We start from the raw sequence: 288,358 nt of genomic DNA on the forward strand, positions 1-288,358 counted from the left end.
GCCGGTCAGATGTCTTCGGCTCCTCACTTTTCCAACATTTCCGCACCTATAAACGAAGATAAAATTATCATGATGCCACACTCTATGCCCCTGACTATAATAGTACTATACTCTGTGCCTCTGAATATAATAGCTCCATACTCTGTCTCCATTAATTAAATTGTGTCAAACACTGTAAAGTAAAACACCACACATACTAACAAAGCCCGCTGTAGATAGCGCCAGTGACAATGCCCCTTGTAGATAGCGCCAGTCACAATGCCCTCTGTAAATAATGACAGTCACAATGCCCTCTGTAGATATTGCCAGTCACAATACCCTCTGTAAATAGCGCTAGTCACACTGCCCCCTGTAGATCGCGCAGTCACAATGCCCCATGTAGATATTGCCCAGTGTAAATAGCGTGCCCTGTAGATATTGCCCCAATGCTGGCCACAGAAAAAAAGCCAGCGCAATAGTAATCAGTTGTATCTGCATCCTAAGGACACGGATACAATTGTGTAAGAAGTCCTGTTTCACCCCGGTTCTCTGAACCAGCTGTAATTTTAACAACCAGTTCGGGAAAACCGGATGAACTGGGCCCCCTTTCAGCCTCGGGACCTGGGCAAGTGCCCACATTGCCCTCATTGTAATCCGCTCATGCATATATGGCTCTGACACTTCTCGGCATCGACTATGTATGAGCGGCGCTGAAATGATGACGAGATGGAGGGGAGAAGAAGAGCGGTGAGGTGAGTATGTGTTTTTTTATGTTATGGGAGACGTGGGAGGGATGCTATGGTGCATGGTGTGGTCATTGCTGCACAATTTTACCGCACGGCTTAGCAGAAAAATGCAGCACATTTATTCAAATGCTTTTGCCTCTTAATAAATGTGTCACACTTTACGGTCAATTTTTTTTCTATTAAGACTGGCGTATAAAACACCAGTGTTAATACATTTCCCCCTTTATGATTAGTATCAGTGACTGGTAAGTATCCGGATAGATTGTAGTTGTAGGATCACACGCCGCAGTAACATCTTATTTCATGGATTTCTTATAGACATCGGCGTTATATAGAAATCGATAGTATTTACCAGGAATGTATTCTCACACCTCCTTCTTTTTCTTTTTCAGGTGTCTATTTCCAAGTTCAGAGAATTAAGATGGTGAATGCTCCACAGGTCGGTTCACACGGAAACCGCAACAAAATAAGCGGCAAAAAAATGCCCAAAATCACTTCCCTGGAGCGGTTTCCGCCTCTGACCCCTCATTGAAATCAATAAGTGGCAGAAAAAAACGCGGAACTGATTAATTTGATTAGATTATAGGACTTTGTGGCTGGCGTTGGAGCCGTTTAGGTATTGTGATTGTCATGAGGCAGTTGGGTAAAGGTATGTTTTTAGTCTTGTGTGAGGCTGATGAAGTGTAACTAAACTTTTAACATATAAAAGTGACATAGCAGAAGTTTTGATCAGTGGGGGTCTCAGCACTGAGACCCCCACTGACTGCTACAACGAAGCGGCAGAAGCGCTTGGGTGAGTGCTGTGCCGCATGGTTTCTGATTGGCTTTCCACGGAAAACTGAGCGAGCGTTGTACGGACTAAATGGAAACTTTGAGTCTGTACACCGTTTTCTCAACTTTCCGAGGGAAGACGATCAAAAACAAAGCAGTACATCGCTCACCCTGCCGCTTCTGCTGCTTCATTTTAGCAATCGGTGGGGTCTCAGTGCTAGGACTCCCACCGATCAAAACTTCTGACATGTTACTATGTTTAGTAACACTTTAAGGCCCCATGCACACGACTGAATTTTTTTTCCATAATTGCGGACCGTAACACGATCCGCAATTACAAACCTGCCTGGTTCTATTGGCCGCAGACACCTTTTCGTATCGCTACGGATAGGTGTCTGTGCCGTAGAACAGTGCCTTGATTTATGGAGCATGTCTTACTTTTTGTTTTTTATGGGCAGTGCTCCCATACTTTGTATGGGAGCACGGCCCGAAAAAGCGTCCCGCGGCCATCGGCAGCTGGCCGTGCCCACAATCACGGGCCGTGATTATGGGCACGGCCGTGTGCATGAGGCCGAAATGTTGATAAAATTCCTATAGAAAGTATTATGACTAAGTAAAGTAGGTGTGATAGAAATAATTCATAGAGTTCTTGTAATTAAGTGATTTTGAGTTGGATTTCCCAGGTCAGATGCGGTTTGGTTGCTGTTTGCAGAAGAGTTTTCTTCTGGAGTTCTTGTTCTTGGAGGATATTCTTGAGGACATTTGGACGTTCTAACAGTCAGTTGTCTACCTCTGGCCATAGAGTAGTGTTTCATCTAGTAAAGACCAGTGTGCAGCTTAAAGGGGTTTATCCATCTTAGACATTTATGGCATGTCCACAGGATGCGGGTCCAGCTCTGATGTATGCCATAAATGTCTAAGATGGGAAAAACTCCTATAAAATGCCCCATTTGTGGCAGGGTAAGTAAGGACACTCTACTTGCCGTCAGATCCACCAAATTAAAGGTAGCGATGAATGGGGTGATAAATGTTGTAGCCAGATTTCCCTTACATCCCGACTAGTAACAAGATATCATCATTATTTTAGGTGTACCTTATGTAGAAATCCCTATGTGTAATGACAATGACGTTATCGAGCCCAGTATATTTTGTTCGTCAGTATGTTACACAATCTTTCTGGTCCATGAAAGTCTCCCCTGAAATAAGGCTCATTTTTGTAGGGTTTGTGTGGGAAGGGTTTTAATATTTTTGCTGTGAGTGGCGCAGTTTAGTTGACGTGTCTCCTTTTCTTTTCCTCTCTAGTGATTTGGCCAGAAGTCACAAGTCAAGTATTATACAGTTGCCAGTACCCGAGTGCAGGCGGGGACTTGGACAGCGCTACTGCTGCGCATGCGCAGTTGCAGCTACAGGCTGGTAGTCACACCAAGCACTCGGGAATAATTGGATGTTCCGGAGTGCAAACTAAATAAAGCGCGTTTATGAGAACATTGAAAGCGACCACAAAGCCATACTACACTCAGGATGTGTCTTTTCCCGACCATAGCCATAGGAATGGGTTATGGTCGGATCCAAGGGCAACCAGTAACACAACAAAACTTCTGCAACAAAGGCGTTGAGTACATAACGGCATGGTTTTATAAGCATTCACACATGGCATACCTGGTAGCCTTGTTTAGGCCCCCGGTTGCCATCGCACTTATCAGAAACCTGTGATTGCGCTGATGGTGACAGAGGAAGCCCCCGCCATCTGTTTACCCACGTAGATGCCCCACTATTGACCACAGGAACTGAGGGGTAACGTGCCGGGATCTCTGCTATTTCCCGCATCATCCAAGTACTGTACATTTACGGTGCTTTGTGCTAACTGCATGGCGCTGTAAATGTATGTCACCCAGTGGTTAAATGACAGAAAGCTGACATCAGTACCGTGAATTTCTAGGTTTATAGGATTTGTGTCTGTAAGCAAATAAACCGTATGCAACCCCAATGGCAACCTCTATCTGTGGTGCACGGTTGGGTAGACGTTCTTTTGGCACTTGCCCCCTCCTCACCTAGTGCTTCACATGGAATAATACAAGACGTTTTTGGGCATGTGCAGTAGCCTGGGGCTGCTCTGCTTGTATGTACCAAGATGCTGAAGCAAGCGGGCCTGGGACATTTCACCCATCTGCCCTGACTAACAACCCACCCCCAAATCTGGAACTTCTACGGAGCAGAGAGTAAGCCGGTGGGCATGAATAGCAGAAACAGTGAGGAAAATCCTGACCTAGAATGGATCCAATTGTAGCAAACTATCAGCTGCGAGAAATATCAGGCATGTTCCTGGATATAAACAAGAATATTCCCATTTACTGACCCCAAACAGATATCTTAAAAATGCTGAGGAATTAGAAAGTTGCAGAAGTTTTCATTATACGAAAATTATGCATCTAGTTACATGAAACCGGAAATCTCTATTATATTGACATTTTATAGAGATGAGTGGTAAAATTGTGGCCACTTGGAGGCACAAATATGTATAACCAGGCCTGTACCTCTAGTTGTGCCTGTGATAATGCATCACCCCCATCTTATTCTTAAGAACCATGAAGTGTTTGAGCTTCTACATGGACCTAACAAGCGATCTGCTGGGGTCACTTATCTACACATATTCAGGGCAGAGGGGTTGTAAAACGGTGGTGCCTTGCTGGGTGCTTCACTACATAAATATCCTGCAGACTGTCCAGAAACAAAATGTACTTCTCAGTCGTATGTATATATGTATGGAGCATGTCCTCACTGTATATACTGTACTCCCTCTTTACTGTCCTCATATATACAATGTGCTGTTCACTTATATGTATATATGGGACGTGTCCTCACTGTATATACTGTACTCCCTCTTTACTGTCCTCATATATACTGTATAAAATGTACAGTTCAGTTATATGTATATATGGGATGTGTTCTCACTGTATATACTGTACTCCCTCTTTACTGTCCTCATAAATACTGTATATAATGTACTGTTCAGTTATATGTATACATGGAACGTGTCCTCACTGTATATACTGTACTCGCTTTACTCCTTATATATACTGTATATAATATACTGTTCCGTTGTATATATGGGACGTGTCCTCACTTTATATACTGTACTTCCTCTTTACTGTCCTCATATATACTGTATATAATGTACTGTTCAGTCATATGTATATATGGGATGTGTCCTCACTGTATATACTGTACTCCCTCTTTACTGTCCTCATACTGTATATAATGTACTGTTCGGTTATATGTATATATGGAGCATGTCCTCACCATATATTATGTACTCCCTCTTTACTGTCCTCATACTGTATATAATGTACTGTTCAGTTATATGTATATATGGGACATGTCCTCACCATATATACTGTACTCCCTCTTTACTGTCCTCATATATACTGTATATAATTTACGGTTGTTATATGTATATATGCGACGTGTCCTCACTGTATATACTGTACTCCCTCTTTACTGTGCTCATATATACTGTACATAATGTACTGTCCAGTTATATATATGTATGTATGTATGGAGCATGTCCTCACTGTATATACTGTACTCCCTCTTTACTGTCCTTAGACTGTATATAATGTACTGTTCAGTTGTATATATGGGACGTGTGCTCACTGTATATACTGTACTCCCTCTTTACTGTCCTTATACTGTATATAATGTACTGTTGAGTTGTATATATATATAGGATGTCCTCACTGCATATACTGTACTCCCTCTTTACTGTCCTCATATATACTGTATATAATGTACTGTTCATTTAAATGTATATATGGGACGTGTCCTCACTGTATATACTGTACTCCCTCTTTACTGTCCTCATATATACTGTATATAATGTACTGTTCAGTTATATGTATAGAGTGTGTCCTCATTGTATATACTGTATTCCCTCTTTACTGTCCTCATATATACTGTATATAATGTACTGTTCAGTTGTATATATGGGATGTGTCCTCACTGTATATACTGTACTCCCACTTTACGGTCCTCATATACACTGTATATAATGTACTGTTCCGTTATATGTATATATGGGACGTGTCCTCACAGTATATACTGTACTACCTCTTTACTGTGCTCATATATACTGTATATAATGTACTGTTCAGTTATATGTATATATGGAGCGTGTCCTCGCTGTATTTACTGTACTCCCTCTTTACTGTCCTCATACTGTATATAATGTACTGTTCAGTTATATGTATGTATGGAGCATGTCCTCACTATATACTGTACTCCCTCTTTACTGTCCTCATATATACTGTATATAATGTACTGTTCAGTTATATGTATATATGAGACGTGTCCTCACTGTATATACTGTACTCCCTGTTTACTGTGCTCATATATACTGTATATAATGTACTGTTCACTTATATGTATATATGGGACGTGTCCTCACTGTATATACTGTACTCCCTGTTTACTGTCATCATATATACTGTATATAATGTACTATTCAGTTATATGTGTATATGGAGCATGTCCTCATTGTATATACTGTACTCCCTCTTTACTGTGCTCATATATACTGTATATAAGTACTGTTCAGTTATATGTATATATGGGACATTTCCTCACTGTATATACTGTACTTCCTCTTTACTGTCATCAATACTGTAATTAATGTACTGTTATGTATATATGGGACATGTCCTCACTGTATATACTGTATTCTCTCTTTACTTTCATCATATATACTGTATATAATGTATTCAGTTATACGTATATATGGGACGTGTCCTCACTGTATATACTGTACTCCCTCTTTACGGTCCTCATATATACTTTATATAATGTACTGTCCAGTTATATGTATGTTTGGAACATGTCCTCACTGTATATATTGTACTCCCTCTTTACTGTCCTCATATATACTGTATATAATGTACTGTTCAGTTGTATATATGGGACACTTTGTCCTTTTTTCATAAAAGTATTAGTTTGAAGACCGATTTCTTTGTAAAGCGAACATGAAAATGAAGAAACACACCCCAAAATCTATCACCCTCTTTCTCCTGTTTTCAAAAATACCCACATTGTGGCCCTAATGCGTTGTTTGGACACACGGCAGGGCCCCAAAGGAAGGGAGCACCCGGAGTCTTTCAGGACTCATATTTTGCTTGAAAATGTTTTAGGCCCCACTGTACATTTGGAGAGGCTTTGAGCTGCCAGAACGATAGAAACTCCCCATAAACGACCCCATTTCGAAAACTAGACCCCTTAAGGTATTTATCTAGGGGTATAGTTAGCATTTTGACCACACAGGTTTTCCGCTAAATATATTGGAATTAGTCTGTAAAAATTAAAATGTACTTTTCTTCTGAAACAACATAGAAATTTTTATTATTTACAAGGAATAACGAAGAAAATGCACCCCAACATTTGTAAAGCAATATCTCCCGATTACGACAATACCCCATATGTGGTAATAAACTGCTGTTTGGACCCACAGCAGGGCTCAGAAGGGAAGGAGCGCCATTTGGATTTATGATTTTGCTGGAATGGTTTTCGGTGCCATGTCGCATTTGCAATGCACTGGAGGGACCAAAACAGTGAAAACCCACCAAAAGTGACCCCATTTTGGAAAAACCTTCAAGGAATATTTCTAGGGGTATAGTGAGCATTTACACCCCACTGGTGTTTTGCAGAGTTTATTAGAATTAGGGCGCGAAAATTAATATAAAAATTTTTTCCACTAAAATGTTGCATTTTCTCATTTTCACAAGGGATAAAGGAAGAAAAAAACAACCATTTTTTATAAAGCAATTTCTCCCGAGTACGGAAATACCCCACATGTGATCATATGTTTTTTCATTAGAAATGAATTAACCCTTTCAGGACTGATCCATTTTTTGCTTTCATATTTTAGATTTTCCCTCCCCGCTTTCCAAGAGCCATAACTTTTTTATTTTTCCATCAATAGAGCCGTGTGAGGGCTTATTTCTTGCGGGAGGAGCTGCAGTTTTTATTGGTACCATTTTTTGGTACATAAAAAGTGATTCAAAAGTTGTATTAAATTTTTTTTTTTTTAGAGCGAAGCTGACAAAAAAAAAAAAAACTGCAATTTTGGCGGTTTCAATTATTTAATTTTTTTAAGGTGTGCACTGTGCAAATTAAATAATGGTATATTGTAATAGTTCGGACTTTTACGGACGTAGCGATAACAATTTTGTTCATTTTTTTGACATTACTTTAGAAGAAAAATGCGAAAAGGTGTTTTGTTTTTTTAACTTTAAAAAAAAAATTCTCACTACTAATAACTATAATTCTTCTACACATTTTATTAATCAATCCCCTTAGGGGACTTGATCCAGCGATCATTGGATCACTGGTACAACACACTGCAATACTAATGTATTGCAGTATATTGTTATTCTTACAGGCTTCTGTAACAGAGCGATCACTGTAACTGTCCGTTAGTACCGAGGGGGCCTGCTGTAATACACAGCCGACACCCGCAGCGTATGGAGCGGGCTCAGCACGTGAGCCGGCTCCATACATCAACCGCCACACCATGACGGGCAATTAAGTCATAGTGCGCAAAGGGGTTAATGCGCAGCGGATGGTTCAAAGTGAAAATTGCAATTTTCCACTGATACGCCATTTTAGTGCATAATATGTTGTGCCCAGTTTGTGCCACAGAAGGCAAATACCTCATAAAACGTTAAGCGGGTTCTCTCGGATATGGCATCGCCATATGTGTGGGCGCAAACTGCTGCTTGGGCACGCTGCAGGGCTCAGAAGGTAGGGAACGCCATTTTGCTTTTGGAGCGCAGATTCGCTTGGTAGTTTTTCTGTTTTGGGTTTCGCTGGTATTTCAGTTTATAATGTGGGGGGCATGTGTAATCTGTGCGGGGTACATCAGGGCATAATAAGAGGGTATATAAATGTGGTAAATACATCATATTTCATAGATGTTTGGCCGGTGTCGCACTGATAAATGGCGCCCGATCTTATCCACTTTTGGACACTCTGCACATTTTGCATCGCCATATTCTGAAAGCCAGAACTTTTTTATTTTTTCACCACCGGAGCCCTGTGAGGGCTTATTTGTTCCGGGACAATCAGTAGTTTTCATTGGTACCATTTTGGGGTACGTGCGATTTTTTATTTTTTTTAGCACTTTTTATTCAATTTTTTTGCAATCCTGAGCAAAAAACAGGAATTCTGACACCGTTTTTTAGGTTTTCATTTTGCGGCGCTCACCGTATGCTATAAATGACATTTTTACTTTATTCTGCGGGTTGGTACGATTATGGCGATACCATATGTATATAGGATTGGTGCTTTTTTTTAGCGTTTGCACAATAAAATGACTTATTTATAAAAAAAAAAAATTCTGTGTCACCATATTCTGAGAGCCGTAATTTTTTTAATTTTTTTGTCAAAAAAGCTGTGCAAGGGCTTGCTTTTTTGCGGGACGGATAGAAGTTTTTATTGGTACTATTTTCAGGTACATACGACTTTTTGATCACTTTTTATTCTTTATTTAGGGAGCGGTGGTGACCAAAAAAAATTGTGATTCTGTCGTCGTTTTTTATTGATTTTTTTTGGGGTGTTTATCGTGCGGGAAAAATAACATTACACTTTTATAGTTGGGGTCGTTACGAACGTGGTGATACAAAATATGTTTACTTTTTTTAACGTGTTCATTTTTTTTCTATAATAAAAGTCTTATTATTGGAAAAAAAAGCATTTTGTGTTTATAGAACTTATAACTTTTATTTTTACACTTTTTTGAAAACATTTTTATTACTTTTTTTTACTTTTTTTCACTTGTCCCACTAGGGGACACTTAGACTTGCAGCTTTGATCACTGCTAGAGTACATTACACTACACACGTAGTGTAATGTACTCCAACTGTCATTGTGACGTAACTGTCACTCTGACAGGAAGCCTCGGAGGACCGGCCGGAGGCTGCTCCTCCGAGGCATCCGTACATGGCAACCCGGAGGTCATTATCTGACCTCCGATTGCCGTGACAAGCATCGGTAGCCCCCACGATCACTTTGTGGGGGCTGCCGACGTGCTTCAAACCACTTAAATGCGGCGACGGCAATCCGTCGCCGCACTTAAGGGGTTAATTGCCGAAAGCAGGGGCGATGGTCCGCTGTCCGGCGAGACATGTCTCAGCTGTCTAGGACAGCTGTCAGCGCGCGTCTGTCACTCTGTCGTCTGTCACTCTGTCACAGAGTGACAGTTTGAAAATGCTGACGAAAATGAACGTCCTGGTGCGGGAACTAGCAGCAGACCAGGACGTTCATTTTCGTCCTTGGTCGTGAAAGGGTTAAAGAGGGGGTGGTGGTCATGGGTGGTGATTTGAATGTAACCTTAAACCCCCTGGTTGATTCATCATCCAAACTATCCTCTACCTCATATAGAGCTTTAGGTAAATTGAAGCGAGCCTTGCATAGCTCGCATTTGGTAGATGCATGGCGAAGTTTCCTACCCTCAGCTGTAGATTATACATTCCATTCAGCTGCTCATAAGTCATACCACCGTCTTGACTATATCTTTATTTCCCATGAACACTTACAATATTGCTCTGCAGCGACTATAGGGGTCCAGTTGCATTCGGATCACTCTCCTGTGTTTGTCCTTTCACATACCTAATGGTTTGCAAAGGTCTCCGAAATGGCGCATGAATGAGATGCTTTTGGGCTCGGAGGACAATAAAAAGCAGCTTTCCTCACTTTTAGAAGAATATTTTCAATTAAATGGTACTCCGGGGGTGTCACCGCAGGTTCTCTGGGACGCTCATAAGGCGCACATTAGGGGACATCTCATATGCTTAGGAGCAAGGGTGAAAAAATAGAGACACAAACGGATAGCATTTCTGACGGCTCAGATTCAGAAACTGGAGGGTATCCATAAACAAACATTGGCGGCGCAGCAACAAACACAGTTACAGGCCCTTAGGATTGAGTTGAAGGATATTCTGAACTCTGTTTCTGCAAAATACTATTTACACTCCCAACAGAAGTTCTTTGCTCATGGGGACAAGGCCTCCAAATTTATGATGCAGAGACTTAAGAAAAGGTCGGCTCAGAATTTTATCCCTCTAATTAAGTCCGTGACGGGGGGTACGGTCTCCTCATCAAAGGATATCGCAGAACAGTTTAGACTTTTCTATACGGACCTGTACAATCTAGAATCCAGCTTAGATGCAAACACCCTTTTAGACAGACAACAGAAGACAGACGTGTTCCTTGAAATGTTAGACCTACCATCCCTCACGGAAGAGCAGTCCGTCTTTTTAGCTAGTCCATTTACGATAGCGGAGCTGGGAGCAGCCATAAAGGGTACTCCTAAAGGGAAAAGTCCGGGACCAGACGGATTCCCCATTACCTTTTATTCCACCTTTGACTCTATATTACTCCACCTTTTATCTATTTGTAATTCAGCATTGTTAGGATCCCCCTTTACTGCATCCATGACTCATGCTTATATCTCATTGATTCCGAAAGAAGGGGAAGACAATTTGCTCTAATTATAGGCCCATTTCCCTGCTTAATATAGTCTTGAAATTGATGGCGAACAGATTGTCTAAAATCCTTCCTCAACTGATCCATTCTGATTAAGTAGGCTTTACAAAAAATAGAGAGGGGAAAGATAACACGGCACAGGTCTTCCATCTATTATATCTTGAAAGACAACGTAAAACTCCCTTAGTACTTCTGGGAACGGACACAGAAAAGGCCTTTGACAGGGTTAGTTGGGGCTACATGAAGAAGGTTCTCCTGAAGTTCAATTTTCCATCAGCCTTAATTGCTGCAATTTTTGCAATGTATGACACCCACTCAGCCTCTCTATCCGTTAATTGATTACGGTCCTCTCCTTTTCAGATCTCTAATGGGACAAGGCAGGGCTGCCCACTTTCACCGATGCTATTCGTATTGGTGATGGAAACTTTGTTGCAGGCAATCCGGTGCCAACCTCTTATTAAGGGGCTTAAGGTTGAGGGTAGGGAACATAAAGTAGTAGCATATGCTGACGATTCCCCAGATCCAAACTTTGTTTTGGGAGTATGGAGGCTTATCTAACTTTAAAGTGAACCCCAGTAAGTCGCAAGCTGTTAGCCTTAATCTTTTGAGCAACATGGTTTCAAAAATAGCTGCAAACTCTCCATATGATTGGAACTCGCAACAACTGATGTTCTTGGGGGTTAAGATAGATAGGGATTTAACGCATTTGTATTGTCTGAACTATACCCCTATGCTGAAAACAATACAACAAGCTATTCCGCAATTGGATGTCCCACTCCTGTCTTGGTTTGGGAGGAAAAATATAGTAATGTCACTGATAATGCCTAAATTGACTTACCTACTGCAAGTATTGCCGATTTTTGTTCCAAAGTCATTTTTCCATTCCAGAAGGCGGTTGATGTCCTGCTTTATTTGGCAAGGCAAGAAAGCGAGAATAGCGAGATCATTACTTGCTGAGCCTAGAGATAGGGGGGTATAGGGCTCCCTGATACGGAAAGATACGCCAGGGCGGACAGCTTGCTCGTATTGTGGATTGGATTAGAGCACCGGTCCACAAAACGTGGGTAGCCATAGAGGAGCAGATGTTGCCCATGACATTTAGAGCGTTACTGTTGGTCTCCCCACAACAACGTGAAGATAGGCCCATTATGAACTCAGTCACCAAGGCCACTTGGTTGGCTTGGCGCTGGTTTATCCGATCAGATAGTTCTCACTTTTATCCATCCCCCTTATTGCAGATACGAGATCTGGTGGAGAGCGCACCCCCGACGCTGAGAGATAGCACCCCGAGGCAGATTAGGTCCTCTGTGAGACCCGTCACGGACATGTTAGACCACCAGAATCAGCCTATACCCGTAGCGGTCGTGGCTCAGACATTAGATATATCACCATTGCACCTTCCTATTCTGGTTTATTTAAAGAACAACATGGTTAAGATAAGTGAATTAGCACTGTTTAAAAGAGACTCCTCATGGTATGGAACTATTCTTACAAACCCATTATACCCAAGTAAAGTCATCTCTGTGCTATATAAGAGGTTGTCGTACTCGTCTGTAGTCTCCACCCCCAGATTTGTGCAGCAGTGGGAGTCAGATATGGGAGAAACACTTACGGAACGAGAAGTCTCAAGTCTTCTACGCATTCCTCATAAGGCGTCGAGATGTATGAGAATTCAGGAGAATGGCTACAAAATTCTATCCAGGTGGTTTAGGACGCCGGATAAAATTGCTCGGTTTGCACCAGACGCGCCCATTGTTTGTTGAAGGTGTTTGGAGGAGTTGGGTTATTACCATATTTGGTGGACATGCAAGAAGATACAATCTTGGTGGAAGGAGATTTTTGAAATGTGTAACTCAGTCTGTGGTACAGTTTTTGCGCTTCACCCAAAAGTAGCTTTGCTTGCCATTTTCCCCGATAACTTAGGGATGAAATCGACACTTCTATTTAGGCAAATGCTGATTGCGGCCCGTTTACTTATGCCCAGATACTGGCTTTCAGTTGATTTACCAGCCCTAGATCAGTGGCTCTCTAAAATAGATCAGCTGTATAGATTCGAGGAAATATCACATTGGGAGCTTCGTACAAGGCACAAATTTGTCTCCATATGGGATCAGTGGAAGGTGTTTCGGAATTTGCCTTCGCTATAGAGGTGGACGTCTTAGGATATGATATGTGTTCTCTCTTCAGTGTCCTTTTAGTGGGGCACTGTGGTAACAGGGCCGCTTTGCACCTAGGTAATGTGTGATTGCAGATAATGTATACAGTTTTGGAAAATAATACTAAGACAATGTACTTGGAGCTTCTCAGTTTTATATGTTTCATATCTCACATTGTGTATGCTGTACTTTATATCTGGTACTTTCTTTACACTGATATTGAAATTTTACATTTTTGGAATGTTTGTTCAAAAAATGAATAAAAACATTTAAATATAAATGAGTTATGAAGCGAGGCAATGAATACCATTAGCGAGAGAGAAATATAGCCTAGATGCAGTAGATTCAACACCAGTACAGAGTTGCTAGGGTTTGGTTGTGCTTTTTCCCAACTCTATCCCGCTCTAATTAAACTTTTGCACTCAGTCCAACAGATTAAAAACAATGTCTCTCCTTTCTGAACTATCATTATTATTGTATAGATTTTTAAAGCAGACCAATTAAAGTGTACGTTTTAATGTAACTTATTATTTTTAAGAAAGTTCACTGGATATTAAGTGATATATTATTACAGGGCGAGCTAAACCAGGATATATTTATAGATCAGTGAAGAATAATGACAGGAACATGAATGTCATGCCCATGGCCGCGGGCCATCAGGCTCACTCACCTCCTGTCGCCCGCAGCCATGGATCTGCGAGTGCTGGCCCCAGTCTCCTCCACAGGAGATGCCAGTGCTCACATCGGCTGGGTCCTGTAGGGTGCGCACAAACGCTCATGCCCGCTCTTAAAGGGGCAGCGCACACACTGGACTTTTATGTTTAATTAGCCCATAGTACCCTGGACTATAAGAAGGGACCAGCCCCTTCCACCCACGCATGAGCGTTGTTGTCGTACCCCAAGTTTCTATATGCAAATGGTCTCCTAGTGTTTCCCAGTTCCGGTTACCTGTATCCCGTGCTATCCTGGTCAAGTGCCGTGCTGAGCTGAAGTCGTGCTGTGCTGTATACCACGCCTGACATCTACCTGCTGCCTAGTCCCAGCCAAGCCTGCCTTGCTACTGTCCGAGCTGCCATAGGCACCCTATACAAACTATAGACTGTAACCTGCGCCCTGTTGGCCAGCTGCCATACCGCCAAGGCGGTACGGCGCAGTAGGTCAGCGAACCCAACGTGACAATGTAATTATACATTTTTAGGCATAATTTATTTATCCCTTAATTGATGCCATAAATTTATGATGTGGGTGGTTACAAGTATGAGGGTACCAAACCTGTATTTATGTTTCTACTTGTTAGCAAAGTTCATTCAATGAAACAACCTATAAAAAAATAATTTTGTTGTATTAGTTTCTTTTATGTTGCTTTTTTTTTTAATTAACATTTTTATAAAATGTTTAAGTTTTAAGTCTCTTTAGGATTAGATTTACTGTATAAGGTATGCACTAACACGTATTGATACTGGAGACCACTTAGGGAATTTATAAGGCCTCATACCATATAAAACCGTCAGCCACAGTGATCGCAATGCCAGGGAAGGCAGAAAAGCGTCATAGTGAGCTAAGTACTGAAAGTGGTACTTTAGAAGTTAAATTACCTATATCAGGGTTTTTTCCCATCCCAGCATTAGTGAGGCTGTTCATCACAGTCACCCTAGCCCGGACATCATTACGTAAATGATGTATATGATTTTTTTTCGTTGAATTTTGAAAGAAAAATTTACTTTTACGGAGATTTGCAGCATAACAGTTAAAGACTATATTTCATAAATCAATAATACAAGCGTAGATAAGAAAACTTAATATATGTAATATATCTTATTACAGAAAAATGTCTATCTCCTCTTATCAGCCACTTCCTTCTCCCTACCCTGCCTTGTATACTAATCACTCACTCTAAATTCACGGATAAAAACCATACAGGAGGGAGTAATGAGATGCACATATACTTTGCTATTATCAATGTTTGTTTTTGTTTTTTTAACTCATTTTATTAAACAGCCAATGAAATACAATTTGTACATCAACAAAAAGCAGTAATATCACATCATGTGCACAAATACATAATGAAATCAATATTAGTAACAAGAGACTGAGTATCTGGTCATACCAGAAACAATGCTCACAGTCTCACATTTAGAAAATGTACATTAGAGATCAGAATAAAGCATATAGTTTGGTATACACAGTCATTGATTAACAGAGTTAAACAAAGTTAAACTGAGAAACGCACATGTCATATTTGTACCTAACATTTTGTCATCGTAAATTTAATGTTTAATAGAGTGATGGACAGGAAATGTTAGACCTCCAGATTACTTCTTAATAACCTCGCACAGCGATGGGACCTTCCAAACATCCTATTATTCGTGTCCCCTAGAACCTCAAAGATCAGAAGAGAGACCTGCTCTCAGCGATCTCGGGGAAGAGAGAGCCAGGGGGGATGCCATCCACGCTACCCATATCTTCTGGAATGTTTGGGGGCAACCCCTATGGGAATATACCAATCTCTCGTAGGGAATTGACGTGTTGATCAGTCTCTTCCATTGACCTAAGGTTGGGATTTTATCACCCATCCATGTGAGTGTGATGGCTTTACGGGCAAAGAACAAAGACTCCCTAAGAAAAATTCTAGTGTCCATAACGATTCATCTAAGAGACCTAGAAGGCACACCCCAGTACAGATGTCAGTTGCGTCGTTATTGCTTTCCAAAATGAGTTAATATATGAGCACTCCCAAGCCATATGCCAGAAGTCAGCTTGTGTTGTAGAGCATCTGTCACATCTAGTGTGTGGGATTCTCCCCATTTTATGAAGACGAATTGGGGATAAGTAACACAAGTGTAGAAAGTATAATTGTGTCATGCGATTGTTAACCGCAGGAGAGACGTAGAGTAGGGACACCAGTGCCTCGTCCCAATCCTCTAGGGATATAACGGAAACAAGTATTTTCTACTTGGTCTCAGAGGCTAATTGAGTGATTTCATTTCATTTCCCAATAGATATGTATATAAGGCTGAAATTATGCCCATGGGCCCTTGTGATATGAAAATTCCAATTAAGGGATAATCAGACATGGGGCATGAGGCATTTGGGAACTGACTGCCTATAGCATGACTCAACTGCAAATATCTATAAATTGATTTACGTGGTACATCAAATAACTCATGTATTTGTGTGAAAGATCTAAGATTCCCATTGCTGTACAGGTCCCCGAGAGTCTGAACACCATATGAACACCAAAACATTTTCCCCCAACAAGTGAGAGATGCAGGAAAATAGGGTTCCTCCACAGAGGCATCGTGGAATGAAGGTCATGATAATGAGATCGTTCTTTAGTAGCTTTCCAAACCTGAATGGCCAACCTGTGAAGCAACAGCAAATGGCGTGGGAAAAGGGCTTGGTCTCTCCAAGACCGGCCACAACGTGCCCATCTTTAATGTGCTAGGTAATATTCCATACTACTTGGAGTGATAGGTAATGTCCATCCATGGAGAAAGTGGAGCTGGCCAGCTAAGAAGTATAAGTAAAAGTCCGGAAGGGGCCCCCCCCCCCCGTGTTTTTGGCCTTTGTAAGATACTCACACTGAATTTATGTTTGGATTTCCCACATATAAATGTAGTTGATAAGGATTGTAGTTTGGAAAAAAAGGATTTAGGAATGGGACCCGAGGCATGTCCAAGGAGGTACAACTCTTTCGGAAGAAGTATCATTTTAATTAAATTGGCACGTCTGGGTACAGAGAAAGGCAAGGATCCCCAAAATTTGGATTCCGTGTATTCTAGCAGGGGGTAAATATTTTTTTCGTGAGATTTATTAGCTTGTTTAGTAATATAGATGCCCAGGTATTTCAAATCCTCTACCACCGGCAAATTACAATATATGGAGTGCCAGTCTGAATCCCATAATGGCATCAAAGCCGATTTGCTCCAGTTTATATGTAGGCCCGAGAATGGAGCAAACTTATCCATGAGGTGAATAGCCCTATGCAAGGAAATATCTGGGTCTGCCATGAATAGAATAAGGTCGTCTGCATATAGCCCAACTCTGTCTTCCCTTCCTCCCACAGAAACTCCACGGAATACAGTGTCTTGTCTCTATCAAAGTGCCAAAGGCTCTATAGACAGTGCATACAGTAGCGGTGACAGGGGACATCCTTGACGAGTACCTCGTCCCAAATCAAAAAAAGCAGAGCATTGACCATTGATTAGCAGGTTGGCCCTAGGCTTCTTATAAAGAATAGATATCCACGTAATAAATTGAGGACCAAAACCAAATTTCTGTAGTATTGAAAACAAGTATGGCAATTCCACTGAATCAAAAGCCTTGGCTGCATCAAGACCCACTGTTTATTATTAATGTATATTACCTGAGAGATGATTTGTACCCTACGGAGGTTGTCTGTGGTACTCTTACCTGGTATAAAGCTGGATTGGTCAGGGTGAACAATGCTAAGAATAGCGGAGTTAAGACTATTATATAATATTTTGGTTAGTATTTTATAATCTACGTTTAGTAGGGAGATGGGTCTGTATGAGCCACTGTCTAGGGGATTTTTATCAGGCTTTAAGAGCACCACAATAGTAGCATCATATAGGGAGTCTGGAAGTCTCGTCAAACCTTGAGCATCCTTGAACATATTTAGAAGAAGTGGCCCTAATTTATCAGAGTATCTAGAATAGACCTCTATTGGGAGGCCATCTGGGCCAGGGGATTTGCCCTTAGCCATATCTGAAATAGCTTGGTCTATTTCTGCCAAAGTAACATCTGAGTCCAAGATCTGATTATCAATCTCCGATAATTGGGGAATGGATATCTCATTTAAGTATAATTAAAGTTCTGCCGAGGAGTTGGTATAGTGAGTAGAGTAAAGCTGATCGTAAAATTCTCTGAATCTATTCAGGATTAGGTCATTATCTAGGAGAGCTTCTCCTTATGCTGATGAAATTTTAAGAATAGCAGGAGAGGCATTATTTTGATGTACAATATGAGCAAAAAACTTCCCAGCCCGATCACCCAGTTCAAAGTGGGATTATTTGGAAAAAAAAAGTTTCCATTGTGCTTTATCTTGTAACAATGCCAGATATTGTTGACCTATGGCCAACCAGGCCTGTTTCTTGGGTTCACTGGGATCTAAGACAAATTCTTGTTCCCTAAGCATACAGTCTCGGGCTAGTCTCTCCTCATGTCTAGCAGACTCCCTCTAGATGAAGGAGATATGCCTTCAACGTCTCCCATATCACCAGGGAATTAGCTGTATTAGTATTTGAATCTATAAATATTTGTAATTGGTCAGATATTCTATCTTGTTCAACGATCAAGAAAAGCCAGAAAGGTTGTATTCTCCGCCCTGATCGGCAGTGACCTCCAGGGATTTGTAATTCCAAATATAGTGGGCTGTGGTCTGACAGACCCCTAACAATATAACAGACATCTTAGATTATGACATACATTTGGAGTCCTAAAAACATAATCTATGCGAGATAAAGCTCCCCTTCCCGGTGTATGGCAGGAATATTGTTTCTCAGAGGTATGTCGACATCTCCACAAATCGACCCAACCCACCTCGGCCAAAAATCTCCCTAATGCGGTTTCCACTGTAGAACGTTATCTACCTTCCGGGACATCTGTAGCCTATCCAATTCCAGATACTGTATCATATTGCAATCTCCCATACACACTATCTTAGCTGAAGGGTACTGAAACGAGAACATTGCTGATTGATGAAGCACAGACATACCTGCTGCCGGAGGTATATACAGTCCCAGTATGACATAAGGCGAACAATTCACATAAGCATGTACAAATATATACCATCCTTCAGGATCGGTGGAGACCTGAGCCACCTGCCATCTTAAACTTCTATGCGCTAATAGCAATACCCCTCTGGAGTAAGAAGTATGAGTGGATTGTTTGGACCATTGTACTTAGGGTTTATTAAGGAGTTTAACTGTATTAGGTGTTCGGTGGGTCTCCTGTAGGCATACATATGATGTGTGGTGATAATTGCCTAAGGTGGGAGAAGACAGCAATTCTTTTCCTCGGTTGGCCCATGCCCCTAATATTCCAACTAAGGAATTTCAATTTAGCCATCTGTAATAAAAGCAATATGATGGACAGTATACTCAAGACAAGGTGCATCCATGTGTCTGTACATTTCAAGGAATACACATGAGCTCGGTGTCCAGACTGTAAAACATGTACATGCCCAGAATGTGCAAGCCATTCTCGGGACCTACAGGAGTGCATTATCATATCACATGTGTAGTGAATTACAAAATAAACTAACATTAACCCCTTCCCACCGCAGGCATTTTTCAGATTTTCATTTTCGTTTTTCCTCCCTACCTTCCAAAAGCCATAACTTTTTTATTTTTCTGTCGATATAGTCCTATGAGGGCTTGATTTTTGCGGGACGAGTTGTAGTTTTTCGTAGCATGATTTATTGTGCCATATATTGTACTAGGAAACGGGGGAAAAATTATTTGTGGAGTAGAAAATGAAAAAAAACAGCGATTCTGCCATTGTTTTTTGCGCTTAGTTTTTACGGAATTCACTGTGCAATTAAAACAATATGTTAACTTCATTCTGTGGGTCAATACGATTATGTCAATACCAAATATATATAGTTTTTTTCTATATTTTACAAGTAAAAACCTAAGTGTAAAAAATAAAATTTATTTTGTGTCGCCAAATTCTGAAAGCCATAACTTTTTTTATTTTTCGGTCGATTAATTGGTATGAGGGCTTATTTTTTGCGGGATAAGCTGACGTTTTTAATTATACCATTTTGGGGTCCATGCGATGTTTTGATCACTTTGTATTTCATTTTTTGTGTGAGATGAGGTGATCGAAAAATAGAGATTCTGGCGTTTTTACAATTAATTTTTTTTTACAGCGTTCCCCGTGCGGGTTAAATAATGATATGTTGTAATAGTTCAGACTTTTACAGATGCGGTGATACCAATTATGTTTATTTATTTTTTACTATGCGCTATTTTTTACACAAAAAACAACTTTATTTTACTAATTTTTATTTTTTTTATTAGTCCCCCAAGGGACTTCAACCAGCGACTGTTCGATCGCTTGCACTATATACTGCAATACTAATGTATCGCAGTATATCGTGATTCTGAAAGGCTTCTATTAATAGGAGCACAAAGATGGCGGACTTGGGGGCCTTCATTAGGCCCCCAGGCAGCCATAGCAACCATCGCCACCCCGCGATTGCATTGCGGGGGGGGGGGGGGAATGAGATGTTAGAGGGGGTCGCACCCTCTTTCTAATGATTTAAATGCTGCAGTCGCTATTTAACTCCGTGAGCCCATACTTCGCCTACCCGACTTTGGCGTATGGATACGTCAAATTTCGGGAAGGGGTTAAAACAGTAACGAATATGTAGCGCGTACAGTAGCCTGTGGCAAGGTAAATAGGATGCTCGTGAAACGAAAAATAAAGTTAGTGGTCTCATGAGCAAAAGACAAGTCCCTCATGACTTACAAACTTCAGGGAAAATATTTTGCAGTTTTCAGTGTGATGCAACTACCTTCATCAATATCAACAATGTATGTAATGGTATATCGATTATCAGGTATCAAAGTCTCTGGTCATCAAGTATTTTTCTACAGAGGTAATATTCAAATACCATAATAACGCCTATGTATGTAGCATACTATTTTAAGAAAACAGGCCACCTTGCATAAGATATGTACATAGATGAAAAGGTCTAATTAACGTTCAAGGTATATGGTGCTATGAAATGTAGAGATCAACAGGGTAAAAGTTAATGCAGGGTTAAAGATACATATTACCAGATCACTGTCCACCAGATGTAGTGTGATGCATTAACCATTCCTCCACTTCAGCCGGATCTTGGAAAAACAGTACTTTATCTCTGTCCACAACTCGGAGTTGCGCGGGATACGCCATGGAGTATGGCACATTAGCCTCACACAATCTCCGCTTTGCAGATACGTAAGTTGCTCTCTTCTTCTGTTAGGGTATGTTCACACGCAGTGACCAAAAACGTCTGAAAATACGGAGCTGTTTTCAGGCGAAAACAGCTCCTGATTTTGAGACATTTTTGTAGCAACTTGCGTTTTTTACGGCCGTTTTTTAAGCTGTTTTTCAATGGAGTCAATGAAAAACGCCTCCAAAAACGACCCAAGAAGTGTCCTGCACTTCTTTTGACGAGCCGTCATTTTACACGCCGTATTTTGACAGTGACGCGTAAAATAAAGGCTCGTGGGAACAGAACATCGTAATTCCCATTGAAAGCAATGGGCAGATGTTTGTAGGCGTATTAGGGACGTTTTTTCAGGCTTAAAATGCCCGAATTACTTCTGAAAACAGTGCGTGTGAACATACCCTAATTCTGCAGAGAAATCCGGAAATATCATAATGGACACATTCTCAAATCGAATCTCCTGCTTCCGCCTTGCGGATTGGAGAACAAGATCCCGATCCTTCCAGTTGAGCATCCTAGCCAGCAAAAGTCAAGGTGGAGCTCCAGGTGGTGGATTCCTGGCAGGTACCCGGTGAGCCCTTTCTACCGCAAATGCTATGGAGAACGCGGTATCCGGGAGTGTGCTTTTAAGCCAGATTTCCAGAAACTCTGCTGGGTTCGTTCCCTCACCGCGCTCTGGAAATCCCAGGATCCTAAGATTATTGCGACAAAGTCTGTTCTCCATATCATTACATTTTTGGTGCCAAAGATCAACCTTCCTCTCCAAATTAGACACACTCACCGGCAATGGTGCCACAGTATCCTCGAACAATGAGATTTTCAGCTTCTATAACTCTGTACCGGACATTGTGTAAATCTTGAAGCAACAGGCCTAGGTCTACCTTAACTTCATCAATTTTGCCCATAAGGGAGGTATTGCTGGTAGCAATTGTAGCTAGAAGTTGTTCAGAGACCTGTCTTAGGCTTGGTTCAGATTCCACAGGATTGTCTGTGGAAGCAGCATTGGGATCTGGAGTGGAAGAGGCGCACGCACCCTTATCAGGAGAGTCCCTAGCAAAGCCTTTAAGTTTGGCCACAGCCGTCGCCAAGGGAGCATTCGTCATGGTAGTTCGTGGGTTGGCTTTGCGTCGCTGAAACTGGTATGCTGAAATGTTGGAGGTTAACTACAAGATAAGGATACTGAAGTCACGAGAGCTTGTCAGAGGCACTCAATGGGAGATGCTCATCACAAAGGCAATGTATTGGCTCCGCAGAACTTGCACGGAAGTGGTCAGCAATATGCAGGGAGACTGACCCATAGTAGCGTGCTCCCCACGATTTGGGGTCTCATTATACTTTATTGTAGATTTGGAGAGGAGCTAACCCAATTCGTAACAATTAGTTGTAGTAATTAAGAATGTCCACTAGATGGCAATATCAGCTTGCAATCAGCACTTCCAGGTGTGAATTATATATGTCTGAGGAAGACCAAGATATAGTTTCAGCTATATGTTGTAGGTCTCAAGTCCAGTGGTGCAGGCAGGAACAAATATATTGGGTGCAGGTGAATTAGCCCTTATTGTATGTCTCCACAATTAGTGAGAGTTAGTAGTCCCCTGCCCGTGCAGGCTGCTATAAAATTTAGGCCAGGGATTCTTACCCTCCTCTGGGCCCCAACTCCTTGGCCTGTATGTGCCACCATGGAATAATTTAGGTATCCAATCTCCTGGGAAAAGGATGTACTGGCTGTGGACCCCTTCTCCAGTGGCCAGAGCAGGGCAGCCGCCCACAGCGTTAGGAGAAATATGGCCCTCCTACTAGGCCCCGACTGACCGGACAGACGATCTGCGTCCCCAAGGACTTAAAATGTTCCACTGCCGACGGGGGAGTGTAGCACAGTTGTTCGTCTCTCTGTCTGCAGCCCTAGAACGGAGGATGGCCAGAGATTTGGCTCGGTGCCAGCGGAGCCTCGCTGCAGTGAGACCTCTCCCATCGAGGTCTTCGCTATGATCAATGTTTAACACTTAATCTGCAGGTAAAACAGATGCAGGAAATCCATAGCGTTTCTGCAGCAATATGAGCAGGAAAAAGCACTGTTTGGTGCAGATTTTTGTGACGAGAAAAACGCTGGTAAATCTAAGATTCTGCTGCAGATTTTCTGTTGCAGAAAATCTGCAGCATATCCTGTGTGTGGGAACATACGCTTAGGCAGGGCCGATTCTAGGTTTTCTGCTGCCTGAGGTGAAAATTGAAATGCCCCCCCCATGCTGTTCTACATCACTAGCATCCTCCACAAACGCATTTGGATGCGCCACTGCCTTATACTTCCCTGGCATGCGCGATACAGCAATGAAGTCGGGCAAAAAACGCCTCGCTGCATAGTTCGTGGTTCATCCGGGAAAGTTGGAGGAGACTGGTAGTGATGTAGAACAGACGGGGGTGTCAATCAAGCATTGGAAAGGTAGTTTGGAGTCAGGACTGTAACTCTTCAGGACCCATGAGCCTTTATAGAGTAATTAGCAAATGGCATGCACCATTTTAATCAGTTGATTTGATATATTTTGCTGCATCTGAAAAAAAACATACAGGGGAATGTTTGGAAATATTGTCAGGTCATGTATTACTGCATGGTGGAGGTTCAAGGGGTTGAACCTATCTGACAGGTTCCCATTAAATATACAATTAATTGAAAACAATCCCATCTGCAATTTTGTTTTTATAAATATATACATATATATATATATATATATATACATATACATATATACATATACACACACACACATACACACTACCGTTCAAAAGTTTAGGGTCACTTAGAAATTTCCTTATTTTTGCAAGAAAAGCACAGTTTTTTTTCAATGAAGATAACATTAATCAGAAATACACTCTATACATTGTTAATGTGCTAAATGACTATTCTAGCTGCAAACGTCTGTTTTTTAATGCAATATCTACATAGGTGTATAGAGGCCCATTTCCAGCAACCATCACTCCAGTGTTCTAATGGTACAATGTGTTTGCTAACTGTGTTAGAAGGCTAATGGATGATTAGAAAACACTTGTGCAATTATGTTAGCACCGCTGTAAACAGTTTTGCGGTTTAGAGGAGTTATAAAACTGACATTCCTTTGAGTTAGTTGAGAATCTGGAGCATTACATTTGTGGGTTCGATTAAACTCTCAAAATGGCTAGACAAAGAGAGCTTTCATGTGAAACGTGACAGTCTATTCTTGTACTTAGAAATGAAGGCTATTCCATGCGAGAAATTACCAAGAAACTGAAGATTTCCTACAACGGTGTGTACTACTCCCTTCAGAGGACAGCACAAACAGGCTCTAACCAGAGTAGAAAGAGAAGTGGGAGGCCCCGCTGCACAACTGAGCAACAAGACAAGTACATTAGAGTCTCTAGTTTGAGAAATAGACGCCTCACAGGTCCTCAACTGGCAGCTTCATTAAATAGTACCTGCAAAACGCCAGTGTCAACATCTACAGTGAAGAGGTGACTCCGGGATGCTGGCCTTCAGGGCAGAGTGGCAAAGAAAAAGCCATATCTGAGACTGGCTAATAAAAGGAAAAGATTAATATGGGCAAAAGCACACAGACATTGGACAGAGGAAGATTGGAAAAAAGTGTTATTGACAGACGAATCGAAGTTTGAGGTGTTTGGATCACACAGAAGAACATTTGTGAGATGCAGAACTAAAAAGATGCTGGAAGAGTGCCTGACGCCATCTGTCAAGCATGGTGGAGGTAATGTGATGGTCTGGGGTTGCTTTGGTGCTGGTAAAGTGGGAGATTTGTACAAGGTAAATAAGGAAGGCTATCACTTCATTTTGCAACGCCATGCCATACCCTGTGGACAGTGGTTGATTGGAGCCAATTTCATCCTACAACAGGACAATGACCCAAAGCACACCTCCAAATTATGCAAGAACTATTTAGGGAAGAAGCAGGCAGCTGGTATTCTATCTGTAATGGAGTGGCCAGCGCAGTCACCAGATCTCAACCCCATAGAGCTGTTGTGGGAGCAGCTTGACCGTATAGTACGCAAGAAGTGCCCATCAAGCCAATCCAACTTGTGGGAGGGCCTTCTGGAAGCATGGGGTGAAATTTCTCCCAATTTACCTCTGCAAATTAACAGCTAGAATGCCAAAGGTCTGCAATGCTGTAATTGCTGCAAATGGAGCATTCTTTGACGAAAGCAAAGTTTGAAGGAGAAAATTATTATTTCAAATAAAAATCATTATTTCTAACCTTGTCAATGTCTTGACTATATTTTCTAGTCATTTTGCAACTCATTTGATAAATATAAGTGTGAGTTTTCATAGAAAACACAAAATTGTCTGGGTGACCCCAAACTTTTGAACGGTAGTGTATATAATATATATATCAGTATTCATACAGCTCAGTACAGGGATCATTTGCAAATTCAGTTTAATCCTTGCCATATAGGTTTGTACAGCGTAAGGGTATGTGCACACACACTAATTACGTCCTTAATTGGCGGACGTATTTCGGCCGCAAGTAGTGGACCGAACACACTGCAGGGAGCCGGGCTCCTAGCAGCATACTTATGTACGACGCTAGGAGTCCCTGCCTCGCTGCAGGACAACTGTCCCGTGCTGTAATCAGGTTTTCAGTACGGGACAGTTGTCCTGCAGCGAGGCAGGGACTCCTAGCATCGTACATAAGTATGATGCTAGGAGCCCGGCTCCCTGCAGTGTTTTCGGTCCACTACTTGCGGCCGAAATACGTCCGTCAATTACGGACGTAATTAGTGTGTGTGCACATACCCTAAAATTTCAGCTCCCAGCGTGTCCTGAACAATGGTAAGGAGATGCTATTTCACAAAAAAAAAGTCATACCACCCCTCATCTCACTGCAGATCATAGTGACTACAGTACTGATTAGAGGAAGAATAAACATTTACATTGAGTGACTCACAGGTTACGACTTCTCAGATTCTAGCCGTTTGTCTTTTTTATCTTCTCCATCCAGTCCTCTATGATGACTTCTCCGGGCCACGTTCCATTTCTGCAGTTTGCCGCTCAGATTTCTTCAGCTTTTCAAACATTTCCGCACCTATAAACGAAGATAAAAAGATGATAATAGCACCAAAACACTGTGCCCCCCCCCCCACACACACACAGTGCTCCCTGTAAATAGGGCCCCCTTTAGATATTGATAACCTATAAATAACAGAAGGTACATACCCGGTCGTAACATGTGATATGGATACTAGGTACTACTTTAATATACAACCAATCTCTAAAAATGAAAGGATAACAGAATAAGAGTATCGATATCTTTATTAATAATCAATTAAAAACAAAAAAACAGTTGTACACAGACAATTAAAATCACCAGGGTAGTAGGACAATGGGGGACACAGCAGGTTTGATATGTATGAATACAATGCCTGGGTGTAAAGGATCTGCCAGGCACAGCTTCGGAGTTAACGCCCATAGATAATCAGTCTGCACCTGCTTCTATGTCTGTGAGACTGACTTCATCTTCCACCACTCAGGGTGGCAGGCTTAGGAGTGGGAGAACCTATCACAGCCTGGCCAGACGGAGCTAGCTCCCGCCCTCTGTCTATTTATACCTGCCTTTCCTTTTCCTCCTTTGCTTGTGATTCTTCTCGTTTGGTTTCCTGGCCCTGCTGCAGCTTCTTGTACTATTGTCCTTGCTTCATATTGACCCTGGCTTACTGACTACTCTCCTGCTCAGCGTTTGGTACCTCGTACACTCCTGGTTTGACTCGGCTTGTTTACTACTTTTCTGCTCTGCGTTTGGCACCTTGTACTCTCCTGGTTTTAATCGGCTTGTTCACTTCTCTTGTTGCTCACGGTGTTGCCGTGGGCAACTGCCCCTTTCTCCCCCTAGCTCTGTGTACCCTTGTCTGTTTGTCTGTCGTGCACTTATTGAGCGTAGGGACCGTCGCCCAGTTGTACCCCGTCGCCTAGGGCGGGTCGTTGCAAGTAGGCAGGGACTGAGTGGCGGGTAGATTAGGGCTCACTTGTCTGTCTCCCCACCCCCGTCATTACACTGGGAGCAGTATATACTGACACAAATACAAAAATAGATATATACCCCGGATTTAGGCTATACACGTGTATATAATAATACTCCACAATTAATCATCATTTACAAATGTGTGCGTTTTTAGGTAGGTCACTAAATCCAGGGTATATAGCCTAAATCCGGGGTATATATCTTTTTTTGTATTTGTGTCAGTATATACTGCTCCCAGGCATTGTATTCATACATATCAAACCTGCTGTGTCCCCCATTGTCCTACTACTCTGTTGATTTTATTTGTCTGTTTACAGCTGTTTTTGTTTTTAATGGAATATTAATAAAGATATTGAACTTCTCATTTGATATTTGGAACTATATAGTTATAGAGATTGGCTGTACACTGTAGGTATTGCCCAATGGAGCCCCCTGTAGATAATGCCACTCACACTGTTAAAGGCATTGTCCACTACCGTACAACTGATGACCAATCCACCGGATAGGTCATAAGTACATGATTTGTGGGGGTCCGACATCTAGGCCCCGCACCGTTAAGCCGCTCTGACTGCCTCCGTGCATCGGAGTTGGCTCCGGCCACGGAATAGCGGCCGAGCTGCAGTACAATTCAAGTGAATGGGAGCAGAGCTGCAGTTCTGCAGCAAGGCCGCTATGCTACGTGCGGAGCCAACTGCTTCCGGCTCCGTACATCGCATAATGGGCAATAACATCCGGTGCTCGAAGGCCATCGGAGCGACTGATCGGTGCAGGTTTTGGATGTCGGACCCGCACCGATGATATACTGATGACCTATCCGGTGGATAGGTCATCAGTTGTCCGGTAGAGGACAACTCCTTTAACTAAAAAAACAAACAAACGTTACATGGTCACCTGATCCTGATCCCGCACCGTCCTCTAGCAACGCAGGCCTGCTCTCTAATGAACAGGTCTGCTGGAGCTGAATGATGCAAGCAGCATGATGACGTCACCGCGCCGCTTGCGTTATTGAAAAGAGCGGAATGGCAGGGCAAGGAATGAATGTACAGTACATACATTACACGCTACACATACACTATAGACACATTACAATATACACATTACACACTACACATGCACTATACACTACACTACATACATTACACACCACACATGCACTATGCACTACAATATATACTTTACACACTAGACATACAGTACATACATTACACACATTACATACTAGACATACACTATACACATACAGAACATACATTACACACACTTACCTTTTGTGCATGCTGCTGCCTTAATGGATCTTCTCTTGCTGTGCACGGAGACTCCAGAGGAAACCACAACAAGTTTTGGTGAGTTCATCACGTCAGGATTTCCATTCAGTTGCAGAGCAGACACCTTGCGCGCCTCCCTCTGCGTCCCGACCCTGAGCAGGATCGCATTACAATGGCGACGGGAGAGTGGAGAGCAGGGGAGGTCAGGAAGGGGTTATTAAGGTGGCACAGGAGAGATGTGCTGTTCTTAAGGAGGCAGCACGAGACTTCCGGTTCTGGCGCTGCCATGGGAGTAGGGTGAAAAAGAGCTCTCCAGACCTACGCTCCTCAAATCGACTGACACAGCCAGCACACTTAGGGTATGTGCACACACACTAATTACGTCCGTAATTGACGGACGTATTTCGGCCGCAAGTACCGGACCGAACTCAGTGCAGGGAGCCGGGCTCCTAGCATCATAGTTATGTACGATGCTAGGAGTCCCTGCCTCTCCATGGAACTACTGTCCCGTACTGAAAACATGATTACAGTACGGGACAGTTGTCCTGCAGAGAGGCAGGGACTCCTAGCATCGTACATAACTATGATGCTAGGAGCCCGGCTCCCTGCACTGTGTTCGGTCCGGTACTTGCGGCCGAAATACGTCCGTCAATTACGGACGTAATTAGTGTGTGTGCACATACCCTTACTGTATCGACCGGGGAACAACAGACGTCTCACCGGCAGACTGCACCGAGTGTAGACAGGGAGTCCCGACACCATCACTGGCACCACAGCAAACCCTCGAGGTACTTTCGCGGCGAGACGGCACGGACACAATAAAAAGGTACAAAAGAGCGGGACCCCATAGCCCAAACAGAGCTAGCAGAGGAGAGGCACGGAAATCAGAAGGGCAAGACACCGAGATCAGTAAAATTGTCGGGACACCGCGGATTAAACATTTTGGCGCCAAATCCCGGGGCAGCACAGAGGAGAGAGGACACGCCATCTTGCAGGCTTGTGCGGTTGAGACCACACACAGACAAGACTTTGACAACTAGACATACACTGACCTGACCTGAATAGACGTAGACTCCGAGATAGAGACATTCATCGTGAAGTGAGCACTTACCGCGATGCCGCCGGTCACCAGGAAAGATAAGCAGACAGTGAGTCGCCCATCATCAGAACAAGAAGATGAAATGTCGGACGGGGAAGGGGGGGAGGAACCCTCGACCTTGATGAAGATAGACTACAAAAGACTGGCCATGGAAGTAGCCAAGCGCATTACGCCTGACATACAGGATACCCTAGCCAGTACTATATCAGCCTCCCTGAAAGAGATGCAGGCTGATCTTGTGCAACATGGTATGCGCCTAGACGAGGTGGAACAGCGAATCTCGATGCTGGAGGATGAAGCAGCAGAGACTCATGGCACACTGCAGGAGCTGGTAGCAGAGAAGGAAAAGATGCTGGCCAAAATAGATGATCTGGAGAACAGATCACGACGGAACAACGTCCGAGTGGTGGGAATACCAGAGTCAGTGCCGGCTACACACTTAAAAAGTATCTGCGAATATGATCTGCCAAAGATGCTGAATATGGAAGGCCCGTGCATGGTGGAAAGAGCGCACAGGGTGGGCCCCGAAAGACAAAAGCTGACACAGCCACAAGGTCAAATACAGAGGGCACGACAAGTCATAGTTCGCTACCTGGATTATTCTGACAAGGAAGCGCTATTACGTCTGTACAAGACCAGAAGAGGGCCGGTAAAATTAAATGGGGTCACAGTCATGTTATTTGGAGACTACTCAGCGGAAGTCTCAAAGAAACGGAAATTGTTTAGCAGAATCTGCACAGCATTTCACCATCAAGGCATCAAGTTCCAACTTCAATATCCGGCGATTTTAAAAGTAACAACGCCAAGTGGCACACCACAAATCTACACGGATCACCGGGAAGTGGAAGCAATGTACAAGGATATACTCAAAAGGTCCAGGGCCTACTGCGGCAGAGACCAACTCTACAAGAAGTGGCACGCAACAAGATACATCGCATCAGAAAGGACAACCGCCAAAAGAGAAAAGACTGACGCAGACCCCGAGGCATGGATAGCCTCGACACATAGTCAGATGTTGGCGGACTGTTCGGTTTATGGGAGTAGTGAGTACTGCAGATGTCTAGCTCTAGATATATTTTGTTGGCGGGAACTCTCTCTGGGGTAATGGAGGAAGGAAAATTCAAATAAGGATGTCAAGGTGGGAGGTATAAGTGTATAACTGTGAAACCGGGAGATTTGTAAATTTTAATTCAATATGCGATAAAGAAAGATAGGCTGCTTAGGACATGTTTAAGAGTAGGTGAAAGAAGATCACATGGCAGAAAAAAGTGAAGTCCAAAGTAATAAAAGAAGGGGGAAGTGGGTTTTTCAGAAGGCAACAAAAGGAATTAAATTGTTTGTTTTTAGTTGGAGTTTTTGGCGGAATGGTAGCCATATTGAAAGGAATATTGAAAAATGGTTCCTCTTAGGGGACGGAGATACGTCACTTGTAAACACAGGCACATATCATAAGAGTCCTATATGAAAGTAGTAACATGGAATGTTAAGGGGCTTTTGTCCCCACACAAAAGATCGATGGTTCTGAGGCATCTCGGTAAATTGAGGGCTGATCTGGCCCTACTCCAGGAAACACACCTGGAAGAAAAAGATTTCTTCAGGATGCGAAAATTTTGGGTGGGACAGTTCTACTGCTTTCCGGCAGTCCAAAAGAAAAACGGGGTGCTGAAAGAGGTAGATTCGGAGGGACGCATGATGCGTCTATTATTGGACACGCAATTGGGAGAGATCAGTGTCTATAATATCTATGCACCTAACACAAATAACCGCACCTACTTCCAGACCCTGCAAACGACAATACTAGCAGACACTTGTGCAATGAAGTTAGTGGGAGGGGATTTTAACTCAGTGCAATGTGTGACTGAAGATAGGAAAAGAAGTATCCAAGCGTCGGCACTAGCCACGGATGGTATTTTAGCTGAATTCTCGCAAGCTACACAAGTAACGAATGGGTGGAGATATAGTCATCCGGACGATAGGGAATACACCCATTATTCACCATACCATAAATCCTGGTCTCGAATAGATTACATCTTTCTGAGCCAACAATTACTGCAGTATGTAGATCAAATAGACATCACTGACATGATCATATCGGACCATGCGCCAGTACGGTTGGTACTGATAGATAAACACCCTAGGGGAGAATTCACGCAGTGGAGATTCCCGACCCACCTGGCAGAGGAGGAAGATTTCCAACAGAAGTTAAAAGGATGGTGGATGGAGTATGCGATAGATAATGCAGAACACGTCACTGATCAGGCACTCTATATTGTACGTAGCGTTTAGAAAAAAACAAACACAGCAAAAATGTAGGGAATGCAGTGATGGACTTAGAGCGGCATACTCCACTTTTCTAGCTGACCCGGTCACAAGCAAAAAACTCAAATGGATAGAGGCTAGAAGGCATTTTGAAACATGGTTGGAAAATAAGGAAAGGTTCGGGAGGTCACTCTATGAAGCCAAGCTCTTTAGGTTCGGCAACAAAGCCGGAAAGATGCTAGCAGGTTATCTAGAGGGTTTCGACCACAGACGCATATTACTAAATTGAAGGGCCATGAGGGTCAAATTCATTCGGAGCCTAAGAAAATAAATGCTGTACTGGAGGAATTCTACCAGCAGCTGTATGCTTTCACAGCGGGACCTGGGAATATACAGGGTAGCCAGTTCTTAGCCAATATCACCATGCCCACGCTCAACCAGGATCAATTAAGGGAGTTGAATGCTCCAATAACGCAGGAAGAGTTGCAGCAGACGATTAAGACATTGTCAAATGGAAAGGCGCCGGGACCAGATGGTTACCCGGCGGAATTCTACAAAATATTACAAGATCAAATAACCCCGATGCTGCTAGCATACTTCAATTCATTGTTGACGGGAGGAGACATTCCTACAGCAGCAAATATCGCTTATATAAAAGTGTTGCCCAAGGAGGGAAAAGATTTGTTACTGCCGGGCTCCTATAGACCCATTTCTTTAATTAATCAGGATCTCAGATAATGCCACTCTTGGTGGGACCTTCACAAGTGGGGTTTATAAAGGGCAAATCGGCAGTCACAAACATTAGAAAGGTATTGGGAGTCATGGATGGGATAGGGACCGAGGTAGAGTCGCACAATCAGGCAGCGATAGTGCTACTAGATGATGAAAAAGCATTTGACAACGTTGAGTGGAGGTGCATAGACATGGTCCTGGATAAATTTAATATACAAAGAGCATTTAGAGTTTACCTGAAAGCACTGTACAATAATCCTACGGCAGCAGTCTGCACCCCAGGCATTAGATCAAAAACGTTTAAGTTGTCAAAGGGTACACGACAGGGATGTCCCTTATCGCCACTTTTATTTGATCTCGCTTTGGAGCCTCTGATACAGGTCCTGGAGCGAGGACAGATATATTCTGGGATCCGGGTGGGCGAAGTAGAAGTCAAAACAGCGGTTTTTGCAGATGATGTTCTGTTGTTTCTCTCCCATCCGTCCAGGCATCTACCTAGAGTATTTGAGGTGATTCAGCAATATGGGAAACAAGCGGGCTGAAAATCAACACACTCAAGAGCGAACTATTGGGTTTAACGCATCATAATCCCGCAGCAGAGGTGAATCTCCAGCAGCTGGGAATTCAAATTGCGAAATCGCAGATAAGGTATTTGGGAATACAAATAGGGCGGACCCCGGGAACCTTATACCACCTGAATTATGAACCCATTTTCCGCAAAATAAAACTAGAACTACAATGGTGGATGGCATTGCCGCTGTCTATGTTTGGTAGATGCCATTTGGTCAAAATGATATCCTTTGCGAGATTGCTGTATCCACTGCAAACACCGCCTCTTTTGATGAAGCATAAAGATGTAAATGCCTTTAACTCAGCGATAACTAAATTTATATGGATGAATAAGCGCCCCAGAGTGTCGTTGCTAAAACTACAGGGATATCATTGGCAAGGGGGAGTGAACATACCACACTTGAGAGGTTATAACATAGCTAGCCTTTTCCGCCATGTCCTGGACTGGATACATAAAACTAGCCACTACTCGAATAGAGACTTGGAGTCGGCACTGGCGGGAGACTATGATCTCCGGGCTTTGCTACATACTAAGCTTGGACACCTACCCCAAAATGTCAAATCCTCAGTTATATTACGCGACACAATAATGTGTTGGAAGGAAGTGAGGAAAAAGCAGGGCCTTTCCTTCCAATTGTCTAAGTATTTACCCCTGTGGTCTCATGTCCGGTTCCCGGTGGGGAAGTCTAGCAGTCTATTTAAGACATGGAAAAATAAAGGGATAGCCACAGTAGAACATGTATTGCACGCGACGGAACCGAGGTTAAAGACGTTATCAGAACTGGGGAGTGAATACGGGATCCAGCAGACAAATTTTCTGCAATATCTGCAAGTCAGAGCTTTTTGTACGAAGCTGGTGGGGAATTTAGAGAAGGAAATAATAGATAACCCCTTCTATGCATTAGTGGGAGAAGATTCACATAGGAAATCCTTATCGGAATTATACCGGGCAATGAAAGATATTTATGTACGGCTAGAAAAAAAAAAAATAATTTCGTATTGGAGACGTATTTTTAAAACACCAGATATAAATGAACAACTACTGGAGGGATGGCAAAAAGTGAGAAAACATGTGATTAATGAAGTGTGGAGGGAGACACAATTTAGACTGATGCATGCAGCCATTTATGCTTTTAACATACCGCCCACGGATGGAAACCCAAATAGGTTACATTCCTGCCCAGAGTGTGCTCAGTCGCACACAGACTTATACCATGGTATCTGGTTGTGTTCCGCTACTCAGGGATACTGGACGGAAGTAACGGCATATATTCGGAAGCTATGGGGTAAAACTATTCCATTGAATCCGGCGCTGCTATTATTTCACTCAATAGCGTTAATGGACACTGAAGAGGAGGGAATATTGCAACACATACCGCTGTTAGCACACATAATAATACTTATAGCCAAAAGGTGCATTCTGAAAAATTGGCTGGAAACTAACACCCCAACCTTGGAACAACTACTCCAGCAACTACATAAATACCTACATTTGGATAGAACTGAGGCATTGAGACATAAGGAGCGGGAAACAGCAAAAATTTTTAAAAAATGGAAGCCATTCTTGGTACAAATGTCATACTCGGATATAGCAAAAACTATGGAGGGTTTCAAGCAAACTAAATGGTATCTCATCGAAGATATTAAAGGGATATTAGGGAAACTAAAGATTACAGAGCCAAATGATCAGAGAGGAACACATTGTGCACAGACATAAATGGAAATAGGAGAAGAGGTAAATGAGAAAAGAATTAGTTAGGCTACCATAGTTGCTGTGTTAAATGTTTATATGTTTTTACTGTATAACCTGTCATCAGAGCTGCAATGGACTTTCAATCTAAAAAGTTTTGACTTATCGATGAAGGCAATAACATGTATCACAGACATACCCTTTTCAGGGTATGAGCATTGTCATATATTTTTTGCTTTTTCTGTTGATATTTAATATTTGTATGGTAAACTTATATGGAAAAATTAATAAAAGGTTTTGAAAAAAAAAAAAAAAAAAGGAGGCAGCACATCCTGCAGCTGCTAAGTGGAGGGAACCTCTGCCATTGCCTCTGTAATGCCGTCCCCTCTGAGATACCGCAGGGTGCCCCCTGAAGCTATGAGGCTCAACTCGCCTCATGGTAGATGCGGCCCTGCCCTTAGGGTTCGTTCACACGGAAAAAAAAGCAGCAGAATACAGTAGCAGCATAGTGGATGAGATTCAACAAATCTCATCCACATGCGGTGTAAAAATTCAGAGCAGAAATTGACCTCTGGTGCGTATTTTTCCTGCTGCAAAAAGTGGCCAGAATTGCTGCGTTTTTCAGAGGAGATGTCTCCATCTCCTAACATTATGAAAAACGCAGCAAATTACGCACCATTTTCTACCGTAAAAACTCCAGGAAATGGTGCATTTTTGCCGCAGCGGAAATAGCGTTTTTCAACGGAATTGCTGCAGAAATCTTCTGCAGCAATTCCGTTGTGTATGGATAAGCCCTTAGGCTGGGCTCCCACGTAGCGTAAATGCTGCCGAATATCTGCAAAGGAATTCTGCACGGAAATTTTGCAAGATTTATAGTAGCAGCAGAGTGGATGGGATTTAAAAAATCTCATGCCCTCGCAGCAGAAATTTAATTCCGCAGCATGTCAATTTATGCTGCGTTTTCGTTGCTTTTCTGTTGCGGCTTTTTCCCATTGAAGTCAATGGTGAAGCAAAACCCACAACAGAAAGCCAAGTGTTGCAACTTTTGCAGCAAAATCGCATATTCAGGAGAAAAAAACCCCACATACTTGCCCAGAACTCTTTTTTCCTGCAGTCCAGCCTCCTGCGATAACGTTGCATCCCATGTGACTGCTGCAGCTAATCACAGGCTGCAAAGTCATCCTAGCAGGCCTGACTAGGCGCAGAAGAGAGGGAGGAGTTGTTTTTTTTGTTGTTTTTTTTTTGTTCATATCTCCCAGATGAAGAGTGGGAACAAAAACCAGACAAAATACATGTATTGATTTTGTTCACATTTTTATTACTATATGTAGTCACTGATACAATTGAATAATAAATTCAAAGCAAAATCATTAAAACATTTCATTGCATGTTGAAAGAGGAGCAGCATTAATCCAGTAGTCGATTATGAAGTATTATTCATAAATTACCTGTAGACAAAAACTGAGAAACTAGCAACATTTCTTTCCTTGACACAACTTTCAAGTGTACGGTCACCTTTACATGAACCCAAATAAATGTATTCCCTAAAATAACAATTCATGAACATAGTATTAGTCTCAGAATTGTATACCTTAGGCAGTGGCAGAATTACGGTAATATACACTAAGGTACCGCCAAGATCCCGCTTACAGCTCTACAGAAGGATCCCTCTAATATGGTTAAAATAGCCTGACTTCAGTCACATAATGCAGCAAAAGTTTTCTGCCAAGGTATAGGGAACTCCAACAGTACTCAGAACTTCCTGTTAGAATTCAGTCCTCAGGGCGCCAATAAAAGTCTTGCCAATCTTTGCAATTCCTCCCTCTGCTGGTAGATGTAGATCTGGGTGTCCCACAGCATGTTAACTAACACTGCATCACTAACTTCATCTAGCATGACATCTGTTTGGAGTTGTGGGCTCAATCTACATTCAAGAGATCACAAAGAACAGGATAAAATGGAAAAGGTAAGCATAGACAATAATAATAATTTTTATTTATGTAGCACCAACATATTACGCAGCACTTTACAATTTAGAGGGAACATAAACAGACAATATCAGACATTACATAGTGACAAAGCTGATTTACAATTCAGACAGGAGGATTGAGGACCCTGCTCGCAAGAGCTTACAATCTATGAGGAAATAAGGGAGATGCAAAGTGTAAAAGTGTTTGTTCAGTACAATGGTCCAGCCATCTTTTATACACATGGGGTGGTACACATAAAGCTGCATGAGCTGGTCATCAGCCAGTATCCGTGTATGACGGACATGAAATGCAGTACGGTGCATGGAGTGTGAGGGAATCTTATTCTGATGACTAATGGGGCCAAGGGAAGGAGTCAGATTAGGAAATGTTATAGGCCTGTCTAAAGAGATGTGTTTTCAGGGCACGTTTAAAACTGTGGATATTGGGAATTAATCGGATTGTCTGTGGTAGCGCATTCCAGGGGACTGGTGCAGCATGAGAAAAATCTTGGAGACGGGAGTGGGAGGTTCGGATTATGGAGGATTTTAAATTGGTTGTTGGCAGAACGTAGAGCGCGAGTAGGGTGGTAGACAGAGATGAGGGAGGAGATGTAAGGAGGTGCAGCACTGTGGAGAGCTTTGTGGGTAATAAGTTTGAATTTAATTCTGAAGGGGATGGGCAACCAGTGTCGTGATTGGCACAAGGTAGAGGCGTTGGTGTAGCGGTTGGTTAGAAAGATGAGCCTGGCTGCTGCATTGAGGATAGATTGGAGAGGGGAGAGCCTAGTGTGGGGAAGACCGACTAATAATGAGTTACAGTAGTCAAGACTGGAGTGAATCAGAGCAACAATAAGAGTTTTGGCTGTTTCTTCAGTAAGAAAAGCGCGGATTCTGGAGATGTTTTTAAGATGAAAATGACAGGAGTGATTGAATGTGAGGAGTAAAGGTAAGATTGGAGTCAAAACTAACCCTGAGACCGCGGGCATGCTGCCTAGAAGTTATGGTAGTTCCACACACTGAGATGGAGACATCAGGTTTAAGTAGGTTAGGAGATGGCGGGTACACAAGGAGCTCAGTTTTAGAAAGATTCAGTTTCTGATAGAGAGAGAACACGATGTTAGAGACAGCGGACAGAAAATCACTGGTGTTTTGTATAGAGCAAGGGAAGAGGCATATAATTTGGTGTCATGAGCGTAGAGCTGGTACTGGAAGCCAAATCTGCTGATGGTTTGTCCAATAGACGCTGTGTAGAGAGAAAAGAGGAGCGGACCTAGGACTGATCCCTGAGGAACCCCGACAGCAAGAGGAAGAGGAGAAGAAGTGGAACCAGCAAATGACACACTGAACGAGCAGTCAGAGAGATAGGAGGAAAACCAAGAGAGAGCCGTGTCTTTAAGGCCAATAGAGTGGAGCATGTTAAGTAGGAGTTTGTGTTCTACAGTGTCGAAGGCTGCAGAGAGAGATCCAGAAAAATCAGGAGGGAGTATTTACCATCCGATTTAGCTGCCAAGAGATCAATTGAAACTTTAGTAAGGGCAGTTTCTGTGGAGTGTAGAGTGCGGAAACCAGATTGTAAGGGGTCTACAATGGCGTTAGCAGAGAGATAGCGGATAAAGCGAGAGTAGACCAAGCGTTCCAGGAGTTTGGAGATGAAAGGCAGATTAGAGACTGGTCAGTAGTTAACAGCGCTGGATGGGTCAAGAAGTAGTATCAGTAATATAATGACTAGAAAATGTAGTGTACATGTCAGTTTCAAGAAGGCACATGTGGTATTTCAGGAAGAAAGCATATCCAGTCTAAAGAAATATTTAATTATAAAGCTACTTAACCCCTTCCCGCTCCTTCACGTACTATTACGTCATGGCAGCTGTATCGTTCGCGCTCCATGACGTAATAGTACGTCACGGGAGTAACGGCCGTTTCGGCCGTCCTCCCGACACATACAGGAGCTGTGACGCTGCTGTCTTGTTCAGCAGCTGTCACAGCTCCTACAGCGGGGACCGATCGCTGTGTCCCCGCCGATTAACCCCTTAAAAGCCGCGTTCTATAGAGATCGCGGCTTTTTGGGGGTTAAGCTGCCATCGCCGGCCTGCTACGCGATAGCGGCCGGCGATGGTGACTATGGCAACCGGACACCAAACAATGGCGTCCGGCTATGCCATAGACGGAAGCCTAGTGGGTCCTGACAACGTCAGGACCCACTATGCTTGCTGTCAGTGAGTAGCTGACAGTTCTAATACACTGCACTACGCATGTAGTGCAGTGTATTAGAATAGCGATCAGGGCCTCCTGCCCTCATGTCCCCTAGTGGGACAAAGTAATAAAGTAAAACAAAAGTTAAAAAAAGATGTGTAAAAATAAGAAAATAAAAGATTTAAAAGTAATAAAAGTAAAAATCCCCCTTTTTCCCTTATCAGTCCTTTATTATTAATAAAAATATATAAACAAACAAATAAACTATACATAATTGGTATCGCCGCGTCCGTAACGGCCTGAACTACAAAACTATTTCGTTATTTATCCCGCACGATGAACGCCGTAAAATAAAATAATAATAAACCGTATCACAATCACAATTGTTTGGTCACTTCACCTCCCAAAAAATGGAATAAAAAGAGATCAAAAAGTCGCATGTACCTAAAAATGGTACTGATCGAAACTACAGTTCGTTACGCAAAAAATAAGTCCTCGCACGGCTTTATTGTTTGAAAAATAAAAACGTTATGGCTCTTAGAATAAGGTAACACAAAAAGTGAATGATTGTTTACAAAACGTATTTTATTGTGCAAACGCCATAAGACATAAAAAAAAACTATAAACATCTGGTATCGCCGTAATCGTATCGCCACGCAGAATAAAGTGAATGTGTCATTTATAGCGCACGATGCACGCAGTAAAAAAAAAAAGAATAAAAAAACAATAGTAGAATTGCTGTTTTTTAGTCACCACGCCACCTAAAAATAGAATAAAAACTGATCAAAAAGCCGCATGCACCCCAAGAAAACTGCAATGGATTCCTAAAGGGGTCTAGTTTCCAAATTGGGGTCACTTTTGGGTGGTTCCCAATGTTTTGGCACCACAAGACCTCTTCAAACCGGACATGGTGCCTAATAAAAAAGAGGCCTCAAAATCCACTAGGTGCTCCTTTGCTTCGGAGGCCGGTGCTTCAGTCCATTACCACCCGAGGGCCACATGTGGGATATTTCTCAAAACTGCAGAATCTGGGCAATACGTATTAATTTGCGTTTCTCTGATAAATCCTTTTGTGTTATAAAAAAAATGGTATAAAGAGGATTTTCTGACAAAAAAAAATATGTAAATTTCACCTCTACTTTGCTCTAAATTTTTGTGAAACACCTAAAGGGTTCATAAACTTTCTAAATGCTGTTGTGAATACTTTGAGGGGTCTAGTTTCTAAAATGGGGTATTTCATAGGGGTTTCTAATATATGGGCCCCTCAAAGCAACTTCAGAACTGAACTGGAACCTAAAAAAATAAATAAATTAGGCAATACTTCGCTTCTCACATTATACTGATAATGAGCCGTGCCCACCCTGAGATGACCCCAGTTTTGACCGTTTGTATAAACGGAAACCCCTATTAGACCGTTCCAGTGCCCGGTTTTCCCCAGCATACACCCCGAGAAGTGTATTTCTATTGATGAGTCCCTGGTACATTTTAAAGGGAGGGTTCAATTCCGCCAGTACCTGCCGGGTAAGAGGGCAAGGTATGGCGTGAAGATGTATAAGCTGTGAGAGTGCATCAGGGTATACCTACAGGTTTAGGATATATGAAGGAAAGGCCACCCCCAAACCAGACTGCATCCTGGACTACAATAGGTACATGGGAGGGATGGACTTGTAAGATCAAGCCCTGAAGCCCTACAGCGCTATGCGGTGTGGTATAAGAAGCTGGCCGTGCACATCATACAGATGGCTTTGTACAATGCGCACGTGCTACGTCAATGTGCAGGCCAGACGGGAACTTTCCTGGAATTTCAAGAGGTGATTATCAAGAACCTAATCTTTAGGGACCAAGAAGGGGGGGCACCCAGTACTTCTGGAAGCGGGGCCACACGCATCGTACCAGGGCGGCAACACTTTCCAGGGGAAGTTCCCCAAACTGGCAAGAAGGGAAAAAGTCAAAAGAGGTGCAAAGTCTGATATAAGAGGGCGATAAGGGATGACACAATATATCAATGTGACACGTGTCCCGAATAACCAGAGCTCTGTATGAAAGAGTGTTTTAAAATTGATCATACATCCCTTGGTTTATAATTTACCCCAATTTTACTTACCCCGATGCACTCCGCACAGCTTATCCCCCCTCGTCTTTCCCCTCTGAGCCCTGCTGTGTGCCCAGGCAGCTGATAACAGCCACATGTAGGGTATTGCCATACCCGGGAGAACCCACATTACAGTTTATGGGGTGTAGGTCTCCGGTCAAAATGCTCACTACACCTCTAGATGAATGCCTTAAGGGTGTAGTTTTTAAAACGGGGTCACTTCTTGCGGGTTTCAACTGTACTGGTACCTCAGGTGCTTCTGCATACATGACTTTGCACTAGAAAATCCCCAGTAGGCCAAATGGTGGTCCTTTCCTTCTGAGCCCTCCCATGGGCCCAAACGGCAGTTTATCACAACAAATGGGGTATTGCGGCCCTCAGAACAAATTGAGCAACAGAATGGGGTATTTTGTTTCTTGTGAAAATAAGAAATTTTCAGCCAAAACTACATATTATTTGAAAAAAATAATTTTGTTTTCATTCCCAGCCCAATTCAAATTAGTTCTGTGAAAAAACTATGGGGTCAAAATAGTCACAACACCCATAAATGAATTCCTTGAGGGGTGTAGTTTCCAAAATGGGGTCATTTGTGGTGGGTTTCTATTGATTTGATACCTCTGGGGCTCTGCAAATGCGACATGGCACCCGAAAACCAATCCAGCAAAATCTGGACTCCAAAGAACACACAGCGCTCCTTTCCTTCTGAGCCCTCCCATGGGCCCAAACGGCAGTTTATCACCACAAATGGGGTATTGCCGCACTCAGGACAAATTGGGCAACAAAATGGAGTATTTTATTTCTTGTGAAAATAAGAATTTTTGAGATAAAATGACATATTATTGGAAAAAATATATATTTTTTTAATTCCCAGCCCAATTCAAATAAGTTCTGCGAAGAAACTATGGGGTCTAAATGGTCACATTACCCATAAATGAATTCCTTGAGGGGTGTAGTTTCCAAAATGGGGTCACTTCTGGTGGGTTTCCATTGCTTTGATACCTCTGGGGCTCTGCAAATGCGACATGGCAGCCGAAAACCAATCCAGCAAAATCTGGACGCCAAAGAACACACAGGGCTCCTTCCCTTCTGAGGCCTCCCATGGGCCCAAACGGCAGTTTATTGCCACAAATGGGGTATTGCTGCACTCAGGAGAAATTGGGCAATAAAATTGAGCATTTTGTTCCCTGTGAAAATAAGAAATTTTGCTAAAAAATTACATCTTATTGGAAAAAATGTCATTTTTTTAATGTCACAGCCCAATTGAAATAGGTGCTGTGAAAAAACTGTGTGCTCAAAATTCTAACAACAACCATAAATGAATTCCTTGAGGGGTGTAGTTTCCAAAATGGGGTCACTTTTGGTGGGTTTCCATTGCTTTGATACCCCTGAGGCTCTGCAAATGCGACATGGCACCCGAAAACCAATCCAGCAAAATCTGGACTCCAACAAACATATAGCGCTCCTTTCCTTCTGAGGGCTCCCATGGGCCCAAACGGCAGTTTATCACCACAAATGGGGTATTGCCGCACTAAGGACAAATTGGGCAACCAAATGGGGTATTTTGTTCCCTGTGAAAATAAGAAATTTTGATCAAAAATGACATTTTATTGGAAAAAATGACATTTTTTTCATTTCACAGCCCAATTCAAATAGGTGCTGTGAAAAAACTGTGTGGTCAAAATGGTAACAACAACCATAAATGAATTCCTTGAGGGGTGTAGTTTCCAAAATGGGGTCACTATTGGTGGATTCCTACTGTTTTGGCACCTCAACACCTCTTCAAACCTGGCATGCTGCCTAAAATATATTCTAATAAAAAAAGAGGACTCAAAATGCACTAGGTGCTTCTTTGCTTCTAGGGCTTGTGTTTTAGTCCACGAGCGCAGTAGGGCCACATGTGGGACATTTCTAAAAACTGCAGAATCTGGACAATACATATTTAGTAGTGTTTCCCTGGTAAAACCTTCTGTGTTACAGAAAAAAAAATGAATAAAATTTAAATTCCGCAAGAAAAATGAAATTTGCAAAGTTCCACTCCTCCTGTGAAATGCCTGAAGGGTTAAAAAACTTTCTAAATGCTGTTTTGAATACTTTGAGGGGTCTAGTTTTTAAAATGGGGTGTTTTATCAGGGTTTCTAATACATAGGCCCCTCAAAGCCACTTCAGAACTGAACAGGTACCTTAAATAAAAGGCATTTGACATTTTCTTAAAAATATGAGAAATTACTGTTTATGTTCTAAGCCTTGTAACGTCCAAGAAAAATAAAATAATGTTCAAAAAACGATGCCAATCTAAAGTAGACATATGGGAAATGTGAACTAGTGACTATTGTGGGTGGTATAACCGTCTGTTTTACAAGCAGATGCATTTAAATTCTGAAAAATGCAATTTTTTCAAAATTTTCTCTAAATTTTGCAATTTTTCACCAATAAACACTGAATATATCGACCAAATTTTACCACGAACATGAAGCCCAATGTGTCACGAGAAAACAATCTCAGAATCGCTTGGGTAGGTTTAAGCATTCCCACGTTATTACCACATAAAGTGAAATATGTCAGATTTGAAAAATGGGCTCTGAGCCTTAAGGCCAAAACTAGGCTGCGTCCTTAAGGGGTTAAAGGAGTTTTCCCAAAATCCTAAATTATCACCTATCCACGGGATAGGTGATAATTTTCTGATAGCTGTAGGCCTCACCGCTGGGACCCCACCGATCCTGAGAATAGGGGTCCCCCCAGATCCTCCTCACCGCACACTCTGCAGTGAGGAGGAGCTTGAGGAGCATGTGCCCGCGCATCCATTCACTGTCTATGAGAATGACGGAAACAGTGGAGCACTGTACTTGACTGTTTCCATCATTCCCATAGACATTGAATGGACATTCCGACATCCCATAGACGCTTATGTTTGACCACCGCTCAACTCAATGTCTTCTTCACTGCGGTCGAGCAGTTTAGAGGATCTAGGGGTTCGGGGCCCCCGTTCTCACGATCAGTAGGAGTCCCAGTGGTGTGGCCCCCAGTGATCAGAAAATGATCGCCTATTCCTATGGATAAGGGAAAATTCATGATTTTGGGTATACCCCTTTCAGAAATAAATACCTGTTAACCCTGATGTTGAATAGTCTCTGTCGTCCGTTGTCTCAACTTATTTTATGAAATGTCAATCATGGAATGGTGGCCATCAATGGAGAATTATATGTACAGTCACTCAGAAATAAATGGAAGTTATAGAAATCAACAAGTGCCCCAACCCCACACACACCTGATCAGTTTATTTACTGAACCGATTAAAGGACAGATTTAACAACATGCTCACCTGAAGTATGGGACATCTATCATTTCACACCATGCCTGAGCCCTACTTACAGCTGGACCATCTGAATCTGTGCACTGAAAAGACATAACAAAAGTAAATATGTGTACTTAAATGGATTACCGTATATACAAAAAACTGAACAGTTCATGCTCTAGATGATCTATACATACACAGTCTATGACCATCTTGCCCAGTTCTCTTGCTCCAACCACAGTCTTCATCATCTCCCATGGGTTAGATGGCCTAAACACATCAACAGAGCTCACTTGGATTTGTGGAGGCTTTCCGGTGCCCAGTGATACCACCACACCTAATTTCTTTACCTGCTCACCTTTACCCTGGAGAGCACAGAGACATAACAATAGTGTATTTCCAGTTCTATGATTACAAATTATGCAACTTTCTATAAAACTTCTATAAAAATAAAATTAAATAAATTAAATGTTTCCATTAGCTGACAGCATTTAGAGATCTTGAAAACTGTGACTAACTGACACATACAGTTTATTATAAAATTGCAGAACCTGATCTAAAATAGCAACATTTATGCATATCAAGCATTTCTTGAACAAAGAGCTGTGACCCGACATATAGTTTCTTGTGTCGTAATCATTAGAGAGAATTAATTAGTCATACAATTGAAGATTACCTAAATTTAGCTAGAGAGAACAAGTTGGAGTGCAAACACTTTGGAAATAGCAGTGAACCTGCCAAAAGTCTCTGGAATCAATGCGCAAAACTCAAGCCCCAAAAAGATGTGAAAAACCCAGAGTAAAGTTATCTAACAATTCTGAAACAATGACACATTACTTTCTATGTGGTAAATAAGAGTCAGGGCTGGGCACCAAGTGTCATCGGGTACGGATACTGCTGATACCAGTGCTATCTGGTGCTATGTCAGAGCCTTAAAGGAACAGTGTCACGAAAAAAAATTTTTTATATCAATTTGCATTTAGTGTTTTATTATAAAATCTTTTATTTATGTGTGTGTTTTACTTTTTTCTTTTTTTCTAACTTTTACTTCATTATGGGGGCTGCCATGTTGTTTTTCATCTGTATGTGTCGATTAACGACACATACAGACATGGAATACGGCAGCTACAGTCCATAGGAGTCAATGAACGGGACCCGTTCCATTGACTTTGCTCTATGGCTCTGTACTGCGCAGACGCAGGTCAGAGTCACACAGAGCAGGGCAGCTGTTTGCAGGGAGAGAGCAGGCTCTGGTGACCCCCGACGGCCCCCCCCCCGACGGGCCGCCCCCCGACGGGCCCTCCCCCCCCCCCCCCGACGCCCCCCCTAACGGCCCCCCCCTTGTGTGAAGGACACATGAAGAAACTGTACTGGGAAAGCCCTGAACGATAAATCTCTAGTTGTGCTGAGACTGTTTGGGGATGTGACTGATGAACCTCTCAGTCTCAGCACAATTAGAGAGATTTATCATTCAGGGGTCTGGGAAAGCTGGGTGACCACCATTACCCCTCCTACTGGAGTGTGAGAGGTTCATTAGTCACATCCCCAAACACACTCCACTAGGAGGGGTAATGGTGGTCACCCAGCTTTCCCAGACCCCTGAATGATAAATCTCTCTAATTGTGCGGAGACTGAGAGGTTCATTAGTCACATTCCCAAACAGTCTAAGCACAACTAGAGAGATTTACCGTTCAGGGGTCTGGGAAAGCTGGGTGACCACCATTACCCCTCCCACTGGAGTGTGAGAGGTTCATTAGTCACATCCCTAAACACTCCAGTATGAGGGGTAATGGTGGTCACTCAGCTTTCCCAGACGCAGATATAACCAGGAAAGGGCTGGATGGACGGGCTGAGGGTGCACAGGGTTTTTGGTGAGCCCCCTCTGTCATGTGATCGGACCTAGGTTACCGGTTCATCAGACGGGGTTCATGTGACTATAAATCTGTCCATAACAAGAGACAGTGCACTCAGGACAAGCCCTGCCCTCATGCCGTAGTTGTGTGGTTCTGTCTGCAGTGATGGCGGTGGGTGGCTCTGACACCCGCCTCCCCCGTCGGGTCATCTCAGGACAGAAGGGGTGTCTGGATTGGAGACACAGCGCCGCACCTGTCCCCAGGTCGTGTCTGGTATTGCAGTTCACCTCCATTGAAGTGAATAGGACAGAGTTGTAATACCACACACGACCTGAGGACAGGTGCGGCGCCATGTTTTCCTGGACGACCCCTTTAAGACTTTTTCCCGTGTGTGTGTGTGTGGCAGAGCGGAGTGTGCACGGGCGCCGCTGATACTTCATAGCCGCTTATCAGCTGTTTTGAAGAATCAGCGGCGAGCACCCCCCCCCCCCCCCCACACACACACACACACACAAATCCCCCAAACACGCAAAATCAAGTGTAATCAAGCGTTTATTATGTGTTTTTTTGCACGTAAAATGTGCAAAACAAAACATGTCAAATACACGGCGTGTGAACCGGTCAACTGAAAAGTCATTCACTTCACTTTCATCATTCTAAGGCTGGGTTCACACGACCTATTTTCAGGCGTAAACGAGGCGACTTACGCCTCGATTTACGCCTTAAAAGACGGCTCCAATACGTCGGCAAACATCTGCCCATTCATTTGAATGGGTTTGCCGACGACCTGTAATTTTACGCGTCGCTGTCAAAAGACGGCGCGTAAAATAATAGCCTCGGCAAAGAAGTGCAGGACACTTCTTGGGATGTAATTTGAGCCGTTTTTCATTGAATTCAATGAAGAACAGCTCCAAATTACGGCCGTAATTGACGCCTCGCAAAACGAGAGTACGAGCAATTACGTCTGAAATGACGGAGCTGTTTTCTCCTGAAAACAGCTCCGTCATTTCAGACGTAAATGCAGTTATCGTGTGCACATACCCTAAGGGTATGTTCACACACAATGTTTTCAGCTGATAAATCGGAAGCAGAACGCCTAGAAGCATCTGCCCATTGGTTTCAATGGGAAATGCGGCGTTCTGTTCCGACAGGGCGTTTTTTACGTGTTCGTTTTCCAAAAACAGCACGTAAAAAGACGCCCGACCAAAATGAAGTGCACATCACTTCTCGGGACATTTTTGGAGCCGTTTTTCATTGACTTTATAGAAAAAAGCTCCAAAAACGGCCGTTAAAAAACGCGAGTTTGATTAAAAAATGGCTGAAAATCAGGAGCTGGTTTCCCTTTGTTTAGTAAGCGTGTGAACATACACTTAGCCTTTTGGTGTGTCCTATAACTTCTTCCAGCTGCAGGATCACACCCAATATGGCTGCCGGACACTGCTTAGCAATTTGAAGACACCTTTACCTGGCTTGTGAGAGGGGGGTGAGGTTCCCTCCCACATTTACAGCAGCTGTGAGTCAGGTTGCTTTGCCTTATTCACCTTGCTGTAATTCTGGGAAGTGCTCCCCCTGGTGGCCAACATTGGAAAACATGTCAAATTATTATTAAATTTGTAATACTTTCCACCATACGGAAAAAAAAAAATACAGCAAAAAACGTAAAAAATATAATAGAAATAAGTAACGACACTTAAAAAAAAAAGGTTTAATTTGCGACACATTCCCTTTAAGTTCTGTACATCAGTTTTTAAATATATGTCTCGAATACCTTTCTAGTACAAAACTTTTTTACCTGCCGTTTCATGCAGGTGTTGTATTCATGTATTTCAGCCATGGCATCTAAAGTGGGATTATTTGATAGCAGTCCACCATCCAAAAAGCGTCCCATAGGGCGAAAGTAGGTAGGGGCAGCACCACTGGAACGGGCAGCACGCCACACCAACTGTTCTGTGTTCAAGAGTGCAAAAAAACAGCAAAAGCGCAAAAAAGAAAGAAGGCAAAGAAAAGAGCAGAAATGTAGAGAAAGATAAGAAAACAAAAAACAAACAAATAGACATAAATCCAATAAAATCATCAGCATAAGGGGGGATTCACACGAACGTGTATTGGGTCCGTGCGGGCCGCGTGCTTTTCACGCGCCACGCACAGACCAATACAAGTCTATGGGGCAGTACAGACAGTCCGTGCTTTTTGCGCAGCGTTTGTCCGCTGTGCAAAAAGCGCGACATGCTCAATATCTCCGCGTATTTCGCGCATCACGCACCCATTAAAGTCAATGGGTGCGTGAAAACCGACTGAAACAGCGCACCAGCTGTCAAAAGGATGAATGTAAACAGAAAAGCACCACGTGCTTTTCTGTTTCCAAACATCCAAACGGAGTGTCTTTGAGATGAGCGAACCCGGACAACCGAACTTCACCGGGTTCGGCCGAACTCGTTTTGGGCGAACTCGGCAAAAAAAATTCCGGTACGCGACGTCAGCAGATAGTCACTGTCCAGGGTGCTGAAAGAGTTAAACTGTTTCAGCACCCTGAACAGTGACTTCCGATCCCAATATACATGAACGTGTAAAAAAAAAAAAAGTTCTGACTTACCGATAACTCCCGGCTTCTTCCTCCAGTCTGACCTCCCGGGATGACAATTCAGTCCAAGTGACAGCTCCAGCCAATCACAGGCCAAGCACAGGCTGCAGCGGTCACATGGACTGCCGCGTCATCCAGGGAGGTGGGGCCCGATGTCAAGAGAGGCGCGTCACCAAGGACGCGTCACCAAGGCAACGGCCGGGAGGGAAGTTCTCGGTAAATACGAACTTTTTCTTTTTTTTTAACAGGTTTCTCGATATTGTGATTGGCATTCACTGTCGAGGGTGCTGAAAGAGTTACTGCCGATCAGTTAACTCTTTCAGCACCCTGGACAGTGACTGACGTCGACTAGACTCATCTCTATGATGGCGGCTGCGCGAAAATCACGCAGCCGCGCATCATACACGGATGACACACGCAGCTGACAAGTGGTTTTTGCGCGCGCAAAACGCAGCGTTTTTTGCGCGCGCAAAAACGCAACGTTCGTCTGAATCTGCCCTAAAGGACATTTTTCTTTATACATTATTAGGAACAATAGAATAAATAATAAATGGCAGGAAAAAAAATGTTGAAGCATCTTAATGACCTAAAACTAATGTGATACTACTGTTCTCACACTACAAGTAATTCTATGTTCATTCAGCACCTACAGTACATCGTGTCTAAGTGGGGTAAGTGGGCGAGAATAGCGGACATACACTACTTCTACCTTCCCACGACAGCTCTAAACTTTCTCCCTCTTCACCTACAAGTGGTAAGCAAAAAGAGTTATACTACATAAGCTTAGGGCAACAAACCTGCTTATTAGTAGGGTCCTCCACTTTAATAAAAGTAAAGCGGACTGAACAAAGCAGTTGTATGGACTACAAGTTTGCAGGAATGAGGGATCAAGGCTAGACAAACAACTCTTTTTTACAATCAGCACTTCCATCTCTCCTTTCAATTAGAATGACTGAAAATTGATAAATGGATCAAACGCTGCATGAAAGTAAGGTGATCTATATGAACTTACGTCTTTTTTTCAAACTTACAAACAACTAGCTTTTATACCCGGCGTTGCTCGGGAGTTTGACTTACGGTATGGATAGAGTAAAAGCTCACTATTTAAATAGGTCTCAGTATGAATTTAATTGCTACCTCTCGATATGAATTTAATTGCTAGAGAGTGTAAATAATGTTACTGGAAGCATAAAAGAAATGAAGCAACATATTCATTACAGATTTATACAGTGTTGATTTAGGACTGCATGTTTCTATTCCAACGCTTTCTTGTAAACAATGTTTTTTGTCTTTTGATCCGGTGCCAAGATGTAGAGATTCTTTCCTGTGCTGACTCTGGAGCAAGCAAAGGAGACAAACTTTGCTCAATGTCCAATCAAATATAGCTATTCCCTGATTTTAAACCAATGAAAAATCGGGCTTCAAACAAACTTTCGAAAATATATAATAGAATATAGTATACATTTCCCAGCAGTGACCACACGATGGCGCTGCTGCCCAGCGTATCACTAGGCTGCCTGCATTACATTCAATTTAATGAGATTTCTCAGCATTGACCACACGATGGCGCTGCTGCTTAGCGTATCACAAATCGGGCTTCAAACAAACTTTCGAAAATAGATAAAAGATGAAACTTTGACACTATTCCACAAACAACATCGACCCATAAGTTGTAGACAATGGTTGGGCTGTACCATTTGTGCAGTCAGAAAGAAAAGACTATTGTAGTTCAACCTCAAATCCAGGTGTAGTTCTAACACCTGGATTTATAATCCACTACATTGACACACATCACATCCCCCATCAGACTGACTACTTCTCCTAAGTCATCACCCCTATAACCTCAGTTGTATGTGCCCGGCTTATCTTAATGATGTATCACCTGTGACAACTTGGGATAAATTTAGCTCACAGGATTGCCATCTCCAGGGTGAGATGGTTGACACATATAGAAAGTTCACTCCAACTCCTTGAATAAAGGTTTAAACCAGCCGCAGCTAGCTTTATTGTCTTCAACACAGCAAGCGGTGTTACAACAAAAAACACACAAAATAAACCCTAGGCCGTCCAGCGTCTAACTAACACATTCAGTGTCCCTCACTACGAGACACTGAGCCTTGTGCCCAGCACCTCAAAACATAGGCAGCTTTACCTTACACGTTGGTGACTCTCACAGGCTAGCATGCCTGTCTTCCCCAGACTGAGAGCTCTGTGTGAACTGCACACACCTCAATTAAAGAGCCGCCTCAGGTGAAGCCCAACTAAGCTCATCAGACAGCCCAAGATACGGACTGTCTGTATGGAGTGGAAGCTGCCCTTCTCCTTCACACTCCAGCAAACCAGGCCCTATTCCAGGTTTTTACACCCAAGCAACAGCAGAGAAAACCCTCCCTGCTGTACATGTTCCCTGGTTGCTTAAAACCTGTCAGTTTCTGCACTGTCCAGTAGCTAAACTGCTACACACCTTATGTACAAATTGTGTTCGTGTAACATTGTTGTGCTTTTTTCTAAGTCATCCATTTGTAAACTTGCCTGAATAAGGGGCCTTTGTCCTCTGAAAGCTTGCATATAGAACTTTTATGGTTAGCCAATAAAGGTATCATACCTACTATATTTTTGTCTTTTTTGACAATAGTATTTAACATTGCATATTGTTTCTGGCTAACACGGTACCAGACTGAGAGCCCTGTGTGAACTGCAGACACCGCAATTAAAGAGCCGCCTCAGGTGAAGCCTAACTAAGCTCATCAGACAGCCTAAGACACGGACTGTCTGTATGGAGTGGATGTGAGAAAAAGACCAAATAAGGACTTATAACGGCGCTGCTATAATGAAGTTTTAAAATCAAGGTATATAAATAAATAAATGTTTTATTGGTATGTAGGATACGCGTTACGACATCGAACTGATGTCTTCATCAGGCCAAGCAAAATCACACTGATTGTTAAAGCTTATATACACAGCACATCAGATAAAGCAGAAGAAAAAAACGCCAAATCTGTATAGGTCAAAGATCAGTGATGACGTCAGAGTTTGAAAACATAACAGAAATTTACATTAAAATCATGAGTACAATCAAATGTCATGAAATAAGTGTGAGATGGTGGGTTAGATAAGAAGCCGTGTAAGTAGTACGGCCGGTCTAATTTAAAACTATATAAATATAAAAATAAATATTTAAAAAACACGTATGTAAAAAAAAGTGGAACGATCTATGTATTAGATACTATGAGGGTAACATTAACCAGTGACTGTAGTAGATGTTACTCACTTTGTATCACTGTAAACTTATAGAAACAGAAAGATGTGTAGTCGGCAGCAGGAAATGTTACACTGAAGTTACAGAGTAGCGTCACTGTCGTCATGGTAACAGACAGCTGCGATGAGAGAGAGAAGGAGCTACGGAGCAGCAGGGGAGAATCATTCAGCTCTTAAAGGGAATGTGTCGCAAATTAAACCTTTTTTTTAAGTGTCGTTACTTATTTCTATTATATTTTTTTACGTTTTTTGCTGTATTTTTTTTTTCTTCCATATGGTGGAAAGTATTAAAAATCAAATAATAATTTGACATGTTTTCCTATGTTGGCCCCCAGAGGGAGCACTTCCCAGAATTACAGCAAGGTGAATAAGGCAAAGCAACCTGACTGACAGCTGCCGTAAATGTGGGAGGGAATCTCACCCCCCCTCCCACAAGCCAGGAAAAGGTGTCTTCAAATTGCTAAGCAGTGTCCGGCAGACAATTTGGGTGTGATTCTGCAGCTGGCAGAACTTATAGGACACACCAAAAGGCTAAGTGTATGTTCACACGCTTACTAAACAAAGGGAAAACTGATCCTGATTTTCAGCCATTTTTTAATCAAACTCGCGTTTTTTAACGGCCGTTTTTGGAGCTGGTTTTCTATAAAGTCAATTAAAAACGGCTCCAAAAACGTCCCAAGAAGTGATCTGCACTTCATTTTGGTGGGCGTCTTTTTTACGTGCCGGTTTTGGAAAACGACCACGTAAAAAACGCCCTGTTTGAACAGAACGCCGTATTTCCCATTGAAACCAATGGGCAGATGCTTGTAGGCGTTCTGCTTCCGATTTTTCAGCTGTAAATATTGTGGGTGGCCCTTAGGGCTTATTCAGACGAACGGATATACGTCCGTGCACGGACCTATATTAGTCTATGGGGCTGTGCAGACAGTTGCGTGATTTTTACGCAGCGTTAGTCCGTTGCGTAAAAGTCACGACATGTCCGTTCTTTGGGCGTTTTTCTCGCATCACGCACCCATTGAAGTCAATGGGTGCGTGAAAACCACGCATGTCACACGGAAGCACTTCCGTAGGACGCGCTTGATTCGCGCAACAGCAGTGAAAAGGATGAATGAAAACAGAAAAGCACCACGTGCTTTTCTGTTTACAAACATCCAAACGGAGTGTCATAATGTCCCTCTCTCTCTTTAATGTTGCTTGCTCTTTACAACCCCATTCTTCAAAATAGACACGTATTTCATTCATTTATTCAAACAGCATTCTAATTATCAAAAAAACGACTATATCTACCTTGCAATCAGTACATTCTCTAATCTTAATAGTTTATCTTGCAATAAAGGTTTTATTGCTTCCATCTACCTTATCCTGTACTGAGCTGAATGATTCTCCCCTGCTGCTCCTAGCTCCTTCTCCTCTCTCTCATCGCAGCAGTCTGTTACCATGACGACAGTGATGCTACTCTGTAACTTCAGTGTAACATTTTCTGCTGCCGACTACACATCTTTCTGTTTCTATAAGTTTACAGTGATACAAAGTAACATCTGCTACATCTACTGGTTAATGTTACCCTCATAGTATCTAATACATAGATCATTCCACTTTTTTTTTTACATATGTGTTTTTTAAATATGTTTTATTATATTTATATAGTTTTAAAATAGACCATCCGTACTACTTACACGGCTTCTTATCTAACCCACCATCTCACACTTATTTCATTACATTTGATTGTACTCATGATTTTAATGTAAATTTCTGTTACGTTTTCAAACTCTGACGTCATCACTGATCTTTGACCTATACAGATTTGGCGGTTTTTTCTTCTGCTTTATCTGATGTGCTATGTATATAAGCTTTAACAATCAGTGTGATTTTGCTTGGCCTGATGAAGACATCAGTTCGATGTCATAACGCGTAGCCTACCTACCAATAAAACATTTATTTATTTATATACCTTGATTTTAAAACTTCATTATAGCAGCGCCGTTATAAGCCTTATTTGGTCTTTTTCTCACATTACTCTGGCGGTAACAATCCTTGTTTCCCGGATCGGACCTTGGCAGCAGCTATTCTTCTATTAACCCATGCACACATCAGAGTTGTGCCTGACCTAGCACAACTCCTATAGGTGAGCTTATACCTCACCTTGTGTTTTATTTTAGTTTTTTACCATTTTTATCTGCACTATTGTGGCGCTGTGCATTTTTTTCTTTTTCTCCCTTACAGATTGTATGGAGTGGAAGCTGCCTTTCTCCTTCACACTCCAGCAAACCAGGCCCTATTCCAGGTTTTTACACCCAAGCAACAGCAGAGAAAACACTCCCTGCTGTAGATGCTCCCTGGTTGCTTAAAACCTGACAGTTTCTGCAATGTCCAGTAGCTGCACTGCTACATATCCCCCCCCCCCTTGATAAAGGCCGTAGGACTGATCACATTTCAACCTCACTCCAGGGTCAAAGCTCCTACGTTGGGACATAATTACACTTAGGGTCACCCCTACAGTAACAGACATTGGCTCATAGAGTTCAGTAACACTCACTCACGAGTTGTGGTATACCCCGTATCATCTATAAAACCACTTTCAGATGCTGTATTCCCCTTCATCTTGGAGTTTTGTGTCTCAGCATTTAAACGCTCAGACTGTCCGTCCAGAGACAATTTTTCACCGCACTGACCAGATATCTCTGGGTTACTTCTATCAGACCCGGTAGTGGTCGTCTCTGCAGCAGTGTTAGGGCCCTCATCCCGTTTCGTGGTATAGTCCCGCTTGTTGCACTTAGCAACCTGTCTGGAGTCACATACAACTTCCATGGCTAAAGCACACGCGGTATCAGTAACTATTGAACAAGCCTGGAAGACCACCTCTATGGCTCCATTCACCTCCTGGAAAAGTGTGGGCGCTACATGCGTCTCAACATCTGCATGTGAAAGACCTGCAGGGGGCAGAACTTCTAAGGGTGACGCAGTAACCCTTCACACACTATACATGGCAGTAGTGTCCTCGTTGGTACCATTGACAGCCCCAACCTCTAGGGAAATGTTTTTATGTACATCTGGTTCCCTACCGGGCAGTTCATTAGTGACCGAGGCCACAGCCACCAGCGCACACACCTCACTGACTACACTGTCGAGGAACTCATGTGCGTCACTTAGGGCTACATTCACACTGGTTGAGGTCGCTCAAATAAAAAGGTGGATCACTGCTGCTGGATTCAGCTGACTCTGATTCGACCCCAACCACATTCTCAGACCTGTAGAGTTTATTACCACTCCACTCACACATAGCAGCAGTAATCCCATTGTCATCGATCGCAGTAGCATACAGCTGGTTGCCATTAGGAACAATGCACACATCACATGCTCACTCCAACTCCTTGAATAAAGGTTTAAACCAGCTTGCTTTATTGTCTTCAACACAGCAAGCGGTTTTACAACAAAAAACACACAAAATAAACCCTAGGCCGTCCAGCCTCTAAATAACACATTCAGTGTCCCTCACTACGAGACACTGAGCCTCGTGCCCAGCACCTCAAAACATAGGCAGCTTTACCTTACACGTTGGTGACTCTCACAGGCTAGCATGCCTGTCTTCCCCAGACTGAGAGCTCTGTGTGAACTGCACACACCTCAATTAAAGAGCCGCCTCAGGTGAAGCCCAACTAAGCTCATCAGACAGCCCAAGATACGGACTGTCTGTATGGAGTGGAAGCTGCCCTTCTCCTTCACACTCCAGCAAACCAGGCCCTATTCCAGGTTTTTACACCCAAGCAACAGCAGAGAAAACCCTCCCTGCTGTACATGTTCCCTGGTTGCTTAAAACCTGTCAGTTTCTGCACTGTCCAGTAGCTAAACTGCTACACACCTTATGTACAAATTGTGTTCGTGTAACATTGTTGTGCTTTTTTCTAAGTCATCCATTTGTAAACTTGCCTGAATAAGGGGCCTTTGTCCTCTGAAAGCTTGCATATAGAACTTTTATGGTTAGCCAATAAAGGTATCATACCTACTATATTCTTGTCTTTTTTGACAATAGTATTTAACATTGCATATTGTTTCTGGCTAACACGGTACTACACTATTTTTGTACTGTAGTTCGAACGGAGTATGTCATTACTAAATGGCATTATTTTGGACCACACACACCCCTCTGATTGTTGCATTCCCCAATTACCTTCTGGTCCTGTTACCGGTCGGAATGAAGCAAGTCTCTTGAATGTCGGTTCTCTGCCTGTATTAGGGGGATCATAGTTCCGGAACAGATGTAGTTCAGCAGGGTGCCTATCTGACATTGCACTAGTCACCATTACCCTTGAAAGAAAGAAGTGGGGTGGAAAAAAAAAGATTAGTCACTGCTGGAGTACATAGCACAGTTGATAAAGTTGCAACACAGGAAAAATTATTATGTAACATGCCAGTAATAAATTAACCTAAATCTTTGAGCTACACCCAAATGTGCAAAAAGAATGGTTTAAAAGGGTTATCCGGGATCTAAAAATTAATGGACTATCCTTATGATAGACACAACCAATATGGAGGACAACCTAAATTCCCCTTAAGGTAAAATACATTTAGTCTATTAACTGTATCGTATTTACGGGGAAAGAGCATACAATAGTGCCTGTGATTATACGTAACAAATAGCAGTGACTCCTAGAATATATAGAACCACCTAAAAAATGGAGTTAATACAAAGCTTTGACTGATAAAAGAATAAATTTTATTGATACAAAACATGAAAAAACTCACATATTAAAATCAGAGATGACTGCCACAGTGTGGAAAAATGGAAGCCAGACAGGTATACATAACAGGATAAATAGCAGTGTATATACATAGGAGTATAATACTCAGAAAAATAACACCAGGAAGGACTTAGAAAACTACTCTAAATTATGTATGAAGTCCTGGGTCATCGTAAACAATTGTAGACATGAGGGCATAAAGAAGTGCCTAACCTACCCACATGATAATGTGGGAAGATACATATAAATTATATATTGATGCCTTACCCATGGTGTGTTATCCTGCTGTCTGGCGTCACACCCGACGCGCGTTTCGGCGGAAGAGCCTTCGTCCGGGGGTGGTGCCAGAGAGTCAGGAAGAGGACTTTATGTAAACTAAACACCAATCAGGTATCCTGAGACAGCGGTTTTTGGACAGAGGATATAGTACAAAGAATATACGGAAGGCATATCATAGAGCTTGTAAAACAACTCGTTCCAAACTATTACAGCCGGTAGTCAAGAAATCACTACCCTCACAAATCAGGTATGTGACAACCTACCATGACAGGTGGGGAGAAATGGTGCAATGTTTATCTAAATATTGGCCCCTATTGAGGACGGACCCAGTTCTGTCGGAATTGCTGCCTTTGAGACCCTCTGTAGCCTCTAGACGAGCAATGAACCTGCGGGATACATTGGTTCATAGCCACTACAATCCTCCTAGAATAAAACCTATTTTTGGTGCAGGTAAACCACGTTGGGGCTGTCGTCCATGTGGACGCTGCATTGCTTGCCCAAATATCATTGAAAGTGAGGACTTCTGGGATTCAATTAAGAAGATGAAATACAGAATCACGTGGCCTATTACATGCAACACGAAAGGGGTGATCTACTATGCCCAGTGCCCGTGCCCCTTGATATATATTGGGTTGACTACAAGGGAACTGAAGGGAAGGATACGAGAACACGTGAATGGGATTGAGGCTGCCAGAGGAACTAAACCCGAAATGGTGGATCTACTCAACTCTACCTAGGCATTTCTTCCTCCATCACGGATGTGACTCTAGGGGCCTGCATACCATGGGTATAGACCATATAGAAGTGGGCCTCTGATGAAGAGATTGCTTCGCTTAGAGACTCGCTGGATTTGGAAACTCAAAACCATGCATCCAATGGGGCTTAACGAGAATTTGGGTTTTGCGGCCTTTCTATAACTGGTGTCAGGATCTCTCGTGTGATGTTTTTAGGTGTCGAACAATGACATGATTATTTTAATCTTTATAACTTTCTTTTTCTTGTTCTGTTTTATTTTATTTAGATCCTGTCGACCGCTTTGATGATTAATGAGTCTGTTTAGAGGTCCTTTGTGTATCTAAGATGAACATCTGCACCACCACCTTCTCTTTAGAAGGATAGATATAAAAAAAATTGTGTATAGTGGTTATTAACCTTTTCCCTTCCTTTCTGTATTGACTTATTTAGTATATATAACTTATTTGGTTTACATGTGCATGTGGGTATGTACGTATATATATATATATATATATATATATATGTATACTATAGGTAGGTTATCATTTCCATTCATATCCTCCTTTTTCATATGAACTTAGTTCATTTCCTGCACATGCATGTGTATGTATGTGTGCATATATGTATTTATTATGTATTTTCTCAGCACAAATAAAGAAATCTCTTTTATATTTATTCACATATTTGTAGTAACACCTATTATTAAATAAAAACTTTTTTCTGTGAATTTCACACATATACACATTTAAATATTAAAAATCTTTTGTGTACATTCTTTTTTTCTTGCTTTTACACGATATTCGGTTGATGTAGCACTACATTTAATTGTCCATTTCATATTTTTAGTCTTCATTGTATATATTGTGTGTATGTCCTGAAATATATATATATATGTATACGTGTGTATATATGTGTATATGTATATGAATATGTGTATGTCTTGCTTCACATAATTTATTTGTGAATAATCTATTATGTTTTATATTTATCATTTATTGCACCTTCTTTAATCCTGTTTCACATATTTTAATCACTATTTTTTATTTATTATTTTTATTTTTTATCTATTTATTTATTTTATTTTTTATTATTTTTTAGTTATTTCTTTTTTTTGTTTATTATTTTTATTTTTCATTATTATCATATATATATATATATATATATATATATATATATATATATATATATATTTTATATATCTATTCTCATTTTGTTCACATTAAAGGCATAATTTTATGGTACATATGCTATATTTATCATCATTATCAATATTATATGTCTATTTATAATTCTTTGTTCACTAATACGTACACATATATTTATCACTGGAGTATGTCGGCAAATGTGCTCCGTGTCTTCTGTTTTCACCCACATTTTAGTTTGTGTGTATATGTGTATGTATGTATATACATATATATACACATATATAATATACATGCATAATTTATTTTCATTATTTCTTGTGATATGTATTGTCATTTTTGCACCACATTTGTATAACATGTATACGCATGTACAATATATTTTTGTGTTTAATATTTTTGTATTTTTATAATTTGTTTTATATATTTTTTATTATTTTTTATTTGTTACATATATGCACATATATTTTATGTATTGTAAGATAGGGAAAGGATAGGGATAGTATATATTTTTCTATATATTTGGTACACTATTCAAACACATATGTTCTTAAGGCTGCATACAATGATGTACAATGGTTTTCTAAATGTGATCATATGTAATGATACTCTGTAATTGCTATATATAGTGATGTACTTACGCATATAGATGCAGCTCTGATATTCTTTGTTGACATTTGCCAGATCATGTGATTCTGCCGAGTGATCTGGTCACGTGATCCTGTAGCTCTGGTCTATGTCAGATGACAGAGTTGGATGTGTGCAGGCTGTATTCTATCCCGAGCATCGCTCGCGCATGCGCAGTCTTTTGATCTGCTTTTTGAACCCTGTGGTGTGCCGTATATAGGACGCGATATGCGTTCAGAACGCCTCGTTACCTACTGCTGGCCTCCGGTCAGCTGTGAATGATGAGGCTGTTTACAGGTCACGTACCTGATAGGTGTTTAGTTTACATAAAGTCCTCTTCCTGACTCTCTGGCACCACCCCCGGACGAAGGCTCTTCCGCCGAAACGCGCGTCGGGTGTGACGCCAGACAGCAGGATAACACACCATGGGTAAGGCATCAATATATAATTTATATGTATCTTCCCACATTATCATGTGGGTAGGTTAGGCACTTCTTTATGCCCTCATGTCTACAATTGTTTACCAGGACCCAGGACTTCATACATAATTTAGAGTAGTTTTCTAAGTCCTTCCTGGTGTTATTTGTCTGAGTATTATACTCCTATGTATATACACTGGGAAGAGAGAAAAAGAACACACGGCGCCACCTTGTGCAAATCAGTGGGTAAAGAATGAGACGAGAGGGCATGTATCATGCTCACCTAGGTAGGGTTTTCAAGGGCAAGTAAAACCACGGTGCTGCTGCCAGATCCGAGTCGGTATCCCAAGGGGACCGCTTTGTTGAAGGGAAATGAAGGAGAAAATTGGATCTTTGCGAGGGCGCTGCTGTGTGGTGGAAATGATAAAAACCAGGTCCAGGGTATAATGTTCAAGAAGTTTTATTCCAATAAGTGGCTACGCGTTTCAACGCTGAACAAGCGTCTTCCTCAGGCCATGTGAATAATACGTTGACAGCATTTATATAACATGTGAGTTCAAATAGGTTTGAGTGAAAAAACCGCCAAATCTGACGGGGTCAAGGTGCGATCGTGACGTCACACCCGGCTTTTTTTTCCCCTCTTTCACTCCTCGTGCGTGGTCATAAAAACACATTTGACGGATCAGCGTCATAGCACCCTCCACTGTCTCCCACTAACACAACTGTTCACCCAGTGTATCCAAGACTGTGTTCAAATCATCATTTACATTACCAAATAGCGCTAGCCCGTTTCCAAACCAGGAATCCGCTTCTTACAAAACTTCTCACCAGAGGTATAGATCGTAACCCAGTATATGTCCATTTTTATTTACTTATTTTTTACTTTCAATATTTCCCTTATTGTACTTCCTCTCCCCTTGCTGTCCACAAGAATGCATTTTATGTATTTTATGTGTTTGCATTCTCAGTGTATTTCGCGGCTCCAAACCCCTTTGGTTGCCCTAACAACGGATTAGCGTCCTAGCTCGTCTCAGTGTAACTCAGCAACACAAGCGCTTGCCCAGTACATTCAAGTTTGTGCTAAAACAATCATTTTCATTACCAATTAGCGCCAACTACCTATTAATCTCTTAGTACTCGATCCTCCCTTAAGATAATTATATACAAGAGTTTTGGACCGTAAACTTGGATATTTTTATTTTCATTTTTATTTTCACTATTTTTTATTTTTATTTTCTACGTATTGTACTCATTTTCTCCCTGCTGTCTGCAAAAATGTACTTTATGTATTTTTTAACTAAGGAATGTTTTTACCTTTGTAATACCGCAAATGTGTTTTTATGACCACGCACGAGGAGTGAAAGAGGGGAAAAAAAAAGCCGGGTGTGACGTCACGATCGCACCTTGACCCCGTCAGATTTGGCGGTTTTTTCACTCAAACCTATTTGAACTCACATGTTATATAAATGCTGTCAACGTATTATTCACATGGCCTGAGGAAGACGCTTGTTCAGCGTTGAAACGCGTAGCCACTTATTGGAATAAAACTTCTTGAACATTATACCCTGGACCTGGTTTTTATCATTTCCACCACACAGCAGCGCCCTCGCAAAGATCCAATTTTCTCCTTCATGTATATACACTGCTATTTATCCTGTTATGTATACCTGTCTAGCTTCCATTTTTTCCACACTGTGGCAGTCATCTCTGATTTTAATATGTGAGTTTTTTCATGTTTTATGTTTTGTATCAATAAAATTTATTCTTTTATCAGTCAAAGCTTTGTATTGACTCCATTTTTTAGGTTGTTATCCTTATGATAGGCCATCAATATTAGATCGGTGGGGTCCGTCTCTTGGACCCCCACTTGAATGGGACAACGCTGCAATATCACGCAGAGCAGCAACTAAAGTAAAAGCCTGTGCAAGAATGAATAGCCTGAAGCCCAATGTAAACAAAGAAGGAGGCTTTAGCACTCGCAAGAGTTCCCGACAGTCATACCCCCACTAATCTAATAGTGGGAGTCTGACTGTCCATAGGCAATTTTAAAGGCTATGTACACCTTTGACATAAGCAAGTGGTCTCGATCCAAAGACCATACAGATATCCAAAGAATAAATCCTGCAGCACTCCAGTAGTCAAGATAAGAAAAAACGGATTAATTTATGCCAACATGGCAAGTGCAGCGATGTTGGACAGAAACGTTGCACTTGCCATGTTGGCATAAATAAATCACAGTTTTCTCTTATCTTGACTACTGGAGTGCTGCAGGATTTATTCTTTGGATATATATATATATATATATATATATATATATATATAGTTGTGCATCAGTGTGATTGGTGCAAATTCCTAAATACAATAAATTAAAAATTATTTTTACTTTTTGAGATACAGCTGCTTTGTGTCCTGTATACAGAGCAGCTGTGTCGTTCACCAAGACCTGAATCCGTCAGGTCCGTGGGACAGCGGATCCTGTAATCGATCACATCTAAGTTATGAACTTAGATGTGATCGATAGTGTAATGTCCACAGCCGCAGACCGTCGCTCTTACTCACCACCCCGACGGCTGCAACCGCAGACTTCCATGTTCGGGCCGGCGCCTCCCTCCCAGGAGGCGCCAGCACTCGCATGCGCCCAGCTCTGCACTGGTCTCTATGTATTTAATTAATTAATTATACCCAGATTACCCTAGACTATAAAAAGGGTCCTGCCCTTTCACTCCTTGCCTGAGCGTTGTTGTGTATTCCCATGTTAGTCTTGCAAATGGTCCCTTAGTCGTATACTGTTCCCTGCTATCTGTATCCTGTGCTGTGTTTGTTCCTGTGTCCTTTCTAATGTTGGAGTCGTGTGGTGCGTCATCTGCCACACCTGGTATCATCCGCCACGTTTGGCGTTATCTACAGTCAAGTTCCATCTGTACCTAACCCTACTGTCTGGACTATTACAGGTACTCTTGTACTAGGACTTTGCAGAGACTGTGTATACTGCTGTTTGGCCAGCTGCTACTCCGCTACGGCCTAGTGGGTCCACATACCCACAGATCATAACAGATAACAGCTCGATCCTGCGTGTCTTACTTGCATTTACTGAACTCGTCAGTGCTGCTGACCTGACGGATACAGGATTCAGTGCAAGATACAGCTGTTCTGTATACAGAATACAAAGCAGCTGTATCTGAAAAAGTACAAAGAATCAAATCACACTGATGCACAATTTTATTTAAAAAAAAGAAAGGTGTCAAAGGCTTGCTGAGCTACACTGTTTCCGCAAATCCCATAATAGTGAATGTCAGTTACGGAAGCAGCGTAGCATACGAGCCACGGTGTTTCCATAATGGACATTCACTTCTATAGGAGCTACAGAAAAAGCGTGGCTTCTCAAGCTACGCTGTTTTCTTCTAACATGGTTGGAAATCAGAAGTGTCAGCTAGAACACAGAGAGGTAGAACGGGGTTTAGGGGGCCCTGTTCTAGAGATCGGTGCGGGTCCCAGAGTTGGGACCCGCATCTATCTGACATTTATGACATATCCTGTAACATGTCCCTGATGGGAAAACCCCTTTAAATAGATCTGTTAGACCTGATGAGACCTAGAGCTGAAAATCTTATATCAATGTCCTCCTCCAGTGTCCCTCTTCCCCCACACCATGCTCAAATTTCACACATGCTCAGTACAAGCAGCAGTTTTTGTGCGGAATTACAGCTTCTACGACAGACTCTCTCACTGCAGAGCCAGGGAAACTCCAGCTTGTAGGGAGCATGTGTGAGATTTCAGCATGGTGCTGGGGAGGAGGGACACTGATTGGAGAATGTCAGCTCCACCTCTAGGTGGGGAGGAAATTAAAATTACATCATGCATATACTTAGTCTCATAAAAAACACATTTTAATATTAGGCAGTATTATACAGCCATTCTTACACAGATTTTCAAAGTAAGTACATCAGTCTCATCAGGTCTAAGATCTATTCAATAACGTATGAAGTTTGTATTGTAAAATCAGGTGACAGATCGACTATAGGGGTGCACTTTATTTTTTTATTTCATACTTTATTAAAATTTCTCTTTTTTTGTGTGGCACAAATGGCGGATTCATATGGTACCAAAACAGAACAGATATCTTCATTCTTTCAGTTTTATGTATAAAATAAGGGGGAAAATGCTAATTTCCTTATTTTTTTGTAAATTAACATACTTTGTTTAACCAGACAAATGTATATATGACAAAATAACCCCCCTCTCCCATGCCTAATGAGATAAAATATGTGCCTTTTTCCCCACCTACATCATCACCAACATCATCATAACTAAGGTCACCATTTTTTTCTAGGGCACCTCCTGCCTTTGGGGATCTGTAATAGGCGAAAAGCACCTATGTACAGAAACATTTATTGTAGGCATAAGAGCAAATATTTATTTTTATCTGTCTTTTATTATTTCTTTTTTTACTTTTACTATTTTTTATTTATTTATGTTTTTTACTTTCTTTTGTTCTGTGTCTGGATGAAGCTGTGATAACATGATGTTTTTTATTCCAACATTTCTCTGAATGCAGATTACAAATAATTGTAATCTGATGCCTGCTGGCCATTAGATCACTACTAGAAGTGATTTGTATATATAGAGGTTTGCTGGGAGGACAAAGATCATGTCCTCCCAACATGCTCCTCTCCCCCATCAGACTGTTGGTAGCCCGTGACGTCATCGAGCGGTCACAGGTTTCCATGGCAACGGCTCGAATGTAGGAAGGTGGTTATTCAGCACGATCTGTGATTAAAGGGGATCATGTCTATTTACATTGCAGCAGCATGAGCTATTTGCGCAAGACGTGAATAGCCACATTGGCGATATGAGAGTTAGTTAAACAAAGTTATACCACACAATAATACTCTCACACTCCTTTGTAGATTACTAAATATGTGTACATTTGTCCAACTCAAAATGTCGCTATAAACACCCAAGAACTAAGGTCCCCATTTTAATTCCGTTTTTTCAGTAAAGAAAATTTAAGGAAAAGAGATAGTGAAAAACATAAATACATGAAACCCTAGAATAATGAAGAAAAACAAAGCTCTTAGATGGGCGATGGCAAAAAAACAACAACCCTGTAGAACACAAGAGGTAATAAGTAAAAGTGACATGGGTAGAAAAAATAAATAAAATTTATTCAATTTAGTTCTAACTCACTTGGGTTGCGTCACATCGGTCATCTTTGTTTGCTCCCCAAATTCCCTTTTTAAAAATTCCTCCAGAGGTCCAGACTCATATGGCCGTGAGCCACGAAAAACCTCATTCTTCATGCGAAAGTACAAACAGCGGAGGTATTCCATGGACTTTCCTGCCAGAAGTAAAGTAATAAAAAAATAAAATATTTTCTTTTGTAATCCAGACGTGAAGATACACCAGTCAAAAATATGAAAAGATTTGCATGCAACTTGCCTGTATGCGAGTGTAGCTAGAAAAAAAATCCATTACTGGAAAAAAAAAACACATTAAAGTTCATCTGGAGTCTGTGTGACCCAGCAAAAGTAGGATAAGGTTTTGGGGTCAGATGAGCCAAAATTTAGCGTTTCAGTTAAAATGTAAAACACTATGGCCTGTATTTATCAAGTTGTTTATGCTTAAAAAAAAAGGTGCAGATTTAGGTGCATTGGTTCTTGCGCCAAAAAAATGTGACTTTTTCGATTTTTACATAGTTCTATAGTTAGTACAAACCAAGGGATGGGAAAAATTTCTACACATTGACATAGGAGCTTATATTTTTTCGTTCTAGGAAATTATCTAAACCTTTTTTAAAGCCATCTACTGTCCCTGCTGTGACCAGCTCCTGCGGTAGGCTATTCCATAAATTCACCGTTCTCACAGTAAAGAAGCCTTGTCGCTTCTGCAGATTGAACCTTTTTTTTTCCAGACGAAGTGAGTGCCCCCTTGTTTTTTGAGGGGGTTTTACACGGAACAGGATTTCACCATATTTTTGGTATGCGCCAGTCATATATTTATATAAGTTAATCATGTCCCCCTTAGTCTTTTTTCAAGGCTAAATAGGTTTAATTCTATGAATCTTTCCTCATAACTTAGATTCTCCATGCCCCTTATTAGCTTTGTTGCTCTTCTTTGCATTTTTTCCAACTCCAGGGCATCCTTTCTATGAACTGGAGCCCAAAATTGAACTGCATATTCTAGATGAGGCCGCACTAATGCTTTGTAAAGTGGTAATAGTATATCTCTGTCCCGTGAGTCCATGCCTCTTTTAACCCTCTTTTAACCCCTACAGCCCTCTTTCAGATTTTCATTTTTGTTTTTTCCTCCCCACATTCCAAAAGCCATAACGTCTTTATTTTTCCGTCGATATAGTACTATGAGGGCTTGATTTTTGCGGGACGAGTTGTAGTTTTTCGTAGCACCATTTATTTTGCCATATAATGTACTAGGAAACGGGGAAAAAATTATTTGTGGGGTAGAAAATGAAAAAAAACAGCGATTCCTCCATTGTTTTTTGCACGTCGCTTTTACGGAATTCACTGTGCAATTAAAACAACATGTTATCTTTATTCTGTGGGTCAATACAATTACGGCAATACCAAATATATATAGTTTTTTCTATATTTTACTACTTTTACATGTTAAAACCTAAGTGTAAAAAAGAAAATTTCTTTTTTTTGTGTCGTCAAATTCCCAGAGACATAACTTTTTTATTTTTCTGTTGATTAAGTGGTATGAGGGCTTATTTTTTTGCGGGATAAGCTTTCGTTTTTAATAATACCATTTTGGTGTACATGCAACGTTTTGATCACTTTTTATTTCATTTTTTTATAGGAGATGAGGGGACCAAAAAATAGAGATTCTGGTGTTCAGAACTTTTTTTTTTTTTTACATCGTTCACCGTGCGGGTTAAATAATGATATATTGTAATAGTTCAGACTTTTACGGTCTCGGCGATACCAATTATGCTTATTTATTTATTTATTTACTATGCTCAAGGGGGGAAATGGGGTAAAAGAAAATTTCATAAGTTTTAATTTTTTTTTACATAAAAAAAACAACTTTATTTTACGAATTTCTATTTTTTTTTATTAGCCCCCTAGGGGACTTCAATCAGCGATCGTTAGATCGCTTTGTACAATATACTGCAATACAAATGTATTGCAGTATATCGTGATTCTGACAGGTTTCTATTAAGCCCTGCCAGAGGCTTAATAGGAGCACAAAAGATGGCAGACCTGGGGTCCTTCATTAGGCCAGCCAGGCAGCCATAGCAACTATCACCCCCCCCCCCCCCCCGGGATTGCATTGCAGGGAGCGCGATGAGATGTTAGAGGTGGTCGCCCCCCTCTTTCGAACGATTTAAATGCTGCGGTCGGTATTGACCGGAGCATTTAACGAGTTAAAAGAGTGGGATAACGCTCGAGCGTGATGCCGCTCATTACTGTGAAGTGTCGGCTGTAACATACAGCCGACACCGGCTTCGTATGTAGCGGGTTCACTCCGTGAGCCCGTTCCATACTTCCCCTACCTGACTTTGGCGTATGGATACTTCAAATGTCGGGAAAGGGTTAAAATTAAGTGTTTTTGCCCTCCCAGCCTGTGTTTGTTTTTTTACAGTATAGGTAAAATATAACTATATTGTGATCACGGTTACCGAGGTTTTCACAAACATTGACATTCCCAACAAGCTCTGCATTATTAGAAATGACCAGGTCCAACAGAGCTTCACCTCTATTCGGGTCTTCCACAAAAGGCCCATAAAATTTTCCTGCAACAGGTTGAGGAAATTTCTCCTCTTCGCAGTTGAAGCCAAACCGTGATGCCAATTAATATCCCGGTAATTAAAGACTCCCATTATCACTACTGTACCCCCTGTGCAGCCCGCTCCATCTGTTTATATAGCTGATCTTTCATCTCCTCAGTTATATTCGGGGGTGTATAGATTACACCAAAAGTAATTTTATCAGTGTTTACCTATTTTTTTGATTCCACCCACAACTTTTCAACCTTCTCACAATCTTCACACACTATTGTCTCTTTCACACTCACCTTCTTATCACTTCTCACATAAAGACATTACACTGCCGCCTTTCCTATTTGCCCTGTCTTTCCGAAACAGTGTAAAACCCTGTAGATTATCAGCCCAGTCATGTGAAGAGTCTAGCCATGTTTCAGCAACACCAAATATATCAATATGTTTCTCCAGTACCAAGGCCTCAAGCTCTCCCATTTTGCTTGCTAGACTTCTGGCATTTGTGAACATGCACTTTAACTTGCATTTCAAATTGCCACGTTTGGTATCAGAAATGTGATTATTTGACATTATTTAGGCATTTTTATTTTCATTGCTGTTTTGTAACAAAAAGATCTCCTTATCCTGTTGTCTAGACCTCACCCCACAGTCTTTCTCCCCCCACCAATTTAGTCTGACCCCTCTCTAACCTGACTACTGTCACGGCGCGGAATATGGACCCACTGGGCTGTACCGTGTAGCGGGATAGCAGCTGGCCAACTAGGTACAAAACAATGTCTATAGTCCAGAAAGGGTACCTGAGGCAATGTAGACAGTAGCGGAGACACGACTTGACTTACACCGTAGATGGCACAGTGGATGCAGCGGAAGACACGACTTGACTTTCACTGTAGATGGCTTAGTAGATATGATAGCACGGGATACAGGGTATAGGCAGCAGGAACGGGTAACACTGGGAACTGGAAAACACTGGGAGACCATTTGCAAGACAAACTTTAGGTATACAATGATCAGGCAAGGATCAAGTGGGCAGAGCCCTTTATATAGTCCAGCAGCATTCTGGGCTAATTATTGAAATGACAGCTGGACGCGTACTGGCCCTTTAAGGCTGTGCGCGCGCCCTGGGGGAAACAGTCGCAGAACTTGGAAGTGAGTGCCGGCGTCTTCCTGGAGGGAGATGTCACCAAGAACGCAGATGTCCATGGCCGGGGTGGTCAGAGGGTAAGTCTGAACGACGGCCCTCAGCCATAGACGTTACAACTACCCCTTTACTCTATACATTGACCTCCCTCCTCAGCCCTAGTTTAAATACTCCACCACCACAGCTAGAATTCTCTCCCCCAGCACAGCGGACCCCCTTCCATTTAGGTGGAAATTATCTGCAGAATACAGTTTGTACCCCAATGAAAAGTCAGCCCAGTGCTCTAGGAACCCAAAGCCTTCTCGTGTACACCAAGACTTCAGGCATGCATTTAGCTCCCTGAGCTCCCGCTGTCTTTCCTGTGATGTGAATGGCACAGGCAGTATTCCTGAGAATACTACCTTGGAGGTCCTTCCCTTCAGCTTGTAGCCTAGTTCTTTAACCCCTTAGCAGTCCATGACCTACTATTAGGTCATGCTAACTAGAGCGTTCGTGCTCAGTGACCTAATAGTGGGTCATGGAGTACATGCAGCGCCATTTTCCACCGGCGCGTTCACGAGCTGTGACAGCTACTGTTTCAGACAGAAGGCTATCACAGCTCAATATGACGGGACCTGTCTCTATGGTCCCGCCTCGTCGATCGCCGCTATTGGTCAGTCAGTGACTAACTGACCAATAGCGTTGATCTGTCTCTAAACTTCCTCTCCCTGACATCACATCCTGCTGCAACCGCACTGAACTACTCTGTTGGAGATAGCGAGGCATTTAGAGCCATTGTGAGAAGAGGGAGAGAAGAGCAAAGAGTGAAAAAAGTAAAAAAAAAAACACACTTTTTTCTGCTTCCCACCTTCCCCATCCACTACAAACTCTTGTTCCCTTCCTCCTTGTGTTCCCCCCACGTTTTTCGTCAGTGATCTCCTCTTTTAATCTTCAGGACCAAATTTCTTGGTCTCTGGGGATTATTTTTTTCTTTATAAAATATATATATATTTAAAAAAAATACAAACATAAATAAAAATAAATTAATAGTTTGTTTAGACAATTTAACTGGTTAGTTTAGTATTAGGGTTGGTTAGTGTCAGGGAACCGTCAAAAAGCGTAGTTAGGTATAGCGTCAGGGAATTTAGCGTCAGGAATCCGTCACCATAGTTAGATCTAGGGGTCAATCACCGTAGTGGAGTTTAGCATCAGAGAAGCTTAGAAAAATCTAGTTAGGTTTAGTGTCAGGGAATAGTCGCCATAGTTAGGTTTAGTCTCAGGGAAGTTCAAATAAAGTCTAGTTAGATTTAGTGTTAGGAACTCTCGCTCCATAGTTAGGTTTAGTCTCAGGGAAGCCCACTCATTCTATAAAAACACAAATTTTTTGGGCTAGTTTAGGTAGCAGCCTATTGCTCCTAGATAGGGAAGCCTTTTTTTATTTTATTTGCTGTATGAATAATAATAAATTTTACATGTGTCTAAGCACAACATAACAAACCTGTCCCAACAGAAATTTACTGCCGAAGAGGCATATTAATTTCTTGCCTCCGACACAGACTCGTCGGATGGTGAGACTCTGTTTTATTTATCAACCTCCTCATCCAGTGATGAAGAAGAGGAACCCTCTAGGAGAAGCCCCAGGACCACCAACACAATTGAAACCCCCAAGCGAATTTACCCCGCCGCAGTTGAAACCCCATTTGTACTCAGAGTACACGGGCAGCCCGGGGATGAAATTTAATACGGCAGGGCTCCGTGAAATTGACTTTTTTCAAGTTCTTCTTCACTGATGACTTTATAGCGCTTATGGTCTCCCAGTCAAATGTATATGCCCAACAGTATATTACTAAGAACCCCACATCATTTTATGCCCAATCCCACAGGTGGACCACTGTAGACGCAGTAGAGTTGGGCAAGTTCTGGGGACTTCAATTGAACATGGGGCTTCTTAAAAAAAACAGTCCATTAGGACCTACTGGAGCACGGACATCTTATACCACACCCTGATGTACCGTATGGCCATGTCCATGATGCGTTAAGAGGCAATACTTCGCTTCTTACATTATACTGATAATAAGTAGTGCCCGGGGTGAGATGACCCCAGTTTTGACCGTTTGTATAAACTGAGACCCCTATTAGACCAATTCAGTGACCGGTTTGCACAAGCATACATCCCTGAGAAGTGTATTTCTGTTGATGTGTCCCTGGTACATTTTAAAGGGAGGCTTCAATTCTGCCAGAACCTGCCAAGTAAGAGGGCAAGGTATGGTGTGAAGATGTATAGGCGGTGCGAGAGTGCATCAGGGTATGCCTACAAATTTAGGATATAGGCCTCCCTAAGAAACTGCTTGGGCAAACACTCATATGGGGTGAGAGCAGGGCACATTCTAGCAGCAACATATTGTGTGTCAAGTACAAGGACAAGAGATATGTCTTTGTATTGACAACAATACATGGCCACCCCAGTACCAATGTACCAGTAGGAGGTACCAGTACAGAGAACCCCAAACCAGGCTGCATCCTGGACTACAATACGTACTTGGGAGGGGTGGACTTGTCAGATCAAGTCCTGAAGCCCTACAATGCCATGCGGAAATCGAGGGTGTGGTATAAGAAACTGGCCGTGCACATCATACAGATGGCATTGTACAATGCGTACGTGCTACTTCAATGTGCAGGCCAGAGGGGAACTTTCCTGGAAATTCAAGAGGTGGTTATCAAGAACCTAATCTTTAGGGACCAGGAAAGGGGGGGGCACCCAGTACTTCTGGAAGAGAGGCCACACACATAGTACCAGGGCAACATTTTCCAGGAGAAGTTCCCCAAACTGGTGGGAAGGGAAATAGTCAAAAGAGGTGCAAAGTCTGCTATAAGAGGGGGATAAGGAAGAACACAATATACCAATGTGACACGTGTCCCAAAAAAAGAGGGCTCTGTATAAAAGATGGTTTTAAAATGTATCATACATCCCTTGATTTTTAACTTACCCCAGTTTTACTTACCCTGATGCACGCCACACAGCTTATCCCCCTCATCTTTCCCTTCTGAGCCCTGCCGTGTGCCCAGGCAACAGATAAACTGCCGTACATGTGGCTGTTATCACCACAAATGTGGTATTGCCACACTCAGGAGAAATTGTGTAACAAACGTGGTATTGTATTCCTTGTAAAAATAAGACATTTTGAGCAAAAACTACATATTACTAGCTTTTATACCCGACGTTGCACGGGAGGTTGACTTACGGTATAGATAGAGTAAAAGCTCACTATTTAAATACCTCTCAGTATGAATTTAATTTCTACCTCTTTATATGAATTTAATTGCTAGAGGGTGTAAATAATGTTATTGGAAGCATAAAAGAAATTAAATGGAGCAATATATTAATTACAGATTTATATAGTGTTGATTTAGGACTGCATATTTCTATGCCAACGCTTTCTTGTAAACAATGTTTTTTGTCTTTTGATCCGGTGCCAAGATGTAGAGATTCTTTCCAGTGCTGACTCTGGAGCAAGCAACATATAGTTGCCCATGGGAAAAACAGGGACTTTGAAGGTGTATTCCTGCCACTTTCAGGGATTGACCTTGAGCCTTGTTAATTCTCATTGCGAAGGCTAGGCGTACTGGGAACTGTTGCCGCTTGAACTCGAAAGGAACATCATTTGGAGCGAGGGGAATGCGAGGAATAAAGACAACTTCCCCCTTGCCACATCCTGTTAGTATGGTGGCCTCGATGACGTGATCCATCAACTTGACACACAGCCTAGTCCCATTGCAAAGTTTCGGAGCGTCAATGTTTCTCAACAGCATGATAGGTGAGCCAACCTTCAACATCAATCGATGGGCAGGTAAGCCAGACGGCTCGAGAGAGAGTTGACAAATTCTGTCGGATAGTACACCGCCTGATCGGGGTCAATAATGGTCGGTTGACTTTGCCAGGTCAAGAAAAGCTGTACGAGTCATTTGAATTTGCTGATTGATGGAGTTGACAGAATCGTTCTTTGGAGCCAGTATTGCCCATTGACATAACCATTCATGATCTCTGTAGTTGAAGGCGATGTTGAGAAAGACACTGTAAGCTCTTCCACCGACATGGGGAAATTTGCTAAATCATCATGGAAGCTGATCAGATCTGTCCCATTGTCAACTTGAACATCTCCATTCCCCAGATTCAGTAATCTGCTGGCAAACTCACCAGCTGTGGCATCTCCATGCAGATGAACTCGCATATTGGTAGTCAGACTCATCTTCTTCACATGCCTCCACAACACCGACTGCTTCAAGCAAGCTTTCAATTAGTCTGCAGGTGTTCCCTTTGGAACAATAGGCAACGTCTGACGGAAATCACCAGCCAACACCTCCAATGACTGTATTGTTTCCACGCAAGTCCAGCAGAGTTCGATCCAGAGCTTCAAGCGCCAACTTGTTTGCCATTGTGCATTCATCCCAGACAATCATCAAACATTCTTGCAGGAAATTTGCCACACCAGTACCTTTGCTTATGTTACAAACAGGAGACTCATCTCGAGTCAAGTTGAGCGGTAATTTGAACGCTGAATGGGCAGTTCTGCCACCATCAAGCAATGTTGCCGCAATACCTGAGGAAGCAACCAACCAGAGCAATCCTGGATTGTTGTCGGATCTTTGCCAACAGGTTTACGACAAACGTCTTTCCTGTTCCGCCAGGTGCATCCAAGAAGACAATACCACCGGTGTTTTTCAGAACCATGTCCAAGATCTGATTGTACGTCGTCGTTTGGTCAGCAACCAAAAGAGGTTAATTCGTTGCAAGATAAGTCTCCAGAGCGCTCATGTCATAGCTTGTTTCTCGAAGCAATTCCCGTCCAAGTCTTTCGTCGTTGTTCCTTTCCGTTGCAGGAAGTCCCAGTTGCTCAAGTCTATTTCCAACCACCATGAGGGTTTTTTCTTCAAGTAGGATCAATGACATGTTGAACATTTGCGGAGTACAGCTGTCCAATTGGAGTCCCGGGTTTTGCCGTCGTGCTTGCAGAAGAACAACCTCCGAGAGGTGCACTTTGTACTTTTCCCACAGTTCAAGTGGCTTGGATGGTCCACACGTCGGGAGTATGACAGCAAATAGGTTTAGTAAACTTGCTGGTAATTGGCAGGTTGCTGCTTCCTCTAAAGTCTTGTCCCAATGAGAATCACTCTCAAGTAGCCCCCTTTCTTGACATGCTTGCCGATAGGTTGTACAAACATGGTCGCCAACAGTCTTGAGGCTAACAAACGATGTCGGGCCTGCTACTGTGTGAAGCAACCGGAGGAAGAAGCACTCGTGGTTGTTTGGGTGCACTGTGTAGACTCTGCCAAGAGCATCACTTGACATGATTCCAACGTGATCTTAAACTGGTGTTCCTTGGACTCTTCGCTTGAAAAATCTTGTAGATTTATTCCACGTATAATACTTTGGAACATCGCAGTATAGGAGTGTAATTGCAAAGTCATCTTGTTGGCAAAGCTTGAAGAATGCTGTCAGCGGGGTGTCTTTGAGCTGCAAAACTTGTTGTGCAGCAGTTTCCTCGGTGAAGTAGACTCTCTGTCCATTTTCCAAGTGGAAATTGAGATGAACTACCATCGGATAGCGGTCGTGAATTGGAAAGTCCAAAATTCGCCATACAGCCTCGTTGCTACTGATGTAACGTCCAGTTTGGAAGCCATCGATTTCATCAATTGTTCTTTCTGGACGATTGATTTAATCAGTTGTTCTTCCTTGTCTTTCCAAGTCAAATTCTGCTTGATCCGATCCTTTGTTGACATATTTGCAGATGTACTTGATCGCCTTAACGGAGTTGCAATACTCAACATTGACGTGAGATTGAAAGGTCTTGGAAAGAAATGCAGAGTAGGGTACAATCCATTTGTTGTCGACCTCGATGTCCTGGTAACTATTGCCAATTTTTATCTTCATCAATGCAGTGAACCCGCCTTCTCCCACTTTTCTTCTGCGATAAAGTGGATAACCATCATCTCCAGACGGAGTTTCATGGATCAGCTGTCTTGGGAATCTCTTTGTACAGAAGCCATCTTTCATGCATGGGGAGCTTGGATTCAGTCTTTCACATGATCCATGGACCATGTTCTTCATGATGATGTAGAATAGCTTTTGATCTTCTTGTGCATTTGGGATCTCTGCACTAATGACAGAATCGATCTGATTTGGTCGGATCTTCTCGTTCAGCCAGATCAGTATATGTGCGTGAGGCAAACCTCGTTTTTGCCATTCGATTGTGCACATGAAGCATTTAGTTTCTCCAAATACCTTGCCCTTCGTGAGGACATTCATGAACTTGATAACCTTTTGTCGAAAGACTCGGGCTACCAGATCGTGTCTATCAGTCGCCGATTGTTCTGGCAAGAGCTCTGGGTAAATTTCTTTCCATGTTGGGTTTCACGTAAAAGTAATAAACAGGTCAGCCCTTCCGTATTTTCGCACATGTCATGTAGTCTTGAGTGTATTCATGCATATGTTGAGGGCTCCCTGTGGAGCTGGAAGGCAAGATAACCATCTGACCAACATTGCTCGTGTGTCCATCGTTGATGACAGCATCTCAAAGGTGGATATAGCTTTCAGCACGAAGTGCCTTCTGATTAGAACGGATGAAGCGAAGTTGCTCCATTTCGATTTTGGCATACAGATCAACCAAAAACTGATGGAAAAGATTTCGGCACATCAAGAGGTGATATGAATGGCTCGCCCGCATCATAATTCGATAGGCGTAGAAGGCCATGCACTAAACTTTTTTCCCGGCGGTAGCATTTCCGGTACTTCGATTTATTTGGAAAATTTGAATATCGTATTCGTCTTTGCCTTGCCAAAAGATCAGTGGGTACTGAAGTGCGTCATATGATCGATGGGTTTAAGAAACTCTGTGCAGTTGATTATCACGCTTCTGCAGCACAATATCCCGATTTACAAATTCCCCAACGATGACGACAGCAACTTCATTGACAGTTGATGCGTTGTATCGCCGCTCATGCTCTCCTGTTGGCCTTCGGTCAGCCTTGATGACCACTTTGGAAATCATGACTTCGGATAACTACAAAGAGCTCTTGAATATCTCGACATAACAGTGATGTTCGTGAAGCATGTGCTGCAGTTCCAGCAAAATCTCGGCCCGAGTTCCAGGGACGTTGCTCTGTCATTGCTGAACTTGAAGCTTTTCATCGCCCATGAAATAAATCTGCAGAAACTTTGGTGGTTCATTGGGCAATGGCAGGAGCGATCCAAGTCAATGGCAAACCTGTCCCTGAATTTTGAATGTGGGCATGAAGCCTCTCTCTCTAATTTTGTTCACACCAAACGAAGTAATCTGAAAGCAAGAGTTGTAGCGCCTCAAATTTCCCAGAAAGTGCTTGGTTTGTGGAGTGTTCGCAGTCATCATTGAGTTGAGTCGTTCTGGTGGTGCAGTAAGTGGGGGTAGTTGAACCTTGCCAGCAGAGCAGCACATGCCAGGTGGCTCTGACTTCCACTTCTGGGCTTCACAATGTTCACAGGTCGTGTCCATGTTTCCAATATTGACCAAGTCGTGCAGATCATATTCAATTGTTGGCTCGTATTGAATAGTAGCTTTGTTCATGCAATCCCAAGATGTTCGTCGAGAAACAATATTTCTTGCGCCTTGTGCTCGAAACCGACGATCAGTCGCTTGAGGGGTTTCTTCAGCTCGTGGTCACTTGTGAGCATTTGTCATTTCTGGCGTTTCTGCTGCTCTACGTATTCTTTGAGCCAAGCGTCGACCTTCTCTTTGTTCAGGAGTTTTTCTTTTGGGAGCCATGGTCAGTGAAAAGTAAAATTTCAGTAAAAGTGACTTTTAAACCAATCAAAAAAGTGGCAAACTTTGTTCGATGTCCAATGCAATCACAAATCGCTATTGGTTTGTTTTTCAACCAAAGTGACTTTTAAACCAAATCAAAATCTGCACAAGGAGGCAAACTTTGTGAAATGTCCAATCCAATCAAAAATCGCTACTGGTTTGTTTTACAACCAATCAAAAATCACGATCAGGCAAGTGTGTACTTTGATGCAAATTCAATGACAGTGAAAAGTAAATTTCAGTAAAAGCGATTTTTAATCCAATCAAAAATCGCGAAACGAGGCAAACTTTGTTCAATGTCCAATCAAAAAAAGCTATTCCCTGATCGGGCTTCAAACAAACAAACTTTATATAGTTCTATCCAGTATCAGGCTGCTCACACCAACTGCCTTTGACTGTAACAAGATGGCTGCCGTCACCATAGTAACCAGCACAGCACATTGAGCCGCATTTATCAAAACGGTTTAATAGAAAAATATATCCTATGGCCCATAGCAATCAATCAAAGCTCAGCTTTCAATTTTTTTTCTACTGTGCTGGAAATATGAAAGCTGCACTGTGATTGGTTGCGATGGTCAACAAATCCAGTTTTTCTATTAGACAGTTGTGTTAAATGAGGTTCAATCTTCTCCCATAAGTTCCAAGATGTCTGCCATTGCAACCAGCACAACACATTGTTCTCATATAAGGCACAAGATGGCTGGTATCACCATAGCAACCAGCACAATGCATTCTTCTGACATAAGCCCCAAGATGGCTGATATCACCATAGTAACCAGCACAACACCTTCTCATATAAACTACAGTGGCTCTCATTATGAGACATATATAACATTGTAATTTTCAGTAAACACTAACATTGAAAGTCTAATTTATATCAATAGCCAAAAGAATTGTCTGTAACATGGATATAAAAATGAACGCTATAATGGATTGTGTCCATAATAAATCTGGAGACCTTTCCATTACAGAGACGTCCCATTACTGCACAGAGCGTTAGTGTGTGGATGAACAAATGGGTTATAATCTCACTCATACCCCTCCCCCATACTATTTATCATTGCCAATCAACCCAAATCCACAGTAGCAAAGCATTGATGACTCGCCCCCTTTCTGCCTGAAAACACAAATTTGCATAAACACCACCTTTCCTAACCCGGCTTGCTGGACTGTCTCCCACAAAATGGTGTTGTTGGCAAATATACCAAAATACACAACCTGCCTATATATACTAACCTTTATCCAGTATAGTAGAAGGACTGTGATGTCTCCCATGTTACATGTAGGAAGTTGTTCTGATCATTTCCCAGGAAAACACAGCAGAGATGGCTTCTCTTTGTAGCAGGAGATGGAGTACGGTCTTGTGAGGAATATTGTGCGTCCTCTCCTGGATGTGGAGTCTGGTGGCAGCAGGCGGTGTATTAGAGTTGTGTCTGGTCTCTGAATAATGTACCAGGAGGCAGATTATGATGTCAGCAGCAGCAGTGAGACAGCATTCTGGTTGTTACATCCCTACCTGCAGCCAATCAGGTAAACTTTTATAATTTCCAAAGCAGGTATTAAAAATCCATGCAGGGATCTGATTGGTTGTTATGGCTTACAGATGACGTGATCCATTTTAAACCAATAAAAAAATCGGGCTTCAAACTAACTTTCAAAAATATATAATCGATTGGAAAATATTTTGGTTTTGTTAATTCACAGCGCAATTCAAATAAGTTCTGTGGAATAACTGTGGGGTCCATATAGTCACAACACCCACAAATAAATTCCTTGAGGTGTATAGTTTCCAAGATGGGGGTCACTTCTGGTGGGATTCCATTGCTTTGATACCTCTGGGGCTCTGCAAATGCGACATGGCACCCGAAAACCAATCCCGCAAATTCTGGACTCCAAAGAACACATAGCGCTCCTTCCATTGTGAGCCCTCCCACGGGCCCAAACGTCAGTTTATCACCCCAAATGGGGTATTGCCACACTCAGGAGAAATTGGGAAACCAATGTGGTATTTTATTCCTTGTAAAAATAAGAAATTTTGTGCAAAAACTACATATTATTGGAAAGTATTTTGGTTTTTTTTCAATTCACAGCGCAATTCAAATAAGTTCTGCAGAACAACTGTGGTGTCTAAATGGTCACGAGGGGTATAGTTTCCAAAATGGGGTCACTGAGGATTTCTACTGTTTTGGCACAAGACCTCTTGAAACCTGGATGGTGCCAAAGATATATTCTAATAAAAGAGGCCCCAAAATGCACTTGGTGCTTCTTTGCTTCTGGGGCCCGTGTTTTAGTCTACTTGCACACTAGGGCCATATGTGGGGTATTTATAAAAACTGCATATTCTGAGCAATACATATTTGGTAGTTTTTCCTCTGGTAAACCCTTCTGTGTTGCAGAAATTCAATTTTAATCCATTTTTTTTCTGTAAGAAAAATGAAATTTGCAAATTTCACCTCCACTTTGCTTTAATTCCTGTGAAACGCCTAAAGGGTTAAGAAACTTTCTAAATGTGGTTTTGAATACCTTGAGGGGGTCTAGTTTTTAAATTGGGGTGTTTTATGGGGGTTTTTAATACATAGGCCCCTCAAAGCCACATCAGAACTGAACTGGTACCTAAAAAAAAAAGGCTTTTGAAATTTTCTTGAAAATATGAGAAATTGCTGCTTATGTTCTAAGCCTTGTAACGTCCTAGAAAAATAAAAGAATGTTCAAAAAACTATGCCAACATAAAGTAGACATATGGGAAATGTTAATTAGTAAAATATTTTGTGGCTATATATGATTTTAAGTAGTTTTTCCTACCTGACCACGAGAGGAATGGGATATTAAGTGAACCTAGACGGAATTTGTGGGCAAGCGATGCATAACTAGGAAGTGTTTTTAGGTAGGTTTATTCCTAGATACTTAATGTAAGACTCAAGCCACCTAAACGGAACTAGGGTTTTAAGCTCCCTAGCATCCCGTTCACCAATAGCCACACCCAATAATTCAGACTTGGGGTATGTGCACACGACCTCTATTCAGACGTAACGGAGGCGTCTCACGCCTCGAATTAAGTCTGAAAAAATGGCTCCAATAAGTCGGCAAACATCTGCCCATTACTTTCAATGGGCTTTACGATGTACTGTCATTTTAAGCGTCACTGTCAAAAGACGGCGCGTAAAATGACAGCTCGTCAAAAGAAGTGCAGGACACTTCTAGGGCCATTTTTAGGAGCGGTTTTCTCATAGACTATTGAAAACCGCTCCAAAAACGGCCGTAAAAAACGCAGCGAAAAATGTCTGAAAATCAGGAGCGGTTTTCCCTTGAAAACAGCTCCGTATTTTCAGACGTATTTTGTTAATCGTGTGAACATACCCTTAGAGTAATAAATTTGGAAATTAGACACCCCTCCAAATAGTTAAAAAATCTGCCCGCTTGTTCCATTGGCAATGTCAAAGAGAGGGGAAAGTGTACTATTAAAGCGGATACTTGCTCTAGGGGTCGAGTAGAGGGAGAATATAGCAGAGATGAAGGGAAGGGGCAAATCAAATTTTAAAAGAGTCCCATGAAAAGACCACCGTACTCGATCAAATGCTTTTTCCGCATCTGTACTCAGAAAGGCTAATGGAATCTTCCTCGTAGAGGCATGGTGTATAATATTGATGAGTCTGGTGGTATTATGTTTTCCTTCTCTTGAGGGGACAAATCCAACTTGTTCTGGGGAGATAATCCTAGAGAGTAAGGGCTTGAGTCTATTGCCCAAAAGTTTTGACCATCACTTAAGGTCCAAGTTGAGGAGGGATATGGGGAGGTAGCTACCACATTGCCACCTGTCCTTACCCTCCTTAGGAATTAGAGAGATATGTGCCTCCAAAGCCTGAGGGGGTAAAGGAGAATCCGTCAGAAGGTCATTGCACACAGTTAAAAATTTATTAATAAGAAGGTGATGGAGCATCTTGTAATATAATGGGGAAGCCGTCTGGCCCTGGGCTCTTACTATTAGGGATAGAACGTAGGACTTGTGATAGTTCTTGATGTGTAAAGGGTGCCCGTAAAGAGTTTTTCTCCTCTAGGGTCAGAGATGGGAGATTAATAGTGTCCAGAAATTCAGTTGTGAGTAGCTCTGCGTCTTTATATTCTGGTAAGTTGCACAGAGCAGAATAAAAGGCAAGAAACTCTTTGGTTGCACTTTTAATATCCCTAACACTATTTCCAGATGCCGTTTTAATCTCCTGAAGAGCAGTCATAACTTTATAACCCCTGTCTCAGTGTGCATAGAATTTAAAGATGCTTCTCTGGTACAACTTAGCAGATCTGACATTTAATAAGGACTTCAATTTGTGTCTGAGTATCGCAAGGTCAGGTTGCTCGAGGGCTGCTCTAGAACGTTTACCTATAAGTTCTAACGCTGATATTTGGGTGAGAAGGGAGTTTAATTCTGCAGTGCGCTGCTTCTTGCATCTGGTGCCTAAAGCGATTAAATGTCCTTGTATATAAGCTTTATGCGTTTCCCAAAATTATTGGGGAAGACATACCTGGTGTCTCGTTTCGATTAAAGAACTCAGAGATAGAACTCCTGAGTTCCTCTACATGTTTCGGATTATCTAGGAGAGTTTCATTCAGGCACCACGACCATGATCTCGGGGGGAGATTGTTTTGCATATCTCAGTAACCAATCGGGGCATGATCCGATAAAGTGAAGGGGCCAATGTGTGAGGAAAGCGGAACGGGTAAATATCTGCTAGAGAGGAGCAAATAGTCCAGCCTATGGTGAGAATTATGAATATTGGAGAAGAAAGTGAAATACTTGTCATGTCCATGGCTGCGGGCCGTCAGCTCCAATCTCCCCCTGACAGCCGCAGCCACGAGTCGGCAAGCGCTGGCCTCAGCCTCCTCCGCAGGAGACACCTGCACTCACTTCCACTCCCCTCTGCCGGATCTTGTAAGGGGCAGCGCGCGCACCAGACTTTGATGAACATCAGGCCGTGAGTAACCTGGACTATAATAGGGGTCCAGCCCCCTGTTTTGATGCTTGAGCATTGTGGTTGTTTCCCTAGTTTGTCTATGCAATGGTCTCCTAGTGTGTTCCTGTTCCCTGCATTCCATACTATACTGGTCTAGTACTGTGCTAAGCCAAAGTCGTGCTGTATACCACGCCTACCTGCTGCCTAGTCCCAGCCGAGCCTGCCTTGCTGATGTCCGAGCTGCAACAGGTACCTACACGAACTATAGACATTGACCTGCGCCCTGTTAGCCAGCTGAGGTCCACAGACCCTTCATGACAATCCTACTCTACCGGATGATGTAATTTCCAAACTTCAACTAAACCTAGCTTAAAACCAGAAATGATGACCATATAATTTAAAATTGTATAAATACTTTATTAACCCCTTCCCTCTTTAGCCACTTTTGACCTTCCTGACCGAGCCTCATTTTTCAAATCTGACATGTGTCACTTTATGTGGTAATAACTCCGGAATGCTTTCACCTATCCAAGCGATTCTGAGATTGTTTTCTCGTGACACATTGGACTTTAAGTTACTGGCAAAATTTGCTCGATATGTTCAGTATTTAATTGTGAAAAACACCAAAATTTAGCGAAAAATTGCAAAAATTAGCATTTTTCTCAATTTAAATGGATCTGCTTGTAAGACAGGCCATTATACCACCCAAAATTGTTGCTAATTAAAATCACCCATATGTCTACTTTAGATTGGCATCGTTTTTTGAACATCCTTTTATTTTTCTATGACCTCACAAGGCTTAGAACTTTAGCAGCAATTTCTCAGATTTTCAAGAAAATTTCAAAAGGCCATTTTTACAGGGGCCAGTTCAGTTGTGAAGTGGCTTTGAGGGCCTTATATATTAGAAACCCCCAAAAAGTCACCCCATTTTAAAAACGTCACCCCTCAAAGTATTCAAAACAGCATTTAGAAAATGTCTTAACCCTTTACACATGTCACAGGAATTAAAGCAATGTAGAGGTGAATTTTACAAATTTCATATTTTTTTGCAGAAATAAATTTTTAGTACAATTTTTTTTACAACACAGAAGGTTTTACCAGAGAAATGCAACTCAATATTTGTTGCCCGGTTTCTGCAGTTTTAGGAAATATCCCACATGTGGCCGTAGCGTGCTACTGGACTGAAGCACCGGCCTCAGAAGCAAAGGAGCACCTGGTGGATTTTGGGGCCTTATTTTTGTTAGAATAAATTTTAGGCACCATGTCAGGTTTGAAGGGCTCTTGCGGTGCCAAAACAGTGAAAATCCCCCAAAAGTGACCCCATCTGGGAAACTACACACCTCAAGGAAATTATCTAGGGGTACAGTGAGCATTTTGACCGCACAGCTTTTTTACAGAAATTATTAGAAGTAGGCCGTGAAAATTAAAATCAACATTTCTTCAAAGAAAATGTAGGTTTAGCGATTTTTTTTCTCATTTTCACAAAGACTAAAGGAGAAAAAGCACTGTAAAATTTGTAAAGCAATTTCTCCCGAGTAAAACAATACCCCACATGTGGTAATAACCGGTTGTTTGGAGACACGGCAAGGCTGAGAAGGGAAAGAGCGCTATTTGGCTTTTGGAGCTCAAGTTTAGCAGGAATGGTTTGTGGAGGCCATGTCACATTTACAAAGCCCCTGAGGGGACAAAACAGTGGAAACCCCCCACAAGTGACCACATTTTGGAAACTACGCCCATTGAGGAAATTATCTAGGGGTATAGTGAGCGTTTTGACCCAACAGGTTTTTTGCATAAATTATTGGAAATAGGCCCTGGAAATGACAATCTAAATTTTTTCAAAGAAAATGTAGGTTTAGCTAATTTTTTCTCATTTCCACAAAGACTGAAGGAGAAAAAGCAACGTAAAATTTGTAAACCACTCTCTCCCGAGTAAAACAATGCCCCACATGTGGTAATAAACGGTTGTTTGGAGACACGGCAGGGCTGAGAAGGGAAAGAGCGTTATTTGGCTTTTGGAGCTCAAGTTTAGCAGGAATGGTTTGCGGAGGCCAGGTCACATTTACGAAGTCCCTGAGGAGACAAAACAGTGGAAACCCCCCACAAGTGACCCCATTTTGGAGACTACACCCATTGAGGAAATTATCTAGGGGTATAGTGAGCTCTTTGACCCCACAGGTTTTTTGCAGAAATTATTGGAAGTAGGCCCTGAAAATAAAAATCAACATTTTTTTCAAAGAAAATGTAGGTTTAGCTTATTTTTACTCATTTCCACAAGGACTGAAGGAGAAAAAGCACCACAAAATTTGTAAAGCTATTTCTCCCGAGTAAAACAATACCCCACATGTGGTAATAAACGGCTGTTTGGAGACACGGCTTGGCTTAGAAGGGAGAGAGCGCTATTTAGCTTTTCGAGATCACATTGAGCAGGAATGGTTTGCGGCGGCCATGTCACATTTGCAAAGCCCCTGAGGGGAAAAAACAATGAAAACGCCCAAAAAGTGACACCATTTAGGAAACTACACCTCTTGAGGAATTCATCTAGGGGCGTAGTGAGCATTTTGACCCCACAGATGTTTCATAGAATTTATTAGAATTGGGCAGTGAAAATAAAAACAATCCTTTTTCTTCAATAAGACGTAGCTTTAGCGCAAATTTTTTCATTTTCGCAACAAATAAAGGAAAAAAAGAACCCAACATTTGTAAAGCAATTTCTACCGAGTACGGCAATACCCCATATGTGGTCATAAACTGCTGTTTGGGCACACGGCAGGGCTCAGAAGGGAAGGACCGCCATTTGGAGTGCAGATGTTTCTGGATTGGTTTCTGGGCGCCTGTGGGCCCAAAACAGTGGAAACCCCCCAGAAGTGACCCCATTTTGGAAACTACACCCCTCAATGCATTTACCTACGGGTGTAGTGAGCATGTTAACCCTGCAGGTGTTTTGTAGAAATTAGTGTGAACTCGATGTTGCAGAGTGAAAATGGGATTTTTTCCACAGATATGTGGACAATATGTGGTGCCCAGCTTGTGCCACCATAACGAGACAGCTCTCTAATTATTATGCTGGGTTTCCTGGTTTTAGAAACACCCTACATGTGGCCCTAATCTCTTGCCTGGACAGTCGACCAGGCTCAGGAGTGAAAGCGTAACATGTAAAATTGAGGCCTAATTTGGCGATTTACAAAGTATTGGTTCACAACTGCAGAGGCTCAGATGTGAAATAATAAAAATAAACCCCTGGGAAGTGACCCCACTATGGAAACTGCACCCCTCAAGGCATTTATTAAGGGGTGTAGTGAGCATTTTCACCCCACAGATCTTTTCCATAAATGAATGCGCTGTGGATGGTGCAAATTAAAAATTTATATTTTTCCCTAGATATGCCATTCAGTGGCAAATATGTCGTGCCCAGCTTATGCCACTGGAGACACACACCCCAAAAATTGCTAAAAGGGTTCTCCCGGGTATGACGGTGCCATATATGTGGAAGGAAACTGCTGTTTGGGCACGCTGTAGGGTTCAGATGGGAGGAAATGCCATTTGGCTTTTGGAGCGTGGATTTTGCTTGGTAGTACCGTATTTTCCGGACTATAAGGCGCACCGGATTATAAGGCGCACTTTCTATGAGCGCCTTATAAGCAATCATGTTTCATATATAAGGCGCACTGGATTATAAGGCGCAGCACATTACCGTTAAATAAACCATTGCTCAGACTGCAAGTCAAAATTTATTACACTTTTTAACAATAACTTGCAACTGGTTCAGCTGTAATTGCAAATCAAAACGTTTAGGGTATGTGCACACACACTAATTACGTCCGTAATTGACGGACGTATTTCGGCCGCAAGTCCCGGACCGAACACAGTGCAAGGAGCCGGGCTCCTAGCATCATACTTATGTACGACGCTAGGAGTCCCTGCCTTGCTGCAGGACAACTGTCCCGTAGTATAATCATGTTTACAGTACGGGACAGTTGTCCTGCAGCGAGGCAGGGACTTCTAGCATCGTACATAAGTATGATGCTAGGAGCCCGGCTCCTTGCACTGTTCGGTCCGGGACTTGCGGCCGAAATACGTCCGTCAATTACGGACGTAATTAGTGTGTGTGCACATACCCTTACCGTACTTTTTCGGTTCATTCCTAGGCGCACGGGGGGGAGGAGCATGGTGTGTGCTGTGGTATGCCGCCGCCGACCCCTGCCGCCCACGATAGAGGTAAAGGATCCTGTATGAACCCCTCTCTTTACTGTCGGGTTCATATATAAGGCGCACCGGATTATAAGGCGCACTTTCTATTTCTGAGAAATTCTCAGCATTTTATGTGCGCCTTATAGTCCGGAAAATACGGTAGTTTTGTTTGGAGTCTTACTGGTGTTTCCGTTTATAATGTAGGGCATATGTAAGCCGGGCGGAGTATATAAGGGGCATAGTCAGGTGGTATAATAACGGGGTAAAAAAAAACAATAAAATAATCCATAGATGTGTGTTACGCTGTGAAGCAATCCTTTCCGCACAGGCCGGTGTCGCACTGATAAATGGTGTCATTTCTTATCCCCCTTTTGGTCCACACTCCGCACCTTTGTAGTTTGTGGAATTTTGCTGGGAAAGTGTTGTCCTGGTATAATACGGGCACCGTCGCTTCCAGCGGATATGTTTGGGCCCTCCCCTTCCTGGTTCCCTAATTTTAGGTCCTTGAAAAATCGCCTCTTCAAACAGAAGAAATGTTCCCCTCGGGCACAACTGCATATTTTTTTATTTCCTGACTCATTGGAGCCATAACTAATTTTATTTTTCATAGACGTAGCGGTATGAGGGCTGGTTTGTTGCGGGACGAGCTGTAGTTATTATTGGTACCATTTTGGGGTACATGCGACTTTTTGATCACCTTTTATCCTATTTTTTGGGATGCCAGGTAAACAAAAAAACGCAATTCTGGCACAGCTTTTTTCATTATTTTTTTATACAGCGTTCACCTTGCGTTATAAATTACATGTTAACTTTATTCTGCGGGTCAGTACGATTCCGGCGATACCTAATTTATACCACTTTTTCATGTTTTACAACTTTTTGCACAATAAAATTACTTTTGTAAAAAGAATGTATTTTTTCTGTCGCCAAGTTGTGAGAACCATAACTTTTTAATTTTTTGTCGACGGAGGTGTATGAGAGCTTGTTTTTTGCGGGACGAGCTATAGTTTTTATAGGTACCATTTTTGGATACGTGCGACTTTTTGATCACTTTTTATTCTAATATTTGTAGGGCAAAGTGACCAAAAAACAGAAACTCTGGTAACGTTTTTTACGTTTTTTTTTACGCTGTTCACCGCGTGCAATAAATAATATAATATTTTGATACCTCCGGTCGTTACGGTCGTGGCGATACCAAATACATATGGTTTATTATTATTTTTCAATAATAAAGGACTTGATAAGAGTAAAAGGGGGATTGTGTTTTATTTGATACTTGAAACTTTTACTGTTTTCAAACTTTTATTTTGTGCACTTTTTTTTACACTTTTTTATACTTTTTTTACACTTTTTCTCAAGTCCCACTAGGGGACTTGAAGGTCCAACGGTCAGATTTTTTTTTTTCTAATACATTGCACTACCTATGTAGTGCAATGTATTAGATCTGTCAGTCATTCACTGACAGCAAGCCGATTAGGCTTCGCCTCCCGGCGGGGCCTAAATCGGCTTCCGTAATGGCAGAGCAGGAGACCATTGTGTCTCCTGTTGCCATAACAGCAGTCGCCAGTCCTGAATGCCTGTCAGGGCTGGCGATCTGCTAGTAACCGCTACGATGCAGCAATCGCTTTCGATTGCTGCATCGAAGGGGTTAATGGCAGGGATCGGAGCTAGCTCCGGTTCCTGCCGTTACAGGTGGATGTCAGCGGTACAGTACAGCTGACTTCCACCGCTGATGACGCCGGATCAGCTCCTGACCCGGCGCCATCTTGCCGGCAGCTACGGAAGCCGATCAGGCTCCGCCGCTGGGCGGATCTTGACCGGCTTCGGTGCTAGGCAGACCGGGAGGCCAGTATTAGGCCTCTGGTTGCCATTGCAGCCACCGGAACCCCGGCAATTTCATTACTGGGGTTCCGATGAGCTGCAAACACCTTAAGTGCAGCGATCGCGTTTGAGCGCTGCACTTAAGGGGTTAATGGCGGGGATCGAAGCTAATTTCGGTCCCCGCCGTTACAGCCGGATGTCAGCTGTAAGATACAGCTGAGATCCGGTGATGATGGCACCGGCTCAGCTTCTGAGCCGGTCCCAAACATTTGGCGTACATGTACGGCAAGATGCGGGAAGTCAGTACTTTCCATGACGTACATGTACGGCAAATGTCGGGAAGGGGTTAAATTCTCATGTTAAAAATTAAATGTTTACATATCATGAAAATAAACATTTACTACAGAATATATCAAAGAACAATAATATCAAGAATTGGCAACGCTTTTTATATTGTACTGGACTAAGAAAATCATGTATGATAATATCTATATAGCATGTGACAGGCTTTATAGTGATAGCATAGGTCTATGTCAGAATGCTAGAAAGTTTAAGGAGTTACTCAACGCTGAACAACCAACCATGTGTTTTACTTATGAAAAAGCAGAGTCCCTGCATATATAAAGAAAGGAACACTCAGGGATGAATATATCACTATTACAATAGTATGTCCTCATACATTGTACATAGTCTGCTGTTTAAATGTTTTTTATATAAGTATAACAATATCCATATGAAATAACTTACTTATCCTTAGATGATATTAGTTTTAAGCGTGTGCTGCGCCTCGACGCGCGTTTCCCTTAGTAATCCTCAGGAGGCGTGCCACTTCTAAAATGTATCCTTCAACATATAGAGGTTAATAATAGGCTCTTTTTATCTGTCTTTCTCCCTTGTTTCAGGCTTATATACATATTTTATTCAATACTATATACATATTCTATCTCTATATATTTTCTATATAAAATTATCCTACATTGCTTTTTCTATTAGGGACGTTAGATGTCACATCTAGCCTTGTTATACATTATTTATTATTAGGTACACTGACATCCATCCAGCCCTGTGACCACGATCGATTATACACAACCCCTATGCTAATTAGCCATGTGCTAGACTCTGCACATACACAGCATTCAGCTCGGTGACCACTTCAGCTCACCACGACTTCCAGCCTCCCCCTCTCTCTCTGCATACAAACAGAGCCTAATTAGCCATGTGCCTAGACTCTGCACATACACAACATTCAGCTCCAAAGCGGTGACCACTTCTGGTTCACCGCAACTTCCGGCCTCCCTCCCGGTCACACTCTCTGCATACACACGGAGCAACTTCCGGCACCCCTACTACGCACTGACGTTGATACTTACGTCAGTGCATCCGATGTGACCTATTACACCGCTCATTGCGGTGTATATAAGTGGGAGGATTCTGCCATACTGACAGCGCCTCCACATGCGGCAAGCTGCCATACACTAAGCGCCATTACGCAGGACCCAGGATATTACAGGTACTTCATTCTTTTAGAAGCATTTAGAAGTGTTGTTTGTTCTGTTATTTGCATATCACCATATTATCCTGTTATACCGGTTATACCTCATCTACACTGTATTATATTGCATTATATGAAATTAGGTATATTTAATATACAGATATACAGCTACTACTCATATATATATATATATATATATATATATATATATATATATATATATATGACAGGGGACAGGACAGGTTTATTATCACTCATACATAGTGAGCTTAGATGCAATGATCGTTATCACCACATGAGGGCACCCTTTTTGGTCATCTTATTCTAATATGTAACAATTTGCCTTGACAAATAACATCAGACAATACCTATTTACAGTAGGAATAATCTCCATTTTTTATTTGTATGTTTCTAGATCGGTTATATATTACCGATTATTGTAAATAATTTTCTGATATCATCCATGTAGTGACTACATGATCTGTATATACCACCTATTAGTGATATCCTTTCTATCTCGTATATGCTTATAGACATAACGTTATGTTTCCAGTCTAATATATTTTGATTTATTGATTTATTTATTTTATTAAAGCCTGATGAAGGTCAGAGACATGACCGAAACGTCGCACTTATACTGGCATAATTACGAATATTAAAAATCTATCTTTGGATAACGACTTCTGGTGTGCATTGTACCTTTTCTTGTTTCCAAAATCGGGTCACTTCTGGTGGATTTCCATTGCTTTGATACCTCTGGGGCTCTGCAAATGCGACATGGCACCCGAAAACCAATCCAGCAAAATCTGGACTCCAAAGAACACATAGCGCTCCTTCCCTTCTGAGCCTTCCCATGGGCTCAAATGGCTGTTTATCTCCACAAATGGGGTATTGCCGCACTCGGAACAAATTTGGCAACAAAATGGGTGTTTTATGCCTTGTGAAAATAAGAAATTTTTAGCCACAACTACATATTGGAAAAAAAAAATAAAAATGTAATTCACAGCCCAATTCAATTAAGTTCTGTGAAAAAAACTGTGGGGTCTAAATGGTCACAACACCCATAAATGAATTCCTTGAGGGGTGCAGTTTCAAAAACGTAGTCACTTTTGGAAGATTTCTACTGTTTTGGCACCACAAGACCTCTTCTAACCTGGCCTGGTGCCTAAAATATATTCTAATAAAAAAAGGGGTGCCAAAATGCACTAGGTGCTTCTTTGCTTCTGAGGCCTGTGTTTTAGTCCACTAGCACGCTGGAGCTACATGTGGGACATTTCTGAAAACGTCAGAATCTGGCCAATACATATTTAGTAGTATTTCCCTGGTAAAAACCTTGTGTTACAAAAAAAAAAAATGGATTAAAATTGAATTTCTCCAAGAAAAATGAAATTTGAAAATTTCACCTCCACTTTAAAAACGGTCGAAAATGCCTCCCCATTGATTTCAATGGGAGGCGGAGGAGTTTTTTTCCCGCGAGCGGAAAAACCCTCTCACGGGAAAAATAAGTGACGCCCTATTTTCGGGCGCTTACGTCTCTGACCACCCATTGACATCAATGGGTGGCAGAGAAAGCGTATTTCGCTGCGTTTTTGCCCGCGGCGCTCAATGGCCGCGGGCGAAAAACGAGGCAAACGACGTGCAGGCAGATCAAAATCTGCAAAAAAACTCTGTGTGAACATACCCTTACACCTCCAGATCAACACAGCACAAACTGGAAATCGCAGCTTCTAAGGCTCTGTTCACACATGTACTAAGAGCCTCACTCATAGGTTCAGTCAGCGTTATAGTTACTTTAACCCAAGAATGACGGAAAACAAAAGTCATAACCCAGGGAGACCCTATTATAAGTCAATGAGGTCCGTCGGTCACCATGTGGATCCACTGTACAACGCATCTGGATACAGCGTGATGGCTTTATTTATAAACGGAAGCCATGATACTAGAGTGGACAGACTAAGTCACAATAATCCAGACTTCACAGTATATATTTGTGACAGTTTACCAATGTTTTGTATACATAAAGCAGTTTTTATTAGGCCCTGTACAGGATTAGCAAATATTCTGGATTATTGTGCAGGCTCTGTTACCATTACATTTTTGGCCTATGTTTAGTGCATATGTCAGGAAAGCTCCCATCGTACAAGCTAAACTTATCCATAGGGCTTCATTGTCAGACAGAGGTCAAAAGAGTGTATTTTTGGCCTCTGTCCCGCAGACTACACTATTCCAACTGTCAGAGTGCATTAAAAAATAGTATGAGTTAAAGGGGTGTTCCCATCTTGACAAATATACCTATAAAGATTAACAACATAAAATTAGGCATTTTTGTAAATACCTTCTTTTTTGTAAATGCTGTACTTTGCCAGATATCCTGGCTCCATCTTACTGACAGCCCCTCTTTGTTTATTGCTCGTTGCCTAGGGATCCGGCCACCACTGCTTTCCTCTAGCGGTGGCTGCGCCGGCGCTGTTCTACCTCTTTATTTTGCAGTGAGGGTGGCCGGGATCTCGGAAACGACATATGATGCATGCATCATATGTCCTAGGGGGAGCTACACTGGGGGAGTCACTTGTTGGGAAGGATCTGGGTGTACTTGTAAATCATAAACTAAATAACAGCATGCAATGTCAATCAGCTGCTTCAAGGGCCAGCAAGATATTGTCGTGTATTAAAAGAGGCATGGACTCACGGGACAGGGATGTAATATTACCACTTTACAAAGCATTAGTGAGGCCTCATCTGGAATATGCAGTTCAGTTCTGGGCTCCAGTTCATAGAAAGGATGCCCTGGAGTTAGAAAAAATACAAAGAAGAGCAACGAAGCTAATAAGGGGCATGTGGAACCTAAGTTATGAGGAAAGATTAAAAGAACTAAACCTATTTAGCCTTGAAAAAAGACGACTAAGGGGGGACATGATTAACTTATATAAATATATGAATGGTACATACAAAAAATATGGTGTTCCATGTAAAACCCCCTCAAAAAACAAGGGGGCACTCCCTCTGTCTGGAAAAAAAAAAGGTTCAACCTGCAGAGGTGACAAGCCTTCTTTACTGTGAGAACTGTGAATCTATGGAATAGCCTACAGCAGGAGCTGGTCACAGTAGGGACAGTAGATGGCTTTAAAAAAGGCTTAGATAATTTCCTAGAATAAAAAAATATTAGCTCCTATGTGTAGAAATTTTTTACTTCCCCTTTCCCATCCCTTGGTTGAACATGTGTCTTTTTTCAACCATACAAACTATGTAATAAACTATGTAACTTACTATGATGGGAAAATTCTTTTAAAATTAAGCTTTTCAAAGAAAATAAAAATGGTATAAATAAGTACAGCCGAGTATAATGGATAAAGTCACAACAACTTCCTAATACTTTACTTTCTAAAGGATAAAGACTGTGCAGGTTCAACTTACCATGTACAATGGCTAATGCTAAGATACCACCGGTGCTGGTGCCAGAAAACCAATCAAAGAGCTCTCTTATGGGATGGCCTGCTATTTTCTCTATGGCAATAAGCAGCTGAATAAGAACCAGTCCACGAATTCCACCACCATCCAAGCACAGAAGACGATCCCGCCTGCAGGTACAAATGTATTTTAACCTTTTGTCTTTTTTGTAACTCTTTTCAGTACATAGAATTTTCTTAGAAGGCTTGCGATGTCCTCTGGGTGATTCGAAGTCCCCCAGAAACTAAGAATGCCCTCTGAGAACAAAGTATATGAAAACTAAAAAATGTGGCCTCCCAAATATTAGTTCATTGTCACTTAGGTAGCACATTTATGATAAACCCAGACATCTGGTCATAGTCCTGTGGATATTATATTATGTACCAAGTTCTCTATGTATGTATATCTAATGTTTTCATTATCACAGACACAGATATTTGGACAAGTAACACCTGGCTGTCACTGACCGATATGGGTATGGAAAGAGATTGGCCGAAACCTAAAATTTTGCTAAATGCAGCCATTATAGCAAAGTTGCAAGAACCACAAAGGAACCCATCATAGTTGTGGGTTGTTCTGGATATGACTGTTACGGCTCATGAACATGGAGTAGAGTCCCATAGAAGTCTAAATACGCCATCTCCGTATGCCTCAGACATTATACGGGGGAACACAGAGGTTTTTTCCTGACGGACTCCATATGAATCCAAAAGATGCCTTATTACAGTCGGGTAACAGAGGTAAGTGGCGCTCATACAATTAACGGAATAGTGTGCTGTGTGTCATCTGAAGTGTCACTCACCTCCTAAGGCCGTCTCCTGTAAAGTCCACACAGTCTTGTGACCCCAGTATACTGCTTAAAGCGGTGGAAACATATATCAAGTCCTGGAAACCTAGGTAACAACTACAAGTTAATTTTAGTGCTGCAATAGAAAATCCAAACATTGGAAGAAAATCCCACAGAAAGCAAAGAAAATAAGCCAGTGAGCAAAGAAGACTTTCACCAAGTGAATAAAGAAAAGATTGAAAAATGACAAAAAGCCAACAGAAAAACATAACTGAAGCCCATTTCTGGCGATGAATCTATTCTATGACTGCTTCAGAAAGATTTTTTCTAGTAGCGGGATCCTGACAGTAGGGGACATTACACATGAGCTTTAATGAGATCCACATGGATAATGTTAGGAAACGTCCGTCCCTTTAAAATTACCATGACTACTAGTCTAGCTTCTGGGCGGTCATGGTTTTAGTTGTCGAGCTTATTCCACTTCTCTGTCTTTCTTCCTATCAGATTGAAGGGTGGAGTATTTAAATCTGGGTTGGTTTTGTTGTCTTTGCTTTTGATTTTCCTTGTCTCCATGTTTTTGATCAAGCTACTGACTATACCCTGTACCTTTGACTATTTGTACTTTTGGGAACTGGACCTCGGCTTGTCTCTGGATTACCCTTTGCTTACGGATTTGGACCTTCTGCTCCCGGCTGGTGTTGACCCCTGATATCCACTAGCTTTGTGATTTGGACTCTGTTTATCCTCGGGGTGTCTTGTTATCTGCTCTGGTATTGCCTGCATTGTACCTCTTATCCAACGACGAACTCTGTTAAAACAACCTGGGTTCTATGGTGCAAAGTCCAACCTGCCTTGTGGTGGGCTCTGGCGAAAACCATAGGGTAGCCTTAGATTCTGATTCTTGATCAGAGTTGTGACGGATTTGGGGTTGCAGATTTATTTGCACGCTCATTCGTGACAGCCTCATGAAGCCTTTGGGGAATCGTTCACCTAGCAATTCCGTAAACTTCCTCCTTGGGAATTGCTCAACTGGTGATTCCATAACAGATAATACATATGAGATATCTAAATTTGTCATATACATACAAAGACCTAGGCAATTGATTTTTAAAAAGGAAGCTTACAAAGAAGAAAGACTGTATTAAAAGAGAAGGGATTCCCACTTAAAATAAAAAAGGAGCAGCAAAAGTTTATAAAGGAAGTTTGCAAAAAGGATAAGGAGTAGGTGGATATACATCCACTTGGTTCAAATTACCATTTGTGGGAACTTGAAAACTGTAATGTTAAATCATTTCTATGTATCTATGTTAAAAATATCAGAAATAAAGAATAGGTCCTGTGAAAAATAACGTTTTGAGTTCCCACTAATGGTATGAATGTAGAAGGGAAGATCTGTGCAGGAGACAGGCTTGTTACCTATGCTGCTAATTCTGTCCATGGGGGGCGCTGTTGTGGGGAATGATGCAGCAGGAGGAATCTGGGTGTCAGGGGGAAAACAGCGCTTTGCTCCTACGTTACAAAGCATGTCGAGTAGCACCTTGCGATTGGATCCTTAAAAGGGGGAGGGGAAGAAAAACATCACATATGGATGGATTCAACTTTTTAAAATGGTAGTGGGAAACATGACCTATCATAGATGCAACTGAAGTGGATGATGGAAAGGAAATAAAATATGTTAACAAACATGAATAACATAGTAATACATTGAATGAAATCGAGCAACCGGTCTAAATAGAAAGATTCTAGCACAGATGCTCTGTATAACAAAGAAAATGCATAAAAATGTATATGTATGAATAATAAATAACAAATGGATGAAGCTTATTCACTGCCAGTTAAAGGTATTTAAGTTTAGATTGACACCAGAGGACAACTCAAAATGTCAGTTTAAAAAGTAAAAATATCGTTAGCAAGATTGGTTTTGGCGAAAGCTAGGCAATAACCAATAAAAGGGAATTAGAAATCACATAAGAGATGTAACACAGCTTTCCACTACACATATATGGCAAATCTGCTTATACACACAGTAAAATGGGAGTGGAGTGTGCATTACTGCATGGCTGGGCTGTTTTGGCATCAAGGAGTCTATAGGTGTTTTGATTGATGGCTACCCAACTTTCCAAGGACAACTCAATAATTTATATATTTTTCTTAAATTATAGGGAAATGCTCCTTAACCCCTTCCCAACCTGTGACACACTATTACGTTACAGGAACTATGCGTTATGGCATGTCACAGTGATGACGTAGGCACAGGAGTTATGCCAGCGCCATCACTTGCGTGTACCAGCTGTATTATACAGCCAACACCACACTCTAATGGCACGAGATCGGCGATAACTTTGATCCTTGCTGTTTGACCCCTTAGATGCCGTGGTCAATGCTGACTGCGATATCTAAGAGGAAACTCGCTCCCTCTGTCTTTCCACTGTCACCCCAGCAACACTATCGTCAGGACCCACTATGCTTGCTGTCAGTGAGTAGCCGACAGCTCTAATACACTGCACTATGCATGTAGTGCAGTGTATTAGAATTGCGATCAGGGCCTCCTGCCCTCAAGTCCCCTAGTGGGACAAAGTAATAAAGCAAAAAAAAAAAAGTTACAAAAAGTTGTGGAAAAATAAGAAAATAAAAGTTTTAAAAGTATTAAAAAGTAAAAATCCCTCTTTTTCCGTTATCAGTCCTTTATTATTAATAAAAATAAACAAATAAACTATACATAATTGGTATTGCTGCGTCCGTAACGGCCTGAACTATCAAATTATTTTGTTATTTATCCCGCTTGATGAACACCATAAAATAAAATAATAATAAACCATACCAGAATCACAATTGTTTGGTCACCTCACCTCCCAAAAAATGGAATAAAAAGAGATCAAAACGTTGCATGTACCTAAAAAATGGTTCGTTACGCAAAAAAGTCATCACACGGCTTTCTTGATGGAAAAATAAAAAAGTTATGGCTCTTAGAATAGGGTAACATAAAAAGTAAATGATTTTTACAAAAAGTATTTTATTGTGCAAATGCCATAAGACATAAAAAAACTATAAACATATGGTATCACCATAATTGTATCGCCCCGCAGAATAAAGTAAATGTCATTTATAGCGCACTGTGAACGCTGTAAAAAAATAATAGAATAAAAATCGATAGTAGAATTGATGTTTTTTAGTCGCCACGCCTCTTAAAAATAGAATAAAACTGATCAAAAAGCTGCATGCACCCCAAGAAAACTAAAATTAATTCCTCAAGGTGTCTAGTTTCCAAAATAGGGTCACTTTTGGGGGGTTTCCACTGTTTTGGCACCACAAGACCTCTTCAAACCGGACATGGTGCCTAATAAAAAGGAGGCCTCAAAATCCTCTAGGTGCACCTTTGCTTCGGAGGCCGGTGCTTCAGTCCATTACCGCACTCGGGCCACATGTAGGCTATTTCTCAAAACTGCAGAATCTGGGCAATAAGTATTGAGTTGCGTTTCTCTGGTAAAACCTTCTGTTTTACAGAACAAAAAGGGAAATAAAAAGGATTTTCTGACAAAAAAAAATAACTATGTAAATTTCACCTCTACTTTGCTCTAAATTAATGTGAAACACCTAAAGGGTTAATAAACTTTCTATATGCTGTTCTGAATACTTTGAGGGGTCTAGTTTCTAAAATGGGGTGTTTTATAGGGGTTTCTAATATATAGGCTCCTCAAAGCAACTTCAGAACTAAACTGGAACCTAAAAAAAAATAAAAATGAGGCAATACTTTGCTTCTTACATTATACTGATAATAAGCAGTGCCTACCCCGAGATGACCCCAGTTTTGACCGTTTGTATAAAACGGAGACCCCTATTAGACCATTTCAGTGCCCGGATTTCCCAAGCATTCACCACCGAGAATTCTATTTCTATTGAGTCCTTGGTACATTTTAGAGGGAGGCTTCAATTCCGCCAGTACCTGCCGAGTAAGAGGGCAAGGTAAGGCGTGAAGATGTATAAGCTGTGCGAGAGTGCATCAGGGTATACTTACAAATTTAGGATATATGAAGGGAAGGACACCAGTATTCAGCCCACAGAATGCCCCACCCTTACTGGGAGTTAATGCAAAAATTGTGTGGGATTTTGTGCACCCACTGCTGGACCAGGGTTACCACCCCTACCTGGATAATTTTAACACCAGCGTCCCACTCTTCAAGTGCCTCGCTTCCAGAAGTACTGCGGCATGGGGCACTGCTAGAAGAAATCTGAGAGGCCTCCCTAAGACTCTGCTTGGGCAAACACTCAGAAGGGGTGAGAGCAGGGCACATTCTAGCAGCAACATATTGGGTGTCAAGTACAAGGACAAGAGAGATGTCCTTGTATTGACAACAATACATGGCCACACCAGTACCAATGTACCAGGACGTGGTACCAGTACAAAGACCCCCAAACCAGACTGCGTCCTGGACTACAATAGGTACATAGGAGGGGTGGACAAGTCAGATCAAGTCCTGAAGCCCTACAGCGCCATGCGGTGTGGTATAAGAAGCTGGCCATGCACATGATACAGATGGCATTGTTCAATGCGTACGTGCTACGTCGATGTACAAGCCAGAGGGGAACTTTCCTGGAATTTCAAGAGGTGGTTATCAAGAACCTAATCTTTAGGGACCAAGAAGGGGGGCACCAAGTACTTCTGGAAGTGAGGCCACACGCATCCTACCAGGGCAACACTTTGCAGGAGATGTTCCCAAAACTGGCAAGAAAGAAAAAAGGTCAAAAGAGGTGCAAAGTCTGCTATAAGAGGGGGATAAGGAAGGACACAATATATCAATCTGACACGTGTCCCGAAAAACCAGGGCTCTGTATGAAAGTGTTTTAAAATTTATCATACATCCCTTGATTTTTAATCTACCCCGGTTTTACTTACACTGATGCACCCGCACAGCTTATCCCCCTCATCTTTCCCTTCTGAGCCCTGCTGAGTGCCTAGGCAGCCCTTAACAGCCACATTGAGGGTATTGCCATGCCCGGGAGAACTCACATTACAGTTTATGGCGTGTATGTCTCCGGTCAAAATGCTCACTACAACTCTAGATGAATGCCTTAAGGGGTGTATAGTTTTTAAAACTGGTCACTTCTCGGTTGTTTCAACTGTACTGGTACCTCAGGGGATTCTGCATACATGACTTCGCACCAGAAAATTCCCAGTAGGCCAAATAGTGGTCCTTTCCTTCTGAGCCGTCCCATTGTCCCAAACGGCAGTTTATCACCACAAATGGGGTATTGCCGAACTCAGGACAAATTGGGCAACAGAATGGGGTATTTTATTCCTTGGGAAAATTAGACGTTTTGAGCCAAAACTACATCTTATTTTTACTTTTTACTTTTTTTTAATTCACAGCCCAATTCAAATAAATTCTGTGAAAAAACTATGGGGTCTAAATGGTCACAACACCCATAAATGAATTCCTTGAGGGTTGTAGTTTCCAAAATGGGGTCACTTCTGGTGGGTTTCCATTGCTTTGATACCTCTGGGCCTCTGCAAATGTGACATGGCACCCGAAAACCAATCCAGCAAAATCTGGACTCCAAAGAACAAATAGCACTCCTTTCCTTCTTTAACCCTTCCATGGGCCCAAACGGCAGTTTATCGCCACAAATGGGGTATTGCCACACTCAGGAAAAATTGGGAAACAAAATGGGGTATTTTGTTTCCTGTAAAAATAAGAAATTTTGATGAAAAATTACATCTTAGTGGAAAAAAAAAATCATTTTTTTAAATTTCACAGCCCAATTCAAATACGTGCTGTGTAAAAACTGTGGGGTCAAAATGGTAAAACAACAACCATAAATGAATTCCTTGAGGGGTGTAGTTTCCAAAGTGGGGTCACTTTTGAGGGTTACCTACTGTTTTGGCACCTCAACACCTCTTCAAACCTGGCATGCTGCCTAAAATAAAAGAAAAGAGGCCCCAAAATGCACTAGGTGCTTCTTTGCTTCTGGGGCTTGTGTTTTAGTCCAGTAGCACACTAGAGCCACATGTGGGACATTTCTAAAAACTTCAGAATTTGGACAATACATATTTAGTAATGTTTCTCTGGTAAAACCTTCTGTGTTACAGAAAAAATTGGACTAAAATTGAAAGCAGGAAAAATTAAATTTGCAAATTTCACCTCCACTTTGCTTTAATTCCTGTGAAATGCTTAAACGGTTAAAAAAAACTTTCTAAATGCTGTTTTGAATACTTTGAGGGGTCTAGTTTTTAAAATGGGGTGTTTTATGGGGGTTTCTAATATATAGGCCCCTTAAAGCCACTTCAGAACTGAACAGGTACCTTAAAAAAAAGGCTTTTGAAATTTTCTTAAATTTTGGGCGGTATAACCATCTGTTTTACAAGCAGATGCATTTAAATTCGGAAAAATTAAATTTTTTAAAAATTTCTCTACATTTTGCAGTTTTTCACAAATAAACACTGAATATATCGACCAAATTTTACCACTAACATAAAGCTCAATGTTTCGCGAGAAAATAATCTCAGAATTGCTTAGATAGGTTTAAGCATTCTGAAGTTATTACCACATAAAGCTAAATATGTCAGATTTGAAAAATGGGCTCTTAGTCTTAACCCCTTAATGACCGGGCATGTTTGGACCTTAATGACCAAGCCAGATTTGTCAAATCTGGTATGTCTGACTTTATCAGAGAATAACTCTGTGAAAGTTTTGAATATCCAAGTAATTCTGACATTGTTTTTTCGTCACATGTTGTACTTTATTTTAGTGATAAAAGTAGACTGATACAATTTGTGGAAATTAATTAAAAAATAGAAAAATGGAAGAAATGTTGTAAAAATTACCATATTCCCTATTTTTAACTGCAATATGTCACATATGTACACACATACTGTACAATTTTTTTAATTAAATATATATTTCCATCTCTTTACTCTATTTCGGCGCACTTTTGAAAAAAAATTAAATACATTTTCAGCAATCTAGAAGACTTACAAATTGAATAATAATTTGATACATTTTGAAGTACATTTTGTTTTCCTGCACCAAGCCAGGTTTTCAGAGGCTCATAGGTCTCAGAATGATGGAAACCCCCACAAATGACCCAATTTAGAAAACTAGACCCCCTTAAGGTATTTATCTAGGGGTATAGTAAGTATTTTGACTCCTGCTAATACATAGCAGGTGAAAAAAAAAATTTCACTTTTTTTCATAAAAGTATCAGTTTGAAGACAGATTTCTTTGTAAAGCGACCATGAGAATGAAGAAACCCACCACAAAATCTATCACCCTGTTTCTCCTGTTTTCAAAAATACCCACATTGTGGCCCTAAGGCTGTGTTCACACGACCTATTTTCAGACGTAATCGAGGCGTATTATGCCTCGTTTTACGTCTGAAAATAGGGCTACAATACGTCGGCAAACATCTGCCCATTCATTTGAATGGGTTTGCCGACATACTGTGCAGACAACCTGTCATTTACGCGTCGTCGTTTGACAGCTGTCAAACTACGACGCGTAAAATGACTGCCTCGTCAGAAGAAGTGCAGGACACTTCTTTCAGACGTAATATGAGCCGTTCTTCATTGAACTCAATGAAGCACAGCTCAAAATTTACGGCTGTCAGAGAAGCCTGGCAAAATGCGAGGAGGAGCATTTACGTCTGAAACGAAGCAGCTGTTTTCTCCTGAAAACAGTCTGTCATTTCAGACGTAAAAGCCTGCTACCGTGTGCACATACCCTAATGCGTTGCCTGGACACACGGCAGGGCCCAAAATGAAGAGAGAACTCAGAGGCTTTCAGGACTATTTTGCTTGAAAATGTTTTAGGCCCCACTGTACATTTGGAGAAGTTTTGAGCTGCCAGAACGATAGAAACTCCCCATAAATTACCCCATTTCGAAAACTAGACCCCTTAAGGTATTTATCTAGAGGTATAGTTAGCATTTTGACCACACAGGTTTTTCACTAAATATATTGGAATTGGGGCGCTACCTTACTCTTTGGGTCAATGCACACGCACACGACCGTAAAAAACCTCTGTTTCTGCGGACCGCAACTGCGGTCCGCAAAAACGGAGCCATTCACTTTCATTTAACACTGACACCTTTCCGTAGCACTACGGAAGGGTGTCAGTGCCGTGGAAATGTTCCGGGAATTATGGAACATGTCCGTTCTTTCGCATTTTGCGGGCCGTGCTCCCATACTTTGTATGGGAGCACGGCCCGAAAATGCGGCTGTCAGTCAGCGGCCGGCCGTGCCCGCAGTCGCGGGCCGTGATTGCGGGCACGGTCGTGTGCATGGGGCCTTACTCTGAGCTTTTTCACTTTGCTCCTTCTGTCCTGACCTATACCTGATATTTATCTACCTGTGTGAATGTAACCCTGATTTGGGATACAATATTTACGTGATTTTCCATGCTATATACATTGTGTGTGCATATAAACTCTATCTGTACATATAAATGCTGATCCAGTTACAGATGTATTTTAGATTCTCATTTTTTGTAATTTAATAAAGATATTTTTCATACTCGATAGTTATGGACTCTTCCTTTCTCTAGTGTTTATATATTGGAATTAGTCTGTAAAAATTAAAATCTACTTTTTTTCTGAAACATAGAAATTTTTAATATTTACAAGGAATAACGATGAAAATGCACACCAACATTTGTAAAGCAATGTTTCCCGATTACGACAATACCCCATATGTGGTAATAAACTGCTGTTTGGACCCACAGCAGGGCTCAGAAGGGAAGGAGCGCCATTTGGATTTGTGATTTTGCTGGAATGGTTTTCGGTGCAATGTCGCATTTGCAACACTCTGGAGGGACCAAAACAGTGGAAACCCACCAAAAGTGACCCCATTTTGGAAAAACCTTCAAGAAATTTTTCTAGGGGTATAGTGAGCATTTAGACCCCATGGGTCTTTTGCAGAGTTTATTAGAATTAGGGCGCGAAAATTAATATCAACATTTTTTCCACTAAAATTTAGAATTTTCACAAGGGATAAAGGAGGAAAAAAAACAACCATTTTTTATAAAGCAATTTCTCCCGAGTACGGAACTACCCCATATGTGGTCATACGTTTTTCATTAATTTTTCAATTAAGTCATAGTGCGCAACGGGGTTAGTGCACAGCGGATGGTTCAAAGTGAAAATTGCAATTTTCCACTGATATGCCATTTTAGTGCATAATATGTTGTGCCCAGTTTGTGCTACAGAAGACAAATACCTCATAAAACGTTAAACGGGTTCTCTCTGGTATGGCGATGCCATATGTGTGGGTGCAAACTGCTGCTTGGGCACGCTGCATGGCTCAGAAGGGAGGGAGCGCCATTTTGCTTTTGGAGCGCAGATTTTGCTTGGTAATAGTTTGGGGTATTGCTGGTATTTCAGTTTATAATGAGGGGGCATGTGTAAACTGGGCAGAGTACATCAGGGCATAATAAGAGAGTTTAATAATGCGGTAAATAAATAATAATTCATAGATGTGTGGCCGGTGTCGCACTGATAAATGGCGTCCGATCTTATCCGCTTTTGGAACACTCTGCACATTTTTCATCGCCATAGTCTGAAAGCCAGAACTTTTCTATTTTTTCACCACCGGAGCCGTGTCAAGGCTTATTTGTTGCGGGACAATCTGTAGTTTTCATTGGTACTATTTTGGGGTACATGCTATTTTTTTTTTATCACTTTTTATTCCATTGTTTTGCAATCCTGACCAAAAAACAGGAATTCTGACAATGTGTTTTAGGTTTTTTTTTTGCGGCGTTCACAGTACGCTATAAAATGTCATTTTTACTTTATTCTGCGAGTAGGTACGATTACGGCGATACCATATGTATATAGGTTTTTTTCCTTTTTTTTAGCGTTTGCACAATAAAATCACTTATTTATAAAAAAAAAAATCATTTTCTGTGTCACCATATTCTGAGAGCCATCATTTTTTTATTTTTTAGTCAAAAAAGCTGTGGAAGGGCTCGTTTTTTGCGGGACGGATTGAAGTTTTTATTGGTATTATTTTTGGGTACATGCGACTTTTTGATCACTTTTTATTCTTTATTTTGGGAGGGGGGGGTTTTTATTGATTTTTTTTGGGGTGTTAATCGTGCAGGAAAAATAACATTATAGTTTTATAGTTGGGGTCGTTACGAACGCAGTGATACCAAATATGTGTACTTTAACGTGTTCATTTTTTTCTATAATAAAAGTCTTATTATAGGAAAAAATAGTATTTTGTGTTTATAGAACTTATAACTTTTATTTTTACACTTTTTTTTTTTTTAAACATTTTTATTCCTTTTTTTTACTTGTCCCACTAGGGGACATTGAGACTTGCAGCTTTGATCGCTGCTAGAGTAGATTACACTACACACGTAGTGTAATGTACTCTGTCATTGTGACATAACTGTCACTCTGACAGGAAGCCGAGGAGGACCGGCCGGAGGCTGCTCCTCGGAGGCTGCTCCTCAGAGGCTTCCGTACATGGCAACCCGGAGGCTATTGTCTAGCCTCCGATTGCCACAACAAGCATCGGCAGCCCCCACAATCACTTCGTGGTGGCTGCCGATGTGCTTCAAACCACTTAAATGCAGCCACGGCAATCAGTCAGACCGGTCCCTGGCGAAGCATCGAGGTGCTCTTTGTTTTCTGTGCCATATCCAGGTTGATGTCCATCTCCTAGCACCATGTCTATAGGTATGTTATACTTTTCTTGGTGATATGCCTTTTCCCTATCTGATTACTCTCTGTTTAGGGTTGTATATATTATCATACACGTACCTATAGTTTACTCCTTGTCTGGGCTGTGTATGCATGCTGTTTTTTACAGCTGCACATGTCCTTTTATTACATAGGTGTCTATGTGTATTTGGCATCATTTTTCTGGATAGGTTATTCTGTATGCCCTCAGGTATTTTTTCATCTATACCACTGTGATGCTGTTCTTGGAATTTGACTTATTTTATCATTGTTAATATTTTTGCTATCACGTATCGTTATTTATTATGTATTAATAAAGATCTTTATATTTCATTTAGATACGTGTCAGTCATATATTTATAGGTATATATTCTGGGTGTTTTGTCCCCTTTGTTTTTTGGTTTTTATTTAGAGAAAATTAGCATAACTATAAAAAAACAACATAACTTCAGAAATAATGTTTTTTTAAACAAAAATCACAGGAGTTATCAGCATTAAAGCGCCTATTAGATTAGGTAAGAGATAGGGAAATGATGAACTGATGACAGAGCCTCACATTTTTCATAATTATGTTACAGCTAAAGCTATTAGAATGTATTACCTTTGCTTGATCTGGCTGCAATGAGTCCTGGTGTTTCCCCCAAATCATTAGCCTGCTCCACATCAGCCCCAAAAACCATGAGGACTTTAATAAGCTCCAAGTGATCTTTCTGTGGAGGAAAAACCATGTACATGACAGTTCTTTCACACCGTTACACTTACCTTGGATGTTGAGTTAGGGGGGATTCACACGAACGTGATTTGGCAGCGTGTAGGCCGCGTGGTTTTCGCGCGGCACGCAATGCCCTATAGAAGTCTATGGGGCAGTACACACAGTCCGTGTATTTTGCGCAGCGTTTGTTCGCTGCGCAAAATACGTGACAGGTTCAATAACTCTGCGTATTTCACGCATCACGCACCCATTGAAGTCAATGGGTGCGTGAAAACCAGGCAGGTCGCACGGAAGCACTTTCGTGCGAACAGACTGAAACAGCGCACGAGCTGTCAAAAGGATGAATGGAAACAGAAAAGCACCACGTGCTTTTCTGTTTCCAAGCATCCAAACGGAGTGTCTTTGCGAGGAGCGAACCCCGACAACCGAAGCTAACTTCACCGGGTTCGGCCAAACTCGTTTTGGCCGAACCCGGCAAAAAAAATTCCGGTCCGCGACGTCGGGAGACATTCACTGTGCATGGTGCTGAAAGAGTTAAACTGTTTCAGCACCATGGACAGTGACTTGCGATCCCAAAATACATTAACCTGTAAAAAAAAAACGAAGTTCTAACTTACCGATTACTCCTGTCTCCTTCCTGCAGTCCGACCTCCCGGGATGACACTTCAGTTCAAGTGACAGCTCCAGCCAATCACAGGCCAAGCACAGGCTGCAGCCAATCACAGGCTGCAGCGGTCACTTGGACTGCCGCGTCATCCAGGGAGGTGGGGCCCGATGTCAAGAGAGGCGCGTCACCAAGGACGCGTCACCAAGGACGCGTCACCAAGGCAACGGCCGGGAAGTTCTCGGTAAGTAGGAACTTCATCTTTTTTTTTTTTACAGGTTTTTCGCTGTTGTGTTCGGCATTCACTGTCGAGGGTGCTGAAGGATTTAGCTCTTTCAGCACCTTGGACAGTGACGGGCGTTGACAAGCCTCATCTCTATGATGCCAGCTGCGCGAAAATCACGCAGCCGCGCATCAGACACGCATGACACACGCAGCTGTCAAATGTTTTTTGCGCTCGCAAAACACTGCGTTGTTTGCGCGCGCAAAAACGCAACGTTCGTGTGAATCTGCCCTTAAGCAAATTTCATCCAAAATGTTAATTCAAAAGTCATTAGGCTATTAGCTAGGATATTGGTCATTGCCATCAGTAATGTAAAGGATCTGCCAGACACAGCTTCTGTGTCGACGCCCGTGGGTAATCAGTCTGCACCTGCTCCTAAGTCTGAGAGAATTGTAAAGAAAATAAAATAAAAAAGAGGGATACTGTAGGCGCTGCTTGGTTGATAAAAGTTGGTTTATTGCTCTGCCTGAGGAAGACGCCAGTCCGGCGTTGAAACGCGTAGCAATCTGTTTACCTTGCTTTATGCAATAAACCAACTTTTATCAACCAAGCAGCGCCTACAGTATCCCTCTTTTTTTATTTTATTTTCTTTACAATTTTCATCAAGGCAACTCCTTTAGGTGTTTGCGTTTGGGGATCGGCAGCAGCTTGCACCTCTTTGCATTTACCTGCCAGTATTTGCAATTTGGAAAAGGAAGCACATATTTTGTTTCCCTGGAAAAACAAACCTCTTCTGGCGCCGTGTCCTTTTTTCTTTTATCTATCATTATAAGTCTGAGAGAGTGACACGATCTTCTACCAGTCAGGCTGGGAGGCTGAGGAGTGGGGGAGCCTATCACAGCCTGGCCAGACGGAGCTAGCTCCCGCCCTCTGTCTATTTATACCTGCATTTCCTGCTCCTCCTTTGCCTGTGATTATTTTCTGTTTCCTGGCTCTGCTGCTCCTGCTATGATTATTGACCTTGCTTCATTTTTTACCCTGGCTTTACTACTACGCTCCTGCTCTGCGATTTGTACCTCGTGCACTCCTGGTTTGACTCGGCTCGTTCACTACTCGTGTTGCTCACGGTGTTGCCGTGGGCAACTGCCCCATTTCCCTTAGCTTCTGTGTACCCTTGTCTGTCTGTCGTGCACATATTGAGCGTAGGGACTGTCGTACAGTTGTACGCCGTCGCCTAGGACGGGCCGTTGCAAATAGGCAGGGACTGAGTGGCGGGTAGATTAGGGCTCACCTGTCTGTCTCCCTACCCCATCATTGCAAGTAACTTATCATTTACTAGGTCTTCAGTTATCGGATATCTTCATGCCAATGCTCTACTACTTATATGGAGCTACTACCTAAAGATGCCCATTGCCAAAAAAGTAGAGTAAAGGAACAATGCCACTTGGGGTGACCACTATATATGGTTCATGAAGTATAAAATTATGCAAATCATTTCTTGTACAATGGGATACCCATTGCTTACCAAGTACATTTTGTTTCTATTGCTAAACAGAATGCTAAAGTTATTGATAGCCATAGACATACAGAAAGAGCTACAAGATTCTGGGGAAACAAAAGATCAACCAGGTTAAAATTCAAACTATAAATCCCGTCTCCAATCGGGGAGCGGTCAGGCAAATCCTGCAGACATTAGACTGTCAGTGGATTATGTACAAATTGTCTGGAGCCACTGAGATAAATCTAATATCCAGGGGCGTAACTAGGAAAGAATGGGCCCCATAGCAAACTTTTGACTGGGGCCCCCCCTCCCCTGGGTGTCACACAACTGTGGATAGGGGATACATGTCTTTTGTTTAATGGCAGAGCGGGGAGATACCTCCCTGCTCTGCCATAGTGTTCAGTGGTGTCGCACTGTAGCAGCCATAGCGGCAGCTAGCGGAGCCTCCGGCCATGTTGGGGGCCCGTGTCGTCCGCCGGCATCATGCCGCGGGCCCCGTAGCAGCCGCTACGGCTGCTACGGCGGTAGTTACGCCACGGCTAATATATCTGGCCAGAATTAGGTTATGTTCACACGGTTAGAAAAAACATCTGAAAATACGGAGCTGTTTTCAAGGGAAAACCGCTCCTGATTTTCAGGCGTTTTTTAAGCAACTCGCGTTTTTTGCAGCTTTTTTTACGGCCATTTTTGGAGCCGTTTTTCTATAGAGTCAATGAAAAACGGCTCCAAAAACCATCTCAAGAAGTGACATGCACTTATTTTTCGCGGGGTGGTATTTACGCGCCGTTTTTTCAAAAAGGCCGCGTTAAAAAACTGCCACGTCGGAACAGAATGCCATTTTTCCCTCTGAAATCAATGGCCAGATGTTTGGAGGCGTTCTGCTACCGATTTTTCGGGCGTTTTCCATCCGTTTACGGCCTGAAAAATGGCCGAAAATAAGCCGTGTGAACATATCCTTACTAAATCTAATTTGTCTAATCCTTGCTTACCCTGACTGCAAACATCAGAAGAGTTCACTAACAAAAATATCACATCTATCTTCCAGATATATGGCTAGGTAGTAAAAGACTATCAGGAACTCTGACTGCCTTAAAGAAAATGCTAATAATTCAGGATAATTGAATAAACTACATGCAGTGCCGCCATTGTCAATGTACACATAACAGACCTCAATAGAAGTGCCAGTCGCTGCGCCAACGGTGCTCCCATTTAACGCAGTCAGCTATAGTGCCCAAGTAGCAAGGTCAAACATAGTGCCCCCATACAGTGTTAGCCTCAAAGCAACAATACAGTGAATGGGGACACAGTTCCCATGGCTAGACATACAGATGTAATTCAGACCCAGCCATGTATTCCTGAGCCGCTCTATTTCTCCACCTGTGAGCAGCCAAGCAACACTTGCAGGGAACTTCTACCCTGTACACTCAAAGTTCAGCAATACATTTCAATCTTGAAAATGGTGAAGAATTGGCACACAAAGTATGTTATAAAGTAACTGTTAATTAAAGCTTTATTTAAATAAAACGGTCCTTGTGTAACATACAGAACACAGTTTAAGACATTAGTGTATACAAAAGTGTCAGGAACAGCAAATAGCGGGTACATTCCCAGGTTTTAGCAGCTGGAGGAACATGTGAGCACAGAACGCAGCAATGCTTGTACAATCCGTATCCTACCTGCCCAAAGGACCCAGGCACCAAATGTGTGATGTCTACCCTCCCCTGAAGCACGGCGGAGAATTAGGCCAGCCTAACATGCAGAAGCCGAATACATTGTGGATGAAATATGGCTGCGGAGTAGAGGTACCATACCTCAGGTTCTATGGGCGTATTGCAGACTTTGAATACACTGAAAACGGACATAATATAATAGGGATGCTAGATGCGAGGCCACTTTTGGATGCTTTTTACAATGGGTGAGCTATGGCAGAAATTGACCACTGTGCAGGTTATTTAGAGACAAAGATTGCCGTTACAGATGAGCGAATTTCCCTAAATACGACACATATTACAAGTGCCACGATTGCCCTGTCTGACTCTCTAATGTCTTCTAGGACTGTATCCAAGTTGGATACATTCTTAAAAGGACATCAGGGAGTCAAACAGAGCAATCGGGGCACTTGCGATTCCACCCATAAAATAAAAAATACCATACTGACCACCCCACGTCTTCTGTATCGACGACTAATTGGCTGCAGCAGTCACATAGGAGAAAACTACGTCATCTCACCTGCCAGGCCTCCTAAAAGGACATAGTTTTGTCCCATTTGATCGCTGAAACCTGTGAATTGCTGCAGTGATCACATAAAGTTATCTCAGAAGGACGGCAGGGAGGGTCGCTACGGATGCCCGGGAGAGATGTAAGTATGGTATTATTATTATTATTTTTACATTTCCACTTCTCCCCTCTTTTTTCTATAATCTTTAAAATGCTCGTCAGCAGCCACATTTTGCCAAATTGTGTGCAACAAACCTCAAAAGCGTCGGACTTCGGCGAATCCAAAACATTTGGAAAATTCTGACCGAATTCAATTTGCGGCAAATTGTTTTGCTCATCTCTAATTGTCGCATTTTATATGTTGCAATCACTTGACCAGCTATTGTGTACAGAGCTTATACAGAAACGAACATTAAAAACGGTCTAAATTCTGTATGTGCATATCACAAATAAGAGACAGCTCCCACTGTTTTCTTGCTATTGGCTTTGGAGCTGGGCATATGTGTTTGAAAAAACTGTGTGCCTGCCCTTTGAATTTAACATGGTGCAACAGCAATTGCAATACTAAAAAAGGTGGCATAAAGGTGCCTGGGTTCAGCAAGTTACAGGTATAATTGGTGCAATAAAACTAAATTAACATTTCTATAGCTTGGTGTAACATTTCTGTTCCCTTTTTCTTTCTATCCGGTGTACCAGCGAAACGCGCGTCGGGGTGTTGTCTCACTGTGTGGACCACCTAACTACTTTCATCTCCATGGGTAAGATTTGTTACACTGGCCCCCCTGGTGATACCAGGTGGGCATAGATTTACATCCCCGGTGATTCCAGGGTATTTTCCCGTGATCTATGTCCGGTATTGTGAGCAGAGTACTCTTTTCAATAGGGTTTGAAACTTGTCTGACACCCTAATGTTATGTATTGTGACATTTTAAATGAGATATCAGACCTATTTAGCACTTGGTCAATTGGACACAATTTATTAAGTGGTCTGTGTTTACTGTCTGCTGCACATATCTTCTTCGTGTGCAATACTAATATCATGCCTTTGGCTGTATTATCGCTTTCTCAGTGATCCACACAGACTCTGTTTTAGAACCTCGCTTTGTTTTTAAATGTTTTGTGCTTATGATATTGTAATAAATAAAATGTATACCTTTTCCTATGACCTGTGGCGTTACGACTCCTTGTTCACATTTTCTTGTCATGATATATTGGAGTTTGCTACTCTTTGTTTATATTTTGATGGTGTCTTAACAATTTGTTGGTTACACCTAACCAGTCACTTTACCTGTGAGACATTTGTTGATAACTATTACAATATAGCATTATTTGAACGGCGTAAAAAAAATAAATGTAAAACCCCAGAATCGTTGTCTATTGGTCACCTTAGCGCTAAAAAGAATGAAATAAAAAGTGATACAAAATGTGTATGTACCAAAAAAATGGTGCTAATAAAAACTACAGCTCGTCCCGCAAAAAGTAAACCCTCACACCACTCAAACGATGGAAAAATATAAGTTATGGCTCTGAAACTGAACAAATTTTTTTTTTTAACCGATAGTTTTTTCTTTGTAAAAGAAGTAAAATAGGGGGCGTGGCCTGGACATGGAGCTGGTGAGACGCGTGGTGTAAGAGCTCCTGCTCCCTGACTGCTCCCAAGCCCGATTAACAGCGTCTATTTGCGACACACATCGCACTAATGCGAAGGGGATCACGCACCAAACCCCCGACACCCGCAAGAAGCGATCAGACAAGGACGAGGAGTGGTATACCTCATTATTTTTCGGACCCGGGCCTGCCTGCATCTCCGGCCAGTCTCTCCAATATGGCGGACCGCACCGGCACCTCAGGGACGCCGCCTCTGGGAAAGGCAACTCCTCCAGACCAGCCGCAGGATAGCTCGTCGGAGCCTCAGAGGGGTGAGTCAGCCTCTAACCCGGCACCAACTCATATTATGGGCCCTGAGCTGCAGGCACTAACGGCACAAATGGCGGCCATACCCACTAAACGGGATATGGAGGGTTATATTTCCCGCCTTGAAGCGGTTTGCAAAAATGAGATCCGTTCCTTGAAAGAGGACATTACACATATTAATGAATCGGTGGAAGCTATTGAAGTGCAAACACAGGAGCTACAGCAGCATCAGGCCTCCCAGCAAATTTTATTGGATCAACACTCTGCACATATACAAATGCTGTTTGATATGACGGATGATGCAGAGAACAGAAATAGGAGAAACAATATTAGAGTCAGGGGTATTCCAGAAGCTACGGGGCCCCAGGACCTCGTTCACACGTTACAGGGGATATTTAACATATTGCTGGAAAGACCTGCGCATTCCCCGGTGGAAATTGATAGAGCTCACCGCACTCTGGGTCCAAAAAACACAGATTTGGCCAGACCGCGAGACGTGGTGTGTAGAATCCACTTTTTTCAACTTAAAGAATCTATAATGAGGCATGCTCGTAACAGGGGTACACTGGACATTGACGTGGCTCCGGTGCAATTACTGGCGGATCTTTCTCGTTCCACTTTGGCAAAAAGGAGAGCCCTACGACCCCTACTTGTCGCACTTAGGGAAAAAGATATCCAGTATTCATGGGGATACCCCTTCCAACTACAAGTACGCCGTGGATCCTCCTTGTATTCAGTCTATTCTCCGGAAAATATCCCTGATTTCCTCGCTGCATTGGATCTCCCACAGATTTCCATTTCAGATTGGCCGTATTTTCCTCCTATGCCGCAACGAACACCAAGACGTAATCACCGGATTGATCACTCCTCGACCCCTGCGAGACACAGAAGAGTGCAGGGCCCGGGAGCTCCCGGTCATGCCTCTCAGGAATCTTGAGATTGCTCCTTTGATGCGCCGCCAGCAGCCTCTATGGTGCCTTACTGAGTTATACAGCGGTTAAGACAGCCACGGTCGCACATGTTGGACTCTGTTCCGCGGGTCCTGAGAAATTACCTCCCTGCCAGGAATATTACAGGACTGGCCTGCCCCGCAGAATTGTCTATGTGAAGCACAAATGGCGGCTACCTCGACATCGGCTACGACCAGGTCAAGATTGCTGGAATAAGATGTTGGAACATTCTGCTCCGCTGATAAGGAGTGGTTGGGGTTATTTTTTTCTATGTCCTAACATGCTGCATTGGGGATGTGGGGGAAGGGGACTGCATTGGGGATTTATGTATTCATTACAGATCAGAACGAGCCCCAAGGTCGGGATCATGGGTACATACCTCCTCCCTGGCAATTGGCCATGTGGGTTTATATGGACCACCTCGCATCATGTCTGCAGACCTCTGGGATATGGTGGGAGGGAGATGATAGAGCTTATGGCCTATATACAGTTCCGCCACGATGGTTTCGGGAGTAACCCCCCCCTCCCCCAGGATGGGACCCTAGCCGGGAATAAATGGCAGTATAGTCAGAATAGCAGCTGATATACTTACCTGTATGGTAATGGGAGCCGTTTAGACATGATATAGGTTATCTTTGATAAGGGGCAGTTCCCCTTAATGGAGGTAGATGGTGCTAGGCAGACATTAGCCAGTTACGGGGTGTTTGATCATTGTTGTTTGCTGATGTGATAATTTACATGTGTGTCTATACAAGGCTTCGGGCATTTGGGAGTTCGTTGGGAGCTTCCTTCTTCCATAGTCCAGTCAAACCCACACTTAGGGCGTGTTCGGTTGAACACTTTACTTTAACTTCTTTCCCCTAAACAAAGTAGTTTTGGGGCTGGATCACTGTCTGTAGTGAATCCATTAGTTCACTGACTCTTTCTTCACCCGTTCCCTCTTACCCTTCCTCCTCTTTCCCAGATGGAGCCCTTAAAATGTTGCTCATTAAATGTTCGGGGATTTAATACCCCGCAAAAACATGCTCAAATTCTGCATCATATGCACAAACAACGTGTTCAGATTTTACTTTTGCAGGAGACTCATTTCAGGACCGACCATGTGCCCACTCTGAAACATCGATACTATACGCAGTGGTTCCATAGTACCAACCCTGATGCGAAATCCAGAGGAGTGAGTATCGCTATACATAAATCTCTTCCGGTCTCGGTTGTTGCTACCCAATATGATACCCAGGGGCGCTTTGTTTTTCTGAAATTTAGAATATGTGAGCGACTGTTCACTGTTGCGAACTTGTATCTCCCTAATCATGACCAGGTGCTGTAATGGCAGGAAGGAGGTGAAGGGAACAAGTGAGCCCTAATCTACCCACCGCCCTGTCCCTGCCTACTTGCAATACCCGCCCTAGGCGACGGGGTACAACTTGGCGGCGGTCCCTACGCTGTCTAAGTGCAAGGGAGTACAAACAGGGAACACGCAAGGGAAGGGGCAGTAGCCCACGGAACGCCGCGAGGAAACGGAGCGGTAAATGAGTCAGTCAGGATGTAGTGGAGTATACCAACGAGAGCACGGAGCAGGAAGCAAGCCAGGGGCAAAGCGAAGCAGGATAAGCGGAACTGAAGCAAGGCAGAAGCACGGCAGAAGCAGGCTGGAGCAAGGCAGCAGTGGGGCCAGGAATCCAAGAAGAATAACAAGCACTGAGGAAGAGAACACGGCAGGTATAAATGGACAGGGGGCGGAGCTAACTCCGACTGACCAGGCTGCGATAGGCTCTCCCACTCCTGAGCCTGCCACCCTGGTTGGTGGGAGCCGGTGTCAGTCTAAGAGGTCTGGCCTCAGGTGTCGACTGATTAATCCCGGGAGTATACACAGACGTAGTACCTGGCAGATCCTTTACAGGTGCGCGTATGCAGGAGTTATTTAACGGAACTCTCCAAATTTGCAGAGGGTCTCTTGGTAACGGCAGGATACTTTAACTTCACAATGGATAGGGTTGCAGACTCCTCCTCGGGCAGATCCTCCATTTCCGCTTCCCTTAAGTCTAAGCTGTTTGCCATGCAAATGGTAGACATTTGGCGGATTCTCAACCCCCAAACACGGGACTACACCTTTTATTCTCCGGTACATGACATGTACAGCAGGATAGATTTGTTTCTTATTAGTCATCATCTACTTTCCTGGTCCCCGAAGTCTCAGATTGGAACTATGATTTGGGCGGACCATGCGCCAGTTTACTTGTCTCTTACCCTCCCAGACACTAATGGCATTGGCGGTTGAACCCCCAGCTTTTAAGGGACGCGGTATGCCAAATGGCGATTAACAGATCCATCTCTGAATTTCTGGATCATCATGAGGTGGACTCCACTCCTCTGCTGGTTCAGTCGGAGGCGTTGAAAAGTGTATTAAGAGGTACATTTATACAGCAAGGCTCGAGACTAAAAAGGGAACGGGCTTTCAAAATTTAAAAGCTCTTGTCCCAGATACGGACTCTATAGACCACTCACAAACAGTCCCAACACCCCAAGAATTTAGCAGAGCTACTAGAAGCTCGAAATTCGCTGAGAAATTTATTAGACCAGGCGCATGGGTCGTTTCGAGACTGGATGAGGCGTTTCGCTTACGAACATTCTAATAAATGCGGGAGGGCATTAGCTAGATCATTACACCCACGGGCTCCTCAATCCTTTATACCGGCGATAAAAACGACACAGGGCGAGGTCAAACATAAGCCAGAAGACATTGTTAATACATTTAAGGACTACTATCAGGCCCTATACAACCTCAAGGGGCCTTTGGCAGACATGTCTCCAAGTGCCCTCCAACGGAGGATTGATTCCTATGTTGCACAGACGGCGTTGCCGACTTTAGAGGAGACCGAGACGGCCTCACTAGGGGAGGCCTTCTCGGAATCGGAAATACAGGCAATCATAAAGTCAGCTCCGTTGGGTAAAAGTCCGGGTCCGGATGGATTCCCAGCGTCCTTTTACAAGACCTTTGTTACTAAACTTCTTCCCTATATGACTAAGGTATATAATGCAGTTACAACCTCCATGCCATTGACTCCGCAAACGTTAGCGGCCACCATTACTGTGATCCCCAAACCAGGGAAAGATCCTTCGGCTTGTTCTAATTACCATCCAATCTCCCTGATAAATGTGGATGTAAAACATTATTCTAAGGCCATTGCAAATAGACTAGCCCCACTCCTACCACGTTGTATCCACGGAGATCAGGCGGGATTTGTTCGGCACAGAGAGGCGAGGGATAATACCAATAAAACCACTCTTAATATCCTATGTCCTGAAAAAGGCTCTACCCACATGTTTAATATCGGTTGACGCGGAAAAAGCCTTCGATCGGGTACATTGCGGGTTCCTGAAATCGGCACTAACTCAGGTTGGGCTTGGCCCCATTATGCTAGATAAGATACTGTCCCTATACCAGACACCTACTGCACGAGTTAGGGCAAACTGAGTACTTTCCACAACATTCTCGATTGCCAACGGCACTAGACAGGGATGCCCCCTGTCACCACGATGGAGCACTTTATGGAGCACTTTATGTCACGATGGAGCACTTTATGTCATCACGATGGAGCACTTAGCTGTGGCTATCTGTAATTCCCCAGATATAACAGGGATAGGAATAGGTGGAGATTGTCATAAATTGGCTCTATATGCCGATGATCTCCTGCTCTTCGTGACAAACCCTGTAATCTCCTTACCAGTACTCATTAGAGAATTCGAAGTATTTGGCCAGGTCAGCAACTTTAAAGTAAACTATACGAAAACTGAAGCACTCAACATTTCCTTATCTTCTGAGACACTGGAGCTCTTAAAGTCATCCTTTAATTTTAAATGCCAGGCGAGGTCAATCCCGACCCGGGTGATATCTAACCTGTATACCTTACTTCTAGAGGCCTGTGATGATCAGCCTCCTGCATACGTCAGCGCATGGGAGCGAGAACTGGGAGTAACCCTGTCACTGGCTGATTGTGATCGAATATTTTTTCTATCTCACAAAATGCTGATGGCATGTCATGCACAGGAAAAAAACTTCAAAATACTGACTAGATGGTACCGTTGCCCACAGATTCTGAGCAGAATGTACCCTGAGGTGTCAGACTTGTGTTGGCGGTGCGGGACTGAGACCGGAACAATGTTGCACATCTGGTGGTAATGTCCAGTATTGCAGACCTTCTGGAAAGCGATTTTTGAAATCTATACAGAAGTGGAAGGTACACAGCTGGTGCCCACTCCTCAGATGGCTTTGCTATCCCTAATTCCGGGCCCTTTGCCGAGTATTAGGAAGTGGCTACTACGGCATTTCCTGACTGCGGCACGAACAGTTATTCCTAGACATTGGAAGTCTACTGTGCCGCCTTCAGTTGTCGAGATGGATTCTTTATGTCGAATGGAATCTCTGGTTGCAGAGGACAGTGATCGCTTTGGTGTGGTTCCTTCTCTGTGGAGTGCATGGTCGTCCTTCAAATCTGGTCCACACTTTGCTAAATGGCTAGGTGGAACCCCCCCCCCATAGAGGGGTCGGTCAGGAGCAGTCTGCTAATTTAGGGGCTTCCGTCTGGGAGAAGGGAACCCCTTCTCTCCTTCCCAGTCAATCCTCTCCTTGCCTCCACTGGGCAGGTGGGACACGGGGAGTTTCTGGGTGGCCCAGGATGTTTAGCTCTGGGCGTCTATCTCTTTCCTTGATCTTTCCCTATTTCTCTCTTTCCCTCTTCTTCTTCCTCCCTCCTTTCGTGGGACTTAGAATGATACTACACACTTTACACAAAGCCTTGGATATACTTTTATGATGAGACCTTATCAAGGCGAGACAATGCCTATAGCCTGAGATGTGAATTTCACAGATAAGGTGTGTGTGTAATATGTTGAAACATGCTAATGTCTTACCTAAGAGAACTACAGACAATGCAAATAATGACATGTATGTATATTGAGATGTTTTCTTTGGCTTGTTTGCTTTTGTATTTGCTAAAATTCGTAATAAAAATTTAGATTATGAAAAAAAAAAAAGTAAAATATGACATTTTTTCCTATTTTCTGTTGTCTAAAACCTGGGTGCGTCTTATAGTCAGATGCGTCTTATAGTCCGAAAAATACGGTATTATGCTTGCTGCCGACTTGGGCACAGTTATCTAAATCGGTTTTGTTTGTGCCTTATGACTACATCTGTTGTATTTGCAATTTCTATTTCTGTAAAACAATAAAAATTTTGGAAAAGAAAAAAAAAGGTATTGTTTCACACTTACCGTATTTTTCGGACTATAAGATGCACCTGACTAGAAGACGCACCCAGGTTTTAGACAAAAGAAAATATGAAAAAATGTCATATTTTACTTCTTTTACAAAGAAAAAACTATTGGTTAAAAGAAATAATTTGTTCAGTTTCACCACATTCTGAGAGCCATAACTTATATTTTTCAATCGTTTGAGCGGTGTGAGGGCTTAGTTTTTGCGGGACGAGCTGTAGTTTTTATTAGCATCATTTTTTTTTGTACATACAATTTTTTTATCACTTTTTATTTCATTCTTTTTAGCGCTATGGTGACCAAAAGACGATTCTGGGGTTTTAAATAAAAAAAATTTACGCCGTTCACTGTGTGGGTAAAATAATGCTGTATTGTAATAGTTTCAGACTTTTTACATTGTGCTTGGGGAAAAATAGGAAAAGGTTTTTGTTTTATTTTACTTTTAAAATGTATCGAAGTTTTTTTGTTTTTTTTACACATTTTAATAGTTCCCCTAGGGGACTTGACCAGCAATCATTAGATCAATGGTACAATACACTGCAATACATGGATGAGTTACAGAAAGTCCGTAACTCGCTGTAATATAAAAGCCCATTCTATAAAATGTACATAATACTTATCCCTCATTGTGAACGCGCTTAAAAAAAATAATAATAATATGTAGATCGACGGTAAAATAAAAAAAGTTATGGGTTTTGGATTGCAGTGATGAAAAAAATCACTGTGTGCTATAGAGGACCTTTCATGTTACGAAAAACTTTAAATCGTGGCCATACTTGGAATCTTGTCTTTCCCATATTTTTTTCCTCACTCTACAGGCTTCTGTTCCCCGCGCAATCAGCCCTTTTGTTTCGACCGCCTATATGGTAATTTGCAATTGAATTGACAACCGGGTGGACTCCAACACCCAGTATCAACGGGGAGTGATCCTAAGCCGATTTGTCAGAACGAATCGAACAGGGCCAATTGCAGGGCTGGAATCAAGGTGTTAATTATATAGTTATAGGCAGAAATATGAGCACAAAAACTTTAGTGCATGTTCATACTCAGAATATAGGGTCCTAACATCTTTGATATAAAACAACTTATGTGAATTGGCCCCCTCCATACAATTTTTTCTACTAACACACACTTGTTATAGTATCCATTCTCTTTAGCAGCAACAGCCTTATGCACTCAGGGGTTGTGCACCAGATCCCAGGCTGTGCATGTGTGAAATCCATCTGCCCTGCTTCAGTAAAATTCCATCTATAAAATTGTCTAATACAATATTAACCCCTTACCGCACCAGGACGCATCGGTACGTCCTGTATTGCTTTAACCCCTTCAGGACTGAGCCTGTTTTGGCCTTGAGGACGAGGCCGATTTTTTTCAAATCTGACGTGTTACTTTATGTGGTAATAACTTCGGAATGCTCTTACCTATCCAAGCGATTCTGAGATTGTTTTCTCGTTACATTGTACTTTCTGTTCGTGAAAAAATTTGGTCGATAAATTCAATATTTATTTGTGAAAAACATAAAAAATGTAGAGAAAATTTGCAAAAATTTACATTTTTCGAAATTTAAATGTATCTGCTTGGAAGACAGGTAGTAATACCACAAAAAATAGTTACTATTTCACATATCCCATATGTCTACTTTATGTTTGTATCATTTTTTGAACATCCTTTTATTTTTCTACGACATTACAAGGCTTAGAACTTTAGCACCAATTTCTCATATTTTCAAGAAAATTTCAAAAGCCTATTTTTTCAGGGACCAGTTCAGTTCTGAAGTGGCTTTGAGGGCCTTCTATGTTAGAAAGTCCCCATAAAACTGTCCCAGAGTATTCAAAACAGCATTCAGAAAGTGTTTTAACCCTTTAGGTGTGTCAGAGGAATTAAAGAGGCTCTGTCACCAGATTTTGCAGCCCCTATCTGCTATTGCAGCAGATAGGCGCTGCAATGTAGATTACAGTAACGTTTTTATTTTTAAAAAACGAGCATTTTTGGCCAAGTTATGACCATTTTCGTATTTATGCAAATGAGGCTTGCAAAAGTACAACTGGGCGTGTTGAAAAGTAAAAGTACAACTGGGCGTGTATTATGTGCGTACATCGGGGCGTGTTTACTACTATTACTAGCTGGGCGTTGTGTATAGAAGTGTCATCCACTTCTCTTCACAACGCCCAGCTTCTGGCAGTGCAGCACTGTGACGTCACTCACAGGTCCTGCATCGTGTCGGCACCAGAGGCTACACTTGATTCTGCAGCAGCATCAGCATTTGCAGGTAAGTAGCTACATCGACTTACCTGCAAACGCCGATGCTGCTGCAGAATCATCTGTAGCCTCTGGTGCCGACACGATGCAGGACCTGTGAGTGACGTCATAGTGCTGCACTGCCAGAAGCTGGGCGTTGTGAAGAGAAGTGGATGACACTTCTATACACAACGCCCAGCTAGTAAAAGTAGTAAACACGCCCCGATGTACGCACATAATACACGCCCAGTTGTACTTTTACTTTTCAACACGCCCAGTTGTACTTTTGCAAGCCTCATTTGCATAAATACGAAAATGGTCATAACTTGGCCAAAAATGCTCGTTTTTTAAAAATAAAAACGTTACTGTAATCTACATTGCAGAGCCTATCTGCTGCAATAGCAGATAGGGGTTGCAAAATCTGGTGACAGAGCCTCTTTAAAGCAAACTAGAGGTGAAATTTACAAATTTCATTTTTTTTGCCAAAATTCTTATGTAATAATTTTGTTTCTGTGTAACAGAAGGTTTTTCCCACGAAGCAACTCCATATTTATTTCCCAGATTCTGCACTTTTTATAAATATCCCACTTGTGGCCCTAGTGCGCTAACGGACTGAAGCACAAGCCTCAGAAGCAAAGGAGCACCTAGAGGATTTTGGGGCCTCCTTTTTTTCGAATATATTTTAGGCACCATGTCAGGTTTGAAGAGTTCTTGTTCTGCCGAAACAGTAAAAACCCTGCAAAAGTGATCCCATTTTGGAAACTGCACCCCTCAAGGAATCTTTCTAGGGGTATAGTTAGCATTTTGACCCCACAGTTTGTTTGCTAAATTTATTTGAATTAGTGTGTAAAGATGAAAATCTACTTTTCTGAAACAACGTAGAAATTTTTACAAGGAATAAAGGAGAAAAAGCACTGCTACATTTGTAAAGCAATTTCTCCCGATTATGGCAATACCCCATATGTGGTAATACACTGTTGTTTGGACCCACAGCAGGGCTCAGAAGAGAAGGAGCGTCATTTGGATTTTGGAGCGCAGATTTTGCTGGAATAGTTTTCAGGGCCATGTCGCGTTTGCAATGCACTGGAGGGACCAAAACAGTGGAAACCCTCCCAAAAGTGACCCCATTTTGGAAACGCCACCCCTCAAGGAATCTTTCTAGGGCTATAGTTCGCATTTTGACCCCAGTTATTTTGCTAAATTTATTTGAATTCGTGTGTGAAGATGAAAATCTACTTTTTTTCTGAAAAAACCTAGAAATTTTTACAAGGAATAAAGAAGAAAAAAAACACTGCTACATTTGTAAAGCAATTTCTCCCGATTACGGCAATACCCCATATGTGGTAATACACTGTTTGGACCCATAGCAGGGCTCAGAAGAGAAGGAGCGTCATTTGGATTTTGGAGAGCGGATTTTGCTGGAATAGTTTTCAGTGCCATGTCGCGTTTGCAATGCACTGGAGGGACCAAAACAGTGGAAACCCCCCCCCCAAAAGTGACCCCATTTTGGAAACTACGCCCCTCAAGGAATTTTTTTCTAGGGGTGTGATCACTTTTTTAACCCCATAGTTTTTTGCAGAATCTTGTGGATATCTGGCGTGAAAAAGAACATTTGAAATTTTTTCACAAATGCTTAATTTATAGGACAGATTTTTCAGACACAGAGCATGCAAGTGTAGAAAAGCATCTTTACATCTATTGGCCCATTTGTACCGAGTTCAGAGATATCCCCAATGTGGATCAAATATGTTGTGTGGACACATGGCAGTGCCTGGAAGTGAAGGAGTAGCCTTAGGTTTGCAGGGCCCAAGTTTTGCATGAGACGCTGAGCCCCCATAATGATGGGAAACCCCCCAGAAATTACCCCATTTTGATAACTACACCCCCTCTAAGAATTTTTCTCAGTGTGTAATCACTTTTTTGACCACACTTTTTTTCTTTGCAGAATCTTGTGGAAATGTGGAGTGAAAAAGAACATTTACATTTTTTTCACAAATGCTTCATTTATAGGACAGATTTTTCAGACACTGATCATGCAAGTGAAGAAAAGCACCTCAACATTTATTGGCCCATTTCTTCTGAGTTTAGAAATACCCTCAAATTGGCTCTAATCTGCTGTTGCTGGACATATGGCAGGGCCAGAAATATTGGAACACCACAAGGATTTTGAGGTCTTATTTTACTTGGATGATATTTGGGCACACGTCATGTTTGCATAGGCCTAAAAAATTGTGCAGATACTACACGATATTACAAATCCTAGGTATTCATCTAGGGGTATAATGAGTATTTTTAGTTTTGTTATGGGGGATCTTCCATTTTTAAATGGTGAAATGGTTCTGGTAAATCAAATGAATTGTAAATGGAAGGGACTATAATTATAAATGAAAGGGACGGATGAAAATAAAATTTAGAACTCCAGAGAGGTGTGGTATATCCGGAAGCACTCCTTCATACACAGTCCACAGTGGGTGGGACAGGTGTTACACTGGTATGTCGTGTCTTTTCTTATGCCTCTTCTGGCGCAGACGACACTATTCCTGGGGGCGCCTATTTTTTTCTGTGGGCGGCACTTCACCAGGAAAGTGCTGCCCTGGAACTATCCTGTGGACATCCGTACTTGCAGAGGTAGAACTTTCTCCTACCTCTGCCACATTCCAAAAGAGAAGGGATTTGATCACCTTCTCCTGGTACTCCAGTTATGTCCCCTCCTGACCAGTGCTCCTGTAAATTACAAAGGAGTTGTACAATGCCATTTGGATGAAGTACACTGCAAGTTTTTTAGACCAAATATTGAATTTCCGCATGGCATTGTACGGCTTGAGCATCTGGTCAGAAAGGTCCACTCCCGCCATGAACTTATTATAGGCCTGGATGCAGACAGGCCGAGACGTGGTGGTGGGTGTTGCACCACGCACAGGGACAAGAGAGCAGGTGGCGTCATGGATTGATGTCCGCATTAGGACATCCTTCTTGTCCCTGAACTTCAAAAATAGGACCCCTTCGCTAAGGGACGCCCTGCTCTCACCACACTGCAGGGGTTGGTCGAGAAGGTTTTTTGGGAGCTGTCTCTGGTTTTTGCGGACCGTCCCACACGCCACTGTTTTTTGCTCCGCCAGGCATTTGAACAGGGGTACACTTGTATACCAGGTGTCTATATACAAGTGGTACCCCTGATTAAACAGTGGGTGCAGGAAGTCCCAGACAATCTTCCCAGTTGTGTTCAGGACGGGTGGGCAGTTCGGGGGCTCAATTTGACTGTCCCTTCCCTCATATATTTTAAACGTGTGTGTGTGTGTGTGTGTGGCCCGACTCCGACTCACGCAACTTGTAAATTTTTATGCCATACCTGGCACGTTTGTTGGGCAAATACTGCCTGAATTTCACCCTTCCCTTGAAATGCACCAGGGACTCGTCAACGGCAATTTCTCTGCCAGGGGTATAAGTTGATGAAAACTTTTGGGCCAAATGGGAAATAAGGGGTCTAATTTTGTAGAGTCTATTAAAAATTGGGGTCATCCTGGGGGGGGGGGGCACTGGGAATAGTCATTGGAATGTAAACATTTCTGGATTGCCTCAAAACGAGCCCTGGGCATTGTGGCGCGGTATAAGGGGCAGTGGTACAGAATATCTGTGGACCAATAAGCCCTCACTGATGGCTTCTTTGGTAGGCCCATATTCAGTACCAATCCCCAGTACTGCAGCATTTCTGCTTTGTCAGTGGGATGCCACCGGTATGGCCTGGCATAAAAACTTTTGGGGTTGACAGCAATAAATTGTTGAGCACAGATTAGTTTGCTCAACAATATTTTCCACAAGGCTGTCCGAAAAACTCAATCTCGGACAGCTCTGCTGTCTGGACTTGGACCCCTGCAGCAGCAGTAAAGTCCGGTACTTGGGGATGTAGGATGTTGGGGGCAACCAATTGGGTTCAGGTGCAGGTGAAACCTGAACACTAACCCTCCTGCGACTGCGAGTGGGTTCCTTGGTGTCCCTTGAGGAGGACAGAGCAAAAGCGGACCCAGCATCACTCGCAGTATCGGTGTCTGATGCGAGCATCTCATACGCCTCTTCTGCAGTAAAGGTTTTGCGGGCCATTTTGATTAAATGTATAAAAAAAAATTATTTTGTCTTTTTTTTTTACATAAAACACTAACGTACACTAATATTTATTTTTTATTTATTTTTTTATTTTATGACACAAACTAACACTGACTAAACTACACTGACAAAGACGATGACTGACGCTGACTGATTAACAAACGGACGGACAGACGCTAACAGACAGTCTGAAAGTAAGTGACGCTAACTAACACTGACTAAATGGACGCTGACCAACACTGACTAACACTGACTAAATGGACGCTGACTAAGACTGACTAAACTTTTTTTAGACTTTTATGAATTGAAAAAAAACAAGCACAAAAAAAAAAAAACTCCCTTAGAGACTGGGAGAGGAAGGGGGGGGGGGGGCGCTGATCACAGTTAGACACTGTAATCAAGGAATTAATGGGGATATTATGGGGTTTTCTGAATTTAACAGTTCTCTTCACACGACACGACGCTACAGCCTCGGATCTCCTCGACTTACAGACTCCAACTGAGGATATCAGAGCCTGTGACGTATTTCCTACTAAGAAGTGAGCTCCGATTGGTAAGTCTGCACAGACTAACCAATCAGAGCGATCTACAACAAGGGACAGCTTCAATTGGTCCCTTGTTGTCGGCCCGGACATCAGGTCAGACTGCCTGAGAAGTTAAACTCCGCTGCGGTGTAGCGCCGCGCGGCGGTTAACTTTTAAAGTACGGACTTAACTGCACGCCCAGGTGCGCAAAGTTACTGCTCATCTGGGCAGCATGTACGCCAAGGTGTGGGAAGGGGTTAAGGCACCGGGACGTACCGGTGCGTCCAGGCTAAAAACGGTCACCCTGTCAAAGGACAAGGTGACAGAACTGTGCTGTTAACTGTTTATGACAGTTGATCGATTGCTGTGAGCCAGCGCCATCACCACCGGGTATCACCTGTTTGACACCCCTCTGTAACAGCCAGGACAGGAGCTAGGCTCCGATCCGGCCGATTAACTCCTTAGATGCAGCGATCAAAGCGTCTTCTAGCCTGTCGGCAAACATGATGGTTGACGCGGGCGGGGTTGTCAGCTGTTTGTCACAGCGGATATCGTGCTCTAACGGCCAGGACTAGAGCTTGGCTCCGATCCGTCCGATTAACCCCTTAGATCGCACCCTATGGTTGCTAATGGCAACCATCGGCACCCGCGGGACTTTTGGGAGGTTTCCACTGTTTTGGTACCTCAGGGGCTTTGCAAATGCGACATGACACCCGAAAACCATTCCAGCTAAATTTGAGCTCCAAAAGCCAAATATTGTTCCTTCCCTTCTGAGTCTTGCCGTGGGTCCAAACAGCAGTTTATTACCATATATGGCGTATTGCTGTAATCAGGACAAATTGCTTTACAAATTTTGGGGTGATTTTTCTCCTTTATTCATTGTAAAAATGTAACATTTCTATGTTTTTTCAGAAAAAAGTAGATTTTCATTTTTCACGGCCTAATTCCACTAAATTCAGCAAAAAAACTGTGGGGTCAAAATGCTAACTATACCCCTAGAAAAATTCCTTGAGGGGTGTAGTCTACAAAATGGGGTCACTTTTTGGGGGTTTCCACCGTTTTGCTCCCTCCAGGGCGTTGCAAACGCGACATGGCACTGAAAACCAATCCAGCAAAATCTGCGCTTCAAAATCCAAATGGCGCGCCTTCCCTTCTGAACTCTGCCGTGGGTCCAAACAGCAGTTTAGTACCACATATGGGGTATTGCTGTAATCGGGAGAAGTAGCTTTACAAGTTTTGGGGTGCTTTTTATTCTTTATTCCTTGCAAAAAAAAAATTTTTATATTTTTTCCAGAAAAAAAAAGTAGATTTTCACTTTCACAGGCAAACACCAATAAATATAGCAGAAGACCTGTGGGGTCAAGATGCTAACTATACCCCTTGATAAATTCCTTGAGGGGTGCAGTTTTCAAAACAGTGTCACTTTTGGGGGATTTCCACTGTTTTGGCACTACAAACCCGACATGGTGCCTAAAATATATTCTAAAAAAAGGAGGCCACAAAATCCACTAGGTGCTCCTTTGCTTCTGAGGCCGGTATTTCAGTCCATTATCACACTACGGCCACATGTGGGATATTTCTAAAAACTGCAGACTCTGGGCAATAAATATTGAGTTGCGTTTCTCTGGTAAAACCTTCTGTGTTACAGAAAAAAATGTATTACAAATGAATTGCAGCAAAAAAAATAAATTGTCAATTTCCCCTCATTGCTTTAATTCCTGTGAAACGCCTAAAGGGTTAAGAAACTTTCTGAATGCTGTTTTGAATACTTTGAGGGGTGCAGTTTTTAATATGGGGTGATTTATGGGGTCTATCTAGTACATAAGGCCCTCAAATCCGCTTTAGAACTGAACTGGTCCCTGTAAAAATCGCCTTTTGACATTTTCTTGAAAATTTGAGAAATTGCTGGTAAAGTACTAAGCCTTGTAACGTCCTAGAAAAATTAACTAATGTTCAAAAAACTTTGCAAATATAAAGTAAACATATGGAATATGTGAAATAGTAACTATTTTGTGTGGTATTACTATCTGTTTTACAAGCAGATACATTTAAAATTAGAAAAATCATAATTTTTGCAAATTTTCTCTAAATTTCGGTGTTTTTCACAAATAAGCAATGAATTTATTGACCAAATTTTTCCACTAATATAAAGTACAATATGTCACGAGAAAACAATCTCAGAATTGGTTGGATAGGCAAAAGCATTCCGGAGTTATTACCACATAAAGTAACATGTCAGATTTGAAAAAATGGGTCTGGTCCTGATGGCCAAAATGAGCTCGGTCTTGAAAGGGTTAAGGAAAAAATGAAAAACATTAAAAAAAAAGTACACATGTGGTATCACCGCATCCGTAACGACCCGAACTATAAAAATATCACACTATTTTAACCACACGGTGAACATCATAAAAAAATTAAATACAGCACTATTCCAGAATCGCTGTTTGTTAGTCACTACCCCTCGCAAAACAGAATAAAAAAAGGAATCTAAAAGTTGCATGTACCCCAAAATTACACCATTAAAAACTGCAAAAAACAAGCCCTCCCACAGCTTTTTTGAAGGAAAAATAAAAAAGTTATGGCTCTCAGAATATGGTGACACAAAAAATTAATTTGAAACAAGTGATTTTATTGTGCAGACGCTGCAAAACATAAGAAACTATATACATCTGGTATCGCCGTAATCGTACCGACCCGCAGAATAATGTAAAATTGTCATTCATAGCGCATGGCGTACGCTGTAAAAAAAAAAAAAAAAAAAGAATAAAAAACATCAGAATTGCTGTTTTTTTGTTTTTTGGTCACATTGCTTGCCAAAAAAACTGAAATGGAAAGTGATCAAAAAAAAAAAAATAATCACATGTATCCCAAAATGGTACCAATGAAATCTACAGATTGCAACGCAAAACAAATAAGCCCTCACACAGCTCCAGTGAAGAAAAAATAAAGAAGTTCTGCCTCTCAGAATATAGCAACGCAAAATGTGCAGAGTGTCCAAAGGTGGATAACATCTGGCACAATTTATTGATGCAACACTGGCCACAGATCTATGAAATATTATTTATTTACCCCATTATTATACCCTCTTATTATGCCCTGATGTACCCCGTACAGATTAGGTAAGCCCCCACATTCTAAACTGAAATCCCAGCAAAACCCCAAACAAAACTACCACTAAACAAAATCTGCGCTCCAAAAGCCAAGTGGCGCTCCCTCCCTTCTGAACCCTGCAGCGTGCCCAAACAGCAGTTTACGTCCACATATATGGCATCGCCCAACCCCGGAAGAACCCGCTTAACAGTTTGAGGTATTTGTCTTCAGTGGCACGAACTGGGCACAACATATTGTGCACTAAAATGGCATATACCTGTGGAAATGTGCAATTTTCACTTTGCACCTTCCACTGAGCATTCATTTCTAATAGGAAAAAACACCTGTGTGTGGTCAAAATGCTCACTACACCCCTTAATAAAATGCTTTCAGGGGTGCCGTTTCCAGAATGGGGGTCACTAGTTGGGGGCTTGTTTTACTATTTGACCCCAGAGCCCTGCGATTGTGTGCTAATGCTGCATAAATCACCAAAATAGGCCTCACATTCGCCTTTCACTCCTAAGCCCTGCCATATGTCCAGGCAAATGATAAATGAGGGGTGTAGTTTACAAAATGGGGTCACTTCTCAGGGTTTTCTACTCTACTCTGGTACCTAAGGGAGCTCTGCATATGCGACATGGTGCCCATACACCAGTCCAGCAAAATCTGCGCTCTAAAAGCCAAATGGCGCTCCTTCCATTTTGAGCTCTGCCATGTGCCCAAACAGCAGTTTAGGGCCACACATGGGGTATTGCCGTACTCGGGAGAAATTGGGTAACAAGTTTTATGTTGTTTTTATTACCCCTTGTGGGAAAAAAAAATTGGGTGCAAAACGACATATTTTTGGGAAAAAAAAATAATTTTTCATTTTCACTGCTTCATTCTAATACAATCTATGAAACACCTGTGGGATCAAAATGCTCACTACACCCCTAGATGATTACCGAGGGGTATAGTTTCCAAAATGGAGTCACTTCTCAGGGGTTTCTACTGTACTGGTACCTCAGGGGCTCTGCAAATGCGACATTGCGCCAAAAAAACAATCAACCAAAATCTACATGCCAAGTAGCACTCCTGCCATTCTGAGCCCTGCCGTGTGTCCACGCAGCAGTTTATGACCACATATGGGGTATTGCCGTACTTGGGAGAGATTGCTTTACAATTGTTGGGGTGATTTTTCTCCTTTATTCCTTGTGAAATTAAAAAAATTAAACATTTTAGTGGAAAGAATGTAGATTTTCATTTTCACTGAATAATTCCAATAATTTTGCAGAAAAACAGTGGGGTCAAAATGCTCACTATACCGCTAGATAAATTCCATGAGGGGTGTAGTTTCCCACATGGGGTCACTATTGCGGGGTTTGTACTATTTTGGCCCCTCAGTGGCTTTGCAAATGTGACATGGGGCCGCAAACCATTCCAGCAAAACTTGAGCTCCAAAAGTCAAACGGTGCTCCGTCCTTTCTAATCCCCGCCGTGTGTCCAAAAAGCAGTTTATTACCACATATGGGGTATCGCTGTGCTCAGAAGAGTTTGCTTTACAAATGTTGGGATGGTTTTTCTCCTTTATCTATTGTAAAAATGAAAAAAATCTGAGCTAAAACTAAATTTTATTAGAAAAAAAATTTCGATTTTCAATTTCACGGCATAATTCCCATAAATTCTGCAAAAACCGTGTACGGTCAAAATGCTAACTATGCCCCTAGAAAAACTCATTGAGGGGTGTAGTTTCCAAAATGGGGTCATTTTTGGGGAGTTTCCACTGTTCTGGTCCCTCCAGGGCTTTGCAAACACGACATGGCACCGAAAACCATTCAAACAAAATCTGCGCTCCAAAATCCAAATGGCGCTCGTTCCCTTCTGAGCCCTGCTGTGGGTCCAAACGGCAGTTTATTACCACATATGGGGTATTGTCGTAATCGGGAGACATTACTTTACAAATGTTGGGGTGCTTTTTCTCCTTTATTCCTTGTAAAAACGAAAACTTATGTTTTTTCAGAAAAAAAAATATATATTTTCATATTCACAGACCAGTTCCAACAAATTTAGCAAAAAAAACAGTGGGCTCAAAATGCTAACTATACATCTAGAAAAACTCCTTGAGGGGTGAAGTTTCCAAAATGGGGGTCACTTTTGGGGGGTTTCCACTGTTTTGGCACCATAAGACCTCTTCAAACCTGACATGGTGCCTAAAATATATTCTAATAAAATAGAGGCCCCAAAATCCACTAGGTGCTCCTTTGCTTCTGAGGCCTGTGTTTCAGTCCATTACCATACTAGGGCCACATGTGGGATATTTCTAAAAACTGCAGAATCTGGGCAATAAGTATTAAGTTGCGTTTCTCTGATAAAAACTTCTGTGTTACAGAAAAAAACTATTACAAATGAATTTCGTAAAAAAAAAAATGAAATTTGTAAATTTCACCTCTACTTTGCTTTATTTCCTGTGAAACGCCTAAAGGGTTAAAATAATTTCTGAATGCTGTTTTGAATACTTTGAGGGGTGCAGTTTTTAAAATGGGGTGATTTATGGGGATTTTGTAATATATAAGGCCCTCAAAGCCACTTCAGAACTGAACTGGTCCCTGAAAAAATAGCCTTTTGAAATTTTCTTAAAAATGTGAGAAATTGCAGATAAAGTTCTAAGCCTTGTAAGTAGACATATGGGAAATGTTAACTAGTAACTATTTTGTGTGGTATTAGTATCTGTTTTACAAGCAGATACAGTAAAATTTAGAAATACGCAGATCTTTGCAAATTTTCTCTAAATTTTGGTGTTTTTTACAAATAAATATTGAATTTAACAAAAAAAAATAATTCAGTATCATAAAGTACAATATGTCACGAGAAAGTCTCAGAATCGCTTGGATAGGTAAAAGCATTCCGGAATTATTACCATGTAAAGTAACACGTCAGATTTGCAAAAATCGGCTGTCTCCACAAGGCCAAAACAGGCTCAGTCCTTAAAGAGGCTCTGTCACCAGATTTTGCAACCCCTATCTGCTATTGCAGCAGATCGGCGCTGCAATGTAGATTACAGTAACGTTTTTATTTTTAAAAAACGAGCATTTTTGGCCAAGTTATGACCATTTTCGTATTTATGCAAATGAGGCTTGCAAAAGTACAACTGGGCGTGTTGAAAAGTAAAAGTACAACTGGGCGTGTATTATGTGCGTACATTGGGGCGTGTTTACTACTTTTAATAGCTGGGCGTTGTGTATAGAAGTGTCATCCACTTCTCTTCACAACGCCCAGCTTCTGGCAGTGCAGATCTGTGACGTCACTCACAGGTCCTGCATCGTGTCGGCACCAGAGGCTACAGTTGATTCTGCAGCAGCATCAGCGTTTGCAGGTAAGTAGCTACATCGACTTACCTGCAAACACCGATGCTGCTGCAGAATCATCTGTAGCCTCTGGTGCCGACACGATGCAGGACCTGTGAGTGACGTCACAGATCTGCACTGCCAGAAGCTGGGCGTTGTGAAGAGAAGTGGATGATACTTCTCTTCAGAACGCCCAGCTATTAAAAGTAGTAAACACGCCCCGATGTACGCACATAATACACGCCCAGTTGTACTTTTACTTTTCAACACGCCCAGTTGTACTTTTGCAAGCCTCATTTGCATAAATACGAAAATGGTCATAACTTGGCCAAAAATGCTCGTTTTTTAAAAATAAAAACGTTACTGTAATCTACATTGCAGCGCCTATCTGCTGCAATAGCAGATAGGGGTTGCAAAATCTGGTGACAGAGCCTCTTTAAGGGGTTAAAGTGAACCGTCAAGATTTATTTTTACCTTCATAGCAAGGTGCAGGGCTGAATTTCCATGTTCACCCTTTGAGTTTGGGTTTGCTCCATGGGTCAAGAGCACCATAACACAGTCAAATCGATCCTTCTTCACCATAATGTGTAAAGGGGTTTCTGCTGTTCTACTTAGAGCATTAACTTTACCACCATGATCAAGCAAAACTACAGCCATCTACAGGAAGAAAAACAGAAATACAAAATAAATCATTGGGCCTTCTGGCAACACTATATAGAAATCTGCATCTGTAAGCCTGTACTGATCCCTCAAAGGGAAGCGGTCACTAGATTTTAGGGCACTAAAAACACCAGCATGTCATTATACTGCTGGGTTTAGTGTCCTAAACACGCCCCTCTCAAAACTTTCGAATTTTGTTTCAAACTAAGTTATAATACAGCATGTGCTGTAAGTAAATGACCTGAGAAGGCTCTTGGGATGAGTCCAACAGCATCCTGCACATGCTCAGTGCTCAGATGTGGCCAGTACACATCTCAGGACTCTTTGGTTATTTACATGCAGTGCACGTTATATTATAACTTCTTTTTAAACAAAACGCTAAAACTAATCGTTTTGAGAGGGGCATGTTTAACCTTAAACCCCAGAAATATAAAGAGTTGCTGGTGGTTTAATGCCTAAATTCTAGTGACAGGTTTCCTTTAAAGTAAGCAGCACACTGTACAAACAATGGATGGACCATGCTGTATTATTACTATACTTCTTTCTGCCTATAAAGAATCTTTTACGGTGCTTGTACATCTGGCAGTAGTGTGCTGCACCGTCAAATATGTGTTTCACCGGTAAAAACCATGCAAATTTGCAGTAAAAACCTGTATGGTTTTGCTGCATGTTTTTGACCTCACAGCACACTACCGCCAAGCTTATGGGCACCCATATTGTCAGCTTTTCTCTTGTGCTTATTCATTTGTTTTTGAAATAGCTTTTCATAATGCAAGTATTAACCCCTTCAGGACAGCACGTTTTGGCCTTCAGGACGAAGCCGATTTCTTCAAATCTGACGTGTCACTTTATGTGGCAATAACTTCGGAATGCTTTTACTTATCCAAGTGATTCTGAGATTGTTTTCTCGTGACATATTGTACTTTATGTTAGTGAAAAAATGTGGGTCGATAAATTCAATATTTGTGAAAAACACCAATATTTATTTGTGAAAAACCAATTTTTCTAAATTTAAATGTATCTGCTTGGAAAACAGATAGTTATACCACACAAAATAGTTACTAGTTTACATTTCCCATATGTCTACATTATGTTTGCATAATTTTTTTAACATTCTTTTATTTTTCTAGGACGTTACAAGGTTTAGAACTTTAGCAGCAATTTCTCATATTTTCCAGAAAATTTCAAAAGGCTATTTTTTCAGGAACCAGTTCAGTTTTGAAGTGGCTTTGAGGGCCTTCTATATTAGAAAGTCCCCATAAATCACCACATTTTGAAAACTGCACCCCTCAAAGTATTCAAAACAGCATTCAGAAAGTGTTTTAACCCTTTAAGCGTTTTTACAGAGAGGTGAAATTTACAAATTTCATTTTTTTATTTTTTTTTTGCCAAAATTCTTATGTAATAAAAAAAAATCCGTACCACAGAAAGTTTTACCCAAGAAATGCAACTCAATATTTATTGCCCTGATTCTGCAGTTTTTAGAAATATCCCACATGTGGCCCTAGTGTGCTAATGGACTGAAACACAGGCCTCAGAAGCAAAGGAGCACCTAGTGGATTTTGGGGCCTCCTTTTTTTTTAGAATATATAAAAGTGACACCTTTTTGGAAACTACACCTCTCAAGGAATTTATCTAAAGGTATAGTTCGCATTTTGAACCAACGTTTTTTTTGCTAAATTTATTTGAATAAGTATGTGAATATGAAAATCTACTTTTTTCTGAAAAAACGTACAAATCTTAAATTTTTACAAGGAATAAAGGAGAAAAAAAAACACCCCAACATTCGTAAAGCAATTTCTCCCGATTACAACAATACCCCATGTGTGGTCATAAACTGTTGTTTGAACCCACAGCAGGGCTCAGAATAGAAGGAGCATTATTTGGATTTTGGATTTCTGATTTTACTAGAATAGTTTTCAGTGCCATGTCGCGTTTACAATGCACTGGAGGGACCAAAACAGTGGAAACCCCCCAAAGGTGACACCATTTTGGAAACTACACCCCTCAAGGAAATTTTCCAGGGGTTTAGTTAGCATTTTGACACCACAGTTGTTTTGCTTAATTCATTGGAATTAGTCTGTAAAGGTGAAAATCTACTTTTTTTTCTTAATTTTTACAAGGAATAAAGGAGAAAAAGTACCCCAACATTTGTAAAACAATTTCTCCCGATTACAGCAATACCCCATATGTGGTAATAAACTGCTGTTTGGACACACAGCAGGGCTTAGAAGGGAAGGAGCGCTATTTGGCTTTTGGAGCTCAAATTTAGAAGAAATGGTTTACGGGTGCCATGTTGCATTTGCAAAGTCCCTGAGAGGCTAAAACAGCGGAAACCACCCAAAACTGACACCATTTGGGAAACTACACAACTTAAGGAATCTATCTAGAGGTATAGTGAGCATTTAGACCCCACAGGTCTTTTGCAGAATTTACTAGAATTAGGCCATGAAAATGAATATCAACATTATTTCCACTAAAATGTTGAATTTTGACTTTTTCACAAAGGATAAAGGATGAAAAAGCACCCCAACATCTGTAAAGCAATTTCTCCCGAGTGTGGCTATACCCCACACGTGGTCATAAATGCTTTTTATTAGAAATTAATTAACACTTTTCCAGACTGATCAATTTTTTGCTTTTTCTTTTTCCCTCCCCGCTTTCCAAGAGCCATAACTTTTTTTATTTTTTTGTCAGTAGAGAGGTGTGAGGGCTTATTTCTCGTGGGAGGAGTTGTAGTTTCAATTGACACCATTTAAAGTACCATTTAATGTACTGGGAAACTGAAAATAAAATTCATTTCAGGCTGAAATTGGAAAAAAAACGCGATTCCTCCATTGTTTTTTGGGTTTTGTTTTTACTGCTGGTACCAAATTCATATTTTTTTTTGTAATATATTTTACTACTTTTACAAAGAAAAATCTATTTGTGAAAAACGAAATTGTTTCGTTTCACCACATTCCGAAAGGCATAACTTTTTTTATTTTTTGGTCGATTTGGCGTTGTGAGGTGCTTATTTTTTGCTGGACGAGCAGTAGTTCTTATTGGTACCATTTTTTGGTACATACAACTGTTTGAGCAGTTTTTATAAAAATTTTTGGTAGAGCCAAGGTGACCAAAAAACAGCGATTTTGCCTTTTTAAATTAATTTTTCACGGCGTTCACCGTGCGAGTTAAATAATGGTATATTGTAATAGTTCTGACTTTTACAGACACAGCGATACCAATTTAGCATATATTTTTTTATCAGTTCAGAGAAAAAAAAATGTGAAAAGTTTTTTTTTTTTACTTTAAAATTTTATAAAATTTGTTTCACTAATAACGATTTACTTTTGTTTTTACACATTTTATTAGTCCCCCTAGGGGACTTGAATCAGCAATCAGTAGATCGCTAATACTGCAATACTAATGTATTGCAGTATAATGTAATTTTTACATGCTCCTGTAACAGTGCGATCGCTGTTCCTGTCCGTTAGCCCAGGTTCTCAGCTGTAATACACAGCTGTCACCCGCAACGTATGGCGCGAGCTCAGTGCGTGATCCCACTGCATACATCACACCCCACACCCCGACATGCTATTAAGTCGTGGTGCGCGAAGGGGTTAATGCGCAGCGGATCGTGCAGAATTAAAATTAAAATTTTCCACTGATATGCCATTTTAGTGCACTATATGTTATGCCCAGTTTGTGCCACTGAAGACAAATACCTCATAAAATATTAACCGGGTTCTCCTGGGTATGGCGATGCCATATCTGTGGACGTAAACTGCTGTTTGGGCACGCTGTAGGGCTCAGAGGGGGGGGGGGGCATTTGGAGTGCTGATTTTGCTTGGTAGTAGTTCTGTTTGCCGTTTTACTGGTATTTACATATAATATAATGTAATATGTAATCTGTGCGGAGAACATCAGGGCATAATAAGAGGGTATAATAATGGGGTAAATGTATAATAATCCGCAGATATGTGGCCAGTGTCGCAAATGGTGCCCAATCTTATCCGCTTTTGGAACACTCTGAACATTTTGCATTGCCATATTCGGAGAGCCAGAACTTCTTTATTTTTTCTCCAACGGAGCTGTGTGAGGGCTTATTTTTTTGCGGGACAATCTGTAGTTTTCATTGCTACCATTTTGGGGTACAAGCGATTTTTTTTTTTTGATAACTTTTTATTAACATTTTTGGCATGCAGGGTGACCAAAAACTATCCATTCTGACAATGTTTTTATACTTTTTGTTTTTCACCCTGGGCTATGACAATTTTACTTTATTCTGCGGGTCGATAGGATTACGGCGATACCATATGTATATCTTTTTTTATGTTTTGCACAAAATAAATTTGTGTCACCATATTCTGAGAGCCATAACTTTTTTTTATTTTTCAGTCAAAAAAGCTGTAAATTGTGATTCTAGCATTGTTTTTTTACTCATTTTTTTTGCGGTGTTCACCGTGCGGTAAAAATAATATTATAGTTTTATAGTTTGGGTCGTTATGAACGCGGTGATACCAAATGTGTTAATTTTTTTTCCTATAATAAAAAGACTTCTTAACCCCTTAAGGACACGGCCAATTTTAGCCTTGAGGACAGAGCAATTTTTTTTAAATTTCCCTCTTTGCATCCCGACGCTCATAACGCTTTTATTTTTTGTACGACGTAGTTGTATGAGACTTTGTTTTTTGCGGGACGAGTTGTACTTTATGTACGTACCATTTTTTGGTACAAATACATTATCCTTTCATTTCTATAAATTTTTAATTAGATTAAAATGCAGAAAAAAAGCAGTTGCGCAGCAGTTTTAATATTTTTTTTTTACACCATACACCGATCATCATAAATAATGTTATACATTTGTTGTACAGGTTGTTACGGTCGTGGCGATACCAAATATGTCTATATTATTTCATGTTTTGGGACTTATATTTTAAAAAGTTTATTTATTATAAAAAATATGTATTTCTGTGTATTTTATTTACTTTTTATTTATTTATTTACCATTATTTTTTTTTTACATTCATTTAACTTTTTTTTTTAATCCCATAAAGGGATTTATCATTTTGACTTTTATTTTGTAACTGTAATGTACTGGCATAGATCTATATGTCAGTACATTAGCCTGTTACTGATCGTACACAGGCAGTTGTTAGGGCATACCTCAGTATGCCCTAACAACAGGGAATATGTTCAGACAGACCTGGGGTCCTTCAATGGACCCTGGGCTGTCTGGCCATATAAGTTGTGGGCTTTGATCGCGTCACAGTTATCTTCTGTGACGCGATCAATGTGCAGTCCCCCCTCTTTGAACGCCGCGATCAGCTGTCATCGCGGCGTTCAAAGGGTTAACAGCGGAGAGAAGATGTTTCTCTTCTCTCCGCTGTCAGAGCGGGGCCGTGGCTGTGTATTACAGCCATTGCCCCACTCTCGATCGCGCGCACAGAGACGGCACAGACGGCTGTCACACAGGACGAGTATGCTCGTCCTAATGCGCGAAGTGCTCGCTGCTCAGGACGAGCATACTCGTCCTGTGTCGGCAACCAGTTAAAGGAAAAAAAAAGCATTTTTGTTTATGTAACTTATAACTTTTATTTTTACACTTTGAAAACATTTATTTATTTATTTATTATTTTTACTTGTCCCACTAGGGGACATGAAGACTTGCAGCTCTGATAGATGCTAGAATACATTACACTACCTACGTAGTGTAATGTATTCTAACGGTCATTGTGAACGGCTGGTCCTCATGGGCTTCTGTATATGGCAGCCCGGATGTCATCGTCTGGCCTTCGGTTGCCGTGAAAACAGTCGTCAGCCCCCGCAAATTCATGTGGGGGGGCTACCGATCTGCTCTTAACCTCTTAAATGCGGCGATCACAATCGACTGCCGCATCTGAGGGGTTAATTGCTAAAATCTGCGGCGATGGGCCGCTAATCGGCAACACTGAGAGCAGGGCATGGTGGTTAACTGTTAAAGTGCGGATGTAACTGCACGCCCAGGTGCGCAAAGTTGCTGCTCATCCGGATGTGCATTTAGGGCCAGGTGCGCGAAGGGGTTAAAGGTATGATGATATGATGAGCCAAAACTTATGAGGCAGAGATATTGAGCAATAGAACACAATTTTCAATACAAAGATAAATAGCCAATTGGATGTAGATGTAAGGAGATGTGAATGTAAGGCTATTAGAAGTCATGGGATCGGCCATAATTCCAGTAAAAACTGAAGCCATGACGCCAGTTCATATTGAGCCTAACCATTGGCTGTCTGTCTTGTTGGTATGTCTTGTTGACATATACTGTACATACAATAGCTGTTGGAAGACAGCTGTGTCTACCGACCTCCCCAAAAAAATGCGGCTCAGGCTGCTGCTGAGTCTTTTGAGAAGTCCTCCAGTGAGATCAAGCATTACACAGCATCTGATATCAATGAGCCATGCATATAATGCACAAACAAACATGCTGAGTTCCTCACAGGTGAAGCCCCTCTTTGCAGGGGCTCCCAGTTCTTGCTAATTAAGGATGTCCAGAGCAGGAGACCCCATCTATTACAACAATATAGGACACATCAAAAAGGTTTTTCTAAATTAAAAAGAAGAATTACAAAAGCTTTACATTACATTTTATGTTACATAATGACATACCTCTGCAGATTTTGCCCAATGCAAAGGAGTTGCCTGATATTTAGGATCTTCAACATGGACCTGGCTTGCGGCAACATCCAGTATTGCTTCGGCACAACTAAGGTAAAACGCAGATATATTGTTGTTTATTAAAATCCCAGTCTGACCTCAGTAAAGCAAGAACTACTATTAAGCTACGTCTATTACGGTTTTTAAATTTATTAAAATATTTTTACACATTATATCAGTACCTTGAAAAATTTTATGAAAACTAATATGGCCTTTATTCCAGCATCCAGAATAACTACACAGATCAAAAAGACAACTTAGGGCTTGTCTAACTATCCATTTTTTTATTTGGGGGATATTTAGCTGGTTGGCCATTTCATTTCAAGTGACTGGTTTATCAATAAAGTGGTGTAGAAAACAAATAACCCTGCTAAGAGTAAATACGTTCTAAGTAATAGAATGGTACTCGAGACACTGAACAATCCATGCTCTATTTTATGTGTTGTCTGAATGAATACTGTTTCTACCTCACCCTTTCATGGAGTATTTCATAGCTGTGTGAATTGGGTATCCATCCTTTCCAAGGATATCAGAGCGTGCATGGGATCGCAAAAAGGCTAGAACGGAGTCAGATTTGCCCATGCGACAAGCCACATGCAATGGAGTCTCTCCAGTGTTGCTTAGGTGGTTAATACCAATAGAAGGTACGGAACACAGGATCTGGGAATGTAAAAATACATAAAAGCAAAACATGTAAGACAAGATATACATAACATAAACCGTAGTATACAGAGGTATACTACGGTTTGTGATTAATACACATTCAATTTACAGGTGTAAACTCTTGTTTACAAAGTGAATATTTGATGCTTTTTTATCAGTCAAACCAGAATTGGATGCAGGAGTAGAAGTCTTTTCCTTAAACTTTCATGTTATTTTTGATCAGCTCCTGTATGAGGAAAGCCTAATAGTGGCAAACCCAACAAAGTTTGGGTGTAGCCACATTTGTGCACTACTAAAGCAAAGACAATACAAAACAAAGTAATAACCTCAATAACACGGGGATTGTTTTGACGGGCAGCATAGTGGTACACGGTCTCTCCATTGAAGTCAGCAATATCTTTACGAGCCTGGCACTCTTCTACCAACTCCTGTATGCACTCGATATCACCCTTCTTGCAGGCCAGGTGCAGTGGGGTGCAGCCCTCGTCACATTCGGTACTATTCACACTCCTGGAAAATACATAAAACAGAAAATGTATGCATCAAATAGAATTATTGAGCTCCGCACAAAAACGGATTTAAAATCTGTGAAAACAAGGTCAAAGTTATTTTTTTTATAGAGTATCTGTAAAAAGTTCCTAAATTCTGTACTGATTAATCTAATAATGTAAAGGACTAAAGGGTATTATGGATTCAGCAAATAAAGCTTATTCATTGTATAATGAAGTTATAGAATTTATGTAACTACTTTCTGTATCAATTTTCCATGGTTTTCAAGATCTCCACTTGCAGTCATTCAATGGGAACCTTAAAGGAGTTATGTGGGGACCAAGAATTATTAGAAGTATACTCACTGCAGCATGTGAGTACACTCGCTAATCTACATTCCGGTATCGGTCGTGTTGATTCTGAGATTTTCAAAGCGCTGACAGGGGACCAGAAGTTTAGATGCACAGCCTCCTTTGATGACGATACGACTCTTCGTCATGTGACCGGCCCCGCTGTACTCTATGTAATCACTGTACTACTGCTTGTACATCGAGTACAGGTGGGTTGGTCACATGGCGAAGAGTCGTATCGTCATGAAAGAAGGCTCTGCAACTAGACTTCCGGTCCCCCGGCAGCGCTATAAAAATCTCAGAATCAGCACGACGGTGGACTAAAATGTATATTAGCTAGTGTAGTCACATTCTGCAATGATTACACGGCTAATTTTTGGTCCCCACACAAACCCTTTAAAGGCTATGTAAACCTTTGAACACTTTTTTTTTTTTTTTTAAGAAAAACAATGTATCATTGCATTTTAAACAACTTTTTAATTCTTTTTTTCATTAAAAAAAAAAGTTTTTTACTAGCTGTATCTAGCGGGACTGATAGCTTTGGTGTTAGCGGGATCCACCTGTTATACATCACATCTAAAAAAATAAATAAAAATAAAAAAGTCTTCAACAACTTTTAACCCTTTCAGGAATGATTCGGTTTTGGCCTTAAATACGAAGCCTTATTTTTCAAATCTGACGTGTCACTTTATGTGGTAATAACTTTGGAATGGTTTGGGAAGCGTTTGGATACGCTTGGGAGATGGTTTTCTCATGACAAATTGTACTTTATGTCAGGGGTAACATTTGGTCGATAAATTCATTGCTTATTTGTGAATAACACCAAAATTGGGAAAAATTGCAAAAATTTGCATTTTTCTAAATTTGAATGTATCTGCCTGTAAGACAGATAGTAATACCAGACAAGATACTTGCTAGTTAACATTTCCCATATGTCTACTTTATGCCGGCATCGTTTTTTGCAAAGCTTAGAACTTTAGCAAATTCAAGAAAATTTCAAAGGCTATTTTTACAGGGGCCAGTTCAGTTCTGAAGTAGCTTTGAGGGGCCTATATTTTGGGAAACCCCCATAAATCACCCTATTTTAAAAACTGCACCCCTCAAAGTACACAAAACAGCATTTATAAAGTTTCTTAACCCTTTAGGCGTTTCACAGGAATTGAAGCAAAGTGGAGGTGAAATTTACATATTAATTTTTTTGCAGAAATACAATTTGAATCCATTTTTTCTGTAACAAAGGTTTTACCAGAGAAACAAAACTCAATATTTATTGCCCAGATTCTGCAGTTTATAGAAATATCCCACATATGGCCCTAGTGTGCTAATGGACTGAAACACAGGCCTCCGGAGCAAAGGAGCACCTAGTGGATTTTGGAGTCTTCTTTTTATTAGATTATATTTTAGGCATCATGTCAGGTTCAAAGAGGTCTTGTGGTGCCAGAAACATAGGAAACACCTCAAAAAGACCCCATTTTGGAAACTACATCCCTCAAGAAATTCATCTAGGGGTGTAGTGAGCATTTTGACCCCACAGGTGTTCCATAGATTTTATTAGAATTGGGCAGTGAAAATTAAAAATTACATTTTTTTTCCTCTAGTCATAGATTTAGCGCAAAATGTTTAATTTTCTCATCAAATAAAGGAGAAAAACCACCCCAACATTTGCAAAGCAAATTCTCCAGAGTAGGGAAATAGCCCATATGTGGTCATAAACTGATGTTTGGGCACACGGCAGGGCTCAGAAGGGAAGGCGCGCCATTTGGCTTTTGAAGCTCAGATTTTGCTGGATTGGTTTCTGTCACAGCCGTGGTCGTGGACCGCCGCCATTCCTTACCTTGCGACAGCCGCGACCACAGACTTTTGGCATCCCGCCACAACCCACCACATCTAGCCCCATCTGTACCAGAGCCCTTGCCGCCATCTGGACTATACCAGGTACCCTTGTGCGTGCTACACTCCTTCCATAGACTGAGTTGGTCAGCTGCCTCTCCTCTACAGCGGAGTGGCCTAGTGGGTCAACATATCCCTAGATTGTGACAGTACGCTCAGGCCATGAAAGGTGCTGGCTAGACCACAGTTCAGGTGATACAAACGGATATGCGTGACATACGCGCGTGCCAGGATCAACTCCGAGGCTGTAAATTCCATCATTGCCCATCTGGATCAACTCCCTGCTCTTCTTCCAGAAACTGCTGCCTTTTCACTGCCCGTTACTCCTCCTGTCTGTTCCGGATCCACAGTTTCGCTGCCTCTTCCTCCTGGCTAGAGCCTGTAGAGGGTTCATCAATAAATGTGGAGGGGACCAATCAAACTTTGGAGTACTATCTCAGTCATTTAGTTTCCGCCCAACACGACAATTGGGTGCAACTTCTGCCTTGGGCGGAATTCTCGTACAATAATCACACAAGTGAGTCTACTGCCTTGTCTCCTTTCTACATTGTGTACAGCCAGCATCCTCAAATTCCTCTTCCTGTGCCAGCCATAACTCCGGTACCAGCAGCCAATTCTTCTTTTGGGACTTTTATTCACATCTGGCAGCAAACTAAGCAAGTGGACCGCATGAAAAAGCATGCCGATAATAGGAGAAAAGTTCCTCCTCAGTTACTCAGTTACTCCCTCCTGGAGTCAAGGTCTGGCTATCCTCGAGAAACATTAGACACAAGATGCCCTCTCACAAATACGCTCCCAGGTTCCTCGGTCCTTTCGAAGTTCTGCAACGGATTAACCCTGTATCCTATAAACGTCGGTTGCCTCTTATTCTCAAGATCCCAAACTCATTCCACGTGTCCCTTCTTAAGCCTGTAGTTCTGAACCACTTCAGTAAAGCTCCTGGGTCTGCAGTTGCTCCCAGCGGTTCGTCTGACGTGTTCAAGTTAAAGGAGATTCTGGACTATAAGAGAGTAGGAGACAGGACTTTCTATCTAGTGGACTGCAGAGGGTTTGGTCCTGAGGAGAGGTCCTGGAAACCATTAGATAACCTCAATGCTCCTACCCTCATAAAGAAGTTCCACTTACGCTCTGGACCCAAGAAGTGGGGGTGTAAGGGGGGGGTACTATCACGGCCGTGGTCGCGGACCGCCGCCGTTTCCTTACCTTGCGATGGCAGTGACCACAGACCGTTGCCATCCTGCCAGCGTCTCCATCCCAGAAGACGCCAGCACTCGCGGCCAACTGGCCCTGCTCTGTGTGCTAAGGTGCGGGTGCCCAGTCCCGGACTTAAAAGGCCAGCGCACGCACATGTTAAAGTTCCCTAATTAACCCGTTCAGCCTGGACTATAAGAAGGGCTCCACCACTCCACTCCTTGCCTGAGCTTTGTTGTAGTTTCCCATGTTTGTATTGCAAATGGTCCCTTAGTGTTTTCCTGATCCTAGTCTTCCCATGCCCTGCCTCCTATCTTCTGTATCCCGTGCTGTGTTTCGTTCCGAAGCCTGTTTAGTATAGGAGCTGTGCCTTGCCTCGCCTGCTGGAATACACCTTGTCTGGTGTCATCTGCCATCCCGAATACTATCCGCCACATCTGGCGCAACCTGCCATGCCTGCTGAAATACACCACGTCTGGTGTCATCTCCAATCACGGATACCATCCCCCACGTCTGATGAAACCTTCCACATCTAGCTCCATCTGTGCCAGAGACCATGCCGCCGTCTGGACTATCCAAGGTACACTTGTGCTACATTCCTTCCATAGACTGAGTTGGTCACCTGCCTCTCTGCCACGGCGGAGCAGCCTAGTGGGTCCACATACCCCTAGATCCAGGGGCGTAGCTAAAGGCTCATGGGCCCCGATGCAAGAATTCTTACTGGGCCCCCCCCCCCCGCAAACTTCTCATGGCCGATGGTCCGCAGCTTTCAGCTGCATCGCTGGGTCTCCTAAGTAACCCAACAATGCAGCACTAGCAGCCGGGGGCGTCACTAAGGCTGGGTTCACACACACTATTTACAGACGTAATTCGGGCGTTTTAGCATTGAATTACGTCCGAAAATGCGGCTCAAAAGCGTTGGCAAACATCTGCCCATTCATTTGAATGGGTTTTACGATGTTCTGTGCCGACGGTCATCTTTTTTTTACGCGCCGCTGTCAAAAGGCGGCGCGTAAAAAAGACGCCCGCGTCAAAGAAGTGCCTGTCACTTCTTCAGACGTAAATGGAGCCGTTTTCCATGGACTCCATAGAAAAACAGCTCCAATTACGTCCGTAATGGACGCAGCGAAAGACGGCTGCACATGCCATTACGGCTGAAATTACGGTGCTGTTTTCTCCTGAAAACAGCACCGTAATCTCAGCCGTAACAGACGCTGCCGTGTGAACATACCCTCAGGGCTTAAAATGTCGGGGAAATAGCCCCAATACATATGTGTCCACCCAAAAAAAAGTGTGTATATGAGACAGCATAGCATATCTATAGCACTACGACCCTATAAACTATGGATAGGATTAGATACAGTGGCTCAGCAGACAGTATCACACAGGATAGGATTAGATACAGTGGCTCAGAAGGCAGTATCACACATGATAGGATTAGATACAGTGGCTCAGCAGACAGTATCACACATGATAGGATTAGATACAGTGGCTCAGAAGGCAGTATCACACATGATAGGATTAGATACAGTGGCTGAGCAGACAGTATCACACATGATAGGATTAGATACACAGCTCAGCAGACAGTATCACACATGATTGGATTAGATACAGGGCCCAGCTCGCTGACATTGCGGCTCCAGCGCTGGACCCAGGATAGGTAAGAATAATAATTTTGCTTCTTTATGTGTTACTGATTATTTTTGTGTGTTTGTATTTTTTTTACAGGTTCGGTTGTTGGACTTCGGATACGAGGACTTCAATGACGGCGTTTTTTTTATTCTCAATAAAATGGTTAATGAGGGTTGTGTTTTTTTATTTCAATAAAATATTTTTCTATGTGCTTGTATCTTTTTAAACTTTATTATCACCGCCTTAGTAATGGCCGCTGGCTGATTGACAACCTCCATTACTAAGGCGGGGCTTAATGTTAGCCGGTGCAGAGGCTACACTAACCCCCATTATTACCCCGGTACCCACCGCCACCAGGGGTACTGGGAAGAGCCGGGTACGAACCAGTACCCGACCATCTGTAGTGACGGGCAGGCACTGGGGTGGCCGCAGGCTGGTAGTATTAGGCTGGGGAAGGCCAAAAACAGTGGCCCTTCCCACCCTGGTAATGCTGCCTGCTGCTGCTGTGTTGCATCTGGCTGGTTATGAAAATTGGGGGGGGGGGACCCCACATCGTTTCTAAAAAAAAAAAAAAATTTTTTTAAATGACGTGGGGTCCCCCCCATTTTTCATAACCAGCCAGATACAATAAAGCAGCAGCAGCCTAGCATCACAAGGGTAGGCAGGGCCACTGTTTTTGGCCTTTCCCCTCCTGATAATACCAGCCTGCGGCCACCCCAGTGGCCGACCATCACTACAGATGGTCAGGTACTGGATCGTACCCGGCTCTTCCCAGCACCCCTGGTGGCGGTGGGTACCGGGGTAATAAAGGGGGTTATTGTTAGCCTCTGCACCGGCTAACACTAAGCCCCGCCTTAGCAATGGACACTGTCAATCAGCCGGCGGCCATTACTAAGGCGGTAGTAAATAGTTTTAAAAAAAACACAAAGACATAGAAAAAATATTTTATTGAAATAAAAAAAAAACCCACAACCCTCATTAACCATTTTATTGATAATAAAGAAAAAGCTGTCATCGAAGTAGTCCTGGAATCCGACGTAGTCCAACGACCGAACCTGTAAGAAAACATACAAAAAATGATTAGTAACACGTGTGTTAGGCTTAGATACAGGGCCCATGTGTGATACTGTCTGTGGGACCCTGTATCTAAGCCTACCACAACGTAGGCTTAGATACAGGGTCCAGCAGACAGTAATCTTATACAGTATAAGATTACTGTGTGCTGGGGCCCTGTATCTAAACCTAGTGTGGTAGGCTTAGATACAGGGCCCAGCAGACAGGATCACACATGGGCCATGTATCTAAGCCTACCATGTGATTGGCTTAGATACAGGGCCCAGCAGACAGGATCACGCATGGGCCATGTATCTAAGCCTACAGTGTGGTAGGCTTATATACAGGGCCCACCAGACAAGATCACACATGGGCCATGTATCTAAGCCTACCATGTGATTGGCTTAGATACAGGGCCCAGCAGACAGGATCACACAATCTGTGATCCTGTCTCATGGGGCCCCTAAGTCTGCTACATCGTAAGCTTAGGGGTTGTGCAGTCCCTAAACATTGATGGCCTATCCTCAGGATAGGCCATCAATAGCTGATGTGTCGCCCGGGACCCGCAAATCAGCTGTTTTGAAGGGGCCGCAGCACTCGTACGAGAGCTGCTTCCCCTTCATTTCACTACTCGCTCACACTGTGAATCGCCGACACGGATTCACAGTGTGACCGGAATGAAGGGGAGCAGCTCTCGTACGAGTTCTGCGGCCCCTTCAAAACAGCTGATTGGCGGCTCCCGGGAGTCGGACCGTGGCAGTCAGGGCTAACCTTACCTTCCTCTTCGGCCGCGGCGGGAGTTCTGTAGTCTCGATGCTGTGCGCGGCGGCATAGCGCTGTGACGTCATGCGCTGCGCACAGCGCTTGAAGTCAGGACCTCCGCTGCCATCCGGAACCAGGAAGGTAAGTAAAGTATGTTACTATAGTAACAGGGGCCCGCGGCCCGAGTTACTATAGTAACTTTTTATTCATGTGGTGCGGGGGGGGGGCCGTGGGCCCCCCTGGCTTCGGGGCCCGGTCGCAATTGCGACCGCTGCGACCCCTATAGCTACGCCAGTGCCTAGATCGTGACAGGTTCTTGGCACCATGTCGCTTTTGCAAAGCCCTAAGGTACCAGTACAGTAGAAACTTCCATTTGACAAATGCAGTTACTTTTGGGAATTCATCTGGGGTGTAGTGAGCATTTTGACCCTACAGGTGTCTCAGATTTTATTAGAAATGTGCAGTGAAAATGAAAAATTACATTTTTTTCCTATAAGATGTAGCTGTAGTTCCAAATTTTTAATTTTCCCAACAAATAAAGAAAAAGCACCATAATATGTGTAAAGCAACTTCTTAAGATTAGGTAAATACCCCATATGTGGTCATAAGCTGCTGTTTGGATACATGGCAGGGCTCAGAAGGAAAGGAGCACCATTTGGCATTTGGAGCGGAGACATGACTGGATTGATTCCTGGGCGCCATGTTGCATTTACAGAGCTCCTGAGATAGCAGTACAGTAAAAACTCCTGAAAGGTGACTATTTGTTAAACTACACCCCTTGAGGAATTAATCTAGGGGTGTAGGGAGAATCTTGACCGCACAGGTTTTTGCTGAATTTATTAGAATTAGGAACGTGAAAATAAAAAAAATTAGCATTTTCACAAGGACTATAGGAGAAAAGCACCTCAAAGTTTGTAAAGCATTTTCTCCCGAGTACGGCAAACTGCTGTTTGGACACACGGCAGGACTGGAAGGAGCGCCATTTGGCTTTTTGAGCGCATATTATGCTGAATTGGTCTCTGGGCACCATGTCGCATGTGCAAAGCTTCCTGAGGTAGCAGTTCAGTAGAAATTCCCAAGATGTAACCCCATTTTCGAGACATTACCCCTCAATGAATCAAATTAGGGTTGTAGTGAATATTTTGACCCTACAGGTGTTTTATAGATTTTATTAGAATTTGCCCATGAAAAGTAAAATCTAAATTTTTTTCAATAATATGTCGTTTTAGCTCAACAATTTTCATTTTTACAGGGAATACAGGAGAAAAGGCACCCCAAAATTTGTCACGCAATTTGTCCCGAGTGAGGCAATACCCCATATGTGGTCGTAAACTGCTATTTGGACACATAGCAGGGCTCTAAAGGGAAGGAGTGCCGTTTGGTCTTTTGTACAGTGGTTTTTGGAGATGTTGCATTGAGCTAAGGTACCAGTACAGTGGAAAGCCCAGAATAATTACCCCATTTTGGAAAACTACATCCCACAAGGAATTCATCTAGAAGTGTAGTGAGCATTTTGACCCCACAAGTGTTTTGCAAAAATTAGTACACAATAGATGTTGCAGATTGAAAATTGCCATTTTTCCAGATATGCAATTTCAGTGCCCAATGTGTTGGCCCATTTTGTACCACTGGAGACACACATCCCATAAATTGTTAAGAGGGTTCTCCAGAGTACATTAATACCCCATATGTGGTCATAAACTACTGTTTGGGCACACCGCCAAGCTCAGAAGGACTGCCATTTTGCTTTTGGAGCGCAGATTTTGCTATGTTCTTTTTGGGGTTTTACTTGTATTTCATCTTATAATGTGGGGACATATGTAATCTGTGCGGAGTACATCAGGGCATATGTAAGCTGAGCGGAGTACATCAGGGTATTATATGCTGATGTTATAAAAGGATGAATGAATATTAAAATTAATAATCCATGGGATTGGTGTGGTACACTTTGAACTAATCTTTAATACACAGGCCAGGTTTTTTGGGTATTATACAAAATATATGCGCTCCATTATTGCCTAATCTTTGACTTCTTCACTAGCCCTATAAGCAGCACAAGGCCCTAAAGCTTCCTCATTTCTGCAGCATCTATGGGGACCACCTGGGGGGTCTAGCGAATGATGATGTGGAGTTTTTAGTGAAAAACTACTGTACCTAAAAAATTAGTCTGGGCCATCATTTCACATCATTGCGTTTTGAGAGTCAAAACGTTTTATTTTTCTGTTGACGGAGCTGTGTGAGGGCTTGTTTTTTGTGGAATGAGCTGCAATTTTTATTTGTTCCATTTCGGCGCACATGCGATTTATTTATTTTTTATTCCATTTTTTGAGAGACTAGAAAACCAAAAAACAGCAATTCTAGCACTGTTTTGTTTCTTCTTTTTTTAAAGTGTTCACCATGCAGTATAAACATCATGTTAACTTTATTCTGTGGGTCGATACGATTATAGCGATACCAAATTGATATAATTTTTTTACGTTTTACTACTTTCACACTAAAAAAAAATATATGTTTAATTGTCGCCATTTCCGGACAGCCATAACTTTATTTTTTTTCGTTCATATCGCTGTGGGAGGGCTTGTTTTCTGCATTACGAATTGTCGTTTTTGTGGGTACCATTTTTTTTTGAGACAAGATGACCAAAAAAAGAAATGCGGTCATAGTTTATCACATTTTTTTACGGTGTTCACCATGCGGTAAAAATAATGTGATATTTTTATCGTTCAGGTCGTGCCGAATGCAGTGATACCAATTATATATCGGGGTTTTTTTTTAAAGGACTTGATCAGGAAATTAAGAAAAATAAATACGTTTTAAATAATAAACATTTTTTTTAAATGTTTTCACTTTTTTTTTTTACAACTTCTTGGGGACTTGAAGATCTGATCTTCTGATTCCCTGTACAATACACTGCACTACGTATGTAGTGCAGTGTATTGTAACTATCAGTTTTCATCTGGCAGTTAAGCTTATTAGGTCCTGCCTTGGGCTTCTGTACCTGGCCAACCATGAAGCCGTTGCTAGGCTTCCTGGTCGCCATAGCAACCATCGGCAGGGGGTGCGGGTGTATACAGAGGGAGCCCACTCCCTCTGTCAACCACTTACAGTATTTTTCGGACTATAAGGCGCACCTAACCATAAGACGCACCCAGGTTTTAGACAACAGAAAAAAGGAAAAAAATAATTTCTTAAAAAATTATTTATTCTATTTCGCCACATTCTGAGAGCCAAATTTTTTTTATATTTTTTTTCATCGATTGAGCGGTGTGAGGGCTTATTTTTTGGTGGGACGAGCTGTAGTTTTATTGGCACCATTTCTTGGTACATACGATTTTTTTGATCACTTTTTATTATTTCATTTTTTAAGCGCTAATGTGACCAAAAAAATTATTTTGATGTTTGCAATTTTTAAACTCACCGTGCGAGTAAAATAATTGTATATTGTAATAGATGGGACTTTTATGGACGCAGCGATACGAAATTATTTTATTTACATTGTGCTTGGGGAAAAATGGGAAAAGGTTTTTGTTTTTTTGTAGCTTTTAAGATTTTTATTTTTATATATATATAACATAATTAGAATATATATATTTTTACACATTTTATTAGTTCCACTTTACGCTGTTTCAGTAACTCCACATGTAACCAAGCGGCCCGGAGAGCATAGAAAGCTAGAATGGAGTTTAGGGGGCCCCGTTCTAGAGATAGGTGCGTGTCCCAGAGGTGAGACCTGCATCTATCTGACATTTTTGACATATCCAAAAGGATATGTCATAAATGTCCTTCATAGAAAAACCCCTATAAACGTCGCGGCATTTAACTAGTTAATAGTGGTTTGCCATAAAACTCCCCTGTGACGAAAGTCACCCAGAGCGCTACATGAAAAGCTTGGACTTCCGGGTTCTGTGTCCGGCTTATCTGTTCCGCAGCTCCAGAGAGATCAATGGAGAGCAGCTCGCGCATGCGCAGAAGAATCCCATTGATCTCTATGAAGCTGCCGGACACAGAACGCGGAAGTCAAAGCTTCTCATGCAGCGCTCTTGGTAACTTTCGGTCCCCATTCTCCTTATCGATCACACATATCCTGTAGATAGGGGATACATGTATTTTATGGCACAACCCCTTTAAACTGCCAGGAACAGCGAAATTGCTGTTCCTGGCCGTTAGACGGGGGGCAGAAGCGGACAACTGCAGTGTATGGAGTGGGCTCAGCGCGTTAGCCCGCTCCATACATCACCCCCCCCCCCTCGGTCCATGATGTGCCGGCACGTCATGGGTCAGGAAGGGGTGAAGTAATGAAGCGGTCATGGTGCCCGGCGATGCCCGGTCCCTTAACTGCAGACTATAAGACACAGGGACTTTTTAGCAAGATTTATTCTTGCTAAAAACTGCGTCTTATAGTCCGAAAAATATGGTAAATGCAGCAGTCGCTATTGACTGCCGCATTTAAGGGGTTAAACGGCAGCGATCGGCGGTAACTGTGATCGCCGCCGCTGCAGCGGGATGTCAGCTGTATATAACAGCGGAGACCCGCTGAAGATGAAGCAAGCACAGCTCCTGTACCTGCTTCATCTTCAGGACATGCCTGGTACGTCGGATTGCAATACGTTTCTTGCAATGCCGATGTACCAGACACGTAATTTTGCAGGAAGGGGTTAAAGGGGTTGTCCCACCACACCTTTTTTGTACTTTTATAACCAGTCAATCAGACAAATTATAAAATTTAGAGGGATTCAGACCACTATGACCCCCACAGTGGTCGAGAACGCGGAGCCCCAAGTTCATGTTCTGAATTGGAGAGCGGTCTCCCTCCATTGAGACAGCCAAGTGTCCTCATTCAGCTTCTTCTGTTACTTCTATTTACTATGAATGGGACTACTTTCAGGTAGAAAAAATATTTCTCTACACTAAAAAAAAAAAGACGTGAAATAAATTTAATGAAGATGTGGTGGATTTGATAAATGATGGCTATGTAGTCCATGTATATTGTGCTTCAACCTATTTATAAATAATTAAGCACATAATATTGAAAGCTCTATGGTCTAATGGTATCTCTTCACAGCAGCATGGACACTAATAAGGAATACCAAAAACGACTTAAATATTCGTGAACATAAAACCGTTACAGTGGCACATATTATATTCTACCCACCTCAGAAAGCCGTTGTGTTTAAAACTCTCCCGAAGACCCATCTCTACTGCTACGTGCGCCAAAGACCAGTTGGGGTGCCCACGCACACAGTCTGTAAGTAGTTGGAGAGTCTCCAGGCGAAGACCCTGTCTGGAGCTCTCAAAGAATGGACGCATTTTGGTCGCATACTCCTGGAACTGATGTAAAGCTTCTGCCTCTGAATCCAACTGAAATAGACTGAAAGGAAATTTTAACCAATAAAATTATTAGTAAAAACAGAACAGAATATAAAAATCAGACTAGTAAGAGTTAAGGGGGTTATATCACAAAGAAAATTTATTTTTAACAGCAAGCCGGGTCTGGGGGGGGGGGGGATACCCCAATAGTAGTGAAACCGGATCTTTGACTTATATTTATCAGAACCCTACTCTTGAAAAAAAAAAGTGCTTGGATGTTTGTTTTCTATTTGTATGTAAAAAATCTTAAATAATGATTATGGGTAAACCCTTTTATAACCGATCCACAGAATAGGTGATCAATATCTGATCGGTGGGGGTCTGACCGCTGGGACCCACACCGATTATGAGAATGTTCTTGGGAGCCCAATAGGAATGGAGCGGTAGATGCGCATGCTCAGCCACTGCTTCATTCATTTCTTTGGGGCTGTCATTTCAGTTTTCTAGTATAGTTTGTGTTTCAATCCCTCACCATTTCCAAGTTCTCCATTTTCTGTCAGCGAATAAGAACATTCTTGTTTACATAAAGGCTAAAGACCTAACAATTCTCACCAAAGGTAGTTTTCCCACAATTGTATCCAGTAAAGGCCTGCTTACACATGTATCTGATGGTAATTTCCATCATTATGATCATTGTCAAACACAATATCGATGCTAGCGGTGTATATGCCGTTATGGATGAGCTCATTTTAAATGCTGCTAACGAAAAATATTAAGTACCATCAAATCTGATCAACATTAAAAAAAAATATATTTTTTTTATCTTTTTGAACATGTAGTCTAGGCAAGAACGTCACAATCCCTTGGAAACAAATGAATCATAACCATTATTTTTATGTTTAAATGTAGTTTAAAGCGTGACTTCCACATATGCTCGATGCAAAGATCCTATGTAGGCGAGACGGTGTTGTCCGATAATTACCTTAGCAACTGGTCTGCACTTGAATGGGGCTTAGCTGCAGTACCATGCAAAAACACATTCATATGTGCCGCTGTGCCTGGATAAACACTGAAAGTGCAACGGCGCTAGCCGCGTTCTGATTATTGGCAGCAGGTCCCAGAAAGACCTCTAAGTATCCAACATTGATGGCCAATAGTAATGGTAGGCCATCAATGTTTTAGCCCTTTAAGCAATACTCTGTAAGCTAACAAGCCTGGACTCCAGGCTATGTTTCATTGTATCTACCAAACCAAATTGTGCTCTTCGATCAGCCAAAGACTTATGATTTATATCTTTCCTTATTATATCCTCTCATTCCCGTTTTCAGAACCTCTCCCATGATGCACCCATTTTGATACCCTTACTGCAACAGACCAGTCAACTTGCTCCTAACATTTCCAGTTTTAAAGAGATTTCCTGGAGAAAATTAATGGTCTATCCTCAGAATCGGCCATCAATATCTGATCGGTGGGGGTTCGATTCTCAGCATACCCGCCAATGAGATGTTTAGAAGGAGCTTCGGTGCTCATGCGAGCACTGCTTCCCCTTTATTCCCTTTACTGCTCAAGTAAAATAAATGGGAGAAGGCTGTAATTCTGTGAACCGCCGCTACAAGTGTTTCAGAGTTCAACAATATTGAGCAGTTTGAGCGATGAAGGGGAAGCAGTGCTCGCGTGGCCACCATAAATTTATGTCCCAAAGGGCATAAATCTATTGCAAGAAAACTTGCTTTGCTAAAACACTTCAAGCTAAAAGCTTTTGATGCTGAGTCTATGGATCGCGTTGAACTCTGGACTCTTCGTGATTTTGAAAATCTATCTAACGAACATGAATTCAGAGCCGACATGGCTGCCGGCCCATTTTCATCTCTGCTACCTAGGTCACTAATGAAACCACCATTTTCACAATATGCACATATTGACATTTTTGTCAAAATGGTCAGTGCGGAGCTACGTATACTTAAAGTGTAGTTAAACGTTCGACAAACTTCTGACATGTAATAGTGACATCTTAGAAGAAGTTTGGATTGGTGGGGGTCCGAGCACGGAGACCCCCACCAATCTCTAGAACAAAGCAGCTAAAGTGCTCGTGTGAGCGCTCAGCCGCTTCGTGTCTGTTCGGCTTTTTCATAGACTTTCTATCGAGTCCGTACACTGATACATTTATTTCTGGAAACAGCCGAACAGACACGAAGTGGCTGACCGCTCACACGAATGCTTCATTCTAGAGATTGGTGGGGGTCTCAGTGCTCGGACCCCCACCAATCCAAACTTCTGACACGTCACTAGGACACGTCTGAAGTTTGTCAAATGTTAAGCTACACTTTCAATCTAACAATGCCAAAGTTTCTAGCAATCTTAGCAAAATGGAGTAAGTGCCTGTAGTTGAACGCCGTAAAAATAAAGAAATAATTCTAAAGCCATCTGATAAGGGGGGCAATATTGTCATCATGGCTCGAGTGGACTGTTTTTATGGTCCATAGGCCATTGGATGACACCTCCACTTACACCATCCTAGACAAAAATCCTACTGATTATTTCTTGTCTGAGCTGCGTTGCTCATTGATTGAAGCCAAATCACAAGAGCACATCTCCTCAGATGAGTTTAAACGGATGTTTAATTCCAGCCCAACTCTTTCGACCTTTTACGCACTGCTGAAAATACATAAGGGCTCTCACCCTGTACTGGGTAGACCTATCGTCTCTGGTAACGACAATCTCATGCAAGGGATTAGTATGTGTGTAGATTAACTCCTTTCACCTTTTCTTACAGCCTTGCCCTCTTTCTTGCTGGACACCAAGGACACTCTCACCAGGATCCAGGAGATTAAATGTTATATCTACTACCATGATACCGAGTATTGATGTTGAGTCCGTCTACACTAATGTTAAGCAAGACTTTGGCCTTGATGCTATACATTTTTTGAGCACTAAGGGGACTCAGTTTCAGGCACACAATAGACTTATTTTGTCACTTCTTAAATTTCTACTCACTCACAATTATTTTCTTTTTGATGGTAAGCTTTTACCATCAACTTAAAGGCACTGCTATGGGCACGGTTTGTGCACCAACTTATGCTAATTTATTTTTAGGGTGGTGGAAAGACACTTCCGTTTTTCACTGATAATTAGCTTTTTTTCACGTAACATTTTATTTTGGGCGGAGGTATATTGATGATATTCTTATTTTTTGCTTTGGCAACAAGTCTCTTTTCAGACTTTATGGACATTCGCAATGATAATATTATTGGGATGAAATTTACTCATAAGATACTTGACATAGAAATAAATTTTCTTGACTTAAAAAACTCCTTGGATACTGGTGGCAGTGTCCAAACAAAGATATTTCGGAAGGCAACTGCTACCAACAGCTTTTTGCATTGGGGGAGCTTTGATCCCCCTGCACTTAAGAAAGGCATCCCGATTGGGCAATACCTTAGAGCTAGAAGAAACTGCTCAGACGACCACACTTTTCAATCGGAGTGTGACAGGCTATATAAAAAATTTATAGCATGTGGGTACCCTAAAAAGACTCTACACAGGGCCTATGCAAGAGCTAGGGCGACTACGAGATGAGACCTGCTTTATGACAAGACCAGTATATCTAAAAAATTTCCATCTTCCGTTAGATGTATAGGGAATTTTGACATCTGTTCCTGTAATGATGGGGGTAAGGAAACAGACAAGTGAGCCCTAATCTACCCGCCACTCAGTCCCTGCCTACTTGCAACGACCCGCCCTAGGCGACGGGGTACAACTGGGAGACGGTCCCTACGCTCAATAAGTGCATGACAGACAAACAGACAAGGGTACACAGAAGCAAGGGAAAAGGGGCAGTTGCCCACGGCAACACTGTGAGCAACAAGAGTGGTGAACGAGCCGAGTCAAACCAGGAGTGTACGAGGTACTAAACGCAGAGCAGGAGAGAAGTGAACAAGCCGAGTCAAACCAGGAGTGTACGAGGTACCAAACGCAGAGCAGGAGAGTAGTCAGTAAGCCAGGGTCAATATGAAGCAGGGTCAAATGGTTCAAGAAGCTGCAGCAGGGCCAGGAAACAAAACGAGAAGAATCACAAGCAAGGAGGAACAGGAAAGGCAGGTATAAATAGACAGAGGGCGGGAGCTAGCTCCGTCTGGCCAGGCTGTGATAGGCTCTCCCACTCCTAAGCCTGCCATCCTGAGTGGTGGAAGATGGAGTCAGTCTCACAGACATAGAAGCAGGTGCAGACTCTTTACCTATGGGCGTGGATACAGAAGCTGTGCCTGGCAGATCCTTAACAGTTCCTCTCAAATTTTTAACATCTTACAAAAACACTAGCCTATCATACAAGCTAACCTTGATCTTAGTGATGTTATTTCCACCACCCCCAATGTTACCTACCCTAGAGGTAGGAACCTCAGAGAATTTCTGGTACATAGCCGCAACTCCAAACCATCAATCTCATGAAATACTTGGCACCCACCTCCCATACATGGCTCCCATCCATGTGGCAGGTGTTCTTTCTGTCCCTTCATGCCCACTATGAAGAGCTTTTGTAATCCTCCCAATGGTAAATCTTTTACCATCAGACAATTTATCAACGGTCAGAGCAGTGGATTTTTGTATGCTGCTAGATGCCAGTGTCCGAAATTGTATGTGGGTAAGACTGTTCAGCAATTGAGAAGGATCTCTATTCACTTCAGTACCATTAATACCACAGAAGGTACGCCTCTTTCAAGACATATTAGGTATATTCATAATGGCAACAGTAGTACTCTCCACTTCTGGGGCATTACCCAACTCAATCCGGGCTTAAAAGCTGGTAATTTGGCCAGAAAACTGTTGCAGGAGGAAGCACAGTGTATTCATAGACAAAAAAAATTGAGCCCTAATGGGCTTAAAGAGAACCTTTCATCTGCCCATACATGTGTAGCTGAGTACAGCATGTAATGGGCAGGGCTGCACAAACCCTGGGTCACTTTACATTTTTTTTCTACCCTCCCCCGTTACCCCGTTATTTAGAGATCGGTGCCATTATATTTGGTGCTCGATATTTAAATAACCCCCTGAACGGTCAATGGGGCGTGTAATGGCAAGAGGGCGTGTAACATGGCTGTAACACTGTCCAATCAGCTACGGACAGTATCACAGCAAGATCTGGAGAGAGGAGAGCGTGTGCGCGCACGCGCTCTCACTCTTCAGCTCTCGGCAGACACTGTCACTGCTGCGGATTGTGCAAGAGCTGGAGAGAGGAGAGCGCCCATGTGCGCGCACTCTCTCGGCAGACAAGGAAAAGACTGTGATCTCTTGCGAGAACGTCATCACTAGCCCCATTATACCCCTGAAAACGCTACATTTGTAGCGAAACATGTCGGGGGGGCTGCTTTGCTTTTAATTTCTTTGTTAGTCTAGCAGTTGTACTTGAGATCCTATAGTTGCTTGGTGCTAGCACAGCGTACTGCAGCTGCTGGCTGATGCACCAATACACCTATGCACTTAATATATTCTAGCAACGTATTCAGATTCACTACACCCTGCTAGCTAACATTGGCTACTTTTAAACATGTGTGTTATATGTCCTATTTGGAAGTGTTTTATTTAAGTCGTTAAAAGTTATATTTTAGTTTCATTTAACACTATCATTTAGGTAGCTGGAAATTAGGGTCTTTATTGTGCCTTAGGCATAATAGTTTTTCCTTTAATTTCACGTGGATGCCATGGCCCCTTCAAAACAGCTGTCTATGGAAAACTCTTTTAAGAGAAAATTAATTTCTTCAAGGAGACCTACTTGGTTACAGACATCTTACTAGACGCTCATCTTTGAGAGCGGAAAACGGGGGACAGGAACACATTAACAGATGCCGGATCATTCAGGAGCGAGGCAGCAGGTGAATGGACTATACAATTCCAATGTAAAGTCACATTTTTGGGGGGACTGAAGGGTTGCTTTAATGTACTTTTAGTTTCTAATTTCATTTTCAAGTGCCAACAAACATAACAGTTTAGTGAGCTGCTCTGAAGAAAGTCAAGTAGACACTAACCGAAAGGCATTTTGTGGAGTCAGTGGATTTACTAAGACACATTCCCATAATTTAGCATTCTTGCTCTTGTAAAGTAAGACACGCCCATCTTCCTTAATTCGATGGCAGCCAACATAGTCCAAAAGAGGCACCTCTCGCACTCGATAAGGATTTGTAAACAGGTTGCTCACTGTGCTCACAGTATTGAATATTTTTCCAAAGAGGTCCATGGAAGTCACTGGAAAAAAAATTATCAGAGGTAAATAGGTATTAATGAAAAAGAGGTGCATCTCTAATAGTTAAATGAGAAGGCATATTAAAACAGATTCATAAGTGCTTCTTCCTACATTTAGTATGTGATTTTACCGGATATTGGATCTCTCAACTGAGAATACCCATCAATCTGGAATTTCAATCTACCCGTCAATCTGGTACAATGTACCCATATAACCCTTCCCGCTTTAGCCACTTTTGACCTTCCTGACAGAGCCTCATTTTTCAAATCTGACATTTTTCACTTTATGTGGTAAGAACTTTGGAATGCTTTTTCCCATCCAAGCGATTTTGAGACGGTTTTCTCATTTTCCAAATTGTGAAAAACACCAAAATTGAGCAAAAAATTTAAAAAATTAGCATTTTTCTAAATTTAGATGTATCTGCTTGTAAAACAGGCAGTTATACCACACAACATTGTTGCTAATTAATATCCCCCATATGTCTACTTTACATTGGCATAGTTTTTTGAACATCCTTTTATTTTTCTAGGACGTTACAAGGCTTAGGACTTTAGCAGCAATTTCTCACATTTTCAAGAAAATTTAAAAAGGCTATTTTTAAAGGGGCCAGTTCAGTCGTGAAGTGGCTTTGAGGGCCTTATATATTAGAAACCCCCAATAAGTCACCTCATTTTAAAAACTTCACCCCTCAACGTATTCAAAATAGCATTTAAGTTTCTTAACTCTTTAGACGATTCACAGGAATTAAAGCAAAGTAGAGGTGAAATTCACACATTTTTTTTTTTTTTTTTTTACAGAAATTCATTTTTAATCCATTTTTTTTGTAACACAGAAAATTTTACTAGAGAAACGCAACACAATATTTATTGGCCAGGTTTTGCAGTTTTAGGAAATATCCCACATGTGGCCCTAGTGTGCTAATGGACTGAAGCAAAGGAGTACCTTAGGGATTTTGGGCCTCCTTTTTATTACAATATATTTTATGCACATGTCAGGTTTGAAGGGCTCTTGCGGTGCCAAAACAGTGAAAATCCCACAAAAGAGACGCCATTTTGGAAACTACACCCCTTAAGGAAAAATATCTAGGGGCATAATGAGCATTTTGACCCCACAGATTTTTAGCAGAAAGTATTGTAATTAGGCTGTAAAAATTAAAATCAAAATTTTTTTTTCAAGGAAAATGTAGAAATAGCTAATTTTTTCTCATATCCACAAGGACTAAAGAAGAAAAAGCACCGCAACATTAGTAGAAACAATTTCTGCCGAGTAAAACAATACCCCACAAGTGGTCATAAATGGCTGTTTGGACACACAGCAGAGCTTAGAAGGGAAAAAGCGCCATTTGGCTTTTGGAGCTCAAATTTAGCAGGAATGGTTTGCGGAGGCCATGTCACATTTGCAAAGCCCCTGAGGTACCAAAAAAATGAAAACACCCAAAAAGTGACTCCATTTAGGAAACTACACCCCTTGAGAAATTCATCTAGGGTCACAGTGAGCATTTTGACACCGCAGGTGTTTCATAGATTGTATCAGAATTGGGAAGTGAAAATAAAAACAATCCTTTTTCTTCAATAAGACAAAGCTTAACCCCTTCGCGCTCAGCGATGTACTATTCCATCGTGCTAAGTGCATCGTTCGCGCTCAGCGACAGAATAGTACGTCGCGGGAGGAACAGCAATTTCGGCCGTCTTCCCGACACATGCTGGGGCTGTGACAGCTGCTGTCTCGTACAGAAGTTGCTGCAGCTCCTTCAGCAGGGACCGACCGCTTTGTCCCCGCTGATTAACCCCTTGGAAGCCGCGTTCAATAGCGATCGCGGCTTCTTAGGGGTTAAACTAACATAGTCGGCCTGCTACACGATAGCGGCCGGCGATGGTGGCTATGGCAAGCGGATGCCTAATAATGGCCACAATAGCGATCAGGGCCTCCTGCCCTCAAGTACACTAGTGGGACAAAGTAATAAAGTAACAAAAGTAAAAATCCCCCCTTTTCCCTGATCAGTCTTTTATTATTAATAAAAATAAACAAAATAAACTACACATAATAGGTATCGCCGCATCCGTAACGGCCTGAACTACAAAAGTATTTCATTATTTATCCCGCGCGACAAACGCCGTAAAAGAAAATAATAATAAACCGTACCAGAATCACAATTTTTTGGTTATGTCTCTTAAAAATAGAATAAAAACTGATCAAAAAGTTGCATGCACCACATGAAAACTACAATGAATTCCTCAAGGGGTCTAGTTTCCAAAATGGGGTCACTTTTGGGGGGTTTCCACTGTTTTGGCACCACAAGACCTCTTCAAACCGGACATGGTACCTAATAAAAAGGAGGCCTCATAATCCTCTAGGTGCTCCTTTGCTTCGGAGGCCGGTGCTTCAGTTCATTATCACACACTAGAGCCACATGTGGGATATTTCTCAAAACTGGAGAATCTGGGCAATAAGTATTTTGTTGCGTTTCTCGGGTAAAACCTTCTGTTTTACAGAAAAAAAATGGAATAAATAGGATTTTCTGACAAAAAAAAAATGTAAATTTCCCCTCTACTTTGCTTTAAATTCCGGAAAACGGAGACCCCTATTAGACTATTTCAGTGCCCGGTTTTCCAAAGCATACACCCACGAAAATTGTATTTCTATTGATGAGTCCTTGGTACATTTTAAGGGGAGGCTTTAATTCCGCCAGTACCTGCCGAGTAAGGCTACGTTCACACAGAGTTTTTTGACGCGGAAACTGCGCCGCAAAACTCGTCAAAAACGGCCCAAAAATGTCTCCTATTGATTTCAATGGGAGGCGGAGGCGTCTTTTTCCCGTGAGCGGTAAAACCGTCTCGCGAGAGAAAGAAGGGACATGCCCTATCTTCAGGTGTTTACGTTTACGCCTCTAACCTCATTGACATGGGAGACAGAGAAAGTGTATTTAGTGGCGTTTTTTGCCCGCGGCGCTCAAATCGGCGTGCAGGGAGAGGAAAATCTGCCTCAAACTTCCAAACGGAATTTTGAGGCAGAAAATCCGCCTGCAAAAAACTCTGTGTGAACATAGCCTAAGAGGGCAAGGTATGGCATGATGATGTATGAGCTGTGCGAGAGTGCATCAGGGTATACCTACAAATTTAGTATATATGAAGGAAAGGACACCAATATTCCGCTCCCAGAATGCCACCCCCCCCCCCCCCCCCCACTAGCAATTAACACAAAAATTGTGAGAGATTTGGTGCACCCACTGCTGGACCAGAGTTACCAATTGTACCTGAATAATTTTTATACCAGCGTCCCACTCCAAGTGCCTCGCTTCCAGAAGTGTTACGGCATGCGGCACTGCTAGAAGAAATCTGAGAGGTGGTGAGAGCTGGGCACAATCCAGCAGCGATATATTGTGTATCAAGTACAAGGACAAGAGGGATGCGACACCAGTACCCATGTACCTGTTCGAGGTACCAGTACAGAGATCCCCAAACCAGACTGCATCCTGGACTGCAATAGGTACATGGGAGGGGTGGACTTGTTAGATCAAGTCCTGAAGCCCTACAGCGCCATACGGTGTGGTATAAGAAGTTGGTTTTGCACATCATACAGATGGCATTGTACAATGCGTACGTGCTACGTCGATGTGCAGGCCAGACGGGAACTTTCCTGGAATTTCAGGAGGTGGTTATCGAGAACCTAATCTTTAGGGACCAAGAAGGTGGGGCACTCAGTACTTCTGGAAGCGGGGCCACACGCATCGTACCAGGGCGGCAACACTTTCCAGGGGAAGTTCCCCAAACTGGCAAGAAGGGAAAAAGTCAAAAGAGGTGCAAAGTCTGCTATAAGGTAGGATAAAATATATCAATGTGACACGTGTCCCGAAAAACCAGGGCTCTATATGAAAGAGTTTTAAAATTTATCATACATCCCTTAATTTTCAATCTACCCCAGTTTTACTTACACTGATGCACTCCGCACAGCTTATCCCACTCATCTTTCCCTTCTGAGCCCTGCTGTGTGTCCAGGCAGCTGATAACAGCCACATGTAGGGTATTGCCGTACCCGAGAGAACCCACATTACAGCTTATGGGGTGTATATCTCTGGTGGCACATGCTGGGCACAATATATCGGACACTGAAGTGGCATAGATATATAAAAAATTGAAAATCTCACTCTGCACCATCTGCTGCGCATTATCATTAACACAATACCTGTAGGGTCAAAATGCTCACTACACCTCTAGATGAATGTCTTAAGGGGTGTCGTTTTTAAAACTGGGTCACTTCTCGGGGGTTTCAACTGTACTGGTACCTCAGGGGCTTCTGCATACACGACTTAGCACCAGAAAATCCCTAGTAGGCCAAATGGTGGTCCTTTAGTTCTGAGCCCTCCCATGGGTCCAAACTGCAGTTTATCACCACAAATGGGGTATTGCCGCACTCAGGACAAATTGGGCAACAAAATGGGGTATTTTACTCCTTGTGAAAATAAGAAATTTTGAGCCAAAATTACATCTTATTGGGAAAAAAAAATTACATTTTTGTAAATTCACAGCCCAATTTAAATAAATTCTGTGAAAAAACTGTGGGGTCTAAATGCTCACAACACCCATAAGTGAATTTCTTGAGGGGTGTAGTTTCCAAAATGGGGTGACTTCTGGTGGGTTTCCATTGCATGGATACCTCTGGGGCTCTGCAAATGCGACATGGCACCCGAAAACCAATCCAGCAAAATCTGGACTCCAAAGAACACATAGCGTTCCTTTAATTCTGATCCCTCCCATGGGCCCAAATGGCAGTTTATCACCACAAATGGAGTATTGCCGCACTCAGGACAATTGGGCAACATTTTGTTCCCTGTGAAAATAAGAAATTTTGATTAAAAAAATGACATCTTATTGGAAAAAATGTCATTTTTTTTAATTTCACAGCCCAATTCAAATACGCGCTGTGAAAAAACTGTGGGGTCAAAATGGTAACAACAACCATAAATTAATTCCTTGAGGGGTGCAGTTTCCAAAATGGGTTCACTGTTGTGGGATTCCTACTGTTTTGGCACCTCAACACCTCTTCAAACCTGGCATGCTGCCTATAATACATTCTAATAAAAAAAGAGGCCCCAAAATGCACTCGGTGCCTCATTTCTTCTGAGGCCTGTGTTTTAGTCCACGAGCACACTAGAGCCACATGTGGGACATTTATAAAAACTGCAGAATCTGGACAATACATATTTAGTAGTGTTTCTCTGGTAAAAAAAATTGAATAAAGTTAAAATTCAGCAAGAAAAATGAAATTTGCAAATTTCACCTCCACTTTGCTTTAATTCCTGTGAAATGCCAAAAGGGTTAAAAAAAACTTCTAAATGCCGTTTTGAATACTTTGAGGGGGTCTCGTTTTTAAAATGGTGTGTTTTATGGGGGTTTCTAATATATAGGCCCCTCAAAGCCACTTCAGAACTGAACAGGTACCTTAAAAAAAAAAAAGGCTTTTGACATTTTCTTAAAAATATGAGAAATTGCTGTTTATGTTCTAAGCCTTGTAACGTCTAAAAAAAATAAAATAATGTTCAAAAAACGATGTCAATCTAAAGTAGACATATGGGAAATGTGAACTAGTAACTATTTTTGGTGGTATAAACATCTGTTTTACAAGCAGATGCATTTAAATTCATAAAAATGCAATTTTCTCTAAATTTTGCAATTTTTTACAAATAAACACTGAATATATCGACCAAATTTTTCCACTAACATAAAGCCCAATGTCTCACGAGAAAACAATCTCAGAATCGTTTGGATAGGTTTAAGCATTCCAACGTTATTACCACATAAAGTGAAATATGTCAGATTTGAAAAATGGGCTTAAGGCCCAAACTTGGCTGCGTCCTTAACGGCTTAAAGAGGCTCGGTCACCACATTATAAGTGCCCTGCCTCCTACATAATGTGATTTTTTTTTAAAACGATCAATTTTGAGCAAGTTATGCACAATTTTAGATTTATGCTAATTAGTTTCTTAATAGAAAACTGGGCGTGTTTTTACTTTTTTACCAACTGGGCCTTGTAAAGACAAATGTATGACGCTGACCAATCAGCGTGACACACTTCTCTTCATTAATTTTTAGCAGTACTCGCGAGATCACGCTGTGCAGTCACATACTTCCATATTAAATTTACCGAAGTGTCTCGGGAGTGAATAGACATAACCTCCAGCCAGGATGCGATGTCTATTCACACTCCAGACTCTTCGGGAAAGTTTCTATGAGCTGTCATTCACAGAAAAATCACCGAAGTGTCGGGAGTGATGAATAGACATCGCGTCCTGGCTGGAGGTGATGTCTATTCACTCCCGTTAATATGGGAGTATATTACACTTCGGTAATGTTAATATGGGAGTATGTGACTGCACAGTGTGATCTCGCGAGATCACGCTGTGTTGAGGGTACTGCTAAAAATGAATGGAGAGAGGTGTATGACGCTGATTAGTCAGGGTCATACACTTCTCTTTACAACACCCTGTTGGTAAAAAAGTAAGAACACGCCCAGTTGTCTATTAAGAAACGAATTAGCATAAATCTAAAATTGTGCAGAACTAGCTCAAAATTTATAGTTTTTCAAAATTAAAAACACTGTTGTTATCTACATTACAGCACCTATCACATTATGTAGGAAATAGGGTACTTCTAATGTGGTGACAGAGCCTCTTTAAGCTCAAAATGTTTCATTTTCTCAACAAATGAAGGGAAAAAAAAGAACCCCAACATTTGTAAAGCAACTTCACTGGAGTACGGAAATACCCCATATATGGTCATAAACTGCTGTTTGGGCACACGGCAAGGATCAGAGGAGAACGAGCGCCATTTCGCTTTAGGAGCACAGATTTTCTGGTTTGGTTTCTTGATACCATGTCACATTTGCAAAGCCCCTAATGTACCAGTACAGTGGAAACTAGGGATGTCACGATACGAGGATTTGGACTTCGATACCGATATTTTGTATAGCATTGCGAATTCGATACCAAAACGATACTTTGCCAACAGTAATAATAAAAAAAAAAGAAGTTCTTCCATTTTCTGATGTGAGGCACGTGGTGTGATGAATTTTGAATGTGCCTCACATTAATAGTAATTAACCCCATGATGTTTCTCAGACATAATGTGTTAATGTGTAAGGTACATGATGGGGTTAACTACTATTAATGTGAGGCACATGGAGGTTAAATTCATCACACCACACAATAAGTGAAAGAAAGCAGTTTATTTTTTTACAGCGTACACATCATAAATAACGCTAAAAAATTGTTGTGCAGGTTATTACGGCCGCGCCAATATGAATGTGTATATTTTATGTATTGAGACTTATTTTAATGTTTATTGTAAAAAAGGTGTATGTGTATTTATTTTTTTTATTTAACATTACTTTGTTTTTACTTTATTTTTAAACTTTAATGTACTGCCATATATCTATATGCCAGTACATTAGCCTGTGTATGGATAGTAAACAGGCAGTTGTTAGGACATACCTAAGTATGCCCTAACAGGAAATATGGTCAGACAGCCCTGGGGTCTTTCAATGGACCCTGGGCTGTCTGGCCATATATGGTATGTCCCTCAATCGCCTCACAGGGATTCCTGTGATGCGATCCAAGGGGCATCCCCCCCTTCTCATTTTCCCCTGAATGCTGCAGTCAGCTTTGATCGCAGCATTCAGAAGAATATCGGCGGAGATGGGAGGTTTCTCTGATCTCCGCCGTTATAGAGCGGGGTTGCAGCTGCGTAATACAGCCATTGCCCCACGCCTGACAACAAGTGGGCGGTCAGCATGAGGTGATGCGGCCGGCACTGCACTAATGAGTGGCGGTTCAGGCACTGAAGACAGAACTTGGGGGTGTTTTGCAGTGCGCCCTCCATGTTCGGTCTTCAGTGCCGGCAATCAATAGTGAAGCGCTGGCCGCATTGCATCATCCTGACGGTGCGCACTTGTCAGGACTCAGGAGCGGTACAATGACTGTATTATACAGCCGAAGCCCCGATCTCATACATTCATGTGTTACAATACTGAGCTGTGCGACCGCAAAGCTTCATATGGAAATACATGAAATAACGGTATCGAACCGTTTGGGGATGCACAGTATCGAAGTTTCGATGCATCGTGCATCCCTAGTGGAAATTAGTATGCACTCGATGTTGCAGAGTGAAAATTGGATTTCTTTCCATACATATGCCAATATGTGGTTCCCAGCTTGTGCCACCATAACAAGACAGCTCTCTAATTATTATGCTGTGTTCCCCGGTTTTAGAATCACCCTACATGTAGCCCTAATCTTTTGCCTGGACATTCGACCAGGCTCAGGAGGGAAAGAGTACCATGCGAAGTTGAGGCCTAATATGGCAATTGACAAAGTATTGGTTCACAATTGCAGTGGCTCTGATGTGAAATAATAAAAGAAACCCCTCGGGAAGTGACCCCATTTTGGAAACTACACCACTCAAGGCATTTACTAAGCCCACAGGTCTTTTCAATAAATTATTGCACTGCAGATGGTGCAAAGTAAAAATTAACATTTTTCCCTAGATATGCCATTTCAGTGGAAGTCACTGGAGACACACACCCCAAAAATTCTTAAAAGGGTTCTCCCGGGTATGGCGATGCCATATATGTGGAAGTAAACAGCCGTTTGGGCACACTGTAGGGCTCAGAAGGGAGGGAGCACCATTTGGCTTTTGGAGCGTGGACTTTGCTTGGTAGTAGTTTTGTTTGGAGTTTTACTGGTATTTCAGTTTTTATATATGGGTACATGTAAACTGGGTGGAGTATATCAGGGGCATAGTCAGGTGGTATAATAATGGGGTAACAAAACAAAACAAAACTAATCCATAGGTGTGTGTTACACTGTGAAGCAATCCTTTATGCACAGGCCAGTGTCGCACTGATAAATGGTGTCCTTAAACTGTAATTCTGGCACAGTTTTTTTTATACAGCGTTCACCATGCGTTATAAACTACATGTTAACTTTATTCTGAGGGTCAGTACGATTCCAGCAATACCTAAATTTATAGCACTTTAGGTTTTACAACTTTTGCACAATAAAATTACTTTTGTAAAAATAATGTATTTTTTCTTTCGCCAGTGCTGTGAGAACCATAACTTTTTCATTTTTTCATCGACGGAGCAGTATGATGGCTTGTTTTTTGTGAGACGAGCTATAGGTTTTTATAGGTACCATTAATGGATACATGCGACTTTTTTTGATCATTTTTATTCCAATTTTTGTAGGGCAAAGTGACCAAAAAACAGAAATTCTGGCATTGTTTTTTACAGGTTTTTTTACGCCGTTCACCGCATGGAATAAACAACAATATTTTTTATCGTTCAGGCCGTTACGGATGCAACGATACCAAATATGTATGGTTTATTTATTTTTCCAATAATAAATGACTTGATAAGGGAAAAAGGGCGATTGTGTTTTATTTTATTACTTGAAACGTATTAGTTTTTACAACATTTTTTCACTTTTTTTTTTTTTACACTTTTCTTTAGTCCCACTAGGGGACTTGAAGGTCCAACTGTCAGATATTTTTTCTAATACATTGCACTACCTATGTAGTGCAATGTATTAGATCTGTCAGTCATTCACATACAGGAAGCCGATTCGATCGCTGCATCGAAAGGGTTAATGGCAAGATTCAGAGCTAGCTCAGATTGCTACCGTTACAGGTGGATGTCAGATGTAACATGCAGCTGACATCCACCGCTGATGACGCTGCCTCAGCTCCTGAGCCGGTGCCATCTTGCCGGCGGTTATGGAAGCCTTTAAAGGCTTCCGTACTAGGCATATCAGGAGGCTAGTATTAGGCCCCCGGTTGCCTTTGCAGCCACTGGCACCCCGGCAATTTCTGAGCTGGTGTCCACCATTTGTCGTATGGATATGGCAAAATGCGGGAAGCACTAGATTTCTATGATGTATCCATACATAGACAACCGGGCGTGTTTTTACTCTTTTTTTACCAAATGGGCGTTCTAAAGAGAAGTGTATGACGTTGACCAATCAGCGTCATACACTTCTCTCCATTAATTTTTAGCAGTACTCGCAACAGCGTGATCTCCCGAGATCACGCTGTGCAGTCACATACTCCGATATTAACTTTACCGAAGTGACTTGAGAGTGAATAGACATCACTTTCAGCCAGGCCGCGATGTCTATTCGCACTCCCGACACTTCGGTAAAGTTTATTGGGGACTTACTCACACAGCACGGAGTGATCTCGCGAGACCACGCCGTGCTGCCATTCACAGAAACTTTACCGAAGTGTTGGGAGTGTGAATAGACATCGCGTCCTGACTGGAGGCAATGTCTATTCACTCTCTAGACACTTCGGTAAAGTTAATGTGGGTGTATGTGACAGTACAGCGTGATCTCACGTGTTGCAAGTACTGCTGAAAATTAATGGAAAGAAGTGTATGACGCGGATTAGTCTTTTCAACGCCCAGTTAGTAAAAAAAAGTAAAAACCCGCTCAGTTGTCTAGTAAGAAAGTAATTAGCCTAAATCTAAAATCGTGCATAACTTTTCAAAATAAAAAACACTGTTATCTACATTACAGCGTCGATCACATTATGAAGGAGATAGGGCACTTATAATCTGGTGACAGAGCTACTTTAAGGCCCCATGCACACGACCATGAAAGTTCTCCGTAATTGCGGACCGTAATACGGTACGCAATTATGGACCCATTCAGTTCTATTGGCCGCGGATACCTTTCCATATCGCTACGGAAGGGTGTCCGTGCCGTAGAACTGTGCCGGGAATTATGGAGCATGTCCGTTTTTGCGTGTTTTACGGGCCGTGCTCCCATACTTTGTATGGGAGCACGGCCCAAAAATGAGGGCGGCCGTCAGTAGCCGGCCATGCCCGCATTCACAGGCCGTGATTACGGGCACGGCCGTGTGCATGGGGCCTAAGGCTGGGTTCACACACGTCATGATCAATTTGCGTGTGAACCAGGGCAAATTAAGTTTGCCCCATAGGGACTCAAGGGACCCTGCCACAGGCAATTGAGGGATCATAAGACTTCACTCTATGAAGATGACTGACAGATTACAAGACCAACAAAGACCATGACCTGAAAAAAGGTTTCCGTGGCAGATTCTACAGACTCCAGTCTTTACCAGTGCCAGGAGATGGCGTTTCCAAACCAAGGTGGAGCAAATGTTTTTCCATGACAGAAGCCAATCAGGTCACTCTTTGCATTATTTAACCCCTAAATGGTTGCTAACTTTAACAAACTTTCCATGAATCAATAGTACAAGCGAATATAAGAAATTTTGCCATATATTTTATTAGAGAAACATGCCTTTCTCCACTTATCAGGCTCCCCATTTCCCCCCTCCTCGAAACACTTCACTCACTCACTCTGCTTTTTCGGTCTTTTCAAGACAAGATGGACTATCAGCTTACTGAGGGATCAGAATGAGAGAGAGGCAGAGACAACTGCTACAGCTTTTAGTAAGGGTATTTTCACACGCAAACTCAAAAACGTCTGAAAATACAGAGCTGTTTTCAAAGGAAAACAACTCCTGATTTTCAGGCGTTTTTGAAGCTGAAACTGAATTTGGAGATACTTTTGAGGCTTATTTTCAGGCATTTTTCATAGTGTTCAATGTAAAATCAGCTCCAAAAAAACGCCTCAAGAAGTGACATGCTACTTCTTTTTACGGGGTGTCTTTTTACGCTCCGTGTTTTAAAACAGCGGCGTAAAACAATGCCCTGAATGAACTAAATGCTGTTTTCAATGGGCAGATGATAGTAGGCATTCAGCTTCCGTTTTTTCAGGCGTTTGAGACGTAAACACCTCAAAATAGTCCTTAAAGGAACAGTGTCACCCAAAAAAAAATTTATATATCAGTTTTATGTTAGGGTTTTATTAAAAACGTTTATATTTATTTGTGTGTTTGTGTGTTATTTTTTTCTATTTTTACACTTTTTCTTCCCTATGGGGGCTGCCATTTTTTTTTTCCATTTCTGTATGTGTTGATTAACGACACATACAGACATGGAATACGGCAGCTCCAGTCCCATAGGGACTGCGAACGGGGCCCGTTCCATCCACTATGGTGTACGCCGTGTGTGCGGGAACGGCGCATGCACCGCTCCCACACAGTCCAATTTGAAATGCGCGCCGTCCGGCGCCATTTTCCTGTGGACCGGAAGTCGCGGCCGGGCAGTAAGATTAATACTTCCGGTCGCGGCTTCCGGACTTGTGCACATGGAGCAGCGGCAGCAGACGGAGCGGACGGACCGGAGGGATTGGCGGCGACTGGAGCAGGTAATTGATTTCTATGTATGTTCGTGTTTCAGTGTGTTTTACTAGTGTATGTTAACCTTCTACACTGTGTTAGCTCAAAAAATGGCGACACACAGTGTAGGAGGTTAGACCGTTCAAACCCCTCGTTTCTCCCGGCACTAGCCAGGATAAAGGAGGGGGGGATTCTGAGAGCTCACTAGAGCGAGGGATTTTTTCCCAATTTTGCAGCATAAAGCAATGTGGTTGCTTTACCACATGCAATGCTGCAATTTTGGGAATTGAATCCAATTTATAATATTGCCTGACTCGTGAAAAAAATAAAAAAAATTAGAATAATGTTTAATCACCTACACACTAATTGTTTAACTAAAAAAAAAAAACATGTTTTGCTGGCAACACATTCCCTTTAAAACACTGCGTGTGAACATACCCTAAGGGTATGTTCACAAGCAGTGGTTTCAGACATAGCTTTCAATGGGATTTACACGTCGCTGTTAAAATACGGCGCGTAAAATGACGGCTCGTAAAAAGAAGTGCAGAACACTTCTTGGTACGTTTTTGGAGGCGTTTCTCATTGACTCCATTGAAAAACAGCTCCAAAAACCGCCGTGAAAAATGCGAGTTGTTAAAAAAACGTCTGAAAATCAGGAGCTGTTTTAGTCTTAAACCAGCTCCGTATTTTCAGACGTTTTTGCTCACTGCGTGTGAAAAAACCATGTGTGTTATACCTCACCCCAGTGCTGGTTTTTACAGTTACAATGCTCAATACTGCAGTACAATCTCCTCCTTATCTATATTATCTGATAGATAGAGATAGGAGTGCAGAATTCTCCTCCTCTCTGTGTGAAGTGTATAGAAGACATGATCGCAGTTAGAATGATAGCCCACTAGTTCAGAGACAACTGATTAGAGAAGAGATAATAATGCCTCTTATAATGGCCAGAAATAGCGTTATTCCTCATGTGCACACATATGACAGCCGATTCTGAAAAGTCACCTGAGGTGGGGTACGCTTTAAGGGTGCAGCACATTTTAGCCTTTTGGGATGCAGAATATTTTTTCTTATTCGTTATTTTAATATATAAAATTTAGCATTCAATTAAGAATATATATATATATATATATATATATATATATATATATATAGAGAGAGAAAGCGAGAGAGAGAGAGAGAAAGCGAGAGAGAGAGAGAGAAAGCGAGAGAGAGAGAGAAAGCGAGAGAGAGAGAGAGAGAAAGCGAGAGAGAGAGAGAGAGAAAGCGAGAGAGAGAGAGAGAGAGAAAGCGAGAGAGAGAGAGAGAGAAAGCGAGAGAGAGAGAGAGAAAGCGAGAGAGAGAGAGAGAGAGAAAGCGAGAGAGAGAGAGAGAGAGAGAGAGAGAGAGAAAAAGCGAGAGAGAGAGAGAGAGAAAAAAAGCGAGAGAGAGAGAGAGAGAGAGAAAGCGAGAGAGAGAGAGAGAGAGAGAAAGCGAGAGAGAGAGAGAGAGAGAAAGCGAGAGAGAGAGAGAGAGAGAGAAAAAGCGAGAGAGAGAGAGAGAGAGAGAAAAAGCGAGAGAGAGAGAGAGAAAGCGAGAGAGAGTGAAAAAGCGAGAGAGAAAGAGAAAGCGAGAGAGAGAAAGAGAGAGAAAGCGAGAGAGAGAAAGAGAGAGAAAGCGAGAGAGAGAGAGAGAGAGAGAAAGCGAGAGAGAGAAAGCGAGAGAAAGCGAGAGAGAGAGAGAGAGAAAGCGAGAGAGAGAAAGCGAGAGAAAGCGAGAGAGAGAGAGAGAAAGCGAGAGAGAGAAAGCGAGAGAGAGAGAGAAAGCGAGAGAGAGAGAGAGAAAGCGAGAGAGAGAGAGAGAGAAAGCGAGAGAGAGAGAGAGAGAGAGAGAGAGAGAGAGAGAGAGAGAAAGCGAGAGAGAGAGAAAGCGAGAGAGAGAGAGAAAGCGAGAGAGAGAGAGAAAGCGAGAGAGAGAGAGAAAGCGAGAGAGAAAGAGAAAGCGAGAGAGAGAGAGAGAGAAAGCGAGAGAGAGAGAGAAAGAGAGAGAGAGAGAGAGAGAAAGCGAGAGAGAGAGAGAAAGCGAGAGAAAGCGAGAGAGAGAGAGAGAGAGAAAGCGAGAGAGAGCGAGAGAAAGCGAGAGAAAGCGAGAGAGAGAAAGCGAGAGAGAGAAAGCGAGAGAGAGAAAGCGCGAGAGAGAGAGAAAGCAAGAGAGAGTGAAAAAGCGAGAGAGAAAGAGAAAGCGAGAGAGAAAGAGAGAGCGAGAGAGAAAGCGAGAGAGCGAGAGAGAAAGCGAGAGAGAGAGAGAGAAAGCGAGAGAGAGAGAGAAAGCGAGAGAGAGAGAGAGAGAAAGCAAGAGAGAGAAAGCGAGAGAGAGAAAGCGAGAGAGAGAAAGCGAGAGAGAGAAAGCGAGAGAAAGAGAGAGAGAGAGAAAGTGAAAAGAGAAAAAGAGAAAGAGAGAGAGGTAGAACGCAGTAACGCCACCAGGACTTCAAGATAGTTGAAAATAGGGTGGATTTATTCACCTTATAAACTGCGACGTTTTGGTTCAACAGGAACCTTTCTCAAGCTATCACAAACTAACAATAGTGTCAGGTATAAATAGGAGGAGCATACATCAATTAACAATCAAACTATTGAATGTACAGTTCCCATTACATACATATGAATATATATTTCAAACATTGATTACAAAGTGCATATCTTTATCTTTAAAGAGCCATCCATTGGCAATATTTTATATATATAAATGATATACATACATCGTAAATGGTGAGAATAAGGGCAATTAAAGTGATTAGGAAGGAGGCAGAGGCCAATTATATCATAATATGGATCAATAAACTTACAGTTAACGATCTGTCTGTAATATCCACACAGCCAGCGTATAGTGTCCACGTGCATCGACTGCGCATGCTCCAAGATGGCATCCAAACCGGATATTCAATCCGGTGGAACGCATCGAGCAGAGCGGTCGCTACTGCGCATGCGCAGAGACGGAACTCGCGTTCCAGTCCCATTGCGCAGGCATCGACACAGATAAAAAATATATATAAGTGGTATAGATGTATAATAATTACAAACAGACAAAGTTCAAACGATTAAATGAGTACTGTAGTGCATCATCCAATAAATCTAATGGATTTTGCAGTACAGTACTCATAATATAAAAACAGGTAAAGCGAGACTGTCAGTAGTGATCACCATAAACTTTAGAACTACGAAGTTTCAAACCACTCAAATCCTATTGAAATATAGTGTGACTGTAGTCACCATTAGGACAGATAGAGCAGCCATAATTTATAGAGCTATCATCCCAACCAGGGATGTCCAATATGTCAAACATGACCTAACAAGGGACAGAAAACCGCATGTTCCGCATGTATTAGACATAAATTTATTATTAATACGGCGCTCAATTTTTAGAAGAATACAAGGTTATAAATATGGAAGAAAAACTCCACTCTGGACTACAATTCAATTATAATTAAATAATTCAATTATACAAAAAAATAAAGGCATTTAATACACTACATCACTGTGGTCTGAGCTGGATATTAAATTAGAGATATATGGTTGTATTTTTCAATTTGAGACTCAATGATCACAATAGATAGGCCTCTGCTGCTTTCCAACATCCTTCACAATGCTTGACAAGAAAGTGTGTATCTCAAAGTGTAAAAAAACAGACAAAAGTTACCATACAATATATGTAAATACAAATGTAATAAAATTAAGCATAAAAATGTATATGTAAAGAGGAAGTCCAAATAGGACTTCAGACTTTATATACATAAGACACAAACTATACCAACAAGAGCGCAGACCGATCATATCCACCAGGGCAAGTTACCCCCCACTGCATTAAATATGTGGGCCACAGGGATATTCTATTTTTAACCCCTTTGGAGACATAGTTTCCAACCTATATATCCACTCTAGCTCTTTCCTTTTAACCCTTTCAAGACTGAGCTCATTTTGACCTTCATGACCAGCCCCATTTTCTCAAATCTGACATGTGTCAATTTATGTGTTAATAACTCTGGAATGCTTTTGCCTATCCAAGCGATTCGGAGATTGTTTTCTCGTGACATATTGTACTATGTTAGTGGAAAAATTTGGTCAATAAATTCATTGCTTATTTGTGAAAAATACCAAAATTTAGAGAAAATTTGCAAAAATTATGATTTTTCTCATTTTAAATGTATCTGCTTGTAAAACAGATAGTAATACCACACAAAATATTTACTATTTTATATATTCCATATGTCTACTTTATATTTGCATAGTTTTTTGAACATTATTTTATTTTTCTAGGACGTTACAACGTTTAGAACTTTAGCAGCAATTTCTCACATTTTCAAGAAAATTTCAAAAGGCTATTTTTACAGGGACCAGTTCAGTTCTGAAGTGGCTTTGAGGGCCTTATGTACTAGATAGACCCCATAAATCACCCCATATTAAAAACTGCACCCCTCAAAGTATTAAAAATAGCATTCAGAAAGTTTCTTAACCCATTAGGCGCTTCACAGGAATTAAAGCAAAGTAGAGGTGAAATTTACAAATTTTATTTTTTTTGCTGAAATTCATTTGTAATAAAAAAAATTCTGTAACACAGAAGGTTTTACCCGAGAAATGCAACTCAATATTTATTGCCCAGATTCTGCAGTTTTTAGAAATATCCCACACGTGGCTCTAGTGTGATAATCGACTGAAACACAGGCCTCAGAAGCAAAGTAGCACCTAGTGGATTTTGGGGCCTCCTTTTTTTTTAATATATTTTAGGCACCATGTCAGGTTTGAAGAGGTCTTGTGGTACCAAAACAGTTGAAATCCCCCAAAAGTGAGACGGTTTTGGAAACTACACGCCTCAAGGAATTTATCTAGGGGTACAGTTAGCATCTTGACCCCACAGGTCTTCTGCTATATTTATTGGAGTTTGTCTGTGAAAGTGAAAATCTACTTTTTTTCTGAAAAAATATTTAAAAAAAATAATATTTGCAAGGAATAAAGATTAAAAAGCACCCCAGAACTTGTAAAGCTACTTCTCCCGATTATGCCAATACCCCATATGTGGTACTAAACTGCTGTTTGGACCCACAGCAGAGCTCAGAAGGGAAGGAGCGCCATTTGGATTTTGAAGCGCAGATTTTGCTGGATTGGTTTTCAGTGCCATGTCGCGTTTGCAACGCCCTGGAGTAAGCAAAACAGTGGAATCCCCCCAAAACTGACCCCATTTTGAAGACTAAACCCCTCAAGGAATTGTTCTAGGGGTATAGTTAGCATTTTGACCCCACAGTTTTTTTGCTGAATTTAGTGGAATTAGGCCGTGAAAATGAAAATCTACTTTTTTCTGAAAAAACATAGAAATGTTTAATTTTTACAATGAATAAAGGAGAAAAATTACCCCAAAATTTGTAAAGCAATTTGTCCTGATTACAGCAATGTGCCATATGTGGTAATAAACTGCTGTTTGGACCCACGGCAGGACTCAGGAGGGAAGGAACAATATTTGGCTTTTGGAGCTCAAATTTAGCTGGACTGGTTTTCGGGTGTCATGTCGCATATGCAAAGCCCCTGAGGTACCAAAACAGTGGAAACCTCCCAAAAGTCCCTTTAGGGGACTGTAACGAGCGATCATTAGGTCGCTGGTACAATACACTGCAATACTAATGTATTGCAGTATAATGTCATTTTACAGGCTCCTGTAACAGCGCGATCGCTGTTCCTGTCCGTTAGTCCCGGGTGTCAGCTGTAATACACAGCTGACAGCTGCAGAATATGGAGCGGGCGCAGCGCGTGAGCCCGCTCCATATATAACCCCTCGCACCACGACATTCTATTAAGTCGTGGTGCGCCAAGGCGTTAATGCGCAGCGGATGGTGCAAAGTGAAAATTAAAATTTTCCACTGATATGCCATTTTAATGCACAATATATTGTGTCCAGTTTGTGCCACTGAAGACAAATACCTCATACAATGTTGAGCGGGTTCTTCCGGATATAAAATGTCATATATGTGGACGTAAGCTGGTGTTTGGGCACGCTGTGGGGCTCAGAAGGGAGGGAACACCATTTGGCTTTTGGAGCGCAGATTTTGCTTGGTAACTGTTCTGTTTGGGGTTTTGCTCGTATTTCAGTTATGATGTGGGGGTATACGTAAGCTGTGCGGGGTACATCAGGGCATAATAAGAGGGTATAATAATGGGGTACATAAATAATAATTCGTAGATATGTGGCCTGTGTCACACTGATAAATGGCGCCTGATCCTATCCGCTTTTGGAACACTCTGCACATTTTGCATCGCCATATTCTGAGAGCCAGAACTTTTTTTTATTTTTTCTCCAACGGAGCTGTGTGAGGGCTTATTTGTTGCGGGACAATCTGTACTTTTCATTAGTATCATTTTAGGTTACATGTGATTTTTTTTTATCACTTTTTATTAGATTTTTTTGGAAGCAAAGTGACAAAGAAACAAATTCTGACAATGTTTTTTGTATTTTTTTTTTTACAGTATTCACCGTGCGGTATAAATGACATTGTACTTTATTCTGCGGGTCGGTGTGATTACGGCGATACCATATGTATATAGGTTTTTTATGTTTTGTGGCGATTGCGCAATAAAATCACTTTGATAAAATTATTTATTTTCTGTGTCACCATATTCCGAGAGCCATAATTTTATATTTTTCCGTCAAAAAAGCGGTGTAAGGGCTTGTTTTTTGCGGGACGTGTTGTAGTTTTTATTGGTACTATTTTTGGGTACATCCGACTTTTTGATCACTTTTTATTCTATATTTTTGGAGGGTGGATGACCAAAAAAAAGTGATTCGGACATTGTTTTTTAATTATTTTTTTTGCGGTGTTCACCGTGCGGGAAAAATAATATATTATAGATTTATAGGTTGGGTCGTTACGAACGCGGTGATACCAAATATGTGTACTTTTTTTAACATTTTCATTTTTTTCCTATAATAAAAGACTTATTATAGGAAAAAAAGCATTATTTCTTTTTGTAACTTTTATAACTTGTTTTTACACTTTTATAAAACTTTTTTATGACTTTATTTTTTACTTTTTACTTGTTTTACTTGAAGCCTGGCAGCACTGATCGCTGCTATAATACATTACACTACCTAGGTAGTGTAACGTATTATAAACTGCCAGTGTGACGCTGAGAGTCACACTGACAGGAAGCTTATGAGAACCAGCCTCCGGCTGGTTCTCATAGGCTGCTGTGCATGGCAGACCCGGGGGCCGTTATATGGCCCCCGGTTCTGCCTTTTAACCGACTGCACCACCAGCAATCGGTCCCCGGGAAAGTTTGTTGTAGCAACAAACTTTCCAGTTTGTTATAGCAACAAACTTTCCAGTTCGTTGCTACAACACACTTTCCCTGCGATCACATGACCGGGACCTGAACTAATCAGGTCCCGATCATATCTCCGGGAACAGAGGTAGGTGATAACAGCGCGATCCGGGTGTCAGCGCTACTCTGAGACACCCGGATCGTGCTTTTAACACCCACCGTGAATTTGGCACTGCACAGAGCCCAGCAAGTGCCGACGTGAATATACAGTGGGCGGTCGGGAAGCGGTTAAGAGCCAAACCTCTATCACCACCGCGTCTCAATTGAGGCACCGAATCAATGATTCTGAATCTCCATTGTGACAAACTATGATTTTTTTTTCACTAAAATGTCTTGACACTGGTAAATCCTGTCTCTTGGTATTGATGTTAGATTTGTGATTTCTCATCCTGAGACGAACTTCTGTTGTGGTCTCACCGACATAGCGTAGACCACAAGGACCGCTCAGGAGGTTAATGACAAAGGATGATTGACATGTAAAGAAGCCCTTGATGTTTATTAGTCTACCAGTTTGTGGATGGTTAAAAGAGCCACCCTTGATCAGATCACAGATATTACATCCCAAACATGTGTAACAGCCATATTTGGGGGGGGGGGGGGTGCCAGAAACATTTGACTCTTTCGATTAGACCCAATATCAGCTTTGACAACTTTATTTTTATTTTTACCTCTTCTAAAGGCCATCATAGGTCTCTCCTGAAATTCGATCATCTTTGGAAAGGCTCTGCTCAAAACCTTCCAGTCTTTCCCCAGGATCCCACCAATTTGAGAACTTAGTGAGGAGAAAGTAGAAATAAAAGGTAATCGAACCTTTTCTTTAACCCCTTCCCGCTCCTGGACGTACTATTACGTCATGGCAGCTGTATCGTTCGCGCTCCATGACGGAATAGTACGTCTCGGGAGTAACGGCCGTTTCGGCCGTCCTCCGGACACATACAGGAGCTGTGACAGCTGCTGTCTTGTTCAGCAGCTGTCACAGCTCCTACAGCGGGGACCGATCGCTGTGTCCCCGCTGATTAACCCCTTAAAAGCCGCGTTCTATAGAGATAGCGGCCGGCGATGGTGACTATGGCAACCGGACACCAAACAATGGCGTCCGGCTATGCCATAGACGGAAGCCTAGTGGGTCCTGACAACGTCAGGACCCACTATGCTTGCTGTCAGTGACTAGCTTACAGTTCTAATACACTGCACTACGCATGTAGTGCAGTGTATTAGAATAGCGATCAGGGCCTCCTGCCCTCAAGTCCCCTAGTGGGACAAAGCAATACAGTAAAAAAAAAGTTAAAAAAATATGTGTAAAATTAAGAAAATAAACGTTTTAAAAGTATTAAAAGTAAAAATCCCCCTTTATACCTTATCAGTCCTTTATTATTAATAAAAATATATAAACAAACAAACTATACATAATTGGTATCGCCGCGTCCGTAACGACCTGAACTACAAAACTATTTCGTTATTTATCCCGCACGGTGAACGCCGTAAAAGAAAATAATAATAAACCATACCACAATCACAATTGTTTGGTCACTTCACCTCCCAAAAAATGGAATAAAAAGAGATCAAAAAGTCGCATGTACCTAAAAATGGTCCTGATCGAAACTACAGGTCGTTACGCAAAAAATAAGACCTCGCACGGCTTTATTGATTGAAAAATAAAAACGTTATGGCTCTTAGAATAAGGTAACACAAAAAGTGAATGATTTTTTACAAAACGTATTTTATTGTGCAAACGCCATAAGACATTAAAAAAAAACTATAAACATCTGGTATCGCCGTAATCGTATCGCCCCGCAGAATAAAGTGAATGTGTCATTTATAGCGCACGGTGAACACTGTAAAAAAAATAGAATAAAAAAACAATAGTAGAATTGCTGTTTTTTAGTCACCACGCCGCCTAAAAATATAATAAAAATGGATCAAAAAGCCGCATGCACCCCAAGAAAACTGTAATGGATTCCTCAATGGGTCTAGTTTCCAAATTGGGGTCACTTTTGGGGGGTTTCCAATGTTTTGGCACCACAAGACTTCTTCAAACCGGACATGGTGCCTAATAAAAAAAGAGACCTCAAAATCCACTAGGTGCTCCTTTGCTTTGAAGGCTGGTGCTTCAGTCCATTACCGCACTAGGGCCACATGTGGGATATTTCTCAAAACTGCAGAATCCGGGTAATACGTATTAAGTTGCATTTCTATGATAAATCCAATTGTGTTCTAAAAAAAATGGCATAAAGAGGATTTTCTGACAAAAAAAAAAAAAAAATTTACATTTCACCTCTACTTTGCTCTAAATTTCTGTGAAACACCTAAAGGGGTCATAAACTTTCTACATGCTGTTGTGAATACTTTGAGGGGCCTAGTTTCTAAAATGGGGTGTTTGATAGGGGTTTCTAATATATGGGCCCCTCAAAGCAACTTCAGAACTGAACTGGAACCTAAAAAAAATAAATAAATGAGGCAATACTTTGCTTCTTACATTATACTGATAATGAGCCGTGCCCACCCAGAGATGACCCCAGTTTTGACCGTTTGTATAAACGGAGACCCCTATTAGACCGTTTCAGAGCCCGGTTTTCCAACGCATACACCCCCGAGAAGTGTATTTGTATTGAGGAGTCCCTGGTACATTTTAAAGGGAGGGTTCAATTCCGCGAGTACCTGCCGGGTAAGAGGGCAAGGTATGGCGTGAAGATGTCTAAGCTGTGCGAGAGTGCATCAGGGTATACCTACAGATTTAGGATATATGAAGGAAAGGCCACCCCCAAACCAGACTGCATCCTGGACTACAATAGGTACATGGGAGTGATGGACTTGTCAGATCAAATCCTGAAGCCCTACAGCGCCATGCGGTGTGGTATAAGAAGCTGGCCGGGCACATCATACAGATGGCATTGTACATTGCGTACGTGCTACATCGATGTGCAGGCCAGACGGGAACTTTCCTGGAATTTCAAGAGGTGATTATCAAGAACCTAATCTTTAGGGACCAAGAAGGGGGGCACCCAGTACTTCTGGAAGCGAGGACACACGCATCGTACCAGGGCGGGAACACTTTCCAGGAGAAGTTCCCCAAACTGGCAAGAAGGGAAAAAGTCAAAAGAGGTGCAAAGTCTGCTATAGGGGATGACACAATATATCAATGTGACACGTGTCCCGAATAACCAGAACTCTGTATGAAAGTGTTTTAAAATTTATCATAGATCCCTTGGTTTATAATTTACCCCAATTTTACTTACCCTGATGCACTCCGCACAGCTTATCCCCCCTCGTCTTTCCCCTCTGAGCCCTGCTATGTGCCCGGGCAGCTGATAATAGCCACATGTAGGGTATTGCCATACCCGGGAGAACCCACATTACAGTTTATGGGGTGTAGGTCTCCGGTCAAAATGCTCACTACACCTCTAGATGAATGCCTTAAGGGTGTAGTTTTTAAAACGGGGTCACATCTTGGGGGTTTCACCTGTTCTGGTACCTCAGGGACTTCTGCATACATGACTTCGCACTAGAAAATCCCCAGTAGGCCAAATGGTGGTCCTTTCCTTCTGAGCCCTCCCATGGGCCCAAACGGCAGTTTATCACAACAAATGGGGTATTGCCGCACTCAGGACAAATTGGGCAACAAAATGGAGTATTTTATTTCTTGTGAAAATAAGAATTATTGCGCTAAAATTACATATTATTGGAAAAAATAAATATTTTTTTAATTCCCAGCCCAATTAAAATAAGTTCTGTGAAGAAACTATGGGGTCTAAATGGTCACATTACCCATAAATGAATTCCTTGAGGGGTGTAGTTTCCAAAATGGGGTCACTTCTGGTGGGTTTCCATTGCTTTGATACCTCTGGGGCTCTGCAAATGCGACATGGCACCCGAAAACCAAACCAGCAAAATCTGCACTCCAAAGAACACACAGCGCTCCTTCCCTTCTGAGGCCTCCCATGAGCCAAAACGGCAGTTTATCACCACATATGGGGTATTGCTGCACTCAGGAGAAATTGGGCAACAAAATGGAATATTTTGTTCCCTGTGAAAATAAGAAATTTTGATAAAAAATTACATCTTATTGGAAATTTTTTTATTTTTTTTAATGTCACAGCACAATTGAAATAGGTGCTGTGAAAAAACTGTGATGTCAAAATGCTAACAACAACCATAAATTAATTCCTTGAGGGGTGTAGTTTCCAAAATGGGGTCACTTTTGGGGGAGTCCTACTGTTTTGACACCTCAACACCTCTTCAAACCTGGCATGCTGCCTAAAATATATTCTAATAAAAAAGAGGACTCAAAATGCACTAGGTGCTTCTTTGCTTCTAGGGCTTGTGTTTTATTCCACGAGCGCACTAGAGCCACATGTGGGACATTTCTAAAAACTGCAGAATCTGGACAATACATATTTAGCAGTGTTTCTCTGGTAAAACCTTCTGTGTTACAGAAAAAAAATTAATAAAATTGAAATTCAGCAAGAAAAATTAAATTTGCAAATTTCACCTCCACTTTGATTTAATTCCTGTGAAATGCCTGAAGGGTTAAAAAACTTTCTAAATTCTGTTTTGAATACTTTGAGGGGTCTAGCTTTTAAAATGGGGTGTTTTATCAGGGTTTCTAATACATAGGCCCCTCAAAGCCACTTCAGAACTCAAGAGGTACCTTAAAAAAAAGGCTTTTGAAAATTTCTTAAAAATATGAGAAATTGCTGTTTATGTTCTAAGCCTTACAACGTCCAAGAAAAATTAAAGAATGTTCAAAAAACTATGCCAATCTAAAGTAGACATATGGGAAATGTGAACTAGTAACTATTTTGGGTGGTATAACCGTCTGTTTTACAAGCAGATGAATTTAAATTCTGAAAAATGCTATTTTTTCAAAATTTTCTATCAATTTTGCAAATTTTCACCAATAAACACAGAATATATCGACCAAATTTTACCACGAACATGAAGCCCAATGTGTCACGAGAAAACAATCTCAGAATCGCTTGGGTAGGTTTAAGCATTCCGACGTTATTACCACATAAAGTGAAATATGTCAGATTTGAAAAATGGGCTCTGAGCCTTAAGGCCAAAACTAGGCTGCGTCCTTAAGGGGTTAATAAGCTTCCCGCCTAGGAGGTGCAGCCTGTCCAATAAACCAACCTTCCGTCTATTCAGCTCCGAAATATGATTTGGGTAGCCCCGATCAGAAAATGTTTTGCACATTTGATCAAGTCGTGAGGATAGTTTGTCTTCTTGACTTACTACCCTCTTGACTCTGATCCATTGGCTACACGCTAGCTGTGTGGATATTACAGACAGATCTTGAAATGTGAGTTTATTGATCCATATTATTATATAATTGGCCCCTGCCTCCTTCCTAATCACTTTAATTGCCCTCATTCTCACCATTTACTATGTATGTATATCACTTATAGATATGTAAAATATTGCCTATGGATGGCTCTTTAAAGATAAAGATATGCACTTTGTAATCAAAGTTTGAAATATATATTTATATGTATGTAATGGGAACTGTACATTCAATAGTTTGATTGTTAATTGATGTATGCTCCTCCTATTTATACCGGACACTGTTAGTTTGTGATGGCTTGAGAAAGGTTCCTGTTGAACCGAAACGTTGCTGTTTTGAGGTGAATAAATCCACCCCATTTTCATCTATCTTGAAGTCCTGGTGCCGTTACTGCGTTCTATTTTTTTCTCTTTTTTGAAAAAGGGGAATTGATTCATCCCCTGGGGACGAGCACATTTCCTGATTTTCTGGATTCGTGGAGTGCTGTGTTCATTTGTATCTGGACTGTGTTTGTTGAATCGAACACGTGCACCCATCACAAAATGTTGTCTACTGAAGATGAATTGGATGTAGGTGTGATTACACCTCAAGTTTTTACTTATACCAAAGAGAACGCTGACCGTATCCTTCAGGGTCTATCGGGAGATGTTCCCTTCCTAAGTGTACCCACTGTTGAAAATGTAAGGAGAAAATGGGAGGCAGACTCCAAGAGATTAATCTCCCCTGAATTACATCTATCGACGCTTGGTGAGTACTACAGATGCCTTCGAATACCATGTGGCATGCGCTCACATCTGAGACCCAACCCCTTCCCTGCAAATGTAGCATTTAAGGAGAGATTTGAAGCCATTTCAAACAAATACTCTCAGGATCTCCTGCTACTGAATCTTGAGTTTCTGCAGAAAGAGATTGACCTGGTTAAAATATGTCTGAGTGAAAGGGATGCTTAGTTAAAGGAGATGGTGTCTTCACAAGATTTGTTAACCCTGAAAGAAAAAGTTACCTTATATCTATAGAAATTCCGGGGTGATATTGAGAAAACAAAGCGCCAAAAATGGCAGCGAGACCTTGATGATTATGCCACAGGTAAAATGTTGGCAAGGAGAAGATGCTTACCCAAGGGGTCCCAGGAGGATAGAGAGAGGACCAAGAAGACGACATAGGGGAGCTGAGCCATACATCACGGACTCAGAACTCTCTGACGACCAATATGTTATACCTTTTTTAGGCGACAACATGGACACTCCTATGGTGGGAGAAAGAAAACTCACAGGGGCAGGAAGAAACACAGGAGGAAGAACGAATCACAGCAAATCCAGAGGACGGATGATTTTAGCACGGGGGGTACGGCAATACCAGACCAGGAAGAAAAACCTCCAGACCTAGTGGTGAATATATCATCATATGTGTTAACTGATCCACAGGTCAAAGTGCTTAATCGTGGCCTGTCTTTTTGTCCAAGTAATCCCATTGATTGGTTTAGGTTAAACCTAGATTTGGAATGGTTTTTTTAGGTCATTAAGACTTAAGGCATATTTTTCAGAGCAATCCAAATATGTGAATAATACATCTGTAGCTTCAACTAATGAGATGTTCCACCTTAGGGACTATGGGTTATGTAATAAGAGTAAATTCCAGCCTCCTCAGAATATTCATGCTGTTGAAACTTATATTTTGTTTGTTAAAGATCAGATAGATTCTTTGAAGAGAATGCAGAGTAGCCAGTTTGTTCAAAGAAATTTGACGCGTGCTGAAAACAGTGATCTGACTATTAAACCGGCGGATAAGGGAGGTGCCATAGTTGTTATGGACACCTCCCTATATCTACAGGAAATGGCTAATCAGCTGATACCAATATATATGCAGAGTTATCGGGGGATCCTAAGTTTACATAGTTATGTGAGCTGGATACCCTGATCACCAATGCATTTAAGAGGAAAATTATTGATAGAAATCTTTGTGAATTTTCACAGGTAAAATTTCCTGTCACTCCTGTACTTTGTCTTCTGCCAAAAATCCATAAGGATCCCACTCGGCGCCCTGGATGTCCTATTGTGTCAGGGAGTGAATCTTTATTTGTCCCGGCAGCTATGTTTATTGATAAAATTCTCAGGCAGTTTGCCATTGGTGCGGACTCCTACATCATGGACACCTCAGACTTCCTGGTCAGGATTCAGAATCTCAAGAACCCTGACCAGTCTGTCTTGGTTACCCCGGATGTGGGTAGTCTTTATACTTCAATTGCTCATCAGGAGGGCATTGATGCCTCACTTTCCTATTTAGAGAGGGCAGGCTTTTCTGAGGACTAGATTGGTTTTATTAGATCACTACTGGAGTTTATCCTTATGAAGAATTATTTTTTGGTAGGAGATAAATTCTATATGCAAAAGAGAGGGACGGCAATGGGGTCGAATATGGCCCCTACCTATGCAAACATCTTTATGCGGCGGATGGAGAAGGACCTTGTCTATGTGTCCCTCCACTTCAGTCAAGTACTACGGTGGTGGTAGGGATGTCATGATACCAGAATTTGGACTTCGATACCGATACTTTGTTTAGTATTGCGATTTCGATACCAATTTCGATACTTTGCCAACAGTAATAAAAATAAAAAAAATTCTTCCGTTTTCTGATGTGAGGCGCGACGTGTGATGAATTTTGAATGCGCCTCACATTAATAGTAATTAATCCCATCATATTTCTCAGTCATAATGGGTTAATGTGCGTGGTACATGATGGGGTTAATTACTATTAATGTGAGGAACATGGAGGTTAAATTAATCGCACCTAGCACCTCACATTAATAAGTGAATGAAAGCAGTGTTTATTTCATTTTTTTTACAGCGTACACATCATAAATGATGCAAAAAAATTGTTGTGCGCGCCATTACTGAATGTGTGAATATTTTATGTATTGAGACTTATTTTAATGTTTATTGTAAAAAAGGTGAATGTGTATTTTTTTTTTTAATTTAACAATACTTTGTTTTTACTTTATTTTTAAACTTTAATGTACTGACATATATCATATATGTGCCAGTACATTAGCCTGTGGAGGATAGCACACAGGCAGTTGTTAGGACATACTTGGGTATGTCCTAACAACATGAAATATGGTAAGACAGCCCTGGAGTCCGGCAATAGACCCTGGGCTGTCTGCCCATATATGGTATGGCCCTCGATCGCGTCACAGGAATTCCCTGTGACGCGATCCAGGGGCATCCCCCTTCTCATTTTCCCCTGAATGCTGCAGTCAGCTGTGATCGCAGCATTCAGGGGAATAACGGCGGAGATGAGAGGTTTCTCGGATCTCCGCCGTTATAGAGCGGGGCTGCGGCTGTGTAATACACTCATCGCCCCGCTCCTGACAGGAAGTGCGCTGTCAGCATGAGGTGATGCGGCCAGCGCTGCACTAATGAGCGGCAGTTCAGGCACTGGGGACAGAGCATGGGGGTGTTTTGTAGAGCGCCCGCCATGTTCTGTCTTCAGTGCCACCGCTCATTAGTGCAGCGCTGGCCACATCGCATCATCCTGACCCCGCGCACATGTCATGACTCAGGAGCGGGGCTGTGGCTGAATTACACATGTATTACACAGCCGCAGCCGCGCTCCCATACATTCATGTATTACTGTACTGAGCTGTGCGGCTGCGCAGCTCAGTATCGAAATACAGGAAATAGCGGTATCAAACCGTTTAGGGATGCACAGTATCGAAACAGTATCGAAGTTTCGATGCACAGTGCATCCCTAGGTGGTGGTGATACATAGACGATGTCTTCCTCAACTGGACCTGCTCACTTAGTCAATTGCAGGATTTTGGAATATTTCTTAATGGTTTAAGCTCTAAAATTCTATTTAGCATGTCCTATTCCACTGTTGCCATTGAGTTTTTGGACACTCGGATTTCAATTGCTGGTAATAAACTAATCTCTGATCTGTTTTCTAAAAAAAACGGACAGAAATAATCTCTTACATTATACCAGTGGACATCCAAGGACAATGTTGATATCACTGCCCTATAGCCAATTGATCAGAGTCAAGAGGGTAGTAAATCAAGAAGACAAATTATCCTCACGACTTGATCAAATGTGCAAAAAAAATTCTGATCGGGGCTACCCGAATCATATTTCGGAGCAGAATAGACGGAAGGTTGGTTTATTGGACAGGCAGCACCTCCTAGGCGGGAAGCTAATTAAAGAAAAGGTTTGATTACCTTTTATTTCTACTTTCTCCTCACTAAGTTCTCAAATTGGTGGGATCCTGGGGAAAGACTGGAAGGTTTTGAGCAGAGCCTTTCCAAAGATGATTGAATTTCAGGAGAGACCTATGATGGCCTTTAGAAGAGGTAAAAATAAAAATAAAGTTGTCAAAGCTGATATTGGGTCTAATCGAAAGAGTCAAATGTTTCTGGCACCCCCCCCAAATATGGCTGTTACACATGTTTGGGATGTAATATCTGTGATATGATCAAGGATGGCTCTTTTAACTATCCACAAACTGGTAGACTAATAAACATCAAGGGCTTCTTTACATGTCAATCATCCTTTGTCATTAACCTCCTTAGCGGTCCTTGTGGTCTACACTATGTCGGTGAGACCACAACAGAAGTTCTTCTCAGGATGAGAAATCACAAATCTAACACCAAGAGACAGGATTTACCAGTGTCAAGACATTTTAGTGAAAAAAAAAAAATCATAGTTTGTCACAATGGAGATTCAGAATCATTGATTCGGTGCCTCAATTGAGACGCGGTGGTGATAGAGGTTTGGCTCTTAAAAGGAAAGAGCTAGAGTGGATATATAGGTTGGAAACTATGTCTCCAAAGGGGTTAAAAATAGAATATCCCTGTGGCCCACATATTTAATGCAGTGGGGGGTAACTTGCCCTGAAGCCTGGGGGATATGATCGGTTTACGCTCTTGTTGGTATAGTTTGTGTCTTATGTATATAAAGTCTGAAGTCCTATTTGGACTTCCTCTTTACATATACATTTTTATGCTTCATTTTATTATATTTGTATTTACATATATTGTATGGTAACTTTTGTTTGTTTTTTTACACTTTGAGATACACACTTTCTTGTCAAGCATTGTGAAGGATGTTGGAAAGCAGCAGAAGCCTATATTGGGATCATTGAGTCTCAAATTGAAAAATACAGCCATATATCTGTCGGACGAGCGAGGACACATCGGCACCAGAGGCTACAGTTGATTCTGTAGTAGCATCGGCGTTTGCAGGTAAGTCGATGTAGCTACTTACCTGCAAACGCTGATGCTGCTGCAGAATCAACTGTAGCCTCTGGTGCTGATGTGGCCGACACGATGCAGGACCTGGGGCAGGAAGTGAGTGATGTCACAGCGTGATCTCTCGAGAACACGCTGTGTCTGCACTGCTAGAAGCTGGGCGTTCTGAAGAGAAGTGGATGATACTTCTCGTCAGAACGCCCAGCTAGTAAAAGAAGTTAACACGCCCAGATGTAACACACATAATACACGCCCAGTTGTACTTTTACTGTAAACACGCCCAGTTGTACTTTTGCAAGCCTCATTTGCATAAATACAAAAATGGTCATAACTTGGCCAAAAATGCTCATTTTTAAAAAATAAAAACGTTACTGTAATCTACATTGCAGCGCCTATCTGCTGCAATAGCAGATAGGGGTTGCAAAATCTGGTGACAGAGCCTCTTTAATAATAAATTCATGTCTAATACATGCGGAACATGCGGTTTTCTGTCCCTTGTTCGGTCATGTTTGACATATTGGACATCCCTGGTTGGGATGATAGCTCTATAAATTATGGCTGCTCTATCTGTCCTAATGGTGACTACAGTCACACTATATTTCAATAGGATTTGAGTGGTTTTAAACTTCGTAGTTCTAAAGTTTATGGTGATCACTACTGACAGTCTCGCTTTACCTATTTTTATATTATGAGTACTGTACTGCAAAATCCATTAGATTTATTGGATGATACACTACAGTACTCATTTAATCGTCTGAACTTTGTCTGTTTGTAATGATTATCCATCTATACCACCTGTATATATTTTTTATCTGTGTCGATACCGGCGCCTGCGCTCTGCTCGATGCGTTCCACCGGATTGAATATCCGGTTTGGATGCCATCTTGGAGCATGCGCAGTCGATGCACGTGGACACTATACGCTGGCTGTGTGGATATTACAGACAGATCGTTAACTGTAAGTTTATTGATCCATATTTTGATATAATTGGCCTCTGCCTCCTTCCTAATCACTTTAATTGCCCTTATTCCCACCATTTACGATGTATGTATATCATTATATATATATATATATATATATAACATTGCCTATGGATGGCTCTTTAAAGATATGCACTTTGTAATCAATGTTTGAAATATATATTCATATGTATGTAATGGGAACTGTACATTCAATAGTTTGATTGTTAATTGATGTATGCTCCTCCTATTTATACCCGACACTATTGTTAGTTTGTGATAGCTTGAGAAAGGTTCCTGTTGAACCGAAACGTTGCTGTTTTGAGGTGAATAAATCCACCCTATTTTCATCTATCTTGAAGTCCTGGTGCCGTTACTGCGTTCTATGTTTTTCTCTATCTTAAAAAAGGGGAATTGATTCATCCCCTGGTGACGAGCACATGGCCCGATTTTCTGGATTCGTGGAGTGCTGTGTTCATTTGTATTTGGACTGAAATATATATATATATATTATTTTTTAGTTGAACCCCTTCCTGCAAAATCACGTAGTTACGTGGGCGCTAGTGTGTTAGTGCTTTCCCACGTAACCCTACGTGATGGTGATGGAGCTGGCTCAGTGGTGATGGTGCTGGCTCAGTTCGTCACAGCTGACGAATAGTTTGTCACAGCTGACAACCTGCTGTAACGGCCAGGACCGGAAATAGGCTCCGATCCGGCCGGTTAACCCCTTAGATGTAGCGATCAAGAGCGCTTGCAGCAGCTAGGTCGCACCCGATGGTTGCTAATGGCAACGATCTGCACCCGCAAGGTGCCTATGGTTGCTATGGCAACCGGAGGCCTAACAATGGCCTCTAAGTTCGGAAGCCTATTAGCCCTCGCCCGGTTAAAAAAACGTTAATAAAAATGTTGTAAAAAGTTTTAAAAAATTCAAGTTAAAAAAACTATAACCGCCTTTTTCACATAAGTAGTCTTTTATTATGGGAAAAAATGTAACACACATAAAAAAAAAAAAAGTACACATATTTGGTATCACCGCGTCTGTAACGACCCGAGATATAAAATTATCATGCTATTTTTTACCCGCACGGTGAACACGGTAAAAAAAATAAAAACATAATTCAAGAATCGCTGTTTGTTGGTCACTACCCCTCCCAAAACAGAATAAAAAAAATGATCAAAAAGTTGCATCTACCCCAAAATTATACCACTAAGAACTACAGCCCGCCCCGCAAAAAAACAAGACTTCCCACAGCTTTTTTGACGGAAAAATAAAAAAAAGTTATGGCTCTCCAAATATGGTATACAAAAAAAATGGGACATAGAATGTAATTAAAACCACAGAAAAGGCCATACTCACAGATTAGGTGGTGGGTAAAATACCCGTTCCAAACAGGACGCAACCAGGTCAGAGAATGCTGTTGATGGGAAGTGCCCAGGTGTGTTTAAATAATGATAGCCACTCCCACTTACCTTGAGGGGAGTGGTGTGTTGGGCATGGAAGTAAATGTGTAATAATAATAAAAACAGCATTCTCTGACCTGGTTGCGTCCTGTTTGGAACGGGTATTTTACCCACCACCTAATCTGTGAGTATGGCCTTTTCTGTGGTCTCCAAATATGGTGACACAAAAAATAAATGTAAAAAAAATAGTGATTTTATTGTGCAGATGCTGCAAAAAAAACTATACACATATGGTATTGTGAAGGATGATTTATTTGCTTATATTCTCTGTATGAAATTACATTGTGAATTATCAAGCAGGATGCCGAATTACTAAGATATGTATTATGTGAAAGTGATGATAATGTTTAAATGATTTAGTTTCGTGCAGCAGCCATCTTGTCTGGAGTTCCCATCTTGGTTCTTTTGTAGTGAATAGGAAAGTCATTGTTCCTTTAATATAAGTAATGTTGATTTCGTATGTTTTATCTTTGACCTTGGTTCCCATGCGAAGTTGGATAGGGAGGGAGATGGGAGGGTGGCAAGTATGCGTGAAGGAAGGTCTCCCCCATCTCCACGAGGACATTCTGTCCAAAAAAGATTAGACACCTGCAAAACCTAATGTGTGAAGAATTATAATGATGTATCTGGGATGTATTTTATTGTATGCTTTTTACTGAATAACAAATATTGTTACATTGTCTCTGATTGGTTTACCTCAAGCCGACACCCCTTCTGAATTTCAGTTTAACAGTTTGAGTTTGGTAATAAATCCTTCAGAGGAGCATTTTGAACATTTCAGCGTGTCTGTGTGTTTTCTTCTCCTCTCTCGATATATATCGGTGAAATATCCTAATTAGGATACTGACTAATGGAGTCTGGCCTTGAGAGTCTGTTTGTACTCGTATAAATTTCAGTCTAATATATTTTGAGTGATGGATTTCCACGACAGTATCACCGTAATCCTATCGACCCGCAGAAGTAAATATGTAGTTTATAGTGCACAGTGAACGCCCGTAAAACAAAAACAAAGAGTATAAAACATTGTCAGAATTGCTGGTTTTTGGTCACCTTGCTTGCCAAAGAATGAAATAAAGTAATAAAAAACAAAAACAACAAAAACGCATGTATACCACAATGGTACGAATGAAAACTAAGGATTGTCCCGCAACAAATAGGCCCTCACACAGCTCCGGTGGAGAAAAAAAAAAAAAGTTGTGGCTCTCAAAAGATGGCAACGCAAAATGTAGAGTGTTCCAAAGTGCAACGCTGGCCAAACATCTGCAGATTATCAATTATTTACAGTTTACATATGCCCCTACATTATAAATTGAAATACCAGTAAAATCCTCAAACAGAACTACTACCGAGCAAAATCTGCACTCCAAAAGCCAAAATGGCGCTCCCTCCCTTCTGAACCCTACAGCGTGCCCAAACAGCAGTTTACATCCACATATATGACATCGCCATACCCGGGAGAACCCGCTTAACAGTTTGAGGTATTTGTCTTCAGTGACATGAACTGGGCACAACATATTGTGCACTAAAATGGCATAATTGTGGAAAATGTAAATTTGAACTTTGCACTAGCCACTGAGCGTTCATTTCTAATTTAGAAAAAAAATCTGTGGGGTCAAAATGCTCACTACACCCCTTAAAAAATGCCTTGAGGGGTGCAGTTTCCAAAATGGGGAACACTAGTTGTGGGATTCTCCAGCGGCCGTTTTTTTACATTTGTTTCAATAAATTTTTAGGCAAGTTAGTTCAGACTTTGCGGAAAACTCTGCTGCGGACCATAGGCTGCGGTGCGGAATTTTCCCTCCGCAGCATGCACTGTATGTTGCGGAGAAGAAGCGGAATTTCACTGCCGATTTCAGCCTTTGCAATGCAAAAACTGAAATCTGTGGCAAGTCCGCTGTCTTTTCTGCTACGTCTGAATTACCTATCAAATATGCAAATGTTGGTGCAGATTCGTTGCGTAATTGCCCCAAATCTGCACCAACATTTGCAGCAGAAAAACTCTGACAAGTCTGAACGTGCTCTTAGGGTATGTTCACACAGCGTTTTTTTGTAAGGCAGAAACTAAAAATCTGCCTCAAAATTCCTTTAAGTATTTTGAGGCAGATTTTGAATTGACAGCGTTGTTTGACTTTTTTTTTTGCCCACATTTTTTTTAAGCCGTTGAAGCAAATGCAAAAACCGCAGACAAAAAAGCACCAAACGAGCGCCGCAGGTTTTTTCTGCCTCCTATTAATTTCAATGGGAGGTCAGAGGCGGAAGCCACTCGAAGACCATCAGCCCGCCCCCCACTCACAGTAATGACCATCAGCCCCCCCCACTCACAGTAATGACCATCAGCCCCCACTTCACAGTAAAATGACCATCAGCCCCCCCCACTCACAGTAATGACCATCAGCTTCCCACTCACAGTAAAATGACCATCAGCCCCCCACTCACAGTAAAATGACCATCAGCCCCCCACTCACAGTAGTAACCATCTGCCCCCCACTCACAGTAATGACCATCAGTCCTCTCTTTCACAGTATAATGACCCCTCAGTAAAGAGACCATAAGCCCCCTCCAGTAAAGTGGCCATCAGCCTCAGTCCCCCCCCCCCCCAGTAAAATTACCATCTGCCCCTCTAGTAAAGTGACCATCACAGAGAGAAAGTGTGCTTACTCCTGGGGAAGGAATAAATAAGGAGGTATAAGAACAACAACTCCCAGCATGCCCAGGCTGTTATTAAGGGATATAAGAGGACATTACAGGGAGGGGGTATAAGAGAGGACTACAACTCCCAGCTTGTCCAGACTGTTATGTGACATCAGAGGACATTACAGGGAGGAGGTATAAGAGGAGAGGACTACAACTTCCGGCATTTCCCTGGCTCCATTTCTCACACAATTGGTAACAAACGAATGAAAAAAAAAAAAAAAAGACTTACCCTGCACAGCATGGCTCCTCTCCCTCCGTCAGACTTCTAGTGGGAAGCAGTGAGCGGAACTCATAACACGTGCACGCGTCACCTCTGCTACAATGTCGGGGGCGGAGCTTGTAGCAAAAAAAGGGGGTTGTAGTTTACAAAATGGGGTCACATATCAGGGTTTTCCACTCTACCCTGGTACCTAAGGGTACTCTGCAAATGCGGCAAGGCGCTCGTACACCAGTCCAGCAAAATCTGCGCTCTAAAAGCCAAATGGCGCTCCTTCCATTTTGAGCTCTGCCATGTGCCCAAACAGCAGTTTAGGGCCACACATGGGATATTGCTGTACTCGGGAGAAATTGAGTAACAAATTGTGTGGTGTTTTTGGGAATAATTTAATTTTTCATTTTCGCTGCCTAATTCTAATAAAATATAATTAATCTCTGTGAAGAAGTCAAAATGCTCATTACACCCCTAGATGAATGCCCTGAGGGGTATAGTTTCCAAAATGTAGTAACTTCTCAGGGGTTTCTACTGTACTGGTACCTCAGGGGCTCTGCAAATGCGACAAGGCGCCCAAAAACCAATCAAGCAAAATCTGCATGCCAAGTAGCACTCCTGCCATTCTGAGCCCTGCGGTGTGTCCAAACAGCAGTTCATGACCACATATGGGGGGGTATCGCCATCCTCGGGGGAAATTGCTTTACAAGTGTTGTGGTGGGGTGCTTTTTCTCCTTTAATCCTTGTGAAAATGAAAAAAATGCAACATTTTAGTGGGGAAAAAGTTAGATTTTAAATTTTCACTGCCTAATTCTAATAAATTCAGGAAAAAAACAGTGGGGTCAAAATGAGGGGTGTAGTTTCCAAATGGGGTCACTTTTGCGGGCTTTGCAAGTGTAACACTGCGCCGCAAACCATTCCAGCAAAACTTGAGCTCCAAAAGTCAAATGGTGCTCCTTATTCACACGACAGAGTCCGAGTGTCGGACGATAAAATCGTCCGTTTTTCCTGGCCGGTTTGCATCTGTTCTGGGCCATGTTGCCGTTTTTAACGGCCAATTTTGACCCGTTTTGCATCAGTTTTTTTCCCGGTCTGTTTTAAAAATCGGATGAATTTAATTTGTACATTTTTGCCACACACTGCCCTCTGTAGATACTGCCACAGCCCCCTTATAGGTAGTGCCACACAGCTACTTGTAGGTAATGCCACACAGCCCCCTGTAGGTTGTGCCACACAGCCCCCTGTAGGTTGCGCCACACAGCCCCGCGTAGGTTGCGCCACACAGCCCCGCCCATAGGTAATGCCACACAGCCTCTTGCAGGTAATTCTACACAGCACCCCCCCATAGATGGCACCCCCCCCCCCTCCTTTCTGTAGATAGCGCCACCGTTACAGGAGAAGTCCCTGACTTCAATGTCCATATATGGACAGTGAAGTCAGGCACTTCTCCTGGAGCGGAGACACAGCCACAGGGTCGGGGATTCCGCTTCAGAAGTGCCTGACGTCACGGAGTTCTGTAAGGCCTCATGCACACGACCGTAAAAACACCCGTTATTGCGGGTCGTAATTATGACCCGCAATAACGGGCCCATAGACTTCTGTTAGCCACGGGTACCTTCCCGTTTTGTCACTGAGAAGGTGCCCGTGCCGTTAAAAAAATAGAACATGTTCTATTTTTTCATTTTACGGGCCGTGCTGCTATACTTTATAATGGGAGCACGGCTCGCAAAAGCGGCCGGCTGCCCGTGCTCGTACTTACGAGTCGTAATTACGAGCACGGTCGTGTGCATGAGGCCTAAGGTTGTCTCCCTCTGTTGGCGAAACCTCCCAAACTGAGGGGGCTCTTTTGGTTTCTCTTCTGGAAACCCCTTTTTCCTATCCGCTGCATTCTCCAGCATGTTATCTAGGAGAGGACCGAACATCAGAGAACCTGTAAACGGGATAGAACACAATTTGTTCTTGGACTTCGTATCTCCTGACCACAACTGGAGCCATAATGCTCTTCTAGCAGCATTTGAGAGAGCCCCATTCCTGGCAGCAAATCTTTTGGATTCCGCTGAAGCGTCTACCAAGAATCCGGTTGCCATCTTTAGTAAGGGTAGAGATTCTAATAGATCTTGTCGTGATGTCTTCATCATCAAATGGGTCTCCAGCTGGTTTAACCATATAAACATTGGCTCTTGCTACCGATGTGGCCGCGATATTAGTAGAGATCATAGCGGAGGAAGATTCCCAAGCTCTTTTCAGTAGCCTGTCTGCCTTTCGGTCCATGGCGTCCTTCAACTGAGAGGAATCTTCAAATGGGATTGCGTTTTTTTAGCAACCCTGGCTACTGGGCCATCTACTTTTAGGTTTAGTGTTTTCTGGATCCAAGAGAAGTCTGTTTTTAAATTCTCTTGAAATGAAGAGCCTCTTTTCCGAATCCTTCCATTCAGTTGTTACAATTCTCTTGAGATTTTCGTTTACCTGAAAAATCTTTGTTATCTTTTCCGTTAGACCCCCAAACATCTCATCCTGGATGGTATATGGTTGGTCTTCTTCGGGAATATCCATGGTTTCCCGTATTGCCTGGATTAAGGTATCAGACATCTCAGAAGAGATGAAAATGTTTTTCTCTTGAGTGGATGAAGTTGAAGGCAAGAGTTCCTCTTCTTCTAACTCACCCTCCGATAGGTAATAACACTCCTGCTCCGAGTCAGACCCCTGAGATGGAGGACAATATTTTTGATCCACTTCAATCCGTGGTCTTTTTGCCCGAGAGTGTTAGGGAGTTTCTTGAGGAGGGGCGAGGAAGGTAGACTGACTCACTTCTTCACGAATCATGGCCCTAAGTTCAGACATAAATGTCGGTTGTTCCTCTTTTAGTACTTTTGCAATACAATCCTGACACAATTGTTTCCTATGTGTCTCTGGCAATTTTTTTGCATAAGTCGCACATTTTTTAACCTTCTTTTTATCAGTTTGTTTCTGAGAGGAATCTTTATCCTAGAGAAAACAGAAGGCAGGTAAAGTATTGTGTACATACATAAGGAGTCATAACCCTTAGCCCAAGGGTGAGACTCACGTGACCCTGGGACATATCCGGAATTCCGTCAGAACGATGAAGTTCCATTCCGCAACAGGTAACAGCCAATGCAATATGCAATCCACAAAAAATCAATCCAAGTTAGAGGTATCAGCTCTAACTACATACCTGTGAGTGTCCCTTTATATGCGAGCATTTTGAATTTCCCGCCTTCCAAGATGGCCGCAGACCGGAAGTAGCCCGACGTCATTTCTGGTCGCGGCTATTCGTTGAGGTGCGGCCGCGTCATAGCCGGCGACTGAGGCCTGCTATGCGGCGCAGCGAGGATGCTTTTGCAGATGCTTCCAAGCCTATGGAGCTGCCAGTCCCCGCCTGTTCACGCGGCCAGGCCGAAGACTGCTTGGGAATCCCGAGCCCCACACACTACCGGAAACCTGCCTAGGATTCCTAAGGTAGGTGTCTTAGGTTGGGAGCTAAGGGACCTCTAATTAGAGGGGTATTAGCCTAGGCTTTAGGAGGAAAAGAAGGGGGAGTGCACGGACCCCCCGATCTTGCCCCCTGCCTGAGTTTTTCCTCCTGCAGCAACACAGGAGCGACGTCTCTCTGCTCCTGACCCTGTAGGGACAGGGAGAACACTGGCAAGTGGGTGGTGGGAGGGGCCTTTTAACCTCTCTGTCTTCCTGTCCCTATAGAGGTCAATAGGGCAACCTCCTGTGGTGCTGTCATGAGGGATGTACTGGAAAACATGTTTTTTTTTAGAAAATAATATTTTTATTGTGGGAAAGTAGTGAAACGTAAAAAAACTATATACATTTGGTGTCGCTGTAATCGTATTGACCCGCAAAATAAAGTTAACATGTTGTTTATACTGCACGGTGAAAACTGTAAAAAAAATGAAAAAACAAAACCGTGCTAGAATTGCTGTTTTTGGGTTTCCTCATCTCCCAAAAAATGGAATAAATAGGGATAAAAAAAATAAAAATAAAATCGTATGTACCCCAAAATATAACCAATAAAAACCACAGTTTGGTCCACAAAAAACAAGCCCTCACACAGCTCTGTCAACGGAAAAATAACACGTTATGACTCCCAAAATGCAATGATGCAAAATTATGCTAAATGACGGCCCAGACTCATTTTTTAGGTCCAGTAGAATTTCACTAAATACCCCACATAGTCATTTGCTGAACCCCACAGGTGGACCCTGTAGATGCAGCGGAGATGAGGAAACTTTAGGGCCTTGTGCTGCTTATAGGGCTAGTGGAGAAGTCAAAGATTAGGCAATACTGGAGCGCAGATATTTTGTATAATACCCAATAACCCGGCCTGTGCATAAAGGATTGGTTCAAAGCGTGTCACACCAATCCATGGATTATTCATTCACCACATTATTACATCATCCTATTATGCTCTAATGCACTCCGCCCAGTTTACATATACCCTGATGTACTCTGCCCAGCTTACATATGCCCCCACATTATAAAACTGAAATACCAGTAAAACACCAAGCAAAATCTGCGCTTCAAAAGCCAAATGGTTGTCCAACTGAGCCTGGCAGTGTGTCCAAACTGCAATTTATGACCACATATGGGGTATTACTGTATTCTGGAGAACCCGCTTAACAATTTATGGGGTGTGTGTCTACGGTGGTACAAGCTGGGCACAACACATTGGGCACCGAAGTGGCATATCTGTGGAAAACTGCATTTTTCAATCTGCAACATCTATTATGTACTCATTTTTGCAAAACACTTGTTGGGTCAAAATGCTCACTACACCCCCTAGATAAATTCCTTGGGGGATCTAGTTTGCAAAATGGGGTAATTTTTCAGGGGTTCCACTGTACTGGTACTATAGCTCAATGCAACATGGTGTCAAAAAAACAAATCTTGTAAAATCTCTACTCCAAATACTAAATAGCGTTCCTTCCCTTCAGAGCCCTGCTGTGTGTCCAAATAGCAATTTATGACCATGTGTGGGGTATTGCCTTACTTTGGAGAGAATGCTTTACGAACGTTGAGGTGCTTTTCTCCTATAATCCTTGTGAAAATGAAAAATTTTGGGCTAGAACTACATCTTTTCGCAAAAAAATATTTTTTTTATTTTCACATCCTGGTTCTAAAAAATCCAGCAAAACCCTGTGTGGTCAAAATGCTCACTAGACCCCCTACATTAATTCCTCAAGGGGTGTAGTTTACCAAATGGAGTCACATTTCAGGGTTCTTACTGTACTGGAACCTCAGGGGCCAGGGGAGTAGCTAAAGGCTCATGGGCCCCGATGCATAAGTTCGTATTGGGCCCCCCCCGCAAACTTCTCATGGCCGATGGTCCGCAGCATCGCTGGGTCTCCTAAGGCCTCGTTCACACGGGGTTTTTTTGCAGGAGGAAAATTCGGCTACAAAATTCTGTTTGGGATTTTGAGGCAGATCTTGTACTTCCTGCATGTTGTTTGCCACAATTTTCGCCCGAGGCCATTGAGTGCTACAGGCAAAAAACTCAGCGAAATACGCCTTCCTCTGCCTCCCAATGAGGTCAATGGTAGGTCAGAGGTGTAAACACGCGAAGATAGGGCATGTCCTTCTTTCTACCGCGAGGCGGTTTTACCGCTCGTGGGAGAAAACCGCCCCCGCCTCCCACTGAAATCAATGGGAGGCATTTTCGGCTGGTTTTCGACGAGTTTTGCGGAGCGGTTTCCTCTAAAAAAAAAGCTTGGCAAAATACGTGTGAACAGGCCCTAAGTGACCCAACAATGCAGCACTAGCAGCCAGGGGTGTCACAAAGGGCTTAAAATGTCAGGGGAAATAGCCCCAATACATAGGTGTCTGCCACAAAAAAGTGTGTGTGTGTGTGTGTGTGTGTGTGTGTGTGTGTGTGTGTGTGTGTGTGTGTGTGTGTATATAGGAGACAGCATAGCATATCTATAAACTATAGATAGGAATAGATACATTGGCTCAGCAGACAGTATCACACATGATAGGATTAGATACAGTGGCCCAGCAGACAGTATCACACATGATTGGATTAGATACAGTGGCTCAGCAGACAGTATCACACATGATTGGATTAGATACATGGCTCAGCAGACAGTATCACACATGATTGGATTAGATACATGGCTCAGCAGACAGTATCACATATGATAGGATTACATACAGTGGCTCAGCAGACAGTATCACATGATGGGATTAGATACACAGCTCAGCACAGTATCACACATGATTGGATTAGATATAGGGCCCAGCTCGCTGACATTGTGGCTCCAGCGCTGGACCCAGGAAAGGTAAGTATAATAATTGTTTCGCTTCTTTATGTGTTACTAATTATTTTAGTGTGTTTGTGTTTTTTTACAAGTTCGGTTGTTGGACTACATCGGATTCGATGACTACAATGACAGCGGTTTTTTTATTCTCAATAAAATGGTTAATGGGGGTTGTGTTTTTTTATTTCAATAAAATATTTTTTTCTATGTGCTTGTATTTTTTTAAACTTTATTATCACCGCCTTAGTAATGGCCGCTGGCTGATTGACAACCTCCATTACTAAGGTGGGGCTTAATGTTAGCAGGTGCGGAGGCCAACACTAACCCCGATCATTACCCCGGTACCCGCCGCCACCAGGGGTACTGGGAAGAGCCGGGTACGAACCAGTACCCGGCCATCTGTAGTGACGGTCAGGAAGTGGGGCGGCAACAGGCTGGTAATATTAGCCTGGGAAAGGCCAAAAACAGTGGCCCTTCCCACCCTGGTAATGCTGCCTGCTGCTGCTGTGTTGTATCTGGCTGGTTATGAAAATTGGGGGGACCAAACATCGTTCTTTCCAATTATTTTTATTTTTTTTAAATGTCGCGGGGTCCCCCTCATTTTTCATAACCAGCCAGATACAATAAAGTAGCACCAGGCAGCATTACCAACGGGGGCCTTTCCCAGCCTGATAATACCAGCCTTTGGCCATCCCATTGCCTGACCATCACTACAGATGGTCAAGTACTGGATCGCACCCGGCTCTTCCCAGCACCCTTGACGGCGGTGGGTACTGGGCTAATAAAGGGGGTTACGGTTAGTCTCTGCAGCGGCTAACACTAAGCACCGCATTAGTAATGGATGCTGTCAATCAGCCGACGGCCATTACTAAGGCGGTAGTAATATTGCTTAAATAAAAACCACAAAGACATAGAAAAAATATCTTATTGAAATAAAATAAAAAACACAACCCTCATTAACCATTAAGCCGTCAACGAAGTAGTCCTGGAATCCGACGTAGTCCAATGACCGAACCTGTAAGAAAAAAAACACACAAAAATCGATTAGTAACACGTGTTAGGCTTAGATACAGGGCCCATGTGTGATACTGTCTGTTGGACCCTGTATCTAAGCCTACCACAAGGTAGGCTTAGATACAGGGCCCCAGCAGACAGTAATGTTATACAGTATAAGATTACTGTGTGCTGGGGCCATGTATCTAAACCTACCGTGTGGTAGACTTAAATACAGGGCCCATCAGATAGGATCACACATGGGCCATGCATCTAACCCTACCATGTGATTGGCTTAGATACAGGGCCCAGCAGACAGCATTACACAATCTGTCATCCGGTCTCATGGGCCCTCTAAGCCTGCTACATCATAGGCTTAAAGGGGTTGTCCAGTCCCTAAACATTGATGGCCTATCCTCAGCATAGCAGGCGTAGTCTCGCGAGATTACGCTGTAAACTGTCATTCACAGCGAGATCTCGCTGTGCTGTGCTGTAAATCACAGAGACGCTACAGAAGTGGTCAGAAGAATGAATACACATCATGTCCTGGCTGGAGGTAATGTATATTCATTATCAGTACACTGCAGTAATGTTAGTGTGTGTGTGTGTATGAGGCTGCACATAGCGATATAGCTATATCGCTATCTGCAGAGTAAATGAATGGGGAGAAGATGACGCTGATTGGTCACTGATTGGTCAGCCTCATACACTCCTCTATACAACGCCCACTTGGCCATATGGTAAAACGCACCCAGTTGTCCATTGAGAAACGCATTAGCATAAAGCTAATATAGGTCATAACTCCGTCAAAAATGATCGTTTTTCTAAATAAAAAAACACTGCTGTAATCTACATTACAGCGCCGATCACATCATGTACAATATAGGCCACTTATAATGTGTTGACAGAGCCTCTTTAAAGAGAAGGTGTCGCTAGAAAAAAAAATTTTTGGGGGTTAAACAGTTATTATATACATGATTACACATTATTCTAATTTTTACAATTTTTTCACAAGTCACGAAATATTATAAATTAGATTCTAATTTATAACATTTCCATGTGCTGGTCACTAGAGGGAGCAATTCACAAAATTGCAGCATTGGCATGTGGTAGAGCAACCTCATTGCTTTATGCTGCAAAATTGGAGTAGACACACTCGCTCTAGTGTGCTCAAACAATCCCACTCCTTTATCCTGGCTAGTGCCAGGAGAAAGGAGGGGGTTGAATGTTCAAACCTCCTACACTGTGTGCTGCCATTTTTTGAGCGAATGCACAGTGTAGTAGGCTTAGATACAGTGGTAATCACACAGTATAACACGAACATACAAAGACATATTTACCTGCTCCTGCCGCCGCTCCCTCCGCTCCTAGTCCTTGCTTCTGAACATATGGACGGAAGCCGCGACCGGAAGTAGTCATCTTACTGTCCGGCCGCGGCTTCCGGTTCACATGAAAATGGCGCCGGATGTCGCTCGGCCGAAGACCTTCCTTTTGGACTGTGTGGGAGCGCTGCATGCGCCGTTCCCACACAGACGGCATACACTATAGTGAATGGAACGGCTCCCGTTCGCATCTCTATGGGGATGTATGTGCCGTATTCAATCTCTGTATGTGTCGTTAATCGACACATACAGAGATGAAAAAAAAATGGCGGCCCCCATAGTAAAGTAAAAAAAAATACAAAAGTAAAACACAAAAAATTACATTTATTTTAATAAACACACTAAAAGCAAATTTATAGAAAAAAAATTTTTTTCGCGACACCTGTCCTTTAACAAAACAAGGCCCCTAAAATCCACTAGGTGCTCCTTTGCTACTGGGGCCTTTGTTTCAGGCCTGTAGCGCACTAGGGCCACATGTGGGATATCTCTAAAAACTACAGAATCAGGGCAATAAATATTCAGTTATGTTTCTCTGGTAAAAACTTTCAGTATTACAGGAAAAATGGATCAAAATGGAAATTCTGCAAAAAAATTTAATTTGCAAACTTCCCTTCCACTTTTCTTTAATTCCTGTGACACGCATAAAGGCTTAAGAAACTTTCTGAATGCGGTTTGAATACTTTAAGGGTGCAGTTTTTAAAATGGGGTGATTAGTGGGGGTTCCTAATATATAAGGCCCTCATAGCCACTTCAGATCTGAACTGTTCCCTAAAAAAATAGCCTTTTGACATTTTCTTGAAAATGTGAGAAATTGCTGCTAAACTTATAAGCCTTGTAATGTCCTAGAAAAATAAAAGGATGTTCAAAAAATTATGCCAACATAAAGTAGACATATGGGAAATGTTAACTAGTGACTATTTTGTGTGGTATAACTATCTGTCTTACAAGCAGATACATTTGAATTTAGAAAAATAAAAAATTTTGCACATTTTCTCAAAATTTTGGTGTTTTTCACAAATAAATATTGAATTTATCGACCAAATGTTTTCACTAACATAAAGTACAATATATCACGAGAAAACATTCTCAGAATCGCTTGGATAGGTAAAAGCATTCCAGAGTTATTACCACATATAGTAACAAGTCAGATTTGAAAAATTAGGCTCTGTCATTTGGGCCAAATGTGGCTGCGGCGGGAAGGGGTTAAGGCCAAAACAGGCAGTTTTGGGGTTAAAGAGGTTAAAAGAACAAAAAGGCCTCACATACAAACAAACAAATAAATAAAATCCTATGTTGTGCCTACACTGACGTTGCTGATAAAAGAGGAGGTAAAAAATGCTGATAAGAGTAGAGCTTTACACACTAGACGAGAAGTTTCCCTATTCCTTTCAAATACTTTTCAGCACTTTCACCTATCCTGAACAGACACCTCATCCCTCCCTCACATTAGATACTTTTTCTCTTGCCCTCAATACATTTCATCAGTATTTCGGAGTGCGATTTAATAATTGAGTTAGTTTTTATTGGATCCAAAGCTCTCCCTTAAAACAGTCAGCCCCGGCGATCATTCCTTTGTGATGCCTCGATTGCTGTTGATCACAGCATCACAAGGAGTGAACGACAGCGATCAGAATTGTTCCGATCATGGCCATTGCTGTGGGGCTGTGTTTGTCAATCGGGAATATTCAGCATGTGGTTGCAAGGGTTTATATAGCCGTGGAAATCGGAGTGCTGAAATTTGACTGGTTGCTATTGACAACTCCTTTACTTTAAAAAAAAAAAAACTACCCCATTTCCTTGATAATTTACCAGTACTGACCCATCTCGTTTATTGTTTGGAGCTGAAATTTGGGTTCATAAATCTTACTTTTGTTCATTTATTTAAAAGAAAAAAAAAACTCTGGGTGATGTCATGCCTGGTGCAGGGCCAAGGGGAAGGTGCATGACACAGGAACTCTCTCTTTGTTATTCTTCAAATTCCTGTCATGCTCCGCCCCCTCAGACCCTGCACATGGTATAACACAATCTATCACTTAGTGTTCACGTCTATGACTGGTGCATTAAAGGGGGCACTTTAGTGGTCACTAGTTTGAGAGGGCCCCTGAATTATTAATTTGTCGGGGCACTGTGACTTGCACAGTTATATGTTCAAGGGCAACAGGCTATATTTTAAGGGGCGGGACATGTCAGAAAATTTGTCGCCAATCACATTATCTCCCTGTAGTAAGTTATGAAAAGTAGGCAAGTATGCAATATCTCACCCATATTACTGTAATATTATTTTAGGCCTATTTATGTTATGCGATACCATCATTTAAATGGTCTGATCCCTTTAAATGACTCTAGGGGCATATTAATACCCTGGTTCCCAAATATTAAATAGCAGAAATAGACTAGACAGAATTGCATAGTATAATGACTATACAAAAACCCGGAGATAAGTAATGAAAGCCCTGGGACGTCTCTAGAAATGACAGGCAGTCCTTACAGCCATTCAAACTGGAAATAACGCAGCAGAAGAAGCCTTTCTAGCGTTTATAAGGGAATGTGTAGTCACTCACGTGATGCTGTAACTCGCGACAAGCCTCCATTCACCACCTCTTCAGACTGTCACATGCGTCCGTGCTAGGTGGACATTCACAGCTGAGAGAAACCTTAGCCAATCCTGGTTCTCCTGTTTAAGCCTCCGCCGAGTGCTGACCAATAAGTGCTCTGAGAAGGCGGGACTTTCCAGGACTTGGGCCAATGGACTGAGACATTTCAGAAGCCTTGTTCGTAGTGGCAATGCAAGAGCGTACAGACACAACTGGTTGCAATGAATGTCAGATAGCGAGGAAGCCATATTGACAGCTTGTAGGACGCAATATATCAACAGCCATCTTGTGGAAAACGTAGGAAAAATGACAAACGCCATCTTTACTGTGGGAATATATGGTCTTTCCAGTGCAGGAATGGAATAAAAATGGCACAGTAATTCTTTACTACACAGTTCAACAGTTCAGGTTATCATTAACATGTTAATAAGGAAACACTAAAGTACAAACAACGTGCAATCACTTGGCCATTCGTTATTACAACAGAAAAACGGCCATGAATGTATAAGGTCATATTCACACGTGCTGTAATGAATGTAAACAGTATTTTATACCCCAGGAAAATATCACCCCACAATAATAATTGTAATGATTGTAAAATCCACAGCACGCTCATTATTGTAGCAGATTCAGCGCTGAAAAGCCGCAAATTAGCTCTATTGAACTACATTGGGATGCATGCAGAACTGCTGGCCAATCCGTGGGAGAAAACTCATACCTCCCAACTTTTGAATTCGGAAAAGAGGGCCATTTTAAGCCACGCCCCTAACCACGCCCAATATCCGGCATCAACACATCAAATCGCGGCCAGATCCTTCTGCAAATAACGCGCGCACATTCTCACTGCGGATCTCTAGACTGTCTGGATATCACAGATATTATGGATCAGGTTATGTCGTCTTTATGTTACTTTTCCTATCTTGTGCAGTGGCGGATTATCATTAGGGCGGTTCGGGCGGTACCTCATGCCTGGTGTGGCGTCGCTAGCACCGGAGAGGGCCCCAGGGCTAGCGGCAGCCACATTCACACATCAATGAAAAGTTACTATAGTAACTGGGGCCTATGTAATAAACTACACGGGCCCCTGTTACTATAGTAACTGACAGTACTTACCCTCCTCTTCCTGGAGCGCATCGGAGGTTCTGACGTCACAGAGCTGTGAGCAGCGCATAACGTCACAATGCTATGCACCGCGCACAGCATCCCGACAGTTGATGGAGTGAGGACCAGCGGCCGAAGAGGAGGTAAGTTTAATTTTATTGTCTTGCTGATTGGTTGGGGTCAGACACTCGGGACCCCCGCTAATCAGCTGTTTTGAAGGGGTTGTAGCTGCTCGTACAAGCGCTACTTCCCCTTCATTCCGGTCACTTTCTCACACTGAATCGCCGACACGGACGCTATTGATAGCCTATACTGAGGATAGGCCATCAATGTTTAGGGACTGGACAACCTTTAACTGGTTGCCGACACAGGACGAGTATGCTCGTCCTGAGCAGCGAGCACTTCGCGCATTAGGACGAGCATACTCGTCCTGTGTGACAGCCGTCTGTGCCGTCTCTGTGTGTGCGATCGAGAGCGGGGCAACGGCTGTAATACACAGCCACGGCCCCGCTCTGACAGCGGAGAGGAGAGAAACATCTTCTCTCCGCTGTTAACCCTTTGAACGCCGCGATGACAGCTGATCGCGGCGTTCAAGGAGGGGGGACTGCACATTGATCGCGTCACAGAAAATAACTGTGACGCGATCAAAGCCCACAACTCGTATGGCCAGACAGCCCAGGGTCCAGTGAAGGACCCCAGGGCTGTCTGAACATATTTCCTGTTGTTAGGGCATACTGAGGTATGCCCTAACAACTGCCTGTGTACGATCAGTAACAGGCTAATGTACTGGCATATAGATCTATGCCAGTACATTACAGTTACAAAATAAAAATCAAAATGATAAATCCCTTTATGGGATTAAAAAAAAAAGTTAAATGAATGTAAAAAAAAAATAATGGTAAATAAATAAATAAAAAGTAAATAAAATACACAGAAATACACATTTTTTATAATAAATCAACTTTTTAAAATATAAGTCCCAAAACATGAAATAATATAGACATATTTGGTATCGCCACGACCGTAACAACCTGTACAACAAATGTATACCATTATTTATGATGATCGGTGTATTGTGTAAAAAAATAAATATTAAAACTGCTGCACAACTGCTTTTTTTCTGCATTTTAATCTATTTAAAAATTTATAGAAATTAAACGATAATGTATTTGTACCAAAAAATGGTACGTACATAAAGTACAACTCGTCCCGCAAAAAACAAAGTCTCATACAACTACGTCGTACAAAAAATAAAAGCGTTATGAGCGTCGGGATGCAAAGAGGGAAATATAAAAAAAATTGCTCTGTCCTCAAGGCTAAAATTGGCCGTGTCCTTAAGGGGTTAAAGCCTACTATGTGTTAGGCTTAGATACAGGGCCCCAGCTTATACTGCATAAAAATACTGTCTGCTGGACCCATTATCACACATGCACATGGGCCCTGTATCTAAGGCCCTGTTCACATCACCGCTGCCCTTCCGTTGAGGGGTTCCGTCTGGTTAACCCCTCAACGGAAAGGCAAATGGAAACCTTAGCTTCCGTTTGCATCACAATTGATCTCAATGGTGATGGAAACTTTGCTAAGTATTTCGGGGGGATATTCATTTGTATCTATAGGGGGCTGTGTGTAACGCTCTCTACGGGGGGGGATGTGTGAAATCTACAGGGGGCTGTGTGTGGCGCTATGTATGGGGGGTGTAATATCCACAGGGGCTGTGTGTGGCACTATGCACAGGGGGCTGTGTGTGGCACTATGTACAGGGGGCTGTGTGTGGCGCTATCTAAGGGGTGTGTGTAATATCTACAGGGGCTGTGTGTGGCACTATGTACAGGGGGATGTGTGTGGCACTATGTACAGGGGGCTGTGTGTGGCGCTATCTATGGGGGGGGTGTAATATCTACAGGGGCTGTGTGTGGCACTATGTACAGGGGGTTGTGTGTGGCACTATGTACAGGGGGCTGTGTGTGGCACTATGTACAGGGGGCTGTTTGTGGCACTATGTACAGGGGGTTGTGTGTGGCACTATGTACAGGGGGCTGTGTGTGGCACTATGTACAGGGGGCTGTGCGTGGCACTATGTACAGGGGGCTGTGTGTGGCACTATGTACAGGGGCTGTGTGTGGCACTATGTACAAGGGGCTGTGTGTGGCACTATGTACAGGGGCTGTGTGTGGCACTATGTACAGGGGGCTGTGTGTGGCACTATGTGCAGGGGGCTGTGTGTGGCACTATGTACAGGGGGCTGTTTGTAGCACTATGTACAGGGGTCTGTGTGTATGTGGTGTTTTACAGTGTGTGGTATTATTATATTCAGGCGCGCAGTGTTTGGTGCTATTATATTTAGGGGTACAGTATGTGGCACCTTGATAACTTTATTTTCATTTCTAGGTGTGGAAATGTTGGAAAAGTGAGGAGTCGAAGACATCTGAGTGGCAAATTTTGCAGAAATCAGTCATGGCCGGGAGAAGTCGTCATGTGCTCTGGACCGGATGGAGAAGAAAAGAGGGAAAAAACTACTAGAATATGAGACGTCGTCACATGTGAGTCACTAGATTTATAGAGAATCTCTCACCTCTCCTGACATGTTTATTATAGGAAATCCTTGTATTTCACAAAAAGTCTTTCTTCAGTCCAGGACTGATAGACAATTCCCCTTGTCAGGAGGATGTGTCCCAGCACAGTGTTATCCTGTCAGTATGTAGGGACACAGCCCTGTGACAAGGGGAATACGTAACATCAATTTGTTAATGCTTGCCCAAAAAGGTAGTGTTAAAAATAGTCATGGCGCGGCAGGGCGGCGGAGCGCAAGGGGGGCCCAAGTTTGGGTAACAGCCCAGGGCCCATCGTCTAATTAATCCGCCACTGATCTTGGGTATAACATTTGCCCATCACGGCGGCAGTAGCTGCAGGACAAACCAAAAGGCTGAGAACAATGAAAGTCAAGAGGGAAACCCTGTGGTGGATGACTTTTCAATTGACAGGTAGCAGAGTTACATGATGGGGATTTTTTTTTCCATTTGTGTAACTCTGCTACCGGTCAATGGAAAAATCATCCACCAGAGCCCCCCTGTAGATCGCTCCACACACAGCCCCCCTGTACATAGCTCCACACACACAGCCCCCTGTACATAGCGCCAGATACAGCCCTCCTGTACCCTGTACATAGCTCCACACACAGCCCCCTGAAGATAGTTCCACACACAGCCCCCCTGTACATAGCTCCACACACAGCCCCCTGTAGATAGTGCAACACACAGCCCCCCTGTAAATAGCTCCAGATACAGCCCCCCTGTACATAGTGCCACACACAGCCCCCCTGTACATAGCGCCACACACAGCCCCCCTGTAGATTGCTCCACACACAGCCCCCCTGTACATAGCGCCAGACACAGCCGCCCTGTAGATAGTTCATGATACAGCCCCCCTGTAGATAGCTCCAGATACAGCCCCCCTGTAGATAGCTCCAGATACAGCCCCCTGTAGATCGTTCCAGATACAGCCCCCCTGTAGATAGCTCCAGATATAGCCCCCCTGTAGATAGCTCCAGATACAGCCCCCCTGTAGATAGCTCCAGATACAGCCCCCTGTAGATAGCTCCAGATACAGCCCCCCTGTACATAGCGCCAGATACAGCCCCCCTGTAGATAGCTCCAGACACAGCCCCCCTGTAGATAGCTCCAGACACAGCCCCCCCTGTAGATAGCGCCAGATACAGCCCCCTGTAGATAGCTCCACACACAGCCCCCCTGTAGATAGCTCCAGACACAGCCCCCCTGTAGATAGCTCCAGACACAGCCCCCCTGTAGGTAGCGCAATACACAGCCCATTCACACGACAGGGTTCGAGTGTCGGCCGATAAAAACGGTTTGCATCCGTTCCGATTCCGTTTTGGGCCGTGTTGCCGTTTTTAACGGCCGATTTTGACCCGTTTTGCATCCGTTTTTTTTCCGTGTCCGTTTTAAAATCGGATGAATTTCATTTAAATTTGTTGCCACACACAGCCCTCTGTAGATAATGCCACAGCCCCCTTGGTAGATAATGCCACACAGCCCCCCTGGTAGGTAATGCCACACAGCCCCCCTGGTAGGTAATGCCACCCAGCCCCCTGTAGGTAATGCCACCCAGCCCCCTGCAGGTAATGCCACCCAGCCCCCTGCAGGTAATGCCACCCAGCCCCCAGCAGGTAATGCCACCCAGCCCCCAGCAGGTAATGCCACCCAGCCCCCTGCAGGTAATGCCACCCAGCCCTCTGCAGGTAATGCCACCCAGCCCCTTGCAGGTAATGCCACCCAGCTCCCTGCAGGTAATGCCACCCAGCCCCCTGCAGGTAATGCCACCCAGCCCCTTGCAGGTAATGCCACCGAGCCCCCTGCAGGTAATGCCACCCAGCCCCCTGCAGGTAATGCCACCCAGTCCCTTGCAGGTAATGCCACCCAGCCCCTTGCAGGTAATGCCACTCAGCACCCTGCAGGTAATGCGACCCAGCCCCCTGCAGGTAATGCCACCCAGCCCCCAGCAGGTAATGCCACCCAGCCCCCTATATGTAATGCCACCCAGCCCTCTGCAGGTAAGGCCACCCATCCCCCTGCAGGTAATGCCACCCAGCCCCTGCAGGTAATGCCACCCTGCCCCCTGCAGGTAATGCCACCCAGCCCCCAGCAGGTAATGCCACCCAGCCCCCTGCAGGTAATGCCACCCAGCCCTCTGCAGGTAATGCCACCCAGCCCTCTGCAGGTAATGCCACCCAGCCCTCTGCAGGTAATGCCACCCTGCCCCCTGTATGTAATGCCACCCAGCTCCCTGTATGTAATGCCACCAAGTCCCCTGTAGGTAATGCCACCAAGTCCCCTGTAGGTAATGCCACACAGCCCCCTGTAGGTTGCACCCATCCCCCCCTTCCAGGAGAAGTCACTGACTTCAATGTCCATATATGGACAGTGTAGTCACTGACTTCTCCTGGAGAGGAATTCCCTGCCACAGGTCGGGCATTCCGCTTCAGATGTGAGTGACGTCACTGTGTCCATATATGGACAGTTTGGTCACTCACTTCTTCTGTAGCGGAATCCCCGGCCATAGAGTCGGGGATTCTGCTTCAGAAGTGAGTGACGTCTCTGTGTCCATATATGGACAGTGTAGTCACTCACTTCTCCTGTAGTGGAATCCCCAATCCCCAGCCGGGGATTGGAGATTCCGACTTCTACAGGGAGCGTAAAAAGACCCTCCTCCTCCTCACATGCACACTGCTCTGTGAGGAGGAGGAGAAGAGAGAGCGCGAGCGACGGAATACATGGCCATCACTCGGGACACATTCCGGTGATGGCCGTGTATTACCGAGCCCCATAGACTTCTATGGGAGCCGGGCGGCTGGGTAAACGGCCGAAAATAGGGCATGTCCCATTTTTTGACGGCCAGGTGTCCCGGGCCGTCAAAAAATCGGTCGTGTGAATAGCCCCATTAGGGGTCTATTGTTCCTACTGCAGCCGGGTGACGACCGATTTATGAACGGCGGTCACCTAGCCGGGAAACCCTGTCGTGTGAATAAGGGCTTAGGCCTTATTCACATGACAGGGTCCGAGTGTCGGCCTATAAAAATGGTCATTTTGCATCCGTTCCGATTCTGTTCCGGGCCGTGTTGCCGTTTTTAACGGCCGATTTTGACCCGTTTTTCATCCGTTGTTTCCTTGTCCGTTTTAAAATCGGATGAATTTCATTTAAATTTGTTGCCACACACTTCCCTCTGTAGATAATGCCACAGCCTCCCTGGAAGGTAATGCCACCCAGCCCCCTGTAGGTAATGCCACCCAGCCCCCTGTAGGTAATGCCACCCAGCCCCCTGTATATAATGCCACCCAGCCCCCTGTATGTAATGCCATCCAGCCCCCTGAAGGTAATGCCACTCAGCCCCCTGAAGGTAATGCCACCCAGCCCTTTGCAGGTAATGCCACCCAGCCCACTGTATGTAATGCCACCCAGCCCACTGCAGGTAATGCCACCTAGCCCCATGTATGTAATGCCACCCAGCCCCCTGAAGGTAATGCCACCCAGCCCCCTGAAGGTAATGCCACCCAGCCCCCTGTATGTAATGCCACCCAGCCCCATGCAGATAATGCCACCCAGCCCACTGTATGTAATGCCACCCTGCCCTCTGCAGGTAATGCCACCCAGCCCCCGACAGGTAATGCCACCCAGCCCCCTGTATGTAATGCCACCCAGCCCTCTGCAGGTAATGCCACCCAGCCCCCGGCAGGTAATGCCACCCAGCCCCCTGTATGTAATGCCACCCAGCCCTCTGCAGGTAATTCCACCCAGCCCTCTTCAGGTAATGCCACCCAGCCCCGGAAGGTAGATAAAGAAAGATCAGCAGCACAGGACAATTTCAGTTCTCTCGAACGGGTTCACGTCTCCCAGGCCACAGTCCAAGAGTGACCCCTCAGTCAGGATAGGAAGAAATTGAGACAGCACTCCAAAATATTCAAAAATAGAGATCCTTTATTCCACGTGTGCAACGTTTCAGCTCAGTGCGAGCCTTTCTCAAGCATAACAGTGTAACACTCAAAGCACATATATATGTACTACATAATCACAAAATCAATTACATACATATTATAAAATCGTGAAGACATGATACATCAAATATATATAACATTATATCAATGTAATCCCCTATGCATATATCAACACATACATAGGAAAGTACTTGTGAACAATTGAATGTGTACAATATAAACAGTGTGTTTATTATAATAAGGCCAATCAATCTCATGGGCTACATGTGTATAATAACATGTGAACAATGTCCAAAGACAGGTGAATGTTATAAAATTGAGTTTAAAAAAACATCTTACCCTCGCTGGATCGGCTGATGGTATTTAACACTCTCTACTGCGTAGATCTAAATGGTATGTAGTCCTATCACCTGTTGATGTGAGTCATCGCACATCGCGTCATATCACGCATGCGCATAGTCCACTCATAGCGAGAATCGCCATTTTGGAAGTGGGCTACTTGCCCTTACATTTTACATATAAATGACATCACATCCACTCAATTTCGAATGTGAATCACCGTGTATTTCACCAGTTCGCGCATGCGCAAAACTCACTGAAGATACTCTGCGCCATTTAGAAAGAGGGCAAAACCACATCATACGTTATAAGTCCATGTTGTCCTCTCATAAAACCAAGAATACATATGCAGGTACAGGCAGCAATATAAATAGCAATATATAGTGTATGGAGTGCCACTATACCTTGATATTAACCCCTTAAGGACAAAGCCTAGTTTTGGCCTTAAGGCTCAGAGCCCATTTTTCAAATCTGACATATTTCACTTTATGTGGTAATAACGTCGGAATGCTTAGACCTACGCAAGCGATTCTGAGACTGTTTTCTCGTGACACATTGGGCTTCATGTTCGTGGTAAAATTTGGTCGATATATTCAGTGTTTATTGGTGAAAAATTGCAAAATTTAGAGAAAATTTTGAAAAAATTGCATTTTTCAGAATTTAAATGCATCTGCTTGTAAAACAGACGGTTATACCACCCAAAATAGTTACTAGTTCACATTTCCCACATGTCTACTTTAGATTGGCATCGTTTTTTGAACATTCTTTTATTTTTCTTGGACGTTACAAGGCATAGAACATAAACAGCAATTTCTCATATTTTTAAGAAAATTTCAAAAGCCTTTTTTTTAAGGTACCTCTTGAGTTCTGAAGTGGCTTTGTGGGGCCTATGTATTAGAAACCCTGATAAAACACCCCATTTTAAAAACTAGACCCCTCAAAGTATTCAAAACAGCATTTAGAAAGTTTTTTAACCCTTCAGGCATTTCACAGGAATTAAAGCAAAGTGGAGGTGAAATTTGCAAATTTCATTTTTCTTGCTGAATTTCAATTTTATTCATTTTTTTTTCTGTAACACAGAAGGTTTTACCAGAGAAACACTACCTACTAAATATGTATTGTCCAGATTCTGCAGTTTTTAGAAATGTCCCACATGTGGCCCTACTGCGCTCGTGGACTAAAACACAAGCCCTAGAAGCAAAGAAGCACCTAGTGCATTTTGAGTCCTCTTTTTTATTAGAATATATTTTAGGCAGCATGCCAGGTTTGAAGAGGTGTTGAGGTGTCAAAACAGTAGGACTCCCCCAATAGTGACCCCATTTTGGAAACTACACCCCTCAAGGAATTCATTTAGGGTTGTTGTTACCATTTTGACCGCACAGTTTCTTCACAGCACGTATTTGAATTGGGCTCTGAAATGAAAAAAATTTCATTTTTTCCAATAAAATGTCATTTGTGATCAAAATTTCTTATTTTCACAGGGAACAAAATACCCCATTTTGTTGCCCAATTTGTTCTTAGTGTGGCAATACCCCATTTGTGGTGATAAACTGGCGTTTGGGCCCATGAGAGGGCTCAGAAGGAAAGGAGCGCTATATGTTTGTTGGAGTCCAGATTTTGTTGGATTGGTTTTCGGGTGCCATGTCGCATTTGCAGAGCCTCAGAGGTATCAAAGCAATGGAAACCCACCAAAAGTGACCCCATTTTGGAAACTACACCCCTCAAGGAATTCATTTATGGTTGTTGTTAGCATTTTGACCACACAGTTTTTTCACAGCACCTATTTCAATTGGGCTGTGACATAAAAAAAATGACATTTTTTCCAATAAGATGTAATTTTTTACCAAAATTTCTTATTTTCACAGGGAACAAAATACTCAATTTTGTTGCCCAATTTCTCCTGAGTGCATGAATACCCCATTTGTGGCAATAAACTGCCGTTTGGGCCCATGGGAGGCCTCAGAAGGGAAGGAGCGCTGTGTGTTCTTTGGAGTACAGATTTTGCTGGTTTGGTTTTCGGGTGCCATGTCGCATTTTCAGAGCCCCAGAGGTATCAAAGCAATGGAAACCCACCAGAAGTGACCCCATTTTGTAAACTACACCCCTCAAGGAATTCATTTATGGGTAATGTGACCATTTAGACTCCATAGTTTCTTCACAGAACTTATTTGAATTGGGCTGGGAATTAAAAAAATATATATTTTTTCCAATAATATGTCATTTTAGCTCAAAAATTCTTATTTTCACAAGAAATAAAATACTCCATTTTGTTGCCCAATTTGTCCTGAGTGCGGCAATACCCCATTTGTGGTGATAAACTGCCGTTTGGGCCCATGGGAGGGCTCAGAAGGAAAGGAGCGCTGTGTGTTCTTTGGAGTACAGATTTTGCTGGATTGGTTTTCGGGTGCCATGTCGCATTTGCAGAGCCCCAGAGGTATCAAAGCAATAGAAACCAACCACAAATGACCCCATTTTGGAAACTACACCCCTCAAGGAATTCATTTATGGGTGTTGTGACCATTTTGACCCCATAGTTTTTTCACAGAACTTATTTGAATTGGGCTGGGAATGAAAACAAAATTATTTTTTTCAAATAATATGTAGTTTTGGCTGAAAATTTCGTATTTTCACAAGAAACAAAATACCCCATTCAGTTGCGCAATTTGTTCTGAGTGCCGCAATACCCCATTTGTTGTGATAAACTGCCGTTTGGGCCCATGGGAGGGCTCAGAAGGAAAGGACCACCATTTGGCCCACTGGGGATTTTCTAGTGCGAAGTCATGTATGCAGAAGCCCCTGAGGTACCAGTACAGTTGAAACCCGCAAGAATTGACCCCGTTTTAAAAACTACACCCTTAAGGCATTCATCTAGAGGTGTAGTGAGCATTTTGACCGGAGACCTACACCCCATAAACTGTAATGTGGGTTCTCCCGGGTATGGCAATACCCTACATGTGGCTGTTATCAGCTGCCTGGACACACAGCAGGGCCCAGAGGGGAAAGACGAGGGGGGATAAGCTGTGCGGAGTGCATCAGGGTAAGTAAAATTGGGGTAAATTATAAACCAAGGGATGTATGATAAATTTTAAAACACTTTCATACAGAGCTCTGGTTATTCGGGACACGTGTCACATTGATATATTGTGTCATCCATTATCGCCCTCTTATAGCAGACTTTGCACCTCTTTTGACTTTTTCCCTTCTTGCCAGTTTGGGGAACTTCTCCTGGAAAGTGTTGCCCTGGTACGATGCGTGTGGGCTCGCTTCCAGAAGTACTGGGTGCCCCCCCCTTCTTGGTCCCTAAAGATTAGATTCTTGATAATCACCTCTTGAAATTCCAGGAAAGTTCCCGTCTGGCCTGCACATCGACGTAGCATGTACGCATTGTACAATGCCATCTGTATGATGTGCCCGGCCAGCTTCTTATACCACACCGCATGGAGCTGTAGGGCTTCAGGGCTTGATCTTACAAGTCCATCCCTCCCATGTACCTATTGTAGTCCAGGATGCAGTCTGGTTTGGGGGTGACCTTTCCTTCATATATCCTAAACCTGTAGGTATACCCTGATGCACTCTCACAGCTTATACATCTTCACCCCATACCTTGCCCTCTTACCCGGCAGGTACTCGCGGAATTGAACCCTCCCTTTAAAATGTACCAGGGACTCATCAATAGAAATACACTTCTCGGGGGTGTATGCTTGGGAAAACCGGGCACTGGAACGGTCTAATAGGGGTCTCCGTTTATACAAACGGTCAAAACTGGGGTCATCTCGGGGTGGGCACGGCTCATTATCAGTATAATGTAAGAAGCGAAGTATTGCCTCATTTATTTATTTTTTTAGGTTCCAGTTCAGTTCTGAAGTTGCTTTGAAGGGGCCCATATATTAGAAACCCCTATCAAATACCCAATTTAGAAACTAGACCCCTCAAAGTATTCACAACAGCATTTAGAAAGTTTATGAACCCTTTAGGTGTTTCACAAAAATGTAGAGCAAAGTAGAGGTGAAATTTACATTTTTTTTTTGTCAGAAAATCCTCTTTATACCATTTTTTTATAACACAAAAGGATTTATCAGTGAAACGCAAATTAATACTTATTGCCCAGATTCTGCAGTTTTGAGAAATATCCCACATGTGGCCCTAGTGCGTTAATGGACTGAAGCACCGGCCTCCGAAACAAAGGAGCACCTAGTGGATTTTGAAGCCTCTTTTTTATTAGGCACCATGTCCGGTTTGAAGAGGTCTTGTGGTGCCAAAACATTGGGAACAGCCCAAAAGTGACCCCAATTTGGAAACTAGACCCCTTGAGGAATCCATTGTAGTTTTCTTGGGGTGCATGCGGCTTTTTGATCAGTTTTTATTCTATTTTTAGGTGGCGTGGTGACTAAAAAACAGCTGTGTGTTCTTTGGAGTACAGATTTTGCTGGATTGGTTTTCGGGTGCCATGTCGCATTTGCAGAGCCCCAGAGGTATCAAAGCAATAGAAACCAACCACAAATGACCCCATTTTGAAAACTACACCCCTCAAGGAATTCATTTATGGGTGTTGTGACCATTTTGACCCCATAGTTTTTTCACAGAACTTATTTGAATTGGGCTGGGAATGAAAACAAAATTATTTTTTTCAAATAATATGTAGTTTTGGCTGAAAATTTCGTATTTTCACAAGAAACAAAATACCCCATTCAGTTGCGCAATTTGTTCTGAGTGCCGCAATACCCCATTTGTTGTGATAAACTGCCGTTTGGGCCCATGGGAGGGCTCAGAAGGAAAGGACCACCATTTGGCCTACTGGGGATTTTCTAGTGCGAAGTCATGTATGCAGAAGCCCCTGAGGTACCAGTACAGTTGAAACCCGCAAGAAGTGACCCCGTTTTAAAAACTACACCCTTAAGGCATTCATCTAGAGGTGTAGTGAGCATTTTGACCGGAGACCTACACCCCATAAACTGTAATGTGGGTTCTCCCGGGTATGGCAATACCCTACATGTGGCTGTTATCAGCTGCCTGGACACACAGCAGGGCCCAGAGGGGAAAGACGAGGGGGGATAAGCTGTGCGGAGTGCATCAGGGTAAGTAAAATTGGGGTAAATTATAAACCAAGGGATGTATGATAAATTTTAAAACACTTTCATACAGAGCTCTGGTTATTCGGGACACGTGTCACATTGATTTATTGTGTCATCCATTATCGCCCTCTTATAGCAGACTTTGCACCTCTTTTGACTTTTTCCCTTCTTGCCAGTTTGGGGAACTTCTCCTGGAAAGTGTTGCCCTGGTACGATGCGTGTGGGCTCGCTTCCAGAAGTACTGGGTGCCCCCCCTTCTTGGTCCCTAAAGATTAGATTCTTGATAATCACCTCTTGAAATTCCAGGAAAGTTCCCGTCTGGCCTGCACATCGACGTAGCATGTACGCATTGTACAATGCCATCTGTATGATGTGCCCGGCCAGCTTCTTATACCACACCGCATGGAGCTGTAGGGCTTCAGGGCTTGATCTTACAAGTCCATCCCTCCCATGTACCTATTGTAGTCCAGGATGCAGTCTGGTTTGGGGGTGGCCTTTCCTTCATATATCCTAAACCTGTAGGTATACCCTGATGCACTCTCACAGCTTATACATCTTCACGCCATACCTTGCCCTCTTACCCGGCAGGTACTCGCGGAAATGAACCCTCCCTTTAAAATGTACCAGGGACTCATCAATAGAAATACACTTCTCGGGGGTGTATGCTTGGGAAAACCGGGCACTGGAACGGTCTAATAGGGGTCTCCGTTTATACAAACGGTCAAAACTGGGGTCATCTCGGGGTGGGCACGGCTCATTATCAGTATAATGTAAGAAGCGAAGTATTGCCTCATTTATTTATTTTTTTAGGTTCCAGTTCAGTTCTGAAGTTGCTTTGAGGGGCCCATATATTAGAAACCCCTATCAAATACCCCATTTTAGAAACTAGACCCCTCAAAGTATTCACAACAGCATTTAGAAAGTTTATGAACCCTTTAGGTGTTTCACAAAAATTTAGAGCAAAGTAGAGGTGAAATTTACATTTTTTTTTGTCAGAAAATCCTCTTTATACCATTTTTTTATAACACAAAAAGATTTATCAGTGAAACGCAAATTAATACTTATTGCCCAGATTCTGCAGTTTTGAGAAATATCCCACATGTGGCCCTAGTGCGGTAATGGACTGAAGCACCGGCCTCCGAAGCAAAGGAGCACCTAGTGGATTTTGAAGCCTCTTTTTTATTAGGCACCATGTCCGGTTTGAAGAGGTCTTGTGGTGCCAAAACATTGGGAACAGTCCAAAAGTGACCCCAATTTGGAAACTAGACCCCTTGAGGAATCCATTGTAGTTTTCTTGGGGTGCATGCGGCTTTTTGATCAGTTTTTATTCTATTTTTAGGTGGCGTGGTGACTAAAAAACAGCAATTCTACTATTGTTTTTTTTTTTCGTTTTTTTTTACAGCGTTCACCGTGCGCTATAAATGACATATTCACTTTATTCTGCGGGGCGATACGATTACGGCGATACCCTATGTTTATAGTTTTTTTTTATGTCTTATGGCGTTTGCACAATAAAATACGTTTTGTAAACAATCATTCACTTTTTGTGTTACCTTATTCTAAGAGCCAGTACTTTTTTATTTTTCAATCAATAAAGTCGTGCGAGGACTTATTTTTTGCGTAACGAACTGTAGTTTCGATCAGTACCATTTTTAGGTACATGCGACTTTTTTATCTCTTTTTATTCCATTTTTTGGGAGGTGAAGTGACCAAAGAATTGTGATTGTGGTTCGGTTTATTATTATTTTATTTTACGGCGTTCACCGTGCGGGATAAATAATGAAATAATTTTGTAGTTCAGGCCGTTACGGACGCGTCGATACCAATTATGTATAGTTTATTTGTTTGTTTATATATTTTTATTAATAATAAAGGACTGATAAGGGAAAAAGGGGGATTTTTACTTTTATTACTTTTAAATCTTTTATTTTCTTATTTTTACACATCTTTTTTTAACTTTTTTTTAACTTTATTACTTTGTCCCACTAGGAGACATGAGGGCAGGAGGCCCTGATCGCTATTCTAATACACTGCACTACATGCGTAGTACAGTGTATTAGAACTGTCAGCTACTCACTGACAGCAAGCATAGTGGGTCCTGACGTTGTCAGGACCCACTAGGCTTCCGTCTATGGCATAGCCGGACGCCATTGTTTGGTGTCCGGTTGCCATAGTCACCATCGCCGGCCGCTATCGCGTAGCAGGCCGGCGATGGCAGCTTAACCCCTAAAAAGCCGCGATCTCTATAGAACGCGGCTTTTAAGGGGTTAATCAGCGGGGACACAGCGATCGGTCCCCGCTGTAGGAGCTGTGACAGCTGCTGAACAAGACAGCAGCGTCACAGCTCCTGTATGTGTCGGGAGGACGGCCGAAACAGCCGTTACTCCCGAGACGTACTATTACGGCATGGAGCGCGAACGATACAGCTGCCATGACGTAATAGTACGTCAAGGAGCGGGAAGGGGTTAAGGAGACAAAATATTATGTCTCTATACTAATGTTTGTAATAAATGATAGATCCCAATACCCCATAGAAAATATAGGGATAGGAATTTCATCATACAAGGATTGAATAGCCGCATCACAAAGAGAATTGTATTAAATTGGAGGTAGAACATGGACAAATATACAATACGAAAGGAATATATATTTTTAGAATAGGGTACATAGAACATAGGAGCAGTGTATACGTATAGCTTCAACCGATCCTTGAGGCCAAACTTTGAGAGAAAATATCTAAAAAAGAGGAAAAAAATATATTAAGTATTTTAGATTGTATACAGTATTTTGCTGTTTATAGAATATTAACAATATATCTAAACCACTACAGTATAGATAATGTATATAGAAAATATATTATAAAAATATATAAATTCATAGTACAAAAATAGTCAAACTGTTATCAATTTCCTAACCACAGAGATGGAGGAGCAATGCAGGGAAGATGGTAAACCCACGGGCAGACGTTCATATCGAAGTGTAACGCTGGGCTATCTAGAAAAGCTGGGGAAAATCTTGAAGTCTACATTAAGACCTCTAGGGGATAGGGTGTCAAGTTTAAAAATCCACTCGAGCTCCAGCCGTTTCAATTTTGAGATCCTATCACCACCACGTCTGTGACGCGGTACATGATCTACGATGTATAATTTAAAATCATTCTCCCCATGGTTTTTTTCACCAAAGTGTTTGGGTAAAGGTAGGTCAATTTTCTTAGTGCGAATTGTGGACTTGTGATTATTTATTCGTTTTCTGCAATCCAAAGTAGTCTCACCTACATATAATAGATTGCAGGGACATTGTATGATGTATATTACATGGTCCGATTTACATGTTAAATGATGTCTGATTTTATGTATTGTACCTTTAACAGGATGAGTGAAAACCTCCCCCCTGACTATATTTTTACAGTTGTTACACCCCAAACAGGGAAAACAGCCAAATTTTTTAGGGGCCAATACAGACTGGTAATTTCTAGTCATGGATCCCACATCAGCATGAACCAATCGATCTCTCAAATTTTTGGTCCTGCGATAGGCCATACGTGGTGGAGCCTCAAATTCCGGGATTTTACTAAACGAACTCCTTAATATCCCACATGCTTTTTTAATAATTCTAGCAATATCATTGCTCTTGTGGGAATACGTGGACACCAATGTCAATCTTTGGGAAGATGATTGTTTCCTATTCCTCAAAAGGTCATGTCTCAGAATACCATCAACTTTCAATCTTTTATTTTCCAATAATTTTCTTGGATAGCCACGGTTCCTGAATTTTTGAGACATGTCCCCCAACCTGACGTCGAGAGTTGGAGGATCCTGCACAATCCTCTTCACTCTCAACATCTGGCTGTAGAGGAGAGAGGCAATCATAGGGTGAGGATGACAGCTCTCAAACCTCAACAGATTGTTGTGATCTGTTGGTTTGCTATATAAATCAGTAACAAGTTTATTTTCATGAATATAAACCCTAGTGTCAAGAAAATTTAGGGATGTAACTGACGAATCCATAGTGAATTTGATATCGTCATCAATATTATTCAGAAAGGCAAAGAAACACTCCAACTCAATTTGAGAGCCTGTCCAAATGACGAAGACGTCGTCTATGAATCTTCACTACCTCAAAACCTTAGTGAAGTGGGGAGAGACATAGACGGCGCCTTCCTCTAGGGCCGCCATAAACATATTTGCGTATGTGGGAGCCACGTTAGATCCCATGGCTGTACCTCTTCTTTGAGCATAGAAGGAATCACCAAATAGAAAGTAATTCTCTGTGAGGACTATCTCCAACAGGCACATGAGTAAATTAATACATTCATGGGTGTAATTTGACTGCTGTAAAGCTTCAGACACAGTATGAAGACCCCTGGTATGGTTAATAGAAGTATAGAGACTGCATACATCGAATGAAACGAGTATGCAGTCTCCCTCTAATTGTACCTCATCCAATTTAGTCAAGAAATCAGTAGTGTCCTGAATATAGGACTTAGCATTGATAGCAAAATTTCGCAACATTTTATCCAAAAAGATAGCTATCGGTGAAAAAATGCTTGAGAAAGGCTCGCACTGAGCTGAAACGTTGCACACGTGGAATAAAGGATCTCTATTTTTGAATATTTTGGAGTGCAGCCCCGGAAGGTAATGCCACCCAGCCCCCTGTATGTAATGCCACCCAGCCCCCTGCAGGTAATGCTACCCAGCCCCCTGTAGGTAATGCCACACAGCTCCCTGTATGTAATGCCACCAAGTCCCCTGTAGGTAATGCCACCCAGCCCCCTGTAAGTTGCACCCATCCCCCCCCCCCTTCCAGGAGAAGTCATTGACTTCAATGTCCATATATGGACAGTGTAGTCACTGACTTCTCCTGGAGAGGAATTCCTGGCCACAGGGTCAGGGATTCCGCTTCAGAAGTGAGTGACGTCACTGTGTCCATATATGGACAGTTTGGTCACTCACTTCTTCTGTAGCGGAATCCCCGGCCACAGGGTCGGGGATTCCGCTTCAGAAGTGAGTGACGTTGCTGTGTCCATATATGGACAGTGTAGTCACTCACTTCTTCTGTAGCGGAATCCCCGGCCGGGGATTGGGGATTCCGACTCCTACAGGGAGCAAAAAAAGACCCTCCTCCTCCTCCTCACATGCACTTTGCTTTCACTCACCGCCAGAAGAAGGCAGGAGTCTTGCAGCAGCGTTCTCACTGGTGTCGATGCAAGCCCGGGAGTGGACCAGTCCAGTCACCTGACCGGTGAGGTCAGATGACAGGTCAGGGGAACACCGCCGCAAAACTCCTGCCTTCTTCTGATCGCTGCTGCAGTCAGCAGCGATCAGCTGTTTTGATGCAGCGCCCAGCGGGACATTTTGAAGACCGGGCGGGACGGCGGGACACTGGTGAGAAACCGGGACTGTCCCGCCGGAATCGGGACGGTTCGGAGGTATGGAAAACTGAGTGTCAACTGCTGCCATGGATTTGTAAAAGAATCCATGGTGGATTTGACTATGGCAAGTCGGTACCATGTGAACATTGCTAAAGTAATGCTTCCATAATATAGTGTTATTAGAATGGCTTCAATTGGCAGCAGGAGAATTCCACTAATACACATGTAGGCCGAGTTGTTACCACAGCGGCTACAAGTCACATTGTTGTAAATAAATTTTTCCAAAACACAGTGGAACGAAAGGGCCCCTTGTGCATCCAGGCACATCGACGTACATATGACTATGTAAGAGGGGTAACCACCAGGGTTAAATTATGAGGAGCATTAAAAGGGGTTTTCCCAAATTCATAAATTATCATCCTATTCACGGGATAGGTTATAATTTTATGATCGCCAAGGGCTCCACCACTGGGACCCCATCGATTGTGAGAACGGTGGTCTCTAACTCCCAGATCCACCTTACTGCTCGACCGCAATAATGAGGAGCTTGAATAGAGCGCCGGTTGTGGATGTGCCCGATGCTCCATTCACAGTCTATGAGAAAGACGGAAACAGCCGAGCGCTGTACTCTGTTTTTTCCGTCATTCCCATAGACATTGAATGGTGAGGTATTGCACATGCTTGACCGAAAGGCTCAATTCAATGTCATCCTTACTGCGGTTAAGCAGTGAGGAAGATCTGGGCGTTTGGGCGCCCTGTTCTCACGATTGGTGGGGGTTCTTACGGTGGTGCCCCTAGTGATCAGAAAGTTATCACCTAGCCTGTGGATTGGTGTTCATGTATAATTTTGGGACTATCCCTTTAATTGTGTGTGCTTTTCTACGTTTATGTGCCGATAATTTTCCCAGGGGCAAAAAGCTTTATCATGGGTAAATCCTTTATTGATAGCCAGCTTGGGACGCCATGGTCCATGTGATCATGTGCACAGAGATGGGGTACATTTCTGCTGTCTGAGTTATGGGAGTTGGGCACAGTGCTGTCTACTTTGCCAGGAACATGCTTAACGCCTTCCCGACCACCCCACGTAGATTAACAGGCTGCAGAGCTGGTCCTTGTGCCTGCAGCCCGTTAATCTACGTGTGCTCCTAACAGAGCACACAGACGCTCCCCTCAGCCCAGTATCTCCGAGTACATGCTGCTACCGTGTTTCCCCGTGTTTCCCCGAAAGTAAGACAGTGTCTTACTTTCTTTTTATCCCCAAAAGCCCCACTATGTCTTACTTTCGGGGTATGTCTTATATTGGGAAAAAATTGTCGAATTTTTTGCACTTTACTTTATTATTTATTATTTTTTTATTACTATGGTCTGTCCCTCAAAGGTCAAAAAAGACCTTTGGGGAACTTTATATATATTTTTTTCTTTCTTTTACACCATCTTTTCCCCTGTAACTGGAGCTGCACAGCAGCCCCAGTTACAGGGGAAATCAGCCCTCTCATAGTGACGATTGTCACTAATAGGGCTGTGCTGGGTCTTGTTAGACCCAGCAGCAGTCTGTCACTAACGGGACCCGGCGATCATGTGACCTGTCACATGATCACCGGGAGGAATAGAGACAGCGCCGCTGCTGCTGTCTCTATTCCTATACACAGCGTTCATTGAACGCTGTGTAAAAACACATCGGAGAAGACAGAAGCAGCTAAAGCTGCTCCTATCCTCTCCTCAGGGTCCCCGGCAGTCACTGACAGCCGGAGACCCGACATTCAGCTGCCCGATCGCGCGGGCAGCAAGTTAAAACCCGAGCCGTAAAAAGTCTATGGCTCGGGTTTTAAGGAGGAGGCGGCATTGACAAGTGCTGGGGCCGGCGCGGTGACGTATGGAGAGGGGGGCGGCGCGGAAGTGGGCAGGAGGCGGCAATACCCCCGTGTTTCCCCGAAAGTAAGACATATGTCTTACTTTCGGGGTACGGCTTATATTAGCCGACCCCCCTGAAACCCCCGATACGTCTTACAATATTAAAAATTGGGATGCTTCCCATGTTTGAATTGCGTGAATTGCAACATCATGGTGAAGGGCAATATATTTAGACACCCGACGAATGGGAAAATATTCCATATTAAACAATTTCTAACTTGTGCATCAACATTCGTTGTATATGTACTACAGTGTCCATGTAAGTTGCTATATGTGGGTGAAACCACACAGGAATGCCGCTTACGTATTAATAAGCATAGATCCACTATTAAAACCAACAAACTGGATCTTCCAGTCCCAGCACACTTTTCTTTAGCGGGACACAGGGTCAGCGATCTGAGATTTTGGATCATTGACCATGTGCCCCTACATAGGAGGGGCGGCGATAGAATTGCCAAATTAAAACGTAAAGAACTGGAGTGGATTCATAGATTAGATTGTTTACATCCAAGGGGGTTGAATGTTGATTTTAAAGTTGGGGTGGTTCTCAACTAAATGGGTACAGTGATTGTGTTTTTTCTCTGTTGTGCCATGCATGGTCTTTCACTGTCGTTTGCTACTATATATGTATCTGTGAACACATTCAATAGGACGACATTGTCATTGCAATATAAAATAATAAATTTTATTAACATATGCATAAATTATCAAAAATTTTTTGTCATTTTTTCAGATTCCGACATTGGGCTGGATTCTTTCCTCTGGGTTTTGGAGTCCTTATAGAACTGTTTTCATCATCTATATGCGGCCATTTACATCTGGTCAACTTGGTCCGTTTTTTTGTTTCAACAATGGGGGCAATATAATATGACTTTTTGACATCCTTCCAGGGATAGCTACCATGGTAGTGGGCTTATAGTATATTTAGGGGAGTATCTACATGTGTACACACATTGTGATATTATTACATTGTTCATTTTATATTTTGAGGCGTTATGCCTCTAATATTTATACATTTAGATGGACACATATTTATTGCATATATACAACACAATACAGTATAAGCATTCTTTTACAATGTGTGTTGCTGCTGATTAACTCCCCCATTTTAACATTTTCGGACTATGTATCCGGGTGTATACCTAATAAATATACATAAACAATATATGGCCATATTATTAATCCCATACTAAATGTTTATTGCTGATAAAATCCTCTGTTTGAAACATTTTTCTGACCTGTTGTTCCATTCTAGTTTCGTTCCTGGACGTGATATGTTTTTCCAGGGTGTAAAATGGCCGCCGCGTACTGGAATTCATACTGCGCATGCGCGAAATTATGATAGCAAATCCTGGCCAAGATGGCTGCCGTGCTATCGAATGCGCATGCGCGGGAATAGCCACCCGCGATCCCGCGGGATTTCGCTATGCATTGCAAACAGGTATGATAGTCTCATTACACAGGTGTGCAATACATTTGTACACATACTGGACAGCTGAGACCTAGAGGAACGAGCCCTGGTTTCGGTTTTCTGCTATTGACAACTTTGAATGTTTTTATTATATACATCTGGGTGAGTCATTATGTCATTAACACTTTAATGTACCTAGGACTGTCTTTTTTCTGTACCAGTCCCTTATCTATCACTTTGTATATTCACATGTACACTGGCATTCATATTTATCTTTTAATATTGTATTTTGTTTTTTGTATCATCTATTTTATATTGGATTTTGTCTTAATCACTGTTTAATTTCAATTGGGCTTTGCAAGCCTTTATATACTTATGACTTGATGTGTGTTTTTATGCTTGAAAAAAGTCCAGTTGGACTGAAACGTCGCATGGGTGAATAAATAGCTCTTGCTCTTTTTGGAAGTGCTGCCTCTGTCCATTTTTTGTCTGCGTTATAGCAACATCGTCACCCCGCTACGCGATTGTGGGGGCCGATTGTTGCGTGGGGGGGATTGCTATGGCAACCAGAAGCCTAACAAAGGCTTTGGGTCTGCCATCTATTAAATGCGATTATGTCCTGCCAGGTATAATACCATAAGAATTGCAGGGTATTATAACAATGATCCAACAATTGGATCTTCAAGTCCATAGAAGGACTAAAAAAATAAAAAATTAAAAAAAGTTGCAAAAAATGTACAAAAGTAAAATGTCTAAATAATAAAATTTAAAAATTGACTTTTTCCCCTTATAAAGTCCTTTATTATTAGAAAAAAGTGAAAAAAATAAATAAACTATTCATAATTGGTATTGCTGCGTCCGTAACGGCCTGAACTATAAACATATCATTTATCCCACACGGTGACCACCATAAAAAAATAATTAAAAAACAATATCGGAATCGCTATTTTTACTCACTTCAGCTACCAAATAAATTTCATAAATAGAGATCAAAGAGACGCATGTACCCAAAAATTGTACCGATAAAAACTACAGTTTGTTCCGCAAACAACAAGCCCTCACACAGCTTTCCTGATACAGAAATAATAAAGTTGTGGCTCTTAGGCTATGTCTCTGCTGCTGACCATATGATTGAGCCTGTTATTTTGGCTTGAAGGGCCCATTTTAAAGACATATCTAAATAAACTTATTTTAATCGTTAAGCTCAGGCAGTAATATTTACAATTTAACGGAACGAAAACCTAGTTATTAGAGTGAAAATACTATATCACTCTTAGAATATGGCGACACAAAAACGAAATTATTTTTATAAAACCGTGATTTTATCGTGCAGACACAATAAAACATAAAAAACCTATATACAGATGGTATCCCCGTAATCGCATCGACCCACAGAATAAATTAAATATGTCATTTATAGCGCACGGTGAACGCCGTAAAAAAAGAATAAAAAACAATAGAAGTTTTGGCAGCCTAATTCCACTAAATTCAGCAAAGGGATCAAAATGCTCACTATACGCCTAGACAAATTCTTTTTAGGGCTGTAGTTTCCCAAATGGGGTCACTTCTGGGGGTTGTCCACTGTTTTGGTCCCTCAGGGGCTTTGCAAATGCGACATGACACGCGAAAACCAATTGAGTAAACTTGATCTCCAAAAGCCAAATAGCGCTCCTTCGCTTCTGAGCCCTGCTGTGCGTCCAAACAGCCGTTTAATACCACATATTGGGTATTGCCGTAATCAGGACAAATTGTTTACAAATCTTGGGATGCTTTTTCTTCTTTATTGCTTGTAAAAATGTATAATTTCTAAGTTTTATTGAAAAAAATTTAGATTTTCATTTTTACCGACTAATTCCACAAAATTCAGCAAAAAAACCTGTGGGGTTAAAATGCTCACTACACCCCTTGATGAATTCCTTGAGGTGTGTAGTTTGCCAAATGGTATCTTTTTGGAGGTGTTTCCACTGTTTTGGCACTACAAAAGCTCTTCAAACCTGACATGGTGCCTAAAATATATTCTAATGAAAAGGAGGCCCCAAAATCCACTAGGTGCTTTTGTGTTACAGAAAAAAATGGATTAAAATGGATTTTCCGACAAAAAAATTTGTACATTTCACCTCTATTTTGCTTTAATTCCTGTGAAATACCTAAAGGGTTAGGAAACTTTCTAAATGCTGTATTGACTACTTTGAGGGGTGTAGTTTTTAAAATTGGGTGACTTATGGGGGTTTCTATATATAAGGCCCTCAAAGCCACTTCTGAACTGAACTGGTACCTATAAAAATAGGTTTCCGAAATTTTCTTGAAAATGTGAGAAATTGCTGCTAAAGTACTAAGCCTTGTAACGTCATAGAAAAATAAAATATGTATATGTGAAATAGTAACTATTTTGTGTGGTATTACTGTCTGTCTTACAAGCAGATAAATTTAAAATGAGAAAAATCATAATTTTTTCACATTTTTGCAAATTTTGGTGTTTTTCACAAATAAGCAATGAATTTATTGACCAAATTTTTCCACTAGCATAAAGTACAATATGTCACGAGAAAACAATCTCAGAATCGCTTAGATAGGCAAAAGCATTCCGGAGTTATTACCACATAAAGTGACACGTCAGATTTGAAAAAATGGGGCTGGTCCTGATGGCCAAAATGTGTTCGGTCCTGAAAGGGTTAAAGAGGTTTTCCACTTTAAAAAAAAATGTTTACTGACACGTAATAAATACTATTAAACAAACTTGTAATATACTTACCTTTTCAAAGATCTTGATTTATTCTATTCCGTTCATCGCTCTTCTAAACTTCTGGACGAAGTCTTCTTCTGGGCCTGCTCCGTGAACGGCGCATCATCAGTGGGTTGTCCCAGTCAACGAGGCAACAAGCTCGCGCGTGCGCAGTTCAAAGAGTCTCTCTTTGAACCACGCATGCACTGTACAATTATCATCCATTGCGTCTGCGCACCTTCCATTCAATTTTAAAGCTAATGAAGGTACTGCGCATGCCCAGTATGATCAGAAGATTGTACTGAAGAAAGGGAGCAATGTAAATAAACAGCAGGAGGACAACAGACAAGTTTGATCGGAAATACAAACAAAACAGTAGAGGCTTGCATCTCTTAAAAAAATTAGACGCATTTTACTTCAACTTTCTTTAGCTAAGCAAAGAGCAGGGACATGCGAGCACATTACAGACAGTACGGGGCCAGGCATGAACGCGCCAATTACGCTGCCTGGTCCCTGTCAATCAATGTAAGAAGGGAGAGAGGGGGGTTGAACTGGGGAGTGACATTAGAGCATTTAGGTGCAACGGTGATGCCCTCGTTGCACCTGAATGCTCATTGGCATAAACGTAATAAAACTTATTTCTCTACAAAGTAGCAGTAAGCAGAAAATGAAAATAAACGCTAGAAAGAGGTTAGTCTCCTCTACAATACACTGTTACTAGTTTAATGCGGGATTATAGGCTGGCCAAACAGGGTACCAAGTAAAGTCAATAGTCCGAGCAAGGGTACCTGTGATAGTCCAGACAGTAGCAATGGCTATTCTCAGATGGGACCTTGGCAGCAGACACCAGGCGTGGTGTAACACAGCATGACTCCAACTCTTTAAGGCATAGGAACAAGGCAGCATGGGATACAGGATACAGGTAGCGGGAACGGGAACACTGGAATAAGGAAAACCAAGGGACCATTTGTTAGACTGACAAGGGAAAATACAACAACGCTCAGGCAATGACTGAAGTGGCTGGGTCCTTCTTATAGTCCAGGGTGATCTGGGAGAAATCAGTCAAATATTTAACATGTGCTCGCGCTGGACCTTTAAGGCCGGGAATGAGCTCGCGCGCGCACCCTTTTGGTCACTGCAGGACAGGACGGGCGCATGTGTTTCCATCTTTGGGAAGGATGACGTCTGCAGGATGATAGGAGGCTACGGTCTGCGACCGCGGACATTACATTATCTTACGCATCTCTTCTTGGGGCCAGAGCGAGTGAGAACCTTCTTAATGAGGGAAGGAGCCTTGAGGTTCTCCTCTGGCTCCCAGGACCTCTCTTCTGCACCAAGATCTCCTTGACCACAAATACTTCGGCAGAACCATCATGCTGCCTGGAGATGAAATGTTGTAGATAGTTCTCCATGATCTGGTTGTTCCTCTCGACTTGGCCATTGGACTGGAGATGGTAGGCTGAGGAAAAGTCCAACTTTACATCAAGGAGTTACAGAAGGCTCTCCAGAACTTAGAGGTAAACCGAACAGACACGGTATGCAGAGGCAAGCCATGCAGGCGAAAGATGTGTTGGATGAAGTGGTTGGCCAGTCGAGAAGCAGGACGTAGGCCAGTCAGTGGAACAAAGTGAGCCATTTTCGAGAACCGGTCCACCGCCACCATGCCACTCAAGTTTAGAGCTGTATCCCCAGTGACGGATTCTCCTCCTGTCTGCTATACGTTCAAAAGTCCCCCCGGAGGGATGTCTCTAACTTGCAGAGGATTAACAGAGATGATACACGATGGATCAATTTTATTTTGTGGAGAGTCCACGGTGTCCTCTGTATCGAACGACCTGGACAAGGCATCGGTCCTCACATTTTTGTCGGCATTGCGGTTGTGGAGCACAAACTGGAACCAAGCAAAGAACAGCGACCATCTGGCTTGATGGGGGTTCAGTCGTTGGGCCGACTGGAGATATGTGAGGTTCTTGTGGTCCGTATACATCAGGATGGGGTGAGCTTCACCGTCTAATAGATGTATCCACTCCTCCAGAGCCAACTTGATGGCCAGTAATTCCCGATCTCCAATCGAGTAATTGCGCTCTGAGGATGAAAAAAGTTTGGAATAATAGCTACATACCACTGCCCTGCCTTTAGAACCTCTCTGGAACGGAAGTGCACCTGCACTAACAGAGGAAGCGTCCACCTCCAACGAAAACTGTAGCGATACATCAGGGTGATGGAGGGTTGAGGCTGACGTGAAGGCACTCTTAAGGCTATTAAATGCAGCTTCTGCCTCTGGAGTCCACACCTTGGCATTGATACCTTTCTTGGTGAGGGTAGAGATGGGGCCCGTCAGTGAAGAGAAGTGTGGGATAAACTGCCGGTAGAAGTTGGTGAATCCCAAAATACGCTGTATGGATCTCAAACCCTGAGGACGTGGCCATTCCAGGACAGCCTTTACCTTCTCGGAGTCCATCTTGAGGCCTTGATCCGAGATGATGTAGCCCAGGAAGGGTAGAGAATTCTTCTCAAACACGCACTTCTCTAGCATGGCATACAGGCAATTCTCCCTCAGTTGCAGCAGAACTTGACAGACATGTCTCCGATGAGACGTCGGATCTGGGGAAAAAAATCAAAATGTCATCGAGATAGACCGCAACACAAACATAGAGCAGATCTTGGAAGATGTAGTTGATGAATGCATGGAAAACCGCGGGAGCGTTACAGAGACCGAAGGGCCTCACCAGGTATTCGTAGTGCCCATCTCGAGTGTTAAACGCAGTCTTCCACTCATCACCTTGGCGGATTCTAATTAAATTGTAATCCCCACGCAAGTCTAGTTTGGAGAAAATCTTTGCTACTCGTATGCGGTCAAATAGTTCCGAAATTAGTGGCAATGGATATGTATTTTTGACCGAGACATGATTGAGACCACGGTAGTCAATGCAAGGCTGAAGAGATCAGTCTTTTTCTTGACAAAGAAGAACCCGGCCCGGCCAGAGAGGAGGATTTTTGTATGAAACCCCTCTCTAGATTCTACTTGATGTAGGTCGACATGGACTGAGTCTCTGGCAAGGAGAGAGGGTATACCTGGTCATGGGGGGGAAGCATCTGGAACCAGTTTAATGGGGCAGTCGTAAGCCTGGTGTGGAGGAAGCATCTCAGCCTCCTTTTTGCTGATGACATCTGCAAATTGAGAGAAGTGGGGGGGGGGGTAATCATGCCAATAACCAAGGCAGGGGAGGCTGGGGAGGATGAATCTGTAACAGACAATGGCTGCGACATTTAGAGCCCCATTGGAGTCCAGAACTGGGGCATGTAGTTGAAGCCAAGGCAGGCCAAGCAGGACAGGATTGACAGCTTTAGGCAAGACAAGAAAGGAGATTAGTTCTGAATGATGAGCTCCAACTTGGAGTCTCAGTGGCTTGGTCTCAGATACGATCGGGTTGGGCAGAGGTAGTCCATTCAGTGATGCCACAGCCAGAGGGACTGCGTGCAACTGGAGGAGAGCCACTAGGTTTTTTCCGATGAAGTTTGCTGTGGACCCAGAGTCCAGGTATGCTGAGACTCGGTGCGTCTTCTCCCCAGACCCAATGGTCACGGGAATGGACAGTTTGGAGGAGAAATTCTTATCTAGTGCCGTTCCCCCTAGTGTTGTCTCTCCAACCAATCCTAGACATTGGAGTCTCTTTTGTTTCTGAGGGCAAAAACGCACAATATGGCCTCCGAGGCCGTAATACAGACAAAGTCCTGAAGTACGTTTGCGGAGTTTCTCCTGGATAGACAGTTTGAGCAGATCCACCTGCATATGCTCCTCTGGTGAGTATCCTCCCTCCCGACGAACCTCTTGAGATAAGGGAGGAAAGGTAGAAAAGGAAGGATCTTGCAAGGCGCTGCTGCGTGGCTGTTAAAAGATACTGGCGGTGGTAGACGAAATGATATGAAAAATGACTATTTATTGTGAAACAATAAAACAATAGTGGCAACGCGTTTCAACGCTGTAACAGTGTCTTCCTCAGGCCTTCATTCAACGGCCTGAGGAAGACACTGTTACAGCGTTGAAACGCGTAGCTACTATGTAATGACGGGGTAGGGAGACAGACAGGTGAGCCCTAATCTACCCACCACTAAGTCCCTGCCTACTTGCAACGGCCCGTCCCAGGCGACGGCGTACAACTGGGCGACGGTCCCTACGCTCAATAAGTGCACGACAGACAAACAGATAAGGTTACACAGAAGCTAAGGGAAATGGGGCAGTTGCCCACGGCAACACAGTGAGCAACAAGAGTAGTGAACGAGCCGAGTCAAACCAGGAGTGCACGAGGTACAAATCGCAGAGCAGGGTCAAAAATGAAGCAAGGTCAATAATCATAGCAGGAGCAGCAGAGCCAGGAAACAGAAAAGAATCACAGGCAATCATGCTGGTTGCCCTTCTGAGCCAGGGCTTGGACCTGTATGGAGAGGCCCTACATTTGCTGAGCCTGGGTCTCAAGGGGGTCCATAGTTGTGTCAGGGACCAGGGTAGAAAAGGTATATGGGCCTGTGATTATGTAATGATGGGTTAGGGAGACAGACAGGTGAGCCCTAATCTACCCGCCGCTAAGTCCCTGCCTACTTGCAACGGCCCGTCCTAGGCGACGGCGTACAACTGGGCGATGGTCCCTACGCTCAATAAGTGCATGACAGACAAACAGACAAGGGTACACAGAAGCTAAGGGAAAGGGGGCAGTTGCCCACGGCAACACAGTGAGCAACAAGAGTAGTGAACGAGCCGAGTCAAACCAGGAGTGCACGAGGTACAAATCGCAGAGCAGGAGCATAGTCAGTAAAGCCAGGGTCAAAAATGAAGCAAGGTCAATAATCATAGCAGGAGCAGCAGAGCCAGGAAACAGAAAAGAATCACAGGCAAAGGAGGAGCAGGAAATGCAGGTATAAATAGACAGAGGGCGGGAGCTAGCTCCGTCTGGCCAGGCTGTGATAGGCCCTCCCACTCCTCAGCCTCCCAGCCTGACTGGTAGAAGATCGTGTCACTCTCTCAGATTTAGGAGCAGGTGCAGACTGATAACCCACGTGCGTCGACACTGAAGCTGTGTCTGGCAGATCCTTTACAGTACCCCCCCTTTTAAGAGGGGCCACTGGACCCTTTCTAGGTGGACCTGGCTTATTGGGGAAGCGAAGATGGAACCTCCTGAGCAATACCCCAGCATGAACATCCTGGGCGGGTACCCAAGTCCTCTCCTCAGGCCCGTATCCTCTCCAATGGATCAGGTACTGGAGGGAGCCTTGGACCATCCTGCTGTCCACAATCTTGACCACCTCGAATTCTACCACTTCAGGGGTGAGAACAGGGACCGGAGGTTTCCTCGAGGAAGCCAAGGACGGGGAGCAGCGTTTAATGAGGGAGGCATGAAACACGTCGTGTACTCGAAAAGAAGGGGGTTACTCCAGTCGGAAGGAGACAGGGTTAAGGACTTCAATGACCTTGTACGGCCCTATATATCGGGGAGCAAATTTTTTGGATGGGACTTTAAGGCGCAAATTTTTAGAAGACAGCCACACCAGATCCCCGACCACAAACAAGGGGTTAGCAGAACGTCTTCTATCTTCCTGAGTCTTTTATATGCTCTGGGACGCCTCTAGGTTCTTCTGAACCTGGGCCCAGACTGTGCACAGTTCCTGATGAACGACATCTACCTCGGGATTGTTGGAACTACCAGGTGAAACGGAGGAGAACCGTGGATTAAACCCAAAATTACAGAAAAAGGGGGAGACCCCTGACGAGTTACTGACCCGATTATTAAGGGAAAATTCGGCGAGGGGAATGAAGGAGACCCAATCATATTGACAGTCAGAGATAAAACACCTTAAATATTGTTCTAGAGACTGATTAGTCCTCTCAGTTTGGCCATTAGTTTCAGGATGGAAGGCCGAGGAGAAGGACAGATCAATCTCCAACTTTTTATAGAAGGCTCTCCAAAACAATGAAACAAATTGTACCCCTCTGTCAGAAACAATATTGACAGGAACCCCATGGAGACGCAGGATGTGTTTGACAAACATGGTAGCTAACGTCTTAGCATTGGGTAGTTTCTTGAGGGGCACAAAGTGGCACATCTTACTGAAACAGTCTACTACAACCCACACCACCGACTTGCCTTGAGATGGAGGCAAATCGGTGATAAAATCCATGGAGATATGGGTCCAAGGTATCTGGGGAATGGGCAAAGAACACAGCAAGCCCGCTGATCGGGACCTGTGAGTCTTGGACCTAGCACAAATTTCACACGCGGCGACATAGGCCTTAACGTCTTTAAGCAACCCAGGCCACCAATAGTTTCTGGCAATGAGATTCTTGGTACCCAGGATGCCTGGATGGCCAGATAGTGCAGAGTCATGATTTTCCCTGAGTACCCTTAGCCGGAATAGCAGGGGAACAAACAGCTTGTTCTCAGGAAGGTTCCCGGGGGCTGAACCTTGATCAGCCGCAATTTCGGAGACTAAGTCAGAATCAACAGAGGAAATGATTATACCTGGAGGCAAAACACATGCAGGATCTTCCTCCAAAGGAGGACTGGCCATGAAGCTACGCGACAGTGCATCAGCCTTAATATTTTTAGACCCAGCCCTATAGGTGACCAAAAAGTTGAATCTAGTTAAAAATAACACCCATCGAGCTTGTCTCGGGTTTAGCCTCCGGGCAGATTCTAAGAAAACCAGATTCTTGTGGTCGGTAAGGACCGTTACCTGGTGCCTAGCCCTTCCAGGAAGTGGCGCCACTCTTCAAATGCCCATTTAATGGCTAAAAGTTTGTGGTTGCCAATATCATAGTTACTCTCAGTGGGCGAGAACTTCCTGGAGAAGTAGGCACAGGGACGGAGATGGGTGAGGGACCTGGAACCCTGGGACAAGACAGCACCCACTCCCAGCTCGGAGGCGTCAACCTCCACGATGAATGGCTCCATTTGGTTAGGCTGAATCAGCACAGGGGCCGAGATAAAGCACTTCTTAAGGACCTCAAAAGCCTGGACCGCCTCTGGAGGCCAGTGGAGGAGGTCAGCACCTTTGCGAGTAAGATCCGTAAGAGGCTTAGCGATGACCGAGAAGTTAGCAATAAATCTCCTGTAATAATTAGCAAACCCCAGGAAGCACTGTAATGCCTTCAGGGAGGCAGGTTGGACCCATTCAGCCACAGCCTGAATCTTGGCAGGGTCCATGCGGAATTCATGAGGAGTTAGGATTTGACCCAAAAATGGTATCTCCTGCACCCCAAACACACATTTTTTGGTTTTAGCAAACAGTTTGTTTTCCCGAAGGGCCTGGAGCACCTTCCTGACATGCTCAATGTGGGAGGACCAGTCCTTGAAAAACACAAGTATGTCATCAAGGTACACTACAAGAAATACCCCCAGGTAGTCTCTTAAAATCTCATTTATGAAATTCTGGAAGACCGCGGTAGCATTACACAACCCAAAGGGCATGACGAGGTATTCGAAATGACCTTCGGGCATGTTAAACGCAGTCTTCCACTCATCCCCCTGTTTGATGCGGATAAGGTTATAAGCCTCCCGTAGATCAAACTTAGAGAACCATTGGGCCCCCTGAACCTGATTGAAGAGATCAGGAATCAAAGGAAGGGGATACTGGTTCCTTACAGTGACCTTATTCAAGTTTCGGTAGTCAATGCATGGCCGAAAACCACCATCCTTCTTCCCTACGAAGAAGAAGCCAGCACCTACCGGAGAAGTAGAGGGGTGAATGTAACACTTGGCCAGGCATTCCTGGATATACTCTCTCATGGCTTCACATTTGGGACAAGAGAGATTAAATATCCTACCCTTAGGGAGCTTAGCTCCTGGTACCAAATCGATTGCGCAATCAAATTCTCTATGAGGAGGTAACACTTCGGAGGCCTTTTTAGAAAAAACATCAGCGAAGTCCTGAATAAACTCAGGTAGAGTGTTCACCTCCTCAGGGAGAGAGATAAAATTAACAGAAAAACATGACGTCATGCATTCATTACCCCATTTGGTAAGATCCCCAGTATTCCAGTTAAACGTCGGATTGTGCATCTGCAACCAGGGAAGGCCTAAAACCAAATCAGACAATAATCCCTGCATCACCATTACAGAGCACTGCTCCAAATGCATGGAGCCAACAAGGAGTTCAAAAACAGGGGTATGCTGTGTAAAATAACCATTAGCAAGAGGAGTGGAGTCAATACCCACTACCGGGACAGGTTTAGGCAAGTCAATCAATGGCATAGCTAGAGACATAGCAAATTCCACAGACATAATATTAGCAGAAGACCCTGAATCCACGAAGGCACTGGCGGTGGCAGACCTACCTTCAAAAGAGACCTGAAAGGGAAGCAAGATCTTATTAGGTTTCATATATACGGGAAATACCTGTGCGCCCAAATGACCTCCCCGATGGTCACTTAGGCACAGAAGTTCTTCCGGCTGCTAATTCTTACGCCTAGGACAGTTGTTCACTTGATGCTTGTTATCCCCACAGTAGAAGCAGAGACCATTCTTCCTGCGGAACTCTCTACATTGTTGGGGAGAGACGGAGGCCCCGAGTTGCATAGGTTCATCCGAGTTTTCCGTGGAAGAATGAAGCAACGGAACCTCGGGAGCCATCATGGGGGGGTCAGAGGGGAAGGCACAAAAACGTTCCAGTCGTTGTTCCCTGAGACGTCGGTCAAGATGTACCGCTAAAGCCATAACCTGATGTAGGGAGTCAGAAGAGGGATAGCTAACTAACAGGTCTTTCAGGGCGTTCGACAGACCCAATCTAAACTGGCACCTCAAGGCAGGGTCATTCCACCGAGAAGCTACACACCACTTCCTAAAGTCAGAACAGTACTCCTCAACGGATCTCTTACCCTGACGTAAGGTCACCAGCTGACTCTCGGCAAAGGCAGCCTTGTCAGTCTCGTCATATATGAGCCCGAGAGCGGGAAAAAAAAGATCAACAGAGGAAAGTTCAGGGGCGTCAGGAGCCAAGGAGAAGGCCCATTCTTGGGGCCCGTCCTGGAGCCGGGACATAATTATACCCACTCGCTGGCTCTCAGAACCTGAGGAGTGGGGCTTTAAAACGGAAATAGAGCCTACAACTCTCCCGAAAGGAGAAAAAAGTCTTCAGGTCCCCTGAGAACCGTTCAGGCAACTTGAGGTGGGGTTCAAGAGGTGAGGTGGGGGGCACTACCAGGGTAGCATCATGCTGGTTGCCCTTCTGAGCCAGGGCTTGGACCTGTATGGAGAGGCCCTACATTTGCTGAGCCTGCGTCTCAAGGGGGTCCATAGTTGTGTCAGGGACCAGGGTAGAAAAGGTATATGGGCCTGTGATTATGTAATGACGGGTTAGGGAGACAGACAGGTGAGCCCTAATCTACCCGCCACTAAGTCCCTGCCTACTTGCAACGGCCCGTCCCAGGCGACGGCGTACAACTGGGCGACGGTCCCTACGCTCAATAAGTGCACGACAGACAAACAGATAAGGGTACACAGAAGCTAAGGGAAATGGGGCAGTTGCCCACGGCAACACAGTGAGCAACAAGAGTAGTGAACGAGCCGAGTCAAACCAGGAGTGCACGAGGTACAAATCGCAGAGCAGGGTCAAAAATGAAGCAAGGTCAATAATCATAGCAGGAGCAGCAGAGCCAGGAAACAGAAAAGAATCACAGGCAAAGGAGGAGCAGGAAATGCAGGTATAAATAGACAGAGGGCGGGAGCTAGCTCCGTCTGGCCAGGCTGTGATAGGCCCTCCCACTCCTCAGCCTCCCAGCCTGACTGGTAGAAGATCGTGTCACTCTCTCAGACTTAGGAGCAGGTGCAGACTGATTACCCACGGGCGTCGACACAGAAGCTGTGCCTGGCAGATCCTTTACACACTATTGTTTTATTGTTTCACAATAAATAGTCATTTTTCATATCATTTCGTCTACCACCGCCAGTATTTTTTAACAGCCACGCAGCACCACCTTGCAAGATCCTCCCTTTTCTACCTTTCCTCCCTTATCTCATCAAGCGGTGACCGTGTGGATTTTCTCACAGATCACCTTTCCTATTACTTTTTCCAAGTAATACCTGGGTGAGCATGGTATATTTCTACCGATATTTTACCTAACCCGATTGACCTGCACCATGTGGCGCCGTGCTTTTGCTTTTATTTTTATTTTGACGAACCTCTTGGGATTGGGTCCGGATCCCCGTGTCAATACGAGTGGCCAAACATATGAGGTCATCTAGGGTAGGTGGCAGATCACGAGCAGCAAGTTCGTCCTTAATTTTTGGAGACAGTCCCTGCCAGAATGTAGTCACCAAGACCTCGTTGTTCCAGGACAGCTCTGCCGCCAGGGTGCGGAACTGAATGGCGTACTCACTGACGGAAGTTTCTTCCTGGTGAAGGGTCAGGAGAGATGCAGCTGCTGAGGAGGCTCAGCCAGTTTCCTCGAACACTGTACGAAAAGTCTGTAGGAAACCCTGGAAGTCGCAGGTCTCCGGCCCCTGACGTTCCCAGATAGGGTTTGCCCATGCTAGAGCCCTGCCAGTAAGGAGTGATATGATAAATGCGATCCATGCGCTCTCAGTGGAAAATGCTCTGGTGTGGAGACTGAAGTGGATCTGGCACTGGTTCAGAAATCCCCTGCAGGTACTCCGTCGTAGCGAGGAGGTAGTGGCAGCGAGAATTGAGGATCAACACTGATACTACCAGAGGTGTAGCAGGAGGAACAGCCGGAGCAACAGGAATGGAATCTGAGACACTTGCAGCTTGTGCGTCCAGCCGATGCGTGATGGTGTTCCCCGCCTACAGGAGTTGGTCTTATCGTAACTGGCAGACTAGCATATCTGCTGCCATGGTTTGTGATGTCGTCATGGTCTTGGGTTGACCAGCGGGGTCCAAGGCTCGAGCGTACTGTCACGTTCTGTGGGTATGTGGAACCACTGGGCCGTACCGCCGTAGCAGGATAGCTGCTGGCCAAACAGGGTGCTAAGTAAAGTCTTTAGTCCGAGCAAGGGTACCTGTGATAGTCCATACAGTAGTGATGGCTGGGCTCAGTTGGGACCTTGGCAATAGACACCAGGCGTGGTGTAACACAGCATGACTCCAACTCTTTAAGGCACAGGAACAAGGCAGCATGGGATACAGGATACAGGTAGTGGGAACAGGAACACTGGGAACAGGAAAACACCAAGGGACCATTTGCTAGACTGACAAAGGAAAACACAACAATGCTCAGGCAATGAGTGAAGGGGCAGGGCCCTTCTTATAGTTCAGGGTGATCTGGGAGCAATCAGTCAAATCTTTAACATGTGTGCGCGCTGGCCCTTTAAGGCAGGGAATGAGCTCGCGCCTGCACCCTAGTGGTCACTTCAGGACAGGACGGCCACATGTGCTGGCATATCCAGGGAGGAAAACGTCTGCAGGATGATAGGAGCCTGCGGTCTGCGACGTTACATTCCGCACTGCATGTCAATTTCTGAGCCTTTTTTCCAATCAGTATTTACGCAGCATGTGTATTAGATTTGTTCTATCTCATCCACTCTGCTGCTACTGTATTTCCTGAGAATTTCCCATAGAGTCGGCAATGGGAACTCCGCTCAAGGAGTAGCCACTGACGTCACTGTCCATATATGGACAGTGACATCAGGGCTTCCCTCTAGGAGCGGAATCCCCAGCCTATGCTCTGGGAGACTTTATGGCGCTATCTACAGTTGGAGGCAGTGGGCACTATCTACAAGGGTATATAAACACGAGAAAAAAAGAGTCCAAAGTATCAGGATATTTAAAGAAGTACCAAAATCTTTATTAAATAACACATGAGAATCTAAAACACAATGTATAACTAGATCATCGTCAAGAGAAGTATATTTTGATAAAAAGTTTGATACAGGCAATGCATGACAAATGAAATTTCAATACAAGTAATGTATGATGCTAATTGGATCATTCTTAAAAAAAAAAAACTCATGTGAGTAGACATAGGTTAGGACAGAAAAGTAAGAAGGAAAGAAAGTGAAAGTAAAATATAAGTAATTCCTGTCAAAAAAGCCTATAGAGAGTGTCCTAATTTTGACTACAACTTGAAACAATCATCGTCAATTGCTTACCCATAATCAGTGGTGTAGTGGTATGACCCAGTAGGTAAAGTGATGCCCCAACGCGCGTTTCGCGTATCACTTCTTCAGGGGATATTGTGTTCATGTCCGGACCCCGTTTAAATCCTCGACCCTGGAAGTCTCGTGGTGTGTCATTGGCCAATCCCCAGATGATTGTTTTAAAAACAAATGGGAGGAATTGTCTACAACATGTTCCAAGGTATACATGGGTCTGCTCATTCAAGCTAACCAAAAAACCCTTGTTGAATTAGAGACCGAAATTGAGGAGATTCAGACCAAGATTAAAAGAGATCTATCTAATGAGGCCTTTGGCCTCCAACGACGAATCCACTAGAGACAGACGTAATATGGATATATCTCAGAACTCCCAGGAGTCAACCTTCCCAAGAAGGAACAGGGAAAGACAAGCGACTAAACGTAAAACCACATCTACATTCCAAGGAGGGAAGAAATACAGAAATACCCTTGAGGTAATTAATTTGTCCTCGCATGTCCTCTCTGACACACAACATTACATTTTAAGTAAAGGACTAACCTTTTCCCCAAGTAATCCGTTTGATTATTTTACAGCTCTAAAAGATCTGCGCTTATTTTCACGCAAATTGATCCTCAAAAAATTACATAGCAGGGGCGAAATAGATCTGGGATTAAATAGTGACATGGAACGCGAAACACTACTGGCCCTTGAGGACCTCTTAAGAGAACAAAATCCCGAACAAGGTATGTTCCCACGGTCAATTTTACCTCGTTCAACAAGGTTTCCCCCTTTGTCCATCTGCCCACAAGTAGAGATCTTCACAAAGTTGGTGATGAATGATTTTAAAATGATCTCAACCAAAAAACAATGTGGCAACCTTACAGCATCCCAAAGGACAGCTCTTAAAGAACTACAATCGTATGATGATGTTGTATATAAGGCAGCAGACAAAGGGGGTAACATTGTTATTTGGCCCGTAAATTTATACGGAGGTCTTTAGGCAACTTAAAGACAAACAAACCTATTCTAAATTGACACATAATCCAGTGGTGACCTTTTCATTAGAACTGGGGAAGATTTTGAATCTGGCTGTGGATAAGGGGATAATTCCCAAGAATATATGTGAAGGTTTAATCACCACTTACCCTAAGATCCCAACCTTTTACCTACTACCTAAGGTCCACAAAAATTTAACCAATCCCCCCGGAAGACCGATTGTGTCCGGAATTTGAGGACTTTGCGAACCAGTTTGCAAATTCATTGATTATTATTTAAAGCCTATGGTCGAATGTCTGCCCTCTTATGTAAAAGATACTACGGATGTACTCACCCGTATTGATGGAATTGTCTTGGAGTCTGATATGTGATAGTAACAGCCGATGTAGAGTCCCTCTACACTTGCATCAGACACAAAGACGGAATTGCGGCGGTCCGCCTCTTCCTCGGAATGGGCAACTGGGACAGCCAAATTTGTGATTTGATTATAGAATTGTTGGAGTACATCCTGACGCACAATTTATTTGTGTTTAGGGATGTGTTCTACCTGCAGAAACAAGGCACTGGGGGCGGCGTGTGCGCCATCATATGCAAACCTGTTTCTCGGAGCTTGGGAGAGGCAGGTTTTGCATGGTGGCGGCGCTCACGCTGTGGACCATGTGCAGTGCTGGCTGCGCTATATTGATGACCTATTGATCATCTGGCAGGGAACCGAGGTGCAGCTTTCACGGTTTATGCAGGAGCTGAATAGTAATGAGTATAATATCAAACTCACGTATGTGGCCGACAGACAGAGGTTCAATTTTTTGGACATATCCATTGAAACAGATACCGAAGGGGTACTGCAGACGGATGTGTTCAGGAAGGAGACATCTACAAATTCTTTACTACATGCCACGTCGGCACACATACAATCTACCTTCAAGGCTGTCCCAGTTGGACAATTTCTGAGGATGAGGCGGGTTTGTTCCTCAGAAAACAAATTCGAGACACAGGCTAAGGATTTACAAATTAGATTCCAGGAAAGAGGGTATAGCCAAAGATGTATTAGAAATGGCTATAGACGAGCTAAAAATATTGACAGAAAAATCTTGCTACATCCTACCAAGACTGTAAAAAAGACAAAGGACAACAATGTTGTCAGATTTATATCGACTTACAATAGTCAATGGCAAGAGATGCGTTCAATTCTGTAAAAACACTGGCCGGTGTTGCAGACAGAACAGGCTTTTTCGGCCGTACTGCCAGCAAATCCTCAGATGACAGCAAGGAGATGTAAAAATCTGAAAGATATCCTTATCAAGAGCCACTATGTCCCAAAACAACTATGCCCTTTTTCAACCTGTGTGGTGACTGTAGGGCCTGTGCGAACATTGTTCGTACGACCACTTTTGAATCAACAGGAGGTGGCGTACATTTAAAATCTTGGACTACATATCCTGCAGTACTACATTTGTGGTTTATTATGCCACTTGCAGTTGTTCCAAGATTTATGTGGGGCTCACAAGTAGACAACTGAGAATTCGTGTCCGTGAACACGTCAGGGACATTTTGGCCGCAAAAGATATTGAAGATTTGACACTCATTAACCCCTTGCGTACCGTCGCCGTAATAGTACGTCGCTGGTCGCTTATTCCAGCGTACCTTTGCCGTACTATTACGGCGCAGGAATAAACTGTCACTATGTGAAATCACATAGTGACATAACAGCGGCGGCAGCTGTCATTGACAGCTAACCGTCTCTGCTACCGGCCTGGGGACCAATTAGCAGTCCCCAATGCCGGCGATTGCTGTGATTGGTCAGTCTCTGAAGACTGACTAATCACAGCCGTCTGTGACGTCGTCTGCAGGAGAAAGCTCCTGTCACTTTCTCTGATCTCCTCACTTCTGTGAGATACGTGAGGAGATCAGAGAAAGCGGTGTAAAAAAATTAAACACTATTTTTATTAACCCCTTCCCGAAAATGGGCGTATAGTAACGCCCTGAGGATGAAGCGGGCACAGGAGCTGTGCTCGCTCCATCTTCATCGGATGTCAGCTGTAATATACAGCCGACATCCCACTGCAACTACAGCGATCACTGTCCTCTCCGATCGCTGTAGTTTAACCCCTTAAATGCCGCTGTCAATAGCGACAGCAGCATTTAAGTGATTGATACAGAGGGAGGGGGCTCCCTCTGCACCCCATTGCCCCCCCCCGCGAAAAATCGCGGGGTTCTGATGGTTGCCAGGTACGGGAGCCTATTAGGTCCTGCCCAAGGCAGGACGTAATAGGCTCAACTGTCAGTTGTAAAGTGACAGTAACAATACACTGCACTACATCAGTACATACAGAAGTAGTGCAGTGTATTGTGCAGGGGATCAGAAGATCAGATCTTCCAGTCCCCTAGTATGTGTAAAATAAATAGTGAAAAAAAGTAAAAAAAAAAGTTTTAAGATAAATAAATAAATACAAGTTTTACGTAATAAAAACAATAATCGCCTTGTTTCCCTGATCAAGCCCTTTATAATTAGAAAAAAAATGAAAAAAAAAGACAAAAACTAGACATAATAGGTATCGCCGCGTTCGTATTGGCCTGACCTAAAAAAATATCATATTATTTATCGCGCATGGTGAACACCGTAAAAAAAATACCATAAAAAAACAAGGGCAGAATTTCCTTTTTTGGTCACGTTGTTTCCAAAAAAATGGAATAAAAAGTGATCAAAAAGTCGCACGTAGCCAAACATGATACCAATAAAAACTACAGTGTGTCACGCAAAAAACAAGCCCTCACAAAGCTCCGTCGACAAAAAAATAAAAAAGTTATGGCTCTCAGGAGATGGTGACACTAAAACATTTTATTTAGAAAAAAGTGTTTTTTTTTTTGTAAAAGTAGTAAAACATATAAAAACTATATAAATTTGGTATTGCCATAATCGTATCAAACCGCAGAATAAAGTAAACATGTTGTTTATACTGCACAGAGAACGCCGGTAAAAAATTATAAAAAAAATAGTGAAAGAATTTCTGGTATTTGGTCTCTTCACCTCAGAAAAAATGGAATAAAAACTGATCAAATTATCGCATGTACCCCAAAATGATACTAATAAAAACGACAGCTCGTCCCATGAAAATCAAGCACTCACATAGCTCGTCAACGGAAAAATAAAAAGTTCTGACTCTTGGAACGCAATAATGCAAAACGACGGCCCAGACTAATTTATATGTGCAGCAGTTCTTCACCTAAAACCCCACGTCATCATTTGCAGCCCCCATTGGTAGACCCTGTAAATGCAGCAAAAACGATGACATTTTGGGGTCTGTGCTACATATGGGGCTAGTGAAGAAGTCAAAGATTAGGCAATACTGGAGTGCGGATATTTTGTACAACACCACAGAAACCCTTTAGAAGTGCGACTCCTGCACCCAATAATCCGGCCTGTGCATGAAGGATTGGTTCAAAGCGGAGGTCACTATCCAGGGATAATTAATTTTATTATTCATTCTCCCCATTATTACATCATCCTATTATGACCTATTGCACTCCGCCCAGCTTACATATACTCTGATGTACTCTACATAGCTTACATATACCCTGATGTACTCCGCACAGTTTACATATACCCTGATACACTCCGCCCAGCAAACATATACCCTGATGAACTCCGCCCAGCTTACATATACCCTGATGTACTCCGCCCAGCTTACATATACCCTGATGTACTCCGCCCAGCTTACATATGTCCTGATGTACTCCGTCCAGCTTACATATGCCCTGATGTACTCCGCCCAGCTTACATATACCCTGATGAGTATACTCTGCACAGCTTACATATACCCTGATGTACTCCGCGCATCTTACATATACCCTGATGTATACTCCGCCCAGCTTACATATGCCCCCACATTATAAACTGAAACACCAGTAAAACACTAAACAAAACTACTACCAAGCAAAATCTGCGCTCCAAAAGCCAAATGGCGCTCCTTCTGGGCCTGGCAGTGTGCCCAAACAGCAGTTTATGACCACATATGGGGTATTACCGTACTCTGGAGAACCGCTTAACAATTTATTGGGCGTATGTCTCCAGTGGTACAAGCTGGGCCCAACGCATTGGGCACTGAAATAGAATATATGTGGAAAATGTCAATTTTCAATCTGCAACATCCACTGTGCACTAATTTCTGCAAAACCTTTGGGGGTCAAAATGCTCACTACACTTCTAGATGAATTCCTTGAGGGGTGTAGTTTCCTAAATGGGGTCACTTCTCGGGAGTTTTCACTGTACTGGTACCTCAGCGCAATGCAACATGGCGTCAAAAACTAATTTTGTAAAATCTCCACTCCAAAAACGAAATTGCACTTTTTCCGTGTAGACCCTTGCCGTATGTCCAAATAGCCGTTTACAACCACATATGGGGTATTTCCGTAATCAGGAGAAATTGTGTAACACATTTTGGGGTGTCTTTTCTCCTGTATTCCTTGTGGAAATGAAAAATTCTGAGCTAAAGCTACAGGTTATTGGAAAAAAAAAATGTTTTCATTTTCACGGACCAATTCTAATAAAATCTATAAAACACCTGAGGGCTCAAAATGCTCACTACACCTCTAATTTAATTCTTTCAGGGGTATAGTCTCCAAATTGGGATCACATCTGGGGAATTTCTACTGTACTGGTACTTCAGGGACTCTGCAAATGCGACATGGCCCCCAGAAACCAATTCAGCAAAATCTGAGCTGCAAAATCCAAATGGTGCTCCGTCCCTTCTGAGCCCTGCCGTGGGTCCAAACAGCAGTTTATTACCACATAATGGGGTATTACCGTAATCAGGAGAAATTGCTTTAGAAATGTTGAGTTGCTTTTTCTCCTTTATTCCTTATAAAAATTAGAAAATTCTGTGTTTTTTCCAAAAAAAAGTCACTTTTCATCTTCACAGACTAATTTTAATAAATTCAGCAAAAAACCTGTGGGGTCAAAATGCTAACTATACCACTAGAAAAATTCCTTGAGGGGTATAGTTTCCAAAATGGGATCACTTTTTGGGGGATTCCACTGTTTAGGTCCCTCCAGGGCGTTGCAAACGTGACACGGCACTGAAAACCATTCCAGTAAAATCAGAGCTCCAAAATCCAAATGGGGGTCCTTCCCTTCTGAGCCCTGCTGTGGGTCCAAACAGCAGTTTATTACCACATATGGGGTATTTCCGTAATCGCGAGAAATTGCTTTACAAATGTTGGGGTGCTTTCTCTACTTTATTTCTTGCAAAAATTAGAAATTTGTACGTTTTTCCAGAAAAAAAGTAGATTTTCATTTTCACCGACTAACTCCAGAAAATATAGCAAAATACCTGTGGGGTCAAAATGCTAACTATACCCCTAGATAAATTCCCTGAGGGGTGTAGTTTAAAAAATGGGGGTCACTTTTGGGGGTTTCCACTGTTTTGGCACCACAAGACCTCTTCAAACCAGACATGGTGCCTAAAATATATTCTGAAAAAAGGAGGCCCCAAAATCCAAGAGGTGCTCCTTTGCTTCTGAGGCCTGTGTTTCAGTCCATTAGCGCACTAGGGCCACATGTGGGATATTTCTAAAAACTGCAGAATCTGGGCAATAAATATTGAGTTGCGTTTCTCAGGTAAAACTTTCTGTGGTACAGAAGAAAATGTATTACATATGAATTTTGTAAAAAAAAATGAAATTTGAAAATTTCAGCTCTACTTTCCTTCAATTCCTGTAAAACGCCTAAAGGGTTGAAACACTTTCTGAATGCTGTTTTGGATACTTTGAGGGGTGCAGTTTTCAAAATGGGGTGTTTTATGGGGGTTTCTAATATATAGGGCACTCAAAACCACTTCAGAACTGAACTCGTCCCTGAAAAAATAGCTTTTTGAAATTTTCTTAACCCCTTCCCGCTCCTTGACGTACTATTACGTCATGGCAGCTGTATCGTTCGCGCTCCATGCCGTAATAGTACGTCTCGGGAGTAACGCCCGTTTCGGCCGTCCTCCCGACACATACAGGAGCTGTGACAGCTGCTGTCTCGTACAGCAGCTGTCACAGCTCCTACAGCGGGGACCGATCGCTGTGTCCCCGCTGATTAACCCCTTAAAAGCCGCGTTCTATAGAGATCGCGGCTTTTTAGGGGTTAAGCTGCCATCGCCAGCCTGCTACGCGATAGCGGCCGGCGATGGTGACTATGGCAACCGGACACCAAACAATGGCGTCCGGCTATGCCATAGACGGAAGCCTAGTGGGTCCTGACAACGTCAGGACCCACTATGCTTGCTGTCAGTGAGTAGCTGACAGTTCTAATACACTGCACTACGCATGTAGTGCAGTGTATTAGAATAGCGATCAGGGCCTCCTGCCCTCAAGTCCCCTAGTGGGACAAAGTAATAAAGTAAAAAAAAAGTTAAAAAAAGATGTGTAAAAATAAGAAAATAAAAGATTTAAAAGTAATAAAAGTAAAAATCCCCCCTTTTCCCTTATCAGTCCTTTATTATTAATAAAAATATATAAACAAACAAATAAACTATACATAATTGGTATCACCGCGTCCGTAACGGCCTGAACTACAAAACTATTTCGTTATTTATCCCGCACGATGAACGCCGTAAAATAAAATAATAATAAACCATCCCACAATCACAATTCTTTGGTCACTTCACCTCCCAAAAAATGGAATAAAAAGAGATCAAACAGTCGCATGTACCTAAAAATGGTACTGATTGAAACTACAGTTCGTTTACGCAAAAAATAAGTCCTCGCACGGCTTTATTGTTTGAAAAATAAAAACGTTCTGGCTCTTAGAATAAGGTAACACAAAAAGAAAATGATTGTTTACAAAACGTATTTTATTGTGCAAACGCCATAAGACATAAAAAAACTATAAACATATGGTATCGCCGTAATCGTATCGCCCCGCAGAATAAAGTGAATGTGTCATTTATAGCGCAAGGTGCACGCAGTAAAAAAAAAAAGAATAAAAAAACAATAGTAGAATTGCTGTTTTTTAGTCACCACGCCACCTAAAAATAGAATAAAAACTGATCAAAAAGCTGCATGCACCCCAAGAAAACTACAATGGATTCCTCAAGGGGTCTAGTTTCCAAATTGGGGTCACTTTTGGGGGGTTCCCAATGTTTTGGCACCACAAGACCTCTTCAAACCGGACATGGTGCCTAATAAAAAAGAGGCCTCAAAATCCTCTCGGTGCTCCTTTGCTTCGGAGGCCGGTGCTTCAGTCCATTACCGCCCGAGGGCCACATGTGGGATATTTCTCAAAACTGCAGAATCTGGGCAATAAGTATTAAGTTGCGTTTCACTGATAAATCCTTTTGTGTTATAAAAAAAATGGTATAAAGAGGATTTTCTGACAAAAAAAAAAATGTAAATTTCACCTCTACTTTTCTCTAAATTTTTGTGAAACACCTAAAGGGTTCATAAACTTTCTAAATGCTGTTGTGAATACTTTGAGGGGTCTAGTTTCTAAAATGGGGTATTTCATAGGGGTTTCTAATATATGGGTCCCTCAAAGCAACTTCAGAACTGAACTGGAACCTAAAAAAATAAATAAATGAGGCAATACTTCGCTTCTTACATTATACTGATAATGAGCCGTGCCCACCCTGAGATGACCCCAGTTTTGACCGTTTGTATAAACGGAGACCCCTATTAGACCGTTTCAGTGCCCGGTTTTCCCAAGCATACACCCCGAGAAGTGTATTTCTATTGATGAGTCCCTGGTACATTTTAAAGGGAGGGTTCAATTCCGCCAGTACCTGCCGGGTAAGAGGGCAATGTATGGCGTGAAGATGTATAAGCTGCGAGAGTGCATCAGGGTATACCTACAGGTTTAGGATATATGAAGGAAAGGCCACCCCCAAACCAGACTGCATCCTGGACTACAATAGGTACATGGGAGGGATGGACTTGTCAGATCAAGTCCTGAAGCCCTACAGCGCCATGCGGTGCGGTATAAGAAGCTGGCCGGGCACATCATACAGATGGCTTTGTACAATGCGTACGTGCTACGTCGATGTGCAGGCCAGACGGGAACTTTCCTGGAATTTCAAGAGGTGATTATCAAGAACCTAATCTTTAGGGACCAAGAAGGGGGGGCACCCAGTACTTCTGGAAGCGGGGCCACACGCATCGTACCAGGGCGACAACACTTTCCAGGGGAAGTTCCCCAAACTGGCAAGAAGGGAAAAAGTCAAAAGAGGTGCAAAGTCTGCTATAAGAGGGCGATAAGGGATGACACAATATATCAATGTGACACGTGTCCCAAATAACCAGAGCTTTGTATGAAAGAGTGTTTTAAAATTTATCATACATCCCTTGGTTTATAATTTACCCCAATTTTACTTACCCTGATGCACTCCGCACAGCTTATCCCCCCTCGTCTTTCCCTTCTGAGCCCTGCTGTGTGCCCAGGCAGCTGATAACAGCCACATGTAGGGTATTGCCATACCCGGGAGAACCCACATTACAGTTTATGGGGTGTAGGTCTCTGGTCAAAATGCTCACTACACCTCTAGATGAATGCCTTAAGGGTGTAGTTTTTAAAACGGGGTCACTTCTTGCGGGTTTCAACTGTACTGGTACCTCAGGTGCTTCTGCATACATGACTTCGCACTAGAAAATCCCCAGTAGGCCAAATGGTGGTCCTTTCCTTCTGAGCCCTCCCATGGGCCCAAACGGCAGTTTATCACAACAAATGGGGTATTGCGGCCCTCAGAAATTGCGCAACAGAATGGGGTATTTTGTTTCTTGTGAAAATAAGAAATTTTCAGCCAAAACTACATATTATTTGAAAAAAATTATTTTGTTTTCATTCCCAGCCCAATTCAAATTAGTTCTGTGAAAAAACTATGGGGTCAAAATAGTCACAACACCCATAAATGAATTCCTTGAGGGGTGTAGTTTCCAAAATGGGGTCATTTGTGATTGGTTTCTATTGATTTGATACCTCTGGGGCTCTGCAAATTCGACATGGCACCCGAAAACCAAACCAGCAAAATCTGTACTCCAAAGAACACACAGCGCTCCTTCCCTTCTGAGGCCTCCCATGGGCCCAAACGGCAGTTTATCACCACAAATGGGGTATTGCCGCACTCAGGACAAATTGGGCAACAAAATGGAGAATTTTATTTCTTGTGAAAATAAGAATTTTTGAGCTAAAATGACATATTATTGGAAAAAATATATTTTTTTTTAATTCCCAGCCCAATTCAAATAAGTTCTGTGAAGAAACTATGGGGTCTAAATGGTCACATTACCAAAGAACACACAGCGCTCCTTCCCTTCTGAGGCCTCCCATGGGCCCAAACGGCAGTTTATTGCCACAAATGGGGTATTGCTGCACTCAGGAGAAATTGGGCAACAAAATTGAGCATTTTGTTCCTTGTGAAAATAAGAAATTTTGCTAAAAAATTACATCTTATTGGAAAAAATGTCATTTTTTTAATGTCACAGCCCAATTGAAATAGGTGCTGTGAAAAAACTGTGTGCTCAAAATGCTAACAACAACCATAAATGAATTCCTTGAGGGGTGTAGTTTCCAAAATGGGGTCACTTTTGGTGGGTTTCCATTGCTTTGATACCCCTGAGGCTCTGCAAATGCGACATGGCACCCGAAAACCAATCCAGCAAAATCTGGACTCCAACAAACATATAGCGCTCCTTTCCTTCTGAGCCCTCCCATGGGCCCAAACGGCAGTTTATCACCACAAATGGGGTATTGCCACACTAAGGACAAATTGGGCAACCAAATGGGGTATTTTGTTCCCTGTGAAAATAAGAAATTTTGATCACAAATGAAATTTTATTGGAAAAAATGACATTTTTTTCATTTCACAGCCCAATTCAAATAGGTGCTGTGAAAAAACTGTGCGGTCAAAATGGTAACAACAACCATAAATGAATTCCTTGAGGGGTGTAGTTTCCAAAATGGGGTCACTATTGGGGGATTCCTACTGTTTTGGCACCTCAACACCTCTTCAAACCTGGCATGCTGCCTAAAATATATTCTAATAAAAAAGAGGACTCAAAATGCACTAGGTGCTTCTTTGCTTCTAGGGCTTGTGTTTTAGTCCACGAGCGCAGTAGGGCCACATGTGGGACATTTCTAAAAACTGCAGAATCTGGACAATACATATTTAGTAGTGTTTCTCTGGTAAAACCTTCTGTGTTACAGAAAAAAAAATGAATAATATTGAAATTCCGCAAGAAAAATGAAATTTGCAAAGTTCACCTCCACTTTGCTTTAATTCCTGTGAAATGCCTGAAGGGTTAAAAAACTTTCTAAATGCTGTTTTGAATACTTTGAGGGGTCTAGTTTTTAAAATGGGGTGTTTTATCAGGGTTTCTAATACATAGGCCCCTCAAAGCCACTTCAGAACTGAACAGGTACCTTAAATAAAAGGCATTTGACATTTTCTTAAAAATATGAGAAATTCCTGTTTATGTTCTAAGCCTTGTAACGCCAAGAAAAATAAAAGAATGTTCAAAAAACGATGCCAATCTAAAGTAGACATATGGGAAATGTGAACTAGTGACTATTGTGGGTGGTATAACCGTCTGTTTTACAAGCAGATGCATTTAAATTCTGAAAAATGCAATTTTTTCAAATTTTCTCTAAATTTTGCAATTTTTCACCAATAAACACTGAATATATCGACCAAATTTTACCACGAACATGAAGCCCAATGTGTCACGAGAAAACAATCTCAGAATCGCTTGGGTAGGTTTAAGCATTCCCACGTTATTACCACATAAAGTGAAATATGTCAGATTTGAAAAATGGGCTCTGAGCCTTAAGGCCAAAACTAGGCTGCGTCCTTAAGGGGTTAAAAATATGAGAAATTGCTGCTAAAGTTCTAAGCCTTGTGAGGTCATAGAAAAATAAAAGGATGTTCAAAAAACGATGCAAACATAAAGTAGATATATGGGAGATGTTAATTGGTAACTATTTTGTGTGGTATTACCATCTGTTTTACAAGCAGATACATTTAAAGTTGGAAAAATCATAATTTCTTCATATTTTCGCTAAATTTTGGTGTTTTTCACAAATAAGCAATGAATTTATCGATCAAATTTTTGCACTAAACTAAAGTACAATATGTCACGAGAAAACAATCTCAGAATCAATTGGATAGGTAAAAGCATTCCGGAGTTATTACCACATAAAGTGATACATGTCAGATTTGAAAAAATGGGTCTGGTCCTCAAGGCCAAAATGAGCTGGGTACTCAAGGGGTTAAAACCATTCCTAAACACTTTAAATTGTGTCACGGGGGAGACCCTAAAAGTTTTAACGTTAGGAGGATCGACAGGGTGCATTGTGGTGTCAGAGGTGGAGATGTGAGGACATTACTGGCCCAAAAGGAATGTAGATGGATTACGATTTTGAATACCATGACTCCTTTGGGTCTAAATGAACAAGTAAGCTTCACAGCCTTCCTTTGATGTCTCTTACCTACTCTATTTTATCATTTTAATACATGTTCTTTATTTTAATATTAAAGTGTTTTTCATTCTTTCCAGTTATATTTATATCTAGATCTGGAAAATCCTTTCGATCCTCGTCCCTATTTGGTTCTTCTGAACATATATCTACGTCATTATGACCGATTTAAGAGAGAAAGCAAAGAATATTATTGTACCTTCTTTCACGTGCTTTTGTGTTTTACACTATTTATATGTATTTTAATATGTACCCTGGCAGATGTAATGTACCAGACACAATGGCTACGTCCTACCAATGTGGTATTCCTTTTATAAATTTCTGTATGTATAGAATGTATTTACTGTCGATTCAATTCCTCATTATTGATATTATATTCAATGGTTTTCTTTTATATATGTATATATTTATTATTTTTTTCACTTGAAACATTCTGTGCCTCTATTTATTTTTTGGCACCGTAATACTATTTTTGCAGACTAATTTACTGCCTTAATCACAATTTTCTCTTTCTTGTACATATTGGAATATTGCTGGGCATTATTAATATTTTTTTATATATTTATATTTATTTTTATTATCTTTAGCATAATTTTGCATTCTATTTTTATAATATGTAGTCATGGTAATAAACTTCTGCTCTATATGTTAATATTCTTCGTTATCGTGATACATTGTTCTATATTCTTTTTCTTCTATCACTTTATTTCACTGCTATATCCAAACAATCCACAAGATGGCACCAACATATATATATTTACACATAAGCATACACTTATTTTTTATATTTTTAATCACACACGAAACAAGAGGGGATGTTTCTCTATATACATATATTGGGTATACTTACATTTCTGGATCCTCACCGGGGTGCGCATGAGCCGCGATGGGGGGGACGGGTCTTCTCCGTTGGCCGCCAAATACGCTCTATGCGCCTGCGCTGTCTCCTTGGTGACGCGTCCCGGGACTCACGCATGCGCAGATGAGCTATGGCGCCCTTCGGTGGAGATCTCGCGTCCCTCTATAAAATCGCACGCATGCGCCGAAATTCCCGATGGGGATTGGCCAATGACACACCACGAGACTACCAGGGTCGAGGATTTAAACAGGGTCCGGACATGAAAACAATACCCCCTGAAGAAGCGATACGCGAAACGCGCGTTGGGGCATCACTTTACCTACTGGGTCATACCACTACACCACTGATTATGGGTAAGCAATTGACGATGATTGTTTCAAGTTGTAGTCAAAATTAGGACACCCTCTATAGGCTTTTTTGACAGGAATTACTTATATTTTACTTTCACTTTCTTTCCTTCTTACTTTTCTGTCCTAACCTATGTCTACTCACATGAGTTTGTTTTTTAAGAGTGATCCAATTAGCATCATACATTACTTGTATTGAAATTTCATTTGTCATGCATTGCCTGTATCAAACTTTTTATCAAAATATACTTCTCTTGATGATGATCTAGTTATACATTGTGTTTTAGATTCGCATGTGTTATTTAATAAAGATTTTTGTACTTCTTTAAATATCCTGATACTTTGGACTCTTTTTTTCTCGTGTTTATATGATATTGTTTGGTGTCCGTATCTCCGCAAAACTTTAGGTGGTTGAGATTTGTATCCCACCTTACATTCTTGTATCCTGTGAGGCTTCTTTTGTTTAATTATACTATCTACAAGGGGGCTGTAAGGCACTGTCTACAAGGGGGAGGGGGCATTGTCTACAAGGGTGGTGTTACACTGTCTACAGGGGGGGCTGTCTGGCACAATCTACAGGGGGGCTGTATGGCACAATCTACAGGGGGGCTGTTTGGCAGAATATACAGAGGGGCTGTATGGCACAATCCACAGGGGGGCACTATCTACAAGGGAGAGGCTGTGTGTGGCACCCAGGGGAGGGGGGCCTAAGTAAAAAGTTTGCAATGGGGCCCAGTCTTTCCTAGTAACACCCCTGCCCAGGGGCGTAGATAAATGTTCATGGGCCGCGGTGCAAAAGTTGTTCTTGGGCCCCTTCCCCAATCTCCTTCTCATGGCCGACAGCTCACAGCTTTCAGCTGCATCGCAAGTCTTATAACGTCAAGGTCAATAGCCCCAATACAGACAGTGGATATAAAAAGTCTACACTCCCCTGTCAAAATGCTAGGTTTTTGTCATGTAAAAAATCAGTACAAGTAGAATCATTTCAGAACTTTTTCCACCTTTAATGTGACCCATAATTTGTACCCTTCCATTGAAAAACCAACTGAGATCATTTAGAGGGGAGAAATAAAAATAACAAAACTACAACAATGTGGTTGAATAAGTGTGAACACCCTATTATAATTGGGGATGTGGTTGTATTCAGAATTAGCCAATCATATTTAAACTCATGTTAAATAGGAGGCAGTACACAGCTTCCATTATTTTATTTTTTTTCCTTATCAAAGATTTTTATTTTTAAAATATAACAAGATATAAACATTTCACATATGTGCAAAACATCATGAGGAGGTAGCCTCCCAACTATCAAAATTTAGTGATAATAGAAACGTAACGGTAATAACTGTACCATGTTCACATCCAGACAGTGCAATAGTCAGGGAGACAGTCCCCCAGTAAAGTGAGAAGTGGTACATATAAGAGCACTTTTAAAGGTATAGACACACAACACATAACACCAGACGACAAAGGGAAACACATACGGACACAGCGCACTCAGTGAGGCTATATCAGGCGTTCAGAACATTCCATCCAGCCAGAGAGGTAGATCAGCCCCACCCCGGAATCCAGACCATACTGCCCAAGTGTGGACAAAGAGCACTGATTTGCCCCTATCAGCGGACAGCAACTCCTCCATCCTCATAATCCCGTTCACCTCTGTCACCCATTCCTTCAGGGACGGTACAGTGTGTTACTTCCAGTGACGAGGTATCACCGTTCTCGCCGCGGTCAGAAAATGTTGAAATATCCCCTTTTTGAGGTGTGGGAGTGATCCAGGAACCATGGAAAGCAATCCAATGGAGGCCGAGGTCGGAACCTCAGTATGGAAAAGCTTGTTGCCTAGATCAAAAATGTTTCCCCAAAAGGGACGTAGCATGGGACAGTCCCACCAAATGTGCAACAAAGTTCCAGGAGCCTCCCCACACCTCCAACAGTCAGCAGACACATCAGGATATATCCTATGCAACAAGGTCGGACAGTGGTACCACCTGGTGAGTATTTTGTAGTTCTTTTCCTGAGCAAAACAAGACATTGGTAACTTGTGAGCTAAAAAGAAAGCGGTACCCCACTCCTCTTCAGAATGTCGAACCCCCATTTAATCGTCCCATGCAGCAGTGAAGGACAATTGAGAGAAAGAAAATTTTGGCAGAAGAATCCCATGTAAGTAGGACAACACATGAGAAGGGGCATTGGACAAGGACAAGTAGTGTTCCAGAGGAGTCTTATCTTGTAGCAATACCAAACAGTCACCCATGGAAGAAAGATAGGACCGTAACTGCAAATAGGACCACCAGATCGATCGTCTCCCCGGGCAGGCATCAGAGACAGCATTCATTGATAAGATGGCACCTTCAGGAGTGAGGGTCTCAGCCAAACGTCCTCTTTCCCCTCTCCCCCCAACAGAGGAACGTATCAACACCCTCCGCTGGAGGGAAGGAAGGGTTATCAAAGAGAGGAGTCAAAGGACCCGGGCGATGAACAAGGCCCGCAGTACCCAGGATCCGTTCCCATACCATGAGAAACTGACGTGTGAGGAAGGGCAGAGGAAGAGTTTGTCGCTGAAGGACAGACGGCCACGGCAGAGAGGACAATGCAAGAGGAGACATAGCCTTTTCAATGCGCACCCATTGCTTACCCGTTTCCGAACTGAACCAATCCACAACCCTCATGATCATCGCAGCCTGATGGTATCGTTTAAAGTCTGGAAGACACGCGCCCCCGTCTACTTTTGGCCGGCTAAGGATAGCAAAATGGATGCAAGGCTTAGAGGAGCCCCATACAAATTTAGTTATGGCCCTATGTAAAACCTGGAGAAAACTGGATGGTACGGCAATAGGGACGGTCTGGAAGATATATAGAAACTTGGGCAAGATATCCATTTTGACCGCGTTGATACGTCCAAACCATGACATGCGGTTCCCACCGTACTCCGCCAAATCCTTCAGAGTACGCTGCAGAATGGGCGTATAATTCAAAGCAAACAGGTCTGACTGCTGCGTGGGGACATGTACCCCTAGGTATTTTAAGGACGTGGATTGCCACTTGAACGGGAAAACCTGAGCGAGATGGGCAGCCAGAGGGGCATCCAAAGTGATATTCAAGGTCTCTGATTTAGAGTAATTGACTTTAAAATTACTGAGATGACCAAAGCGCTCAAACTCCTCCGTCAAAGATGGCAAAGAAATCATGGGAGTTGTAATGTACACAAGGAGATCATCCGCATATAGCGCCAATTTATGATGCTGTGAGCCAACGCATATACCATTAATATTAGGGTTGTTCCGCAGTGCCACGGCCAGATGTTCCATGACCAAAACGTACAATAGAGGCGACAGTGGGCACCCCTGTCTTGTGCCATTAGCAATAGACAAAGAATCAGATAACAGTCCGTTGACACGAACTCGAGGTGTAGGTCTATGGTATAACGCCATTATCCTATCCACCATAGTGGTGCCAAGGCCAACCTGCGTCAGGACACTGCGGAGGAACACCTAGTGCACCCTGTCAAAAGCCTTTTCGGCATCTACCGAGAGTAAGCACGTCGGTATCTTACGGGATTGGCAGAATGATGTCAAAAGGAGAGTTTTGTTAGTGTTATCCCGCGCTTCCCGACCACATACAAACCCCACCTGATCATCCACGATCAAGCCAGGCAGTAACGGCGATAAACGAGAGGCAAGCAACTTTGCAAAAAGCTTTACATCAACATTAATGAGCGATATGGGCCCTAAGTTTGCGCACAACGTTGGGTCCTTGCCTGGTTTTGGTAAGAGAGTGATATGAGCCTCGAGGGACTGAGGCGCAAAGGGACACGAGGAAGACACTGAGTTAAAGACTTTCGTCAAAAAAGGAGCCAGTTGATCTTTAAACGTCTTATAAAATTTGTTATTAAACCCATCGGGCCCCGGGCTCTTGCCCAAGGGAGACTCTCCAATAGCACGCTCCACTTCCGATTCCAAAAAATCTTCCTCGAGCCCCAAAGCCACCCCATCCTCCAAGGATGGCAACGCAGTACCATGAACATAACGGTCAATTTTATCCCGTAATGCCTTCGCCGGCATATCATGAAATTGGCCTTTAATATTATATAGAGCCGAGTAATAGTGTCTGAAGCAGTCAGTGATACCAACCGGGTCATGAACCTCACCGCCTGAGGGAGATGTAATTTTAGGGATGTATGACGCTTGTGTACGGGGATGCAACGTCCGTGCCAAAGACCTACCGCATTTATCCGCAAATTCGTAGGAGTGGTTCCGCATCCGATCCCTGAACCGAGCGTGTGACTGATCTATCAAAGAACGTAAGGATTCTCTTGCTGTAGTGAGCTCTGCAAAAATCTGTGAGGATGGAACCCGTTTATGACTGGATTCCAAATCCCGTATCTGAGTCAGGAGACGTGCAACCCTTTTTCTCGTTTCAAGCGTGCCCCATTTTGTATCAGGACCCCTCTAATAACACATTTCAGCGCCTCCCACTGGAGTGGCAAGGGAGTGGATTCGTGTTTATGAATGTAAAAAAAAACGGTAAGTGAGTCTTTAATGGCCGATACACACACCGTGTCCCGTAACAAATTGTCATTAAGTTTCCATGACTGGAAATTAGGCACCGAATTAAGAAATGTAAGGGTCAGAAACACAGGGGCATGATCTAACCAAACCATAGGGCCTACATCAGAAGAAGGATGCCAGGTAAGCAAGTGGTGGCTAACCAAAAAAGCGTCTATCCTACTGTACATGTTATGCAGCGGGGAGAAATAAGTGTACTCTCTTACCTGAGGGTGTAGAATCCTCCACACGTCAATCAACTGCATGGAGTGCATCACAGTTTTCAGTGCCCCCAATTGCGATTTAGGGACAGCAGACCTGCCCGAGGAGGTTTCAAGTCTGCAATCGAAAGTCAAATTAAAATCACCTCCGACAATCAAAACGCCCTCAGTAAACTCCTCCAATTTCCTCAAATACAATCGGCCCACGCGAGCATTGTCCTGATTGGGGAGGTACAAATTAGCCAGAGTAAAGGTCTTATTTCGTATAGACAGCTTGAGAAAAACGAATCGACCACCTGGGTCAACAAGAACATCAATAATTTTGTGCGAGAGTGACTTATGAATACAGATACTAGCACCCTTGGACTTGGATTCCGGGTTGGCACTGTGGAACCAGACCGGAAAATATCGATTCGTGAACTGTGGCGTATGGCCCACCTGAAAGTGGATCTCCTGTAGGAACAATATATGTACCCGCTCTTTGTGCATATTATATAAAATTTGCGAGCGTTTTTCTGGGACATTAAGCCCCCTAGCATTAAAGGTACACACCTTCAATTGTGCCATCACCACCTCTTACCGAAGGAGCTCGTGGAGCAATGCACTAAGCCGAGGCGAGACGAACAAGAACAAGACAGACAAGGAAGGGAGACACGACAACAAAGACAGACAAACAGGCGAAATAATCACCCACTCCTTGATCTACTCAAGGAGAAACAATCAAATGTACACCGGATACAACCAGTGAGTCCCTAAGAGGAGAAGTGTCAGGTCAAGGTCTAGCCAGCGCCCCGCACCCCCCAACCCAGTACAAATATCACACATCTAAGAACCAAAACATAAAAGGATAGAAAGAAAGCAAGGTAATTGGCACAATATCCCAGCAAAATTAGGTAATGGCCGATAGTTTTGTCAGGATCAAACAGAATGCTATCAGAAAAGGACATATCCCGAAACTTACTCATTTTCAACATAAATGTACAGGCATGCAATTGGTAATAACGTAAGTAATAGCATAACAGACATAGTGAAGCATCACTGGTAACTGGATAATATGAATTAACCACCGGCAAGTGGCCTATCTGATCTCCTACAGCCTCCACCTAGAGCGGAAGAACGGACATAACGAAATATTACATGAAACATATCAGACTATCGTCTCATAAGATATATGCAGTAACAATTTAAATTGACAGGCCCAATCTGACTGTAGCCCGCCAAAGAGACATCCGGACGAGATCACATCAGATCAGCACGTCGCCCACCAGGACGCCCCATAGGAGAAGCAGGAGAACGACCACGCCTGCGTGGTCTTGGACGCTGCGGTGGAAGGGGAACATAAGGCCAATCAGGAAGGGAAACTCTCGGCACCCTGAGAGCAGCGCAGAAATCCGGAACATCCCCTGGATCCCGAATACTCAGCAATGTCCCATCTCTGCGAACCTGTAGCTGGAAGGGGTGACCCCAGGAATAGGAGATCTCATGCTCTCTCAATATATCCAATAAAGGGCGAAGCACTCGGCGTTTGTCCAAGGTCATCTTGGACAGATCAGATAACAGCTGGATCTTGACCCCTTGTAATAAAACTTCCCCTTTATCTCGGGCCTCGTGATCTGCTCCTTCAGAGAGAAAAAATGGACACTGCAGAGCACATCTCTAGGCCTATCAGGATCCGGGTTACGGGGACCAAGAGTCCTGTGAGCCCTATCCAGCTGTAATGGATCACCAGCAGGACGCTCCAGCAAGGCGTTAAACAGGGACTGTAAGACGGGTATAAGTTGCCCCGGAGAGATATCCTCAGGAATGCCCCGAAGCCGAATATTGTTACGACGATTCCGATTCTCATGATCTTCAGCCAGGTTAAATAGCGCATGAATCTGCTGGGAGTGATGATCTAGCCGTTCTGCATGAGATACTTGCTGCTGTGTAACAGTGGAAACGTCGCCTTCTATGCGCTGCACTTGATCGGACAATTGAGAGACATTATTAGTAAGAGCCTGTATCTCTGATTTGTAAGTCATCTCAAGACGATTCACATAACGCTCCATGTCCTGTTTAGTGGGCAGTGTGGCGAGCTGTTGTCTCAGGCCCTGTAAATCATCTCCCATGCTAGCAGAACCAACATTGTGGGGAGAGGAATGTAGATCCAGATCCCGAGGAGAAGCAGGCATTGATGCAAACCCCAGCATGCCAGAGGATGAGGAAGGAGAGATCCGGGCGCCATGACGAACACCACGTGGCGAGCAGGATGGAGCGGGAAGCGCCATGACAGTCTCAGAGGGACCCATCTCCACCCCCGCCAGCAGGGAAGGAGACAGCCCCAGGGAGCCAGAGACCGAAGAGGGGGTACTGTCGGTACCTGATGCTGCAGCGGCAGCTGCCGAAGAAGACTCTTCTGCAAGCGGGATCCCAGCGCCAGCTCGTCTCCCCTCCAACGGCGCCATCTTGGGAGACGGTCCAGCAGCAGCGTCGGTGAGGAATCTCTGAATGGAGCCGGCTGAAGACATCTGCCTCGTACAGTATGGAGTCCCCGTGGTGGCCTTAGATTTTCTGACCATTAGGTAGGTCCAAGTGTGCCTTTTGCTGTGCTTATGAGCAGGTTAGGGAAGTGCAGGAACGGAGCTCTCAAGCAGCACGTCTGGTCAGCGCCATGTCCAAGCCACGCCCCAGCTTCCATTATTTAAAGTGGTTCTGAGTAATCCCATATAAAGTTCAGCTTTTTTATTAGGATTTTCCTGACCTTTTCTTTGTTGCATGTGACATCAAAAGCCATGGTCTGTAAAGAGATTACAACACATCAAAGGAATCTGATTGTTGAAATGTATCAGTAAGGAGAAGGGTACCAAAAAATTTCCAATTAGATATACCATGGAATACGGTGAAGTCGGTCATCAAGAAGTGGATTACATTTGGCACAACAGTGACATTACCAAGAACTGGACATCCCTAAAAACTTGATGAAAAGACCAGACAAAAATTGGTCAGGGAGGCTACCAAGAGGCCTACAGCAACATTAAAGGAGCTGCAGGACTTTCTGGCAGGTACTGGTTGCGTAGTACAGGTGACAACAACCTCTCGTATTCTTCATATGTGTAACGTCGGTGGTTGCTGACCACGAACTCTTTCCATCCAGTCGACGCCCTTCTCTCCAGAGATGTCTGCACATACGGCCGTCCTGTTCCACAGTGACCACCAGGGTGCACTCGCGATCTCAGTCCAGACTTAAGAAGTCAAAGCGCACACAGGTGGGAGATTGAGCTGATTGCTCCCAGAGCACCATGGTCTATAAGAAGGGCCCAGCCCCTTCCTCCCATGCCTGAGCGTCGTTGTCGTACCCAAAGTTTATCTATGCAAATGGTCTCCTAGTGTCTTCCAGTTCCCCGTGTTTCCCGTACCTGTATCCTGTATCCTGTGCTATCCAGGTCAAGTGCCGTGCTGAGCTGTAGTCATGCTGTTCTGCATACCACGCCTGTCCTGCTACATCACGCCTGACGTCTGCCTGCTGCCTAGTCCCAGCTGAGCCTGCCTTGCTACTGTCCGAAGTTCCACAGGTACCCTATACAAACTATAGACTGTTAACTGCACCCTGTTGGCCAACTGCCATACCGCCAAGGCGGTACGGCCCAGTGGGTCCACGAACCCAACGTGACAGTACCATCAGGCCATGGATCCCCGCTGGTCGATCCAAGACCAAGATGACGTCACAAGAGATGTGGGCGGATATGCTGGACCTCCGGTCTCGACAGAACCAACTCCTCCAGGCCTTGAACATTCTCGCACGTCGGCAGGAGGCACAAGCTTCTGTTCCTCCCACTACACCTCCTGGCAGTGTTAATCTTCAGACTATACCTCCTGGCAGTTTTGAGCCCCGTTTTTCTTTGCCACTTACTGATCGCTATGATGGAGACGCAGGTACCTGTCGTGGATTTTTGAACCAGTGCCAGGTCCACTTCAGCCTGCATGCAAGGGCATTTTCGTCTGATGGCGCAAGGGTTGCTTTCATCATCTCTCTCCTCACTGGCAAGTCTCTTGCATGGGCGAATCCTATCTGGGAGAGACAAGGACCAGAGACCAGTGACTTCCAGGGCTTCCTCCGGAATTTTCGCATGGTGTTTGAGGAGCCTGGAATAGTCTCATCTGCACTGGCTTCCTTGCTAAACCTACGCCAAGGAGTCACCTCCGTGGGCAAGTACGCCATCCACTTCCGCACCCTGGCGGGAGAACTGTTGTGGAACAGTGAGGCCCTGGTGGTTACATTCTGGCAGGGACTGTCTCCTAAGATTAAGGACGAACTTGCTGCTCGAGATCTACCGTCTACCCTGAATGACCTCATCCGTCTGTCTGCCCGGATTGATATGAGGATCTGAGAAGCTCGTCAGGAGGGAGGCCTTCCTAGTCCGGTCCCAACCTTGCAGCAACTTCTGCTGTCCTCAGGTGCTGATTCTCTTAAGGAGTCTGTGAGGATGGACCAGTGTAAGCGATCCACGCAGGAGAAACAATGCAGACGCACTTCAGGACTCTGTCTATATTACGGCGTCGGAGGCCATCTGTGTCCCCAAAAGTCCCAAAGCTTAGGATTGCTAGGAGAGACAACCTTGGATAAAAAAGTACTTCCGTCGAAATTGTCCATACCTGTGACCAGCGACAAAACGCATCGAGTCTCTGGATCCGCTGCTAGTTTCATTTGTAGAGACATGGTGGATCTTCTTTAATTACCCACTACCTCTCTGGAGAGACCATTGACGGTTGCATCGGTAAATGGACTACCTCTGCCAGACCCAGTTATAGCTGTGACCAAGCCACTGAAGCTCCAAGTGGGAGCTCTCCACTCCGAGCTGTTATCGTTCTTTGTCTTGTCCAAGGCCATTAACCCCGCGCTGCCCCCACACCGGGCGTATAACTGTCCTATCGAGCTGATTCCTGGTTCATCACTACCCCCGTGGTAGGGTATATCCTCTCTTCTTACCAGAGACCCTGTCCATGTCCGCCTATGTTAAAGAGAACTTGGAGATGTCACGCCACGGGGTGTGGACCCACTGGGCAGTAACGCACAGCGGGCAGCAGCTGGCCAACAAGGTACAAAACAATGTCTATAGTTCGGAACGGTTACCTGAGGCAATGTAGACAGTAGCGGAAGCAGGACTTGACTTTCTCAGCAGGTAGCACCGTGGATATAGCGGAAGACTCGACTTGACTTTCACTGTAGATACGATAGCACGGGATACAGGGTACAGGCAGCAGGAACGGGTAACACTGGGAACTGGAAAACACTGGGAGACCATTTGCAAGACAAACTTAGGAATACAACAATGCTCAGGCAAGGAACCAGTGGGCAGAGCCCCTTTTTATAGTCCAGCAGCCACTTGGGCTAATAATTGATGGGTGAAAACTGGATGCGTACTGGCCCTGTAAGGCCGTGCACGCGCGGGCGCACGCGCCCTGTGGGAATCAGTCCGAGGACCCGGAAGTGAGTGCTGGTGTCTCCCTGGAGTGAGCTGACGCTGTGAAGAGAGATGTCCATGGCCAGGGCGGTCAAGGGGTAAGTCTGAGCGACGACCCCCGGCCATAGACGTTACAGTATCCCACCTCTTACGCCCCCTCTTCTTGGGGCCAGAGCGGAAAAGAAATTCCTTCACGAGGAGAGGAGCATCGATGTTCTCCTCTGGCTCCCAAGACCTCTCTTCTGGACAAAATCCCTTCCAATCCACCAACTAAAACGTCCTTCCTCCTACTTTCTTGGTGGCCAGGATCTCCCTCACTTCGAAAGTTCCAGATGAACCGCCAGGAACCACTGCGGAACTAGGAGTCCTGGAGTAGTGGTTCAGGACCACGGGTTTTAGCAAGGAGATGTGGAAGGAGTTAGGGATCTTGAGGGTAGGAGGCAGTTGAAGCTTGTACGACACAGGATTGATCTGTAATAGAATCTCGAAGGGTACAAGGAACCTGGGGGCAAACTTGCAAGATGGCACCCTCAGCCGGATATTCCTGGAAGACAGCCAGACCTTTGTACCTGGAAGAAACTGGGGAGGTTCTCATCTTCTAGTGTCTGCCTTTCTCTTCATGCGGTCCATCGCCAGCAGAATAGAAGATCATGTCTGCTGCCATATCTGCAGAAAGTTCCTGAAGGTAGAGTCGGCTGCAGGCACCTGGGACATAGTAGAGCCAGGCAGGGGTATTTGAGGATGTTGGCCGTAGACTATGAAGAACGGGCTGGAGGTGGTGAACTCACGGGTATGGTTATATAAGAGAACTCCACCCACGGGAGCAGCTGCACCCAGTCATCATGTCGTCTGGAGACAAAGTGCCGCAGATAGTTCTCCATAATTTGGTTAACCCTTTCAACTTGCTCATTGGACTGAGGATGGTAAGCTGAGGAGATGTCGAACTTTACACCGAGTAGGCCGCAGAGTACTCTCCAGAACTTTGAGGTGAACTGGACCCCTCGATACGAGACAATATGCAGGGGTAATCCGTGCAGATGGAAGATGTGTTGCATGAAGAGATCAGCCAGTCGAGCAGCAGAAGGCAGGCCAGTCAGAGGAACAAAATGAGCCATTTTATAAAAACGATCCACCACCACCCACCTCACAATGCATTCCGCAGAGAGAGGCAGATCTGTGACAAAGTCCATAGGAATATGCCGCCAGGGGGCATCGGGCACAGGCCGTGGTTGGAGCAGACCGGCTGGTCTGGAGTGAGCAACTTTGTTTGCTGCACACACACCGTACAGGAGGAGACAAATCCATGATGTATTTGGGCAGTGTGGGCCACCAGAACTGACGGGCAATTAGGTCTCGGGTCTTACGGGCACCCGCATGACCTACCAGCTTGGAACAGTGACCCCAGCGAAGGATTCCTCCTCTGTCTGTCAGACGTACAAAAGTTTTTCCCGGAGGAATGTCTAACCTGCAGAGGGTTAAGAGAGTAGATGCAGGAAGGATCGATAATATTCTGTGGGGACTCCACAATGTCCTCTGTCTCAAATTACCTAGACAACGCATCGGCCCTCACATTCTGACTTGACGAGGATTCAGCCATTGTGCCGTCTGTAGGTAGGTCAAGTTCTTGTGGTCTGTGAAGACCAGGATAGGATGAGCTGCGCCTTCCTGTAGGTGTCTCCACTCCTGCTGGGCCAGCTTGATGGCCAGTAACTCCCGATCTCCAATCGAGTAGTTGCGCTCTGTGGAAGAAAATAGCTTGGAGTAGTAACCACATACCACCGTCTTGCCTTTCGAACCTCTCTGGAACAATAGTGCACCAGCACCAACAAAGGAGGCGTCCACCTCTAATGAAAACTGTAGAGACACATCAGGGTGATAAAGAATAGAGGCTGACGTGAAGGCCTTTTTTAAGGATTTAAATGCGACTTCCGCCTCTGGAGTCCGTACCTTGGCATTCATACCCTTTTTAGTGATGGTGGAGATGGCGGCTGTCAAACAAGAGAAGTTGGGAATGAACAGTCTGTAGAAGTTGACGAATCCCAGGAAGCGTTGTATGGCCCTTAAGCATTGGGGACGTGGCCCCTCCAGGACAGCATTGACCTTTCCAGGGTCCAACTTGAGACTCTGATCAGAGATGATATAGCCCAGGAAGGGTAGAGACTTCTCTTGGAACATGCACTTCTACAACTTGGCGTAAAGATGATTCTCCCTTAATCGAAGCAAAACCTGGTGGACATGGCCCTGGTGAGTCACAAGATCTGGGGAAAAAAAATCAAGATATCATCGAGATACACCACAACACAGACATAGAGGAGATCACGAAAAATGTAATTCACAAATTCTTGAAATACTGCAGAAGCGTTACACAGACCAAAAGGCATGACCAAATACTCGTAGTGTCCATCACGTGTGTTAAATGCAGTCTTCCTGTAATGATGGGGTGGGGAGACAGACAGGTGAGCCCTAATCTACCCGCCACTCAGTCCCTGCTTACTTGCACGGCCCATCCTAGGCGACGGCGTACAACAAGGCGACGGTCCCTACGCTCAATAAGTGCACGACAGACAAACAGACAAGGGTACACAGAAGCTAAGGGAAATGGGGCAGTTGCCCACGGCAACACCGTGAGCAACAAGAGTAGTCAACGAGCCGAGTCAAACCAGGAGTGTACGAGGTACCATACGCAGAGCAGGAGCGTAGTCAGTAAACCCAGGGTCAATTTGAAGCAGAGGTCAATAGTACTAGCAGGACCAGCAGAGTCAGGACACAAGACAGAATCACAGGCAAAGGAAGAGCAGGAAATGAAGGTATAAATAGACCGAGGGCAGGAGCTAGCTCCGTCTGGCCAGGCTGTGATAGGTTCTCCCACTCCTCAGCCTACCAGCCTGAGTGGTAGCAGATCGAGTCACTCTATCAGACCTAGGAGCAGATGCAGACTGATTAACGACGGGCGTCGACACAGAAGCTGTGTCTGGCAGATCCTTTACAGTACCCCCCCTTTTATGAGGGGCCACTGGACCCTTCCTAGGTGAACCTGGCTTATTGGGGAACGAAAATTGGAACCTCCTGAGCAATAGCCCAGCGTGAACATCCCGGGCGGGTACCCAAGTCCTCTCCTCAGGCCCGTATCCTCTTCAATAGACCAGGTACTGGAGGAAGTCTTGGACCAACCTGCTGTAATGACGGGGTAGGGAGACAGACAGGTGAACCCTAATCTAACCGCCACTCAGTCCCTGCCTACTTGCACGACCCGTCCTAGGCAACGGCGTACAACTGGGCGACGGTCCCTACGATCAAAACGTGCACGACAGACAAACAGACAACGGTACAAAGAAGCTAAGGGAAATGGGGCAGTTGCCCACGGCAACACCGTGAGCAACAAGAGTAGTGAACGAGCCGAATCAAATCGGGAGTGTTCGAGGTACCAAACGCAGAGCAGGAGCGTAGTCAGTAAAGCCAGGGTCAATTTGAAGCAGAGGTCAATAGTACTAGCAGGAACAGCAGAGCCAGGAATCAAGACAGAATCACAGGCAAAGGAAGAGCAGGAAATGAAGGTATAAATGGACCGAGGGCGGGAGCTAGAACCGTCTGGCCAGGCTGTGATAGGTTCTCTCACTCCTCAGCCTACCAGCCTGAGTGGTAGCAGATCGAGTCACTCTATCAGACCTAGGAGCAGATGCAGACTGATTAACCACGGGCGTCAAAACAGAAGCTGTGTCTGGCAGATCCTTTACTGTACCCCCCCCCCCTTTTATGAGCGGCCACTGGACCCTTCCTAGGTGGACCTGGCTTATTGGGGAACCGAAGATGGAACCTCCTGAGCAATACCCCAGCGTGAACATCCCGGGCGGGTACCCAAGTCCTCTCCTCAGGCCCGTTTCTTCTCCAATGGACCAGGTACTGGAGGGAGCCTTGGACCATCCTGCTGTCCACTATCTTGGCCACCTCGAATTCTACCACTTCAGGGGTGAGAACACGGACCGGAGGTTTCCTCAAGGTAACCAAGGACGGGGAGCAGCGTTTCAGGAGGGAGGCATGAAACACGTCGTGTATTTGAAAAGACGGGGGTAACTCCAGCCGGAAGGAGACAGGGTTAATGACCTCAATGACCTTGTACGGCCCTATAAACCAGGGAGCACATTTTTTGGACGGAACCTTAAGGCGCAAATTTTTTGAAGACAGCCACACCAGATCCCCGACCACAAACAAGGGGTTAGCAGAACGTCATCTATCTGCCTGAGTCTTTTGTATGCTCTGGGACGCCTCTAGGTTCTTCTGAACCTGGGCCCAGACTGTGCGTAGTTTCGGATGAATGACATCTACCTCGGGATTGTTGGAACCACCAGGTGAAACGGAGGAGAACTGTGCATTAAACCCAAAATTACAGAAAAAGGGAGAGACCCCTGACGAGTTACTGACCCGGTAAGGGAAAATTTGGCGAGGGGAATAAAGGAGACCCAATCATATTGACAGTCAGAAATAAAACACCTTAAATATTGTTCTAGGGACTGATTAGTCCTCTCAGTTTGGCCATTAGTTTCAGGATGGAAGGCCGAGGAGAAGGACAGATCAATCTCCAACTTTTTACAGAAAACTCTCCAAAACAATGAAACAAATTGAACCCCTCTATCAGAAACAATATTGACAGAAACCCCCCATGGAGACGCAGGATGTGTTTGACAAATAAAGTAGCTAACGTCTTGGCATTGGGTAGTTTCTTGAGGGGCACAAAGTGGCACATCTTACTGAAACGGTCTACTACAACCCACACCACCGACTTGCCTTGAGATGGAGGCAGATCGGTGATAAAATCCATGGAGATATGGGTCCAAGGTCTCTGGGGAATGGGCAAAGAACATAGTAAGCCTGCTGGTCGGGACCTGAGAGTCTTGGACCTAGCACAAATTTCACAAGCGGCGACGTACGCCTTAACGTCTTTAGCCAAGCCAGGCTACCAATAGTTTCTAGAAATGAGGTGCTTGGTACCCAGGATGCCTGGATGGCCAGATAGTGCAGAGTCATAATTTTCCCTGAGTACCCTTAGCCGGAATTGCAGGGGAACAAACAGCTTATTCTCAGGAAGGTTCCCGGGAGCTGAATCTTGATCAGCCGCAATTTCGGAGACTAATTCAGAATCAACAGAGGATATTATTATACCTGGGGGCAAAACACAAGCAGGATCTTCCTCCAAAGGAGGGCTGGCCATGAAGTTACGCGACAGTGCATCAGCTTTAATATTTTTAGACCCAGCCCTATAGGTGACCACAAAGTTGAATCTAGTAAAAAAACAACGCCCATCGAGCTTGTCTCGGTTTTAGCCTCCGGGCAGATTCTAGGAAGACCAGATTCTTGTGGTTGGTAAGCACCGTTACCTGGTTCCTAGCCCCCTCCAAGAAGTGACGCCACTCTTCAAATGCCAATTTAATGGCTAAGAGTTCGCGGTTGCCCACGTCATAGTTACTCTCAGTGGGCGAGAACTTCCTGGAGAAGTAGGCACAGGGACGGAGATGGGTGAGGGACCTGGTACCCTGTGACAACACAGCACCCACTCCCACCTCGGAGGCGTCAACCTCCATGATGAATGGCTCCATTTGGTTAGGCTGAATCAGCACTGGGGCAGAGATAATTCACTTCTTAAGGATCTCAAAAGCCTGGACCGCCTCTGGAGGCCAGTGGAGGTTATCAGCACCTTTGCGAGTAAGATCCGTAAGAGGCTTAGCGATGACCGAGAAGTTAGCAATAAATCTCCTGTAATAATTAGCAAACCCCAGGAAGCACTGTAACGCCTTCAGGGAGGCAGGTTGGACCCATTCAGCCACAGCCTGAACCTTGACAGGGTCCATGCGTAATTCATTAGGAGTGAGGATTTGACCCAAAAATGGTATCTCCTGCACCCCAAACACACATTATTCGGATTTAGCAAAGAGTTTCTTTTCCCCAAGGGTCTGGAGCACCTTCCTGACATGCTCAATGTGGGAGGACCAGTCCTTGGAAAACACAAGTATGTCATCAAGGTACACTACAAGAAATATCCCCAAGTAGTCTCTTAAAATCTCATTTATGAAATTCTGGAAGACCACGGGAGCATTACATAACCCAAAGGGCATGACGAGGTATTCGAAATGACCTTCGGGCGTGTTAAACGCAGTCTTCCACTCATCCCCTTCTCTTACTCGGATAAGGTCATAAGCCCCCCGAAGATCAAACTTAGAGAACCATTGGGCCCCCTGAACCTGATTGAAGAGATCAGGAATCAAAGGAAGGGGATACTGGTTCCTTACAGTGACCTTATTCAAGTTTCGGTAATCGATGCACGGCCTAAGACCACCAACCTTCTTCCCTACGAAGAAGAAGCCAGCACCTACCGGAGAAGTAGAGGGGCGAATGTAACCCTTGGCCAGGCTTTCCTGGATATATTCTCTCATGGCCTCACGTTCGGGACAAGAGAGATTAAATATCCTACCCTTAGGGAGCTTAGCTCCCGGTACCAAATCGATTGCGCAATCGTATTCTCTATGAGGAGGTAACACTTTGGAGGCCTTTTTAGAAAAAACATCAGCGAAGTCCTGAGCAAACTCAGGTAGAGTGTTCAGCTCCTCAGGGAGAGAAATAAAATTAACATAAAAACAGGACGTCATGCATTCATTACCCCATTTAGTAAGATCCCCAGTACTCCAGTTAAACGTGGGATTATAATTCTGCAACCAGGGAAGGCCTAAAACCAAATCGGACGATAATCCCTGCATCACCAGTACAGAACACTGCTCCAAATGAATGGAGCCAACAATGAGTTCAAAAACAGGGGTATGCTGCGTAAAATAAACATTAGAAGTGGGGTGGAGTCAATACCCACTACCGGGACAGGTTTAGGCAAATCAATCAATGGCATAGCTAGAGACATAGCAAATTCCACAGACATAATATTAGCAGAAGACCCTGAATCCACGAAAGCACTGCCGGTGGCAGACCTACCCTCAAAAGAGACCTGAAATTGAAGCAAGATCTTATTAGGTTTCATATTTACGGGAAGTACATGTGCGCCCAAGCGACCTCCCCGATGGTCACTTAGGTGCGGAAGTTTTCCGGCTGGAGTATTCTTACGCCTAGGACAGTTGTTAACTTGATGCTTGTCATCCCCACAGAAGAAGCAGAGACCATTCTTCCTGCGGAGCTCTCTACGTTGTTGGGGAGACACGGAGGCCCCGAGTTGCATTGGTTCATCCGAGTTTTCCGTGGAAGAACGAAGCAACGGAACCTCGGGAGCCATCATGGGGGAGCCAGAGGAGAAGGCACAAAAATGTTCAAGTCGTCGTTCCCTGAGACGTCGGTCAAGACGTACCGCTAAAGCCATAACCTGATCTAGAGAGTCAGAAGAGGGATAGCTAACTAACAGGTCTTTCAGGGCATTCGACAGACCCAATCTAAACTGGCACCTCAAGGCAGGGTCATTCCAGCGAGAAGCTACACACCACTTCCTAAAGTCAGAACAGTACTCTTCAACGGGTCTCTTACCCTGACGTAAGGTCACCAGCTGACTCTCGGCAAAGGCAGTCTTGTCAGTCTCGTCATAGATGACACCGAGAGCGGAAAAAAAAAGGTCAACAGAGGAAAGTTCAGGGCGTCAGGAGCCAAGGAGAAGGCCCATTCTTGGGGGCCGTCCTGGAGCCGGGAGACAATAATACCCACTCGCTGGCTCTCAGAACCTGAGGAGTGGGGCCTTAGACGGAAATAGAGTCTACAACTCTCCCGAAAGAAGAAAAAAGTCTTGAGGCAACTTGAGATGGGGTTCAAGAGGTGAGGTGGAGGGCACTAGCTGGTTAGCATAATGCTGGTCGCACCTCTGAGCCAGGGCTTGGACCTGTAGGGAGAGACCCTGTATTTGCTGAGCCAGGGTCTCAAGGGGGTCCATAGTAGTAGGAACCAGGGTAGAAAAGGTATATGGGCCTGTGATTATGTAATGACTGGGTAGGGAGACAGACAGGTGAACCCTAATCTACCCACCACTAAGTCCCTGCCTACTTGCACAACCCGTCCTAGGCGACGGCGTACAACTGGGTGACGGTCCCTACGCTCAATACGTGCACGACAGACTAACAGACAAGGGTATACAGAAGCTAAGGGAAATGGGGCAGTTGCCCACGGCAACACCGTGAGCAACAAGAGTAGTGAATGAGCCGAGTCAAACCAGGAGTGTACGAGGTACCAAACGCAGAGCAGGAGCATAGTTAGTAAAGCCAGGGTTAATTTGAAGCAGAGGTCAATAGCACTAGCAGGAACAGCAGAGCCAGGAAACAAGACAGAATCACAGGCAAAGGAAGAGCAGGAAATGAAGGTATAAATGGACCGAGGGCGGGAGCTAGTACCATCTGGCCAGGCTGTGATAGGTTCTCCCACTCCTCAGCCTACCGACCTGAGTGGTAGCAGATCGAGTCACTCTATCAGACCTAGGAGCAGATGCAGACTGATTAACCACGGGCGTCGACACAGAAGCTGCGTCTAGCAGATCCTTTACACTTCCAGTCAAAATTTTTCGCCCCCCTTATACGATCAAGGAGTTCCGAAATCAACAGCAAAGCGTACCTGTTCTTCACGGTGATCTGGTTGAGGCCTCGGTAGTCAATGCATGGTTGAAGGGATCCATCCTTCTTTTTGACAAAGAAAAACCCGGCTCCGGCCGGGGATGAAGACTTATGTATGAAGCCCCTCTCCATATTCTCCTTAATATAGGCCGGAGTTCCAATCCAGGACTGGGGCGTGAAGATGGAGCAAAGGCAAACCCAGCAGCACGGGGTTGACGGCCTTGGACAGGACATACAGGGAGATGAGCTCAGAATGAAGAGCTCCCACTTGAAGTCTTAATGGCTTGGTCACAGAAAATACTGGGTCAGGCAAAGGCAGTCCATCTACCGAGACAACGATCAACGTTCTCTCCAGCAAAACAGTAGGCAATTGAAGAAGATCCACAAGGTCTCGGCAGATGAAATTGACTGCGGAGCCAGAGTCCAGGTAGGCAGAGACTGGATTAGGTCTCTCGCCAGCGACGATGGTCACAGAAATAAACAGTTTGGACGAGAGTTCTCTTTTAAGTGCAGTAGTGCCCAGGGTTGTCTCTCCATTCAATCCCAGGCGTTGTGGTTTCTTTGGCCTCTGGGGGCACAGACGCACGACATGGCCAGCAAGGCCGCAATACAGAGTCCAGAGGTGCGCCTGCGCTGTTTTTCTTGAACGGACAGTTTAAGCCGATCCACCTGCATCGGGACCTCGGGCGCAGCAGAAGAACAAAGCAAGAGGAGTTGCTGGTAGTTGGGCGCCAGTCTAGGAACCATTTCTCCCATAGAATCTCTTGAGATCTCTCTCTGAGCCTTATGTTCACACGGGTAGCCAGTTGAATCAGGTCATCCAAGGCAGCTGGGAGATCTCGAGCAGCCAGTTCGTCCTTGATCTCTGGCGATAGGCCATGCCAGAAGGATGCTACCAAGGCCTCATTGTTCCAGGACAATTCTCCTGCCAGAGTCCGGAACTGGATGGTGTACTCGCCCACGGAGGCTTCCTCCTGACGCAGGTTCAAGATAGCAGTGGCTGCTGACGAGGCTCGTCCAGGCTCCTCAAATACGGAATGGAACCCCTGGAAGTCTCAGGTCTCGGGTCCCTGTCGTTCCCAGATTGGATTCGCCCATGCCAGGGCCTTGCCGGCGAGTAGAGATATAATGAAGGCGATCGTGGCTCCGTCCGAAGAAAATGCTCGGGCGTGCAGAGTGAAGTGGATTTGGCATTGATTCAGAAACCCCCTGCACAAACTTGCGTCTCCATGGCACCAAGGTGGCAATGGTAATGAGAACAGAGAGTCTGAACTGGGGCTGCCAGGAGGTGCAGCAGGAGGGTAGATCGGAGGAGCTTGAATAGGAGTGGTAACGGAAGTAACTAGCGCACCTAGATGCTGTGCCATGGAGTCTACTGCCACAAAGAGTTGATCCTGTCGTGCTTGCAGATCCTGCAGGTCCGCCTGCATGGCTTGGGAGGATGACAGGCTCTTGACTTGGCCAGTGGGGTCCATGGCCTGAGCGTACTGTCACGGCGCGGAGTGTGGACCCACTGGGCCGTACCGCGTAGAATGGTAGCAGCTGGCCAAAAAGGTACAAAACAATGGTACAAACATACAAAAACGCTCAGGCAAGGAACCAGTGGGCAGAGCCCCTTTTTATAGTCCAGCAGCCATTTGGGCTAATAATTGATGGGTGACAGCTGGACGCGTACTGGCCCTTTAAGGCCATGCACACGTGGGCGGGCGCGGCCTGCGGGAATCAGTCCGAGGACTCGGAAGTGCAATGCAGGCGTCTCCCTGGAGGGAGCTGACGCCGTGAAGAGAGATGTCCATGGCCGGGGCTGTCAAGGGGTAAGTCTGAACGACGACCACCCGCCCATAGACATTACAGGAGCGGGAATTCATACAGACATCTTCCTCCCCGGCAGGAGCCGGGCTCTTCTTCGTCAAGAAAAAGGATAGTTCTCTGCGTCCCTGTATCGACTACCGGATCACAGTGAAAAATAAGTATCCGTTGCCATTGATCTCAGAACTATTTGATCATGTATGTGGTGCCAAGATTTTTTCCAAACTAGACCTGCGTGGGGCTTACAACCTAATACGGATTCGCCGTGGTGACGAATGGAAGACTGCATTTAACACCCGTGATGGACACTATGAATATCTAGTAATGCCCTTTGGCCTGTGTAATGCTCCCGCGGTCTTACAGGAGTTTGTTAATGACATCTTCCATGACCTCCTCTATGTTTGTGTTGTAGTCTATCTTAATGACATCTTGATTTTTTTATCCAGCTCCTATGACTCATCAGAGACATGTCCGTCAAGTTTTGCTGCCGTTAAGGGAGAAACGTCTGTACGCTAAGTTGGAGAAATGCATGTTTGAGAGAGATGCTCTACCCTTCCTGGGCTACATTGTCTCGAATCGAGGTCTTGAGATGGATCCTGAAAAGGTAAAGTCCGTCCTGGAATGGCCACGCCCTCAAGGCTTCAGGGCCATACAGCGCTTTCTGGGATTCGCCAATTTTCACAGACAGTTCATCCCAAACTTCTCCTCACTGACATCTCCTATCTCTAACCTCACCAAGAAGGGCATGTACGCCAAGGTGCTGACTCCTGAGGCAGAGTCCGCATTCAATAGCCTGAAGAGTGTCTTCACATCTGCCTTTATCCTCCATCATCCAGATGTTTCTCTACAGTTCTCGTTGGAGGTGGACGTCTACTCTGTCGGTGCTGGTGCACTCCTTTTCCAGAGAGGTTCCAAGGGCAAGTCAATGGTGTAATGACGGGGGTGGGGAGACAGACAAGTTAGCCCTAATCTACCCACCACTCAGTCCCTGCCTACTTGCAACGACCCGCCCTAGGCGACGGGGTACAACTGGGCGACGGTCCCTACGCTCAATAAGTGCACGACAGACAAACAGACAAGGGTACACAGAGCTAGGGGGAGAAAGGGCAGCTGCCCACGGCAACACCGTGAGCAACAAGAGAAGTGAACAAGCAGAGTCAAACCAGGAGAGTACGAGGTGCCAAACGCAGAGCAGAAGAGTAGTAAACAAGCCGAGTCAAACAAGGAGTGTACAAGGTACCAAACGCAGAGCAGGAGAGTAGTCAGCAAGCCGGGGTCAATAAGAAGCAAGGACAATGGTACAAGAAGCTGCAGCAGGGCCAGGAAACCAAACGAGAAGAATCACAAGCAAAGGAGGAACAGGAAAGGCAGGTATAAATAGACAGAGGGCGGGAGCTAGCTCCGTCTGGCCAGGCTGTGATAGGTTCTCCCACTCCTAAGCCTGCCACCCTGAGTGGTGGAAGATGGAGTCAGTCTCACAGACATAGAAGCAGGTGCAGACTGATTAGCTATGGGCGTTAACCCCGAAGCTGTGCCTGGCAGATCCTTTACAGTACCCCCCCTTTTATGAGGGGCCACCGGACCCTTTCTAAGTGGACCTGGTTTACTGGGGAAACGAAGGTGAAACCTCCAGATCAATATCCCAGCGTGAACATCCCGAGCGGGTACCCAAGTCATCTTCTCAGGCCCGTATCCTCTCCAATGGACCAGGTACTGGAGGGAGCCTTGGACCATCCTGCTGTCCACAATCTTGGCCACCTCGAATTCTGCCCCCTCAAGGGTGAGAACAGGGACCGGTGGTTTACTCGAGGGAGCCAAGGACCGGGAGCAGCATTTAAGGAGGGAGGCATGAAACACGTCGTGTACTCGAAAAGATGGGGGCAACTCCAGTCGGAAGGAGACAGGATTGAGGACTTCAATGACCTTGTACGGCCCTATAAACCGGGGAGCAAACTACTTGGACGGGACCTTAAGACGCAAATTTTTAGATGATAGCCACACCAGATCCTGACCATAAACAAGGGGTTAGCAGAACGTTTTCTATCTGCCTGAGTTTTTTGTATGCTCTGGGACGCCTCTAGGTTCTTCTGAACATGAGCCCAGACTGTGCACAGTTCTCGATGAACGACCTCTACCTCGGGATTGTTGGAACTACCAGGTGAAACGGAAGAGAAACGTGGATTAAACCCAAAATTACAGAAAAAGGGGGAGACCCCTGACGAGTTACTGACCCGGTTATTAAGGGAAAATTCGGCGAGGGGAATGAATGAGACCCAATCATATTGACAATCAGAGATAAAACACCTTAAATATTGTTCTAGAGACTGATTAGTCCTCTCAGTTTGGCCATTAGTTTCAGGATGGAAAGCAGAGGAGAAGGACAGATCAATCTCCAACTTTTTACAAAAGGCTCTCCAAAACAATGAAACAAATTGTACCCCTCTATCAGAAACAATATTGACAGGGACCCCATGGAGACGCAGGATGTGTTTGACAAACAAGGTAGCTAACGTCTTAGCATTGGGTAGTTTTTTGAGGGGCACAAAGTGGCACATCTTACTGAAACGGTCTACTACAACCCACACCACCGACTTGCCTTGAGATGGAGGCAAATTGGTGATAAAATCCATGGAGATATGGGTCCAAGGTCTCTGGGGAATGGGCAAAGAACATAGTAAGCCTGCTGGTCGGGACCTGGGAGTCTTGGACCTAGCACAAACTTCACAAGCGGCGACGTAGACCTTAACGTCTTTAGGCAACCCAGGCCACCAATAGTTTCTGGCAATGAGGTGCTTGGTATCCAGGATGCCTGGATGGCCAGATAGTGCAGAGTCATGATTTTCCCTAAGTACCTATATGCAGGGGAACAAACAGCTTGTTCTCAGGAAGGCTCCCGGGAGCTGAACCTTGATCAGCCGCAATTTCAGAGACTAAATCAGAATCAATAGCAGAAATGATTATACCTGGAGGCAAAATACAAGCAGGATCTTCCTCCGAAGGAGGGCTGGCCATGAAGCTACGTGACAGTGCATCAGCCTTAACATTTTTAGACCCAGCCCTATAGGTAACCACAAAGTTGAATCTGGTAAAAAATAACGCCCAACGAGCTTGTCTCGGGTTTAGCCTCCGGGCAGATTCTAGGAAAACCAGATTCTTGTGGTCGGTAAGGACCGTTACCTGGTGCCTAGCCCCCTCCAGGAAGTGGTGCCACTCTTCAAATGCCCATTTAATGGCTAAGAGTTGGCGGTTGCCAATATCATAGTTACTCTCAGTGGGTGAAAACTTCCTGGAGTAGTAGGCACAGGGACGGAGATGGGTGAGGGACCTGGTACCCTGGGACAAGACAGCCCCCACTCCCACCTCGGATGCGTCAACCTCCATGATAAATGGCTCCATTTGGTTGGGCTGAACCAGCACCGGGGCCGAGATAAAGCACTTCTTAAGGACCTCAAAAGCCTGGACAGCCTCAGGAGGCCAGTGGAGGAGATCAGCACCTTTGCGATTGAGATCCGTAAGAGGCTTAGCGATGACCGAGAAGTTAGCAATAAACCTCCTGTAATAATTAGCAAACCCCAGGAAGCACTGTAACGCCTTCAGGGAGGCAGGTTGGACCCATTCCGCCACAGCCTGGACCTTGGCGGGGTCCATGCGGAATTCATGAGGAGTGACGATTTGGCCCAAAAACGGTATCTCCTGCACCCCAAACACACATTTTTCGGTCTTTGCAAACAGTTTGTTTTCTCGAAGGACCTGGAGCACCTTCCTGACATGCTCAATGTGGGAGGACCAGTCCTTGGAAAACACAAGTATGTCATCAAGGTACACTACAAGAAATAACCCCAGGTAGTCTCTTAAAATCTCATTTATGAAATTCTGGAAGACCGTGGGAGCATTACACAACCCAAAGGGCATGACGAGGTATTCGAAATGACCTTCGGGCGTGTTAAACGCAGTCTTCCACTCATCTCCCTCTTTGATGCGGATAAGGTTATACGCCCCCCGTAGATCAAACTTAGAGAACCATTGGGCCCCCTGAACCTGATTAAAGAGATCTGGAATCAGAGGAAGGGGATACTGGTTCCTTACAGTGACCTTATTCAAGCTACGGTAGTCAATGCATGGCCTAAGACCACCATCCTTCTTCCCTACGAAGAAGAAGCCATCACCTACCGGAGAAGTAGAGGGGCGAATGTAACCCTTGGCCAGGCATTCCTGGATATACTCTCTCATGGCTTCACGTTCGGGACAAGAGAGATTAAATATCCTACCCTTAGGGAGCTTAGCTCCTTGTACCAAATTGATTGCGCAATCATATTCTCTATGAGGAGGTAACACATCGGAGGCCTCCTTAGAGAAAACATCGGCGAAGTCCTGAGCAAACTCAGGTAGCGTGTTCACCACCTCAGGGGGAGAAATAGAATTAACAGAAAAACATGACGTCAAGCATTCATTACCCCACTTGGTAAGGTCCCCAGAATTCCAGTCAAACGTGGGATTATGCAACTGCAACCAGGGAAGGCCTAAAACCAAATCGGACGATAATCCCTGCATTAACAGTACAGAGCACTGCTCCAAATGCATGGAGCCAACAAGGAGTTCAAAAACAGGGGTATGCTGTGTAAAATAACCATTAGCAAGAGGAGTGGAGTCGATACCCACTACCGGGACAGGTTTAGGCAAATCAATCAAAGGCATAGCTAGAGACATAGCAAATTCCACAGACATGATATTAGCAGAAGACCCTGAATCCAAAAGAGACCTGAAAGGGGAGCGAGATTTTATTACGTTTCATATTTACGGGAAATACCTGTGCGCCCAAGTGACCACTTAGGCGCGGAAGTTCTCCGGCTGCATTCTTACGCTTAGGACAGTTGTTCACTTGATGCTTGTCATCCCCACAGTAGAAGCAGAGACCATTCTTCCTGCGGAAATCTCTACGTTGTTGGGGGGACACGGAGGCCCCGAGTTGCATAGGTACCTCCGAGTCCTCCGGGGAGGAACGAAGCAACGGAACCTCGGGAGGCATCATGGGGGAGTCAGAGGAGAAAACATCAAGACGTTCAAGTCGTCGTTCCCTGAGACGTCGGTCAAGTCGTACCGCTAAAGCCATAACCTGGTCTAGGGAGTCAGAAGAGGGATAACTAACTAGCAGATCTTTCAGGGCGTTCGACAGACCCAACCTAAACTGGCACCTTAAGGCAGGGTCATTCCACCGAGAAGCTACGCACCACTTCCTAAAGTCAGAGCAATACTCCTCTACAGGTCTCTTACCCTGACGTAAGGTCACCAGCTGACTCTCGGCAAAAGCAGTCTTGTCAGTCTCGTCATAAATGAGTCCGAGAGCAGAAAAGAAAAGATCAACAGAGGCAAGTTCAGGGGCGTCAGGAGCCAAGGAGAAGGCCCATTCTTGGGGCCCTTCCTGGAGCCGGGACATAATTATACCCACCCGCTGGCTCTCAGAACCTGAGGAGTGGGGCTTTAAACGAAAATAGAGCCTACAACTCTCCCGAAAGGAGAGAAAAGTCTTCCGGTCCCCTGAGAACTGGTCGGGCAACTTGAGGTGGGGTTCAAGAGGTGAGGTGAGGGGGACTAACATGGTAGCATCAGGCTGGTTGACCCTCTGAGCCAGGGCCTGGACCTGTAGGGAGAGACCCTGCATTTGCTGAGCCAGGGTCTCAAGGGGGTCCATAGTGGTGTCAGGGACCAGGGTAGACTAGATATGGGCTTGTGATTATGTAATGACGGGGGTGGGGAGACAGACAAGTGAGCCCTAATCTACCCACCACTCAGTCCCTGCCTACTTGCAACGACCCGCCCTAGGCGACGGGGTACAACTGGGCGACGGTCCCTACGCTCAATAAGTGCACGACAGACAAACAGATAAGGGTACACAGAGCTAGGGGGAGAAATGGCAGTTGCCCACGGCAACACCGTGAGCAACAAGAGAAGTGAACAAGCCGAGTCAAACCAGGAGAGTACGAGGTGCTAAACGCAGAGCAGAAGAGTAGTAAACAAGCCGAGTCAAACAAGGAGTGTACAAGGTACCAAACGCAGAGCAGGAGAGTAGTCAGCAAGCCGGGGTCAATAAGAAGCAAGGACAATGGTACAAGAAGCTGCAGCAGGGCCAGGAAACCAAACGAGAAGAATCACAAGCAAAGGAGGAACAGGAAAAGCAGGTATAAATAGACAGAGGACGGGAGCTAGCTCCGTCTGGCCAGGCTGTGATAGGTTCTCCCACTCCTAAGCCTGCCACCCTGAGTGGTGGAAGATGGAGTCAGTCTCACAGACATAGAAGCAGGTGCAGACTGATTATCTATGGGCGTTAACCCCGAAGCTGTGCCTGGCAGATCCTTTACAAATGGTATGTGGATATTTCTCTAAGCTCTTCCCTTCCGCAGAATGCAACTACTCGATTGGGGATTGGGAGTTACTGGCCATCTGTCACGAAGTGGGTTAGTGGACCCACTAGGCCGTACCGCCGCAGCAGGGAGGCAGCTGGCCAAACAACAGGACACCCCAGAAATACAATGTCCCGCACAAGGGTACCTGAATAGTCCAGATGGTGGCCGCAGCTCTGGCACAGATGAGATGGGTGCAGTAGATGGCGCCAAACGTGACGGATGACACAGGAGCCGCAAGTTGCGCCAGACGTGGCGGATTCCTCCGGACGTGGCAGATGACACAGAAAGTAGCGGATTCCTCCGGACGTGGCAGATGACACAGGACGTGGCAGATTCCTCTGGACGTGGCGGATGACACAGGACGTGGCACGACTAGATACTAGGGCAAAGCACGGGAAACAGGAACGGGGAACAAGGTACGGGTAACAACAGGAACGGGAAACACTAAGGGACCATTTGCAAGACAGACTGGGAAAACTAACAACGCTCAGGCATCGAACTAGGGGGCTGGACCCCTCTTATAGCCCAGGGTACTCATGGGTCAAAGGTCGTTCAAGATGTCCGGTGCGCGCGCTGCCCCTTTAAGAGTGGGGACGAGCGTGCGCGCGCACCCTGCGGGCTCCGGCGGAGGTGAGTGGATGCAAGCGCTGGCGTCTCCTGAGGAGGAGGCTGGGGCCAGCGCTTGCCGACTCGTGGCTGCGGCTGTCAGCGGGAGGCTGGAGCTGACAGCCCGCAGCCACAGACATTACAGTATCCCCCCTGTTACGCCCCCTCTTCTTGGGACCGGAGCGAGAGAGAAACTTCTTTAGAAGAGTAGGGGCATTGAGGTTTTCCTCTGGCTCCCAGGACCTCTCTTCGGGACCAAACCCGCTCCAATCCACCAAATACAAGGTCTTTCCTCTCACTCTCTTACCTCAAAGATGTCCGAGGAGCCGCTGGGAGCAACCGCAGGGCTGGGAGTCTTGGAATAGCGGTTTAGGATCACAGGCTTCAGGAGGGAGAGGTGGAAGGAGTTGGGAATCCTGAGGGTAGGAGGCAGCCGAAGCTTGTAGGCGACAGGGTTGATCTGCTGCAGGACCTCGAATGGTCCAAGGAACCTGGGAGCGAACTTGTATGAGGGCATCTTCAAGAGAATGTTCCGAGAGGACAGCCAGACTTTAATCCCCGGAAGATACTGAGGCGGCTCTCTTCTCCTAGTATCTGCCTTTCGCTTCATGCGATCTACTGCCAGCAAAATAGAGGACCGGGTCTGTTGCCAGATTTGCAGGAAGTCCCCATATGCAGAGTCAGCAGCGGGAACCTGGGATGAAGTCGACACAGGAAGAGGGACTCTGGGATGTTGACTGTAGACGATGTGAAACGGTGAGGAAGTGGTGGACTCACTTGTGTGGTTGTTGTAAGAAAATTCGGCCCATGGTAGAAGTTGTACCCAGTTATCGTGCTGTGAAGAGATGAAATGGCGGAGATAATTTTCCATGATCTGGTTGATCCTCTCAACTTGCCCGTTATACTGGGGGTGATAGGCAGAGGAAAAGTCCAATCTCACATCCAGGAGTTTACAGAGGGCTCTCCAGAACTTAGAGGTAAACTGAACCCCTCGGTCGGACACAATGTGAAGAGGAAAGCCATGCAAGCGGAAGATGTGCTGGATGAAGAGACTTGCCAGACGAGGAGCAGAAGGTAGGCCGGTCAGCGGGATAAAATGAGCCATCTTAGAAAACCGGTCCACCACCACCCAGACAGTGTTACATCCTGCTGAGGGGGGAAGGTCTGTGACGAAGTCCATCGCAATGTGCTGCCAGGGGGCATTGGGTACAGGCAGAGGTTGAAGCAGGCCGGCAGGCTTGCTGTGAGTCACTTTGTAAAAGGCACACACCGTGCAAGAAGAGACAAAGTCTAGAACATCCTTATGTAGCGTGGACCACCAAAAGTGACGAGTGATCAGGTCTCGGGTTTTACGGACACCGGCGTGCCCAGCGAGTTTAGAACTATGTCCCCAGCGGAGAATTCTTCTCCTGTCCGCCAACCGAACAAAAGTCCTCCCAGGAGGGATGTCTCTAACCTGCAGAGGATTAGCAGTGACGATGCAGGACGGGTCTATGATGGTATTCGTAGTGCCCGTCCCGGGTATTAAATGCCGTCTTCCATTCGTCACCCCGGCGAATGCGGACAAGATTGTAAGCCCCACGCAGGTCTAGCTTAGAAAAAATTTTGGCCCCTCGTATGCGATCAAATAGCTCAGAGATGAGTGACAACGGGTATTTGTTCTTGACTGTGTTCAGGTTGAGGCCCCTGTAGTCAATGCAGGGACGAAGGGATCCATCCTTCTTTTTAACGAAGAAGAATCCAGCCCCGGCCGGGGAGGAAGATTTTCATATAAAACCCCTCTCCAGATTCTCCTTTATATAGGCCGACATGGATAGAGACTCAGGCAAGGAGAGAGGATATACCCGTCCACGGGAAAGAGAGGCATTAGGAACCAGTTCAATGGGGCAGTCATAGGTGCGATGTGGAGGCAGCGTCTCAGCCTCCTTTTTGCTGAAAACATCTGCATACTGAGCAAAATGGGGAGGCAGTCCCGACAGCGACTGAGGCAGAGAAGGCTTGACAGGATGGATCTGCAACAGACAACGACCATGGCACTTGGAGCCCCATTGGATGACTGGGTGCAGTTGCTCCCGTTGGATGATTTCTCATGCAATAATCACACCAGCAAGTCCACAAGGAATACACCGTTCTTTATTGTCTATGGCCAACACCCATGAATTCCTCTCCCGATGCCTGATACGTCCGAGGTACCAGCAGCTGACACTGCTTTTAGGGACTTTCAGCAGATCTGGCAGCAGACTCGATCCTCCACCCTGCTGGCGGTCGACCGCATGAAACGGAAGGCGGACACAAGGAGAAGAGAACCTCCTCAGTTTCTCACTGGCACAAAGGTCTGTCTGTCCTCCAGGAATATTCGACTGAGGGTGCCATCATTCAAATTTGCTCCCAGATTCCTTGGACCCTTTGAGATCCTTCTGCAGATCAACCCTGTTGCCTACAAGCTTCGGCTGCCTCCTACCCTCAAGATCCCCAACTCCTTCCATGTTTCCCTCCTGAAGCCGGTGGTTCTGAACCGCTTCACCAAGACTCCCAGCCCTGCGGTTGCCTCCAGCGGTCCTTCAGACACCTTCGAGTTTAAGGAGATCCTGGACATTAAAAAAAGTAAGAGGAAGAACCTTTTATTTAGTAGAGTGGAAGGGGTTTGGTCCAGAAGAGAGGTCCTGGGAGCCAGAAGAGAATCTCAATGCTGTTACCTTCATTAAGAGGTTTGTCTCGATTAGAAGCGACAAAACACAAAAAACAAAGAACCTCAGGTTTTTTCAAACGGTGGAGACCTTTCATAGAACAATTGTCTGCAAGAGAGATAGGGGAACTGATGGAGAACTTCAGATATACTTCTTGGTATCTTACAGAAGATATTAGAGGGACTCTGGGAAGTTTGAAAGTGCATTAATGGGGGGAAAAGCATAGAGGAAAAGAGAGGATGAAAGAGCAGAGGAGGATAGTGGAGAAGGAAGGGGCTTAAGAGTGGGCCACGACAGCATGATTATGAGCGCAAAGAGACAGGGATACAATAAAGAGTAATCTCTCCAAGGTACAATGTCTTTGATGGTTTCAAGAAGGGGAGACAGAGTATATACAATACTGTTATCTTAAAGACTGACAAGGTTTCAAGTATTACATTAGGTACGCTCCTGCGTGAGTTGAAGATGACATCGGTCTGATTGTAAATGTAATGTTCTGTTTAACTTGTATTATGATTGTTTGAAAACCAATAAAAAATGTTTTTCAAAAAAAAAAAGAGGTTTGTCTCTAGTTCTAGTACCAAGAGGAGGGGGAGTAAGAGGGGGGAAACTGTAACGTCCGAGGTCGCTGACCACGAACTCCTTCCATCCAGTCAACGCCCTTCTCTCCAGAGATGTCTGCACATACGCCGTCCTGTTCCACAGTGACCACCAGGGTGCGCTCACGAGCTCAGTCCAGACTTAAGAAACCAAAGCGCACGCAGGTGGGAGATTGAGCTGATTGCTCCCAGAGCACCCTGGGCTATAAGAAGGGCCCAGCCCCTTCCTCCCATGCCTGAGCATCGTTGTCGTACCCAAAGTTTGTCTATGCAAATGGTCTCCTAGTGTCTTCCAGTTTCCAGTGTTTCCCTTATCTGTATCCTGTATCCCGTGCTATCCTGGTCAAGTGCCGTGCTGAGCTGTAGTCATGCTGTGCTGCATACCATGTCTGTCCTGCTACACCACGCCTGACGTCTGCCTGCTGCCTAGTCCCAGCCGAGCCTGCCTTGCTACTGTCCGAGCTGCCACAGGTACCCTATACGAACTATGGACTGTTACCTGCGCCCTGTTTGCCAGCTGCCATACCGCCAAGGTGGTACGGCCCAGTGGGTCCACAAACCCAACGTGACAATATGTCTGGGGTATGGGTTAGGGTGGCTAGATGGAAAGCTTTTCTAACAAAGAAAAACTTCCAAGCCCGGCTATGATTTGCAAAGACTTACATCAAGTCTGCCATAAGCATGTGGGAAAACGTGTTATGGTCTGATGAGACCAAGGTTGACATTTTTGGTCATAATTCCAAAAAGGTATGTTTGTCGCAAAGCCAACACTGCACATCACCAAAAGAACACCATACCCACAGTGAAACATGGTGGAGGCAGCATTATGCTTTGGAGCTGGGGCTTTAGTCTTGGTGGAGGGAATTATGAACAGTTCCATATATCAGGCAATATTGACACAAAACCTGCAGGCCCCTGCTAAAAAGCTGAAGATGAAAAGGAATTTCACCTTTCAGCATGACAACGACCCAAAGCATACCACCAAATCAACAAAAGAATGGCTTCACGAGAAGAAGATCGAAGTTTTGGAATGACCCAGCCAAAGCCCAGACCTGAATCCCATTGAAAATCTGTGGAGTAACCTGAAGAGGGCTGTACACAGGGGATGCCCTCGCAATCTTAACAGATTTGGAGCGCTTTTGCAGGGAAGTGTGGGCAACAATTGCCAAGTCAAGATGTGCCATGCTGATAGACTTCTACCAAAAAAGACTGAATGCTGTCATAAAGTCAAAGGGTATTGATCGAGTGCGATGCAGTTTCATTTGCACTCGTGCTAGCAAGGGGAGTTCACAAATCCCCAATATGGAGACCTATCTTAAAGGGAATGTGTTACAGTTAGTGTATAGGTGATTAAACATTGTTCTAATTTTTATTTTTTTTCACGAGTCAGGAAATATTATAAATTGGATTCAATTTATAATATTTCCCAGCACTGGTCACTAGATGGAGCCATTCCCAAAATTGCAGCATTGCATGTGGTAAAGCAACCACATTGCTTTATGCTGCAAAATTGGGTAAAAATCCCTCGCTCTAGTGAGCTCTCAGAATCCCCCCCTCCTTTATCCTGGCTAGTGCCGGGATAAACGAGGGGTTTGAACGGTCTAACCTCCTACACTGTGTGTCGCCATTTTTTGAGCTAACACACAGTGTAGAAGGTTAACATACAGTAGTAAACACACTGAAACACGAACATACATAGAAATAACTTACCTGCTCCAGTCGCCGCCGCTCCCTCCGGTCCATCCGCTCCGTCTGCTGCCGCTGCTCAATGTGCACAAGTCCGGAAGCCGCGACCGGAAGTAGTAATCTTACTGTCCGGCCGCGACTTCCGGTCCACAGGAAAATGGCGCCAGACGGCGCGCATTTCAAATTGAACTGTGTGGTAGCGGCGCATGCGCCGTTCCCACACAGCGGCGTACACGAAAGTGGATGGAACGGGCCCCGTTCGCAGTCCCTATGGGACTGGAGCTGCCGTATTCCATGTCTGTATGTGTCGTTAATCGACACATACAGAAATGGAAAAAAAAATGGCAGCCCCCATAGGGAAGAAAAAGTGTAAAAATAAAAAAAAGTAACACACAAACACACAAATTAATCCAAACGTTTTTAATAAAGCACTAACATCTTTAACATATTAAAAAAAAATTTTGGGTGACACTGTTCCTTTAAGTTACTACATAGAATCTATATGGTACCGACCAGAATACACACTATGTAACCTGATATTCCTGACGCATACTTTAGGGGATGCGTGGACCCCGGCACTCATCTTCACATGTGGTGGACCTGTCAGAAAGTCAAATTCTTTTGGAGGATGGTTGTGACACTTGCTAACTCAATGACGAATACACACATAGAGCTAACGCCTGAGGTTTGCTTTCTTAAACCAGACAGTCTTTCTTACCCTACGTTGAAATAGCTTCAACTCCTTATGATGTCAGCTCGCATACATATTGCTCAAAACTGGAGATGGCCTTTACTTTCAATTACAGCTGTGAAAAATCGTATGAATAAAATCTTGGTTTACGAAAAACTCAACGCTGTTAGACATTATACTCTAGTACAATTTGATATTTGGTCTCCATGGATACGAACTATGGCTGTCCCAAACCTTTCTTCTTATTTAGTAATATAATGTTCTCCATGTGTAGTGGAGGAGTGCTTGGGTCCATATCCTTCTTCTTTGCTTTGACTATTGTTAAGTCTTTGTGATTTGGAATACACCGAGGATGTCTCTATGTTCATCTATGTGATTCTATACATATGTTTATTCTCTGTATACTTCTTATACTACAGACAACATGTTTATACTTTCTGCTTTTATATCGTTCTTTCAAATAATCTACCCTGCTGGATATCGTTTATTGACTTCCTGCGTGAAGTCTCACTTTACCATTTGCATATGTAAAATGCGTATTGTATATCCAACTTCTATTGTAATTCAATAAATTCATTTGAAACATAAAGTCAAAGGGTAATTCACCAAAGCATTAATTTTAACCTCTTAACGACGAAGGATGGAT

At 43.2% G+C, this 288,358-nt stretch overlaps 1 protein-coding gene and 1 long non-coding RNA gene across 5 annotated transcripts; one reads left to right on the forward strand and one right to left on the reverse strand.

Annotated features, from left to right (window-relative positions):
* Positions 1-36,072: 36,072 nt before the first annotated feature.
* Positions 36,073-204,351, reverse strand: PLA2G6 (phospholipase A2 group VI). Of its 4 annotated transcripts, none has more exons than XM_075833682.1 (17): positions 204,245-204,350; positions 157,356-157,572; positions 151,181-151,396; positions 138,988-139,171; positions 138,471-138,658; positions 137,951-138,047; positions 131,135-131,317; positions 104,595-104,703; positions 94,730-94,864; positions 93,329-93,419; positions 92,494-92,657; positions 65,127-65,277; positions 56,167-56,303; positions 47,952-48,106; positions 44,504-44,671; positions 44,334-44,407; positions 36,073-36,684 (listed from the first exon to the last, which is right to left on the reverse strand). In XM_075833682.1, the coding sequence occupies exons 2-17, from the start codon at positions 157,562-157,564 to the stop codon at positions 36,540-36,542; spliced, it is 2,406 nt and encodes an 801-aa protein (XP_075689797.1). In that variant the 5' UTR covers positions 157,565-157,572; positions 204,245-204,350; the 3' UTR covers positions 36,073-36,539. The 4 variants fall into 4 exon arrangements, with proteins under 4 accessions (XP_075689797.1, XP_075689800.1, XP_075689796.1 ...); XM_075833681.1 differs by lacking the exon at positions 36,073-36,684 and adding an exon at positions 41,953-42,198 and having other exon boundaries at positions 204,245-204,351; XM_075833685.1 differs by lacking the exon at positions 94,730-94,864.
* Positions 204,352-204,441: 90 nt separating this feature from the next.
* Positions 204,442-226,299, forward strand: LOC142657267 (uncharacterized). Its single transcript, XR_012849866.1, has 3 exons — positions 204,442-204,574; positions 207,767-207,918; positions 225,311-226,299. It is a non-coding gene; the product is annotated as an uncharacterized LOC142657267 (long non-coding RNA).
* Positions 226,300-288,358: the final 62,059 nt, after the last annotated feature.

Source organism: Rhinoderma darwinii, chromosome 7 (assembly GCF_050947455.1).
Source record: "Rhinoderma darwinii isolate aRhiDar2 chromosome 7, aRhiDar2.hap1, whole genome shotgun sequence".
Taxonomy (NCBI): Eukaryota; Metazoa; Chordata; class Amphibia; order Anura; family Rhinodermatidae; genus Rhinoderma; species Rhinoderma darwinii.

Excerpts from the sequence above, each read along its gene's own strand:
- PLA2G6 (XM_075833681.1), bottom strand. The coding sequence starts at position 157,564 with ATGGACCTCTTTGGAAAAATATTCAATACTGTGAGCACAGTGAGCAAC. Across the intron at positions 138,659-138,987 it reads ACAATCCCCGTGTTATTGAG|ATCCTGTGTTCCGTACCTTC; the intron begins GTTATTACTTTG and ends TTACATTCCCAG. Across the intron at positions 94,865-104,594 it reads TGCAGCCAGATCAAGCAAAG|GATCCAATCGCAAGGTGCTA; the intron begins GTAATACATTCT and ends CCCCCTTTTAAG.